This window comes from Notolabrus celidotus, chromosome 3, assembly GCF_009762535.1.
Source record: "Notolabrus celidotus isolate fNotCel1 chromosome 3, fNotCel1.pri, whole genome shotgun sequence".
NCBI classification, from domain to species: Eukaryota; Metazoa; Chordata; class Actinopteri; order Labriformes; family Labridae; genus Notolabrus; species Notolabrus celidotus.
Genome location: NC_048274.1, coordinates 38213448 through 38446180, shown reverse-complemented (window position 1 = coordinate 38446180; position 232733 = coordinate 38213448). Strand labels below are relative to the sequence as shown.

At 40.2% G+C, this 232733-nt stretch overlaps 7 protein-coding genes and 2 long non-coding RNA genes across 11 annotated transcripts in view; 4 read left to right on the top strand and 5 right to left on the bottom strand.

The window, feature by feature from the left end:
• The window catches only part of ano1a (anoctamin 1, calcium activated chloride channel a), an 87501-nt gene extending 55231 nt beyond the window's left edge, over nt 1-32270 (bottom strand). The window contains exons 1-5 of one of the 2 annotated variants that reach the window (XM_034681038.1): nt 31827-32270; nt 24169-24323; nt 11275-11613; nt 3198-3296; nt 2636-2787 (exon numbers count right to left, since the gene is read on the bottom strand). In XM_034681038.1, the coding sequence (XP_034536929.1) occupies nt 2636-2787; nt 3198-3296; nt 11275-11613; nt 24169-24323; nt 31827-31896 (815 nt within the window). In that variant the 5' untranslated portion in view covers nt 31897-32270. The remainder of the gene's footprint in view (nt 1-2635; nt 2788-3197; nt 3297-11274; nt 11614-24168; nt 24324-31826) is intronic. The other variant, XM_034681037.1, reaches the window with a different exon arrangement.
• A 27523-nt stretch (nt 32271-59793) lies between these two features.
• Nucleotides 59794-65871, top strand: LOC117810611 (protein C19orf12 homolog). Its single transcript, XM_034680525.1, has 3 exons — nt 59794-59928; nt 63728-63889; nt 65250-65871. The coding sequence occupies exons 2-3, from the start codon at nt 63730-63732 to the stop codon at nt 65513-65515; spliced, it is 426 nt and encodes a 141-aa protein (XP_034536416.1). The 5' UTR covers nt 59794-59928; nt 63728-63729; the 3' UTR covers nt 65516-65871.
• Nucleotides 65872-68096: 2225 nt separating this feature from the next.
• LOC117810612 lies at nt 68097-69830 on the bottom strand. Its single transcript, XR_004630810.1, has 2 exons — nt 68878-69830; nt 68097-68845 (listed from the first exon to the last, which is right to left on the bottom strand). It is a non-coding gene; the product is annotated as an uncharacterized LOC117810612 (long non-coding RNA).
• Nucleotides 69831-70522: 692 nt separating this feature from the next.
• Nucleotides 70523-107702, bottom strand: LOC117810926 (AP-2 complex subunit alpha-2-like). Its single transcript, XM_034680930.1, has 22 exons — nt 107451-107702; nt 103457-103525; nt 102541-102683; nt 102256-102449; nt 100331-100460; nt 99952-100053; nt 99742-99850; nt 96264-96414; nt 91920-92088; nt 91540-91677; nt 91273-91455; nt 90792-90889; nt 90091-90322; nt 83587-83754; nt 82491-82624; nt 82241-82323; nt 82021-82110; nt 75960-76083; nt 75728-75844; nt 71562-71631; nt 71095-71229; nt 70523-70975 (listed from the first exon to the last, which is right to left on the bottom strand). The coding sequence occupies exons 1-22, from the start codon at nt 107515-107517 to the stop codon at nt 70898-70900; spliced, it is 2784 nt and encodes a 927-aa protein (XP_034536821.1). The 5' UTR covers nt 107518-107702; the 3' UTR covers nt 70523-70897.
• Nucleotides 107703-117573: 9871 nt separating this feature from the next.
• Nucleotides 117574-140735, bottom strand: zgc:153993 (uncharacterized protein LOC767645 homolog). Its single transcript, XM_034680430.1, has 6 exons — nt 140477-140735; nt 131616-131664; nt 129561-129722; nt 125657-125789; nt 124747-124851; nt 117574-120830 (listed from the first exon to the last, which is right to left on the bottom strand). The coding sequence occupies exons 1-6, from the start codon at nt 140544-140546 to the stop codon at nt 120732-120734; spliced, it is 618 nt and encodes a 205-aa protein (XP_034536321.1). The 5' UTR covers nt 140547-140735; the 3' UTR covers nt 117574-120731.
• Nucleotides 140736-156689: 15954 nt separating this feature from the next.
• On the top strand, nt 156690-164183 carry si:ch211-260e23.9 (tumor protein p53-inducible nuclear protein 2). Its single transcript, XM_034680181.1, has 4 exons — nt 156690-156835; nt 158915-159056; nt 159173-159320; nt 163125-164183. The coding sequence occupies exons 1-4, from the start codon at nt 156698-156700 to the stop codon at nt 163351-163353; spliced, it is 657 nt and encodes a 218-aa protein (XP_034536072.1). The 5' UTR covers nt 156690-156697; the 3' UTR covers nt 163354-164183.
• Nucleotides 164184-166720: 2537 nt separating this feature from the next.
• zgc:162297 (uncharacterized protein LOC555865 homolog) lies at nt 166721-182179 on the bottom strand. Of its 2 annotated transcripts, XM_034680402.1 has the most exons (7): nt 182065-182179; nt 175408-175571; nt 174900-174982; nt 174631-174811; nt 172087-172237; nt 169901-170028; nt 166721-167296 (listed from the first exon to the last, which is right to left on the bottom strand). In XM_034680402.1, exons 2-7 carry the CDS (start codon nt 175487-175489, stop codon nt 167106-167108), a joined length of 816 nt encoding a protein of 271 aa, XP_034536293.1. In that variant the 5' UTR covers nt 175490-175571; nt 182065-182179; the 3' UTR covers nt 166721-167105. The 2 variants fall into 2 exon arrangements, with proteins under 2 accessions (XP_034536293.1, XP_034536294.1); XM_034680403.1 differs by lacking the exons at nt 175408-175571; nt 182065-182179 and adding an exon at nt 175066-175117.
• On the top strand, nt 181043-197302 carry ccne1 (cyclin E1). Its single transcript, XM_034680401.1, has 12 exons — nt 181043-181340; nt 181846-181895; nt 182123-182210; nt 186932-186994; nt 187454-187620; nt 190528-190663; nt 190876-191022; nt 191136-191231; nt 194669-194803; nt 195654-195765; nt 195878-196035; nt 196240-197302. Exons 2-12 carry the CDS (start codon nt 181879-181881, stop codon nt 196423-196425), a joined length of 1305 nt encoding a protein of 434 aa, XP_034536292.1. The 5' UTR covers nt 181043-181340; nt 181846-181878; the 3' UTR covers nt 196426-197302.
• A 3637-nt stretch (nt 197303-200939) lies between these two features.
• Nucleotides 200940-202268, top strand: LOC117810834. The gene is made up of 3 exons (XR_004630859.1): nt 200940-201567; nt 201933-201969; nt 202190-202268. It is a non-coding gene; the product is annotated as an uncharacterized LOC117810834 (long non-coding RNA).
• The last annotated feature ends 30465 nt before the right edge of the window (nt 202269-232733 follow it).

Sequence of the window (232733 nt, the reverse complement as noted above, 5' to 3'; positions counted from 1 at the left end):
ACGTAAGAATGTAAGAATGTAATACGATAAGTACGTACGTATGTATGTAAGTAAGTAAGTAAGTAAGTAATAAGTAATATGTAAGTAAGTAAGTAGGCAAGTATGTAAGTAAGTAAGTAAGAATGTAAGTAAGTAAGTAAGTATGTAAGTAAGTAAGTTAAGAATTAAGTAAGTAAGTAAGTAAGTAAGTAAGTAAGTAAGTAAGTATGTAAGTAAGTAAGTATGTAAGTAAGTAAGTAAGTAAGTATATAAGTAAGTAAGTATGTAAGTAAGTAAGTAAGAAGGTAAGTAAGTAAGTAAGTAAGTAAGTAAGTATGTAAGTATGTAAGTAAGTAAGTAAGTAAGTAAGTGAACTTTATTTATATAGCACTTTTTAACAGACAAAAGTCACAAAGCGCAAAGTAAAAGTTCTGCAAAAATCACCTGAAAGCCTTCCTGAATAAGTGTTTTTTAATAAAGACTTAAAGACATCAGCAGATTCTGCAAAGCATAGGGCTACAGCCTGGAGAGCTCTGTCACCGCGAGTGCTGAGGTGTGTTCGTGGAACAGATAGAAGGTGTCACATGTTGGACCTGAGTGGGCGAGGTGGCCGGTAGGGGTGAATGAGTTCTGACTGATATTCTGGAGTCTGACCGTGTAGGGATCTGTAAGTAAGTGTGAGAACTTTGAACTGGATTCTATAGGTGACAGGGAGCCAGTGCAGGGATTTAAGTACCGGGGTGATGTGAGACCATTTGTTTGACCGTGTTAGAACTCTGGCTGCTGCGTTCTGTACTGACTGTAGGCGACTGAGAGCAACATGCTGTAAACCTGTAGAGATGTTAACAGAGGGTCACATTTGACAAGAATTTATTTCTGTATAGCACTAAAAATAAGATGTCATTTGATATGATATTATAACTTCTGAAGGAGAACTACTGGAAGTGCTCTTGACAGCTTTTCTGATAGGGATTATGTTCTCTATGTCGAACGTTGAATATTAGGTTTGTAATGGACGGGACAAGCTCTTCCAGGTAAGTGCATGACTCCACCTGTGTGTGGACCACAGACCTGCTATCGATACAGCATAGGGTAAGCTTTCGCAGGCTTACCATCAGCACAAGATCCCTCCACAGCTCCATCTTCTCTCTTTAACTTTCTCTGTGCCCTACTTTACTTTCAGCCATCAGTCCTTCAAGCTCCTGAGGTTTGCTGATGACCCCATCCTCACTGGACACTTCAGCCTACTTGTCTGAGATGAATCAGTGTTTGTGTTGTGGTGCATTCAGAATGAATCAGAGCTCAAAGGTCTGGGGAAATGGAGAGGGTGATAGATTTCTGACCAAACTCAGTCCCATCCTCGCTGTGACTCCTGAACGGACACTTCCTCAGCAAAATCATGACTCAGGACCCCAAATAAGAGCTGAACATCACATGCCTCTCTATAATACAGGTGTACTTCCTGCAGAAGTTCAGCGGGCCAAAGACAATGAGACTTCTGCACCGCTGTCATTAAAACCATCCTGCTTTAACAAAACTGTGACTGTTTCATTATAAGCATAAAGACATCACTACCCAAAAAAGTTTGTGACCAACCTCCGATCACAAACTTTTTTGTGACATTGATTCTGATGATTTGTGGTCTGATTAGATAACCATAGCATCAACATTAACAATAAAATATAGAATAGAATTTAAAATCCTTCTTTTAACCTACAAAGCTCTTAAAAATCAGGCACCCTCATATCTTAAAGAGCTCATAGTGCCCTATTACCCCTCTAGAACTCTACGCTCCCAACATGCAGGCTTGCTGGTCGTACCTAAAATCTCTAAAAGTAGTATGGGAGGTAGAACCTTCAGTTATCAGGCCCCTCTCCTTTGGAATCATCTACCAGTCAAGGTCCGGGAGGCAGACACCCTCTCTACTTTTAAGAGTAGGCTTCAAACTTTCCTTTTTGATAAAGCTTATAGTTAGAGCTGGATCAGGCTTGGGCCAGCTTTTGTTATGCTGCTATAGGCCTAGACTACCGGGGGAACTGGCGCACTAACACACTGGGATCCTTGCTCACCCCCTTCCCCCCCAACTCCTTCATCACTTACTTTAACTCTGCCTGTCCCATTAAAGTTACTAACCATAGACCTTTCTGGAGTCCCTGAGCTCCATTGTCTCGTAGATTCCTCTGAGCTGCCGTAGACGTCCTCCTGCTGCAAACGTTCTGGACTCCAGCTGATACGGACTTACTGGACTTCAGCGGCAACAGCTTCTACGACTCGTCTCATCACTATCACCTCTCTCTCTTACTCCCCTCTATCCCTCTTTCCAGACCCAACTCAGTCGAGGCAGATGTGTGTCTAACATGAGTCTGGTTCTGCTCGAGGTTTCTGCCTGTTAAAAGGAAGTTTTTCCTCTCCACTGTAACTAGCTAAATACTGTGAGGTGCAATGCTCATGGTGGATTAAGGTGGGGTCAGACTGAGTCTTACCCTGTCTTGGTGTTGGGTCTCTGTTCATCATTTGACATAGAGTGGTCTAGACCTGCTCTGTTTGTAAAAGCGTCTTGAGATAACGTTTGTTGTGATTTGGCGCTATACAAATAAAGATTGATTGATTGATTGATTGACATTATCAAGTGTACACCAGAAGAGACTTCACTTACAGATGCTGCTTCTCTCTGGAGAAAGGGTGAGAGAGGGATTTGACACTTTGAGGTCTGTTGGCATCGACTTTCGGGTGGAGAGGAGCCGTGACTTTATGAATGAACAGCCGAATCTTCTCCACCACGTTACTGCCTTGCTTCACTTCGTAAACCTGTAGAGATGTAAACAGAGGGTCACATTTGAAAATATTTTCTTTCTCTATAGCACTAAAAATAAGATGTCATGTGATATGACATCATAACTTCTAAAGGAGAACTACTGGCAGTGCTCTTGACAGCTTTTCTGATAGGGATTATGTTCTCTTTGTCGAACATTGAATATTAGGTTTGTAATGGCCAGGTTCAATGATCTAAGAGCTGTCATCACAAAATGGTGTTGGGGAGCGACTTGAATGCTAGGTAAGGCTAAAGGATCAGGATATACCAAACTTCCTTTTTTTCACTTCTCTACGCCTACACACACTTCAATTCCTCTATAGCCAGCTCAGTCCTTCTCTGTGCAAAGAAAGGGTAGAGTAAATATGCATTGACAAAAAGGACAGTTTGCTTAAGGGTGGAGTACCTTCTTTGTTGGCATCTTGAGCTTCATGAACTCAGCCTCCCGACACAAAACGTTCCAAGGAGCGTGGACCTTTAAGAAGCCGATTCCAGGGATCTTACTCTGAAACACAAACATTGTTAGATATTAGATGATATTCTCTCGAAACCCTCTGCAGAAAAACAAGAAATTACAAAATATATGATCAAATGTGACAAACACTACATGTTTCGTAGATACATGGGAACAAGAATTAAAGTTAGCAGAGCCACGTGTGGGTTTAATGCTAAGTTTTAAAGCTCCACTGTTGAGTCCTAGGAAAATCCTCTGCATACACTACAGCACAAACTTGCATCTTTATTGCTGCATTAAATTGCTTCTGCAGCCTCTGCTGTTATGTAAACCACTCCAACAATGCCAGACTCACTTCACACCCTTCAGCTCATCACACTGACCCGTCTGGATACAAAAATACATAACAACCAACTCACACAGGCTGACTTACTGAGTGTCAAACAACATCAAGTGTTCTAATGGTTTGTTCTGTCCTTTGATAATAATCCAACAGATGATAGATTGAAACTGTTGTGAAATAAGGTTGCTGCAACAGGAACATGCAAAAAAAAAAACAGATGCACAAAAATAGTGACTTTGCTGTTTAAGGCAAAGTGAATTTTCAAAAAGCAAGAACATGGGAGTAGAACACTCAAGAGGCCTTCAATAACGGGAATAAAGCTTTGTTTTGAAACTGAATAAGAAGTAATGGAGTCTACAGCAGAGTATGATTTAGGGATTTTTAGAGGTCAATTATTTTGACATAATTGAAACAATTAGAAAAATAATCATAAACAGGGTTTTCAACTGTATTACATTAAAAGAGTAAATACATTCAACACATTCATTCATTAACCATTAACCCTCCTGTTACCCTCAAATTTACTAACCTCTTTTATCCTTGGGGTCAATTTGACCCCAGCAATTTAAACCTCCAGAAACTGATTGTTACCCAGGTTTATGTGTCAGATACTTTATGTTTCTTTGTTGACTACCTAAAGAGCCTTTAAATCAAATATATTTCAACCATAAACACAATTTAAACATTTAGAAGGACTTTATTTGTAAAACAGAACATCAAACTGCTGTGAGTTTGTCATGCTCTCGTCGGCCCTGCCTTGTTTCTATGTTATCAGAACGTATGACACAGGACTCATCATTGAATGTCTTTAGAGACATGGTGGCTGGAAATATTATATCTCAATCTAAAGGTTGGCGGTTCGATCCCAGCTCCTGCAGTCACATGAGGAAGTGTCCTTGGTTATAGTGACCTCAATATCATCCAAAACAACCAAAACAAATGTGTGTAAAATGTTGATATGTCTTATGTTATATACAGCTAAAACAGCCTGGGGTCAAATTGACCCCTGGGAACATCGATGCGTAATTTTTTTACAGGAAATTAGAACATATCAACATTTTAATTTTACTTTTTCCCAGTTGTCCCCAATAAATGAGGGAAAGTCATGAAATATGAAGCCCAAAAAATGATGTTAGTCATTAATTTAGAGACGTTAAACATTGAATGGGGTCCAATTGACCCCAAGGATAATAGGAGGGACGTAATTTTGTGGTTAATAATAGTTTGTGTTTCTCATTTGCCCTGCTCTTGCTGTGTGCTTATATTTGAGATTTACTCCATGATTGTTTTAGTGGTTATTAAAAAGAAATCAGAATTAACTTACGCTTGTGTCTTAGAAATGTATGTATTTCAGTAGACGGAAGACATGGAAGAGACCAAGCTGAACACTTTGCCTCATGTGTCAATCTTAGATGTTACCTGATGTTTAAACTTCTGATAAAAACTTTCTTATGCGTATAAGTATGCAGTTTATAATTACTGGAAAGTTATCACTGCAAGATTCATTAAAACTCCTTAACAGCAGTGATTAATTCTAAGGAAGAAACTTTAAATACAGCCTAATCACACACATAGAAAATCACTCCACAGAAAGGAGTCCGTCACATTCCCCCTCTGCCTGTTGACACTGTGGAAAAAATGTTATTACACGTCTCAGGCTGGTCTTGAGAGTGGGGAAATAATGACAGTTAGTGGTGTGACGATCCCTACTTGCTTGCTTTAATCCTGCTACCTCACTCGCTCTCACTCTTCCCATACCAGACCAACTTGCTTCAGTTAGACTTTAGTGTTAGTGCACTAGTCAACGCCTCTCATTACACCACATTCACACACCCACATGCACACTACTAATGTTACAGGCTCTACATACCCCATAATCATTGTTATCATATGTTATCTCATTTACTTTTAGAATAAATAACTTAGTTTATTTTATTCATTTGTTGTCCTCTTATCTTTTTGTCATGGCTCACGAGACGGGCACAGATGTAGGAGTAGCCTGAGGAGCTACTGGACCCCAACCAGGTCTGATAAGGAAAAGTGGAGCAACATCCTTTCCTGCAATCCAGAGCTGGTGAGAGCATCTCTAAGCTACTGATCTCTACAAAGTCACTTAAACCAAAAGAGGTAGTGATAATAGCAACAATGTTCAAAGTTGTGACACGTGCCTCTATTTTATATATATTTATGTATAAAGGTGGGCTGTGCAGTGTTGACAGTTTGTCCTGCCACTGTTTCTTGCTGCTTGATGCAAAGTGTTCTGCTCACAGAGGATAGTTGTTGGGTCTCTGTAAATGATATAACAGAGTCCAGTCTAGCTCTGCTCTTTCTGTAGATTGTAAAGGGGCACTTAAGCTTCCATAAATGGGAGAATACCGTGCAAAAAAGTTTTACATAGCTGCACTTCAGGCTCTGTAGACTCTGTCTTGAAAGTTTGCCCCCACACTCCAAGTCCTCCAGACTGACATGTAATGACAAGCTGAGATTTCGATGTGAGTTAGTGATTTGTTAAAAGCCCTTTTCAGAAAATATTAAGACTCCAGCTGTGTTATGTCAAAGGTTTGCTCATGTAACTTTTAATGGATGATTCACTGGGTGAAGAGTTAATTCATCTCCATTTGCCATTTCTAAGAACAGTGACTAAGAGATGACACGACACTCTGCTCCTACTTTAAAGAAACAAATGTTGTCTTTATGGATTTACTCACATAGCAAATACACAAAAGTGACACAAGAGCTATGTTTAGATGACTAAAGATAAGAACAAATAAACACATGTCTATCAAAGTGATTCTCTTGAGTCAGTTCAAACATCTGGATTAACTAGCAAAAACAATCAGCTGACTATCACAACATGACTGCTTCATGTTTTTCTTTTTCTTACAGTTAATTAACTTTGAGCTGAACGAGCCCACTGAAACCTTCAGAGGAAGTTAGCAACACTCAAAGCTCCACATGGAGAAACTGTGAGGCTTTAAGTGTTGGTGTTCTTTTTAAATAGATAGATAGATAGATAGATAGATGGATGGATGGATGGATGGATGGATGGATGGATGGATGGATGGATGGATGGATGGATGGATGGATGGATGGATGGATGGATGGATGGATGGATGGATGGATGGATAGATAGATAGATAGATAGATAGATAGATAGATAGATAGATAGATAGATAGATAGATAGATAGATAGATAGATAGATAGATAGATAGATAGATAGATAGATAGATAGATAGATAGATAGATGGACGGACGGACGGGCGGACTGATGGAACGATAAACAGATGGATGGAAGCATGGATGGATAAAGATGGATTTAAGATTGATGGATGGATGGATGGATGGATGGATGGATGGATGGATGGATGGATGGATGGATGGATGCATGGATGCATGGTTGGATGGAAATGTAACTGTACTTCAGAAGCATAAGTTAAATGCTTTGTTAATTCGATAATCTGAGAACATTTCAGTTTCCATTTTCTCATACTCAATCCAAAATTATAATTATTCCCCATCATCGAACAGAAGCCAGTTGTAGAAAGACCCAGATTAAACATAAGAAGCCTCCCCAGGGAAAAAAGGCTCTCTAATACATGGTCAGTAGATAAAGCCTGTGTCAGACTTTGTGCCCCTGAAGCATGAGGTCATGAATAAAAGATTACAATCTCTGTTCTGTAACAAGAAGCTCTTCCAGACAATCAGGAGAACTCATTACACTGACAGTATCAGGGTTGATATATTGATGTTTTTTAACAGTTGAATTTCAGAGGTAATAGAATTTAATTCTGGTTGTGAGAAAGAGAGGAAGCACTAATAGAAATGGAATTCAAAACTTTTTCTCACGCCTTTAAATTACCAGCAGATCTGGTCCTGTCACTTCCCACCTCTGTATCAGAAACGTGACCTGAATCAACCTCTGGACCTGCTGCATGCTAGCTCGCTGTCTCTTGCCCTTTCTCTATCTATTACTGAGTCAATTCATTCAAAACATCTGCAAAATCTAGATTGGACAGTTTACAAAATCCATTCATTTCTTTACTTCACTTTGTCTTATAAAAATCAGTTGAATAAAAATGGAAAGGACACCATTTCACCTCTGGGGTATGGTTGGATTCACAGCAGACAAAGATATGCCTTCTAGCAGTTGGACATGCCTCCAAAAGAAGACCTCCAAAAGATGAAACAACCTGAATTCAAATGTGACCTCCACATGTCTGCTGTTGCTGCACTAATCCACCTATCGAACAACTATTGACAACCACAATGCATGTATTCTTATAAACAACTATCCCTGCCAACACTCTCTTTTCCTAATCAGAACCGTTGACCGAGTCTTGATAGTAAAGATTGTCATTTGCACTTCTCAACACTCACCTCCAAAGTGGGCTCTGGCTCAGATTCTGAAAAGGGCGAACAGAACCACATCATCTGCAAAAAAAGCAGTACGGCAGTCCAGAGGTCCCCATACAGGACACTCTCAGCTGCTCTCTAAGATTTTTTCATTGACATATGTGAACAAACTTATTAACAAGAGATCACCCTGGCAAAGTCCAAAACTACAGATCCAACTCTGAAACCACATATATGAAGAATGAATGACTGAACTGGAGGCAAGGACCCTGATGCCTCTGACTCCCTTGTCACACCCAAATGTTGTAGGCCTTTCCTGAGTTTTCCAAATTTCCTTTCCATGGTTCTGTAACCCCAAAACAACCCTGTGAGGATAAAAAGCATGTCCTTTTTTTAACAACTCGGACTGAATCCACATGTTTCTTATCCAGGGAGTCTGAGCAGTGTGAAACCCAAAAGACTGCAGCATCCAAGCAATCCAGAGAAGTCAGACAGGGATATGGGTGAGGCCTCCTCTGAGTCTTTAACTCTATCAGAGGACACGTTTGGCTGAAAGTGTTCAACCACTAAGTCAACCAAGTACACAAAAATAACCTCTTGATGCTTGTTGTGCAATCATAACTTAACAAGATGTGGATTTCATCACATCCCAAAGTGTTGCACATGGGGCTGTGTTGTGACTGATTCCTGGCATTTAGAGAATATTGAGGGCTGTGCCTTTTTCTTACACACAGTTTTGCTCAAACCACAAATATGCACATGGTAGAATTACTTCAGCTGCCATGTCTTGTTTTTGATTGGAAATAGGACAGTTAACACTCCAGCATACGTTAGCTTAGGTAGCTTAACATCTGGCAGACACATAGGTTATTCCTTATCCCAAGGCATCTTTCCTAAACCTTACCACCCACTGTCGCAGACAAGTACTATGCAAGCTTAGACAGGATTATGCAAGACAGAAATAATCTGATCTTTTTTCTAGAAGAACAAGTGCAGTGTATTCAACGTTTATATCTGGGACAAGGGCATGTTTACCGTTGTGTTGATCACCTCTCCTTTTAACAACAGTCTGTAAACATTTGTGAACACAGGGGTTTTAAAGTGAAATGTTGTCCAGTTGTAGCCTGTATAGGATTTTGCTTGCTCAAGAATTCGGGGTCTCCTTTGTGGTATATTTTGTTTCATGGTACATCAAATGTTTTCAATAGGTGTCAAATTGGGACTGCAGGCAGACCAGTTTAGCACCTGGACTCTTCTTTGTTATTGTCTTGCTGAAATATATAAGCTCTTCCCTGACAAAGGCATTGTCTGGATTAGGGATGTACATTTTAAGTATTTTCCCCGATCGATTTTTGGAAATGTTAACGATCAATTATCCATTAATTGATTAAAAAAAAACATTATTATTCTTACGTCAAAAACAATGCCAAATAGGTTGTTTTCCCCCTAAATTTTATTTTCTACAGCAACAAAATGCATATCACTGACGGGATTGAATACGGGCACACGTTTGACACGCAGAATATCAACGATCAGGCTCATTCAAATATTCTCTGCGGACATAATCTTATAAAGTGAAGGCTCATAATACTAACAGAAAAGTACTTCAGACTCACAGTGTCCAGTTTTCTGTCTACTCGTTCTTATTGAGAAAATAAACATGTGTGTCTGATCAGGTGTCAGCCAGGAGCGCAACCGGGTCATAATCAGTCCCGCTGGAGAAAAGCCCAGACGGCTCTGATGTTGCTGGTCTGTAAACGTAGCGTACCTGAATTTCCCACCTGTCTGTTGCCTTTGTATCCAAAGGTGGAAATATCCTGTTTAAAGCTGTAAATCTTTGTGTCCGTGTTGTTGTTGGCAGCAGTTTTGTATTGATCCTCTTTTAAAAAGCGCACGTGGAGACCTGACGCACAGCCGCAGCCGCCAACTGAGCGTCTCCGCTGTGCGCAACACCTTTAACAGCTGATTCACATCTAAACATGCTTTAAACTTAAAACACCTCCCTGATAGCTGAGTGTAATATGAGACCACATGATGTTTGTTCCACGTGACGGAAAATTGATAACAAAAATTTGTGTTTCGAGTAATTTCTTAACAATCAATTAATCGATAATCGATTAATTGTAGTCATCCCTAGTCTGGATGGCAGCATAAGTTGCTCCAAAACGTGTTTATATTGATTAGCATTAATGGATCCTTCACAGATGTGTAAGCTACTCATGCCATTAGCACCTATGCATCCCCATACCCTGAAGGACCAACTCGCTTTGAACTAATAACAAGCCAGGTAGTCCCTCTCCTCCAAAAAGAATGTCAAGTTTTGATTCGTCAGACCACAGGACAGTTTTCCACTTCCCCTCGATCCATCTTAAGGCTGATTTATACTTCTGCGTCGCCCCTATGCAGCAGGGGCTGATGCGGACATGAACACCACATACTTGTGCGTCGATGTGTTTGTGTCGCGCAGCAATTCTCCTCCGAAACGCTTGAGGGCAGTGTGGTCTCTCTGATACCCGGTCGCCTGCTTCCGGTCCTGCTACGATCTCTGTTTACTTTTCCACAGAGATTCAGAGCGTGTTTTGTTAATCTACAGCTGATACATGTTGCTGTTTATCATACAGACATGATTACATGAAGAATAGAGAGGAGGAGATCAAATACACGGCCGATGTGTGGCCGATGTCCGGGATCCCGGAAGTGCTGTGAATGCGGGAAAGACAAAGCCGTCGAGCGGACCAATCACAGAGCTTGCAGTCCACGTCGGCTCTACGCGTAGTTCCATTTTGGAGGAGGTGCACGTCAGCTACGTGCGTAGGCCTCTGCGTAGGTACGGGAGCTACGCGGACCCCCGGCGTAGGGTACGCCGTCGATTCAACGCAGAAGTATAAATCAGCCTTAACATGGGCTCAGAGAAGTCTCTGTTGTTTCTGGATCATATGCAAATATGTTTGTACAGTTTTAACCTGCATTTGTGGATTAAGTGGTTTTGGGAAGTGATTTTGAGCCCATGCAGTGATTTGTTTTCAAGGCAGTGCTGCCTGAGGGTCCAAAGATTACAGCCACCTAGTACTAGTTTTCAGCCTTGTCTCTTTTGTTGAATCTGTGCACTATTTACAATTAAATGTGAGCTTTAAATGACTTGTAAACCATCAAAGTCTGATTAATAAACATTTTACTCAGGGTCCCAGTTTTCTGGAATTGGGGTTGTTTAAATGGCAGTGTTAGAATGGAAAGCTTGACAGGCAAAGAAACAGAAAATATTGCAGTTGTCAAAATATTGCATCATATTCACTTCACAGTTTTCCACCTGTAAACCCTGCCCCCCTTCTTACCCCTTCATCCTTTTCCACCTCAAGCCCAGTCTCCAGGAGGTTTTCCTCAAACTCCTCCCTCCTGAAGCGCTTGTCGTCCTCGTGATAATCAGTCCGATGTTCCTGGGCAGCGATCTCTGGGTCTTCCTTAGGCTGCAGCGGCGCTCTGCTACTTCTGATGCTCAGGCTGCGTCGAAGCTGTCTGACGAAGTTGTTGCCGGTTGACTGTCGCCGGATGCTGCTCGGCTTCTGGATTTGATATGCCAGCACGTAATCCACCCGCCGCCGGCCATCAGAGAAGTATGGGCCAAGCCGGGGAGGCAGAGGTGAGCCATCATCTGCGTAAAGATTTTTCAGTGGCTGAAAAAAACACAGAAGGAGATAAAATGTATTAGAGCTAGTTCACTGTTGACTTTTTGAACCAACTCTCCAGAATCGTTATGGTAAGTGGTGCTATGAGTCAGTTCAAACACGTTTAAGCATTTCTTTAACATGCAATCACTTTTTCCAGTCATTATGCCAGCAGTCATTTTCAAATGAATTTAGTCTGAAAGCAGTACAAGGAAGCATAACTTCCTTGTACTGTAGAACAAACAGGAAACACAATTCTCTCTACAATACTCCTTTGTCATTCAACATATTTTCCAAACTTACAAAAGTAAATGTTGCAGTTGTAAGGGGCAAGTTTATCACCACATATTTCAGGAATTACTTTGTTTGGAAAACTGTTGTTGAGATATATTCAGTCATGGACGGACCATTCATTCCTACAATAAATGTCCAAAAACATTCAATTTCAAACCATGTATAAGGCTTTTGTACTGATCTTGACATGTATCTGTAGCTATACATACTGACACATACTGCACATACTGGAACAGACAAACCCTTTCATTAACTGCAGGAAACAAAGTTGTGTTCAGGAGAAATTCACTGACATAAGCTGTGCTCCAATTAACTGATCAAAACATTCCTGCTCTTTCCTTTGCCAGAAAAGCATTCCGATTGCATCACATCCTAGCTTTCAAAAACTGTTTTTATTGCTGTCATTACTTTTCTTTATTTATTCTATATACTACCATTCATATGCCAAAGCCATATGAACGTAAATTAAACTTTGTGTTGACTGTTTTCTTCATTGACATGATAATGAAGGTTTTTTTTGTATGAGTTTAGTTTGTCATTGTCAAGAGAAGATGAGAAACACCTTTCACAATGGACGAGCTGAAGGCTGCTATCAAAGAACCGGGGCTTCAATAACACCTCAGCAGGGTAACAGGCTGATCGCCTCCATGCCACATCAATGGAGTCATTTGTGGTGTAGGAGCCCCAATAAAATATAAAGTGTATAAATGAACATACTTTTCAGAAGTTGGACATTTCTGAATTTAAATCCTTATTCTTTTAGTCATCGTAGAAAATATTCTAATAATTTGAGATCCTGGATTTCTGATTTTCATAAGGTATGTGCCAAAATAATTCAAATTCAAACCAAAAAAAGGCTTTAAATATTTCACATAACATGTTATGAATATAAGCATGTATGACAGTTTATGTTTTTGGATTAAATTACAAAATAAATAACTTTTTTATGATATTCTAATTTATTGAGATGCACCTGTAGTGTTAGGAACGACGATAGTCCCAAAATCTAACAAGCCTGTCACCATGCAGAGGAGGAGACAACATTTGTTTCCTTAAAATGTTCAAAGTGATGCACAGTGTTTATCCAAATGGTTTTCATACGTGATATATAGCTGTTCCAAGAATAAGGGTGTTTAATAGGAGTTTGAGCTCTGGCTGCCAGGGAGCTGTTTGTAACAGTCATATTGTTTTATTAACCAGAGAACCAATACATTTCTCACCCAATGTCAGGAAAACTCTGGAGGGAGACTAAAAGGCAGAGTCAGAGCACCATAACATTGTTGGTGTTTTTTACAGAGTTCATGCTGTACAGTACATGTGCCTGTCAGTTCAGTGGACTAATGCACTCCTGGGCACCATCCACTTTAACACTTTCTATGTTACAACATTTGAAGACCCCTGAGACGTTGTGCAAAGGCCAGTGGAGACAACATATTGCCTATGTACACAATCTTGTCCAACAGGGAGCAACATGCAACAAACATGTGCCTGTACAGCTGAACCATGTTGTTTTCTGTATCATGAAATATTTAATTCACATAGCAAGAAATGTCTCCAGAGTGATATGCATCCTACACCGTCTATTTATGTGTTGCAATTCCCCATCCCAATTCCCAATTGCATTACATGAACAGCCATGATGTCCTCATACCAATATGGATGGAAAAACCTACAGTGTATTGATGCAGTATGCAGGATGCCTGCACTATAGTGTCACCATGTTCTGGTTGCACAAAGATGGAGAGGAGGCAGCGTGCCATGTTTTTCAAGATTTACTTTTCAGTGCCATCAATACCCTTTGGCCTTCAGGCCAGCTTAAAGGAAGTATCTGATGATAGTCTGTATTTTTCTTGAAACTCTAGTAATGGTGTAAAGGAAAGTGAACTCTGCAGCTCATCATTAAAAGAGTCTAGTTGGCACTCGTTTAGTTTCAGATTCTGGAAGTGACATTTCTGGCCCTCGTTCATTATTTTCATCCATCAGTGCTCGGTTCATTTTCTGATGTCAGTGCTTTTCTGAACACAGGGTGAGAGGTGTTTTGTGAAGAATAGGTTCAAAATCATATTGTTCTCTTACACCATAACACTGAAGACAGCCATGTGGCTTAGACACTTGATGAAATGTATTATGATCATTTCTGTTAGACACATCAAAGATGATTTTCATTTCACAGGTTTATTGTCTGATGTGATTTGGCGTTGTCCTGAAATGTAAATCCTGCTGTCTGACCTTGTTTGATCTTATTCTTATGATTACAGCTGAGTGTTTTGTTCTGTCATATTTATAGGCTGGCTAACCCCTGAGTGTGTGTTTGAGAGTCTGTGTGTGCGTGTGTGTGTGTGTGTGTGTGTGTGTGTGTGTGTGTGTGTGTGTGTGTGTGTGCGTGTGTGTGTGTGTGTGTGTGTGTGAGTGTGTGTGTGTGTGTGTGTGTGTGTGTGTGTGTGTGTGTGTGAGAGAGTGCACGTGTGTGTGTGTGAGAGTGCGCGTCTGTGTGTGTCTGTGTGTGTCAGTGTGTGCTGGCTGAGGTTAAAGTTGCACACTTCTTCAGGCCATCTGAGCAAACCATGACACACACACAGGTCAAACACACACAGATCTCTAGTTGACCCTGGCTGGCTGTTTATTTCAGAGTACGGACTCGAGCAGATAACTCTTTGCTTTGATTACATTCTGCGACAATTTATGAAGCTTCTGGGAATTATTGTAATTGTTGCAAAGGAAAGCAGGAAAAAGGAAAAACAGAGTACTAACAAATTTAGGTTTTTAAAAACACATGCATCTAAAAATGTAACTTGTTGTCTACAGTTGAAACTTGAAGGACAAAAGCCAAACAAAACTAAAGTAAAACAATAAAACGATGCATCAGAGCCCTGTCCTTCAGAAGGCTGCTCTTGCTGGAGTGCGTGGGTTACTTATCTCGTCCAAGCTTTTAGCATGAAAAAATAATAACAATAAAAGGCTTTTATTATTTTTCTACCAAAGTGCATTTTTTTTCCCCCCTCCGTAAATTAATGTGTTCCACAGAGAGCATCTCTGTCACGTCTTGTTTGGACTCCCACACACTCCTGACTCTTTTCTCCTTGTAATAAGCTCCTGAACACAACAGGCTCTTTAAACATGAGAGCATGCACAATTAACAGAATTCATTTCTGCTGCCCGCTGGTAAACTGTTAAAAACATTAAACTTTCCAATTCACTAGTAAACTATTCAAATGATGATGATTACTCTGTTGTGAGTTGATGTTTAGTTTTTGTTATTTCCTTGATTCTTGCAATGGTTTCTCCCTGTGTGTAAGTCATCCATGTCTCTTGTTGTATTTTCCTGTTTTTCTTTGGCTGTTTTTGAAACCGCCTACTAGACTAGCAGTACGTACTGATTTGGCCAAAATTTAGTATGTAGTATGTGAAAAAGAAGAAAATCTGCAGTATGCCAAAACTCCCCGGATGTCTACTGATTCAGGAACATTTCACAGTATGCATCGGACCAGTCTGCCTCGCCTACTGTTTCCCACAATGCAAAGCGCTCGATCCGTTTTTTCTTTTTTCTTCTTTTTTTGACGGAGGGAATTCCATTTTTATGTGCTGTGAAAATTATTAAATTCCATATAAATCACTTCTTTAACTTTTTAAATTCTAAGTGATGCTAAAGAAGCAGTTTCTCTATTAGCTTGGGCGTTGTTTACTTCCACTTCCCAAAACATGGAAATCCAGTGACGCCTGGCTCAGCATACTACAGAACACATCCAAAAGAACAGTCAGACATCAGACTAAATTCAAACTAAGTATGTAGCAGGCCGTTTCAAAAAAGCAGCCAAAGTCTTTGGCTGTTTCCGAAATCGCCTACTATACTAGCGGTACGTAGTGATATGTCCAAAATTCAGTATGTAGTAAGTAGTATGTGAACAAGAGCAAAATCTGCAGTATGCCAAAACTCCCCGGATGTCTACTGATACGGGAAAATGTCTCAGTATGCATCGGACCAGTCTGCCTCGCGTACTGTTTCCCATAATGCACAGCGCTCGTTCTGCTTTTTCTTTTTCCTCATTTTTTGACGGGAGGAAATCCGTTTTTGGGTGCTGTGAAAGTTATCAAATTACATAGAAACCACTTCCTAACTTTTTAAATCAGAAATGGATGCTAAATAAGCATTTTATTTATCGGCTTCGCCGTTGTTTACTTCCGCTTTCCGAAACCAGAAATCCAGCGAAGTCTGGCTCAGCATGCTGCATGACAGATCGAACAGAACAGTCATACTACAGACTAAATTCAAACGCAGTATGTAGTAGGCAATACCTACTGCCTACTACATAAGTAAGTAGTATGTAGCAGGCCGTTTCGAAAACAGCCTCTGTGTTTCCCTTTTGATTACCCTCATTAGTTTCACCTTTTAAATGTTCCTCGTGTGTCTCACACAGGTACCGGCCAGAGGGCTTTCTGTTTTTATGCCCCTAGGCTGTGGAACTCTTTGCCTCTGGACATGAGAACGGCGAGCTCTCTGGGTGTTTTTAAAAGTAAACTTAAGACTTACCTTTTTAATCTAGCTTTTAATGTGAAGTAATTTATTTTAGCCCTGGACTGCATTATCAGTATCATTATTATTATTATTATTATTTTATTATTTTATTATCATTTTTATTATTTTTATCATTATTATCTAAACCATTGTTTAAACATGTATTTATTTATCTTATTTATTTATTGTGTTCACCTGATCTCGTTAACTCTACCTTATTTTTAACTTTTATTTCCACTCTTACTTATTTTATTAATTTTACTGTGTTGATTTTCTTTTCTTTTTTAAGTATTTCTTCTTTTTTCATGCCTTCTATAATTTTACCATTGCTGTTGTTTTCTCACTGTCTGTTACTCTGTGAAGCACTTTGGGCTACATGTTTCTATGTATGAAAGGTGCTATATAAATAAAGTTGAGTTGAGTTGAGTTCACCTGTGTCCTGTGTTCCTCACCTGTGTCATTTACTGTGTATCTAGTTCCTCTGTCTCCCCTGTCCTGTGTGGGATCATTGTACGTCTTTCTTGTGTTTACTATGTAAGTCTTATTACAATCAGAAACTATTTTAATCAACATTATATACGTCGTCTCAACTTTTTTAAATTTGGGGTTGTACTTTTAATACTTTTTGTTGTTCCATTTGTGATTATACTTAATTCAACTGACATGATTCGGTGCTAACGGCAGGATTACCACACCTGTTAGGCTGTTTAAAGGATGGCGGACATCGTGCTTATGCATTACCATTTAAGACGAAATATGCAAAGACATAATTTTACTTTGTAGGTCTTCTACTGAGCGCTCAGAAACACCACACGCATTTACCCGGTTCAAGATCTGAAGCCAAACCTTCCCTTTCTCCTTGTTTGTTATCTTTGAGGATTGACTTGCTGATAACAGCTGTTTGTTCATTCTATATTCTTCTAATCAAATGTCCATTTCTTCTTGATCTCCTCTCAGTCACATCGGTACCGCTCACCATGTTTATAATTGTTGTTTATTCGTAGTAGGCATGTATAATTTGAATTTGTTGGATCAGGATTTTCCAGGAGGTTCCCTGGATATTTGTCGTTTTGCACCAGCCTCACTTTCATGGCACAATTAGTTAATATGGCCAATTATTTGCAGTCGTGCATGCGGCTAACGCTACAGCCAAATGGGCCATTCCATAACAGTACATTAAGACTAATGGTCCCATTTGTGTAATACCTGGATGTGCATACGGGCCCAGGCTTCTAATGGAGTTGATTGACACCTGTTTGTCCCATCTATCAGAGGAACTAACTTCACAGTGGAGGATACACATCGCAGAAGCAAGATGGTGGTATTGAAACCTGGCCCCTTATTAATGTTTTCACAGTGACTGTGGTGTGCTGTAGCCATATATATGAGATACAACCTGAAAATCACTGTTGATGTGTGTGAATGTGTGATTTCCTGCTAAGGTTTGGTGTAAACATACACTTTTAATAAACATCTACAAAGGGAGGCTAGAAAAACGTTGACTTCTGAACCGGTTTGTGACTTCTTTCAACAATGCTTACAACAGGTCTGATTTTTTGGCTGTCCACCTTATCTGTGATCTATAAACAGAGTTTAATCAATCAAACATGCTACAGTGGTAAAATATTTCATGATTGGTTCGGCCTCGGTGCTTCTCAGACGCACCTGATAAAGTGACCACTGAGAGTTTCTGCAGAGTTTCACGAGAGTAATAAGGGAGCTGAAGACAGAGCAGCCCATGTGTGGGAATTTGACAGCATTGACAGCAGCTGATAACAAGCAGTGATGTTTACACAGTGATAGAGAGGCAATTACACAACAATACTGTGCATGTTCACTCAGACCGCCATCCATAAAAGACTCATAAACTCAGGCTGAACGCACTTCAATTACCTTCATGGCCGCAGATCAACACTGAATCACAAAGCTAATATTGACACAGTGCTGCACTGAAAAAGCTTTCTCCTTGTTACAGCCACCAACCCGGTGTGTGTGTGTGCGCGCGTGTGTGTGTGCGCGCGCATGTGTGTGTGTGTGTGTGTCTGTGTGTGTGTGTGTGTGTGCGTGTGTGTGTGTGTCTGTGTGTGTGAGGACATATCACAATGGGCTGCCGTATGTGTATCTCTGCCTCTGTGCTGTACACAGCCCCCAGCCTCATCCCCACTGTACACACACACACACACACACACACAATCATCATCTTCAGCCCTCTCTGAACAGGAAGTAGTCATAGCCGCAGAGGTCAGGGGTTGTTTCTCAGAGGGTGCATGAGGATGTGGTGCTGTGTGCATCATTCACCAATAGGAACTCTTTTCTCACCGAGCCACCGGGAAATGAGGTTCTCCTCTCCTCTGGGCTTCCACATGCACACAGCCACCCACACACACACACACACACACACACACACACACACACACACACACACACACACACACACACACACACACAAACATGCACGCACACACACACACATACATGCATATGATCACACAAACACACACAGGCACACACACACTGACACACATGTTTTGAGCCATAATAAGCTCAGTGCTGAGACAATCCAGCAGATTTGAAGTCAATAATGTTGTTCTGAGCAGCAGTGGGCTGCTGCAGCTGGAACACTCGGTCTTTGTATGCTGGTGCTTCAATTCACAGACAATTAATGCTTACTGTGGGATTTCAGTGACATGTTGGGACAAATGACACACTCTTTCTCCCAGGCTTAATCTTTCATCCTGCATTGTTGTGGCTGTGAGAATATGTAGTTACATAAAAGGATTAATCTTATTCATTTGCTTTGAAATTGGCCATGATTGCTTCAGGGCCTGCAGAGGTGTGTTACTGTAACCGCAGTCAGCCCGGAGACAGTCAGAATACAGGTTTCCTGTAATTAAAGCAAAGCATAGATTTTCTTATTCTTTTTAATCCCTGCAAATTAATGTTTTTTCTGTATGTTTATAAAATAAAATTCAAACAAATGAATACCTCTTAATCATTTAATAGTCTTGAAAAATATAGCTTTTTTTTTTTTTCAAAAACAAATAATTATGGTCACATGGTCCAGATATAGAAAAATATATTTGTTGTGTTTAAGAAAACTGATTATTTTTAATCTATATATTTCAGGGGAGCACAACAAGCTGTAAACAAAGGTGGCCGTGAAGTGTTCTCGGTCAAGGCAGATGGCTGTCTAACATGAGTCTGGTTCTGCTGGAGGTTTCTGCCTGTTAAAGGAAGTTTGTCCTCGCTGCTGTAACTAGCTAAATACTGTGAGGTGCAATGCTCATGGTGGATTAAGGTGGGGTCAGACTGAGTCTTATCCTGTCTTGGTGTTGGGTATCTGTTCATAATTTGACATAGAGTGGTCTAGGTCTGCTCTGTTTGTAAAAGAGTCTTGAGATAATGTTTTTGTGATTTGGCGCTATACAAATAAAGATTGATTGATTGATTGATTGATTGATTGATTGATTGATTGATTGATTGATTGATTGATTGATTGATGAAAACACGATGATATTAACTTCTAAAAGATAGGAATCTGCTGAGGCAGCTCCAGCAGATGTAGCATAACTAGAAGCAGATTTACATTAAATCAGTGTTTTTTCAGAGAGAACATTCAGAGTAGGAGTAAACATGTTTAGTCTACTGAACAACAGGTGTCACCCTTGCTAGTCAGCACCAGAATGACTAGTTAGTTAAACATGTTGTTAATATTAATATAATTATAGGCCTGAAATGCTGGTGATATATTTGTGTAGTGGCTGTAGCGTAGCCACCCGCCCTAGCTGAGGCTGTAGCTCTGATTAATGGCTGCTAACCTAATGCTGTAATGCTCTACTGACCGAATGTAAACAAGCACACATGACTGTTGACTTCTGCAGTTCAGTGCAGTGAGGTATGGCAGCATTTGGATCTAAAAAAATAGATGAAGTTGTATGTGGACTGCGTCTGGTTGGACATCAACCTGCAAGAAGAACCGCAGGCTTATGGTGCTAACTCTGCTAATGGTAGCCAGACTTGGCAAAACCAATTTGATGTTGTTCACCTGTGACCCTGTGTTTAATTGTGTTTAATAAATCACGCTCAGTTTGGACTGTTTGCTGATTGTTTTCTCCCTTTGGACTTGTCAACTTGATCAGCTTTATCATCTTATCAGCCTAAGGCAACATCATCAGCTGTCTCTCCATCAGCCCCCGTCTTCACACTTTGATCAGCTTAATCATTTCATCAGCTTTAGATGACATCACCAACACCTCCACCACCACCACCACCAGAATCTGAACTCCACAGGGGGGTAGACTTTGCTGCAGACATCCAGTGATCACCCTTTCTCCCAGTAGAGTTTGAGTGCCAAATACTCTCTGACGGTGATTAAGACCACATCACCTATTTAATATAAACATTCATCTTATCTCAGTCACTTATTCCTGCAGATTGAAGAGAAAATGGTGAACCGGCGACAGACATTCTGATCTTAGATGTGTAATAGTCCACCACTGTCAACTCTGTTTGAAACTCACATCAGTGAAATTTGACTGCTGCTGCTGTACAGAGCAGACATTGTAAGTGTAATCTATCAATGCCTGATATCTTATAACCTGTAACACCAGCCACTGTGGCAGGCCTGATTGGAAAAGCAAAGAAAAAGTGTCCTCAGGCCTGGATACAGCTGGAGACGAGTGAGAAGCTGTCACTTTGAAATATTCACTTTATGATGCCGGAGGACGAGATGAAGCGATGTTCACTGTGCCGAAGCAGAAGAACATTTGGGAACTGATATGTTCTATGAGCTGAACTCCAGCAGGATAATTGGCGCCTCACAGCAGTATAAAAAAAAGAAAAACAATTATGCAAATGAGCTGGTAAAGCATATTTCATAGGCACAGAAACTGGCCCGAGCTTTTCTGTGAGGTCTGACTCAGATCTCAAAAACTATTTAGTCCTAATTATAAGATATTCTCTCAGCATGTCATCCCATTATCACAGTTATCTGTTAAATTAAAAGAGATAATTCACATGATGACAGCGAGATATTCTTAATAATCTCAAAAGAGAGTAATCCCGTTTTTGTTCCGTTCTTTTGCAGCTTTCTTTTGTGTTTGTAGAGCTGACATTACTATTTAAATGGACCATAAAGGTAATACATATTGTATCCTGATGGAAACACAGTTGAATATTCATCACTGTTGTTTGCTTTATTCTGTGTTGATCATTGCAGAAACCAACAGTGAGGTTCTAAACTGTTACTCTGCTTTTATTTAGATGATACATTTAGACTACTCTCCTGTACAATTTATAGTTATTGAGTTGTTGTCATAATAAAAACCCTTCCTTTTAAATATAGTCGCTGAGCTTGAAACATAATATCCTTCAGCTCAGGTGGTACTTAAAGTGTTGCTCTCTTCTCAGTCTATTCACTGCTGCTGGAGCTCACTATTCAAGAGCTGCGCTGTGTTTTAGCCGTTCAAGGACGTTCCTTATTCCTCTGACTGTAATGACATGTATAAGTGCAGTAGTGTATAAACTTAGAGAGGTATAAGACTAAATACACTTAGACATATGATTATTAGTTATTTGTGCTCTAGATTTCTTTAGATAGTTTAAATAGCTCAATCTGTGTATGAGCAATAATCCCATAAAACAGCCATCTAAAGGATTTAGCCTGTACCTTATTGTTTTTCTGACTTTGCATCACTTTTTAAAACACAATAATGCTCCTCTTAACGGTAAACAATGTGGATTCAAATATACAAATACTGTAGATGAAGTCATTTGTTTTTTATTGTTGCCATATTGCTGTGTCAGCAGGTAAACAGATTGTGCATAAATGCTCTATCAGCACTACTGACCGTGTATACAAGATTTTAATAAAGGCATTTCCCTCAAAGACTCATAATGTTCATTAAAAATCCTCTTGGCCATCTCCTTGGATACTGCTGATAAAAAAAGGTAAATGGTCCAAAAACTGCAGATGATGTTTTATGTAAAACATTAACCGACAAATTAGATATAAGAGTTAAACTCTTACAGAGGGAACTTCAGCTATGGGACCTAGACTGTATGATACATGGATGTTCTCTGTAACATCACCTGCTGGTTTCTTCTCCATCAACCAATATTGAAAAAACTAACAATCAAACAAATCCCCCTCTCACAGTTGTTATCAGTACAGAAATGAGCTACTGAGATTAAAATTGTCTTACAGTACCAGGCTGTAAACATGTTTCATTCTGCTGTAAAAATGGTGTTTCCTTGGCTTTTGGAGTCAGCCTCAATTAGACGGTTAAGGATCTACAGTTTTGAACACTTCAGCTTCATTTTTCAACACCAGTTTGCCACTTGATCTAGATCAACCTTTGGGGACCCATGGATCAAAGCTAGCACCTGTTTGCCTTTTTGCATTTACTTAGAAAACCTGGCTGAACGTGCTTCTCAACCAGAAGTTCCAGGAAATGTGAGTTCCAGGAACTACTCTTCAAGGAACAAAAGGGTTCCTGTAGCCCAGGTCCCCAGGTTTCCAGGTCCCCAAGTCCCGTGACAATTAAGCAAATCAAGCCAGTGACGTATGGAGAAGCAACAAAAGTTGTGGCACTACGGCACCAGACCGGTGAGAAAGAGACTAAGGCCATACGAACAACCAACACGTTCAGCTTAAGGTCACCAGTTAACAGGGTCACTCTTAATACTGTAACACCGGGAGCTAACAGAGATGCATTCCCACTATCAGGCTTAGAGAACACAAAGTTAAGTAGTCATTAAATCAAGTGTGTTTAATGTAATGGTGGACGGCGGGTAAGACAAAAACACTATGGCTACTCTTCCAATCAGAAACATTCAGCATTGCAGGTCCTGCCCCCCAACGTTCCTGGTCCTTTGGAAAGTCCTACCCCACAAATAGGGGCTTTTCAGGTGGAGATTAAAGCTGCTGTTGGTAGGAATGGTGTAAAAAAAAAGTACTTTTTTCTGCTGGGTTTGGAGCAAAGTCATAATACCCATCGGTACTCATCGGTAAAGGAAGTAATTTGAGACTATTGCAAAATCTCTGTGTTTTCCAATTCCTTTGTATCAAGCAATGTTATTATTTCCCTCATTCCCGTTATGACGGACCAATCACAGCTAATCTCCAATCCTCTGTCCTACGTCCTCAGATTGGTTCTGAGTCTGGCACGATCGTGACTGCACACACCGATCTGTGTTGGGGGGCTAAGAGGAAATCTGGTTGGGAGGGATAGTGTTGACTTTCGAAGTTCCTCTCTCTGAACAGATGTTTACTCTGTGACTACCAACAGCAGCTTTAACGACCCAATAACTACATTTAGACTCTGGGTTCTTCAAAAGGTCCCTGGTTCTTGGATAAAGTTCTAACAGTTGAAAAGCACCTTTAGTTGTGCAGTTTATGTTTACAAAATATGTTTTATCTTGGCAGCAAACACTAGTGTGTAACAGTCTGAGCATCACCACATACTCAGAGCCTGGGAAAAGCTACCTTAAATCAACCTCCACAAACAGCAGATGCTTGCACAGCTTCTCTCTCAAAGGGGCATAAATGTGCTTGTAGTGACTGTCAAAGCAACTGACACTGGGCATCTATCCAGGACTACACTGAGCACTAACAATCTGTTTTTATCCCTATGTCACACAACAACTCCACACATCCAGCCCTGACTGCTCCCCCTGTTAATTAGTCATTTCACTGATCAGTGGTTCCTTCTTGAGACAAACATGTATGAAATGATAACATGGATGTTTGGTCTTACTATGGACACACTGCTCCCATCCTTTGTGTTGGCAAAGTCTCCATCCAGGTTCTTCTCCTCTCCAGGGACAGGCAGGTAGTGGTCATTTCTCCTCATTATGCTGGGCTCCTCCTGCTGCGGGCTGCCCGAGTGCTCACAAGCCAGGGGAGGAGAACCTGAGAGAGGAGCAGACGTGAATCAGACATCATGTGTGTTAAAACAGCATGTTTAGGAATGTTTCATACAATTCCTGTTTCTACATGACTCTTTTTAAATGGAAGTATTACAGCTGTTAAGTGAGGAGGATTCCTGTGAGATACGAAACAAGATACAAACAAGTTTTCTTTCAGTCATGTGCAGAGGAAGTTGAATTCCACAGAAGATCCACACTGATGTTCCTCTTACAGATATTTTTCTAAATAAAACAGCAAATTTCTTGAAAAGAGAAGAAAAAATATGATTATAAGTTCATATTCTCCTGCAGGAGACATTTCAACCAGATTGCCTTCATCTGAATTTGAAAAGAAAACCAGCAGTCATTAGCTGATAATGATCTGAATCCAACAAATAAACACCTGTTTAAGAATAAAGGTTCAGCAGCATCATCAGTGAGTGTGCAGTTTAATGTGTCTCACCTGGTTGGCTACACAGTTTTGTCTTAGAACCATAAAAAAACAGCCTCTCTGTCCAAAGAGAAAAACATTGAAGTATATATTAACTTATATCTATGAATCTGTTATGTACACACAAGTTTTCCAACTCACTGTATGTGAAAAACTGCATCACAGAGAGTGCCAAACAATCACACCACAGACACACCTCATTGGCACCAAATCCACTCTATCCAAATCCAATAGTTTCTCACTCACCATTGATAACTCCTCCGTCTCACCCTCCCCCCAGGTTAAGAGTCTGGGTGTCATCCTTGACAGCACATTATCCTTTCAATCACACATCAATAACATCACCCGGACTGCCTACTTCCATCTTCGTAACATCAATCGTCTCCGCCCCTCCCTCACCCCCCACACTGCCGCCATCCTTGTCCACAGCCTTGTCACTTCCCGTCTGGACTACTGCAACTCTCTCCTCTTCGGCCTCCCTCACAAATCCCTCCATAAACTCCAACTGGTCCAGAATTCAGCTGCCCGTATCATTGCCCGAACCCCCTCCATCCACCACATCACTCCTGTCCTCCAACAGCTCCACTGGCTCCCTGTTCAGTTCAGTATTCAGTTCAAAGTCCTTCTGTTGACATTCAAGACCATCCGCAACCTCGCCCCCCCATATCTGTCCGACCTCCTCCATGTTCCCACTCCCTCCCGCTCCCTCAGATCCTCTTCCTCCATACACCTGTCTGTCCCCTCCGCCCGTCTCACCACTATGGGGAGCCGAGCATTCAGCCGCTCTGCTCCCCGTCTCTGGAACTCATTGCCACCTCAACTCAGAAACACAGATTCTTTCCCCCCATTTCAAATCACAACTCAAAACACATCTGTTCAAAACCGCTTACTCCGTCTGACTCCAATTGCTCTGTCATTTTGTTATTGTTTCTATTTTTTTCTTACCCCTTGTTAGTTTATATTGTTTTCATTTCTGACTCTGATTTTGTTTCCTTTAATGTGAATTCGTGTATGTACATATTTCTATCTGTGCTGTGTCCTTGAGTGCCGAGAAAGGCGCCTTTAAATAAAATGTATTATTATTATTATTAGATGAAATAAAGCCACACTTAATGTGGCTCCAAACACAAAATGACTTTGCTTCTGCTTTCTGGACAACAACCTTTCGTAACGCCGCAAATTTCAAGTGAAAGTAATGTGATATTTAGAGATGCACCAACATATTAGCTGTAGAGTGTTGGTGTTGGCTGACATCGGCCCTTTTTGACAGCTATCAGTCTACGTGCATTTATTTTGTCAAACTTTTTTAAATCATAAAAGTTTTCCCCATTTACAAGAAGGTGGAGATACAATAAAACCAAACCCACGATAACCAAAGTGCTCAGTGAAAACCACCACACATTGAGATTAGGGTTGCACACCCTCTGCGACCCAAGCTTCAGTAATGATTGTGGACACTAAGGGTTGCTTAATCATTAATATCACCCCACGGATTTTCTTTTTGGCATCATGGTGAGATGGTCCCTCTCCATCTAAGTGTTTTAGGTCTCTCTCTCCTTCTCTCTCCCTGTCCCTTTGTATATCCTTATGTAATCTTTCTTTCACTTTCTCTTATTTTTTATTTTTTTTTTTTGTCCCACCTAGGTGTGCACGCCCTCTTTTACAGAACATGATATTAGCTGCCAATAAAAGATAGGCCAGAGTTCTAAGAGGGATGGTGATGGTTGCATGCACACAGTCACAAGCACAGAAGAAAAAGGTTTTCTTTCTTTTCTTTTGCTGCAAGAATAAATTGCATGAATATTTGACAGTTTGTGACAAACATGACACAAACCAGAGATATATATGCAGACAAGAGGAGAGAGGAAAGAAAAAGAAATAGAAAGAAGAAAAGAAAAAGAAAAGAGAGAAAAAATAAAAGAAAGAAAAAAAGAACAAAAAAAAAAAAAAAAAAAAAAAAAAAAAGAGATTAGGGTTGCACCGAAAATTGGCCCAAAAGTGCATTTTATGGCCGAAAGATTTTTATCACCGAAACAACACGGCCAAAACAGAATGTTGTGATGACGCAAACAAAAACCGAGGCCAGTACACGCATGTCTAGATAAGGGCCAACATGTGATACATGAATATCAACATGTGGAGCAGGCTCATGATCTCCGCGGACATACAGTCATAAAAGTGAAGGCTCAGACTTCAACAAGGGAACTGAACAGAAACATATTTCAGACTCAGTGTCCAGTTTTCTGTCTACTCGTTCTTATTGAGGAAAATAAGCATGTGAACGTGGTCAGGTGTCAGTCGGGAGCACAACCGGTTCATTATCAGTCTGGCGGCAGGAAAAAAAAAGCGCTCATGGAGACCTGTCACTCAGCCGCAGCCATCAGCTAAGCGTCTCTGCTGTGAGCAACACCTTCAGTCAGCTGATTCACATGAAACATGCTTTAAACTTCAAACACCTCCCTGATAGCTGAACCAAATATGAGACCACATGATGTTTGTTCCACGTGGGAGAAAATCCAAACATAAAAATTTGTTCTAGTAAGTTCTCAAAACTCAATTAATTGATAGTTGATTAATTGTTGACATCCCTAGTACACAGTCATAGCCATAAATGCAATGATACTAGTTATTGGTATAATCATTTCTTTTGGTTTTTGGTTTTTGGTTTTTGGTTTTTGGTTTTCAGCCTTGGTTTCGGCAAAGAATTTTCATTTCTGTGCATCCCTAATTGAGATGAAGTGATCAGAGAAAATCAACTAGAATTGTCCAGGAGTTAAAGAGTGTCCATCTTCAGAGTCTGCTGTAAATAATGCCACATGTTCGGAGCACAAAAACGAGAGGCTGATTTTTCAAGAGTGAACCTGTGGTGCTTGAAGCATTAGACGGTTGGAAGAAGGAGTTTGACAGAGTCCAGCAATCCAGCTCAGCATAGAGAGGGCTGAACTCCCATTAAGTGATTTATAGATAAAAAGATACAATTCAACTGTAACATAACCGTATAATCATTTCTAAAAACAAGGTTTGTTCGGCTGTGTAAGTGCTCAAATCGACTTCCTACTGAGTGTGTGCTTATAGAGAGACTTTTGAAGCTCTGAATTTTCAAAAAGGAGTTGTTCTGTGTGAAGGATGGCTGATTTAAAGGTTGTCTTGTATATTTGTTCTCACTTAAAGATAGTGTAATGAATGCCCGACTGACTACTACAGTGTTTCACTAATGTGTTTATAATGAAGATTATTACTATCCGTGCAGCCCTAGTGATGTTGTGCTGCCGCAGTATTAAAAAGAAGGTTGTGTTTGATAGCTCTGTAATCTTTTTCTCATCTTAAACAAAGTCCGATGTGAAGACATCAAGTCGTTTCTTCAACCATTGTGTTAATTCTTTGGAAAGCCAATTCAAGGGAAGTGCAAACAACATCCTCTCAAGTACTCATGGGAAATGTAGCCTTCTTTTTCACCTCATTCCAGGGAATTTGACACTGAATCACTGGAGTCAATATCAACCCCTTACATCCTGGTTAGACGACCAACGCCGTGCTCAGACAGGCCAGGGTTGAGATGAAGCATGAAGGGACAGAACAGACTTGTTCAATGTTTGCCTGCTGAAATACCTAAAGTTAACTTAAAGGAACTTGCCTGGTGTGGCAGGTTTGTGTTTGTACGACGTATCAGCGTCCTTGCCCTGCATAACTCATCCAAACCAGGATTCACCTTAATGAGTGTTGTGTTTCTATTTGTACATCGTTCGTACATTAATAAAACCCGCTGGGCGGCAGGTTTACGACTCCCTCAGAAAGCTTCTTGATACACCCACATAAGTCCTCCACTGTTTCACTAAATCTCTATTTAGAATGCATATGTTTTAAGAACGGTACAATTATATAATCCAGATATATTTGGTGCTTTATTATGTGTAGTCACAGGTATTTGAAGGCAACACAACTCTGCCCAGGGCTTGAGATCTGCCAAACATTCTGGCAGCGAGCCTAGACAGGCGGCACCCAGCATGGGACTTGGATTTACTTTCACAATATGAGATGTTTTCACTGTAAATCAACATTTATCACCAGCAGTGGTCCATCTGTCTGATATTTAGTTATGTGTACAAAATGCTGTCATTCCATTATCTACATCCTCCTCAATTTGCAAAGCAAGTTTGTTTGCATGGTTAAGAACAGGAGAAGATGTGTCTTATATCATGCATTGATCAGCATCTCTGATCTTCCAGCAGAAAACAGACACATTCATTGAGGACATCTTATCTCTATGCAAAGACTGGAGCACTCATTTGCTTGTTGCTTTGAATGTTTGGGAATACTGTTTGACGAGCAGAGATCTCAACACCTCCTCAAACCTTTAAATGAGCATGGTGTCTCTGAATGTTTAACCTCAGGACACCCATCCAATTGAGTTCGCCCTGAAGTTTCATAAAGGGAAAAGGATTCAACAGGATGTTCTAGCTTCCACTGGCGGTGATGAAAACAGTGTGCGCACACAGCTTGTATGGCCAGACTGAACATATTAAACACACATATGCAACAATAAATGGGGTTCCCTTGTGCCACAGCAGAGAGGAGAGTACAGTGTTTCAGCCTTCTGTAGGAGGACGGCCACAAATCATCTGAGTGACATTTGTAGAGTTCACAGCGGGTGAATTAGACTGACGAGGTCACAGGAAAGTCCGGGGTTAGACATGTTTACTTATTTTTTTTCTGTAATGTGATCATACCGAAGCATTCAAACGTTATCACTCAACTATCAGTGAAACCTCTTTGTGGATGAGTTAACACATGTATGATAAAGCCTCAGGCCTCATGGTTGAAGCTCTTGTTCTTGCAGATGGTTAGTGTTACAAACTAGGTGTCAGGTTGACAACCCCTTAAGTAAAACAAAAAATAAAAGTGTCCATCACCCAGCAATGATTGGTTCTCTGGAAACGGTAAGTGGAAGAGGTTTACTGCTGTCATTGTGAGTAAAAAGTTAGAATAGCCCAACATACAGGAAAAAAGATGGCTAAAGGCAACCACTGTTTACACAAGTGTAAATCAAAGAAAAGAAAGAAACCTGTCAAATAGCTCATCCACAGTAACTGCCAGAGCCACTGGCAGTGGAAAGAAGATGACTCTATTCTATTATTTTCATTTCAGGTACGCCGTTAAATTTAAGGAAATTCAAATAGACGACAACTGCAGGAGATTAATCATCTGACTTTTAGGTGAGGTTACGCCTTCATCAGCACAGTAGAACCCTGGGAGGAGGAATATCATGCCTCGTAAACACACAGAATGACTGATGAACATTTAAGGTGTGAGCTTTCTGTCTTGGAAAATCCCAGCTTTGTTTTTTCCTCATCAAGGTAAAGGGCGAGCCAATAATAGTGAGTTGTAGTCTATGTGCAGGAGGGAAAACTTTGTCCACCGCCAAGACGAGTGTTTCTAATCTCACGAAGCACCAAACCAAACGACACGCTGCTAGTGGGCTAGCTGTCAGAGGCCAGCTCTGCAAACACTGTTGAAGCTGGTGCAGCTGATTGTAAATCCATGCAAGCTCCACAATCTGTAAATTAGGAAGGACTAAGCTGACTGTAAGGTAAAGCATAAATGGTTACACACATCTGAGGTGAAATACCGTTGAGATGAGAGGCAGGGTGCATCAATAAGAGGACTGAAGCAAAAAGAATTAACGCTATAGTTATGTTGCAGTAACTGAGGGAGTCGTTCAGTGACTTTCTTACAGTAAATGTGACTGTGGAAGATCACAGATATGGACCAAAGTTGCAGAACCACCACCACCTCAAGCAGGCAGCGTAACCAACAGCTCAAGATGGATCAGCAAAACACAACAAAGAGGAATCCTTTGGAAAACGGCAGAACATTTTGAGGACAGATTGTGTGATTTGGTGAAAAACTCTAAACATATGAAGCCGTCTTGCCCGGGCACAGGATTAGACAACTACAAGAAAACAGATGGGAGGAGATGGACAGCAGCTGAATGTCAGTTTGATGGAAGTGGAGGAGGAGTTGAGGTCTGGAGTGAATAAGGTAGCTCATGGGTGGTGATGGCTTTATCGTTTAAAATGTGCGATGTGCCTTAAGTTGTGCTGTTCTCTCACTGTTGATGTTTTGCACCTGCCACTGGAGGCTAGTGTTTCAGAGCCCAATGAAGGACTGATAGGAGATCAATTATCATGTAAAGACACTTTTAAAGCTGCCAAAATACAAATTTTTATTTGTCTTATTTTACTTCTGACTGACAGGAAAGCTTGACAATTAAAGAAAGTTCATTAGTCACCTGAAGGTTGTCTTGCATATCCTTCAAAAAATTTACAGCTCCATACAATACTCTCCACAAGATTCTTTCATAGTTTGATGAATTCATTAATTAACTTGATTAATTCCAGTTTCTTCGCAGGGGACATATGACAGTTAACTTTTTCTCGATTTCTTATTCTCTTCATGTTCTGCTGCACCCTAGATTGGCTGATTATTTTTTTTGCTTGACATCATACATGTCAAACTGTAATCCACCTGCTCCTCTCACATATCAGTCACAGCTGAAACTTTGCATCTCCCAACAACTCATACTGAACCATGTGACTATCATATGAACTCGCACTTCATGGTAATGCATAAACTGTTTCCAGTAAGTATTGGGAGGACAGCAGAACTGAGTCTGAACGCAGCAAATGAAATGACTTAATGTACAAAATGCCCACGAGGCCACGTTGAACCCAGCACAGTAAAAGTGAAGCAGCTATTGGTTATTAGAGCTTCCTTTGGATCTCTTCAACTATGATGTTGGGATGTGTTACAATAATACAAGAAAAGACCAACATTTGTCACCTGTCGGAATCTATATTACACTTCACACACCTGGTGCTGCAACAGTTCGCACATGTGCGTTAAATCCAATCCACCTTACACAACCAGGGGATGTTAAATAAATTAATCTGAGCATCAGTCTACGTCCAAGTGAGCACGAACAAACCATCATCACCACCACCATCACATTCCTGTGGTTCCTCCAACATTCTAAAGGCAGGGATAAAGGGCTCTTACCGGGCTTCTCCGCGCTATCGTGCTGCGTTAAGCTCCGGACCGGCTCCTCTCCATCAACTTGAAGCTCCATTAGGTTTAAAAGGGCGCACGGGGTTCCTCCACAGACACCTAACAGATCTACAGTGCAGGCGCTCTCTGCAACAGCATCTATCCCTCCGCGTGCTCAGTGGCTTCACAGCCGCCTGCGCTGTTGCATGGAAACGCTGGATGAAGAGCTACCACTTATTCATTCCTCAGAGAGCTGAAAATTCCGGATTTATCCAAAGAATGTTTGTCCAACTGAAGCTACTGAGAATATTTCTCTCGGGTTATCATATAAAATATGTCAGCTCTGAATAAATGCTACCAACGAGACATTATCTGTCAGAATGAGAATATTCTGTGCTAAACGCGTCTCCTCCGTGTGTGAGGACGCTCTCTGTCCAAACGAGATTACCCACTCACACACAGCAGAGTGATAACGCGCAGGGAAGCTCAGTGAAAATCGTGCCAAAACGGTCTAGAAATATGCTGCATTCAATTCCAGGAGGAAAGCACATAATTGTGGATTCTTCGCCTCACAACAGGTTTCTGGTGATAAATAAAAAGCAAACAATGTGTTTTTCAACACTGTTACACACCTGTAACACTCCAAAGCAATAATGTCGGCATGTGACTTACTTAGTACTTTTACTGGCATCACAGATGTTTAGCCTGATGCTCGTATTATGGCATAGACATATTACATCTGCAAAAACGGACCGTCATAAAGCATTTCTGACATCCAAACCATTGCAATGATACATGACTGCTATCTGTATCATAGAAAATAGATTTAACCCTGGAGGCAAAAGCATCTGATCTGAACAAAGATGAAACAGCCACAAGTTCAATGTTTCCAGAGTCCTGCAGTATACACCGTTTTTTTGTTTGTTTGTTTGTTTGTTTGTTTGTTTTCTTTAAACACCACGTCCTTATTTTGCTATATTCTAAGAAAGGCAGAACAATTGTGTCAGTTCTGGCTTTTCTCTTTAAACATGTTTTGTTATGCAGACTTCTTCCCTCCAGATGGTTTAGAGATCTAAAATTGTTCTTTAAAGTGGGATATCTACCTGTGTTTGATGATTTTGATGATTTCAAAAGAAGAGTGTTTAAATGCGGAGTGCTTTTTCTCTAACAATAAACAACTGGCCTTGCAATACCCAGATCATCACACCGACATAATGCTATGAAATGACGCTGATGAGAGGGGGCATTAGGGGGACATAGTTTCCAGTAGCTTTAATTAACTTGTAGGCTTTGTTATTTCCTATGGGACTTGAATGCAGCACTGTTCTCCAGCTCGAGCATCACTGCGCCAGCTGGTGCCGCCCACTCGCACTGGGGTCTTCCAGTAGGCGCGAGGTGATCAGAGCGCACGAGCGAATGTTGTAGTGGTCTCGCGTAAAGACGGACAGTATCACAGAAACCAACACAGGGGGGGACCAGCAGGGACACCCACCGAAACAACATTTGTTCGACATTACACAAAACAAGCAACAAAAAAATCACAACTACGAAGCTCTGTTTTCAGGTTTAGTGTCTTTGGTTCACAGATGTCATGGACTAAACAGCAACAATGTCCTCTATATCTCCAGTAACGTTTGAGAACACGGATAAAGGGAAATGTCTCCTCAGTAATCGGTGCTCTATTCCCCTTTTCCTCCTCAGCTATCTGATACACCGCCTGCACGCTGTCAGCTTGGACGCGCTCTGTGCACAGAGAGTCCCGGAGCTCACAGGGAAACACATTTGGAGCACTAACCAGCTTTCCTTTTGGACAACGGAGGTTGCAGGTGCCACACAACACAAGAGAAGTATCAGTTACAATGATTCTCAGACATGATTCACAGGTTATTAAATGAGCAGTCATCACTAGACAAAACCAACAGTCGGGGAAGCCTCCTCGTTCAAAAATGCGCCTCAGGACACGCGTCAGTCAGGATTACGCGAGTGTGTAGAGGGAATCACAAATGTTTGACTTTGCCAAAAACGCCGGTCAATTAACTAAGCGCTATTATTCAAATAATAAAAAGTAATGAAACCCGAGACATCAAATGAAGCTCAAGAGATGAGAAAACGTACCCAGCTCAATTTACGCGCAGAGCAATAAATGAGATATCAGTAAACACAGGCAGGGTTCAGATTCATTTAAAGGAGAACAATGTGTAGAATATGAAATCAATATTTACCTTTTCTCCAATTTAAAAACAGGCAAAGAGAGTCCGTTTGCGCAGACGGAAAGAAGAAATAAGTGCAGGTATTGGACAGGTAACACTTCCCACTCACCTGTGTGCAGACAGGGCGGAGGAGGAAGTGCTTCTGGCCTCCTCAGGTAAAGTCTCTCCTCCCACACAGCAGCTCAGGGAGAACATGAAGTCATTGGTGGGTTATGCAACGTGACAACTGAAGGCATGGGACTGCTGATAGGCTAGGAGCTGAAAGGGAACATGTTCTCAAATAAACCTACATATCCCGTAAGATGCTCGCCTTTCTTTTGGTGGGGGATCTGATATCTGCAGATTTTTAGCAGCAGAAGTGGCAGCATGATTTCAGCCAGGCTCTCTGAGAGTCTGCAGGTGAGGCAGACATTCCCAAGCAGGCGTGTGTGGACTTGCAGTGAACAGCCTGGGTGTTTTGCAGTTCCCAAACACGCCCCCACATCTGAACTCAGGGAAAAACAGCCACCTAAAGTGACACAGAAAACTAAGCTCATTGTAACACATGAGAACAGAACATACCCAAGCAGACGGCTCAAACAACAGGAAGACTTGCTCTGAGCATGTTTTCTTAACAAATGTGTCAGCAGCTTTTGTATTTACATATTCAAAGTGAGGCTGCTCCTCTGTGCTGTCATCTTAGGATAAAATGGGACATCTTTCTGTGTCCTCATTCAGTTTGAAAACACAAGTGAGGTGATTCTTATTGACAGGACAGACTAGGGTGATTGATCACAGCTAGTGTATTTTCTTTCTTCCGCGCCACAGGGGGAAAATCAACTCCTCATTTGACCTCTGAGCCATTTTGGTCTGGAGGGAGTTGTCTGGATCCCTCAGGTGACAATTTCAGAGGAATAACTACACAGGAACAGCATTCTTATTGGAGTATTTGTTTGGAGTATGATTATTATGACTTGGTAGAAGCAGTAGTTTGGAGTAGTGTCTGTTGCAGTTGTGGTGAGTTATTTTCAGAGTGAAAAAAAGGTAAATAGTAAAAAACAGTAAATCAATGAAACAACTACTTTTATACCCAGAGTAACGTTGACTTTTTGGGCAGTTTTTGCTCTAATATTTTAAATGTTGTCTAAAAAAAAACATCCAGTAAAGATCAAAGTTGTCAATGCAACAGAGGTGAAAGCTAAAAAGCAGGATGGCAAAATGCTAACAAACTCAGCGTTGATTCTGATATCTGTAAAGACAGACTTTGCATACATAACTTTGAAATAAGATAGGCCTTGTTCTCTGTGATTATTCATAGAAATGACAACATTGCACAGACCTGGAGTGACAAACCACTCATCAGCAGCTCCTCCTGGTCTGCTTTCACATGCATGAAATGGAGAGAAGACAGTCTGCAATTCATCTTGACAAAATGTTTATGTGGCACCTGTGCCTCCGCAGAAGCTAACTGGAGATAATTTGACACATTTTCACCCCCCACATTATGCAACCTTGGCAAAAACTGTCTGAAGCCTTGAGCCTACTACCTGCTGCCTACAAGCTTTTTAAAGATGTTTTGAACTGCATACATCAGATGTACTACAGATAGTCAACAGCTCTGTGGAGTCAGGCCATTTTACAAAGTTACTTAACCTCTTTCTGTTTTTAAAGAAATGTTATTATATATATAAATAACTCCAGGCTAAAATAAAACCTGCCCTTTTTAGAACAGAACATGTAAAAAGTTGTTTCACAGACTTGATGTTTTTATTCCTAAAGGAATATTTGCTGGTAGAAAGTCTGTGACTACACCTGTTTAAGTTGTTAAACATGAGTGTGTGGGCTGCTCTGACACCGTTGACTGTAATGTATTGCTCAGCTGTAAAGAAACTCTGATGAAGTGGTTCATTTATATTAAAATATAGGGACTACTTTGTGTCAGTTGTAAATCATTAATCTGAATGAACAGTCATCAGACTTTGAGCTTCTTTTAGTCTACATGCTCTTGCCTGCTCAGTTGATGGATTTCATAATATCTGCCATATTTAAGCAAATTCAAAACAGCGTGTCACCGCTGCAGTCCTTCACATGTGCTTGTTGTGGAAGGCCACTCAGTAGAGTTACTATCTGCTTATAATTGATCACGTGTCACACCCTAACATGCTTCTGAAAACATACCACACCTTCTTTTGTGTTCATACATTACACTCATTCATGTTACTCTCACTTGGCACACAAAATGAAGCTAGCACAGAGTTGCACCTTTTTTTTTAATGAGCACATTAAAAGTACTTTTTTCCTGCCGCTCTGGCAAAAGGCCCAACGAGTGGGAAAGGTGGCCTCCTGAGCGCAGCCCACTAAGTGGAGGAAGCCAGCAGAGAGATGGAAGACGTGATGAAGGACGTGTGTGGGGTCTCTGTTACTTCTGTCTTCAGTGGGCTTGATCTAAAAAATGATAACATCTTTTCAGATGTTGAGAGTGTGTGGATATTCCTATGCTTGTAAGATGTTCGTTGTGGCAGTTTGTCCAGTTAAGGTCAGTCAACAGCAGGTTTGTTAGTTCATGTGTCTATAAAACCACCTTCTGTAAAGACAGGATCTTTTTATCAACGTTTGAAACTTGAGTTTCTTCATGTCTTAGTTAACCATCTATGAGCTGATATTTTTGTAGATTTATTTAGAGTTTCTTATTTATCAATAGCTTAGAATTAAGTAGAGAATTTTTTTTTACAAAACAAATATATCAAGATGTGTTGTATATCACCATTCAGCCAGATATGATTTGAGGTCCATGTCATCTAGCCATGTGTGTTCAAAGGAGGAGAAGTCAGACATTTTTCAAATGATTCTTGAAGAAATGAAGTTTGGATGGATCCTTCTATGTATACCTGAAAATGATGGAAACCTTTACCCTGTATTTTTGCCGATTTGTCACATGATTAAAAGTCAACACATTTATAGAAATACACAAATATCCCATGTTTGTGTTGCAATCCTCATCTCCCTCTGCTAATTCACATCTCATATGTGATGTTTTGTGTTTTGGATCAAAACACACCTTTGCAGTGAAGTTGTTGTAGCATTAGTAGCCAAACTTGTGACTCTGGTTGTTGTAATGTCTGTTTTAAAAGGTCATGTGGGTGAGAATAACCGGGAAGTGTAAAAAGTAGTTGTATGTTATTATAATATCAAAACAGATACACAGAAGTTCAAAACAAAAAGAACATCTGATCAATAGACTTTCTGCTTCTTGAGCACTCAGAGCTCCACACTTCCTCCTCAGGTGAGTACAGCTCTGTAGTAATGGGCTCACATGCTGGTATGTTGAAGTGCAGCTGCTCTGATGCTGTAAACAGGAAAAATACGTGTCTCCCGTGTCTGTCGGGTACAAATGGAGCTGCACTTGTAAGACACACAAAGTGTGTACTTGGTCAATCCATAATTCATCAGAGTGCTTTTCAGAAAGTAACCAAACCTGACCGACACTATCAGTGCTGCTTCAGTCAACCATGAAAGTTCTGCTGTTGGGCCACAGTTCATGTATGTTTTGTAACCTGTTTGCTCTGCTGACTTCTTCACTCACAGCAGCAAATCAAAACCAGGGAGTGCTGTTTGCTAAATACTTCCCAAATAGGTGTCAGTGTGTGTGGACGCGGGTGGGAGTCTGAAATTCAAGCCTTCCCTGTGCTGCAGGTGAGAGCCTGAGCAGGGCACGGTCTGAGGGAAGGGAATCACTTGCATCAGCTTAGTTCACCCATTGTGATTGAAACTAGACTTTCATAGCCCTGGGTGTTGTTTTACATGCCACACCCAAACCTAGCAGAGGGTGTGCAGAGCAGAAGATGTGGCTGCCATCACTGAAACACGAGACAGTGTTTTGGCAAAATGGCTGCAGCTTGATTCTTTTTTTTCTGCATACAACATGTTTTAAATTAAATTAGTGTAATGCTGTTTGTTGAGTTTATGAGTGAATCCAAACTTCATCGTCAGCATAGAAACAAGACACAAGACAAGCTGAAGGAAACTCTGAAAAGATCATATCAGTATCTACTTGTGTGTGTGTGTGTGTGTGTGTGTGTGTGTGTGTGTGTGTGTGTGTGTGTGTGTGTGTGTGTGTGTGTGTGTGTGTGTGTGTGTGTGTGTGTGTGTGCGCGTGTGTGTTTGTGAGGATGTTCCTGGACCAGCCAACAGCACACTTTAATAAGGTCACATCTCTTTACCACTCTTCACCCACACAAGGACACTCAGGCTTACCTGTGAGTGTATACATCATCCCACACATGCATTTTCCTCTTGTCACTACAGGTATGTAAAGTAAATCCCACCCTGTGAGTCAGAGCTCTTCACATGTGAACTAATGCTGATACATCTGAGAGTCACTGCTCCAACTTTGACAAGAGTTGTCGGATTCAAAGCACTTCTGGGGGAAGAAAGAGAGGGAACTGTTGTGAGGTAGAGCAGTTTCCACAGAAATGACAGAAATGAAGTGTTGGTGGAAACAAAGGTTCATGGAAAATATCTGAAATAAGAAATAAGATGCACGTCGGTTAATTTGTAATGTGGCCTATGGTTATGTTTCACATGCTGAAACAGGATCAATACGCACATTCAACTTAATTCCTTTGTCTTCTCTCTGGTCTTGGAAAAAACAACAACTCATGAAGCATTTTTTGAGACACATTTCCAAACTTATGATGCGCCCTGTACCATGTGCCCCTTATGCATCTTTAACTCCAGACTCCAAAGCACTCTCTGCTGGAGACATATTTGTCATTTACCCCTGTTACTGCTGTCTGCAAAAGGTCATCTCAGGTTTACAGGCTTTGCCCTGCAGCTCCAGAGTGTCAGTCGGTGGCTGCTCCTCTCAGATCAGATCTGAAACCTTTCTCTTTCCATCTCAAGAAACATCTGAGAGTCGCCTTTTAAAGAGTAGACTGATGAGTGAGGCCAACAGGTTGGATGTGTTAGTTACTGCTTTAAGCTTTCTTCATGAGTTTCACACAGTTATGTATAAAGCGGAGGTCAAAGATGCGTTTGTGATACTGTGAATGATATCAGGTTACTTTTTTTTGTTATGTTTTGGGTCTTTTTTTGCCCTTATTGGATAGGACATAGGACTTATATCCCACATTTTTGTTCTTCCATCAAAACATATTTCATATATGTATTAGTTGTAAAAGTATTAGGCTTCATCCAAAATGTCACAGTGCAATATTCAGCCTGCATATCTTTCCTTTGTCTCTAAGAAACAGTAAACAAAGTAAATAATGAGTATGAATGTTTTCATTCAGGGGGATTTTCCACCTGGCTCACCTGTTACCTGCTCTGAGGGAAAAAAAACTACAGCTCTGAAAACTTAGAAACACACATATAACTATTATCTATGAGCTGAACATTTGACCACAGGCTCCAACACGCAAACACAACAGGACAACCTGCTTTGTCAAATATGATGTGGGGAGGATCGTGTTAGCTTCCCCTAAAATTAAGCACTAAGAGTAAATGAAAGTCTAAACACAGAGACACAAAAGGAATTCTTTGTTCTCATAAATCTACGCCTTTCTAAATCCATTTATGTCCAGTGTGTGTAAATGTGAGATTGTTCCTGTTAGAAGGTGTACATATTTGTTGAAAAACTTCTTCAGATGTTCACAGGAGCTGGTTTCAGCTGCATCACTATTACTACAACTTCATTATCTGAATAGAAGCATTAGCCATGCTGCAAAACCCAATGCTCAGCAACTCTGGGTATCTCTCTGGGTATCTCTCTGGGTATCTCTCTGGGTATCTCTCTGGGTATCTCTCTGGGTATCTCTCTGGGTATCTCTCTGGGTATCTCTCTGGGTATCTCTCTATGTATCTCTCTGGGTATCTCTCTGGGTATCTCTCTGGATATCTCTCTAGGTATCTCTCTGGGTATCTCTCTGGGTATCTCTCTGGGTATCTCTCTGGGTATCTCTCTGGTTATCTCTCTGGGTATCTCTCTGGGTATCTCTCTGGTTATCTCTCTGGGTATCTCTCTGGGTATCTCTCTGGTTATCTCTCTAGGTATCTCTCTGGGTATCTCTCTGGGTATCTCTCTGGGTATCTCTCTGGTTATCTCTCTGGGTATCTCTCTGGGTATCTCTCTGGGTATCTCTCTGGGTATCTCTCTCTGTATCTCTCTGGGTATCTCTCTGGTTATCTCTCTGGGTATCTCTCTGGGTATCTCTCTGGGTATCTCTCTCTGTATCTCTCTGGGTATCTCTCTGGGTATCTCTCTGGTTATCTCTCTGGTTATCTCTCTGGGTATCTCTCTGGGTATCTCTCTGGTTATCTCTCTATGTATCTCTCTGGGTATCTCTCTGGTTATCTCTCTGGTATCTCTCTGGGTATCTCTCTGGGTATCTCTCTGGGTATCTCTCTGTATCTCTCTGGGTATCTCTCTGGGTATCTCTCTGGGTATCTCTCTGGGTATCTCTCTGGGTATCTCTCTGGGTGTCTCTCTAGGTATCTCTCTTGGTATCTCTCTGGTTATCTCTCTGGGTGTCTCTCTGGGTATCTCTCTGGGTGTCTCTCTGGGTATCTCACTGGGTATCTCTCTGGGTATCTCTCTAGGTATCTCTCTGGGTATCTCTCTAGGTATCTCTCTGGGTATCTCTCTGGGTATCTCTCTGGGTATCTCTCTAGGTATCTCTCTGGGTATCTCTCTAGGTATCTCTCTGGGTATCTCTCTGGGTATCTCTCTGGGTATCTCTCTAGGTATCTCTCTGGGTATCTCTCTAGGTATCTCTCTGGGTATCTCTCTAGGTATCTCTCTGGGTATCTCTCTGGGTATCTCTCTGGGTATCTCTCTGGGTATCTCTCTGGGTATCTCTCTGGGTGTCTCTCTGGGTATATCTCTGGGTATCTCTCTGGATATCTCTCTGGGTATCTCTCTGGGTATCTCTCTGGTTATCTCTCTGGGTATCTCTCTGGGTGTCTCTCTGGATATCTCTCTGGGTATCTCTCTGGTTATCTCTCTGGGTATCTCTCTGGGTGTCTCTCTGGGTATCTCTCTGGGTGTCTCTCTGGGTATCTCTCTGGTTATCTCTCTGTATCTCTCTGGGTATCTCTCTGGGTATCTCTCTGGGTGTCTCTCTGGGGGGTATCTCCTAGTGTGAGTTGACGTTGGCTGTCTGCAGAGTGAACTACGCTCTCGTTCTCTCTCATGATTTGAAAATTAAGCCGTTAAGTTCACTGATCACAGAATAAGAGTGGATTTGATTAACCATGTATCACGTTCACGCACAACACTGATCAATGCATGGGAACAAAACATCCCATAATCCCTCTTCACTTAACAGACTTTTACATAAAAAATGAAGAGTGACAGAGAGGGACAGAGAGAGAGAGAGAGAGAGAGAGAGAGAGAGAGAGAGAGAGAGAGAGAGAGAGAGAGAGAGAGAGAGATCAAATATCACCTGTAACCTGATACTATTTCATTTTAAACAAAGATAACCAACTGCCTGTGTGATTTGGGATGAATGAAGGTAGTCTACAAACGAAGCTGTCCTGCAGCCAGCTGGGCAGGCCACCGGTGTGAAACCAGGATCAGGTTAACACCTCTCTATCCTTATCCTGAGCACGTTTAAAAAGGAGTATTTCATATTTCATATAAAGAGATATATTGATTACATTTTGGTTGTTGTTATTTTTCCCTCCCCAGGATAAATCAAGTGTTTCTGATTCTGATTCTGATTCTGATTTATTGTCATTTTTTTTTTGTTTATTTCTCTCAGGAATCACAGTTTCTTCTCCGTCTGGGTGAAACACTCTGGAGTGCAGCAGCACTTTCACATTAAACCATCCTTCTTCATTGTCAGACTGTCCTCAGAAACAAAACAAATTGCTTTGTCTGTTCGTTAAATTGATATGCTTTGGGCTTTCCTGACAGATTACATCTTGTGGTTGTGTGGGTAATGATTGTTGTCTCTAAGAGGGTAAATTATTTGACCTGCCAGAAACCTCTCAGGGCTGAGTTTAGGTCGGGTGGATGGGAGGAGTCTGGAGACTGCCGTTTATTTCCTGTTTCATCTCACCATGCCACATTAGTGCTTTTTAAATATGACTGCAGTAGTGTTGTGTTTAAGAAGCATGTCATGAAATCACAAGTTTCATATTTTAGTTCTCAACAGAAAATGTACCTGTTCTCCGTCCTCTTTTCAAACAGTCAACAGGTGGTTTCTTTTAAATGTGACTGTTCCCTCACCAAGTATGTTTGTCTGAGACAATGACACAACATTCTTTGTTGATTGACGGCTTTTGTTTGTTAATGAGGACTTCAGAAATGTTCATACTTGAACTCTTTTTAGTCGTGTGAGAAATTTGTGTTGAGAAGCCACACATGAGCTCGAGACATTGTCCTGATTTGAGGGGCTAAGTGCACCAACTCGTGAAGCCTTGTGTCTGACTTGGACCCAGTCAGACAGGAGTTAAAGTAATGCTCTGTTTTCCAGTTAGACCTAGTTCCTGTTTGTGTCACACCTGAGTGTAACTTTTACGCCAAGGAAAAATATACAAAGGGGGTGAGGCGTGTTTGCAGGACGATAAAAAAACGGGCATCAGAGTTATCCTTGAGCGGACACTTCTCTGCAGCGAGCTGATGTTAAGGTTCTGTTTTAATAAGAAAGCTCTGTTTGAGTTCATCAAAGAGCTCTCCCCTCTACAGCAGTGTGTCAGACAGAAATGCAGCTCTGTCCCCACCCTTCAGGTGCAGATAGCTCTCAGGTTTTATTTAAACAAGGCTCTCAGCTGAGCTGTCAGTGCTGTCCAATCCCGTGAGAGAGAGAGAATCCTCTCCAAACATGTCTCTGACTGCTGCTTCATGCTGAAGGCTTTGGTTATGGTTGGTTACTAAGTTTCTATCTCAATGGCTTTTGTTTGTTTTTGTTAGTGTTCTTAAGTTTTGCAGTTGGAACAGTTCTGCATACAACTTTATGACAATCTATATCCATATTTTTTCTTCTGCAGATATTTTGATTGGACATGAGACAACTTGATATGCTCTAAAGGAAGGGCAGCCTGGCATGCAGGAGGATTAAGAGACAAATGTTACAGTGCCAATTTTTGGTTAACATCATGACCACAAGTTTAAGGACTTCAACAAATCAAACACAACAGTGCAGAAAGAGATAAACAGGTAACTGAGGCGAGCAATGAAAGGCCTTTTTCTTTGCTTTTACCTGCCGTCTTCACACAGTGGCTCACCACAACCTATCAAAGATTTTTATTTGGGGGCTGGCAGGAAAAGGTGTAGATAAAGGGTGGGTGAGACATTTGGCTGTTTTGTGTTCAACATGCAGCCAGCTTAGGTAGTGTCTGTGTATTTTCAAGAATGCAGTGCATGTGTAAAAGGGGCTCATGTTGAGATTTTCTGGTCCTGAAGTTGAAGTAAAAACTGTTATTGCAAGAAAAATAGCTCAGACTTCATATTTTGGGTTCATACTGTTGTCAGATTTTAGCCTGATGTGATTCTATATAGCAAAGTTTCAGGATTACAAACATACCTCAACCATATGGGGCGCTGTTTGTAAAGTTGTGCACACTGAAAGTAACAGCAACAATTCTCCACATCTAGCTCCAAAACATCCTAAAAACACAGAGTGAATTTTCACCTTTTTTTTTTAATCACATTTAGAGCAAAAATTGTGATCTTCTTCACATTTAATTTTATTGTGAAAAATCTATATTTAAGTAACAATCACTGTTAAATCCAACATTTGCATTTGACAATTATCTTTAGATTTGACATTTAGATTTAACATTTAAGATTTAGATTTATGATTAACAATTAGATTTAACATTTACAATTTAGATTTAATATTTAGATTTAACATTTAAGATTTAGATTTATGATTAACAATTCGATTTAACATTTACCATTTAGATTTAATATTTATTATTAACATTTAATATTCAGATTTATGATTAACAATTAGATTTAACATTTATCATTCAGATTTAGATTTAATATTTAGATTTAACATTTAACATTTAGATTTATGATTAACAATTAGATTTAACATTTACCATTTAGATTTAATATTTATATTTAACATTTAATATTCAGATTTATGATTAACAATTAGATTTAACATTTATCATTCAGATTTAGATTTAATATTTAGATTTAACATTTAAGATTTAGATTTATGATTAACAATTAGATTTAACATTTACCATTTAGATTTAGATTTAATATTTTTATTTAACATTTAAGATTTAGATTTAATATTTAGATTTAACATTTAAGATATAGATTTAAGTTTTAAGATTTATATTTATATTTAAGACTTATATTTATATTTAAGATTTAAATTTAACATTTAAGATGTAGATTCATAATTACATTTAGACTCAACATTTACCATTTAGATGTGTTTTAACATTTATATTTAACATTTAAGATTTAGATTTAAGTTTAAGATTTATATTTATATTTAAGACTTATATTTATATTTAAATTAACATTTAACATTTAAGATGTAGATCATAATTAATATTTTATTAACATTTAAGATTTAGATTTAATATTTAGATTTAACATTTAAGATATAGATTTAAGTTTTAAGATTTATATTTATATTTAAGACTTATATTTATATTTAAGATTTAAATTTAACATTTAAGATGTAGATTCATAATTAACATTTAGACTCAACATTTACCATTTAGATGTGTTTTTAACATTTAGATTTAACATTTAAGATTTAAATTTAAGTTTTAAGATTTATATTTATATTTAAGACTTATATTTATATTTAAGATTTAAATTTAACATTTAAGATGTAGATTCATAATTAACATTTAGACTCAACATTTACCATTTAGATGTGTTTTCAACATTTAGATTTAACATTTAAGATTTAGATTTAAGTTTTAAGATTTATATTTATATTTAAGACTTATATTTATATTTAAGATTTAAATTTAACATTTAAGATGTAGATTCATAATTAACATTTAGACTCAACATTTACAATTTAGATGTGTTTTTAACATTTATATTTAACATTTAAGATTTAGATTTAAGTTTTAAGATGTATATTTATATTTAAGACTTATATTTATATTTAAGATTTAAATTTAACATTTAAGATGTAGATTCATAATTTACATTTAGACTCAACATTTACCATTTAGATGTGATTTTAACATTTAGATTTAACATTTAAGATTTAGATTTATATTCAAAATTTTGATTTACATTTAAAATTTTGATTTAACATTAAGGTTTAACATTTACCATTTAGATTTAGATTTAACATTTAACATTTAGAATTTAGATTTATAGTTAACATTTAGATTTATAGTTAACATTTAGATTTATTTTTAACATTTAGATTTAACATTTAGATTTCTTATTAGCATTTGGATTTAACAGTGCAACCACGTTTAACATACAACCACGTTTCTCCTGGCACTCTTATAAGTTCAAACCTATCCTTCTCCTCCTCTTTCATTCTCAGATTCCACACCCCGCCCTCCCACGCCTTTATTCCTATTCCTTTCTTTCTATTATACATAAGGTTTGTCGTGCCCGGGAGCTACAGCAGATCCCCTAATAAGCTTCCCCAAACCAGTAACAGCAAGAAGTTCAATATCAAATGCAGAATCACTATTCCAATTGCAAATAAATCATTGTCAAATTACACCCTGTTGATGGTGAGGTTCTTGTTAGTGAAAAAAAACAGTCAGCCAATATACCGTCTCCAGAGATGGACCGGCACTCAGCAGCTGAAACAGAACCACATTGTTGGTATTGCTTCAGAAACCCTGCCACAGAGCCGAGCTGATTGGTGGTGTTTATTTGACTTATTATATTTTTTAATATTCTGTGTGCTCTTGTGTATTTTAAGTAACCATGTCAGAAAGGTGCATTTTGTGTGACATCTGTTTTATGGATTGCAGACTACACTTGACTGACCACCCACCTCAAGTTTATGCTGTGTGCACTGCTTCTAAGTTTATGACCTGGCTGTAGGAAACCTTAAAATAATTCCCAGTCGTTCTACTGATACCTTGATTGATCATTATTAAAGACATCTCCTACCAACACTGATCTATCATTGTTCCTTCCACAAAAGGGACAGGATCAGGATGGAGCTAAAAACCCTCATTAATTTACCTGGGACTCTTTTCATTGCAATTATCTGTTGATAAAGAGTTTCTACAGATTACTATCTCCCAAGTCTTTATTTTAACACCTCTTATTTACCACCATTGATTAGCAGTCACACTTTAACCTCTTAGTTCCCTGTTGTTTCAGATCCTAACTGAGACACCAAAACTGCTCAGGAATCACAGCACTTTATAAATGTGTCCATTAAATCTGCACTGTATCCAAAGGCCAAGTTAACCTTGCTGCAGAAGTTCAGCAGCATGTTGCAGAGCTCTGATCAACCATGGCGTGGACATTTCTCTGTACTTGTGAGGGACTTAATGGGAGAATGTACTACACACACATGCACTCACGTAGAGCTGTGTGTCTTTCAGGCCAACAGTGTGAGTTTCAGCATGTCTCTGCCTCACTCACCTCTTCTCACCACAGAGGAGACCGGGGTCTGGACCTTTGGTGGAAGTGTGAAGAGGATTTTTTGGACAGGTAACACAGCAGCATTGTGCTTTTGATGTGTGCTGTGATGCTGCAAGCAACCTCTCAGTCCCAAATGTACCGTTTCTTCTTCTGTGCCTTTGAGTGGAAATTCCTTTTTTACTATCAACGACCTCCATGCTTACAGATCCCAAACACTTTAACAGAGAGTCATTGTCTGTGCTGGTTCTTAAAGCAGTGAGAAGAAACCTGGACACTAATGGTGCCAGGTTTTTTAAAGTATTTTGGGGTGTTGGTGTGTGTGCGGTATGAAACCAAAACTGCTTTACCTTCTGCATAACAAATAAGTCTGAATGTAGTTTGTCCTGCACTCTGGAAACAAGTTTGGCTTTGGAATTCATTGCTCATCATTGTATTTGTCAGCAAGAAGAGCCTGGCATGTACCTGAGGATGGATGAACAAGTGAATAGAGATCATTTTAAGAGACCGCTAACTGATAGAAGCATTATTTATATGCAAAATATGAAAAACACATGGGAGTTAATAGGCTTTGTTTGCTTAAAAATGATTGCTTTCTCGTGCGTCAGTTTGGCCCAGTGGTTAAAGTTGCATGCCCCATGTACAGAAGTTGTCATCCTCGAAATGGGCAGCCTGGTTTGCGGTCCAACCTGTCTCACTTTGCTACATGACATTCCCCACTCTCTCTCTCTCCCAATTTCCTTCTGTATCGTGTGCCCTATCCTCTCTTAATATCAATCAATCAATCAATCAATCAATCAATCAATCAATCAATCAATCAATCAATCAATCAATCAATCAATCAATCAATCAATCCATAAATCTATCAATCAATCAATCAATCAATCAATCAATCAATCTTTATTTGTATAGCGCCAAATCACAACAAAAGTTATCTCAAGACGCTTTAACAAACAGAGCAGGTCTAGACCACTCTATGTCATATTATGAACAGAGACCCAACACCAAGACAGGATATGATCCAGTCCCCTCTTACTGACAGGACTTGACCTTATCTCATCTTAATCCACCATGAGCAGAGCACCTTGCAGTATTTAGCCAGTTAGAGTGGCAAGGACAAACTTCCTTTAACAGGCAGAAACCTCCAGCAGAACCAGACTCATGTTAGACATACATCTGCTGAGACCAAGTTGGGATTGGAAAGAGGGATAGAGGAGAAAAAGAGAGAGAGAGATGATAGTGATGAGAGGTATAGTAGTAGTAGAAGAAGCTGTTGGAGTCCAGCACGTCCGTATCAGCTGGAGTCTGGAACTTCCACAGCAGCAGGACGGCTACGGCAGCTCAGAGGAATCTACGAGACAAGGGAGCTCAGGGACTCCAGAAAGGAGTTTTTGCAGGTTAGTAACTTTAATGGGACAGGGAGAGTTAAAGTAGGTGATGGGGGGGTGAGATAGGATCCCAGTATGTCAGTGTGCCAGTTCCCCTGGCAGTCTATGCCTATGGCAGCATAACTAAGAGCTGGCCGATGCCTGAGCCAGCTCTAACTATAAGCTAATAAAGGGTTAAAAGCCTTACCCAAACCTGAAAAAAAATGTTAGAATGACTAAGTGGTGTGATTGAGGTCAGGGAAGGATAGTGGTTATGACAAATAAAGCTAATGAAATTTTTGGGGTTGGGCAACTTACGTGCAAAATAAAGGTCAGGCAAATAGTGTGGTTTATTTAATAAGAAGTGGCTCATGAACTGTTCTGGCAGGTAGGTGTGATGTGACAGACAAAATCCTGGATGAGAAGACTCAGGGTTCCAGTGTAACAGAATATCAGTCTTCCTCTTGACTCGGGGCACAGTGTTTACATCCGCCGCCATGTTTGTGAGATGTCAAAGTATGAAATCTTAGGTTGGTGATGTTTTACAGTCAGCTCCTCTCATTATTTATTACAGAGGCAGTCCATTCAGAATTGGAATGGTAAATCTAAAACATGGGCTTCAAGTCAGGGAGGCTCCGACTCAGTGTGAAGCAGTGAAATAGTCGTATTGATACCACACACGTGAAGATTATTCGGACAAATAATAATAATCGGTTTCGACAAGCCGTGAATCAGATACTGCGGGTGGAGTTGAAGACTTACCCTTGCTGCTGGCAAAGAAGCTACAACATGCCCGCCTGTCAGTCAAACCATTCTCATGCTCTTCTGCCTCATAATACATAACTCTTAACCTCAGTAAAACCACTAAAACTGTTTGGTAACACTTTACAATAAGGGTCCCTTAATTAGCATTAGTTAATGCATTATTAAGCATGAATTAACAGTTTAATAATAGTTTAATAATCGTTATAATGTATTACCTAACATTAACTAACACATTAGTTAGTGCATTAATAAGCAGTTCATTAATGTCTACTGCTCAGAGTTAATTAATACATTATTAAGCATTAATAAAAGTTACAAAACTTAATTAGTTAACCATTAGTGAATGCTTTCTGGACCCTTATTGTAAAGTGTAACACATGCATCACTTAAGTAACACATTATAAATGCTAAACTGCCTCATAAGCATCAGCATAAGCATAAGCGTGTGCATCACTTTTAAGTGTCCTCTGGAAACACTTGTGTTGTGTTGCTGTCTATTTGCAGCGCGTTTTTCTAATGTATTGTGTTGTGGTCTTTGCATCACGTTTTCTAAATGCTGCGCATGTGTTGTCAAATTGATGAAGATGTTTTCTTAATTTTCTTGTGTTTTGTCTTTTTGCATGTGTTTCTTAAGTTGCAGTGCTGTGAGCTCTCAGGGCCACCGTACTTCTCTGTGCCAGTTGAGATGTTATCTGTGATTATCTGTTTTATTCTAAATAAAATGTGTTGAATTCTTTATATGTGTTGCTTCAACTACATTTCAACTCATTTTGCTTCAGTGTATGTGTTACCTAAGGGATACATGTGTTACACTTTACAATAAGGGTCCAAAAAGCATTCACTAATGCTTAATTATGGTTAAGTAATGCTTATGAGGCAGTTTAGCATTTATAATGTGTTACCTAAGTGATGCATGTGTTACACTTTACAATAAGGGTCCAGAAAGCATTCACTAATGGTTAACTAATTAAGTTTTGTAACTTTTATTAATGCTTAATAATGTATTAATTAACTCTGAGCAGTGGACATTAATTAACTGCTTATTAATGCATTAACTAATGTGTTAGTTAATGTCAGGTAATACATTATAACGATTATTAAACTATTATTAAACTGTTACTTAATGCTTAATAATGCATTAACTAACGCTAATTAAGGGACCCTTATTGTAAAGTGTTACCAACTGTTTTTGTACCGGGTTTTGGTTTAGTTTGCCTCTTTGTTTAAGGTAGGGTTAGAGGCGGGACATCAGATCTCTGGTGTGCAGACTCCAGCTTCAAGAAGACAGACTGTGTTTCCACAAGAACAGGATTTGGAGACAAGTCAGAGACCTGTGACCTGAAAGGAAGAAACTGCCTTCTTCCTCCTTGTAAGGTTACATTCTGCATCCGTGTGTGGTGCTGAGGAGCAACGACAAGTATCAGTATTAAACCTGAGATGAGACAGAGTTGAACTACACTTTGAGATCTTTACCAATACTTTGTTAGTTCAGTGTAACAAGCTTTGATACATTACTCTGGGTTTCACATAAATGCTCTCTGGGAATGACATTCAGACTCCTACGTGGTTGCACATATAATATTTGCTTTGGGCTTGTCTAGGTAAAGAAGAGCTTATTTGTCTAGCCTTATTAAAGAAGACTTCGACATGCTCCACGTCGTAATCTTCCTGGAGTTTATGGACCTGTCAGATGTAGATAAAGGGAAGGATGTCTCCTGTTCACACCCAAACCTACACCGCAAACCAAACTAATTTATCACTTCTTACTTGTAGTTTAATCATTAAATAAATGATGCTCTTGCATAAGATCAGTCAAGAAGACGATACTGTGCATGCTATTTTGTGCTCATCGTACTCACTCCTCCATGCATGCTTATTCCTATTTCCTGTGGTTATCACCTGTTCTCATCACCTGATGACATCTGTCTATAGCACTGCAACAAACCTTCATAGTTAGCCTATCATTGTGCTGCTATCTATTTAAAATATGCTTCTCTCTTCCTTCAGTTCATTCATTCATTCTATGCGTGCGACCCTCCACCTCCCCAATACCATCCAGATTTTGGTGCTTCATCAGCCATAGACGACATCTTTAGCAATCTTGCCATCACCTGTCTTTGCAGTTTTTATCATCTTCTTCATGTCATCAATCTCAGACATCTTCATCAACAACACCCCCACTAATGTTTGGACTCCATACCTCCATAAGCATAGCTGAGGATAGACTCTCTTCGATCACCCTGTCTCCATGTAGGTCAAGTGTCAAAGAGACCCTATCTTTGTAAAAAAAAAAAATATTATCTTTACTTCATTAACTTGTTTGTCCTGATTGAAATACAAATGAGAATTCAATTGAGACGATATATTGTTCACCAGATGATGAATTGACCACACTCCTGGTTCAAGAAAACCAAAATGATACAAAGGTTTGGTGTCCTCTATCAGTTTCAAAACCAACAGTGGCTATCTCCATCATTTCTTATGTCTGTGAGGGATCTCAGACAGCTGTGTCCATGAAGAAACACATATTTATGAATGTAAAACCATGCGTTACAACACAGAAACTTTAAATGAAGCTGTAAATGACTAAACTGAACATCAATGAGCATTTAAAGTGGTGACTAAAGTGCAGGTCTTGAAAGTCTGTGCTCATATCCCCAGTACATAACATTTCCAGTAATGTAGCACAGGTAAGTAGTGTTAAAGCTGACATTTCTAACAGGTGTTCTGTAAGGTTTAGGTCATGTGAGGTAAAGAGAGCACAGGGTTTACTCTCAGTGTTTACGTCTCCTCACACACAGAGTGAACTCATGAAGGTGCCTCTGTCTGCCTCAGGCTGGGCGTCACCTGAGGATCAGAGGCTCACTGATGAACAACTTCAAACTCAGACTGAAGAGCAGGATGTTTCCTGTTTCACCTCTGTCACTTTGTTAGCTAAAATCCTCAAAAATCATTCACAGGTTTTGGATCTACATTTAAGATATGTGTTCACAAAGGTGATACTTCAAGTGAGGCCAACCTTGTGTCATAGAAACACATGTATGACCACAACCTTTGTTTGCTTCTTTAGATTCATTTACAATTCAAACTTGGTCAGTTTTGAAGTACAGATCCTGGTTTTGTTTAAAAACAAGGCCTTCTGTCTGACTGCATGACAGTCATATAAATCTGACCTCCTAATCATCGTCCTCAAATCCCTCACCACAACCACCAACAACTTCAACCTCTCCATCGACAATGCTTCCCTAACTCCGTCCTCACATGTTCACAGCCTCGGTATCATTATGGACTCCCATCTCACTCTGGAACAGCACATCAATCACATCACCAAAACCGCCTTCTTCCACCAATATCGCCCGTCTCCATCCATCTCTCTCCTTTTCCACTGCTGAAACCCTGATCCACTCCTTTATCACTTCCAGACTCGACTACTGTAACAGCATCTTCTATGGCCTCCCTTCAAAACAACTCAACAAACTACAATATATCCGGAACCATATCCCCCCTGTCCTCCAAAACCTCCACTGGCTCCCTATCAAGTAACGCATACATTTTAAAATCCTCCTCCTCACCCACAAAGCCCTCCATAACCAGGCCCCCTCCTACCTCACCGACGTGCTTCACCACCACACCCCATCCAGTAACCTCCGATCCTCCAACGCCCACCTCCTCTCCCTACCACCTGACACCAAGCACCAAACCTGGGGGGACAGAGCCTTCTCTGAAGCCGCCCCAACCCTCTGGAACGCCTCACCACTTAACAATAGAACCTGCCCCAACCTGTCCACCTTCAAAACACTCACCAAAATCCTCCTATTTAGAACTGCTTTCAACGTATGATTGCTTTTAATAATAATAATAATAATATTAAGTTTTATTTAAAGGCACCTTTCTCGGCACTCAAGGATACCCAACAGATATATATATATACATATATGAACAATACAATACATAAATGTATTTTATTCATGTCTTTATTATTCTGTTGTTTTATATGATGTTTGATCCTTTGTGCAGCGTCTTTGAGTTTTTAGAAAAGCACTATTATTCTTATTCTTCTTATTCTTCTTCTTCTTCTTCTTCTTATTATTATTCTTATTCTTCTTATTATTCTTATTCTTCTTCTTATTCTAATTCTTATTATTCTTCTTCTTCTTATTATATACATTTAGAAAGTGACAACGTAAATACATCAACATTGACCTTTAGTCTCACAGGAACCTGTTTTTGTTTGACCCATCCATCTTCTCAAAAGTCTTGAGATCATGTAAAGTGAGCAGGTTATCTTAGCCGAGCTGTACCAACCTACTCACCTTACATTATTCTGCTTATTACATGGTGTTTTACTACTCTATGACCCATCTTAAATTTCATAGCTTTCTCTTCCTTCGCCTACAGTAAACCTCTCTTGTATTTTCTCCACTGTTTTTCATCTCTAATCATGGTTCTCCCTCCATCAACAACAAACCAACCTCACATTAACTTCTTTCTACCAGTGATATGATTACATTTCCTTTATTTCCTTAACCACCAAATGCAAACCTAAGTTTTCCAAATATTTCTTTTTGACTGCTAGGACAAACTTTTCATCTTCAAGATATGAATCACTAGCCTGGACCCGTGCTTACATTTAGTTAAGTTAATTTGATTTGTTTCCAAAGTGGCACATAACACGACTGAAGCCTTTGCTCAAGGATGGGTGGAGGTAAATCTGAAAGGACATGTGCAGTTATGTCTGCTTCGACAATGAACTCACCCCATAACTTGCTTCAAATGCAGCCTCAGCATTGTTCTGGTAAAGACTGTACAGCTGTGTGGCCCGCTGCTTCCTTTCGTCTCCCTGATATTTTATCAAACTGTTCTCCATGTTCAGTCCAGTGATGAAACTTGAGATTATACTCCTCTGAAACAGCTTTCTTTTCCTTGATTATCAGGTATGTGGCATTTCCACGAAACTCAATAAAAAACAATATCTGTCTTCCTTAAAACTGTGTTCTCCATCCACCTTCCTTTTTGGATTGGAAAGAGACATCTGAGCATTAAAATCAAACAACAACAAAGTCCCACAACCTGCTCTCAAACACGTTCCAAACCCCTGAGTTAGAGTTACATTAGCCTCTACATTTATGATAGTATTATTACATTACAATGTGAATGGTGTTGCTTTAAGTCTTACTGTGACATTTGTGCGAGAAGTGGCAGACATTTATTAATGAGATGAATAATGACACACTGAAGTGAATAGACTGCTTTGCTTAATAAGCTAGCTATTCTTCAGCCAGAGTGTGCGTTACCTCAGTGTTGCTGTTGTTTACCTTTTCAAACCAAAGTCAATTTTTAAATTCAGCAAAACTGCCTGAGACTACTTGAAGTCTTATGCCTGGCAACATTCCTGTTTGAAGAGTGGACTTGGCACGAGTTTGCACGCACGGATTATTGATATTTCTGCCATATCGCCCACAGCTAAGAGGAGGGTGAGGTTTCTGGCCTCCTCACTCTTCAAACACAATATTAAAAGTATTAAAATGGTCTTATTTAAATGACATAAAGGCTAAAAAAGTCCACACTGATGCTCATAAACAAGAAGAGGAGGGAGAGCTTGTTCAACTCCTGTGCTGAACTTCTGCTCCGGCCATGCAAAACACATGAACAGAGCTGCACTCTTCCTTGTTTCTGACACTGATAGGAGATTACAATGACTCTGCAGAAAATGTCACAAACGTGACGTTATCATTTGAACGGAAGAGTTTCCTCTATGGCTTGTCATGCAATATGAAGCGAAAACACTGAAAGAGGAAAGACTCTTGCACTTGGAATAGTTCCTTTGTGTTATTCTAATGGATCCCAGTTCCTGTTGTAAGCTTGTGATGTGTGTCACATCTTTAGAAAAACTCAAAATGCTGGAATCATTTCTCACTTTCGTTTCTTCTTCTGCCTCTATCTTACTTTATTATTAGTTTCCTGCTGCAGCTGAAGAGTGGCCGCTCAGTGACAGATGACTGCTAACACTAATATTAGTCTTTGTTTCCATATTTAGCATCAGTGTGAACAGGACCGAGGTCAAGCAGCCCTCCTCACACCAACATCCCCAGCAAAAATAACTCCAATAACAGTTTCCCATGCACCATCCTCTCCGCTTCCTGTTGTCCCCCCACTCCTCCAAACACACACTCTATCTCTCTGTCCCTCACACACACACAAACACACACACACGCACGCACGCACACTTCCTGTCATGACAAGGCTGAAATTAAAACAGGCTGTTAGTTTGGACCCCTCTGCAGCCGGCAGAGATTAGGGGCACTTTCTCACAGTCTTATGAAGATATAAGAGCAGAGTGATGGGATGCAAGTCTGTGTGTGTGTGTGTGTGTGTGTGTGTGTGTGTGTGTGTGTGTGTGTGTGCGTGTGTGTGCGTGTGTGTGTGTGTGTGTGTGTGTGTGTGTGTATGTGTGTGTTTTCACCTACATCGATGAACATTATAAAGGAATCATGACCCTATAGTCACCCCTTGTAGCAGCTTGTGTTTCCCTAAATGTGAAACCAATGGAAATAAATCCCACCATCTCATGATGACTGGATTGTTTTAATTTGTTTTCCTACGTTAAGCAGCTAAGTAACTAACGCCCCGAAGGTAAAGTTACTGTAGAAAACAAAGACTTATTTAATCCTGTGTGTGTGGGTGTGTGTGTGTGTGTGTTTGTCTGTGAAAGCATGCCAGGACCTGACAGTGTTGCAATCTTGGGCACAATTGTGTGTCTTAACCTGTCTTACATTTTACCATTAACTCTAAACTTCTTCTTCACAACAACTTCTATGACACACTTTTAGCTCTGTTGCATTGCTGTAAAAGGCTCTGCAGATTCTTGGCACTAAATAAAAACAAACACTTACATTTTCAAGTGTCGTCATCACAGTATTTCCACAGGCAACCCACCCATAATTGATTAATTCAATTAATCGCCCAGCTGAGTAAAATACTGTATTCTGATTGGTCAAAAACCCACAGCAGCTTTTTTTCACTCTGAATAGCAAGAACATTTCCAGGGACGACCAGACTACACACCACATATCAAATCAACTCATAGAAAGAAGTCTGGCACATTTATAAAGTTAGGATTTCACTCCTACATGTTGACAATATGGCAAAAAATGTGATCATCCAACACTTAATTCTCTGTTTTTTTCACAAGGTCATTTTTCAACTGAGTCGTTCAATAAAAATCAAAAAGGAAAATGAACAGATGAAACACTTGTTGAAAATAGACTTTCTGGGATGTTGAACTTTACTCACAAACCCTGCATGACATCTAAACATGTAAAAGAAAGTTAAGCTACGATAGGGCACTTTGTCACATTGTATTATGCAAATAGCTTTGAGAATTAAAAAAATAAATAAAATAAATTTTATTGTATATCCGACTTAAAGAGACTCTGATGGGATAACCTCTGCCTAAAAAATTACAAGCTGCATAAATAAATCATCTTTAAATCAATACTTGGAGTCAACTTGTTCATGTCTTCAGTGGGTAGCTGGGTAATAAGTCGCCACCTGCTCATTGTACATGACAATAATGTAAGAACTGAACAGTATAATATAGTCCAATATCCAAAAATGGACTGTAATGTATGATGAGTACTTATTTCTGTTATGATGAAGTCATTTCTTTTCTGAAAGTTAGGAGTTTCATAAAAAACTTAAGATAGCCAGTGAGCTGTTCAAAGAATGCTTAGCGTCAAAGTGAATGATCAATTTATGACTACAAAAGATCAAGAACTCTAATATGAGGATGCTGAAACCTTTGAAACTGTGACATAGGAGCACTTATGTTCTACACAAACCTGTGTAGAGATTGTTTTAGGTAGCCATTAATAGAAGAACACAAGCACTGTTATAAAGGGGGATGAAATAGAGGCTCTTTTCACACATGCACGGCTCTCCTGAAAGTGTCCTTTCTCAGGTGGGGTGGCATGTGTGAATGCAGAACGCTGAATATTTCACCTCGACTTCACATGCACTCTTTGAAACAAGCGCCTTGTAAAATTACTGCTGCCCTGAAGCTAGTGTATGTTTTTTTTATATATGAATATATCACTGCTGTTGCGTTCCTCTTGCTGAAATCCCTCCATACATGTAGTTGCTGTGTGGCGAACGAGTTAACAGCCCACCCATGAAATATCAGAGCCTTAAATAAATGTGGCAAATGTTAGAAGTTTATGTGTGAAAGGGGCTACAGACAGAAAACAGGATTTTCAGCTGTACTTACTGTCTTTACTATGGCTCAACATCTTGCCTCACAGTCAAATTTCCAGGGCTTTAAGTCATAGAGTTTGTTGGTTCCTAAGTTTTGTTCTTCTCTCTTTATCAGTGTCTGAAGTAGAAAGGTTTACCTGTTGATTTTCTTTTGATTTCACTGCACTGTGAATGACAGTCCGGCACATGATCACAAAGAACAGGAATACTGAAGGCAGACAAAGGAAACAGGGAGTTGTTTGAAGGCACAAAACACTGTGCAAAAACAAACACCACGGTGTTGTCAGGGGCATCTGATTGTAAAAAACAAGACACAGTGGTGTAGTGTGAATGTGAAGTGAAAGACATGAGCAGAAGTGTAGTAAAGAGATTGATCCTGTGTCAGAGTGCATGTGGAAAAGTACCAGCGAGTCAAGACCACACGCTTCTTTATTCAATCCATTCACAGGGAGGAGGCTGAGCTCAAACCAGACTGGCCGGTTTGAGATGTGTGGTGTAGGTGGTGGTGTTTTAGTGGGCGTGGAGAGGGTCATCAAGACACCACAAAACTCTGTCTGCTCCACCTATTTCTCACCCACCTACTATTCACTGAAACAAAACAACCTGCAGTCTGCAGAGAGGTAACCATGGAGAGTCACATTCATGGTTCATCGTCGCCATCGTGTGGTTGTGTCTGGAACAGCTGTTTATTTATATTGTACAGCAGCTTTGAAACCCTGTGAGGAGTTTTTATGATGAACTGAATTTGTAAAAAATAAAAATACTTTTCCACTTTTTCCACAGCAGATATACAATGTGAGTGTTTATATGACTTTTTAAAGATGGCATTGGGGTTTTTCAAAAAAGCTGTTTTGGCCTGAATGCCAATTTTCTCTATCAGCACACACTGTAGGGGGGAATGTTTTATAACTCATTAGTTTTGAAGATTTTAAAAAGATGAGTAACAGGGGGGCACACCCTAACTGTTAGTGAGGAGGCTTAAAGCCCACCTCAAATCCACCTCTTTGCCTCATGTTAGGTTGACCACAAGTTAGGTTGAGTCAACATTTCCATATGGCGACTGCGGACATATAGGCTTCTAATTTGGCTTAAAAAACCAAGGGGTTATGTCATGGAGACTACGTCCATGTATTATACAGTGTGTACTTGAGCGTAAAAGGCAATTGAACTTGGTAGAATTTCTTGAAGGCGTTTCATCTCTCCTTAGAAGTCCTCTTCTGTTCTGAAGTCTGTGGCCAAGGTCCTGGAAGTCAGGTGGGATATTCATGGGTTGGTCAGGGGGAGACAGTCTTCTTCTTCTTCTTCTTCTTCTTTTCAACCTCTCCCCACCTCATTAGCACCGACAGTTGATAACTCAAATAGAAAAACATGACATTAAAAACTACAGGGTGATTCCAATTGTCATGAATTTCTTTAAGTCACATCTTTCTGGGGAAAAAAAAGAAAAAAAAACATCCTTCCATTCAACAAAATATAATATAATATAATATAATATAATATAATATAATATAATATAATATAATATAATATAATATAATATAATGTAATATAATACAATATAATATAATAATAATATGATATAATGTTATATAAAATGATGTAACATAACATAACAGAATATAATATAATATAATATAAAATGATATAATACAATATAATATGATATAATATAATATAATAGGATATAAAATGATATAATACAATATAATATGATATAATATGATATAATATAATATGATATAATATAATATAATATAAAATGATATAATAAAATATAATATAATATAATATAAAATGATATAATATAATATAATATAAAATAATATAAAATGATAAAATAAAGTATAGTATAATATAATATAAAATGATATAATATAATATAATGTAACATAATATAATATAATATGATATAAAATGATATAATATAACATAATATAATATAATATAATATAATATAATATAATATAATATAATATAATATAACAATATATAATATAACATGATATAAAATGATATAATATAATATAACATAATATAATATAACATAATATAATATGACATGATATAAAATGATATAATATAATATAACATAATATAATATAATATAGTATAATATAATATAATATAATATAACATAATATAATATAATATAATATAATATAAAATGATATAATATAATGTAATATAATACAAAATGATATAATATAATATAATATAAAATGATATAATGTAATATAGTATAATATGATATAGTATAATATAATATAATATAATATAAAATGATATAATATAATATAATACAACATAACATGATATAATATAAAATGATATAATATAACATGATATAAAATGATATAATATAATATAACATAATATAATATAATATAATATGATATAATATAATATAATATAATATGATATAATATAATATAATATAATATAATATAATATAATATAATATAATATATTATAATATAACATAATATAATGTTATATAAATGTGCTGTAAATGGGATAATTCAACTGTGTATACTGCTAATGAACTTGAAACCTCTGACACCTGCTGCCATGCTTCTCTTCTTTTTCTTCTTCTATCAAGATAGTTCCCCTACCGCACACACCGGGCTGCTTCGGACCGAGAGCGCAGAAAGTGATTTATTTAGCAGCACTCAGTTGTGATAAATGTAATCTAACTACATATTTGGCACAGCTTTGATATTTCGTATTGCTATTTTTAGACATTTAACAATATAACTAAACTAAAACTCATCAATAAGTAGCTCAGCAGAGGAATGAAAGCTGTTATTTTGTTACCGGAATCATCTTGTCCCGGTTTGCCTGCGAAAATCTCTTTGTCTGGTGACGTCACTGTTGCGACCCGGAAGAAGCGCGACCGACAATTAGCAGATGTAAACCGAATCCGACCACAGACAGTATATGGTGACGACCAAGAAGTTTATCTGCACGAGTACTGGAGTAGATTAAAGGTAAGACTGAAGGCAGCTGTACTCAAATGGACAGATTATGAAAATATTACTTTTCCAGTTTAAACACAGCTGTTAAGTTTACTACGTGCTTCACCTTAGTTTTTATTTCACCCTATCATTCTGAAATGAAACTGAAACAAGACTGGAATTAAGTTGTTGTTTTTTTAAAGTCAAACCATTTTTGTATAAACCATCTTTGTATTTATAAACCTTAGTCTTAAATAACCCTCAGAGATCCCTGAGGAGATATTAATGACTGCTTATGTAAAGCAACACAAACACACGGTCAATACTGATCCTCAAACACAACAAGTCTCAGTGTTTGTTCTCATGTCTTGTTTTTGCTGATTCAGATACATTTCTGCTGTTAATGTTGACGATATGTGCAGGATCATCTAAAGGGAATGTTTTACAGGTGCTGGGTCAGAAATCCCAATCTGAAGGCAGGAATTAAAAAGTGATTACTGTACAAAAAGCTCCCAGAAACTTTAATTATAAAAACAACATTCACAATCCCTGCAGGTGATCCATGAGCTCGAAACGTGTCTGTTAATATTAAACATCATGGTGAAAGTGAAACTTAGAATATTCATTTTTGTTCACGTTTCCTCAAACTAACCTCAGGCTCACAGTGCTGTAGAACAAACTCTTATCAACATTCACTTTGAGCTAATCAATATATCAACTTTATCAATCTGGTGTAGAAACCAGTGCAGATTGTGGTGCAGAATCCAGTATCCTAAGCTGCAGACTATCTAACCTACCAATTGTTTTTCATTAACTCTGAATGTGGTCATTTTGTCACATGTAGCCTTGCCAAGAAGTGTATCGCTTGTTCACAATGACGCACAAGTCAAACCAGAGTGTTACATGGATTTAACCTTTTTACACACGAGTCATATAGATACAGTATATGTGTGAATGTGACATACTGTTATGATGTTTTGTATTGTTTTTAGTTGTTTGAATATTTTTTCTTTTAGATTGTGTGTTCTTAGATCTTCTTGCCCAGGGACCACAGATGTAAATCAATCAATCATTCATGCAATCATGCAATCATGCAATCAATCAGACTTTACTTATAAAGCGCTTTTCATACTATGACATTGTAACACAAAGTGCTGTACAGAAAAACAACTTCAAATAGAATAAATTAAGAAAATGATCCCACCACTAGCCCTGACTCCAAACCCATCCCACAATCCTGAGGTTAAGAACACAATATATGCAACGATAGTAATAAAAACAATACAAGGCAAGGCAAGGCAAGGCAAGGCAGCTTTATTTGTATAGTGCATTTCATACACTAGGGCAACTCAATGTGCTTTACATTAAAACATTAAAAGCATTGGAGACATTCAGACAGGCATAAAAGAACATAATTAAAATGACAAATATGATAAAACAGAAAAGAAAAGGAAAATTAGAAATATATTAAAAATTACCTTAAAACTTTAATTTAAAGTGTGTTAAAATAATCTAAGATAGGAAGGCAGTGGCAAATAAAAAAGTCTTAGTCTTTGATTTAAAAGAGGTGAGAGTTGGAGCAGACCTACAGCTTTCAGGGAGTGTGTTCCAGATATGTGGTGCATAATGACTAAACGCTGCTTCACCATGTTTCGTTCTGACTCTTGGGACTGAAAGCAGACCAGTACCTGATGACCTCAGAGGTCGAGGTGGTTCATAAAGTAGCAGCAGATCAGCAATGTATTTTGGGCCTAAACCATTCAGTGCTTTATAAACCATCAGCAGGATTTTAAAGTCTATTCTCTGACAGACAGGAAGCCAGTGTAGAGATCTAAGAACTGGAGTAATGTGGTCTAATTTTTTGGTCCTTGTTAGGACTCGAGCAGCAGCATTCTGTATGAGCTGCAGTCGTCTGATGGACTTTTTAGGGAGTCCTGTAAAGACCCTGTTACAGTAGTCTAGTCTGCTAAAGATAGATGCATGGAGGAGTTTTTCTGCATCCTGCTGAGACATGAGTCCTTTAATCCTTGATATATTCTTAAGGTGATAATAGGCTGACTTTGTAATGGTCTTAATGTGGCTGCTGAAATTAAGGTCTGAGTCTATGATTACACCAAGGTTTCTGGCTTGGTTTGAACATTTCATCATTGCAGATTGGAGCTGAGCAGTAACCTTTAACCTTTCTTCCTTGGCTCCAAAAACAATCATTTCAGTGTTTTCTTTGTTTAACTGAAGAAAATTCTGGCTCGTCCAGTCTTACAAATAAGATAAATATATAAAATAAAAAAGAAGTTGCTGAATGAACTGAGGAAACGCTCTCATGATATCTTAATGAGGAAACACTGGAGGAAACATAAGATGTTAAAACTCAACACAGGGCATTAAACTCACCAAAATAAAATACATTTCTAAGATAATAAAACACTAAAATATTAAACCATTCAAGAAAATAAGATGCTATACTTACAAAATAAAATAAATAAGTACATAAATAAATAAAATAGAGCAAAAGTAACTAAAATCTGAACTAGATAATAAATAAATGAATACATATAATAAAACTGTTATACGAATGGAACTCAGTTAAAAGTGAGACTAAAAAGATCGGTCTTGTGTTTGCTCTTAGAAATGTTGATGCTCTGTGCAGCCCTCAGATCTTCAGGTAGGGTGTTCCAAAGGTGTGGGTCATGATAGGCTGCCTCACCGTGGGTCTTGAATTCACTCCTTTAGCTAACCCTGGCTCAGCTGTTGTGTTGTGCATGGTCCCTTTCAAATAAACTAATAAACTAAAAGCAATGTATTTCACAGGGATGGCTTGAGAGTAAAATTAAAAATAAATTTTAGGTGACATATCTAATCTAACCAAGTATTCATCCATGAACCTCTGTCTGTCGATCTGCACTGATATGATCTAATTCTCCTCTGCACTCAAACTGACATGAAAACTTGTGAACACGAACTGAGACCTGAGAACTGAGATCCCACTGAGCGTGGGGATTGAGTTCACCCAGTTTTCAGTCATACACACTTTAGATGAGTTTTTAATCATCATGAACAAACTTTAATTTGTTTACCACGGTGGCCCTGAAGTGTAAAACATGACAACATGAACTCCTAACTGTAAAAAGGATCGTTAATGATTGGACGAACGCTCTGTCCAGAAACTACTGCTGTTGTGTTTTCTGATTTCCATTTTTGTCGTTGCTTTTCTTTTTCTGTGATGTGTTTTGCATTTCAGGGCCTCCTTACTATAAGGCCAAAGAATAAAGTTCTAGATCTAGATCTCTTAGACCCAAGATCTATCCTCCATGAGCGAAACGACTCAATGGTTTAGACAGAGATGTGGAGGATTTTTTCCTAAGCCCAAATGAAAAAGAAGGAAATATTATAAATGTAAACAATGTCAAATAATGGTATTATTAAGGTAATTCATAACTTGGGTTCAAACTTACCTCTCGAATGCATCCACTTTGGTCATTTTCTCTCAAACCACAAGGCATAAACAAAGGAATCACACAGACACATGTCAGGTTTGGAGGGAAAGGAAGAAAAAAGGCCCGAGTGCAGGCTTTTATAACATTAGGGGACTGACGATGATATATGATGCCTTTAATATCATGCATCTCTTTCCATGATGGCAGTTGCAGCTACAGTTTGGCTATAACAATCATCACATGAGGCGGGCTGGTGATAGTTATAGCAGGTGGAGCTGCAGCTGTGAGATTAACATCAACATGAGATAATGACAGTCAAAGTTTGACCGGTCTTCATTGTGTCTCACACCACAGCAGAGTCGTCTGTCCTGACTTATCATGTCGTTGTCTTTGTGCAGGAATGGCTCCTCGAATGGACGATGTCATGCGTCTGTGCTGTGAACTTTCAGCTCACGATCAGATCAAAGTGGCGGTGAAAAACTCCACTAAAGGCGCCATGGTAGCAGGAGGAGTTGCTTTTGTAGGCGGGATGCTCGGTGGACCACCAGGGATCGCTGTCGGTGAGAACAAATCCTTTAAAGCTGCTGACTGTTAGATCTGTGTTCATGAAGTTAACATCACAGCTGACTGATGAAACCTCTGACTAGGGTTGCAAAGGGGGGGGGGGACGTTTCTGGTAAATATCCATGGGAAGTTAAGCTGGGGAATTAGGGAAATATTCCAAATTGGAAACTTTCAATGGGAGTTATGTGAATTTATGTGAATTAATGGGAATGAACTGTGAATTGAGGGTAATTTAATGGAAAGGTATCATATCCAAACATAAATATTTGTTTTGTTATAAGCAGACATCCATCCAAAATAATACAATTAAAACAGATTGATTTGTCAGTAGAACTTTATCAAGTGTTAAATATTTTATTGAACAATCAATTCTTTCATTGAAGAACAAAAACATGAATGTTGATTTAAATATTACTCATCCCCCGACCCAACCCATTCAAAAATGAACAACAATGCAATCCCAACAAAGTCCCATTCAAAATGTTAAATTAAAGGCACTATGAGGAGTTTTTAACTGGCTGAGAAACAGACTGAAATTGATACTGATGCCTCTTTATGACCCACAAAAGCAAACAAGACCATCTCCAACAACACTGATACCTTCTCTGTTGTCATTTCTAATGTCTAAAACCGCTCTGAGGGGGTAGGTGTCAGAACAGTTGATTGACATCTCACTTTAGAAACACCCTTTTTTGGCTGTTTTCATTGCAAATAATCACATGGTAAGGTAAGTCTAAATGTTAAAAGACAAAAGGATGAGGTAATTGTCTGAAGACAAGTATTTTGCATGTACAGGACAAGAGATAAGAGGTATCACTTTGTCCACAAGGGGGCGCCAGAATCGATACAAGCTAAAAGTTCCTCACAGCAGCTTTAAAGAGTCGCTCTCCCTCCAACAAAGTCCCATTCAACATGCAAATCAAAAAGCATCTTCCCTCAAGCTTCTCAAGCCTAGCCTCTGCAGGATTCTAGAAATCATGTGTGCTTCATGTGATGGAGGAATGCACAGTGCATGTAGGGGGCGTGGTCTCAATAGTCCTGCTGTAAGCAGTGTGCTATATGCATGTGATTGAGGAATAGCATAGATATTCAACTATACTTGATGAAATGTGGTTGTTTTAGTCAGGATTATGCTCAAATATATTTTCCCCAACTATATTTAAATTCCCTTTTAAGAGCCAACCTTCAATTTAGTCAATTCCTGTTTTATTCCTGTTTATTCCCATAAATTCACGTTAATTCATGGAAAGTTTCCAACTTGCAACCCTACCTCTGACTCTGAGAGTAGTGTGCAGTACTTAAAAGTTGAGTTGAGTTATACTGAACCTGTCACTGACCCTCTGTGGATCCTCTCAGGTGGAGCAATGGGCGGTCTGTTAGGCAGCTGGCTCACCAGCGGGCAGTTCAGGCCTCTCCCTCAGATCCTGATGGAGCTGCCTCCTCAGCAGCAGCAGAAGCTCTACAACGACGTCTTGGCTGTTTTAGGGAACCTGGACTGGACGGACGCGGCTCAGCTCGTCGCTCTGGTGATGGGCAACGCAACGCTGCAGCAGCAGGTCACCGCTGCATTACTCAGCTACGTCACAAAGGAGCTCAGAGCAGAGGTGCGCTATCAGGACTGAGTCAGCGATGCACATGAACTTTTTAGCAGAACACTCTGCAGCACATTTTTTATTTCAAATGTGAATCATGTAGGATCAACTCTAAGGACTGTGCCAAGCTGCCAGAGTGTCTGCTGTAAGAAGAAGGGAATCTGTGCACACTCAACACTTATTTGGATAAAAATGGGACATTAGCACCAATAATGTTTGTAGTATTTTCCTTACTGCTTTTCAAACTCAGTCAAATAATGTGCCTTCTGAATTTTTTATTTTGAATCAGGATACAATCTTCTTATTCCCACTCTAAATGAGTGTTTAATGTACCTCAGTTATACCTTTAAGACTACATACAATTAAACGCTGGAGATATTTGGCTTCTGAGAAACTTTCTTTGACTTCTTAACATTGAAAATACACACAGATTCAAAAGCACGATTTGTTGCTTCAAACATTAAGAGCTCACACAGGTTGGCTTTAAACAATCCAGATTCGAAAGAGCACAAACGTTTTGGAGCTTTTAAAGCTGTCAAAAAAAAACTTGCAGCCAAATTTTTCATATCGGTCATGAACCTGCAGAGTTTCATATGTTTGAACATTCATTCAGCCTTCTTTGTGAAGATGACATGCGGGTTTGTTGTTTTATCAGATCTTGTGCAGCTCGTCAGTCTCTCAGCGCTAATGCATGAAGACAGACAACCAGTCATGCACACGCTCACACCAATGTACAATCCAGAGTCACCAGTTAACCTCTCGGCTGTGTGCCATGCATGGGGAGAACATGCAAACTCTAATCTCCAACCTAGGTGCCTTCTTGTTGTACGGCAGTGGTGCGAAACATTCCACCACAGTGCAGCCCTGAGGCTAACCCAGTGAAACAGAAGCATTAGAGTACAATCTAGTGTGTAGCTGCCACACCACTCAGCCAGCTCATATGTATCTGCAATCAATCTGCATGTATTGATTGATTGACATGCTTTGATTGCTGCTGTTTGAGCTGTTTTTGTTTTATTTCTAAGGTTGAAGTTGAAATGTCTGCTTACACAAAGAACTCCTTGTTTTATTCATGGCCCTCTATGAACACATTTTGGCACATTCACATTCAAAGTGTTTGCAGTTTTCTCCTTTTTTCAAATACCTGCCTTCATTTTATTCCCTAATCCTTATTCTCATGGATTATTTATAAGTCACCTCAGTATGAGGGCGGCCGTGCCAAAGTATTTTAAAGTTGGCATCTTCAGTTCTGATGCATCATTTCAGTCTTCTAGTATTTCTTTTTTATTTATCTGACCCTCTCCCTGCTGACCCAGACAAACCCTCCTTTGACCACATTGGGCACCGCAGTGCCCATGTTAGTGAAAGTAGAAACAGCATACAACAGGTTTGTTTTGAATGTCCCACTAAAAGAAATGTCAAAAACTTTTGAACCTGGGAAGAGACAAATCAGCTGTCTGCTGAAATAACATTCATTTAGGGAATCAAACGAGGTGATGGAGGGTAAAATGAGGTGCTGTTTAGATTCTATTATCATGTCCAAGGTTTTGATTCAGCTATGCATCTTGACACCTGGAAGTGTTGAAATAACTTTCCGTTTCAGTTTGAGTACGCACTAACTTAAATAAATAAGCTTTCTCATTTTCGTTTGAGAACTCGTTTCAACTGGTTATGGAACAAACCGGTTCAGATTCCTCTGTGTGACCTTCAAAAACAAACAAGATCACAGAGGAGAAGATCTTTTTTCCTGATCTGTTAAAACACTTCTGGTTGTGATGGTGAATTGTCATGACATCTTTAAAAGGTACAGTGTGTCGCATTTAGCCGCAATTAGGCTTAGACTGCAGGGGGAACTGGTACACTGACACACTGGGATCCTATCTGTCTCCCACCCCCCCCATCACTTACTCTTTAACTGAGTCGCTGAGTTGCTGCCAGAGACGTCCTGCTGCTGTGGACTTTCCAGACTCCAGCTGCAACAGCTACTACTACTACTACTATCCATCTCATCACTCTCTCTCTTATTCTCCTCTATCCCCCTTTCCAACCCTGACTCGTCGAGGCAGATGTCTGTCTAACATGAGTCTGGTCCTGCTCGAGGTTTCTGCCTGCTAAAGGAAGTTTGTCCTTGCCACTGTAACTAGCTAAATACTGCAATGTGCAATGCTCATGGTGGATTAAGGTGGGGTCAGACTGAGTCTTATCCTGTCTTGGTGTTGGGTCTCTGTTCATAATTTGACATAGAGTTGTCTAGACCTGCTCTGTTTGTAAAGCGTCTTGAGATAAAGTTGTGATTTGGTGCTATACACATAAAGACTGATTGATTGAACAGTAGTCCTAGTCATAATCGGGTACAGATTAAGGTAACCAAATTTTTTTTCAAACACTTTTTATTAAATTATTCTTACCTATACTAATCATTATTAAAAAGCTATTTAAATTATTTATTTTATTGCTGTTAGACAAGAGGATCCATATAACTCATACCTCACCCCACTGAGTGTGAAGCTACAGCGAGATAACAGGTGACTTAGACAAGCATCAAAGACACCTCTATCGCAGGTCAGTGGTAAACAAAGGTCAGGCTTCAAGGAAAACACTGAATACACCATCAGGGATTATCACAAAGTATATTTTATAAAACAGTAAATACATTTGTTATAGAAACATACACAGTTTGGCAGTGCTGTGAGTAAAAGCATTCCAGTGAGGGTAGTGTGAGAGTGTGGCAGTGCTTTAGACTTAGAGGTTATCACTCCTGTCTATGTGGAGGCCCTTTGATAAAATGTCACAGGCACGATTGTGTTCGCTAATTACATGAAAAAATGCAGAAAAGTCCATTTATGACATCATGTGCAAAAGTTTAGTAGAAGAAAGCTGTCAAATGTAAGAGCAGTATAAAAGAAGTGGATGAACCAGAGGTGGACAAGAGTCACTTTCTGCAAGTCCAAGTCAAGGCTCAAGTCTTTGAGAGCAGGGTCAGCTCATCATGATATTTGGTTAGTTGTAGTGCTTTGTTCTATTATCCACACACACACACCTGCAAGAGGAACTGGACTCTTATGAACAAGGTGGTCAAACTCAGACTGACCTTTGCAGCAGTGGCATGAAGTATTCACACACACAAATGCACAGCATGCAATCATCCTCTATCTCTACCATTCAGTTTGATTTCAACTAGTGATATTTAAGTTTCATCCAGAGTGGCAACATTTAAACCTTCTTAGCTTATCTTTAATGACTCAAGAAGATGTTTGTCCAAAGTCACATTGAAATGCAAAGAAAGCTACTCAGTCTGTTGAATCACAGCCAGCAAGGCCAACCCCCACCTCCCCCTGAATCAGCTCATGATCCCTACACCTCTCCTCTTTCTCTACACAATACAGAAACACCTGTTTGTCTGTGCCTGATCTAGACGACACCTATCATCAGTGTATTATATAAAGACACTCAAATAACAAAACCTGCATCTGAAATGTTTCACTTCATGTTCTGTTATAACAGGCGGTCTGCATGTGGCTCGTTAGTGGCGATCCACAACTAGAAGTGCAGAATAACAACTGCTGCTGAATGAGAGGGCTTAAATATGACATGAGACGCTGACCTCAATCATTGCATGAACAGCAGAGATGTCGTGATAGCCACAGCAATCTTAAAAAGGTTTAAACGGTCTGTGTACATACTCAGGCACCCGTATGGAGATGTCTGAGGAACACTGTAGCAGCTGCAGCCGATGTCATTGTGTCATGTGTGGTGGGCGGCCGCTTGCGCAGGTTATGCATGATAGGAAGTGAGTGACATTCAGCAAATGTTGATGCAACAAAAATACAAAATAAAGATTGTGCACAAGTCTGAGTCAAGTCTCGAGTCACATTGGTGTACAACTTAAGTCCAAGTCTCAAACGCTCCATCTCTGGGCCAGACCGGACTCAAGTTTTGGCATTGCCGTCTTGGTTTATGTGCACTACTGTTTGTTTAAATCTAAACGGGAGTGTAATTTATTAAACTAAGATCATGCTGGATTGCAGAAGACTAAAGACCAGAGATTGAGACCACAGACTTATAAATACTGAGGCAATAAATCAGCTGAAAAACTGAGACCTGTTGTCATGTGTCTGAACAAAAGGACTCTAGTGTGCAGCCGTTGGAGTTGTCCCCTGCACGCCACTTGTCTGCAGTTTAAAACAGTGAGGCATTTGCAACACTTTTGAAAACTGAGGGTTCACCCACTTCTTACATACAGTCTTTGGCTGTTTTCAAAACCGCCTACTATACTAGCAGTACGTACTGATTTGGTCTAAATTCAGTATGTAGTATGTGAACAAGAGCAAAATCTGCAGTATGCCAAAACTCCCCGGATGTCTAATGATGGGGAAATTCCACAGTATGCATCAGACCAGTCTGCCTCGCGTACTGTTTCCCATAATGCACAGCGCTCGTTACACTTCTTTTTTGACGGGGGGGAACTCCGTTTGTGTGTGCTGTGAAAATTATTAAATGCCATACAAACCACTTCCTAACTTTTTAAATTAGAAGTGATGTTAAAGAAACAGTTTCTCTATCAGCTTGGCCGTTGTTTACTTCCGCTTTCCGAAACCAGAAATCCAGTGACGCCTGGCTCACCATACGGCATAACAGATCCACAGAACAGTCATACTACATACTAAATTCAAACACAGTGTGTAGTAGGCAGTACCTACTGCCTGCTACATTAGTAGGTAGTATGTAGCAGGCCGTTTCAAAAACAGCCTTTGTCTCAAATTCACCCGACACAAGCAAACCTGCAGAATTCACAATCTAATGTTTTGCTAAAAATACCACAGTACAAAGCTCTGCTTTCCTCCTGAGATGACAGAAGTCAAAAATTGTTGAATGAATTCAAAAATACTTAGTTGAAAATCTTTTTTTTTCTAAATCTAAGTGATCTACTTTAGTGGTGACATCTATTACCTAAAGTGCAAAATGAACGAAGCGTTCAGGAAAGCCTCTCAGGTATGTGCAACCTCTGTTTGAAACACTGCAAGAAGAAATGTTTCATAAAGAGCAATCAGAACATCTTTATCACCGGTAGAGATCATTGGGAAGATTCGATCTTATAAGATTTTCAACAAACTTAATCTCATTAATGCCTCAGGAACAGCTCTTCAAGAGGTTTGCATAGGAAAGGCAGTAAAAACGAAACACCTCAACCTGTCAGAGCAGGAGCGTTCAGAGCCTCCCGTACCGTCTGCTGATAACACGCAGATTTAAAGCAGTAACATACCAGTAAAGCTATGTGCGAAGGATACATGTCGCTTCTTTTACATGAAGAGTAAAACAAATAAAAAACAATTTACACTGTACAAATCATTTCAATCTACAGTGAGGCTAGGAGAGTCACGGTGTATAAAACGCTGGTGCTGAGTGTTGAGTCTAGAACTGTTCAGAGAGGAGATCACACAGTCTCTGAGACACGGACTCCCTGCTGGTCCGGAGGGTCAGACGGTACATCTGAAGGAAAACACACACAGTTACACAGACTGGATCAGAATGGTTCAATACAGGTACAGGTGTGTGTGTGTGCGTGCGTGCGTGCGTGTGTGCATGTGTATGTGTGTGTGTGTCTTTACCTGTGCCTGTATGTTGGGCTCCAGTCTGAGCAGACAGCCCACCTGAGTGCTCTTAGTGTGAATGACTCCAGCTCCAACAAAGTTTTCAGGGTTGGGATCGACACCGTCCAGCAGAGCGACACCGAAACCTATGATCTACAGAAGCACACCCAGAGGAGAGTTTAAAACGCTTGTTACTGTGCTGTTTTGTTTGTTAATGCAAATGTGCTGCACATTTTGTACATACACTCCTGCATCTTTCTTAATGTGCAGTGATGTTCTCCTTAAACAAACCCTGTATTTGACAGAAGAAACACTTCAATGTTGTCTCTTTAATAAATCTAAAAGTCAAGATCATCATGTTGTTGGTTTGGTCTTTATTACACCTTTAGTAACTATGGGCTGTGTCCTGTAATGTTTATGAAGTGATGTTTTATATTCAGACCTGAGTTGTACCTGCACACACAGCTAGTCCAGATTATTATTACCTTGGCTTTGGCGACTTCTGTGTCCATCGTATGTTTGGCTTTAAAGATTGTCTGAACCTCCTGCTGAGGACTGAGGAGAAAAGGAAAACATGTCACCATGAAGAATATTAAACTCACAGACAGTCTTTGAAACCTGAAGAAGATCTGTTATCTGGCACTGAAAGAGAACTTACGTCTTCAAGGTAAAACACAATAACAAGGAGTTTAAAGAAGCAGTTTAGAAAAAGGCCACAGATCGGCCGACCTGATGTCGTGGGGGAGACTGTTTCAGAGTTTAGGGGCTGCTACTGCAAAGGTTCAATCACCTTTAGATATAAAATGTACATGAGGCACAGATAAAGGCTCTGATCAGAGGACCTGAGGGGAAGGATTGAGTATAGAGTATGTAAACAGGGACAAGGCCATGCATAGCTGTGCAGGTGATGAATTCGATTTTAAAACTGATCCAATGGGGGTAGATGCAGTGAACGCGATCAGATCAATGATTACCGTAGAGCTTGATTTTAACTTCAGTGTTATATACTTGGGAAATGTACCAACTGGGCTAAAAGGGGAAGATAGTTATTACAAATACTATTTGTAGAGGCAGGGAAAGGTTTCCCACTTTTCACTTGGAGTGTGGGTGTGTCTGTGTGGGTGGGTGTGTCTGTGTGGGTCTGTGTGAGTGTGTGTGTGTGTCACTGATTGCCTAATGAATAGCACCTGCACTGCCTGTGAATCTGTTTCTTGCCTGGTGCAGGGAGAGAGGAGGCAGGGTGCTGCTATTTCTGTTGACCGCTTAAACTTATTACCACCACATAGTCGAATTCTGCAAGCCTACTTTCATGAAATATATGTTTGAATTTATGTTTATCGAGTAGGTCAAATAAAACACTCAAATTGCAGTAATGGCTTCATGTTTCCTCCCTTTGGAGTCAGCGCGTCAACAAGATCCCTGTATTCCCCTCTGTGACTAATCTAGTTTTTTGATAGTCATGCAACACTATTAGCTGGTAGTAAAAAAGCCACAACCAGGAAGTGACTGAGTAACGAATCCCCAACAATCACTTGAAAGAAATTAGCCAAGAAATGTATTGTATGGACTTTCTCTCTAAGACTTGCAACGAAAAAAGGTGAAAAATATTGGAAGAACTTGTAAACTTATATGAACGTTTAATCATATCTATACTTTCATATGTTCTGCTGTGGAAAGGCCTTCTTTTGCCTCCTGTGGAGAATCTTCAACTAACAGGACCTTCAGGATTTTAAAGAAACTCTTGGACACTTTGTTGAATAACACAACTCACCACCCCACTGTTTGTTTGTTTGCTCTCCTTGTCCCTTATTATGGTATATCATGTCAAACATTATACAGTCATGGCCAAAAGTTTTGAGAATGACACAACTATTAATTTTCACAAAGTCTGCTGTTTCAGTTTTTATAATGGCAATTTGCATATACTCCAGAATGTTATGAGGAGTGATCAGCTCAACTGCAAATAATTGCAAAGTCCCTCTTTGCCTTGAAAATTAACTTTATCACCAAAAACACATTTCCACTGCATTTCAGCCCTGCCACAAAAGGACCAGCTAACATCATTTCAATGACACACAGGTGTCACACACATTAACACAGCTGTGGGTGTTGATGAGGACAAGGCTGGCGATCAATCTGTCATGATTGAGTGACTGGACACTTTAAAATGAAGATGGTGCATGACACCATTGTTCCTCATCTGTTAGCCATGGTTACCTGCAAGGAAACACGTGCAGCCATCATTGCATTGCACAAAAAGGGCCTAACAGGGAAGTTTATAGCAGCGAGTAAGATTGCACCTCAGTCAACCGTCTATTGAATTATCAAGAACTTCAAGGAGAGAGGTTCAATTGTTGCCAAACAGGCTCCAGGGCGCCCAAGAAAGTCCAGCAAGCGCCAGGACCGTCTCCTGAAGGTGTTACAGCTGCGGGATCGGGCCACCACCAGTGCAGAGCTTGCTCAGGAATGGCAGCAGGCAGGTGTGAGTGCATCTGCACGCACAGTGAGGCGAAGACTTTTGGAGGAAGGCCTGGTGTCAAGGAGGGCAGCAAAGAAGCCACTTCTCTCCAGTAAAAACATCAGGGACAGACTGATATTCTGCAGAAGGTACAGGGACTGGACTGCTGAGGACTGGGGTGAAGTCATTTTCCCATTGTTTGGGGCATCTGGAGGAAGGCTTGTTCGAAGAAGACGAGGTGAGCGCTACCATCAGTCCTGTCTCTTGCCAACAGTGAAGCATCCTGAGACCATTCATGTGTGGGGTTGCTTTTCGGTCAAGGGAGTGGGCTCTCTCACAATCTTGCCTAAAAACACAGCCATGAATAAAGAATGGTACCAGAACGTCCTCCGAGAGCAACTTCTCCCAACCATCCAAGGGCAGTTTGGTGATGAAGAATGCCTTTTCCAGCATGATGGAGCATCTTGCCATAAAGCAAAAGTCATAACAAAATGGCTCGGGGAACAAGACATTAAGATTTTGGGCCCTTGGCCAGGAAGCTCCCCAGATCTTAATCCCATTGAGAACTTGTGGTCAATCCTCAAGAGGCGGGTGGACAATCAAAAACCCACAAATTCTGACAAACTCCAAGCATTGATTATGCAAGAATGGACTGCCATCAGTCAGGATTTGGTCCAGAAGTTGATTGACAGCATGCCAGGGAGAATTGCAGAGGTCTTGAAAAAGAAGGGTCAACACTGCAAATATTGACTTATTGCATGAATTCTGTTTAATTCTCAATAAAAGCTTTTGATACTTATGAAATGCTTCTAATTGTATTTCATTATACCATAGAAACATCTGACAAAAACACCTAAAAACCCTGAAGCAGCAGACTTTGTGAAAATGTAATATTTGTTTCATTCTCAAAACTTTTGGCCATGACTGTACAGCACTCATGATGACCCTGTCTGTCTTATGTTTTCAGTATTGTTTGTTATATATTTGGTACAAAACAACAAAAATTAACAAGTAAAAAAAAAAAAGAACTGTGAAGTGGGTCACAGGAAGCAAGTGAGGAGAAGTCAGAAATGGGGTGATCCTTGTTAAGAGCCTGCACACTGCAAAAACTCAAAACTAAGTATCTTATTTCTAGTATAAAGTATCTTTTTAGCTTCAATAAGCCACATTCTCCAAACAAGTCCAGAAAAATGTTTTATTTTAAGATACTAAAAGCCATAAATAAGACCTGAATTGCTTGAGCAAAAAAATCTGCCAATGGAATCAGAAAAATGTCCCATTAAAGTTTCTTGAAATAAGAATAATGTTTCAATTCAAGAAACTTCACAAGTACACTCGTCTTATTCCATTGGCAGAATTCTTTTTACCCATTAGATGAAATTCAGGCCTTAATTATGGTGTGTGTAATCTTTGATTAAGACATTTCTCTTGACTTCTCAGATGAATGTGGCTTATTTGAAGTCTAAGAAGATATTTTTCACCTGAAATGAGACAAAAACACTTGCTTAGTTTTGAGTTCTTGCAGTGCAGGGGCTGCATGTTGGACCAAATGAAGATGTGTTACTGAGGACTGAGAGAGGCCTGTGTAGAGGGAGTTACAATAATCCAGATGGGCAAAGATGAAGGTGTGGATTAGCATGAGTTTGATCTCTGCAATATTTCTTAACCGAAGGAGGAAGCAGTACTGAACGAGTTTAATTATGAGGTTTTAAATTCAAATGCTAGTCAAACAAAATACCAAGATTGTTCAGGGTGGTCCTGAGGTTGCTGTTGCAAAGTGCAGTACATACATAAAGGCTGAACTCTACACTGAATCAGTCTGGCTGATGACATGACCTCAGTTTTATCAGGATTTAGATGGAGGAAGTTCTAGGCTAGACAGTCAGGGTTGAGTCTCTTTTGATGTTGTGAAGTAATTGTTGTTGTTTAAGGATCTGACCAATTGGAGTCAAGTATTTCACACAGCTGGGTAATGACCCTGCTTCTATTAAGTGGTCGAATGTCTCAGCATGGTCAGTTAGCTGTGGACACAACAGTTTGAGACTCTGAAGCAGGTTTGGATGTCAGCATCAGTTACTGGGGTTATTTTGACTTGACCTTTTCCACAGTGGGAGTTTGGTTTTCCCTCTTCAGGGTGTGAAATAAACTCCTGAAAGAGGCTACGATGGAGTGATAATATGAAGAACAGCTTACGCTCCCAGCTGTTTCCAGCGTTGGAAGAAGTCCTGAGATGTCATCTCTGTGGGCTGAAAGAATTTGTTCAGCATCACGGGGAGTTTCACTCCGATGTTCTGAAGAGCTCCTCCGTATCTGTTCACACACACACACACACACAAACACACACACACACACACACAGTCAGACACTATAGGCACATATACAAAGCTTTATACTTTAAAAACTAGGTAAGCATTCAGACACTAACCTGAACTGGATGTTGAGCACAGGAGCGTCTGTGAAATCTGTCACACACTCAATATTAATGATCTGCTGGACCTGAGCCCCACCTTCTATCAAGGGGTCCACAGTCTTAGCGTGGACACTCAGCTGTGGAGACAGAGGTTAAGGATCCTGGAGGTGGTTAAATGTCACTAGCATAAATATCTGCACATTGTGAAGCAGGTGCTTCAGGGCTCACATTCAGTCAAAGCTGTGTTGAAGTGCACAAGACTCCTCCACAAAGAAGTGTTCATACCTGTTCAATTAGTTACATTTCCTCTGTGATAAGAGTGCTTCTTGAAAACTCACCCAAACAGCTGTGGTGTAGCAGGACACAGCTCATTGAAGTCTTATCTTTTTGAGTCCTTTATAAAACCAAACATTAACACAACAGTATATAATAATAAATAAATGTCAAGGGGCGTTTCTACATCAGGCACAACTGTTTTGTATCCCTCTGGTCTGCTTTCAAACCGTCCCCTGCCTGAGCACACTTTGTCATGTGCACAGTCTGATAAAGTAGGTGGCTGAGTGCACGTCATCAACTGAGTGACATTTGTTTATTCTTTCTGCAGCCATGTTAGAAACCAACAGAGTTGAATAATTATGATGTAATATGGTAAATGGTACTTTTCTAGTCTTTCTGACCACTACCCATTACATTCACCCATTCACATCAAATTCACACACTGGTATATGCATGCAGCCTGTTAGAGTCGCTCCTCTTCGTTCATTCTTCTTTCTGATTTTTCTCTGGCAGTTTGTTGAAGTTGTGACCTCTTTTGACCTTCAGTTGGTGAGAGTTGTGGACTGTTTTTCACGATGAAATCACCAACTTTAACTTTTACTAACATTACTGTTCCCCTGCAACCCAGCTTTGTTTTGTTGTTACTCATGCTCAGCTGGTTGAGCTGAAGCTGGCCAGCTTATCGGCCGAACAGTTTGATGTTCCTGCAGAGCTCTGGAGATTTAGGACACATGGAGGCAGAGGAGGCATAGAGCTACGAGGAGGAGAGGGTATAAGGAGACAGAGGTTTATGAAGAGGAGATAGAAGCTGTGTCTCTCCTCTCTCATCATGGGCAACGTGAGATCTCTGGATAATAAGATGGACGAGCTAACAGGACTAGCCAGGAGTCAGAGGGAGTTTCAGGAAAGTAGCATCGTGTGCTTGATGGGAACGTGGCTGCATCAGGATATTCCTGACCACAACGTCTCCATTGACGGCTTCCAGACTGACCGGGCAGACCGGGATAGCACTGAGAGCGCTGCTGGCCTCCAACCATATTATCTGCACAGGGAGATCTCACATGTCATACTGGTAGCTGTGTACATCCTCTCTGCCAACCCGGCTACAGCGTCCAACGCTCTCAACGCTGCCATAACCAGACTCCAGACAGACCACCAGAGTGCCCTCTTCCTGATCTCTAGACAGACCACCAGAGTGCCCTCTTACTGATCTCCAGACAGACCACCAGAGTGCCCTCTTCCTGATCTCCAGACAGACCACCAGAGTGCCCTCTTCCTGATCTCCAGACAGACCACCAGAGTGCCCTCTTCCTGATCTCCAGACAGACCACCAGAGTGCCCTCTTCCTGATCTCCAGACAGACCACCAGAGTGCCCTCTTCCTGATCTCTAGACAGATCACCAGAGTGCCATCTTCCTGATCTCCAGACAGACCACCACTGTGCCCTCTTCCTGATCTCCAGACAGACCACCAGAGTGCCCTCTTCCTGATCTCTAGACAGACCACCAGAGTGCCCTCTTCCTGATCTCTAGACAGATCACCAGAGTGCCCTCTTCCTGATCTCCAGACAGACCACCAGAGTGCCCTCTTCTTGATCTCCAGACAGACCACCAGAGTGCGCTCTTCCTGATCTCCAGACAGACCACCAGAGTGCCCTCTTCCTGATCTCCAGACGGACCACCAGAGTGCCCTCTTCCTGATCTCCAGACAGACCACCAGATCGCCCTCTTCCTGATCTCCAGACAGACCACCAGAGTGCCCTCTTCCTGATCTCCAGACAGACCACCAGAGTGCCCTCTTCTTGATCTCCAGACAGACCACCAGAGTGCCCTCTTCCTGATCTCCAGACAGACCACCACTGTGCCCTCTTCCTGGTCTCCAGACAGACCACCAGAGTGCCCTCTTCCTGATCTCCAGACAGACCACCAGAGTGCCCTCTTCCTGATCTCCAGACAGACCACCAGAGTGCCCTCTTCCTGATCTCCAGACAGACCACCAGAGTGCCCTCTTCCTGATCTCCAGACAGATCACCAGAGTGCCCTCTTCCTGATCTCCAGACAGATCACCAGAGTGCCCTTTTCCTGATCTCCAGACAGACCACCAGAGTGCCCTCTTCCTGATCTCCAGACAGATCACCAGAGTGCCCTTTTCCTGATCTCCAGACAGACCACCAGAGTGCCCTTTTCCTGATCTCCAGACAGACCACCAGAGTGCCCTCTTCCTGATCTCCAGACAGACCACCAGAGTGCCCTCTTCCTGATCTCCAGACAGACCACCAGAGTGCCCTCTTCCTGATCTCCAGACAGACCACCAGAGTGCCCTCTTCCTGATCTCCAGACAGACCACCAGAGTGCCTTCTTCCTGATCTCCAGACAGACCACCAGAGTGCCCTCTTCCTGATCTCCAGACAAACCACCAGAGTGCCCTCTTCCTGATCTCCAGACAGATCACCAGAGTGCCCTCTTCCTGATCTCTAGACAGAAAACCAGAGTGCCCTCTTCCTGATCTCCAGACAGACCACCAGAGTGCCCTCTTCCTGATCTCCAGACAGACCACCAGAGTGCTCTCTTCCTGATCTCCAGACAGACCACCAGAGTGCCCTCTTCCTGATCTCCAGACAGACCACCAGAGTGCCCTCTTCCTGATCTCCAGACAGACCACCAGAGTGCCCTCTTCCTGATCTCCAGACAGACCACCAGAGTGCCCTCTTCCTGATCTCCAGACAGACCACCTGAGTGCCCTTATCCTGATCTCCAGACAGACCACCAGAGTGCCCTTATCCTGATCTCCAGACAGACCACCAGAGTGCCCTCTTCCTGATCTCCAGACAGACCACCAGAGTGCCCTCTTCCTGATCTCCAGACAGACCACCAGAGTGCCCTCTTCCTGATCTCCAGACAGACCACCAGAGTGCCCTCTTCCTGATCTCCAGACAGACCACCAGAGTGCCCTCTTCCTGATCTCCAGACAGACCACCAGAGTGCCCTCTTCCTGATCTCCAGACAGACCACCAGAGTGCCTTCTTCCTGATCTCCAGACAGACCACCAGAGTGCCCTATTCCTGATCTCCAGACAAACCACCAGAGTGCCCTCTTCCTGATCTCCAGACAGATCACCAGAGTGCCCTCTTCCTGATCTCTAGACAGAAAACCAGAGTGCCCTCTTCCTGATCTCCAGACAGACCACCAGAGTGCCCTCTTCCTGATCTCCAGACAGACCACCAGAGTGCTCTCTTCCTGATCTCCAGACAGACCACCAGAGTGCCCTCTTCCTGATCTCCAGACAGACCACCAGAGTGCCCTCTTCCTGATCTCCAGACAGACCACCAGAGTGCCCTCTTCCTGATCTCCAGACAGACCACCAGAGTGCCCTCTTCCTGATCTCCAGACAGACCACCTGAGTGCCCTTATCCTGATCTCCAGACAGACCACCAGAGTGCCCTTATCCTGATCTCCAGACAGACCACCAGAGTGCCCTCTTCCTGATCTCCAGACAGACCACCAGAGTGCCCTCTTCCTGATCTCCAGACAATCCACCAGAGTGCCCTCTTCCTGATCTCCAGACAGACCACCAGAGTGCCCTTATCCTGATCTCCAGACAGACCACCAGAGTGCCCTTATCCTGATCTCCGGGGACTTCAACCATGTATTTATTTTCTACAGAGCTTATTTTGTCTTCTTTACATACTTTTATTATCATTATTTTCATTGTATTGTATTTATATCTTATTAATTACTTTCTTCTATTAATATTATTTATAATGATATTCTTACTTATTGTGTAAAGGAGCAACTGTAATGACTGAATTTACCACAGGGATAGATAAAGTGTTTCTGATTCTGATAGCAGAGACTGCTACAGTAAATGACGATCAGTGTCAGCTAATCTCATGCATACACATTCACACAGGAATCGAACCCTGACCTTCCTAATGAGGGACTAGCGACTCTCCCACTAAGCCACAGCTGCCCCTCATATAGCGGCCCACTTCCTTATTTGAGCATGGATGCGTTCACATCTCCCGCCGACCATGCTTGACAACACATGAATCATGCTCCAGATCAGGAGGATGAGTCTGGTTCGACTATGTTCATACCGGTCAAATGAATCAGACTTCAGGGCCAAGTGTACTCAGATCCAGGCCTGGCCTCTAAGATAGCAGTGTTAGCAGCCCAGTGGAGTCACTGACTAGCACATTGGTTTACAATCCTTTGTAATTTGTCACACATGGTGCTAATCAGCCAATCTTTACAGACATCAGCTCAGCAAAGGATGCAGAGATACACACTCCTCTTATCCCACAGGCAGTTCAAAACAGTATACCTCCTATGTTTTTTCATTGTGGTAAATATCAAATGCAGAAAAGTTGAGCGTCACTACGAGTCAAAGCACGAATCATCTGAGTAGGGGTGCAACCAGTGTTGCCACAGTTACCTTGAAAAAGTAACCTGATTACTGATTACTCCTTTAAAAAGTAACTCAGTTACTTTACTGACTACTGGATTTTAAAAGTAACTAAGTTAGATTACTAGTTACTTTATTAGTTACTTTTGGCAGCTGCCGAAAACGACCCCCGCCTCAACACAAAAATGAGAACCGGTTTTGCCAATACTCACCTGATTGGAAGTGCATTTTTAACATATCGATACGAAAAATAAAAAGTAAACAATGTATCTCCTGATATTTTAAGTTTAACTCAAAGGGATTTAATGTGGCTTCATTTAGCTGGTCTGCAGAAAATGACCCTACCTATATGAGCATGTGTCTGTGTTTCCTGTGCTGTTATGAATGAACCTACTGCTACTGATGCTTTTGATAATTAACTGTTCACTAACCCTAAACTTAGGAGTCATCTGGAGAAAAGAAAGGCAGAAAACTCATTACATTTACTATTTTCAAGGTTTTATTTCAAGTTTAGCTACTATTTGTGTCGATATTTTTCTACTATTATGGGTAAAATGTACTATTTTTAGATAACTTAAAAAAAAAATTTCTGGAAGAAACCTCACGACTCCCTATTTGTGTCTCACAACCCCCCAGGGGTCCCAACCCACACTTTGGGAATCCCTGCTCTACAACATACCGCCATACAACTTCTTGAACTCTCCCCCACTTACTGGTTTTGCACCGAAGTCCAGCTTTTGTTGTTTGGTGGGTGGGGGGCCTCCTGCAGAAGTCAAGGCCGTGGCTGTGCTCGCTGCTCTCTGCTAAGCATCACCTGGTGGGACTTGCTCTGTAAGCTTGACTGTGCTGTGCAGCGATTCCAAATGTTTCTTCAAATTAGACGTAGTGTTTTTGAAGCTAGATAGTCCTTTGTTACCAGCAGCACAGAGAATACAACAAACCTTAATATTGTCATCTTAAGCTGACATGAACTCAAAATAGTGACTATATTTCCAGCTAGTAAAGCGTGTATCTCTCTCCTCCCTCCATAGTTGTTTACGTTCAGGGAGCCGCGTATGGTGGTACACGTGAGTTCATTCTTGACCGGCCGGATGCTGAATACGTGACTAGTCGCATACACGATGTCACTCCCCTTCAGAATCGTGATACGAATTGAATCATTGTTAAAAGAATCGTTACACCCGTGCTTCTGAGCAATCATACCGACTCAAATCTGAACTGAGGGCACAGTTAATGACTGAAATAGAGCCTGATATAATCCATCCATCAGACTTCCGGTCCACAATCATTCATTGACCATCCAGATCAAACTCACCACACCGTGTGATGTGGGTACACTGTCTGTGATGCACCGTCTGTGGATGAAATAAAAGCCACACAGCAGTAGAAAGGATATGAGTCTGGAGCGAGTCCTGACTTGCGACTGATGAGGAGAAGCTGATGAACTGGGTGGATGTCTTGTTGCCGTAGAACACATAAATGCGACCTGTAAAACAACAGCAGGTAAACTATTTGATAAGTGGCCAATGACATTATAGCAAAAAAAAATCAATTTCACATTATTATTTTCATCACTGTCTATCACACCCTGCCTTAAAGTGTCCTAATATGCTCACCCAGGTTCTGCCGGTACTCAGACTTCAGTCCAATCTGCAGGAGCTGGTTCTCAAAGATGACACCGTTGTTCTTACAAACAAACCTGAAATGACAGAGTTCACACTGCTGTATTGAAGCTGTTTAGACCAGATCAGTGTGTAGCAGGACAGTCCCTTCATTTTTAACCAACTGCATATTAAGAAACCTGCAAAGGTATTCACAAATACTTCTCTGCTAATTCTATCACTCAAGCTGAAGGTGTGTTCTCACCTGGAGAAGTTTTCTTCACACACGTCTACCGAAGCAGGTGTGGAGATGTCGGAGAACACGTCGACGAGCAGACTGTTTGCTGCAGGAGGAGGGGAGTTTACATTCAGCAGGTCTGTGAAGGGATGAGCGGAGCCCTAGGAGAACAAAGACCAGCAAAAAAACCTTACAACATGCTGAATATTTACAAAAAGAAAATCAGAAATCAATCAAAGTGTGAAATCTATTTCTAACAACTGTCTTGTGTCATTTCTCATAGCCATCTATCTTCAATGGGACCAGCTGAGGAGACGGAAAATGACTACATTGTCAAAATTCAGAGCTAAAGGAAATCCAGAGACTACCTGTCCATAATATCCTTTTGTGTGTTTCCTTTATTGATTTGGACACAATCCATCAGGGTCCCAGTTCTTCTTTTGTAAACATAAAAGGTCACTTCTTATCCCTGACATCGTCTCTCTCTAAAATCTATCCTTCTGTAACAAAAGCAACAACTCTTCAGTGCCAGTTTATGCTAGTTGCAGTTATAAGAATATTGAAATGTTTATATCTTTGAATTAAATTATATAAAGAAAGAACTTTTCCACAATACTCTTATATTTTTAGTTGCACCTGTAAATAAACAGTAAAGAAGGAAAGAAAAGCTGTGACTCCAGTGGAGGAGAAAAGTTCAGATATTCCCTGTAAGGCGTTGTCTCTTTCTACTTAATACCATGGTCACAGCAGAGAGCATGATGGGACTAGAAGAGGCAGGGCGGGGTCTGTTGGTAGGGACAAGGTCTGCCATCAGTGAAGGAGAAGACTGATGGAGAGAAAGACAAGAGGACAGAAAGAGAGGGGAAGACAGGATGGGAGGAGATGAGAAAAGTGGAGATCAAGATGAGAAAATCTTTGAAAAAAAGGCAGAAAATTAACACCACGGGCAAACAGTCTGTCAGAACCTGTATGTTACTGTGAACTAAGAGATGCACAGTGAAGGGAAACGGGAAGAAAATTCATGAAAGAGCTGATTCATCCAAGAAACGTCACTTTGAGACTGGGAGATTTCACATGCTAGGTCATGTTACTAAAACAAAACAAACAGGGAGTCAGTATTTACTGTTTTTGGGGCTTCAGCGTTGGTTTCGTTGTGCTCAGTGCTGCCGTTGACATTCCTGCGGGTGTCATCGATGTCGGGATGGTGGCCGGGGCCCTTCTTCTTCTTCAGCTTGGCCAGGATTGAAGACTCTCTCTCTGGGAATGGAGGCATCTCTTCTAACACTGTGGCCTGTAGTGGGGAAAGAGGGTGAGAGAGTGGTGTCAGATAACAGACAGATAATGCCCCACTGTAACCGCTGAGTACTAATTAACAGAAAGAATACCACATGATATTGTTGGTATGACTGAAAAGAGTAAGAGTGACTTATTAGGATATGGTAAATATACACTAAGTTGCCAAAAGTATTGGTTCACCTGCCTTGACTGGCATATGAACTTAAGTGACCTCCCATTCTTAATCCATATGGTTTAATATGATGTTGGTCCACCCTTTGCAGCTATATCAGCTTCAACTCTTCTGGGAAGGCTTTCCACGAGGTTTAGGAGTGTGTTTATGGGAATTTTTGACCATTCTTCCAGAAGCGCATTTGTGAGGTCACACACTGATGTTGGAAGAGAAGGCCTGGCTCTCAGTCTCTGCTCTAATTCATCCCAAAGGTGTTCTATCAGGTTGAGGTCAGGACTCTGTGCAGGCCAGTCAAGTTCATCCACACCAAACTCTCATCCATGTCTTTATGGACCTTGCTGTGTGCACTGGTGCACAGTCATGTTGGAACAGGAAAGGGCCATCTCCAAACTGTTCCTACAAAGTTGGGAGCATGGAATTGTCCAAAATCACTTGGTATGCTGAAGCATTCAGAGTTCCTCTCACTGGAACTATGGGGCCAAGCCCAGCTCCTGAAGAAAACCCCACATCATAATCCCCCCTCCACCAAACTTTACACTTGGCACAATGCAGTCAGACAAGTACCGTTCTCCTGGCAACCGCCAAACCCTGCTCTAGGGTCCAGTGGCGGCGTGCTTTACACCACTGCATCCGACCCTCTGCATTGCACTTGCTGAAGTATGGCTTGGCTGCAGCAGCTCGGCCATGGAAACCCGTTCCATGAAGCTCTCTACGATCTGTTCTTGAGCTCATCTGAAGATCACACAAAGTTTGGAGGTCTGTAGGGACTGACTCAGCAGAAAGTTGGCGACCTCTGCGCACTATGCGCCTCAGCATCCACTGACCCCACTCCGTCATTTTACGTGGCCTAGCACTTCGTGGCTGAGTTGCTGTCGTTCCCAATCGCTTCCACTTTGTTATCGTACCACTGACAGTTGACTGTGGAATATTTAGGAGCGAGGAAAGTTCACGACTGGACTTGTTGCACAGGTGGCATCCTATCACAGTACCACACTGGAATTCACTGAGCTCCTGAGAGCGAGCTATTCTTTCACAGATGTTTGTAGAAACAGTCTGCATGCCTTGGTGCTTGATTTTACACACTTGTGGCCATGGAAGGGATTGGAACACCTGATTTCAATTATTTGGATTGGTGAGTGAATACCTCTGGAAATATAATGTATCTTGAATAACAATAAACTTCAATAACTTATGGGGATAAGAGCACATCAGTGGCTGATCCATCGATTTGCAGAGCAATGACCCAATCAAATGGATGGAAAGTCTAAAACTTGATCTATATCATCACCTTAAAGCTGGGGTTGGTAGTCTTGGAAAACTAGCATGAATTTGAGTGTAGCATTTCCTCAGGACACCATCTAACCCCTCCCCTCCTCCCTCGGAGCTCCTCCAAAACGACGCCCCCCCCCCGCTCACATGCACGAGCGCCGCTGACTTGCGACCATATGATGGTGACTGATTCAAAACCAGTCCTCACCAAAACATTCTCATAGTGAAAGTTAAAAACAAACAAACATGGCTGCTGTTAGCACTCACAACTATCATGCTAGCATTATCCAGTTGTACTGGTGACACGATATCAGGAGAAAAGTTATAACACATATATAATACTGTAACAGCTCTACTGTTTGTTAAACATGTTCAGTGTAGATGTTCTTAATTCCTACAGTGTTGACAGTCAGTGAAGGCATCAGGAGAGGTGTAGAGTGTGTGAGCTGGAGAGAGGAGAGACAAGAGGAGAAGTTCTTCATTCATTCAAACATTGATTGTTGTTTTGTTGGTTGTCGTGATCACGGCCGACAGTGACCGGTAAGTAAAGCTCAACGTGTTCACGAATCGGCTCGCCATCCCTACAGAGTCCGGACGGATGCTACAGTACATCTACATTTCTGTAGGACTTACTAAATGTCATTAGTTCTTCTGCTTGTCAGAGCCCCGTGGTGAGAGCTTTTTAGACTCTGATCCGGACTACAGTCCTGAGCAAAGCACCTCATCGGGTCAGAGGGGACAGGCCCGAGGTTGAGCGAGAGGGGCAGTCAGTAGAGTCAGGGGAAGCAAAGGCAGGAGACGGGGAGTGAACGCCGGGGAAATGTACGCGCAGGAGGCGGGCAGAACGGCAGAACGGCATTTGAATGGTTTAAAATTTTGGCACCCAAAAAACGGTGATTGGTTGGTGTTTTCCCAGGTTTACTCCGGCTGTAGATAGTGTCTTTTTTCACTCTTTTTTAAGAACACATTATGTATTGATTACCATCAGGACATAAAGATCATTTTAACCAGTATAACAAGAAGTGTATCTAAATCTGATTACCAACCCCAGATTTAAAGATACGCCTTTATTTTGTACTTCCTACTGCTCGCCTGTTTCACATTTACCACCCAAGTGCGCCTGCACGTCATCCTGAACCTCAACAATGCCAGCAGGGAGCAGATGATGATACAGAGGATGAAGAAGATACTTACTCCCCTCTCAGAAACAAATCAGCTGAGAGAGCTCAGAGAGAAGACCGGATAACAGACTAAACGTGATGTGCAGACAGTGATGTTCAGGAATCAAATATGCAGGAAACACAGCAAACATGGTGACCTGAAGCAGTGTCCAGTGTGGTGCTGCTAACCACCATGCTAACATTAACATTACAATAGAGGCTGCTGCTTCATCTCTTCATTGATGCAGGAAGATGTACTCTGTTTGCAGTGAACAACATAACTTGAGTATTGTCCGAGTTATTAAATATGAGCGGCTCTTATTGGAAAACTGTTTTTTGTTGATGTTTTGTTCTGCAGGATGTAAAACCTTCAGAGTGAAACATGTCTACACCACCGAGCACAGCACATATACACAAACTTGTTAACTCAAGGTAGCAAAACACATCTGTGCAGACGTATGTTCATACTTTAGAGTTCCATAAGGAGCCCCTTATTACCTCTACAGTGAAACACTGATCTTTTTTTTAATTAAATGTCAGAAACGAGTTATAAAACTGTGGAAAGTGCTTCGTTTTTTCTTCTTAGGTGAGGTGTTGTGTGAAATTGTGTTAAATGCGTACACACTATTGTCAGAAATCAATCATACCATGCAGACTTTGTGTTATCGGCTAATATTGTCTGAAGAATGGATACAAAATCATCCCGTAATGAGACAGGTGATTCACTCCTTTAATATTAATCAATCAATACTTTTCATCAGTTGAGTTGATTAAAAAATAAACAACCTGATTTTTGCCTGATGATCAATAACATTTCTGTATGACAGCATGAACAGTGACCTCATTAAATAATGTGTTTGGTGTGATGTAAGGCACTGTGGCACTCTGAAGGTTTCATTAAACAGTAATCTTATATTGTTCTGCCTCACTTAGAAATAACACACATACAGACTTTGACATACATTAAGTTTGCAGTGGTCTTGTTTAAGTGCAGGTCAGACACTCAAAAAGGCAGACTCAGTCATAACAACTGTATTGAGTTACATCACAATCCACCTCCATCTTTGTTTACTCTTGCAGAAGCATCATCTGTAAATTCAACTTTTTATATGATGCTAACATGTAAATGCCACTCATACTAAAATAATTTGGGATGTTTGCACAGAAATATTTGATTGTTTGTTTGATTAACATGCTTCATGACACGCGAGCCATGTGATGCTTATTTCCTGTATGGAGTGTTACAATGTCATTTAGCAGACGCTTTTATCCAAAGCGACGTACAAACGAGAACAAGAACAACACGAGCAAAGATCTAGACAAGAGGAAACAAGATCAGCAAGAGTAACAAAGTGCTTCAAGTCAATTTGAAGGTGCAGGTACTGCCAAGCAGTGTAAAGGTAATGCACTAAAGTAAATAAGGATTTTTTCTTTTTTTTTAAAAACAAAATAAGGAACATCTACAATGAAGCAACCAAACCATTTAAGAGCTTCCATTATCATCATCAACAATTAACATCACCACAATAATGACCAAAGTACCAAGTGCTGGGTCACTCCAGACCTGAACACAGATTCCCAGAGTAGAGCAGGACAGTGTGAGTCAACTGTAGCTGGAAGACATGATCTGCCACTGGGGACAACAGTGGAGAACAGTCTAGCTAAGTGCATAGTGCTTCCTAAAGAGCTGGGTCTTTAGCTGTCTTTTGAAAGTAGAGAGGGACTCTGCAGATCGAATGGAGTTGGCCAATTCATTCCACCATTTAGGGGCAACAGAAGAGAAGAGTCCAGCTAGTGATTTTGAGGCCTTGTGTGCTGGAAGCACTAGGCGCTTTTCAGAGGCTGAGCGTAGTGGGCGAGAAGGGCAGTAGACCTGGATGAGGGGTTCCAGGTAAACTGGAGCGGTTTTGGTGACTGCTTTGTAAGTCATGATTAGAGTTTTGTATCTGATGCGAGCTGCAACTGGTAGCCAGGGTAGTGAAATGAGCAGGGGAGTGACATGAGCTGTCTTAGGCTGGTTGAAGACCAGACGTGCTGCTGCTGCGTTCTGGATCATTTGCAGAGGTTTCACTGTGAATGCAGGGAGGCCTGCCAGTAGAGAGTTGCAGTAGTCAATGCGTGACATTACAAGAGCTTGAACCAGAATCTGTGTTGCGTGTTCTGTCAGGTAGGGTCTGATCCTCTTGATGTTATAGAGGGAGAAACGGCAGGACCGAGCAATCGAGGCAACATGAACCTTGAAGGTTAGCTGGTCATCGATCATGACACCCAGATTTCGGGCAGACTTAAGGCTGATTTATACTTCTGCGTCTCCCCTACGCAGCAGGGGCTGACGCGGACATGAGCCCCACATACTTGTGCGTCGATGTGTCTGTGTCGCGCAGCAATTCTCCGCCGAAACACTAGAGGGCAGTGCGGTCTCTCTGATAGCCGGTCGCCTGCTTCCTGCCCCGCTACGATCTCCGTTTACTTTTCCACAGAGATTCAGAGCGTGTTCTGTTAATCTACAGCTGATACATGTTGCTGTTTATCATACAGACATGATTACATGAAGAATAAAGAGGAGGAGATGAAATACACGGCCGATGTGCGGCCGATGTCCGGGATCCCGGAAGTGTTGTAAATGCGGGAAATACAAAGCCGCCGAGCGGACCAATCACAGGGCTTGAGGTCCGCGTCGGCTCTACGGGGAGTTACATTTTGGAGGAGGTGCACGTCAGCTACGTGCGTAGGCCTCGGCGTAGGTACGGGAGCTACGCGGACCCCCGGCGTAGGGTACGCCGTTGATTCAACGCAGAAGTATAAATCAGCCTTTAGTGGGCATGAGGTTTTGTGATCCAAACTGGATATTGATCTGTGAGTCCACAGTGGGACTGGCTGGAATGATAATTAGCTCAGTCTTGACAGGTTGAGCTGTAGGTGACGTTCCCTCATCCATTTAGAAATGTCAGCAAGGCAGGATGAGATCCGAGCTGAGACAGTTGTGTCGGATTGTGAGTGGGATTTGTTATGTTTTTGTGTATTTTTTTTACAGTTTAAAACACTTCACTGCATAGCTATATACACAAATGCATAGTGGGGAGAGAGGATTTTTACAGGTGTGAGCATGGGCTCCATCCAGGGTTCCCACTCTTTTCCAGAGATCATTTTCCAGGACATTTCCAGGACATTTTCAGCGATGATCAAGCTGGTATGACAGTCTAAAGTTAGTTCCTAAATAACCAAGTAACAATGATGGGCAATTATGGGCTTTTCTCAAAAAATATAAATTAGCTAAGCAAAAAACAAAAGCGCCAGCGAAGGAATCTGGAAGCTGCTTTAAGGAAATAAATAAATACTAATAATAATCAGAGGTTAAGTGCATAAACTGACCTAAATCGAACTGAATGACAAAAATGGCCACAAATGTTTCTCAACTCAACTCTAACTCAAAATGTACTTGCTTTATCATGATATTCAATGATTCATGATATTCCATCTGTAACAACCGGCTCTTCCTTGAACACTCTGATGTTTGAACACTTTTGTGTGTTGTCATGCTGTCCCTCATCAATGTGAGCTGATATCACCAGATACTCCAACCAGTTTTTATGCAAATGACTTCCTGTTTATTTCTGACGACAGATTGAATCTAATATGTGGTTACAGTTAAGGCCTGTGTGTGAGTGTATGTGTTCACATGTTGGGAGGCAAAAGACAGCAGAGTCCACTGTCTGTATCCCTCACTCACCAGTATGTCGGTGCTCGCGATGCAGCTGAGCCTCAGGTACTCCACAGCTCTCTGCTGGAGCTCGACATCAGCATTGCGGAGCTGACTGTCAGAGCGCAGGACGTCCTGGATCGTGGTCTTCACCTCTGGAAACAAGTTAATGAACTTGATGTAGGCGGACAGCAGCAGAGCCCGAGTTGGCACCGAGCACAGGTGAAACTTGGAATGAAGGAGGTTGAACTGGACCAGAGGGCTGAAGGAGAAGATGGGAGAACAGATGAATCTTAGATGACACAGGTAAGCTCCAGAGAGGAATACACTCAATACCTTGTTAATTAAGCAACAGTGGCTTTCAGCAGTGAGCTCAGGCTTGGGTTACCAAAATACCAACAACAATTAGAACCAAAAATCTGTCAAGCAGTCAGTTCATACATTTTCTGGCACTATTAGATTTCCCAACGACATCTGCTCAAAATCAACTGAAGTGCCTGGAAGCAACAGTTTTTCAGTGAGGTCTTGTCAGAAGTTGAACTGCACAGTGTTGTTGAATTTTTTTAAAGGTACAGTACATTTTTATGAGTGTCTGCATGACTGAAACCCCTTAAGGTAGTGAGATTATTTTCACAAACTGGGCTACCCTCAAAAAGACAGCCAGAAGACCCGAGCTGAAACATTTGCTCAGGAAAAAAAAGGGGAGTTTGTTAAAGGGATTCTTTTTGTACCTGGAGCGTGAATCCCCAGCGATGAGGTTTCCAAACTCTCCCAGGATGTATCCCCCCACCTTCACCAGGTTCTCATGGCAAGCAGGGGCCTGCAGTGCCTGTAGGGACAAAGCATGACAGCATGGGGACAGGGACAAAACACAGATAACCACACTGATATCATCTAAAAGACCTGAAACTGGAGAGGTGGTTACATCATTGATAGAGTCAAACCTCATATCCTTGAGGATTTATGGTGATTTTAGAGTAATAGGGCCAAAGGGTTTCTTCTGATTGGGCCTTATTTCTTAACTAATGATGCTGTATTTAGCTGAGAAGGGAAATAACAGGTGTAGGGCTACCTGCGTCACCTTTTTAACTCTCATCCCAATCTGATAAATATATCCGCCCACATACCTGGCATGTAGTGGGCAGACGATTTTGAATGATTTGAAGGTATAAAAAGTGAGTTTGTTGATATATCATTAATCTTCTTGCCCACCTCAAAGACGGTCTTGGCAGCGTAGCCTTGAACTTCATCCCGGTTTATGACAATCTGGATGACGCGATACCACACCTCCTCACTGACGTAGTCTCCAGCCATGCGGATGAGATTTAGGATGGTATCCACGTACCAGGTGTAGTCCACGGCATACTTCTCTGCCAGGATCGCCACTTTGAGCACCTGAGGAAGAGGGGACACTCGTTGAGAAGAAAGCAGCACACAGAACAGAACTAAATGGTGTGCAGGTCTGTTTTGGTGACGCACGATCTCCTCTCTGATGGAGTAGTCGGCGTTCTCCAGGTAGCTCAGCATCTCTGCCACTATCTGCTTGGCATTGCTGCGGTCACACATGGCGTAGAGCAGATCCACGGCCCGCTGGCGAACACTCACATCTCGCTCCGTCTGTACGGAGAAGGAACAGAAGGTTTATGAAATGAAAAATGATTCTGGCAAACTTTTTCAGCTGTTCAAGTCCTGCAGGGTTCTGGCAAAGGATTTTAACAAAACTTTAAAAAGAAAACTTGGATTTGGGTTAGAATAAAGTTAACATGGAGGAACCGGAAACTATCAAAGCTATAAAATCATCCTCAACTCCACCTTCAACAGCTCACCAAAGGCACAGAAGTGATGAAGGCAGGACTCACCTTTAGAGCGTTGATTACAGTGTCTATGTGTGTCTTTACAGCCTCGTGAGAAAACTCAGAGCTGGCCAGTGTGCACATGCTCTCCAGAGCCAGATAACGGAGGTTGGTTTCTCTGTGCTGGAGAAACTGGCCCAGCTGGTTGCAGGCCCGTACCAACAGGGTGGGCTCACTGACAGAAGAAAGGTGCAACAATTAGTTCTCTAGTTCGTTCTCACACGTTCTACACAACACTGTGAGGGGAACTTATTACTAGGGGTGATCCCGACTAAGGATTTGCTTAGTGGAATCTGATTCATCAGATTTTGCCCATAGTCGACGAATAGTCAAATGTTTGTTGTTTTTCCTTATTGACCCAAAGTCTGCATGATGGTGACCGCATGACAATATTACACATAACCCTTTACAATTAAGAGACTCATAGCTTAAAGTAGAAGGGACAACAGAATATTATAAGTATAATAAAACTTAGATTTTTTAAATCTATATTGTAAAAACAACGAGGTGATGAAGGAGAGAAAACTCAAATAAGACCACCATCCATTAAACATGGAACAACGCTCCACTATAGAGTAAGGAATCAGGAGATATTGAAACAGTGTTCACACAGAGGAGAGCAGCACTGCAGAGGGTAGTTTGTCCAACTTAAGACTAAACATTTGTATAATGTTCAAAATCAAACCTGAACCAGCTAAAGGGTTTTTAAATCTCTTAACAGAACCTTTTAAAACAGTCTTTCATCACGTCTTTGTCCGCTTGAGTCTTTTCAAATTGTACGTGAGGAAAACCATCGTGTGTACAGGCAGAAGTGCGCTCCTTGCTTTGTTGACTGTAAATCCTGTCTTTGAGAATATCCTCTCTGATGGTGTGGAGGTGGATGGGATGCTGTGGATTGTTTTTGAGGCTTCGGACAGTTTAATGTATTCCTGCTCGTTCTTTTGGCTCCGTACAGTTTTTGTGTGGTCCGGTAATCCTTGATCTCACAGCCCTCTTCATGAAGCTGCTCCTCATCTTCATCACTAGTTTTAGGATCAACTGAAGTTTTATTTCCTGACATTTTGAGCTACCATGAACGTAGAAAGATTTAAAGACCAGCTGAGGTACGTCTGCTCCACAGGTCCTGCTAAATGGGAGAGTCCACCTTTAATTACCAGGGGAGATTTAATTACCACTGTAAGGAGATTTAACACTTCAAGAGCTGTTCTCAGAATTACAGTAAATAAGTCTATATTTATATCAAAATAGGATAAATGAGACACTATTTTTACAGGAAACAGGAAAATAATGTAAAATTAGACATTGAGCACCCCCATGGTTTGAATGGAATGATCCACGTTTCATATGCAAATATTCCACTAAGAGATTGGCAGTCGACTAAGACTCATTAGAACGAATCATCCAATATTCGACTATTTGGGGTCACCCCTACTTATTACTACTGAGTAGGGATGCAACGATTTAAGATTTTGGTGGAACGATTATTGTGAGAAATAATCACGGTTTCACGATTATCCCGATTATTATGTGTTCAAATTACCGACAGGTTTGAGGGTCCTTCTTCAGAGCATTTAGAGTGACAAACATGTTATTTGTGTTCTGGAGTATTCTTATGTACCAGTTTGTCATGAAACTGTCTAAAGTGGGAATTATTACACTTAAAAAATGTATGTGTGCTACTTCCTGGATGAATGTCAAATTTCATATTCTAGAAGATTTAAAGTGTCATCATTCACATGTTAGTCTGATGCTCATAAAGACAAAGGGAAGTTTGAAGTTCAGCTAAACTCTCATTTTACAGAATCATGAATTATCAGATTTTAACATAATAGTCTATTCTAGTTGGAAAAATATTTCCTGATTTTATTCATTATAGACATTTGTCTCTTTCAATACCATTCACAAGTCTGAAACCGTTATTTATATGACAAGCTGTTTACATGACCTGACTGAAGCCTGTCAGGTTATGAGCTCTCACCTCTGAGTCTCTGCCTCTGTCAATATTTGGGTCATAACAAATTATTTTATTTTGATTCTTACATCATCAATATGTAATCCTCTACATTACTCGTGCATGTCGAAGCTTTTTGATAACATGCTGACGCAGTGTAACCACGTGTGTGTGCTAAATATTTATGAATGAGTGAATATGGATTGAAGACGTAAAATGAAAAGGAGACATTAGATCATGGAGTCTAGTGTTGCTCTGCATAATGTAGTCCTATAGTATAACTTTATACTGTGGGATCACATCAGTCCTGTCCTTGAGTCTTTGCACTGGTTGCCTGTTAACTTTAGGATCCAGTTCAAGGTTTCATTAATTGTTTTTAAGTGTTTAAATGGTCTGGCACCGTCTTATTTATTAGACCTTGTACAGCCTCACGGTACTTCCAGAGCACTTAAGTCGTCAAACCAGCTGATCCTGGCAGTACCTCGGTCCAGACTCTCTACTCGTGGGGACAGAGCCTTCTCAGTGGCAGCCCCAAAGCTGTGGAACAGCCTACCTTTCCAGGTTAGAGCTGCACAGTCTGTTGAGCACTTTAAAACACTCCTAAAAACCTATCTTTTCTCCTTGACGTTCAGTCCCACCTAAGCAAGAATCCTTGGCTTTTTACTTTTTTACTCTTTTATTTCCTAAATTGAGCTCTTACTGTTCTTTTATTGTTTTTATTTATTGTTATATTGTGTATGATTATATTGTATTTTAATATCTGTACAGCACTTTGGTCAACTGAGGTTGTTTTAAATGTGCTCTATAAATAAAGTTTGACTTGACTTGACTTCATAACTAACTGACAGAGTCTGAAGTCTCTGTCAGCAGACACAAACACAAACAGTGACAGCTGACTCGTATGATTGATCCCTCCACAGGTTGAATATGCACTCAGATCAGCGTGTTATGTTTTATTTTTTCAGACACAGGTGTTGTAGGGACGACCTCACCTGTAGAAAATAAAAGACGCACTCTGTGGAATGTTTATCTAATCCCTCTATCTTCTTGTGACGTTTTGGCAGCGCCTTTTCTGCTGCACAGGACTGATTTGAATTAAACGCCGCCAACACGTTGTTGTAATGTTGCAGTTAAAAATGAAAACAGTGTTCTTCATGAAAACACATCTGACTCTGACGGGATCTGGGGCGGAACGGAAATGGGCGGAGGACACTGCCTCACTCTTTTAAATGATGGAGAAACTCTGCACAGGTGTCACTCTGTTTTCATTCACAAGTTGTGCCGAACATCATGTACCGACCCCTTTTTGACAGAGACAATAGAAAAACTCAGTGTAGTGGAGCCTTCATGATTACATTAACCGTGACACTTTTAAAGGTGACATATCATGCAAAATCGACTTTTGAATGGTTCTCTACCTGAAATATGTTTCCCTGGCATGTCTACAAACCCCCCGAGAATGAAAAAAATCCATTCTGCCCCTGTTCTGATTTCTCCACCTTTCTGTAAATGTGTGCTGAAACCAGCCGTTTCAGTTTTCAGTGTTTTTGTTACATATATCCGCTCTGTAACTGAAGTCAGAGCTCGGAGCTTGTTCAGCCCATAGACTGTATAAAATACAACTCAACCCCTCCTCTGTTTTTCATTCCCTGCACACATGTGTGCTAACAAGGAGCTTAGGAGGGAGGCATGCTAGTTGTAGGCTGTCTTAATAAACACAAAGGTCGGTTTTACTCCCCACGTCTGCAGATTTGAAGATCTAGTGGATGATTTCTATTTGTCATGGAAAAGTGCTAGCGCTAGTTAGCATAGCCACATAGCTACATGTTCGTAGCTGTGTACCAAGACACACGTCTACATACTGATAAATAAAACAACAAGAAACACTAAATCTGTGACCAATCCTTCAGAAAGGTCCTGCTGCAGGCGCCTCTCCGTCAGGATCAGATTCTGGATCAGATTCAGAGGGTTGAAGTAACGCGGGTCTGTGAGCAGCCGTGTATATTCAGCCAACATGTAAACATTAGATCAACATGCTGGAGAGCCGAGGCCACATCCATTTCCTGACGGGGCGTGGTCAGAGAGCTCATTCTCATTTAAAGGCACAGACACAGAAAACAGCCTGTTCTGAGCAGGGCTGAAAAAGAGGGGTTTACAGGCAGACCAAAATCTGATTTCAAAGTGTTTTTTTGAGTAATTAACTTTAAAGACATGTTTTGGGGACCTCTTAGACCAATATATTTGGATGAAAAAGAGCATAATATGTCACCTTTAAGCACGGTTAATAGTGAAACCGGTTAATCCCAACATCCCTACTACTGAGTCCGCCTCATCTCCTTGATGTCTAGAAACAAAGCACAAGAGTCAGAGCTCTGTGTCCTATCATGAATCTGACCCACCTGTCGTGAAGAATGATGAGGGAGATGGCTTCAAACAGAATAGCGTTCTTTGCGTTGGAGTGTTGGACCTTCTTGCTCTTGGGTGGCTCCTGGGCTTTGTTGAGGATGGTCTCCAGGCACTCTGTGAGACGACTCCTCAGGGACGCATCCTCTGCAACAACAAACACTGTGTTCTGAACACCTCCTGGCCTTTAAGACACGTCAAGCTCATAATGAAATGTATTGAATAACAGTGTATGGACACATCACAAGGAGAGAAACTAAAGACTTCAATCAGAAGCCCAACATGATGGTAATCCACTAGATGTGGTAGGAAATAGAGCTTGTGTATCATATCTGGGTTTCCTTTTGAACGCTGGTACCATCTAGTGCCAAAATTCACTTCATTATCCATGAGACAAGGAAACAGTCTGTCTGTACTGTTTCTTACACCCTAACACTACAGACTGAAAGGAATCCAAGCTACATTTCTAACTGGAAAGTATAATCGACCCACCTGCTTTCTTTCTGGCTCCAATTTGCACAAATTTCATGTATTTTAAATGTTATTTATTTCCTTTTTGAATTTAAGCTAAGAAACACAAATATGTTCTCTATGTTAATAAAAGATATATATGAATTAAACATGACACTGTTCTGAGTGCTTCAAGAGTGCAACACTGGGCTAGAGCTGGAAACAGTCCTCTCATGATCAGTGACTCGTCCATATCTGTGAAACGTATGCCACATATGGTTTAATGAAACACAAGTCATTTACAGTTTGATATCACGCTGAAGTGCATTCTTTTTAAAGACACAAATTTAACAAATTGTTGGACATGATAAATTCCTGACTATGTTGTATGCAATATGACCCTCAACACTTTTACAGAAATCCTAACAGAAATTTGAAAATTCATTCAAATTCATGCTAGTTTTCCATGACTACCAACCCTAGCTTTAACATAAATACTGTGGTAAAGGTTTAGTTAGTGTGTTCTTAGAAAAGCTGCCTCTACATTGAGCCTGGGACACATTGAATCCCATTGGTGTCCCATTGTGTGAATCACTTTGCCTTACAGCACAAGAGGCATGGCATATCTGCTCTTTTATCAGCAAGTTAAAGTTTTTTTTTTTTGTTAGCATCGCAGCTGAGACATCAGTCCCAAGATGCTACCAGCCAGGTCGCTTCTGCGAATGCCTTTGTTGCTGAAGCGACACATCAGCGATTGTGGAAGCAACCTGTTATCTTCGATTTAAACACAGAAACACATTGTTGTCTTTATTGGAGGATGAGTAATCTGTGAAAGGAAGGCCTCCAAAGACATAAGCTACATGAGGGTGTGATGGGAACTGTAGACTTGAAGAGTCCTGCTGACAGACTAAATGGATGAACTTTTCAAATGGAAACTAAAGCATGAGACTATTGACTGCAAACAATGCTTGAAGCTATGCTAGAGGACGGGTAATGGGACTAACAGAGGTAAAGGTTGTATTCTGATGAAAATGCAGCCTTCAATTACCTTATGGAGAAAGCTGATAATTTGACCTGGCGATAGAAGAAAGAGTAATTACAGGAATTAAAATACTGAAATATGAATTCTAGGACCGACATTCTGGAGATGACACAGAGCCATACATTAATTTCATGTTTAATCTGGAGGGAAACTCAAGAAGTTTAGGCAAACCTTTTTTTTGTCTTTAAACTAAATGAACCCTGGACACATGCAGTATATGCTGATCAAAAATAGCACATGCATGGTTGTTACAATGTTTAGCAACGGATCAAAAAGCTGTAAAAAAGACAGACTTTAGATAATGGCAGAATGAGGTACAACGGAGAATCAAGCCATTGTAGAAAAACAAACTGGATCCGGAGGAGAAGAGTCATTTTTAGAGATTAAACTCACAAAGTGTAAGATCCAGGGTGTTCCAAAGAAAAGCAACAATTTCAGAGTTTGTTTCTCACAAATCTGTGACTAAAATCTAACTAATTTGCTACTTTTGTATTACATTTTTTTGACATTTTTCTCACAAAAGGCGTCAGATTTTAAATACAATCTCACAAATTTGTGACTTTGATGTCCGAATATTAGTCTTCTCCTACGTCTGTATTTTTATTTGTACAATAACTCCTAATATGCAGTTATATTATGGGCTGTGCAAAAACATCCTAGCAGTTTCTAAATTAAGATGCCAATCCTCCCAGCACTCTGAGTTGAGAAATGTTCAACTCTTTGAACACCAATGTGTTCGTTCATGTCACTTCTTGATAATTTACCAATCAGAATCAAGAAGGGGCGGGACTTCTGATATCAACTTTGTCAGCAACAGTAGTGGAGGTCTGTACGAATGAGGAACTAACAGTTTTGAGGTCTAGAGCAGCTGTTAATGTGATGACATCAGTACAATCAACTTTGTTTCTCTGTAAGATGTCATCAAATGAAAGAAAGTATGAAGCACTAGGGATGTAAGGATACACTTAACACATGATTCGATTTGAATCAGATTTTTGGTTCAGGATACGATTCACTCACGATTCTCTAACTATTTTCAAGAACACTGGATTGAACTCAAAATTTAAATAACTTATTTTATTTCAATTCTCAGATATGGACAGCTGGGATATATATTTGTTCTCTTATATTTCTTTGTAAACAAAGTCATCCTTTTTCATTTTGAAGGTGTGTTGTAACTCAAATAAAACCACTGCACACTTTTTTTCAGCACCTTGAAAAAAAACTAAAATCGCCGTACAAAAATACCTTGTTGGAAAATTTCAGAACAATTCTAGAGAAATGGAAAGTGAATGATTCCAAAATGAAAGTATTAAATTTTAAAACAAATAAGGTCAATCTCTTTAAATTAGGGATGTTAATTTCAAGTTTCAATTATAGTTTAATCATTTAAAAACAACAGAATGTTTTCCATGTCAGAAATAATGACATTCCCCATGTTCAAATGTTCCTTCCTGACACAGTGTATATTACTGACGGTATTAAACAGCTACGATTATATTGAGGTGTTCAAAATGTTAAACACTCTGAATATCAACGTGAGGAGCAGCTTATAAATAATCTCTGTGGACTCATGGTCATAGAGTGAAGACTCAGACTACAACATGTGGATTTACTGCAACAGGACAACTGAACAGGATCAGATTTCAGACTTAGTGTCCAGTTTTCTCCTTCTTATTGAGAAAAATAAGCATTTAAACGTGGTCAGGTGTCAGCCAGGAGCGCAACCGGGTCAGAATCAGTCCGGCGGTGGAGAAAAAAAGCTCTCATGGAGACCTGTCACTCAGCTGCAGCCCCCAGCTGAGTGTCTCCACTGTGAGCAACACCTTCAGTCAGCTGATTCTGAAACATGCTTTACACAGCAGCAATAAGCAGCAGTGAGAATCATCGGCACTGTCGCAAAGAGGATTAGTGGACACAGCCCTTTAACGTTTTCATCTTTAACCACCCCATCTTTCACACATGTCAGTGTTGTACATTACCAGGTGGAGGGTAGCACTGAAGGAGGCGCAGCAGTTTCACAGACAACCAGGGTGCAGCCACAAAGTAGTACGTGTAGTCCTGAAGGTCGATGGATGCAGAGGTCACGATCTGTGCAAAAAGACAGGAAAACATTTGAATGAAAAGATGAACGTTAATCTGTAAACTCAGTGTGATGAAGATATTGTGTTATGCTTCAGAGAGACACACACCCTGCTGAGCCTGGCCACAGACAGTGAGACAGCTGTTTTGAAGTCGTCAGGACTCTTCTGAGCCAGGTTGGTAATGAGGCTGGTGGCTGCTGTCACCACTCCCTTAAAAAACACACAAATACAGAGCATCTGAGGCATTGTATCATCATTCTGGTTCTGCTTCAAGATCCAACACGGCTAACAGTGAGGGGTCGAAAAAAAGAACTCTGCATCTCATCCATCCTACATACTAACAATAAACAGTATGCACTACATGGTAACCCTTATAGTTACTTGTGGGAAAGGTTATACCAGGTTTACTCTATCTAATTTGCATACACCCTCTGCTATTACAACACCAACAAGCTGGTACAGAAGCAGTGCACGTGTGTAGTCTTACCAGGTGCTGATCATTAAGCAGGTGGACCACTCGGGCTGTCCATTCACCCATGGGCACCAGGTCTGGGGACATCCTGTTGAGTCTCAGCAGACATAGAGCTGCACTCTGCTTCACACTGTCCATGGTGTCCCTAGCAGAGGCAGGCAGAGTACAACTTCATTCAAAGAGGGGGCCTTGTGCTCATTTTCAGTACACGAAACACAAGAGCCACTTCAGTCCAGGACTGTCTTTAACCCATGTAGTTCATCAGTTTCCATTAGGTCTACAGTCATGGCCAAAAGTTTTGAGAATGACACAAATATTACATTTTCACAAAGTCTGCTGCTTCAGGGTTTTTAGGTGTTTTTGTCAGATGTTTCTATGGTATAATGAAATACAATTAGAAGCATTTCATAAGTATCAAAAGCTTTTATTGAGAATTACACAGAATTCATGCAATAAGTCAATATTTGCAGTGTTGACCCTTCTTTTTCAAGACCTCTGCAATTCTCCCTGGCATGCTGTCAATCAACTTCTGGACCAAATCCTGACTGATGGCAGTCCATTCTTGCATAATCAATGCTTGGAGTTTGTCAGAATTTGTGGGTTTTTGATTGTCCACCCGCCTCTTGAGGATTGACCACAAGTTCTCAATGGGATTAAGATCTGGGGAGTTTCCTGGCCAAGGGCCCAAAATCTTAATGTTTTGTTCCCCGAGCCATTTTGTCTGACTTTTGCTTTATGGCAAGGTGCTCCATCATGCTGGAAAAGGCATTCTTCATCACCAAACTGCCCTTGGATGGTTGGGAGAAGTTGCTCTGGGAGGACGTTCTGGTACCATTCTTTATTCATGGCTGTGTTTTTAGGCAAGATTGTGAGAGAGCCCACTCCCTTGACCGAAAAGCAACCCCACACATGAATGGTCTCAGGATGCTTCACTGTTGGCAAGAGACAGGACTGACGGTAGCGCTCACCTCGTCTTCTCCGAACAAGCCTTCCTCCAGATGCCCCAAACAATCAGAAAGGGGATTCATCAGAGAAAATGACTTTACCCCAGTCCTCAGCAGTCCAGTCCCTGTACCTTCTGCAGGATATCAGTCTGCCCCTGATGTTTTTACTGGAGAGAAGTGGCTTCTTTGCTGCCCTCCTTGACACCAGGCCTTCCTCCAAAAGTCTTCGCCTCACTGTGCGTGCAGATGCACTCACACCTGCCTGCTGCCATTCCTGAGCAAGCTCTGCACTGGTGGTGGCCCGATCCCGCAGCTGTAACACCTTCAGGAGACGGTCCTGGCGCTCACTGGACTTTCTTGGGCGCCCTGGAGCCTGTTTGGCAACAATTGAACCTCTCTCCTTGAAGTTCTTGATAATTGGATAGACGGTTGACTGAGGTGCAATCTTACTCGCTGCTATAAACTTCCCTGTTAGGCCCTTTTTGTGCAATGCAATGATGGCTGCACGTGTTTCCTTGCAGGTAACCATGGCTAACAGATGAGGAACAATGGTGTCATGCACCATCTTCCTTTTAAAGTGTCCAGTCACTCAATCATGACAGATTGATCGCCAGCCTTGTCCTCATCAACACCCACACCTGTGTTAATGTGTGTGACACCTGTGTGTCATTGAAATGATGTTAGCTGGTCCTTTTGTGGCAGGGCTGAAATGCAGTGGAAATGTGTTTTTGGTGATAAAGTTCATTTTCAAGGCAAAGAGGGACTTTGCAATTAATTGCAGTTGAGCTGATCACTCCTCATAACATTCTGGAGTATATGCAAATTGCCATTATAAAAACTGAAACAGCAGACTTTGTGAAAATTAATAGTTGTGTCATTCTCAAAACTTTTGGCCATGACTGTAGGTTGAATTTGTGTCATGGACAGGAACAATTTAGCAAAGTGTTTGAGACATGTAGCCAGTTAAAGTCTCCATCAGTGAGACATAGTACATACCCTGCCACCAGGATGCTGGGAATCTGAGATGCAAAAGCCTCGGCCATTTCTCTGCTGCCCACGTTAGCAATACAGTGCAGGGCCAAGTTCATGAAGGTGGGGTTTCGACTGGCCAGGTCATTCTTGATGCCGTTGTTGATGAGACGGATCAGGTCACTGTTAGAGTTCACCAGCACTGAGATGAAGAGGTAGCCCTGACAGGAGATATAGGAAACATTGTCAAGTTGAAATCCCACCGTATAGGCACATCAAACGGCTCTCAGCTGAACAGAAACACACACTTACAATCTGTTTCTCCGTGTACTTGTTGGAGCTGAGCAGGTTGACAGCCTCCATGTGTCCAAAGTCGATGTCATGGCCCAGCAGGAAGATAAAGAGCAGCTTGCATACATACTTTTTCTTACTGTAGCCGTCAAGAGCCTTGTCTCCTGTTCACATGTGCAAAAACAAACAAACACACAAACAAACAAACACACACACACACACACAAACACAAAGACATATTTCAATGTCTATACACAGTTTTATTATCATTTAAACCATATGGTGGTAGGCTTTGACTGAAGGAGGTGCAAATGAAGACATTTGTTAAATGTAGAATCCAGTTTAAAGTCTTGTTGTTGTGTATAGAGCGCTCAATGTCAGGCTCCAGTCTACATTAGGGAGCTACTGAAGCCTAATAACTCCAGCAGGACTCTGAGGTCCTCTGATCAGGGTTTAGATTCAAGATTCAAATATTTTCATTGTCAAATTCACCATATAAACGAAGACATACAGAAAAATCCAGATCCCGTTTCTCTCTTCCAACTCTTAAATAGCAAAAATGTAAATATAAAATACAATACAATTACAATCAAATACAGTTAAAAACATAGGGAATACATAAGAATGACTATATGTCTGTGTGCTGTGTGGGCGACATGCTGAAGCAAACTAATAATAGTCAGAGAGGAACAGGTGGCTGGACAAACAAGTTCAACAGGAGATTGAGACCAACACTTTGACAGTGAGATGTCCATCAGTGCAGAAACAGAAAAGGACAGTGAAATCAGTGAAGAAAGCACAAAGCCAAGAAACAGCTGAGAGATGAGTTAGCAAAGCCAATTACCAGCAGCAGTTCAATCAACCAATCATAAAATACACCATGCAATGGATCAGTCTGAAGTTCAGCCCTCCATGTTTAGCCTTGGTTATCACCTACCTTTAAACTTGGAACGAATATTCGCCAGTTCTTTGTTTATCCTCTTGATCTCTGCCTCTTTACTTTTACCTGCAAACAGAGCAACACATAGACATTAAGTTCAACAACTCCTCATGCTTTAAGCTTTGCTGCACCGGTTTGAAACATTTAGGCTCCAGTCAGGGTCCACTACTTCCACTACGGAGGGGAAACAGTGGGGCAAAGTGGTTCTGCCTCTGATCACCCTTGAGATAGTAACAGAGGTGAAATGGGGTGAAGAAGATGGCGACGTGTAGTGTCAGAGCCAGCAGGGCTAACGTCATATATTGCAATGTGAGTGCAACGTGCATGGAATAATGAAGTAATGCATGACTTTGTTTTTTGGTTGTTTTTTTTACCCAACTATACCTTTTATTTTTTCAATTACAGATAGCTTGACAGAAATCCTGAAGTCCATTATGGTAATGTTTGACTGAGTCAAATACTTTTCTGTCTACATTTATTGAATACATGTTCATTCAAGTTTCTAGTTTGTTTATATTAAATTGTATTTTATCAACAATGTTATATTTTTATTATACATCAGCCATCGGTCGACCTGCTCTCTAATCATCAGCTGTTGAAAAGCTAACATCAATGCCAAAGTGTCCTCGGGCAAGCCATTGAACTCCAGTTGCCCCCGGTGGCTGTGCCAGCGGAGGGATTAGTTACTGATGGGGCTTTACATAGCAGCCATCAGTGTTGTCCAGGATCCTCTAATGGAGAGGTTTCAGAGTGAGGGGACAAGCGCATGGATGAGCGTCCTGAGCCACGTAGGGTCCAGTGCCTTGCCCAAGGGCACATCAGCAGTGCCCAGGAAGTGAACTGGTATCTCTCCAGCCCCCAGCCCAATGGAGGGGGGGAAACTGTACTACAACTAGGAGATCATTTCTGTGTGAAGTGATTCTTGTTCCCCTAAGCTAATGGCCTTAGTGAAACAACGTTGAGACCATAGACGTATTAAAGCTGCTGTGAGGAACTTTTAGATTGTATCGATTCTGGCGCCCCCTTGTGGACAAAGGGATACCTCTTATCTCTTGTCCTGTACATGCAAAATAATTGTCTTCAGACAATAACCTCATCCTGTTGTCTTTTAACATTTAGACTTATCTTACAATGTGATTATTTGCAATGAAAACAGCCAAAAAAGGGTGTTTCTAAAGCGAGTTGTCAATCATCTGTTCTGACACCTACCCCCTCAGAGCAGTTGTAGACATCAAAATGACAACAGAGAAGCTATCAGTGTTGTTGCTGATGGTCTTGTTTGCTTTTGAGGGTCATAATGATGCATCAGTATCAGTTTCAGTCTGTTTCTCAGCCAGTTAAAAACCCCTCATAGTGCCTTTAAGTCCAAGCGGCAACCTCCGGCCGCGAGAATTGAAGCCAATGAAAAAGTGTTAAAAACTGCAGTTCTTAGAGTGTCCGCTTGAGGCTGGTCACTGACGGCAGAGGCTGCTAGGCGCCCATCAGTAACTACTAACTGATCCCATTCACACTCTGCTGGCACAGTCAACAGGGGGCAAGACATAATGCCCACATAACATTGTTGTTGTTTATTTGCATTTAAGAAAAAAGAGCTATTTAATAACAATAACAACCATTACTCCATGTGCATTACAATTACAATGGATGTGATATGCTGTCATTTAGCATAAAAAAGACGTGCTCATTTAGGGGACGTTTACTCTGCTCCAGAGCAATGACAAGGCTGCCTGCAAACTCATAATCTTAATATCTTCAAAACTGCAGCATTATGGCAAAATTCACCCCCTGTACAGAGTGTGCCGATCAAGAAATGAGCTATCCAGACTACACCTGTTCTTTGAACCAGGCTGTAAACATGTTTATCTCTGCTGTAAAGATCGGCTTTATTGATTTAGTGTGTATGTGGTTTCCTGTACTTCCGGAGCCAGTCTCAAGCAGATCCTCGATGAACTGCAGTTTATAACACTTCCACATTGGCTTCAATTCTAGCGGCTGGAGGTTATTTGTTTGTTTGTTTTAATCGTCCCAGTGAGTAAAGGTATCAGCCGATGCATCAAACCTAAATTATTATTATCATTGATGTTTTAATTGTTAGTAGTAGAAAAAATAACTTAGGATCTCAACATTTTACAAATATAGCACTATAACAAAATGTTTGTGGAGATCATGAGATCTTTCCCACCTTTCCTGACATATTAAGCTTTGATATCTTGTGATTATGAAATAATTCACCTTTAGTCTATAAATAACTGATTTTGAATACACCCATTATCAAAGAAATCATGCTTTGTTATCCTAACACTACAATATATCCTGTGATGTCAGGGATAAGTGCATTAAAGACATGAGAAAAGATGACTGACTCCTAAGGAAGGCCTCTCAGATCCTCTGGCTCCTCTCTTTCAGCTGTTCCTCAGAGGAGAACAGAAACATTTGGTGACGCTGCTCTCAGACACCACGCTCCTAAACTATAGAACAGCCTGCTGGAGGATCTGAGAGGAGCTGATGGAGATATTCAGACTTTTAAACATAAACTAAAAACGGATTTATTCAGTCTGGCTTTTATGTAGGGTTTAACAATTTTATTACTTACTTTTTACTGTTGATTTAAATGTTGCTTTATTATTTTACTAATTTTAACTGTTTATCTTATTTGATTTGTATTTATTTATTCATTCATTTATTTATTTTAATTTATTATTATTATTTTGACATTTTTAGCCTTAATCTTATTTTCAACTCTTATCCTTACCCTTTTTAAATGTATTTATTTTAACTATTTATATTCTTAATATCAATTTGACGCTTTAACTTAAATAACACATATTTTATTGTTGTTGGTGTGCATTAGTCTCTATTTAAAATCCTTTAAAAAAAAAATTCTATATATATATATATATATATATGTGTGTCTTGCCATTTTTTTATTTTTGCTTCTTTCTTGTTTTCAAGAAATCACTTTGGGTTGCATTTGGGTTGAATAAAACTTGATTGATTGATTAATTGATTGATTGATTGATTGATTGATTGATTGATTGATTGATTGATTGATTGGTAGATTGATTCATTGATTGGTTGATTGGTTGATTTGGTTGGTTGGTTGGTTGATTGATTGATTGATTGATTGATTGATTGATAGATTGATAGATTGATTGGTTGATTGGTTGATTTGGTTGGTTGGTTGGTTGGTTGATTGATTGATTGATTGTTTGATTGATTGATTGATTGATTGATTGATTGATTGAGGAAGTCTTGCTCTATTGGTGAGTGACATTTGTCTGCGGATCATTTCCTGCTCAGATAAACTCTGTCCAGACTTCTATCAGTACAGTTCTTGTGAGCAGTTCTACAATAAGATTACAACCTTTATTAAGATCAAGTAATATCCTGATTGAATTTCGAAAAGTTTTACAGGACAATAAGGAAAGCAGGGAATGGAAATGTGAACCTGCTTATTTGGTGACAGCACTGTCTGTAGACAGAGATACTTTAATGCATGTATTCTGTTACTCTTTGTAAAGTGACAGACAGTTTTCCCACGGATGTTTAGTACAGGTCTTGAAACCATGGGGAATGATTGGACTCTAGTGTCTGAGTGAATAATCTCAGACTCCAGCTGGTCTTCATCTCAGCTGAGTGCGTCCTTTTGACGTGACAGCATGAGGCTGACTGTGTAAACTGTGCGTGTGAGCAGTCAGTGAAGACACGAGAGCTATGTGGAAATCAGACATTGCACAAACTTGAATCTCCTCGGACTCTCGACAGTTTGGTGGAATCAGCACTTAGCGGTCGACGCCCTTCGACGTTAGCACTGAAGCTACCAGCTAACCTTCATGGTCTGAGAGGTTTGAGGAGTTAAAGTCAACACATGTTTCAGGGAAAGGAGAAGGAAGGGGGACGCTTTTCGACTCCTTCCCTGTAGAGTCACAGCAGCTAGCTTGTTCCTGTCCTGGCCGTGATCTGAGGATGAGTGTGATAAAAACAAACTTACAGTTCCTGATGTCAGAGATGAACACCGCCAGGCCCCGCATCCCGTCTCCTTTAGACACCGCAGGCATGTTGAGCTCTCCCTGTCAATGCTCTCTGTGTTCTGTGTTAAACAGCCTGACTGTAGAGGAAAAGTTACTTTGAGAGTCTGCTCAGCAGCTAGCAGAGCTGTGTAGTACTACCACTACGAGCCCGGACCGGAGACAGGAACCAGACGGGCTGCGTTCGATACCCCTGCACACCTACTACCTCAAACAGGGCCGCGTCCCATTCCTGTTGAGACAACAACAAGACAAGACTGCTTCACTTTAAACACTGAGCAGGTTTAACACTTTGATACAGCTCAGCATTTTAAAGAGAGGTGAAATATATATACATATATATATACATTTTTAAAAGCAAACTCAAGACCTACCCTTTTAGTCTCACTTTTAACTGAGTTTTATTCTCATAACAGTTTATATTTATTTATTTATTTATTATCTAGTTCATATTTTAGTCACTTTTATTCTATTTTGTTTATTTGTGTCCTTTCTTTCTTTCTTTTTTTTAAGTATAGCATCTTGTTTTCTTTTAATGGTTTAATATTTTAGTGTTTTATTACCTTAGAAATGTATTTTATTGGTAGATATAACCGGACCTGGATGCCATTTATTGAATGTGTAGAGAAACTGTCATTCCCGGCAACTTAAAGCAACATAATGTCTGTGAGGCGTTTTTTTTTTCAGACCTGATCATGTGATAGAATGTAAATGTCCCTGTTTCCTAACTGACCTGTGTTTTCTTGACCTCCTTTAAATCTAATACGAAGTGAATTATGTACCCTGTTGTACCCTTACAGCTGAAGTGTCTTGTTTCAGTTTTTTATCTTGTTTGTTTGTTTTTGTGTTGTTGTTTTTTGTTTTGTTTTTCTCGTTAGTTTATTTGTATGAATATGTATATACACATCTATATATCTATACACAGTTAATCTATGTTTAATGCCAGGTGTTGGCAACACTACTTTTGTTATAGAAGAAAATGTGAAAAATAAAATGTTCAAAAAAAAAAGAAATGTATTTTATTTTGATGATTTTAATTTCCTGTGTTGAGTTTTAACCAAGCGGCAACCTCCGGCCCAAGCGGCAAACTCCGGTCTCAAACGATGAAGCCCATGTGGAAGTGATATAAACTGCAATACATCGAAAATCCGCTTGAGGCTGGCTGCAGAAACACCGGAAACCACATAGATATGAATGGGAAAAAGACGATCTTTGCAGCATTAATAAACATGTTTACAGCCTGGTTCAAAAAACGGCTTGGCCCTACAACGCTAATCTCTCTAATGGCACACACTGTACGGGGGGTGAATTTTTTTCTAACATGACGGTTAAGAAGATATTAAGATTATGAGTTTTGCCCAAATAAGGACATGACTGACGTGAATCTCGGTCGGGAACACACAGCCATTGGCTAAGAGACTCACACTACGTCACACTCTGCCTAGTTGAGTTCCGCATTACCAATATGGCTGCTGCCGTCGATTTGCTTCAAAACAGCTCTCAGGAACAGATGGGTGACGTCACGGATACTACGTCCATATTTTTTACAGTCTATGCTCTGGCCTCAAAATATGAAGCCCATGCAGAAGTGTTATAAACTGGAATTCATCGAGAATCCGCTAGAGGCTGACTGCAGAAACACAGGAAACCACATACACACCCATTCAAAGAAGACGATCCTTCCTGCAGAAATAAACCTGTTTACCGCCTGGTTCTATGTAGCTAATCTCTCTATCGGCACACACTGTACGGGGGGCGAATTTATTTCTAACACAGCGGTTAAGAAGATATTAAGATTACGGGTTTATGCCCAAATAAGGACATGCCTGGCTTGACTCCTGGTCGGGAACACATAGCTGTTGGCTAAGAGGCTCAAACCCTGCCTCTTTATGTCACACTATGCCTGGTTGACTACCGCATTACCAATATGGCTGACCCCCATAGACTGTATAAATAATGGACGTAGTATCCGTGACGTCACCCATCTGTTTCTGAAGAGCTGTTTTGAGGCCAATCGTCGGCAGCAGCCATATTGCTGCTGTCAGGCAATTGTGACGTAAAGAGGCGGAGTTTGAGCCTCCTCGCCAACAGCTACAGTGCTCCCACAGTCAGCTGTGCCTCTCATTGGAAGACTAGTAATCTCAATATCTTTGAAATTGCCACGTTAGAAAAAAATTCACCCCCCTCACAGTGAGAGCACATCAAGAAATGAGCTATCCAGACTACACTTGTCTTTTGTACCAGGCTGTAAACATGTTTATTTCTGCTGTAAAGATCAGCTTTTCCCCATTCATGTGTATGTGGTTTCCGGTACTTCAGGAGCCAGCCTCAAGCGGATCCTCAATGAACTGCAGCTTTTAACACTTCCGCATTGGACTCATATTTTTAGACCAGAGGTTGCTGCTTGCTGCCCCAGGATCTTTTTCTTAATTTATTCTATCATAAGTTGTTTTTATGTACAGCCCTTTGTGTTACAATGTCATTGTATGAAAAGCGCTTTATAAAGTCTGATTGATTGATTGATTGATTGATTGATTGATTGATTGGTTGATTGATTGATTAGATATTTGATTAGTTGATAATGATTATTGAAATTCATTAAAGTGGCAAAAGTGCATATTTTAAGACATATTTAAAAAAGATTGTAGCTGCAAGTGACACTTAGCAAGCCTTAACAGGGGTGTCAAACATACGGCCCGCGGGCCAAACCCGGCCCGCCAGAGGTTCCTATTAGGCCCGAGAGATGATTTTGGAAAGTGAAAAAATTACAAAGCAGACATTAAAGCTGCTGTTCGTAGTCATGGAGTAAACATCTTTTCAGAGAGAGGGACTTTGAATGTCAACACTATCCCTCCTAACCAGATTTCCTCTTAGTCCCCCAACACAGATCGGCATGTGCAGTCATGATCGTTCCGAACTTAGAACCAATCAGAGGACATAGTAGGGGCCCCTTAATCAACCAGAACGGAGGATTGGAGATTAGCTCTGATTGGTCCGTCATAACATGAACGAGGGGAATAATAACATTGCTTGATAAAAAGGCATTGGAAAAACCAGAGATTTCGCAATAGTCTCACATTACTTCACTTACTGATGAGTACTGATGTTTATTATGACTTTGCTCCAAACCCAGCAGAAAAAAGTAACGGTTTTTACACCATTCCTACCAACAGCAGCTTTAACTGCAATTTTTCGCTAAAAGTAACTGCTATTTCAAATTTGTCCTCTGGGGGTTGTATACAATCATAGTGCTGATGGAGCGCACCTGAACGATGCTCTGGGACTTTTTCATCAAAATGCAGAAAAAGAATATTTGCAGTTTGGATAATCTGGATGAAATTCATGAAGACTTTTTAGAGCACTTCATGATCCAATTAACTAAAGTTCCTGTATATGTAGGAGGGGTCGATCCAGATCTTTCAAAAGGAACCTCATATCCTGCGGGTGCTTACCGTACATTTGCGTGCCTAATAGGTGCGCTCTGTCACTACTAACACTAGCACTACACCCCTGCATACAACACTGTCCAGCAAGCAAACTGTTCAAGCTGGAGCTGAGGGGTCCAGAATAGTCAAATTTACCTTCTTCATTATTATCTATTTTGCTGTAGACATAACACTGTGTTTCAGGTGAGTGGGAAACCTGTAATTTGGTGTGTCGGCAGCAGGTTTCAGTGCCTAAAGAATATGATACCTTTCTGCACTATGAGACTCATGGTGAAAAAACAAATGCTGCTTTTGTCAAAAAAAAAAAAAATCATTAAATGTGAACATTTTCAGAATGTACTTATTTGCACTAAAACAAAGGGGAAAATGTGGTTGTCGTTATTCATATGTTGTAATGCTATAATTTTACTTGTTCGGCCCACTTGAGATCATCTTGGGCTGTACGTGGCCCCTGAACTGAAATAAGAGTTTTTTTGTTTTTAGGTGTTGCTTAACGATACAAGACGGGTGAGAGACATGACAATACCATACACAATTTACAAAGAGTGAAAGACAAGACAACAAGTGAACATTACAGGGAATAATGTGTGTGTGCGCATGTGTGTGTGTGTGTGTGTGTGTGTGTGTGTGTGTGTGTTTGTGTGAGTCTGTGTATGGGTGTGAGTGGGTTTGTGTGAGTGTGTGTATGTGCATGTATATACGTGTTGGTGTGTGGGCGTTTGTCTCTTTGTATGTATAAGTGTATCAAAATAGGACAGTAGTTTGAGATAAACTGGGTGGGAGAAGGTAGTGAAGGCGATTGGGGGTGGGGTAAATTATTAGAGATACCCAAAATTAAATAATTATAATAATAGATAAACACATTAAAAATAAATAAATAAACAAAATTAAATTAAAAAGGAGGGGGGTGAACTAGTTCAGTGGGCAAGTAAGAAATTGAGTTAATATAAATAAAGAGCTATAATACTACAACTACTACCACTAACAGTAATAATAATAATACAAATAATAATAATAGTATTATTAATAATAATAATAATAATAAGAAGAAGAAGAAGAAGAAGAAGAAGAAGAAGAAGAAGAAGAAGAAGAAGAAGAAGAAGAAGAAGAAGAAGAAGAAGAAGAAGAAGAAGAAGAAGAAGAAGAAGAATTAGTTAGATTTGATAAAAATTTAAAATAAATAAATAAACAAATAAATAAAAATATTATAACTAAATAGTAAATAATCATAGTCATGATAATACTAACGGTAATAATATCCATGGTAATAATCATAATTCTTAGTATCATTTACATATTAGCCTTAACCATCATCATCTCTGCCTCTTCCTTTCACCTGGAAGTCCCTCCACTTCCCCTAAGTAAAGGTCTGTTTGTTTGTTTTTTGTTTTTATATTCATTTATTTTATTTATTTTTTTTGGGGGGGGGGTTGTTTGTTTGTTTGTTTGTTGTTGTTGTTATTGTTTTTTGTTAAGTTTTTTGTTTCGAACTGAAATAAGTTCGACACCCTTGCCTTAAACCTTTGTGCATGTTGGGATGTGTCACAACCGTGAAGTGTGTTGAGGCTGCTGGTTGTGCAGCAGCTGTTACTGTGCACCTGTAGTGTTATCCCCAATTCACAACAAAAGGTATCTCATGACACTTAACAAAAAAAATAGCAGGTCCAAACTATACTCTTTGTCTATTCACAAAGACCCGACGTCAAGATAAGTTAAGATTAAATATTATTACATTCTAATCCACCATGAGTAGAGCACTTTGCACCATTAAACAAGTTACAGTGACAAGGACAAACTTCCTTTAACAGGCAGAAACCTCCAGCAGGACCAGACTCATGTTAGACACACATCTGCCTCGACCGTGTCGGGGTTAGGGAGAGAGATAGACGGACAACAATATAACAGCTCATGCAGACTAATGATTACAATAATAATAAAGTACTGTTTACAGGAACCGATATTAAAGGTGACATATCATGCGAAATTGACTTTTTAATGGTTCTTTACCTGAAATATGTGTCCCTGGCATGTCTACAAACCCCCCGAGAATGAAAAAAATCCATTCTGCCCCTGTTCTGATTTCTCCACCTTTCTGTAAATGTGTGTGAAACGAGCCGTTTCAGACTTCAGTGTTTTTGTTACGTAACAACAATATCCGGTCTGTCACGGAGTCAGAGCTCGGAGCTTGTTCAGCCCATAGACTGTATAAAATAATACTGAATCCCTCCTCTGTTTTTCATTACCTGCACACATGTGTGCTAACAAGGAGCTTAGGAGGGAGGCATGCTAGTTGTAGGCTGTCTTAATAAACACAAAGGTCGGTTTTACTCCCCACGTCTGCAGATTTGAAGATCTGGTGGATGATTTTTATTTATCATTGATAAGTGCTAGCGCTAGTTAGCATAGCTACATAGCTACATGTCGTAGCTGTAGCTGTGTACCAAGACACACGTCGACATACTGACAAATAAAACAACAAGAAACACAGAATCTGTGACCAATCCTTCAGAAAGGTCCCGCTGCCTTTCTGGTAGAGGTCGGTTTTACTCCCCACGTCTGCAGATTTGAAGATCTAGTGGATGATTTTTATTTGTCATGGATAAGTGCTAGCGCTAGTTAGCATAGCCACATAGCTACATGTTCGTAGCTGTGTACCAAGACACACGTCTACATACTGATAAATAAAACAACAAGAAACACTAAATCTATGACCAATCCTTCAGAAAGGTCCTGCTACAGGCGCCTCTCCGTCAGGATCAGATTCTGGATCAGATTCAGAGGGTTGAAGTAACGTGATCTCTGAGCAGCCGTGTATATTCAGCCAACATGTAAACATTAGATCAACGTGCTGCACAGCCGAGGCACATCCACTTCCCGAGGGGGCGTGGTCAGAGAGAAAACAGAGTGTTCTGAGGAGGACTGAAGAAGAGGACTTTTCAGGCACGCCAAAATCTGATTTCTAAGTGTTTTTTTGAGCATAAACTTTAAAGACATGTTTTGGGGACCTCTTAGACCAATATATATTGATGAAAAAAGCGTGATATGTCACCTTTAACAGGCAGAAACCTCCAGCAGGACCAGACTCATGTTAGACAGCCATCTGCCTCGACCGTGTTGGGGTTAGGGAGAGAGATAGATGGACAACAATATAACAGCTCATGCAGACTAATTATTACAATAATAATAGTAGAAGTGCTATTTACAGGCACTGCATACTAACAACTTATAAACTTGCATTTCCTTTACTTAAATATGTGGAAATGCTAAAAACAAAACCCTGCTGAAAAAGTATACATTTGAGAATTTTTTTTGAAGAAGCTGCAGTTATACAAATAATAGTTGTAGTATCAGAAGCAGTGTCAGAGGTAGCAGTGATAGTGTGATCAGCAGCAGTAGTAACGGTCTTAATAATAGTGTTATAAGTAGTGAAAAAGTAGTGTAAGTTGTATTAGAGGCAGTGTTTGTGTATGTGTGGGAGAGACAGAGAGAAAGACAGAGCAAGGAATAAAAAGGAAAAGACTGAAAAACAAATGGAATCATACAATCAAAGAAATAGAGAGAGAGAGAGATCAGTTTAAATAGGGGGAGCATGCTAACAAAGCTAAAGATGGAGGGTCTGAAACATTCTGTAAAGAAAAACATTGGTTGTATAATGGTTAATAAGTATAAGCTTAATCAGCATTAGCACTTCATAATAGACAGATTTTAATATTTATTTCAGTTAAAGTCAGGAGGTCTCATATTAGCATACAATAATGTTGATGAAGGAATGAAAAGTATCAATTACCAGTATAGAAGTTTGAGGCAAACTGTTCTAAAATTAAATTTAGCATTGAAACAGAAATGATAAAGGTGAGACTGTAGTTATAGTTTTAGCAGCCAGAGGCTGGCAAGTCCACAGCAAGAAGCCGTCTGCAGCAATGATCCAGAGGAACCTACGAGACAAGGGAGCTCAGACAATCTCAGACAGTACCTTTTAAAGAAGTAACTTTAATGGAACAGGAAAACTTTAAGTGACAGGCAGACAGAGGAGAGAAAGAGGGAAAGACAGGATCCCAGTGAGTCTGTGCCCCCAGTAGTCTAAGCTTATAGCAGCGTAACTAAAAGCTGGTCCAAACCTGAGCCAGCCATAACTATGAACTTTATCGAAAAAGAAAGTTTGTAGCCTACTCTTAAAAATAGAGAGGGTTATAAAGCATTGCAACATGAATCTGGGGATGACAACTTAGGGGTGAAAGAAAAATGGGAAATGGAAGCAAACATCATAATAACAGATGAAGACTGGATGGAAACATTTAGAGCAGGACACAGACTGACACACAGCCCGGCACGGAGGGAATTTGACTGGAAGGTCAAAATGCGGTATTTTAATACTCCTTCTATAACCTCCAAATACAGTAACACATCTGATTTGTGTTGGAGGGGCTGTGGGTTAATCGGGAATTTCACCCATATATTTTGTGATGACAGGATCTCAAGGCGCAGCCGGGGGGAGGAGGGTCTCCAGTTCGGGGAGCTTGGAATCTCATCTCTGCTTTTTGCAGACGATGTGGTTCTGTTGGCTTCCTTCAGCTGGGACCTCCAGCGGGCATTGGGGCGGTTTGCAGCTGAGTGCGAAGCGGCCGGGATGAGAGTTAGCACCTCCAAGTCTGAGGCCATGGTTCTCTGCCGGAAAACGGTGCATTGCTCTCTCTCGGTGGGGAGTGAGACTTTGCTCCAAGTGGGGGAGTTTAAGTATCTCGGGGTCTTGTTCGCGAGTGAGGGTAAAATGGAGCGTGAGATCCACAGGCGGATTGGTGCGGCGTCAGCAGTGATGCGGACGTTGTATCGGACCATTGTGGTGAAGAGGGAGCTGAGCCGGAAGGTAAAGCTTTCGATTTACCAGTCGGTCTACGTTCCAACCCTCACCTATGATCATGAGCTGTGGGTCATGACCGAAAGGATAAGATCGCTGATACAAATGGCTGAAATGAGTTTCCTGCGAAGGGTGTCTGGGCTCGGCCTTAGAGAGAGGGTCAGGAGCTCGGACATCCGGAGGGAGCTCGGAGTAGAGCCGCTGCTCCTCCGCGTCGAAAGGAGTCAGCTGAGGTGGTTCGGGCATCTGATAAGGATGCCTCCCGGACGCCTCCCTTTAGAGGTGTTCCGGGCACGTCCAACTGGGAGAAGGCCCCGGGGTAGACCCAGAACGCGGTGGAGGGATTATATCTCCCGCCTGGTCTGGGAACGCCTCGGGATTCCCCAGGAGGAGCTGGAAAGTGTCGCCGGGGAGAGGGATGTCTGGGTCAATTTGCTTGGACTGCTACCCCCGCGACCCGACCCCGGATAAGCGGAAGAAAATGGATGGATGGATGGATGGATGGATATTTTGGGAATGTCCAAAACTTAGTGATTTTTGGAAAAACATCCAAAAAGAACTCCAACAAATCTTTGGGATCACATTTTCTTTAAATCCTTCTCTCTTCATACTCGGCATAACCCCTGATAACATTAACGATGCAGACTTAATATCTTTACTAAGAATTTTGCTTTTAATAGCCAAAAAAACAATCACAACGTCCTGGTTGAATCCGCTTCCTCCCATCATTTCGCAATGGAGAGACAGAGTTAAAGCTGTCCTTATAATGGAAAAAATCACAGCAAGGTTACAGCTGAAGACAAACAAGTTTCTCAATACATGGGCAGCAGTGATACAGGCGATGCCTGAGCTCTACTCACCTCTTGTTTGATTTATTTATTTGATTTGATTTATTGATTTCAGTTCAGTTTTCCCCTAAATACACCTCTGGAAATGTAAACTAGAAGCAATGAATCTATACTGTGAATTAAGATAAGACTGTAGAGATGATGATTCTAGTTATAGGACATTTTCTCATTAATATGTAAAGATTAAGTGTAAGGGAATACATCTCCTGTATGTGTGCTTGTTGTGTGTCAATTGAACAAAGTATATAAATAAAATGTTAAAGAAAAAAAAAATAGAGAGGGTGTCTGATGATTCCAAAGGAGAGGTGCCTGTGAACTGAAGGCTCTACCTCCCATACCACTTTTAGAAACCTTAGGTACGACGGGCAGGCCTGAATCCTAGGAGCGTAGTGTTCTAGAGGGGTGATAGTGCTGGTAGCTGCAGCCACTCACTTTACACTTATTCTCCACCGCTCCACTGTCATACTGTCAGGTAGGAGGTTAATACAAGCTAACAGACTAGCATTTTATGCTTAATTAGTGATGTCTGAATAATTTTTAACACGGCGTTCAGAGGCTAGTAGCTCAGTCCATAGGGACTTGGCTTGGGAACCGTACCGTCGTCCCAGTATGGACGAAGTTTGGCAAGTGTAATGGTGGCTGGAGAGATGCTGGTTCACTTGCCTAGGTGCCCTCGAGCAAGGCACCGAACCCCCAACTGCTCTGGCTGCGCTGGTTGATGGCAGCATCCTCCCTTTGACATCTCTCCCTAAGTGCATGTCCACTGCATGTTTGTGCATAGAACTGTATGTATATATACCAAAACTGTGTGTGTAGCATGATCAAAATAAAAAAATTGAATTTCCCCCATGGGGATTAATAAAGTATGTTTCTTTCTTTCTATACTTGGTACCATATCTCATCATCAGATGAAGCAGATCATTGACAAAACAAGACATGTGGTATAACACATTTCAGATTTATTCACAGAACTTTTCTATCAGAGCTTTTTACCAACAATTAAATAAGCAGGTCAAAGTACAAAAAACAAGCACCTCAAATCTGCAGATAAATAGTACAGCTTCCCTTTTAACATTACACGATCATTTTAATAGTACAAATACTTGATAGAAGCGTATGTGGCACTAGATCATAGCACCTACAGTACATCAGCTAAAAACTACTGACTGCCCCCAAAGAAATCATTTAATAAATCAGAAGACCCCAGAAGAAAGCATAGGCATTTCATAGTTTGAAGTTTTCAAAGCCGTGTCTGTTTCCTCCTGTTTTAACTGTATAATATACTGTCAAATGAGCAAATTCAAAAAGAAGTAGATAGAAGAGTTTTCTTAAAAAAGTAGAAGAGGTTTAAAAAAAATCTAAACATCCATCTTTGTTAAAATCTGTGATGTGAGAAGTCTAAATACTGCACATAGAGACTGAACTGCATTGTTTTCAAATAACAAATAAGCTCCTGCCTATTGATATATCACCTTTGGTGTTGGTGTGTCATTAACCTGCTAACCACATTTTCTGCTGCTGCATGAGCATCCTCAATTAAACAAATATTACACTAACACAGGCGACGGACGACTTAACATCTGTGACATGTTTTGTGCAACCGGCTGTGTGTACCCACAACAGGAAGACTGCAGAGAGACAGATAACAGGACAACATTAACTGTGCAATCTGTGTCCTGTCCTCAAAGCACCAGTTTGTTCTTACTTTTGTTAGCAAAGCAGGTTACGTTAATGCTAAAATGAATGTATCTGTGAGATTCAGTCCAGTGTGCAAAGCAGGCGTGTTCACAGTCCAGAGTCAGGTCAGCTGACCACATTATATAGCTAACAGACTGACTTAATGCAGATTTAAGAAAAATCTAAACATTTCACCCCCTGAAAACCTTTCCCACAATGCCCTATTTTCACATTCACATTAGGTGAGACAGAGACACCAAGATTTTATAACCGGTGTCCGAGGTTTAAAGTATTTCAGCAGGTTAGTAAGATGCCGGCACATGTTGGGAATGTTTCAGGGCTGAAGGTTGTGTTCATGTCTGTCTAAGCGGTGATGAAAGATGCTTTTTGTTTGTCAACTGCATTAGCAGAGAAACACAGTGTGTAAGAAAAACCAGTCCAAACATCACACCTTTCATATCTTTAACCCTTGCTGTTGCTACTGAAAATGGCAGCAGACTTGAAAGCTAGTGCGGATGTAACATCGGTCATCTTCCTCAAAACATTGTTGGCAGCGTAATGTCAGAGTGACTGAATCTGTGGAGATGTGAGGTGGGGAGACTTTCCAGTGTCCAAGGTTTTCAAGATAAAGTCCTTTTTTTTTTTTGCATGAACAACTTTAGAAAAATCAACATACTGTATTATATTTAAATAAAAAGCAAAGGTTCTCCAAAGCAAGACTGGGTTTTAAAACCGAGTCAAAAAACCCTCCAAAAAGGCATTTAGTAGAAAACATCAAATAACTGAGTTTTAACTTTTTGGCAAATTTAAAAGAAAGTTTTTGGGAAATCTTTAATTGGGTCCCGTTTTGTTGTCTTGTAGAATTTTGGTCTTTTTGGATGAATTTGGTCACTGGTACTTTTATTTTGACGGTCAGGAGACATTTTGACTTATATTGAGGCTCGACTTTTGAATGTATTAAATCAGGGCTGTCAGTGTTAAAAAAAAATTCTGCTGACATTTCAAGGTCAGAAATGGGCATGATATTTCTTTCAGCACCTCCTAGTCTACTGTATTTATGTTCTAATTTTCCCCAGGAACAAAAAAAAAACATTCCTGCTATTTGATGAATTCTTCTGCATCGATTTTTGTCTTTTCTGGAACATTTTCTAATGATTAGTTACCTTTTTTAAAACAGCCATTTGTATCCTATTCTACAACTTTGAATCTTTAAATCAAACTATGTATATACCAGAAAAATGAAGAGCTAAAACAAGCCTCAGAAAGACAGAAACAGAGTAACCCACAATGACCAACCTGCATGCAAAGAAGGAGAGATATGCTCTGCTGCTGCCAACTGTGCAATCGCCTATCATCAAGTACATCAATAAATAATCCTATGATTATATGTCTATAAATCACTGTTTCAAATGAGGAATAACGCACAGTATGGACCTCAGCGACGTCATACCTGGCAACTGCCTTTGCAACTAAAATACGCTAAAAACACAGCGCCCATCAACATACCTGCCTCTTAAATCTTAAAAACTGCAGGTGGAGGTGAAACATCACAACAACTGGTTGTTAAATCCAGAATAATCAAATCTCTGATTGATGGATTCCACAGGGAATCTATATCACTGCAGTCGCTCAATTTAAAACAAGGCATTAGGGAGAACTCTTGAGATTGTTAATCTGGATTTAAAATCGGTTTGAAATGTTAATATTGTGATTTTAGACCTGAGGTCAAAAATGTAATTGCGATGAATCAAGATTGTTTTTAATAAATTAGTTGACTGTTCTAATTCAAATGTAAAAATGTACACAATATTCAGCATGAGGGTTTCAGGAAGTCATGCTGGTGCTTGTTGTGTTTTGACAAGTCAAGTTGTTTACTGTTACATTTTGTTTTTTGTTTTTCTTGTTTTGATAACTTGAAGAAAATACCACACTGGGCTCTGTGATTTGTTGAATCTTCATGTTCATACCTAGGATGCAGTAAATTTAGCTATAGTGTGACGTTTCTCTGACTTTTTTCTTGCTGTCTCACGTCCAATCCATACTGTAACGACCCACAACCAAGTAAAGATCAAAATAACCCTAAGACCTGGCTCAGGTTGGGTTAGGTCAAAAATCTACAGCTCGACACATGCTCATAAACACCATCATCTGCTACACGAAAGGGGAAACCTGCTGTTGGGGTTGCAGCTGAACATGTTCAATGAAATGAAGTGAAATGTTGCTGCTGGACAGCAGACTGTAAAGGCACTTTTCTGTTCTTGAAATCCTGAGAAGATGAGAGGTTTATCCCTTGAAGTTCGGTACTTGAGTCTTAGGAGTGGTTACCACTGTATTCCAAAAACTGTCTCTATTAGCCAGCTGCGTTTACCCAGGCAATAGTGCTGCAGCTGTGGCTGTGAGGTCCGAGGTCCGAGGCTCTCAGCGTGTCTTCCTGTAGTAAACTATAGCTGCCACCAATACTACAGATGCTAGTATGGTTACTGTCCTCCAACGAGAGAAGCCACGGATCACCCCCGCCTGAAAAGAGAAAGAAAGAGAGAGCAAGAGAGAGAGAGAGAAGGGTAAGAGAGGTTTCTAATAAACAGCAAACATGCAAATGTACCAAAGAGGACTCAGATGTCATACTTCTCTCAACTTCTCTCTTAACTTTGTGTTTATTAGGGTTCAGGTCAGCTGACATCCCATAGATTCTCTACAAAGAAACTATGGGATATTGACAAGAGGAAGATGAGAACCATCCAGCCCAATAATACAGGCAAGCTGAAGGTCACTTCATTAAGCCTCAGCAGTGCCACAGGCTGCCACGGCACGTTGATGCAGTCATTTGTGGTAAGGGAGCCCTGACCAAGTAATGAGTGCATAAATGAACACACTTTTTAGAAGTGGACATTTCTGTGTTTTAATCCTTTTTTTGATTGATCTATGGAGATACTCTAATAATCGGCCGGTCTCAGCAGATGTGTGTCTAACATGAGTCTGGTCCTGCTGGAGGTTTCTGCCTGTTAAAGGAAGTTTGTCCTTGCCACTGTAACTTGCTAAATGCTGCAAAGTGCTCTGCTCATGGTGGATTAAGATGAGATAATAATAATAATAATAATAATAATAATAATAATAATACATTTTATTTTGGGCGCCTTTCAGATCACCCAAGGTCACCTTACAGATCATAAAAGCATACATCATTAAAACATCATAAAAACAAACAAACAAGCAAACAAAAAGTAATAAATAAAAACTAAAAACTAGTGAGGTGCAGAGAGTCCAGTTAGAGGGAGTTTTGAGTTGGGATTTGAATGATGTTATGGAGTCCGACTGTGTTATGTGTGGGGGGAGGGAGTTCCAGAGTCTGGGTGCTGAGCAGCTGAAGGCTCGGGCACCCATGGTAATGAGGCGTGATGGTGGGATTGTTAATAGTCCAGCAGAAGTTGAGCGGAGGGAGCGGGAGGGAGTGTATTCATGAAGGAGGTCTTGGAGGTAAGTGGGGGCCAGGTTGTGGAGAGCTTTGTAGGTGAGGAGAAGGTTTTTGTAGTGGATGCGCTATGGGACAGGGAGCCAGTGAAGTTGGATGAGAACAGGAGTGATGTGGTCAGATGATTTGGTGCGGGTGATGATCCGGGCGGCCGAGTTCTGAATGAGTTGCAGTCTGTTGATGAGTTTGGTGGGGAGTCCGGTGAGGAGGGCGTTGCAGTAATCGATACGGGAAGTGACAAATGAATGAACCAGGATTTCGGTGCTGGATTGGGACAGTGAGGGGCGGAGTCTGGAGATGTTGTGGAGGTGGAAGAATGCAGTCCGGGTGATGTTTTGAATGTGAGGTACGAATGAGAGGGTGCTGTACAGAATGACGCCGAGGCTCTTCACTTGAGGGGAGAAGGGTACAGGGAATCCATCTGATGATGGGTGGGACTGGGGTGTGTTGAGATTTGGTGAGGGTGGAGGGTGGGGGGGATGAGACTGAGATGAGACTGAGTCCTGTCAGTAAGAGGGGACTGGATCGTATCCTGTCCTGATGTTGAGTCTTTGTTAATAACTTAATATAGAGTGGTCTTGACCAGAGGCTGACATTTTTTCGGGATTCCCACTGGTCACAGGATTCCCGCAGGATGGGAGTCAAATTTGCTATTAATCACGTGATTGGGATACAGGATAAAAAGTGAACCTCCGGTGCATTGAATCACCTTTTCCTCTGTAAACTCCCGTTCATGAAGGTGTCCACGTGTGTCCACAGTAAAGGGTATGACATCGGTGCAGTCAGAATCCCTCATTTTTTAGTTTAGTTGTATTTTTATGACTTTGAAGCTGCAGACCTGAACAGCTGATCAGTGCGCTGCAGGCGGAGGAGCACGTCTTTGTTGCGTCCACAAATAATGCAAAAGCAAACCGTCTCTCTGATGTGAAGTGAAAGTGATGTGCTGACAAAAATCACAAGTGGAGGGTACACCTAACCCGAGATGAGTGCTCAAGTCTTAGTTTTCTAAACTCAGGTACAGTATGTGAACAGTGAAGGTAATGCCTCTATGCACTTTTGTTTGTTGAGGTATGTATTACATAAAGACTGAAAGAAGAAAAGGGATGGGAGTGAGATGGGATTGGGAGTCATTTTACCGGGAGTGGGACGGGACGGGATTTTAGTCTAGACCTCCTATGTTTGTAAAAGTGTCTTGAGATAACGTTTGTTGTGATTTGGCGCTATACAAATAAAGATTGATTGATTGATAATCATCAAAATTAAACAAAAAGTTATTCAATAATTCACCTTTTTTGTAATAAATAAAAACAAAAAACGTTTTAACCTTTATCTACATTTTTGAGCAGTACCTGTATCAATGACGTGGGTCTGCAGTGTTATCTATTCCACCAACAGAGGGCGCTGTTAGCCAATATATTATTCTAGCTCAGGAGAAGCTGCTGTCCCTGCCTTTTAACTAGTGTTTGTTTATTACATTACAAATCAACAGAGGTAGGTAGAGTAAACCGAAACAGTACTCAAGTAAAAGTTCTTTTACTTTACAATGATGTGACTCAAGTAGAAGTAAGAGCACTCATAGAAATAAGTACTTGAGTAAGAGTAAATAAGTACCTAAAAAAAAACTACTCAAGTAGTGAGTAACTTGTGAGTAGTATCATATATAAAATTGGATTGTATTGGAAATGTAAATAGGAAAATGCCAAAATGAATGCTGTTAGGCATGGTTTACTTTCAAACATTAAAGAAAGAGGAGCTGCACTGTGCTCAAACTAATGTACCTGCTTTCATTCTTTAAAACAAGCTGAAACTTCAAACTGTGTCTGAGAGGTCATCAGAACTCCAGAACATCAATACTCCAACATTACAATTAAAAATATAAATATGCCTTCAAAACTTTCTTTTATAACCTTTAACTTATTTTCAGTACATCTTACTTCAAAACATAACTTGAAAGTGAGTTCATGGCCTTCCATGAACTCAGTCCTGAAGAATCTCTCTGAGGTGACTGTTTTTATCAGCATGCTACCTTACTGCTCTTATAAGTTACTTTAGATTACTTTACAACATTTCTAACATGCTTTTAAGATTTAATATTAAATAGAACTATCCTTAGCTTACCTAACTGATAACTCACCATGACATGTTTTTAAGATTTAATATTAACTAGTATGATCCTTAGCTTACCTAACTGATAACTCACCATGACATGTTTTTAAGATTTAATATTAACCAGTATGATCCTTAGCTTACCTAACTGATTACTCACCATGACATGTTTTTAAGATTTAATTGTTCTATGTTGAAGCTCAAGATTTCCACCGTATAGACAAAGTAAGCAGCTCATAATGTGACTGTTTCTCCTTCTTGTCATATAGAAGTTATGAGAGAGTCTGGATGTTGGGTACAGGGTAAACATGTTCCTCCAAAGGGGACGCAGGTATAATGCAGCCTCTCTCCCCAGCTGTAGGTGGAGGAGGGGGCGGAGCTACTTCTCTGTTCATTCAGTGTTGAAGCTATTTATAGCTCTGGATCAGAAGGCACTGCACGAGAGATGACTGAGTATAAAACATTTAAAATGAAGAAAAAAAGGAATGGTAAAAGTAGAGACTGGACAGCCCAATGTAATGAAGTAAAAGTACATCTTTTTTAACACTAATGTACTTGAGGAGGAGTAAAAGGTACTCTGCAAAACAAATACTCTCAGAAGTCTAATTTTTTTTAAAAAACTACTCAAGTACATGTAACGGAGTAAATGTAACTCGTTACTACCCACCTCTGCAAATCAATGAATTATTATTTGTGCTTCTTTTTAATCCTCTTTAAACTCTTAAAATGCCCCCCTCTGTATAATCACAAAGAGCTGCATACATCAGTTACCTACCAATCCCCCACCTGCAGTATGACACACAGTAGAAATGACTTCATCACATGACTGAAGGGTCTCTGTAAATACTCCTCACTCACCCAGCCGCCCTGCTGGACCAGCCAGGCGTAGAGCTGTTCTCTGATGACCTGGAGAACCCAGCTGATGATCATTCTGATGTTCTCTAGATGGTTAGTCGTCAGTGCCTTTAATACAAATAACACATTACAATGACAATCTTGCAGTAGTATACCTTGTTGCTCATTAAAGATTATATGACAGACTGTACAATACTGACAGTCGCTTAAGAACTGAAGAAGACTGTCAAATGAGAGGCAAGCGTCTTCAAGAACTTTTAACAAGTCCAGTTATCATTTGGCATAATCTCTGAACTTAACCATTCAAGTAAGTTGAAGCTGGCATCTATCAATATTTCCACTAAACAGCAGTAACCCTGTATACACTGTTGGTCTTCAACAGTGCTGTCAGTTCCATCATTTCTATCTGCATCACGGTAATCGGGGTCTGAAATTCACTTTTTTCACTGCCTGCCCCAGTGGCAGTGCTCAGGAACAGATGGGTGACGTCACGTCCATTATTTATACAGTCTGTGGTAAATCCCCACTCTGTTGTCTGTAACTCTCAAATGCTAACCTGCTATCCTGGGGCTAACTGCCGGAAGAAATAGAGAAACAGATCTTTAAGGACAAGTTCGGCTTTTAAGCCCTGTCCCTACTTACTGTCAATGTGTACTGAGTTTCCACCAGAGTATGTCACTAACACCACCCGCTAGCCCAGCCCACAGCTGATGAGCACATGTAGGATGTTGAGCCTAATGAAAATATGTTTCTGCACACATCCCACTGTCAATGCAATGGCCACTGTTCTTCTTAGTGTTCTTTAGATACTTCACTCATCATACTTCTTTGCAGAAATCTGGCCCTACCTTTTCCTTGAGGATTAACAGAGTTCTATCATATCTGTCTTTCGGTATCTGTGTCCATGTATTACCTTATAGATGAGTCTGTAGGCAAGATGGAATAGAGCCACAACTCGACCCCAGTTGATACCGTCGGCAAAGATGCTTCTGGCCACCGTCATGAAAATGTCTTGAGCACAGTTTCCCGGCACCTGGCTGATCAGTCTGTGGGAGAGAGACGACAGATTCAACTGTTACAAAGATGGATTTGATTCTCCTTAAAATATCTTCTGAAATTAGTTTTTAATGGGTCAGGCAAGACAATCTACAACATGCTGAAGGACAACTCTGTTTACCCTTTCAATAGGAAATACTTGAAATAATAACCATTATTAAAATCTAAATCTGTCCAGCTTCCAGTTTATATTAATACCATCCTGTTGAAATTATTAACAGACCATTGACTCCCTCTTCTGGTCTTTGAACATGAGTGGGTCAGTCAATATTTTTCTATTTAAAACAACAACAACTGCACTTCCACATAAATTCTCCTTACTCTGCAAAAACTCAAAATCTTACTTAATCTTAATCTTCAGTGAAATTGTCTCATTTTTAGTCAAAATGTCTTCCCCCACTTGATTTAAGATACATTTACTTAACAAGTAACATTTGAGCAAGATAGAGGGACTTGTTTTAAGACATCTTAAATATCTTGTTCAGTCAAACAATCTTGAAATGATCTTGTTTTGAGTTGTAATTTAGAAGAAACAAGGTTTATTTAACATTTCAGACATTTTTCAAGCTGAGATCTTATTTGTAGAAGACAATAATAATCTTGATTTAAGACAAACACTTTACTTGATTTAAGTAAATGCATTTTATTGGAGAGTCTATCAGAAAACAGCTCCATTGATGAAAGAAAGAAAGAAAGAAAGAAAGAAAGAAAGAAAGAAAGAAAGAAAGAAAGAAAGAAAGAAAGAAAGAAAGAAAGAAAGAAAGAAAGAAAGAAAGAAAGAAAGAAAGAAAGAAAAGTTGTTGTTTTTAAGGGTGGGTTACAGTTTTCAGACACTGTTTCTTCTAAATCAGATCAAAACATACATCCTCAAACTACATGCACACAATGAAACACCTCCTTTAGAGCATAGCTGGCTTATCCTAAAAAACAACATGACTGAATATTAGTATATCCAGCTCACTATGAGAAGACATTAGATCTCAAAATGAGACAATTAAACTTTGTCATCTTATTTCAAGTACAAGATGGTCTTAAACCTAGAGAAGTGCTGCTATAATACAACTCAAATGAAGGTGAATATATCTCAAATGAAGAAGTTGACATGAAATGTGTTAGTGCAGAAATCTTTTTTTGAGTGAAAAAATACTAATTGTTATCATTCCTGTCTTATTCTGAGACACTAAGCTTTAAAATACTGGTACAATATTCATTCAAATAAGTTTTTCCTGCTAATTTTAAGATCACAGTTTTCTTAATATTACATCTTATTTTAAGAAATCTTACAAGCACATTTTCACTTCTTCTATGGGCAGATTTTTTTCTTATTTCAAGGTAAAAGTACCTAGAAGTACGTTTTTTTTTCTTCTTGTTTTTGGGGGGGCATTTTTTCCAGTGTAGTTTCTACAGTACGGTGTACATATTAGGACATCCTCAGGTCTCAGAGTGAGGTGTCAGACCTCAGATGAAAAAGCATCATGACTCCGCTGTTTCATCTGAATTCTGACACATGATGAAGGTTTTCTGGAGATATGACAGAGTTTTTCCAGGGACATGATGCTTTTTCATCTGAAGTCTGGCACCTCACTCTGAGACCTGAGGATGTCCTTATATGTACACCGTATACCGGACATTTACTCCAACCACTGCAAGATGAAGGCATTGCACGTCTCACAGGGCTCCACCCACCTAGCACAGTCTGTTTTCTTTACCTTCCTTCAGGAAAACATTAAAGGTGACATAACACGCTTTTTTCATCAATATATATTGGTCTAAGAAGTCCCCAAAACATGTCTTTAAAGTTTATGCTCAAAAAAACACTTTGAAATCAGATTTTGGTCTGCCTGAAAACCCCTCTTCTTCAGTCCTCCTCAGAACACTCTGTTTTCTCTCTGACCACGCCCCCTCAGGAAGTGGATGTGCCCTCGGCTCTCCAGCACGTTGATCTAATGTTTACATGTTGGCTGAATATACACGGCTGCTCAGAGATCACATTACTTCATCTGATCCAGAATCTGATCCTGACAGAGAGGCGCCTGCAGCAGGACCTTCCTGAAGGATTGGTCATAGATTTAGTGTTTCTTGTTGTTTTATTTATCAGTATGTCGACGTGTGTCTTGGTACACAGCTATGAACATGTAGCTATGTGGCTATGCTAACCAGCGCTAGCACTTATCCATGATAAATAAAAATCATCCACTAGATCTTCAAATCTGCAGACATGGGGAGTAAAACCGACCTCTACCAGAAAGGCAGCAGGACCTTTCTGAAGGATTGGTCACAGATTTAGTGTTTCTTGTGTTTCTTGGTACACAGCTACAGCTATGAAGATGTAGCTATGTGGCTATGCTAATTAGCGCTAGCACTTATCCATGACAAATAAAAATCATCCACTAGATCTTCAAATCTGCAGACGTGGGGAGTAAAACCGACCTCTGCCAGAAAGGCAGCGGGACCTTTTATGAAGGATTGGTCATAGATTCTGTGTTTCTTGTTTTATTTGTCAGTATGTCTACGTGTGTCTTGGTACTCAGCTACAGCTACGACATGTAGCTATGCTAACTAGCGCTAGCACTTATCAATGATAAATACAAATCATCCACTAGATCTGCAGACGTGGGGAGTCAAACCGACCTTTGTGTTTATTAAGACAGCCTACGACAGCATGCCTCCCTCCTAATCTCCTTGTTAGCACACATTTGTGCAGGGAATGAAAAACAGAGGAGGGGTTGAGTTGTATTTTATACAGTCTATGGGCTGAACAAGCTCTGAGCTCTGACTCCGTGACAGACCGGATATTGTTGTTACGTAACAAAAACACTGAAGTCTGAAACGGCTCGTTTCACACACATTTACAGAAAGGTGGAGAAATCAGAACAGGGGCAGAATGGATTCTTTTCATTCTCGGGGGGTTTGTAGACATGCCAGGGACACATATTTCAGGTAGAGAACCATTAAAAAGTCCATTTTGCATGATATGTCACCTTTAACAAAGCACCAACACACGTACCAGCCTCCTCAAGGACGGTGTTTATCACCAAGCATTCAGATCACTGAATCTCTCTGTGTCTCTATCTTTTATTCTTATGCTGCCATTAATTTATGAATTTATCCAATACTGCTAGTCTTCAGGCAGTAAGGGGTGTCATGGTGACATGCACTTCAAAATCACAGAAAAAATGTCCTTAAGTCTTTGTCTTTTACAACAGCACTCTGACTGACTAACACACATCTTGTATAGTCTGTAGCAGTTGCAATGATTTTGTATAGACCTCTGTGAATGGCAGGTGCTAACGAGCAGGGCATGTCCAGACTATTTGACTGGGGTGCCCCAACATGGCACTGACTTATGCTGAAGTGGCATGGAGTATGTGAGCCTACACGCCTATGTTGTGATCATGTTGTAGCACCTTCCATTAAACTCATTTCAACATAACAAAATGAACCCTGTTTCTTTAGTGGATAGTGGCTGTGGTTTTTCTTTTGAACTTGAACACATTTTTTAAGATGGTATGATGTTTTGTCTTTTACTACACTATATCTTTTAAGGTCCTACTGGGACTTGTCTCAGACAAGTATCTCATATCACAAAAACACTGACACTAATAAAACTAAACTAAAAATAAGCCATTTCCAAAAAACAGCATTAGTATTTCAACTGAACTGAAATTAAAACCAAAAAGTCAAAATGAAATAAAAATAAAAAGTAATGAAAATGTATAAAATCCTTCTAAACAATATTTGAAATAACTTCAATCGCTTACTGTTGCAGCTCAGCGTTCCTGTTCAGCTCGTCAGCGATCTTCAGCAGCTGCTCCACCACTTCTTTGACTTGTGGATCCTGCTGCTCATTCGACCGTCCTCCCAGATCCTCAGAGGACACCTGTCGACCGGGCTCCTCAGTGTTAATGCGTTCAATCACATACCTAAGACATGCACACAGAATGAGGACCATGGACCGTCTCCTTCATCACTTATTGTTAAATCTCTTAAAGGCAGTTAATATGGAAGAGTAGGTAACATACACACAACATACAAAAGCCTTTCACAGACACAGAGACATGAACATTATCATTAACAGGGGGTTTTATCCATTACCCCTCTAGAACACTACGCTCCCAACCTGCAGGCCTGCTGGTCGTACCTCAAGTCTCTAAAAGTAATATGGGACGTAGAGCCTTCAGTTATCAGGCCCCTCTCCTTTGGAATCATCTACCAGTCAGGGTCTGGGAGGCAGACACCCTCTCTACTTTTAAGAGTAGGCTTCAAACTTTCCTTTTTGATAAAGCTTATAGTTAGAGCTGGATCAGGCTTGGACCAGCTCTTAGTTGTGCTGCCATAGACTTAGACTGCCGGGGGAACTGGAACACTGACACACTGGGATCCTATCTCATCCCCTTCCCCCCAACCCTTCCATAACTTACTTTAACTCTCCTTGTCCCATTAAAGTTACTAACCATAGACCTTTCTGGAGTCCCTGAGCTCCCTTGTCTCCTAGGTTTGCTGCCATAGACGTCCTGCTGTGGACGTTCAAGACTCCAGCTACCACAGATGTGCCGGACTCTAGCGGCAACAGCTACTAGTACTACTACTACTATCCATCTCGTCTAACATGAGTCTGGTTCTGCTGGAGGTTTCTGCCTGTTAAAAGAAGTTTGTCCTTGTCACTGTAAATAACTACTGCAGGGTGCAATGCTCATGGTGGATTAAGACGAGATGAGACTAAGTTATCTCATAACCTGGCGCCTATCTATGGCGCCATACAAATAAAGATTGATTGATTTTATGCCCCTCGGTCTTGCTGCACAGACAAATGAGCCGCCGGCTGCAGCTACTCCTCTGGTCTGCCAAGATGTCATTGAGAGGGTGAAGATAGTGAAGCGTGGTCTGCTCTTAAATTGGCACACCTCTCTTCACTTCAGTCCTAAATGAGTCCAAACTCCTGCCCAGTGCGAGCCAGCCTTTTTAATCAGCTCTTCCAGCCACCTGACGCTTCAGTCAGTCATGCGTTCAGTCAGAGCACACCATAAAACTATGACACTCCCCGTCATTGACTGATAGAGCATATTCAAGCTCCTGCTCCTTTCAGTGGTTGGCATCTGTGTTCACAGTCCAGTCTCAGCTGTGTATACCTGATTATAAATTTACATATATTACAACAGTCCATAACAACAGTCTGTTATTTCTTAAGAAAAGGTTGCTGCCATGAAGAGCAGGTGAGTAATAACAGCTATGTAAGTTAACAATGTTACCTTGTACACAGCTTAAATTATAAAGGCTGGTTTATACTTCTGCGTCACCCCTAAACTCCAGGGCAGGGCAGGGCAATACTCAGCCGAAACGCTTGAGGACAGTGTGGTCTCTCTCTGGCCCCCCTACGATCTCTGTTTCCTTTTCCACAGAGATTCAGAGCGTGTTCTGTTAATCTACAGCTGATACATGTTGCTGTTTATCATACAGACATGATTACATGAAGAATAGAGAGGAGGAGATGAAATACACGGCCGATGTGCGGCCTATGTATGGGATCCCGGAAGTGCTGTAAATGCAGGAAACTAATGCCGCCGAGCGGACCAATCACAGGGCTTGCGGTCCATGTCAATTCGACGCATAGTTACATTTTGGAGGAGGTGCACGTCAGCTACATGGGTAGGCCTCTGCATAGGTACGGGAGCTAAACGGACCTCCGGCGTAGGCTACGCCGTCCGCCTTCCGTGACACAGAATTATAAATCAGGCTTAAGTGTAACACACAGAAGAAGATCACTCGTTTTAAATAATTGTGTCAGTTATTTATGGCTGTGTAAAGAATAAACTTACCCTCTGAGGACTACTGCTCCCTGCTCCAGGATGGGATCATCGATGACGTCTAAAGCAACGAGAAGATTGAGAGTAACATGCTGTTATTTTCCCTGTTTCACAAACACAAAGTTTCTTGATTAAGACATGTTGAATTTGTTTGTTGACTTCATGATATAACACAGAAACCTGACATGATACGACAGTGAAAGTTAGTCATTTCAATCAAGTGATTTGATTTATAGTAAAACTATTGAAAAATAAAGAAATGTATTCGTATGAAGTCAAACTGTTGGACTGAGCGAGTTGTTTTGACTCATCGTTTCAGACCTTGCATGAAACAACATGACTTCATGACTTGTGTGATTCAGTTCTCAGAGGTTTGCAGCTCATAAGTTTGTTTGCACAGAGAAGAATAATGGAGCTGTGTGGCTAAAGCATCAGAGCATGATCACCTGACACTAATAATGAAAAAAAAATAACCTAAAGGTATGGTGAGTGAAATCATGTCATTTATGTAGTTTTGTCATGAATGGATTTTTTTCATTAAGCATCCATTGATCAGCTTGTGTCGTTTACTATCCCAAAGTACTTCAAAATAGGCGATCCCCAGACTGCAGGATGAAAAGTAACGCCTACAGCATCACTGTGTGTTGTGGAAGTGAACTGTTCACAACACTTTTTAATGTAGTTGAACTTTTGATCACAAATTTCTCACTACACAGCAGGATACTTATAAAATGTTTTACCAATCAGTATGTGAACTCTTGAGTTATGTCCAAAATCTTAAAAAGTACACACAGTTATATACAGGATTTATACAGCCACTGTCTGTTATGGCAGCAACCTCTGAGCTGTGGAGTGTGTGTGCCGGATCAGATCCGGTGCCCTGACAGATCAAAGACGGACCGGACACGGATCCAGTGGAATTTGGCTGTGAGCCTTCTTTGAGGTAAGGAGTGCTTTGTCCTTTTTTTGTGCAGCTCCCTCATGTTGCTCGACACGTCCAGTTTGTTGTCCAGCTGTACCCCTAAATATCTGCAGCTGGAGACCAGTTCCACCTATGTACCTTCTACAGTGACTGGTGCTGGGTTAGGCCTCCATTCCCTAAGCCTTTGGGATTTTTTCCCTGGAATGGTAAGGTAAGTTAAACAATGCCCGGGACACTGCAGCCGAAGACCTTTATTATTATTGTCCATTGTTTTCATGTTTCCTTTGCATTTGAATTCTTCAAAGAAAAGCAAATATTAGCATACAGAGACATTCAAAACAGTCTTAGCAGTCACTACTTATGAACGTGGAAAGTCTGTCAGATGACTTCTGTGACCTAGAAACTAGGAATGCAGTGATGCATCAGCCAATAGAGGCCCTGTACACTAGGGCTGAACGATATATCGTTATCGTGTCGTTATCGGGATATGAACATTCAAGATATTCATTTTGCAAAATCAACGATATCAACGAGATTGTCCCCGCTCGCCCTGCATGTATGCTTCCCCTAACATGTACAGCTGAGGCCAGCCAACCACAAACCTCATTTCATGCTTGCCGTTGATTGACAGCTGAGGCCAGCCAATGACAAACATCAGAGGGAGGGCGCGAGGGAGACCGAGACACACACTCACACATACGCTACACACAGCTGGGAAACAGAAAGAGAAACTTAAGAAACATTTTTCAGAAAATGGTTCAGACACTGGACGAAAGTTACAAAATACATTAACATATTTTAATCAAGTGGCCATTCCCAAACTCTACAACCAATGTAAAATGAAAGTTTAATCAGAGCTCCGTGAAATCCATCATTTTGCCACAACCACTGACCTGTGGTCGAGCCGGACGACTGAACCTTACATCAGTTTAACAGTTCATTTGTCTGCAGACGTCCTTCTTCCCTGGGGAGCATACTGGGATAATATAGCACATGAGATGAGAGGTGCATTAGCGGACTGGGATTTGAAGGAGGAGTAACAGGTTTGCGTGACCACCGATAACGCCTCCAACATGATGAAGGCTTTGGAGGTGAATGGCTGGACGCAGCTTCAGTGCTTTGGACACAGGCTGCATCTGGCGATAGGTACGCTTAACTATGTTTACTTTAATCACTTTGTTTAGAAGAGGGAGCGAGAGAGAGAGACAGGGTGTGTGTGTGTGTGTGTGTGTGTGTGTGTGTGTGTGTGTGTGTGTGTGTGTGAGAGAGAGAGAATTCTGAAAAATGCTTAGTTTTCACTGAACCCATAGTCATATCGTATCAATATCCAGATATCTGGCATGAATATGGAGATATGATTTTTTCTCCATATCGTTCAGCCCTACTGTTCACAAACATTGGCCATGAGCAAATGGTGTGCCAAGAACCGATGTCAGTTGCAGATCACAAAATACGCCATGAGTGGGCACAGGCCCTTACTGTATTAAACTGAAATGACAAAAACAGCATGTTTCAATGGAAGAAACTATAACACGCTTACAACTTTCATTATGAAACATATGCAGGAAGGTTTGGTGTTTTGGTGCACACTGCTCATGCGCCGCTCGAGTGGCTGCTTGTTGCAGCAGCTCTCTCTTCGTTGTTCTTTTTTCAACTTTTTTTTTCATATCTGTTTAGTTCTCTTTGTATTTGGAGCCTGTCATGTCTTTTAATGACTCATTTGTTGGCCATAGCCACCAAACTGGTTACATCTGCAGTGGTGTTTTTGCTATTTTTGTTCCTGTGTGTGTCCGGAGATCCTGCGTGTAACCATGGTAACATTGTTTACATACGAGATCAGCTGTTAGCAGCCCGTAGCATGTTGATGCTAAACGATACTAGGCCCGATGTTCCCTGCGAGCTGAGGAGAAGGAGGCAAGGACGACGTGCTGGCACTGAGGTGCAAGCTAAGAGGAGACGACATGGACCTGTCCTTCCACCCACCGTTATGGGGAATGTAAGATCTATCTACAATAAGGTGGACGAGCTAACCAAGCACCAGAGGGAATACTGGCAGAGTAGCATCATGCTAACAGAGCTAACACTGGACACGAACGCCACATTGGAAGGATTTCACCTGCTGTGGGCGGACAGGATACAGGAGAGCAAGACTGGACTAACTGGTGAAGAAGGCCAGCTCAGTCCTGGACCCTGTGGAGGTGGTGGCTGACAGGAGGATTATGGCCAAGCTGTCGTCTCTGATGAACATTTTTTTTTTTTGATATATATTCTGATAGATTAGATATAATTTGATATAGAGTTCTTGTGATTTGGCGCTATATAAATAAAGATAGATTGATTGATTGATTGATTGATTGATTGATTGATTGATTGATTGATTGATTGATTGATTGTAAAAAAAAGTCAGTTCCTTCATGGTAGTTTAAATATAAAGCTACTGCTATCTTGTGGCACCTGCAAATAATTACAGTGTGGCTGAGAAATGAACACAGATTTTAACACGTACTCCATCACTGACAGACAATCTTACAGTTGCACTTTTGATAAGAAATCCAGATCAAGAACGTTAAAAGAATACATGATTATTGACCCTGTTGCCAGGTATGACATTCTTTAAAAGCTCTGATTAGTTGATCCACAAAAAGACAAGTGTGGGATGTGCCCTTGCCCTGCACCCCTCTGGACATGAGAAGTCAGAGATGTCAGTTTTTCTATCTCTCATGAAGCCTGGCTTAAAATTCTACATTGACTCTACGTCAGAGAAGCCAGCTCTGTCGTGAGCGCTTCATACGAAACGCTTGAATGCAGTGTGATTTGAATGCTGGTCGGATCACTCGTTTCCGGTCAAGCAACGTCTACTGTAGCTTGTCCACAGTGAACTATGTCGACTCTGAGTGTACTATATCAACTTGGAGCTGATAAATGCTGCCATTGATCAGAAATCCTAAATAAGCGGTGACAGTTAACTGACATTGGTTTATTTCATATTAGCTTGTAGTTAGCAGGCTTTTAAATATGTTTGCTTTGTCACAAACAGCAGAATCCTCATGACCTAGTTGTAGGTATTTTTTTGCATATTAGCTCTTAGGTCTAAACAGATCTGTGTAAAAGGTTTGCTGCACATTAAAATAAACCCAAGTTACCCAAGCTGTAAATGACCTTAAAATCCAGATTTAATTACTACCAAATTCTCAGGCTTCCTGCATCAGAATGCATCCTTTTGAAATGTCATACCTTTCCAGATGTCATCTCCCCCTGACTTAACTCTGATACATGGATCCTCTGCCTACATCATTCTACAGTCCTCTTGGCTTTTATTCTCACATTTTGAACACATTACTTTCACTTGTCATCTGCCCACTCTTCTACTATCTGTCCTGAATGAAAAATGAATGAAAGGAAAGCACTTCAAAAACTAGAGCTTGGTTTTGTTAGGAAATAGAAAAACAAGAAACCTTTTGACTTCAGTTCACTCTTTCAATCAGATAAAAGTTGCTGAACTCATTGATATCTAGAAGTTGGGTTTAGTGAGCATTTTCAATATGTCCACCTTCAAAACAGCGCTTCATAAACCAAAGGGTGACGTCACTGAGACTATGTCCATGTATAACATTAAAACTGAATGCATCATCTTTGACAGGAGGTATGTTGTATCCAGCCCTCCCACGATCAGCTGTACAGATGGCTCCCCTGTGGAGTTTGTCAAATCCTATAAATATCTAGGCTTCTGACTGGATTCATCTCTGTCCTTCACCACACATTAACAACCTTCAGACCAAATTCAAACCCAGACTAGCTTTTCCACAACAAAGCCTCCTTCACTCATGCTGCCAAACACACCCTCATCATGATGACAATACTCCTGATTCTGGATTATGGTGACATCATTTACAAAATGACCTCAAGTACCACGCTCAAGAAACTGGACACTCTTTATCAGCTGTACGCTTTGCCATTAAAGGTGACATATCATGCAAAATTGACTTTTTAATGGTTCTTTACCTGAAATATGTTTCCCTGGCATGTCTACAAACCCCCCGAGAATGAAAAGAATCCATTCTGCCCCTGTTTTGATTTCTCCACCTTTCTCTAAATGTGTGTGAAACCAGCCGTTTCAGACTTCAGTGTTTTTGTTACGTAACAACAATATCCGGTCTGTCACGGAGTCAGAGCTCGGAGCTTGTTCAGCCCATAGACTGTATAAAATAATACTGAATCCCTCCTCCGTTTTTCATTACCTGCACAAATGTGTGCTAACAAGGAGCTTAGGAGGGAGGCATGCTAGTTGTAGGCTGTCTTAACAAACACAGAGGTCGGTTTTACTCCCCACGTCTGCAGATTTGAAGATCTAGTGGATGATTTTTATTTATCATGGATAAGTGCTAGCGCTAGTTAGCATAGCCACATAGCTACATGTTCGTAGCTGTGTATCAAGACACACGTCTACATACGGATAAATAAAACAACAAGAAACACTAAATCTATGACCAATCCTTCAGAAAGGTCCTGCTACAGGCGCCTCTCCGTCAGGATCAGATTCTGGATCAGATTCAGAGGGTTGAAGTAACGCGATCTCTGAGCAGTATATGTGTATATTCAGTCAACATGTAAACATTAGATCAATGTGCTGGAGAGCCGAGGCACATCCACTTCCTGAGGGGGCGTGGTCAGAGAGAAAACAGAGTGTTCTGAGGAGGAATGAAGAAAAGGACTTTTCAGGCAGACCAAAATCTGATTTCAAAGTGTTTTTTTGAGCATAAACTTTAAAGACATGTTTTGGGGACCTCTTAGACCAATATATGTTGATGAAAAAAGTGTGATATGTCCCCTTTAATACACCCTTCCACCCTCACCACTGCAATCTCTATAAACTGGTGAGGTGGCCCTCCCTTCATACCCGGCAGCTTCACCACTGGCTTAATTTCGTATGCAAATCAATCCTGGGCAAGACACCTCCCTACCTGTTCTCTCTTCTTCACGTCACCCATGATTCATATCGCACTAGGTCCAGTGAATTCATCAAGTTAATCATCCCCAGTACTTCTACTATAGTTCCTTTGGTTTTGCAGCAGCTAACGACTGGAACAACTTACAGAACACCCTCAAACTCTCAACTTTGACTCCACTCACAACCTTCAAGCTTAAACTTCAACAGACTGTAGTCGACTGTTGCTCCTGCTGATCACTTCGGACTATACTTACATTCATACTCACATAAACACACATACATTTTTACACCTCACGCACATTGCTTGTTACTTGTTCACTTGTGTTCTATTTTATGTTTATATGTCTATGTGTGACTGTAGTTTACATGTGTGTGTGTTCCTGTTGGCGCCTCTTGGCCAGGTCATGTTAGTAATTGAGAACTGGTTCTCAAACATTTTTTACCTGGTCAAATAAAGGTCAAATAAAATAAATAAAATTGTGTATTACTTACCCAACAATTGTGGTAGCCAACATTAGCATGCTTGGGCTAGTGCACTGTGTTGAAGTGACTGACAAGTTCAATCAACTTTCACAAGCTAAGTCACCAGTGAGTGCTAATGTTAGCTAAAATGAACTAAAGCCATGACTCCACTGTAACGAACGATGTGTGTGTTTGTCATGTGGTCCCTCCGGCAAGGTGTTAAGTTTAATTCAAACAACACAGACAGAGGCTGAAGAGGAAATGTGGCCTCGCTGCATGTTGTTGAACTAATCCTGTCAGAGCTATTAGCAGCTTCCTACACAGAATGATGGGAAGGGTGCATGTCCTCTATTGTTCATAGTGACTTATTTGTTTAAAGGCTATTTTCAATTTAGTTTGCTTCAGGGAGGGACTTCAATACCTAACATTATCATTGAAATACAACATAAAGCCTAATGCTACTCCTATTACTAATGATAATGAAAAGAACATTGGTCGGGTCAATCTAATAATAGACACGTTACTGAAGTCAAGCAGTAAAAAGACATCACACTGACTGGCTTAGAAGTGAAACTAACATTTTCACCTCACAAAATCAAAAGAAAATGTAGACCCAAAATGAAGGCTACTACATAAAATGTAAGTTTGTGTTGATATTTGAAGCCCCCAAAGTGTGGAGTCTTATTTATTTCCTGATGTAGTCTTGTAGGTCATATTTTGGCTAAGCGGTGTTCTCAAATGTTAAGAAGAACATCCTGCTCTACCATATCTCGTGAGAGAGAGATCCCATTTTTGCAAAGTAAGCAGTGAGGAAAACATTTTGAAAATGCCACTGACAAAAAAGTTTAAACATTGTTCACTTTGTTATACTCATCTCTCTTTTATTTGAGAAGTTATTTTGGTGCTATTAATCCTCCTACTAAACACTTCTTTGAATTGTATATGTCATATAATTCTGTGCTGGATAACTCTTTTAGATTTGGAGTTTTTTCTTTGAATTTTAGATACATTTTGACATAATGTGGTTATATACGTCAAGTATAACCATACTGCAGAATACCATAATCAAACAGGATTTTAACACAACAGTTTCTCAAGAAACAAGAATCGTAAAGGGGATCCATTCAGTTTCTGAAAGGGAACAACTAAAACCACCACCAAAGACTGTTAAACATAGACACAGTCTCAGTGATGTCACCTAATGGTTCCTGAAGCAGAGTTTGAAGTTAAAGTCACCATATTGGGAATGCTGCCTCAGCCTAACTTTGGAATATGTGTATTAGAATGTAATGTGCACAGAATAATGGAATTCTACATGACTGTGTTTTTTCTTTCTGTCTTTTTTAACTCTAATATTAAACAGTGTTCTGTTTTGTTACTACACATGGTTAAACAGTAATCCAGAATTATTTGTGTCAATATATTACTGAGCATAATATTTTCCTGTCTATTTATGTAATAAAATGTTCATTGAAGTTCAGCAATTCTGTTTTTCATTTAGTGTTATTCTTAAATAATTGTTTATTATCAAATGCAAAAAGACAAAACAACAACATGATAAAAGCATTATACATAAAGGCCATTGGTCTCTAATTAGCAGCATTAGTGGTCAACCACTATTCAAAACTAATTAATTATATTAAAAAAATATCCCCCCCTGTACAATGTGTACAGATAGAGAAATGAGCTGTTCAGATCCAAGTTGGTTTTAGAATGTGGTTGTACACATGTTTATTTCTATTGTTGATGGGCTTTATTGAATGGGTCTGTATGTAGATTTTGGTGCTTTCACAGCCAGCCTCAAGTGGACCCTCTAGGAACTTCAACTATTAGCACTTCCACATCTGCCTTATTTCTCAAAACCAGTGGTTGCCGTTTCATCCCCACCCATGGGTCCCAGGGGACTCACTACATTACAAAGCTAGGAACATGACTGCTCTAATATCAATTAAGATGAAATTTGCATTAACACTGGATATTCTACACTGCCTTTATTCATACTCATGTAAAACGCCTTAATAACACATAAACACTATCTATAAAACACATCTCTCCCTTTGTCTTTTTCCTTTTGTTTTAAGGTTGGCCTTATCTCTCCTTGAGGGGGGCAGTCCTCAGCCAAAGTGTGACTCACTGTGTCCTGACTCAGGCAGATATATGCTTCTTTATTACCTTGTTTGTCACCAAACGCATTAAATAACTGGGCTGAGCAGACATACGTGAGGCTTCGTCTGGTCTGTAAAATACTCATGTTAAACAACCACATATGCCAACACTGTTCCAGTGACCTTTAAGTGAAGCCTGCCCATTTCCCCAGCTGTGAGGGAAACACCGTCTTGGTTTCTGAGGTGAAGTCACTTTACACAGCTATGCTTTGCCGTGTAAGGCGCACAACAAATCAACAAATAAGTGTCTCCATCACTGATAGTTTAACCTAGAACCTTACACTTTACATTTCCACAGGCCTGAAACGTTCAAAGTTGTGTCTGCAGAGTGTATGGGCCGCACAGCTTGTACTAGAGCAGACATGGCTTCACATACCTTCCCCACCCACGGCGCCTTGAGGCTCCTGCTCCGCGTCTTTCTGCTCCTCTTCTCGGCGGTCGGCCATGGCTTCAAACTTCCTGTCAGCTCGGTTGGAGCGAGCTGGGGGTCGATTGATTGGAAATTATTTGATTAGTTAAAATTCGGAACGCTACATCAGTCGAATAAAGACACTGCCCCGGACGTGTCCAGGCCGTGAAAAGTTTTGCCTCCACAGAAGAACCAGGAAGAGACACGGAAACGCACACAGGCCACCGGCCGGCACGCCTCTTTTCAGACCAGCGGCAGCCTCCAGTGTTTAAAAGTGAAGCCAATACTGTGTGCAGGAACTTCATCCTGTGTCCAGGACATAATGGAAGCTGGGGGGCCCCGGCAAGAGCCCTGACTTATTTAGGGATTACATGAAGTGTGCGCGCTAATACAGGGGTTCTAATAATAATAATAATAATAATGCATTTTATTTATAGGCGCCTTTCTTGGCACTCAAGGTCACCTTACAACATTAAAAACAAACAGAGTTTAAATAGCAAACAGTTATAAAATACAATTTAAAAAGTTTTAAGTGAATGGACAGAGGAGTTGTGGTCAGATGGAGTAAGCCAGTTTAAACAGATGGGTTTTGAGTTTGGATTTAAAATGTGGGAGTGAGTCAGTATTGAGGAGGTCAGGTGGGAGAGAGTTCCAGAGCTGGGGAGCAGAGCGGCTGAAGGCTCTGCTCCCCATGGTAACAAGGCAAGCAGGGGGGACAGTGAGGTGGATGGAGGAGGAGGATCTGAGGGTGGGGACGGGTGTGGCAGTATGGAGGAGGTCAGAGAGATGTGGAGGGGCGAGGTTGTGTTTGGATTTGAAGGTGAGGAGAAGTATTTTGTTGTTGATCCGGTGTGTGATGGGGAGCCAGTGGAGCTGTTGCAGGGTGGGTGTGATGTGGTGGATGGAGGCGGTGCATGTGATGATACGGGCGGCTGAGTTTTGAACCAGTTGAAGTTTATGGAGGGTTTTGTGGGGGAGACCAAACAGAAGGGAGTTGCAATAGTCCAAACGGGAGGTGACGAGGCTGTGAACAAGAATGGCAGTGGAGTGGGGAGTGAGTGAAGGACGGAGACGGTTAATATTGCGGAGGTGAAAGTAGGCGGAGCGGGTGACGTGGTTGATATGGGAGGTGAAGGAGAGGGTGCTGTCGAGGATGACACCCAGGCTGTTTCCGAAATCACCTACTATACTAGCAGTACGTACTGATATGTCCAAAATTCAGTATGTAGTAAGTAGTATGTGAACAAGAGCAAAATCTGCAGTATGCCAAAACTCCCCTGATGTCTACTGATTCGGGAAAATATCTCAGTATGCATCGGACCAGTGTGCCTCTCGTACTGTTTCCCATAATGCACAGCGCTCGTTCTGCTTTTTCTTTTTCCTCATTTTTTGACGGGAGGAAATCCGTTTTTGGGTGCTGTGAAAGTTATCAAATTACATATAAACCACTTCCTAACTTTTTAAATCATAAATGGATGCTAAATAAGCATTTTATTTATCGGCTTCGCCGTTGTTTACTTCCGCTTTCCGAAACCGGAAATCCAGCGAAGTCTGGCTCAGCATGCTGCATGACAGATCGGACAGAACAGTCATACTACAGACTAAATTCAAATGCAGTATGTAGTAGGCAATACCTACTGCCTACTACATTAGTAAGTAGTATGTAGCAGGCCGTTTCGGAAACAGCCCCAGACTCTTAACCTGAGGGGAGGGGAAGAGGGGCGAGTTGTCGATGGGAATAGAGAAATTATGGAGTTTGTTTAATGTAGATTTCTCAAACTTATTAAGCTTGTGTACCCTTTTTCAAAAACAGTTTCAGCCAAGTACCCCCTTGTATGGCCGAGAAAAAGGTTCAGGATATGGGAAAGTAACATTAATAAATGTATGCATGTGGTTTTACAGTGTCATGATAACATTAAAATGAAAGATGACAAATTCTATACTTTTGAAGTGAATATTTTCAGAAATAATTAAGGATTGAGGCAGCTAGTACCTTTGATGGCCCAAGGAGCACACCGAGTTATTTCTGTCAAACAAGAATCAATTCAACCACCTGTCCATCGTTATCCTCCTGGCCGGGCTTTTATTAGCATGCAAATGATCGCTCTCTGAACAAATGACGTCAGGCCGTCTGGTCCAAGCGGTTTTGCAAATAATATATTTAATGAATGCATATGCTCAATTTGGAAATAGTGCCCTATTTGATGTTGCATTGAAATTAAAATGAAATGCTATTGATAAAGTTTTTAATCAGATTTATTTTAAATTTGTTATGATGCAACTTTTTATTTTAATGTTTTACATTTGTCACATACCCCTTGTAGTACTCCTACGTACCCCTAGGGATATCCCCATTTGAGAATCACTGCACTAATACACAAGTTAGATAAATGGTTAACCATTTATTTCCCAAATCATCACATCTATGACAAACATGAATGTATCATACATGTTATAGTCCTGACTATAATTATTCAACTTTAAAAGAATTACAACAGAATCTATAACAATTCTTAAGAATTAAAAAAAAAGATGCATCCGAATTCACAATTCAAAACAAATAGTCTACAAATGAGCAACATTGAAATGCAAAGTAAGCTTAAAGCTGTCCGTTGTAAAAGCCCAAAATGTTGATTACTACCCCAGTAAAGTTGAGACATTTAAAATGATCATCAAAACATAATTTGATGGTTTGCAAATTAACTTAACCCTAAAATAATTCAAAACAGTGGATAGACCACATATCAAATGTTGACACTGAAAAATGTTATTGTTTTATGAAAAATATCTGCTCATTTAAAATATTATGCCAGCAACGCACTAACCAGTTGGGACCAGGGTATGTCTACAAGTGGTGGACAAAGTACACAGCTTCATTACTTGTGAAGTGAAAGTTGCTCTGTCAGATTATTACTTGAGTTAAAGTACTGGAGTACTTGCTTTTAAAAATACTGAAGTATTCAAAGTACTTTTTAAAAAATCTCAAACGTTGTATTTTCACAAAACATGACGGCAGTCAAGAATACATAGGAGTACATTCTGTTACATTATGTTTATTTAGAAAACATTACTTGAAATCTCTAAAAACTATACCATGAAATAAAAACAGACACTAAGTTACTCCAAGCACAGACACCTTAGAACACCACAGAACATTTGAAATGTTCATCTAGAATGAAAAGAACGTTACGTAGCTCAACACGCTCTCTCAGGTTGGACAGTGAATGTTTGTATGTTTGGGCAGAGTGGGAAACAGGGAGAACATTTCAAACCATACGTATCATTCTTCATTTTAAAAACCTCTAACACGGGCTGAAGATATGACCATGGGTGCTCAGGTGGAGAATTATAGCCATCATCATTACCACCTCTACATGAACTGCCTGATCTGAGTGATGCTCTGTGTTTGCTCCACGTTCAACCATGGAGACTAAACCACTGAGACAAACAGAACTACACAAACACATTTTACTGTCTTAGGATCAGATTTCAGAAAGAGAAGGGAATTCATGAGCTGACTTCAAAGCTAAAGTAGTGAGTAACTAGAGCACTGATAGAAATGTAGTGGAGTCAAAAGTACAATAATTGTCTTCTGAATGTAGTGGAGTAAAAGTAATAAGTACCCCCAAAAAATAACACCCAAGTAAAGTACAGATACTCAAAAAATGTACTTAAGTACAGTACTCAAGTACATTTACTCTGTTACTGTCCACCACTGATGTTTACTACTGTTTTGCATCACTTCTTCTTTTAACAACACTCATTGTTAACTCGGTTGTGAACCTATAGGAGACCAGTTTCTGGTTTCTAAAGTGAAATGACTCATTCTTGCCTGGTTTAGGATTTCAGCTGCTCAATAGTTAGGGGTCTCCTTTTTTTTCATGATGCACCAAATGTTTTCAGTAGGTGACAAGTCAGGACTGCAGACAGGCCAGCTTAGCACTGAGAAAGGCATTGTCTGGATGGCAGCATGTTGTTCCAAACCTGTGTATATTGTTCAGCATTAATGGAGCCTTCACAGAAGTGTAAGCTACCCATGCCATGAGCACATATGCATCCCTATTGGATATTTTGGAATTAGGGTTGTAGTAAGAGTCCTGCCTGTGACCATGCAAATGTCCAGTCATAGTTTAGAACAGTAGTTCTCAAAGTGTGTGGTGTGGAGACATGAAGGCAGGGGAGGCTCAAGTGGCTGGAGGTACATGGAGTACAGAGGAATCTTTTTCACAGCGGAATGATAAACAAAGCAGACATGCATGCAAGCAAACACAGAACTGACAGAAGGTACAGATATCTGCCAGGTCCACAAGACAAACAGCTGAATCTCCCAAAACAAACAAGACAGGTGACAACGCTTATCTTACTCTTGGATTCACAGTACGGTGGGAGAGACCGGTGTTTTGGTTCTAAAAGCGACCCTGTTTACTCGCAACTTACTGAGTATTTGTGGTTTTCTCAGTTACAGCAGATGTTGAGTCCGGAGTAGTTTTCATCACACGTTTACAAAAATGAGACATCAAACATGTATTAAAGCATATTTCACATATGAATTAAAAAATGTAAAAGAGACATTCAGCCACAGATGCTGGGAGCCAAACCCAACAAGAAGTTCACTGTGTTGGGCGCAGACTTGGCCTAATGGTTCAGTTGCGCACCCATGGCCCAGGTTCAAATCCAGCCTGCGGCCTCCTTCCCACATGCAATTCCCCCCACCCTCCCACATCATCCACTGTCCTCTCCTCTATGAATAAAGGTGTAAAAGCCCAAAAAATACAACTAAAAATTGTTTTTTTAAAAGTTCCCTGTGCAGCCAGCAGTAAAATTAGTGCAGCTCGGTGGCAGGCACGGCGAACACAGGAAGGCTGGTAAAAAATCCATTAGCTTTGCAGCTAACATTGCACCAGGCATCTCAGAGCAGCCTCACAGAACTCCTGCTTAGGTCTCCTGAGGTAAGGAAAAATGTTGTCCAATATCCCACTGATGCCTCTCTCACTTCTTCACCACTACTAATGTAATGGAGTCCAGGTCAGACTCTCTTTCAGTCTCCTGACTACTGTAACGTTTACCTTACATACCCTGATCTCAAACCATGGCTGTTTGTTAGACCATCTTCATATCTAATCTCAGCCCCCCTGAAATGTTAATTATAACCTTAATTGTTATTAATCAAAATCATTTTTGTCCCCTTACATTAGATTGATAAATTAATTGGGAAGAGATTGTTGAAAAACCATAAATACATTTTTTTTTAAGGTTAAATTAACATTATTTCTGCAGGCATGATGGATGAATCCGTTGTACTCTCCAGTCCAGTCGGTGGGGGCATGATGTAGTGGACAGCATTGTTTGAGCATTTGTAGCACATTTCTCCTGATGAAGATTGTCACAGACTATCTGCCCTTGTTATCTGCCACTGTATTCAGACAGTTTTGGACGTTTTATCTGAGCTGTGGCCTGACTCACACTGACTGCTGGGAAAGGTTTGAGGGAAAGCATCTAATAATATATATTTTTGAAATAAACCCAGGATGTTTAGCCTGCCGACTTAAAATGCTAATAGATACATGTTTCTGCCACAGTGTCAACAGGCAAAGGTGAAATGTGTCATAATCATTTTCCTTGGACTGTGTGATCAAGTTGTTGCTGGTGTTGATTTTCATGTTGAGAATTACTGTCGTTATCTGCGAACCAAGCCAAAGATATCAGATGACACACAACAAAAGATGCAGCAGAGAGCCTAGCTCCGCTTCTATTACGGTCATTTCCTGTTGTGACTCCGAGGAGAAAATATTCTTGTAGCGACCAAACTGTTGCAAACATTCAAGATAGGAAACCTCTTGATGGTCCTGTATGTTTGTGCCTAAATCCCCTCTGTACATGGAGCTATAGCTTTAAGTCAAGGGATGTGTGGTGGATGATTTGGAGCTATGTGAGGAGAGCAAAGATGATTCTAGGGCAGACTTTCACTGTCAGTGTTTATTTGTTCTTGTAAACAGGCTGGACTTACTGTCTTCTTCAACCTTTGTTTACTCATGATGCCTCTATCAGCCTCAGGCTGGGTGTCACCTAAGGATAAGTGGCAGGTTCACTGATGGAAGAGTTACAGCCAGGAGGGAGCCAAGTGAACTTGAGGTGTTTGAAGTCCTTCATAGTCTGTGTAGCAAAGCCTGGCCTACACTGCATCACTCTGAACTCAGCTGATGAACAGTTCAGTTGAAATGGTTTATCCATTCTTAGATTTCACGTCTTGTAGACTTAAGTAAATCTTATTTGCTCCACTATTTTGGGCTGAATGTTTGGCTTGTGGACATTTATATTACTGATACTGATATTATGGATTACATTTTTAATACTTTAGACCTTTTTAAGGTGCAAGGGTTTATATTAAAAACATATTATCAGGGCACATTTTAATAAAAGATTGAAGATTAAAGGCAGAAGTTATGGTAGTAGTTATTGATTGGTAAGTTACCAAATTGACTGTTCAGAGAACAGTCACTAAATTAATTGATTAAACATGTTGGTGCGCTTAGCATAATCACAGACAGTCACTGTTCTCTCCCTCCCCACCCATCACATCACCTCTTTGCACGTCTGCCATCGGGGAGGAGGCTGCGGTGCAATAGGGCAACAACACAGACTATTGGCTGGTTTATACTTCTGTGTCGCCCCTACGCAGCAGTGGTCAACACAGACATGAGCACTACATACTTGTGCGTCAATGTGTCCGTGTCGCTCAGCAATACTCTCCTGAAACGCTTGAGAGCAGTGCGGTTTCTCTGATAGTCAGGTCACCTGTTTCCGGACTGTATTATGTTAATTTACAACTGATTCATGTTGCTGTTAGTCATACGGCATTGATTACAGGGAAGAATAGAGGGGAGGCGTCGGAGGAGATGAATTACATGGCCAATGTGCAGGGATCCTGGAAGTGCTGTAAATGTGGGAAATGAAATCTCACTGAGAGGACCAATCACAGGGCTTGCAGTCAGGTAGTTACGTTTTTGGATGAGGTGCGCATTAGCTACGCGTGTCAGCCTCTGCCTAGGTACGGGCGCTACGCAGACCTCAACGTAGGCTATGCCGTCGTTTCTACACATAATCATAAATTAGGCTTAAACAACAGTTTCCTCCCCCAAGCCATCAGAGCACTGAAACTCAGGGCACTGCCCTCGCCCTCCCCCTCATCATGTGAAATGATAAATGCTTTTCAAATGGCACCTTATTTTAATTGCACTCTTTTATATATTTACAGCACTGCATATTTGACCTCAACAACACATGTTTTTTTAACTCTAAGTTGCTGTTTATTGTATTGTCTTATTTGAGTTTCTTTTTAATCTATTATATTTTAAGTCTGATATGTGGGGCACAGTGTTTGGCCTACATGAATGCTAGGTGTTAACTTGGCAGTGACAATAAACTGATTCAGAGAATTCTGTGACACACTGTAAAATATTGTTGCACATTTACTTCTATGCAGCTCCGTGAATCCACTTTGTTGAGACTGTGAGTCATGCAAGTATTGTGATTTTTATGTAAGAGATTTTTGCAGCTGTTTATTTCCTCTCTATTTGTCCCTTTGTCTCTGTGCCCATGTGAATTCCCTAATTGTCAAACTGGAACACCTGCCTCTAGATGTGTAAAAGTCCAGTGCTTTTAAGCACAACAGGTGAGATTGAAGACTGCCACCCTGCTGCTTCTCACTCTGGGGATTCTTATGTTTTGGTTGTGTTGTTTTGTTTTTTTCATTATGTCTTGAGATGATTTGATTTAATGTTTTGGTTATGTGTTTGTCTTAATAAATTCCATGGTTTAGATTGTAAAAGGTGTTTTTATTTTTATTTGACTGGGTCATGTTGTGGATTGTTGTTAACCTAACAAGGCCACCTTAGGGTGGGGCTTAACAAATATAGGCTCTGCCAGGTTTGAACATCCCTGAGGCGTGGTAAATGTGTCATCCCATTTTGTAACATGTGGCCATTAGTTTGAGTTTGGTAGCCTTCTGTTTCTGATCAACAGACTTTCTTTGGCACCAGTTTAGTTTTGAGCAGTTAGTCACTGGGCAGGTCAGAGCTTTCCACTTTATTGTTTTGCCTTTCTTATTTTTTGTGGTCATCCTGAGGAGGGGGCACCCTTTGGAGTACAGCACACTCTGAGTTCAGTCATGCCTCACGCTCAGCAAGCCACTGTTCATACTGTTCCTTTTCATTCAAACAGCAAAGACTGAAGACACTGAGTTCAGTTCAGGTGTACTGCCATTTTCATGACTGCCCAGTGTCTGTTACTGCGACCTCGGAGAGTGCAATTCGTCTCCTGGCAAACGTGGTCAGAGTATCCACAATCGAACTGGGCTCCAGAGCCAGCCAGTGCAAGCAGACGAAAGGCCTAAACTGAGCAAAGATTTACGTCAGTTTCCTTTCTCTGTGTATCTAGAGAAGCTGACAACCTTGGATGAAGACATCATCAAATCTAGCTGCAGGGTTGAAGCTTAAACTCCCCTCAGAGCTCAAAAACACCTCCTGGGGGACCCGTCAGAAGAGCAGACAGCACAGGAATGAGATAGTCAGCTTGCAGATCAAGGGTCCAGAAGAGGTGCTTCAGAAGGTCCTACTACACCCTAAAGGTGTATAACTATGGTCCTTACGAAGCATTGAAATATACCAGAGCAACAGGAGGACATAGTGTACCTTGATGCAACCTGTAACACAATGAAAAAGGAGAAGGGCTGTACTCATTGTGTGTATGAGCTTGTGGTCAGAAATCCACAGGAAGGCTCATTACTGTTGCCAAACACCTGACGAGTGACCACAAAGCAGCGTCAGGAACTCCAGACAGATGAAGCCCGGTGCTACGGAAAGAAAGGCATGTGGCCACCATAGATGGAGATGTGTGATGGTTTAATGGTGATGATGCAGGCAATAAAATAAAATACTTCCATGAATCACTATTATAGCATTGTGAGTGGGAAAGCAAACAATGGAGATTTCAAGGTGCCTTAGTCACGTGATGAAGAATGAGAAGGATAGTGAGTAAACCCTCTGTTACTACAGCGTTTCTGCCTTCATTAAGTTACAGTGTGATGTGGATGAAATGACACACAGTAACTTTTTCCAAGGAAAAAAGCAGCTCAGGGCAGATGTAATGAATAGACTCAGGATCTATCTCTAACACTGTTACCCAATTCTGTTCAAGCTGAACATTACTGAAACATTTAACCTAACTTTTTGCACATGTAAAGTTAAATGTTTCAATGCTTGCTAATACTGATTTGGTTTATTTGAACTATTTTCTTTTGTTTCCTGTATGCTTGTATAACTATTTCTTCTTTTCAACGTGTATGCTTTTTTTTGTTATTTAACTTTTTTTACTTTTACATGTTCAAAATAACCGTAACACAAGGCGACACATCCTGGACCTGATGCTTTAGATTTATGGCACTAGGCATGCATCCGGCATTGCTAATCCTGCTGGCAACTCACAACAGAAAAGTTGGTGTTTGATTACGGCGTTATGCCATACGAGGAATAGTTTACACCTTGTGGGTCTGAAATGTAATGAGTATTTGGAAGAAGACAGAAAATGATTTCAGATCATATAAAACATAAGTAAGAGATCATGTATGGTTAGCAGGTATTTATGGGAAATAGAATTTTGACAGGGTGAGACAAAACCTGATGCATAACCACACCTGTATTGTCCACACCACTGAAAATAAACACGGAAAATGTCACAACTTTTAACGCTGCCGCTGTCATTACCACCACTCATGATTTAACTTAATTTGTAGCAACCTCTCTTAATGATCTTCTGATTGTGTAAGATGCTTGATTCTGATTGGTCCAAATCAATTGACAACCCCTTGATGACGGTTATTAACTCTCACTAACATGAGCAACACTAGAGACAAACTGATCACACGTCATGTCAAATCAATCCACGGAAAAGACACCATAGACCGTAAGGTGAGGCTAAACCGTTAGCTTCCGTTAGCATGCTAAATCAGCAGGCTACGGATGTTTTCATCTTGGATCCTGTCCATCAATATTAGCAACGGCAGCGGAGCAGGTGAGAGTTACTTTAAGTTAGTGATCTCTACAAAGAAAGTTAAACCATGAGCGGTGGTGATGATAGCAGCAGGGTTCAAAGATGTGACATTAGTTTCTTTTTAAAGGTGTGTGAACCACAGAGCTCAGAGAAGAAGGAGAGATGAATGAGGACAGTTTCATGTTCAATCCACCACAACAGGCAGAGAAGAATCTATCACCATGGAACGATCACTGACGAGGAATCACTGGGACTATTTTTAAAAACTGTAAACATGAATCATTTAAATCAATAAAATCATCTTTAATCAATGATTTTGACAACGTGTTTGTATTTTAAGTTGGTAGCCGGGAAAAAGAACCCCTTCTGTCAGGATTATTTTTCCCATATTAACCTGCTAACCATACATTATCCCATACCTAGCATTTTAGTCACATTGTTTTGATGCTACACTGCAAAAAAGAACTTCCTCAGACCATGTGTACGCACAAATGATGACGACCAATTTTCTCAGAAAATGTAAACACATACTCTTTTAAAGGTGACATATCATGCAACATCGACTTTATAATGGTTCTCTACCTGAAATATGTTTCCCTGGCATGTCTACAAACCCCCTGAAAATGAAAAGAATCCATTCTGCCCCTGTTCTGATTTCTCCACCTTTCTGTAAATGTGTGTGAAACCAGCCGTTTCAGACTTCAGTGTTTTTCATACGTCACAACGACATCCAGTCTGTAACTGAGTCAGAGCTCGGAGCTTGTTCAGCCCATAGACTGTATAAAATACAACTCAACCCCTCCTCCATTTTTCATTCCCTGCACACGTGTGCTAACAAGGAGCTTAGGAGGGAGGCATGCTAGTTGTAGGCTGTCTTAATAAACACAAAGGTCGGTTTGACTCCCCACGTCTGCAGATTTGAAGATCTAGTGGATGATTTTTAGTTTTCATGGAAAAGTGCTAGTTAGCATAGCCACATAGCTACATGTTCGTAGCTGTGTACCAAGACACACGTCGACATACTGACAAATAAAACAACAAGAAACACTAAATCTGTGACCAATGGTTCAGAAAGGTCCTGCTACAGCCGCCTCTCTGTCAGGATCAGATTCTGGATCAGATTCAGAGGGTTGAAGTAACGCGGGTCTGTGAGCAGCCGTGTATATTCAGCCAACATGTAAACATTAGATCAACGTGCTGGACAGCCGAGGCCACATCCACTTCCTGAGGGGGCGTGGTGAGAGAGCTCATTCTCAATTAAAGGCACAGACACAGAAAACAGAGTGTTCTGAGCAGGGCTGAAAAAGAGGGGTTTACAGGCAGACCAAAATCTGATTTCAAAGTGTTTTTTTGAGCAATAAACTTTAAAGACATGTTTTGGGGACCTCTTAGACCAATATATTCTGATGAAAAAGAGCATAATATGTCACCTTTAACTAAATGCATGACATATTTAAACTACTTTCAGTAAAAGAAAAAAGGCATATGACTGTCATATAGCCATCTGGTAAAAAGAAAGGCAGAAAACTCGTCACATTTTCTATTTTCAAGATTTATTTCAAGGCTAGATACTATTTTTGTCAATATTTTTTTATTAGAATGGGTAAAATGTACTATTTTAGACAACTTAAAAGAACAAACATTCCGGAAGCAGTCCCTACTGTGAAGACTCTGGCTGCAGAAAATTTACAAGATGTCTGTGTTCTGGAACGGGATATTTTGGCTTCAAAACCATACAATGGGAAAAGGCTGAGCGACGCTGTCCATTTTATATACAGTCTATGGTCGCAATATAAACCAAAAAAAAAACCCATGAAGCTAACATTAGCTGACAATGTGGACCTTTTTAAAACAAAGAGAAAAATCATCAAAAAATGTCATTCTCATGTCCCAAAGAAAGTTATTGCATGTATTCGTGCGTACGAACTGTTAGTGAATGAGGCCCATTGTTCTTCATGCTTATTGTTTGTACACAGAGAGCAAAGTTTACTAGTGTCCTTGTATTCATATACTTGGCCAATGAAGCTGATTCTGATTCATACATCCCTTGAGAAATAACATGAAGCACTTCTATTGAGATGTTGCAAAGGTTTCCTTTAGGTGGCTTTGATGCAGGCTGAAGCAGTGGATGATGAACATGAGACGAAGGTACTGGAGACCTTTACCATCATCTCATCTTTGCAGTGCTTATTCAGACGAGCATGATTTTCCCACAGACTCAAAGGTCTCTCGGGTGTTATGGACAGTGATTTTTATTATCATTGTTGTCAGTTTATTATTATACAACTCTGTTTCCAGATCGTCGGGTGAGATCCTCTGACATTTGTAAAACGCAGGATTTTGAAGTAGTGACACGGAGTTAAGACAGCCATCTTTTTAGTCTAGCAAAGTTTCTAGAGACAATAATTCACTAGGGTTCAATGCCACCATGATTGTAATTGCTAATGAGTATATCCCACTGTCAGGTTGAAATAAACATCCACAAGATGACTGGATTTTCCGGGGATTTGTCCCATGTGTGTGTGGACAGGTGAAACAAACACCCTAGCCCTCCAGACCTTAATTTGTAGCTGAGAATGAGTCATGGAAAATTCTGATTGCATACTTTCTCATCGCAGGTATGGATGGATCGAAGAAGGCAGATGTTGTGGCGGAGAGCCAGTTGGAGAGGGAGTTTGTGTCTCACCAGTGAAGATTCTCTGTAGTGTCTGGCCTGAGTTCCAACAGTGTTCAGAAAATATCAAAAAGACAGCACATCTCAAAGTCCAAGCTAGACAGGTCAGGACACGGACATTTGAAGGGTTAATGTGGCTTACTTTTGAACTTGGAATTAGGTATAAATCACAGTGTCTGCTGCCATCTACTGACTATATACAGTTAGTGCCTCAAGCAGCTAGTCTGCAGTGACGCACAGACAGGAAGACAGGACTGGAGTCATGTTGCTGCAGAAATGTGGAGAGATATCATGTCAGAAATGTTCTGCTGTCTTGGTCAAACATGTGCCCTGTTAGATAATGGTAACAGCCAGTGGGGTACTCAGACTATTTAAGGATCAAGGTCCTCCCCCAGAACAGTTTGAGCATCTAACACTTCATTTCCTGCATCCTGGTGAAACTTTTTGGGACCAATTGTGGTGAAAATTGAAATATGAAAAAGAAAATAAAACTATTGATATACTTCTATACTATTGATTATATTGCACAATGATCATAACATCAAATAATTAACCACATGGGCATCCAAAGGACCCTTTTTTGGTGAAGGTTAATAAAAGGGCATCCAGGGGGCACTTTTTTATGTTTGTACTTTTGAGGGGCATTGAAAGGAACTAGAGAAGACAATTTGTAATGTTTTACTACAGCGCATCCAAGAGGGCACAGCTCGGTATCTTTTAGTCACCCTCGTTACTTATTCTTTCATTGCCGTTATGAGTTGTATCTATCGTGGTATTCAGCTGGGTTTTTAAAGCAGTACAGAGCAGTGCTTGCTTTAAGAAAAGATAATAATTGTTAGGTAATGTGATTTATTTTCATCTCAGGAAACTACTGGCTGTTCTACCTCTTGTTCTTCTGTGAGCTAGGAGCTGACATAGTTATATAAAGTTCCATTACAGCACTTGTTCTTTAAAAGTCTGTGTGGATTGATCCTGTCCAGTTTGACTTAGAAAAACTATGATAAAGGTAAACTGGATTACATAAACCTAGACACAAAAAAGAATTACAGAATCCAGACTATAATTTATAATCAACCTTTGCAGCAACTAGACACTGAAGTTTACTACTCAAGCACGTAGTTGAACTTAATTTATATAACACCTTTCATACATATAAACATGCAGCGCAAAGTGCTTCACATAATAACAGAGACAGAAAACAACAGTAATGGTAAAATTAAAAAAGGCATTATTATAAATAAAATACTTAAAATAAAATAAAATCAACACAGTACAATTAATAAAATGAGTAAGAGTGGAAATAAAAGGTAAAAATAAGGTACAGTTAAAAAGATTAGATGAATACAGGGAATAAAATAAAGAATAAATAATAAAATAAGATAAATAAATGTTAAAGCTATGATTAAAATAATAATAATGCTTAAAATAATAATAATAATGCAGTCCAGGGCTAAAAATAAGTTACTCCAAATGAAAAGCTAGATTAAAAAGGTAAGTCTTAAGTTTACTTTTAAAAACATTCAGAGAGCTCGCTGTTTTAATGTCCAGGGGTAAAGAGTTCTGTAGCTTAGGGGCATAAAAGCAGAAAGCTCTCTGGCCGGTATTTGTGTGAGACACACAAGGAACATATAAAAAGGAAGCATTCAAGGATCTCGGGCTGGAACTTGTGATGTGTCATGATCAAAAGCTGCGGCTCTGAGAGCCGATGCTTTATAGTGAATCAGAAGAGCCGGCTCTCTGAAAAGAGCTGAACTTCCCATCACTAGCTGGAACATAAAATGACAGGAGATCAGTGAAGTATGGAGGAGCAAGGCTGTTAAAAGCTTTAAAAACAAGTGTCTAGAACTATAATTTCTGAGCATGTGCATAACCCGAAGCGTACACTTGTGATAGGTGAATTATCTTGATTTTAGAGCTTTATTTTCTTCAGTACTATTTTCATAAAATTAAGAAATTATCAAAGTTAGATGGAAGAATTAGGTATTTCAATGCATTGTCTTGAATGCACTTATTCTGCCTGATAATATTAAATGGAGGTTTCAAAACTTACTAGAAAGTTTTATCTTTTATCTTCTTGGATACTGTTCGACTAAGTTTTTGTTAGAAAATGTGTTCACTATGACACTAAAGCGTATATAAATTAAACAACAGGTAATAATTTAGAAGGAAAGGGTTCTCTGTTTCACTGTGTCTGGGACTGTCCAAAACTACTGAATTACTGGAAGTCAGTCGTACAAACTTTATCTAAGATCGCTGGAGTGAGTGTGCCTTTTCAAGCACAGATGTGTGTGTTGGGTATACACCCAGAGAACTGTACTTTTACCTGGAATGAATTGTCCAACTCCATTCGATCTGCAGAGTCCCTCTCTACTTTCAAAAGACAGCTAAAGACCCAGCTCTTTAGGAAGCACTATGCACTTAGCTAGACTGTTCTCCACTGTTGTCCCCAGTGGCAGATCATGTCTTCCAGCTACAGTTGACTCACACTGTCCTGCTCTACTCTGGGACTCTGTGTTCAGGTCTGGAGTGACCCAGCACTTGGTACTTTGGTCATTATTGTGGTGATGTTAATTGTTGATGATGATAATGGAAGGTCTTAAATTGTTTGGTTGCTTCATTGTAGATGTTCCTTATTTTGAAAAAAAAAATAAAAAAATCCTTACTTACTTTTGTGCATTGCCTTTACACTGCTTGGCAGTACCAGCACCTTCAAATTGACTTGAAGCACTTTGTTACTCTTACTGATCTTGTTTCCTCTTGTCTAGATCTTTGCTTGTGTTGTTCTTGTTCTCATATGTACGTCGCTTTGGATAAAAGCGTCTGCTAAATAACATTGTAACATTGTAACATTGTAACCTCAAGACAACTAAAACTCATCGACTTTGGACTCCTGCAGGCCAGTAGGTTGATATCTTTATACTGGAGGAAAATGGACATGCTCTCAATGCATATGTGGGTGACGGAAATGGCATCATGCATTGTATTGGATCAACTCACTTATATTGTAGGGGAAAGGGGGCAGATTTTTGAGAAACATGGTCACCTTTAATAGAGTTTCTCAGATGTTACAAAGCCAATCAACTGATTAAGGGTGCTGAGTTGTGTGTTGTGTATTTACTTGTTTAATTTCATTACTATTATTATTATTTTTTACCTTTATTTTATTAGTCATGCATTATTCTATTATATTCTACTCTTTGTTTTCATTTATTTATTTGGAGGGATTATGTTGTTGGTTTAATGTATATTTTATGTACCATTATTATTTGTCTTGCCACATAAAACACAATAAATATATTGTTTAAATAAATAAATTAAAAAAACAGGTAATAATGTCATGCATCTGTACCTCTTTAGTCTTCCTGTGCCATGTTCAAAAAAAAAAAAAATGGGCGTGACGCTGGTTTGCTGACAAGGTGACGTCGGCTAAGACGCACGCAGACGCCGCCCACAGTGGGTGGGGTTTGATGACGTTTCAGGACACAGTCAGGGCTGAGAGAGATAAACAACTTGGCGATCAAAACAATCTCCGAAGAACGAGCAACAAAGCTGGAGCATTTCTGAATAACAGCCACACCAGAAGGAAGAAGATTTTATCCCCTCAGGTAAGAAATGTAATCTTTGCTCAACACTGAGAAACACTTACCTTTCTTCTACGAGCTTGGATTTCATTCTTCTTTTGTTCTCGTCCACAGTCTTCACCGCTCTGTTATCTGCAAACTCTTTCTGTTTGATTTCTGTAGCTGATTGTAATTCATGTCACAACTGATTTACATTCTCCAAGAATGAAACTAACATCTTAATATCTGAAGAGGAACGCATCGGATAGCAGCACATCTTCCACATGTTGTTCTCAGTGTGTGTGTTGAAATAGTCCTGCAGATGTTACCTCACAGACAGGCTGTGGTGCATGACTGGGAGAGTGGACAGTGTCCTGTCTGTTGTGCAGGGAAGGCTCTGGTTACATTAGATTACGGACACACACCAACAAGCAGGGACGGAGGCATTCAGACAGTCGGGGAAAACACGGATCTATTTATGTCTCTCTGTATACAACAGCAGTGGGACTAAATATACCTCAACGTGTAGTAACATAGATGTCAAGTCTTTCTGACGTTATATGATGTTTCATATTACAGTTTCATGTCATTTTGAGGCTTTAATGTATGAACACAACAAAGTGATCTGCATTCAGCTGGCAAAAGTATGGCTTACTATCTGCCCCTTCATTTAACCTTCACATGTTGTACTACAAAACTAGTATAAGGCTGTCCTGAAGGATGAAACATGTTTACAAAGTTGGAGACAAATTTACATTTTGGGAAACATTTAATATAAAACAAAATTACATTAACAAAACGTTTTTAACATTTAAAGGTGCTGTGAGGAACTTTTGTTTCGTATCGGTTCTGGCACCCCCCTTGTGGACAAAGTGATACCTCTTATCTCGTTCTAAACATGCAAAAGCAGTGTTTTCAACAAAAACCTCATCCTGTTGTGTTCAACAGTCAACTTTATCAGGCAATGTGATTATTTTCCATGAAAACTGAGAAATAAAGGCTGTTTCTGAAGCGAGATGTCCATCATCTGGTCTGACACCTACCCCCCCAGGGCGGTTTCAGGCATTAAAAATTACAACAGAGAAGGTGTCAGTGTTGCTGCTGATGGACTTGTTTGCCATTGAAGGTTATGAAGAGACATCAGTATCATTTTCAGTCTGTTTCTCAGCCAGTTCAAAACTCCTCACAGGGCCTTTAAGAAAACAAATTTACAAAATAAAATAAAAAACACATTTACAAGTGGTGAGACAATTTTACAAATGACACAATACTTTTACCATTTCTGAAACAAATTTACATTCATATTTAACAGGAAGGGAATGTACCAAATACTGGAAGTGATTTGGGAGTGATGGAGTGAGGGGTCATTTAGTTGGTTTGGATAGAGAGAAACCAAACGCAGCAACATTTGGTACTGGTACTCCGTTTGGTACCAGTACTCCATTTGCTATCGGATCACTTCTGGTGTTTGGTACATTCCCTTTCCATTAAAAAAAAATGTACATTTGTTTCAGGAATGGTAAAAATGATGTGTCGTTTGTAAAATTGTCTCACAGCTTGTAAAAGTGTTTTTTTTTTATTTTGTACATTTGTATTGTCCTTGGTAAAAGTGTGTTGTTAATGTAATTTTGTTTTAGAAAATGTAAAAATGTTTTAGCTCAGTAGTTTTTTCAGTTTTGTCCTTCAGGGCCACCGTAGGTTAATGATGGTTAAGGTCAGTCAGCTGCAAGCTTGACGTTACTTCCCTCCTTCGTGGAAGAAATGCAAACCAGTATCTTAGCTTATATAAGCTGGCTGAAATCAGTGTAATTCTACCCTCTCGTGAGTCACTGTCTGTCATTCATTTCACTCTAAATCGACCTCAGGACTCTCTGTCACAGAAGCGTTACAGCTTGGTCTGCTCAGGTTTCTGAGATGGGTACTGGAAGAAGTTGTTGATAAGATGCCACGGACATGACAGGTCCTGAGAGGGGTTTTTGGAACAACCACAAGAGGGAGCCATTGATACTAGTGATTCTTAATAGACACAAGCAGGAAGAAAGTTTAAGTGGATGAGTTTCTAGAAATATGGATTGACTTGATCATCATCAGCTTGAATCAAAATGTTTCTTTCATGCATTACAGACTGACACAGGCTTAAAGATGATTGGGAAGATTCTCTCTCACCTGCTTGGGAACTCAGGCGATGACTTTGAGGTTGATGACAACACCTTTAATGAACTAATGGAGTTTGAGGAGGGAGGATGGGTCATTGTTAACCTCCCAGGTAAGATTTAAACCCTGATAGAGGTTCATCAATATATCATTGATGTCAGTATCATTTAAAAGTTAATCGCTCTGTCAGGGAGTACTAAACTGAAATGTTGAATGTTCCTTTCTCAGAGACCAGCGCGCTCTCAGCCCCTGAGGCGGATCCTCTGGAGAACCTGCTGATTGAGCATCCCAGCATGTCTGTCTACCAGATGAGGAGCAGGATGAGTGGAGCAGAGGAGGAGGAAGGCTCTGATGGAGATGAAGAGGACAACTCCAGGTGACTTTCTCATGCACATTTGTCTTTGATCCTTAAAATAAAAGCTACAAAATGGTTCACAACACCTAAAAATAATGTATAATATGAAAAATGTATTGAAAGTTGGAATAGCAATAGCAATTTTATTTATAAAGCACATTTCATTACACGTAAGCTCAATGTGCTTTACATGTAGAATTAAAAACATAGAAACATTCTTCCACCTGCTGACCTAAGGATCTGGGTCAGGTTATACATGAAGCTTGTATTACTCCAGTAAACTGCAAGACTTCAGTGCAAAGTGAACTTGTATCAAAGGTGAAATGTCACATGAATGAGAGAGCAGATAACCACAAAATGAAGCGATTAACATTATGAAAATGTAAGTTCTTCATACTAATATTCTTAAAGTGTTTCACATAAACATCGCCACAATGAGCTATCATACAAACACCAATGACAACTCCCAGACCCAGTTATTGAGGATTTACAGAAAATACTAAACATCAGGACTTTGTGATGACACAAGGTTATCTATTTGCGACATACATGCACTAAATTAGGCATTAAATATATTTATTACATTATGTAACAGTGTTATCTCATAACCCACAGGCTTCTTGGACTTTCATTTCTCACAGATTAGACTAATTAGACTACACTAATATCACACAGTGTCATCTGCCCATCATTATGAAATACATGAATATATTTATGCTGGCATTCTCCAAAAATAGTGTGAATCCCAAAGCAGTTGCAGGAAAATTAAAATCAAAACACTGATGATACCAATATTTAGAGGCTGATTTTCCACCGTCTGGTTCAAAGGATCAGAAATCAAGGGCACGCACAGAAAAAGGTCACCCTGCTCTGGACCATATTCACACAGTAGCCGTTTGCCTCTGACATCACACTCATGGTGGGAAGCTCAAATGTTTGTTGTAATTTCCAGGCTCTAAGTCCCATATATTTTTATTTAGAGTACTGGACACATGTTGAAAAATCAAAGTCTTCTTGTTTGATCAGAAACTTGGAAGACAATAAACAGGAAAAAGCTGAAGGGACATCAGGCCATGGTTCAAGCTAAACAACACATTAATGAGCCATTAGCTGCCAACTATAAAACAGCAAATGATAGCTTTCAGCCACTTTTACAGATGCCAGGTAGTGTGACACTACAAAGCAGGGCTGGCATTAAGTCATCAGAAAATGTAGAATCTGTCCCTGGATGCATAGATTTCAGTATGGGAGCTGTTTTGGTTTTTGTTTTGTTTATGCTCATAGTCCAAGTATCATTGACCAATAAGGTATCAAACTGGCTGTAGTGTATTTGTGAAAAACAGACTGTGGAGAGCAAAAGCAAGCAGAACAGGATCCACTGTCATGTCGTCCCAGCTTTCATCTGTAGTAATCTTTGGAGGATTTATTTATTGATCTCTAAGATATTTGGATGTCAGATAAGCCAATGATCCTTTATTGATCTAAAATGTTTAACTTCGCAAATAATCCGTCAAATGTTGTGCAACAAAGTTTGACTTTTTACTTTTTGTGTATCTGCATCATGGTGTTATTTTAAGAAAATTAAGTAAGTCACAAAAACATTTCTCTACTGGGTCCATTATTCTGAAATAAGCTACAGGAAAGCTTTTTTAACTCACTAATTACAGTGAAACTGAGACTCAGCAGAAACCGCTGAACTGAGGCTTCTCTGAGGCTTCTCTGAGGCTTCTCTGAGGCTTCTCTGTGGAATGTAATGAACCAAAAAGTGATGGTGTTAGTTTTGCAGACATATTTGCAGAGCTGAACCCAGCTTTGCTTTTGCTCTAATCACACGGTCACTTTGGAAGAAGCACATAGAAAGTAGAGCATTGGTAGGCAGCCAATGACCGCTAACTGTTGGCTCATAGAGGGATACCCAAAGAGCCGGTCATTTTTCCCAGAGACAAGTAGCAAGTTTTGAAGTTAGGCTTTGGCTGACATGTTTAGGACCTAACAGTGCCCTGACAGTAGCTACAGTCATGGCAAAAAGTTTTGAGAATGACACAACTATTAATTTTCACAAAGTCTGCTGTTTCAGTTTTTATAATGGCAATTTGCATATACTCCAGAATGTTATGAGGAGTGATCAGCTCAACTGCAATTAATTGCAAAGTCCCTCTTTGCCTTGAAAATGAACTTTATCACCAAAAACACATTTCCACTGCATTTCAGCCCTGCCACAAAAGGACCAGCTAACATCATTTCAATGACACACAGGTGTCACACACATTAACACAGGTGTGGGTGTTGATGAGGACAAGGCTGGTGATCAATCTGTCATGATTGAGTGACTGGACACTTTAAAAGGAAGATGGTGCATGACACCATTGTTCCTCATCTGTTAGCCATGGTTACCTGCAAGGAAACACGTGCAGCCATCATTGCATTGCACAAAAAGGGCCTAACAGGGAAGTTTATAGCAGCGAGTAAGATTGCACCTCAGTCAACTGTCTATTGAATTATCAAGAACTTCAAGGAGAGAGGTTCAATTGTTGCCAAACAGGCTCCAGGGCGCCCAAGAAAGTCCAGCAAGCGCCAGGACCGTCTCCTGAAGGTGTTACAGCTGCGGGATCGGGCCACCACCAGTGCAGAGCTTGCTCAGGAATGGCAGCAGGCAGGTGTGAGTGCATCTGCACGCACAGTGAGGCGAAGACTTTTGGAGGAAGGCCTGGTGTCAAGGAGGGCAGCAAAGAAGCCACTTCTCTCCAGTAAAAACATCAGGGACAGACTGATATTCTGCAGAAGGTACAGGGACTGGACTGCTGAGGACTGGGGTAAAGTCATTTTCTCTGATGAATCCCCTTTCTGATTGTTTGGGGCATCTGGAGGAAGGCTTGTTCGGAGAAGACGAGGTGAGAGCTGTCTCTTGCCAACAGTGAAGCATCCTGAGACCATTCATGTGTGGGGTTGCTTTTCGGTCAAGGGAGTGGGCTCTCTCACAATCTTGCCTAAAAACACAGCCATGAATAAAGAATGGTACCAGAACATCCTCCGAGAGCAACTTCTCCCAACCATCCAAGGGCAGTTTGGTGATGAAGAATGCCTTTTCCAGCATGATGGAGCACCTTGCCATAAAGCAAAAGTCATAACAAAATGGCTCGGGGAAGAAAACATTAAGATTTTGGGCCCTTGGCCAGGAAACTCCCCAGATCTTAATCCCATTGAGAACTTGTGGTCAATCCTCAAGAGGCGGGTGGACAATCAAAAACCCACAAATTCTGACAAACTCCAAGCATTGATTATGCAAGAATGGACTGCCATCAGTCAGGATTTGGTCCAGAAGTTGATTGACAGCATGCCAGGGAGAATTGCAGAGGTCTTGAAAAAGAAGGGTCAACACTGCAAATATTGACTTATTGCATGAATTCTGTGTAATTCTCAATAAAAGCTTTTGATACTTATGAAATGCTTCTAATTGTATTTCATTATACCATAGAAACATCTGACAAAAACACCTAAAAACCCTGAAGAAGCAGACTTTGTGAAAATGTAATATTTGTGTCATTCTCAAAACTTTTGGCCATGACTGTACATAATTAATAGACAGAATAAAATGTTCTCATATAGTTCTGTGCAAAAGAAGAAAATCCCACCCCTTTGTTAGAATGTCTATGAAAGGATCAGTCCTGAAAAAGGGGCAGGGTTTACAAAAGACATGGATTTCCTGTCACAGTCTGCAAGCTTATACAAACTGGTCTCTGACCTCTTCAGTTGTTTTTCGGAGATGGCTGACGAGTGTGTGCCAATCATGACCCTTACTGTAACGTTTGCCCTGTGTCTATTTAGGCCTGTGGCGGTGAGGCGGCACATCTCCTGGTGTCTGGCTGCCTGGGGGGTTCCTCTGCCCTGCAACATCCAGCTGCTGGCCGTCCAGAGATCCAGGGCTCAGCACGAGCGCAGGAAGCTGAGCCGCAGCGCCCTCCACAGGCAGAACCTGGCTAAGACACGATTCTCTCCTTCAGAGAAACACTACGGCCACTTCAAACAGCCCTGCCAGCGCCTCTACAACTACTGAACAGATATGATGGATGTGCTTATGAGAGGGTGCTTCTCTCATCATAACTCAGTGTGCAGCACAGTGCCTTGACTCTCCGTCACTCAGGTTTCCACCACTGTTTCAAATATTTGTTAAATCTTAGTAAATCCATGCAGGTGCTCAAACATGTGCCAAATGAACCACAGCTATAGAGGCTTTTATTGTCCGCTCAATGGGCTGTTACTCTCATGATATGTTTGGTCCCATCAGTGGGGTGATATTAGTAACACACAGTTATGTTCATATAAACCATCATACCTTTATTAAACCAGAACAGTTGATTTGTTTGATTTCTTGAGTTGTTTTTAAAAGAGCTTTTAGGGAGTTGGAGTTGTGTAAAAAGTTATTGCGATGATGTTACTGTCACAGTGGGTCATCAATTTAATATAGAGTGTCATATTTTGGCACTTTGAGGGGTAATTTTTTTGATGTATTCAGAATGTATTTTATTGTGTTTGTGTGTGTGTGTTAGCTTTGGATGTTATTTCAAGAAGTGTATCCAGTGTTCATTTCATACCATGTTGTAATATTCATGATGGCGAGAACAAAATACTGAATGTGAATTTCCTCAGATTGTTTCTGTTATTGCTAAGTGACTCCAGAGGAACGATTACCAAACCACTGCTCATGTTTTTTTAAACTGAGGTTACCCTTTTGTACTTTTCAGCGGGTACTCATCATTTTCATGTCACACAGATTTTTCTTTGCAGACTCCTGAGTGTAAATAAGGTTGAGTGTAATGGTTTTCTATATGTGGGTATTTATAAAATGTAAAAAAAAAAAGTGCAAATAAATCTTGTTTTCTTAAACTTGTGCCTGCACATCTATTTTTTTCATGATTATTCATCGTGGCAGAAATTAATAACAAAATTAAACATATTCTGTATATCATCCAGGGATGTCAAATACTTCATTCTGATTGGTCAAAACCTAGCGACAACCTCCAGTCTCAAAATATGAAGCCAATGTGGAAGTGTTATAAACTGCAGTTCATCGAGAATCTGCTTGAGGCTGGCTGCAGAAACACTGGAAACCACATACACACCCATTCAAAGAAGACCATCTTTACAGCAGAAATAAACATGTTTACAGCCTGGTTCAAAAAACCCTTTAGGTCTGAGTAGTTCATTTCTCTATCAGCACACACTGTACTGGGGTGAATTTTTCTCTAACACGACAGTTCAGAAGATATTAAAGGGGACATATCACGCTTTTTTCATCAATATATATTGGTCTAAGAGGTCCCCAAAACATGTCTTTAAAGTTTATGCTCAAAAAAACACTTTGAAATCAGATTTTGGTCTGCCTGAAAAACCCTCTTCTTCAGCAGTCCTCAGAACACTCTGTTTTCCCTCTGACCACGCCCCCTCAGGAAGTGGATGTGGCCTTGGCTCTCCAGCACGTTGATCTAATGTTTACATGTTGGCTGAATATACACGGCTGCTCAGAGATCACGTTACTTCAACCCTCTGAATCTGATCCAGAATCTGATCCTGACGGAGAGGCGCCTGTAGCAGGACCTTTCTGAAGGATTGGTCACAGATTTAGTGTTTCTTGTTGTTTTATTTATCAGTATGTAGACGTGTGTCTTGGTACACAGCTACTAACATGTAGCTATGTGGCTATGCTAACTAGCGCTAGCACTTATCCATGACAAATAAAAATCATCCACTAGATCTTCAAATCTGCAGACGTGGGGAGTAAAACCGACCTCTACCAGAAAGGCAGCGGGACCTTTTCTGAAGGATTGGTCATAGATTTAGTGTTTCTTGTTGTTTTATTTGTAAGTATGTAGACGTGTGTCTTGCTACACAGCTACAGCTATGAACATGTAGCTATGTAGCTATGCTAACTAGCGCTAGCACTTATCCATGATAAATAAAAATCATCCACTAGATCTTCAAATCTGCAGACGTGGGGAGTAAAACCGACCTTTGTGTTTATTAAGACAGCCTACAACTAGCATGCCTCCCTCCTAAGCTCCTTGTTACCACACATTTGTGCAGGTAATGAAAAACAGAGGAGGGACTCAGTATTATTTTATACAGTCTATGGGCTGAACAAGCTCCGAGCTCTGACTCCGTGACAGACCGGATATTGTTGTTACGTAACAAAAACACTGAAGTCTGAAACGGCTCGTTTCACACACATTTACAGAAAGGTGGAGAAATCAAAACAGGGGCAGAATGGATTCTTTTCATTCTCGGGGGGTTTGTAGACATGCCAGGGACACATATTTCAGGTAAAGAACCATTAAAAAGTCCATTTTGCATGATATGTCACCTTTAAGATTATGAGTTTTGCCCATTTAAGGACATGACTGACTTGACTGACAGGCGGGAACACTGTCAAGTCAATTCAGCTTTATTTATAGAGCACATTAAAAACAACCAGTGTTGGCCAAAGTGCTTTACAAGGTAAAAAGTAAAAGTACATGAAGACAACAATGAACAACACAACATATCAGGATATTAATGTCCTCCTCACGAGGAGAAGGCCAAAGAGAAGAGATGGGTCTTTAACAAGGATTTCAAACATTCATCAGTGGGGGCCGATCGTAGAGCTTGGGGGGCCGCTGCTGCAAAGACTTGGTCGCCCTGTGTTGTAAGACGAGTTTTAGGCACATCCAGAAGCAGCTGGTTTGTTGACCTCAGTGCACGAGCTGGGTTGTGAACATAAAGGATGCTGGTATCAATCCATTTAGGGCCTTGTATGTTAAAAGTGCAATTTTAAATCAATCCTGTGACGGACTGGGAGCCAGTGGAGAGCACACAGCACAGGTGTGATGTGCTCCCTCTTTTTCCTGCCAGTCAGGAGGCGAGCAGCAGCGTTTACAGAGAGCTGCAGGCACTGAATAAGCGACACGTCTAAACCCACATACAAGGAATTACAATAATCAAGCCTAGAAGTAATAAAGGCATGTACAACTCTCTCTAAATCTTTGGGAGGGAGATAGGCTTTTACCTTAGCTATAAGTCTCAGCTGGAAGAAGCTGGACTTAACAACAGAAGAGATTTTTTTTTCAAATTTAAAGGCACTGTTGAAATAATCACCAAGGTTCTTTACAGAGGAGTGAATATTTATCTGAATATCTTAAGTCAAACAATCTTGAAATGATCTTGTTTTGAGTTGTAATTTAGAAGAAACAAGGTTTATTGTCCAGTTGTATTTCCCTCCACATTTGTGAACTCGTACACTTCCAATGGTATTCCCACGTTTGTCCATTCTTCCTCAGATATATTCATCCTTTCTTCCTTCCCCCATTTTCCTTTAATCTATGAGGTAGAGTGTGCTTTAAGACTTGACAAACCTCATATAAATATGAAATCATCTCAAACTTGATATCTGAATTTGACAAAGGTATCTAATTCTGAATAGCAAAATCAATGTGAGAGACAAAAAGATCACCCAGGTCGTATTTTTATTATTGCAAAGTATATATTCAGAGAGAAACTAACTTAACATTTGATGTTAGTGGCTGACCAGTCACCAGCAAGGAAACAAAGACGAGAGGAGAACTTGCCAAAACCAACTAAATGTGAAGTCTTGATGATAAATAAAATGGCCATGATTCTTGATAGCACTAACTATTTTTTTTAGCTTCATACATAAATCATCTTAAATCAAACACCTGTTCATATATTTAGTTACTATCAAGGTAATAAGTAGTATATTGTATAGAAACCACCAGCTCACTCTACATTATCCCTGAGGTCAGGTAACCTTTCCTCTCATTTCCGTATCTCACACATCTTTCTCATGAACCTCTCCACACTCTCTGGGTCGACTGCATTGGCCCAGTGGCCACCCTTCTTGAAATGAGAGCCAATGATCATCCCGTTTGCTTCGATGTACCGCTCAAGGTTGTCATAAGTCACACCAGAGCCTATAAGCACGGGCATTCTCACAGACTGGGAAACGCCTGCAAAAGAAAATTAACAGTAAATCAATAAAAAAGCACACGGGGGAATTTACAACTCTCTAATCTACTTTAACAAAAAACTCTCACACAGACTCTGCATCTGAAATCTAACCCCAGTACATAAATCTTCATAAGCTGGGTCAGATCATGGATGGTACTGTGAAGTAAGGCGAAAGGGAACAAAACAAAGAGAGGATACTTCAGTGAACTCTGGACTGAGTACTGGCTAACCTCTCACACTGGCATGTGAGCTTCAGTATCTTCTTGTCTGAGCCCTGCCTGCATGTTTGTGTCAGGGGTGCAAGCATCAGCAACAGAGCGTAGTGAGATGTGGTACAGCATGGGATGTTTTTGTGTGGGTTGTAGTTTATGAGAGTATACTGTGTATACTATTATGTGTGGTTGTACTGTATGGTCCAGATTTTAGAGTCACTGACCGTCGTGGATTCAAACCTGAAAGCCTCCTCAACAACAGATATAGCGTATAAGCAGCTAACATAACATACTGGAGACATGTGAATGTTGTTCAACTGGGGCAAAAACTATAGCTTCCTTTCAGACATGCTTCAAACTCCTGAAAGTTTCCTTACTTTATTTGGGTGAGCTGCATAGACCCGACTTTCTTACCCTGCCTTATTCAAGTTCTTAACCGACAGCCTTCTTGTAAAATGTTCTTAAGACATCAGGTTGTGCTGATGTAGGAAAGCAGCAGGTCAGTGTCAGGGGAATTCATCCTGAGTAAGCAGAGAGAAGTGTGGCTCATGTGAAGCAGAGTTTCTCTGCTTGCTTCACTTGTCTCTGCTGTATTTTCTACTGTCCTGTTATTGTCAACATCTTTATGCATGATGTAACTGTCATCATTATGGACAACTACCCAGATCCCCTCTCCAACCTTAAACCAAAAGGAGTACTTTAAGTTGTCCGACAGAGAAAATCATGCACATGAGGTGCATGTGTGAAAATATATACAGTATGCTTGTAGAGGTGGAGCTTGTTGTGATCCCCCGTTGTGGGGTGCATGTGTGAACGGTAAGTTCCTGAAAGCATCAAGGCCTGAGTTTCTTCAAATGACCTGCAAAATATCCGTTGTCCTGGAGTTCAAACCTACACTGCAAAAACTCCAAATCTTACCAAGTGAAATTGTCTCATTTTTAGTCAAACTGTCTTCTCCCACTTGATTTAAGATACATTTACTTAACAAGTAACATTTGAGCGAGATAGAGGGACTTGTTTAAAGACATCTTAAATATCTTGTTCAGTCAAACAATCTTGAAATGATCTTGTTTTGAGTTGTAATTTAGAAGAAACAAGGTTTATTTAACATTTCAGACATTTTTCAAGCTGAGATCTTATTTGTAGAAGACGGATAATCTTGATTTAAGACAAACACTTTACTTGATTTAAGTAAATGCATTTTATTGGAGAGTCTATCAGAAAACAGCTCCATTGATAAAAGAAAGAAAGAAAGAAAGAAAGAAAGAAAGAAAGAAAGAAAGAAAGAAAGAAAGAAAGAAAGAAAGAAAGAAAGAAAGAAAGAAAGAAAGAAAGAGAAGTTGTTGTTTTTAAGGGTGGGTTTCAGTTTTCAGACACTGTTTCTTCTAAATCAGATCAAAATATACATCCTCAAACTACATGCACACAATGAAACACCTCCTTTAGAGCATAGCTGGCTTATCCTAAAAAACAACATGACTGAATATTAGTATATCCAGCTCACTATGAGAAGACATTATATCTCAAAATGAGACAATTAAACTTTGTCATCTTATTTCAAGTACAAGATGTTCTTAAACCTAGAGAAGTGCTGCTACAATACAAATCAAATGAAGGTGAATATATCTCAAATGAAGAAGTTGACATGAAATGTATTAGTGCAGAAATCTTTTTTTGAGTGAAAAAAATACTAATTGTTATCATTCCTGTCTTATTCTGAGACACTAAGCTTTAAAATACTGGTACAATATTCATTCAAATAAGTTTTCCCTGCTAATTTTAAGATCACAGTTTTCTAAATATTACGTCTTATTTTAAGAAATCTTACCAAGCACATTTTCACTTGTTCTATTAGCAGATTTTTTTTGCTTATTTCAAGTTAAAAGTAAGTTTTTTTTCTTGTTTTTGACATTTTTTCCAGTGTAGCAAACTGAGTTCAGATATTGCATTAAATCATACCCATTAACACTTTAGCGTGTGTCTTAGAGAAAGCGAGACAAAGTGAGTGTGAGTATCCATCTGTCCTATCCCTATCAAGGTTTCAGAAGGGTGCCACCTTGGGTGAGTGTTGGTCTCTGGTTTGAATGTAAACTGTCCAACAGAGGACACTGAGCGCTATACCCAGGAGCTCTGACAGGCTTTAAGACAGGCGAGGGGGCTCTCTGCTGGACAGACAAGGGTATGGCATACAATATGTTACATCGAGTATGACTGTGGCACTTCCCAAATCAGAGCAGTAACTTCCTTTCTCTGTTTTATTTCATTGCAGATTTATCACTTTTAGAATCATTAAGCAAACTAAATTATTAAATAGAATGACTCATTTTAAATGCCAAGTGCCCGGGAGTGAAAGGTCGAAGTATGCAGAGTGCAGATTTTGTAGTGTTTTACCTCTGAGCTCCTGAGGGTCAGCCTGCACTCCTGTGGATGTTCCTGTTATGATGAGTCCGTCTGAGAGGAAGAACTCTGCAGCACGCGCCGTCTCCTCTATGCTCACATCTGATGTCAGGGCATGGGAGCTAAACACACACACACACACACACACACACACACACACACACACACACACACACACACACACACACACACACACACACACAGTAAAAACACTACATACTGAGTGTAAGAATAAAACAGAGACTTTGTCTGCACGTTTGGCTGAAACTAGGGTGAGATTAAAAACACATTGTAAAATCTCCTGTGAAACTGAGACTAAGAGTAGCAGAGTGTTAAGTCCTTAAACTTGTATCAACCACAGATTCCAATTTCACAAAGTCTTTTATACATGCAGGGTGTAAGCTCTTATCGAGCACACTGTTGTTGTTTTTGGACAAAAGCTTCAAACATTTTCAGCACTGACAGAAACCCGGTCCAGGTATTCAGCAAACATTAAAACAACATTTTCAGTATCTTAATATCCAGGATTTCTCTCTCACTTACAGCGAAATGTTGTCTGATCCTTCGTGTTCAATAAGAGAGAAATAACCAATCAGAGACAAGGATTTAACCTTCATCTTCTGCATTCCTCATCATTTCCAATAAATGTTTTCATTTGATTGAGCTCATATCACTTTTTATTGGAGTTCAGCCAAAGACTTTTTTGAAGTCTTCACAGTTTATAGTTATAGTACAGTTTATACAGTTTTTATAATTATTATAATTATTATTTGAATCATTATTATTTGAATCATTGCTTTAACATTTATTTATCTTATCTAATTATTTATTTATCTATTTATTTCTTGTATTCATCTGATCTTGTTAACACTATCTTATTTTTAACTTTTCTTTCCACTATTACTTATTTTATTATTTTACTGTATTGGTTTTATTTTATTTTATTTCTAAGTATTTTATTTATAATCATTCATTTTATAATTTTACCATTGCTGTTGTTTTCTGTCTCTGTGTTATTCTGTGAAGCACTTTGGGCTGCATGTTTGTATGTATGAAAGGTGCTATATAAATAAAGTTGAGTTGAGTTGAGTTGAAATACTATGAAAGTATAGAATTGGGAATAAGAAGCCACAACTGCCCAATCTCTTAACTGTTCTACACTTCAGATAGTGTTGGCTGTAATTATAGTGCAGTCATTTAGAAGCAGATCCATCTGTTTTATTAGATCATTAAAAGTGATCGAAATAAAAGAGGAACTTAGGTAAATGTATGTCAGAACCCTCACTGGAATCAAACTGGGGCTGGTGTGCACTTCAGAGAAGGGGCTGATGACGCTAAGGCCAAATCTCAATGTCCACACTCACTGACTTTGAGGCGCGTTCCCGCCAAATCCGTGAGGGCTTAGGGCTGTCCCACTGTCAAATCTTCAAGTGTGTGTGGGATCTTTCACAGACTTTTTGAGCCCAACGTGGGCATTTTTGCAGTTAGAGTAAGGAAATTACCCATAGTTCATAGCATTGTGACGTGAAACATGGGGTTCCTAGAGGAAGCCCTCAACATGGAAGGGTCAACGAACGCCGTAGCATGAAATTTTAAAAAGTGCAACGGTAAACAAGAGGCATGGAAGGTGCAACCAACTTTAGTGTTATAAAAAAGTTTGCCTGTAAGTATAATTGTAGAAAACAGCCTTTATCAGCCTATATCTAATTATCTTCACATATATGTGTGTATACAGAATCATCTATATATTTATAGCTATATATTTATATAGTTTAATTTTTGTGGTTAAGCCATCTGTACAGTAAGAGTCTAGATCACATGGCAGTCAGTCAGTCAGTCTGTCAGTCAGTCAGTCAGTCAGTCAGTCAGTCAGTCAGTCAGTCAGTCAGTCAGTCAGTCAGTCAGTCTGTCAGTCAGTCTGTCAGTCTGTCAGTCTGTCAGTCAGTCAGTCCCTCAAGAGCCTTGAATTTTAGGAAAGTAAAAATAATGCAATAAAAAATCCTAATGCTGTTATGCAGGTCTGAGCCCTTACAGCCTCATGCCCTCAATCACTTTCTGGGTCACGTCAATTAAGTCAAGAAGGGCTCAGGGCTTAGAGTTCAGGGAGGACATTGAGATTGGGCCTAAGTAGCAGCACTGGCTCATCTGCACTGGCTCATCTGCACAGCTGCTGATCTCACCTGTGCTTCTTTTTGATGTCAGTGAAGATCTGCACATGCTCAGCTCCGATCTGTTTGCGGTATCTCAGTAAGTCTCCAGCGCAGGCGTTCAGGAGGCCTTCATCTGCCACGTGAGAGAAGACGAAGCCCTCAGCCCTGATGAAATCCAGACCTGTGACCACACAGAGACATTATGACCTCAAATGCAAATGTACAGCTGACCTTTGCACAGAGATTAGTCACCTAACACACAGCAACTTGTTCCCTGATCAATACAGCCTGCATTACAGACGCTGACCAGCTGTGGTGGAGTCTGGTAGAGTGGACTGTTTGCATAATAATCAGTGGTGGACAGTAACAAAGCAAATATACTTGAATACTGTACTTAAGTACATTTTTGAGTATCTGTACTTTACTTGAGTATTCTTTTTGGGGAAACTTATTACTTTTACTACATTTAAAGACAAATATCATCCTTTTGACTCCTCTACATTTCTATCAGTGCTCTAGTTACTCACTACTTTATCTTTGAAGTCAGCTGATGTGTTTTATTTTCTGAAATCAGATCCCAAAGACCGTAAACTGTTGGTGTCCTTGTGTTTGGTTTGTCTCAGTGGTGTAGCCGTACCTGGGTTAAGCATAGCAAATGCAGTTCTTCAGATCAGTGCGTTCATTTAGTCGTGGTGATGATGGCTATGACTGAGAAGGATGGTGATTCTCTACCTGAGCACCACGGCCATATTTTAAACCCACGTTTAAATAAAGAATGATTGTTTGTATTGTTGTAAATCTCTGATCTGTTTACCACACAAACTTCATCACAGCCTCCAAAACATCAGCATCTAACCTGAGAAAGCATTTTGAGATATAGCTAACCACCTTGTTTTATTCTAGATGAACATTTGAAACTTGTCTGTGCTTGGAGTGCCGTCTATATTTCATTTTCGATCGGGAGCTTTCGTTTAAAACTCAAAAAGCCAGCCTGGTCTCCAAACTTAAGGTGAAACTGGGTTTCTTCTTCATGAATAAATCCTGTTTCTCCCTCAGAGCGAGGAAACCTTTAGTCTCTGCAACATTCCTGCCTCTTATAGGTTCTGGTGATGTGTTGTACTTGGGAGCCTCGGCTAAATGTTTGTTGTCTTTAAATAGTGTGTATCACTGTGCTCTGAGGTTTCTCACGGGTTGCACACGACTTACTCATCACTGTGAACTTTACGTCAAAGCTGGCTGGCCATCCCTGAGTGTGCGCAGGCAGACACATTGGCTACGTCTAATTTAGAAATGTCTTCTTGGCTTGGTCCCAATGTAACTATGTGTGTATCTAAAAATATCAAAAGCCACTATGCCTTGGCCCCTGCGACACTTTACAAATGTGTGTTCCCCGTGTTCGGACAGAGTTTGGTACATTTAGTTTTGCTGCTCCTACTGCTTGGAATAAACTCTAGAAGGACTTGAATCTGTCAGATCTTATCTCACTGGACGCCTTTAGGTCCATCTTAAATGAAAGAAAGACTCCAGAACAGTGCCTGTGTTTTTAAATGCTGTTTTGTGATCACAAATTGCACTTCATTTGAAAATAAGTTGCACTTTTAAATGATTGATTGTTTCTATATACTGTCTGTATATATGCTCCATGTTGTTGAGTTGTGCTATTTATTTTGACGTGTGCTGATGGCCTCTTGGCCAGGTCGCCCTTTAAATGAGGTCTTGATCTCAATGGGTCTCATCTGGTTAAATAAAGGTTAAATAAAACAAAAGGGGAAAAAATGGTAAACTTTTTACAGATTTGAAATATACTTTTCTAGATAAACAGAACGGATCAGAATGTACACCCATCCATTCTTGACTGCACTCATGCTTTGTGAAAATACATTTAGAGACATTTTACAAAGTATTTCATGCAAGCACAGTTAAATATCTATGCAGAGCCATCCTCAACAAGGCTGGACAGTGACACTGATGAGGAAGAGTCGGAGTTGGATGTTGAGGAAGTGGACATGGAGGATGTTGATGAGACCCAGGAGAAGCCCTGAAACCTGAAAAGGTTTAGCAAAAATGCAGAGGCTAGGCTTGAGAAGCTTGAGGGAAGATGCTTTTTTATTTGCATGTTGAATGGGACTTTGTTGGAGGGAGAGGGGCTCTTTTTTAATTTAACATTTTGAATGGGACTTTTTTGGGATTGCATTGTTGTTAATTTTTGAATGGGTTGGGTCGGGGGGATGAGTAATATTTAACTCAACATTAATGTAATAATAATAATAATAATAATAATAATAATAATAATAATAATTATTATTATTATTATTATTATTATTATTATTATTATTATTATTATAAATGAACTAGACATTTATAAATAACAATAAATAAACAAAATAAAATAAGTAAATAACAGGAGTGTAATTACATGGTGAGCATTATCCACAATAACAAGCAAGTCTGTATGGAGACCAAAGGATCAAGTGCATACATTTTATTTTATTTTTTACCCTTTTTAAGGTGCAGAGGATAATAGCCTCACTTACAGCTCAACAACATTTAAATGTGAGTTGAAGTGAAACCAACCTGAAGCCAGAGCGACAGCCAGGGCCTGCTGGTTTGCAGAGGACAGTATCTGCACTCCAAGCGGCATGGATGGACAGACGCTCTTCACAGCAGAGCACACTGCAGTCATACAGGCACACACCTCGGGGCCCACGGAGAAGGAGTACGGGATATCATGCATGTTCTCGATGATCAAACCATCCTGAAAAAGAAGGTTTGAAGCTGCGGTTACTGGTTTGTATGGTAAGGCCATCAAACATGTATGAGGTTTAACATGTTGCAAGGCTCACAATCCCTGCATTGCGGTAGATTTCTGCTTCCTTGCACGCCTCTTCAGTGATTTGGGACATTTTCAGACAACTCAGTGGTGTGCCTGAGAGAGACAAGAACATGTGTCACACACAAGAAGTATCATAATTACAGTTCCGACATTTTCAGAGGTGGAAGGAAGCTTACTCTGCAGGTTTTCATTATGAGACATATCTGCTGACTTCAGTAATAATGTGCATTCTTCTGCGTCGTCAATTTAGTCCTATTTTATTCCTCTTTTCACTTTCTTTCTCCAAAAATTAGATGTGCACTATTTAACCCAACGTTTATATTTCCCAGCCATACCTGACAGATTATGGTCTGACTCAACAAACACAGGATCAAAACAAAACAACCAAATATAACTCACATTAATGCAGCACATGTACAAGGATATAACTATGTGTGTAAAGAATCTGAATACTATTCCCATCACTATAAATTAGATATGAACATTTGAGTGTAAGGATCATTACAGTCTTAGTTTACCTGGTAAAGCTTTCACATGAATCATTCCAATAACCACAGATTTAAGGCGCCCAAAAAGGTCCAGAAACTTAGTGCTCTTCATTCTGTGGAGTGCAGAGACCAGGGAGCACAAAGAAAAGCTTTCCTCTCCAAGCTTGGGCGTCACGTGACGGGTCAAAGTTCAGCTGTGTTAAACAAACAAAAAGCACAAAACCCGCCACCAGAGTTCGTACAGAGCATGCAACAACTGTTCAGCATGAGTTACCCAAAAACTGGACCAGAATAAAGCACTCACAGTTTTTTCTTATCTGACCAAGAATGCATTCAAACAGCACAACACTGTCATCTGTACAATATAAAAAGGACAAGGGTGCATACAAGACCACAAGGAAAGAAGATAAGACAGACAATATAAATACTATTGATAATACATAAATAAATAACTAGGGTTTTTGTTTCAAAGCATATTCTCCTACAATACCAAGAAGTGTCTTTGCATTTCATTGAGTTTATGTCCGACATAAACTCATTAAAAAACATACAGCACTCTGGTTTCACTTTCATGTTCCTGCATTTGTGACCCGGAATATGTTGACCTGAGTTTGTAGTCACCATGTGCTGTTAATATGTGCTGCCGGCCCTTTGCCACAACATTCTGCTAAATACTTTTTATTTTTCTGAACCTTTTCCTGGTCAAATGAATTTTAAATGAAAATGAACATGACGTTTTCAAGACTGGTATTTTTCACCCAAGGAATCATTCTTTTTGTTGTTGATGAAATGTTCAAACCAAGCCAGAAACCTTGGTGTAATCATAGACTCAGACCTTAATTTCAGCAGCCACATTAAGACAATTACAAAGTCTGCCTACTATCACCTTAAGAATATATCAAGGATTAAAGGACTTATGTCTCAGCAGGATGCAGAAAAACTCCTCCATGCATTTATCTTTAGCAGACTAGACTACTGTAACGGGGTCTTTACAGGACTCCCTAAAAAGTCCATCAGACGGCTGCAGCTCATACAGAATGCTGCTGCTCGAGTCCTGACAAGGACCAACAAAGTAGACCACATTACTCCAGTTCTTAGATCCCTACACTGGCTTCCTGTCTGTCAGAGAATAGACTTTAAAATCCTGCTGATGGTTTATAAAGACCTGAATGGTTTAGGCCCAAAATACATTGCTGATCTGCTACTACTATATGAACCACCTCGACCTCTGAGGTCATCAGGTACTGGTCTGCTTTCAGTTCCTAGAGTCAGAACGAAACATGGTGAAGCAGCGTTTAGTCATTATGCACCACATATCTGGAACACACTCCCTGAAAGCTGCAGGTCTGCTCCAACTCTCACCTCTTTTAAATCAAAGACTAAGACTTTTTTATTTACCACTGCCTTCCTATCTTAGATTATTTTAACTCACTTTAAATTACAATTTTAATGTAATTTTTAATATATTTCTAATTCTCCTTTTCTTTTCTGTTTAATTATATTTGTCATTTTAATTATGTTATTTTATGCCTGTCTAAATGTTTCCAATGCTTTTAATGTTTTAATGTAAAGCACATTGAGTTGCCCTTGTGTATGAAATGCACTATACAAATAAAGTTGCCTTGCCTTGCCTTGCCTTGTCCATGAGGTTATGTATCCCCAGAAACAAAACCTGAGGAGAGGGGTCTCAGTTTGGGGAGCTAACAAGGGTCAAAGCAAAGGTGGGTCCTTTGGGTTTCTCCACTCTGACAGCCACTGAGTCTATCAACATGATAGAGGAATGAAAGTACTGGACCACAAACAAAGGAGATGTTAGAGTCACTGAACAGATGGGAAACAAAATGAATGAGCATAAAAGAAACAAACTCAAGTCCATTTTTACTTGAACAACGACACAGATATCCAAATGATGGTGTTGACTCGTAGTGAGGGAAATGTTGGACTGACTACCCTGGGCCCTGGTAGAGGAAAGGACCCTTGATGAGCCTGATTTGAATTTTTTTGTTTGCGTTTTTTCCTCAAAGTGAAAATAATTAAATAAGTAAACATGACTCTTATTCTGGAAGAAATGTAGTCTTTTTCTGTGGCCTCTCTCCTTCACTTAATGTACATGTTGCATGTAAACTGTGCTTATGTCACAAAGTTGAATCATTTATTTCAGTTGAATTTAAACTGTAGTAGTTTTCTTTTTTTCCACCATATTGATAAATTATTTTGACAATATCAGACAGAGTCACTCACCTCTAATAAGTTGCTTACATGACAAGAGTGACAAGAGATAGGGACAAGTTTAGCAAAGAATGATGACAGTCTGTTTGTTTTATTGACAGTGAAACAGAGCGTACTTCACCATACCTTCTTGAACATACAGTGTATTGATAAATCTGCATGTTTTTGAAAATAAGTATGACTGCAGAAGTTTCTATGGAAATAATATATAAAGAGTGCAACACAGAATATAGTGAACAAAAGCTCATCTTGGGTCATTTGTGCGATGGAGGTGTGGTTGTGCAGGGTTGGCTTGGGCTGTGTTGGGAGCCAGCGTGATACCTCTTCATGGAGCCCAGGATTCAGACCAGCAGCCCTGCTCCCAGTTTTTCAAAAACTTCAATCTGGATAAAAGTGATCCAGTTTTTGTAGTCCCTTTTTTGCTATCCCAGATAAAAGTGATCTTGTAGATTTTGTCCTGTTTTTTTTTTTTTAAGGCTTTTCAGATAGGATCATACTGATTCAGATACCACAAGATCAGGATTACGGAATCTAGATTTACAGTCTTTGAATAGGCCAGCATCTGTTGGTCAGAGCAATACATTTCATTAACATGGTATGTATATTAAATGTCTCATTGGGATAAAAAAATAAAGTCAAACAAAATACTTTTTTTCAGCATACTAATGCTATTAATGCCCCGGTCACTGACAAACAACAGCAAGAGGTGACGTCTGGTAAAAGACCCCAAGAGTGAAGATGGCTATCAGGATCTGGTGAGGAAAGAAACTGAGAGGGCAGAGAAACAGATCCCTGTAGCTGAGGAGCAGATGAAACTGACTTTGCTTCAACAGAGGGAAACAAAGCTTCGTATTCGCCTCTTTGAAGAGAGACTGAAAGATGCTGGCGTTACAGTTTCTGAGGAAGAAATGTCAAATTATTGTTTTTGCATCTAGTTTTTCAAATTCTAGTTGAAAATATTTCCTGTTTGATTGTTTAATTTAGAATGGATATTTTTTTGGTATGGTCTGTGTTGCTTTACTGTGCAAGCATTGAATAAAAGAATGTGTCATTTGTCCTACATGTCTCTTCATCCACCTTGAATCCACCCTGAATCCACCTGTCCAGTGGGATCAGGATAATCCTGATGTTTAGCATCAAACCTATCCTAATCTCCACCTTAGAGTTTTGAAATACCCAGAATCAACAATTGATCTGGATTCTGGGAAGGTCCGGATTACCAAATCCTGATCCCACTTTTGTAGGATCAGGATCCCATCTCTGCTTTTGAAATACCCAATTTAGAGATTTAATCCTGTCCAGATCCTTCTGATCCAGATTCAAGTTTTTGAAAAACTGGGCCCTGGTCATTGGTTTCAAATCAAAATCTTTGTTTTAACATGTGACACACACTGTAAAATCCTGGAATGAATGAGCTATGGGAAATTCTATACATTCATTACTGAATGAGAAGTACTTCTTGAGTAAATTTGTGAAAGAGTTCCTGTTAAAGATAAAGAGTATGCGATGTTATTTAACAAATTTGTATTTGAAATTTCCCTAAAATCACAGCCTACAACCAGGAGTAGGTGCTTACAGTTTCCCTTTGGTAGTGGTGGACAGTAACAGAGTAAATGTACTTGAGTACTGTACTTAAATACATTTTTTGAGTATCTGTACTTTACTTGAGTATTATTTTTTTGTGAAACTTATTACTTTAACTCCACTACATTCAGAAGACAATTATTGCACTTTTTACTCCTCTACATTTCTATCAGTGCTCCAGTTACTCAATATATATATTTTTTTAAATCAGCTCATGAATGTTCTTCTCTTTTCTGAAATCTGATTCTCAGACAGTAAACTGTGTTTGTGTAGTTCTGTTTTTCTCAGTGGTTTAGTCGTACCTGTATATCGTGCGTCTCCACGGTTGAAAGTGGATCAAACACAGAGCGTCACTCAGATCAGGCAGTTCATGTAGAGGTGGTAATGATGGCTATAATTCTCCACCTGAGCACCCATGGTCATATCTTCAGCCCATGTTAGAGGTTTTTAAAATGAAGAATGATACATATGGTTTGAAATGTTCTCCCTGTTTCCCACTCTGTCCAAACAAACAAACATTCACTGTCCAACCTGAGAGAGCGTGTTGAGCTACGTAACGTTTGTTTCATTCCAGATGAACTTTTCAAACTAAGGTGTCTGTGCTTGGAGTAACTTAGTGTCTGTTTTTATTCCATGGTATAGTTTTTAGAGATTTCAAGTAATGGTTTCTACATAAACAGAATGTAACAGAATGTACTCCTATGGATTCTTGACTGCACTCGTGCTTTGTGAAAATACAATGTTTTGAGATTTTTTATAAAAAGTACTTTAAATACTTCAGTATTTTTAAAAGCAAGTACTACAGTACTGTAACTCAAGTAATAATCTGACAGAGCAACTTTCACTTCACATGTAATGAAGCTGTGTACTTTGTCCACCACTGGAAAAAAACATGCCCTGGTCCAAACTGGTTACTGCGTTGCTGGCATAACATTTTAAATGAGCAGATATTTCTCATAAAACAATAACATTTTTCAGTGTCAACATTTGATATGTTGTCTATCCACTGTTTTGAATTATTTTAGGGTTAAGTTAATTTGCAAACCATCAAATTATGTTTTGATGATCATTTTAAATGTCTCAACTCTACTGGGGTAGTAATCAACTTTTCGGGCTGTTACAACAGACAGCTTTAAGCTTACTTTGCATTTCAGTGTTGCTCATTTGTAGACTATTTGTCTTGAGATTTCAAGTAATGTTTTCTACATAAACAGAATGTAACACTATGTACTCCTATGTATTCTTGACTGCACTCATGTTTTGTGAAAATACAATGTTTTGAGATATTTTAAAAAGTACTTTGGATTCTTAAGTATTTTTAAAAGCAAATACTCCAGTACTTTAACTCAAGTAATAATTAGACAGAGCAACTTTCACTTGTATTGGAGTAATATTTGACCAGGAGGATCTATACTTTGACTTAAGTAATGAAGCTGTGTACTTTGTCCACCACTGCCCTTTGGTGGTTGCAATAGAGGGATAACGTCGGATATGGCAACCCGTGGTGGAGGTGGGCGCCCGGCAGAAGCATCGTAGGCTAACATTTATTATTATTTATTGCTAAACAATGATGCGCCCAGGGTGACACTGTGCCACAGCTTACTGTGTAGTCAGTAGAACGGGTTGGCTCACATTTGGAGCTGTGTTATGGTCGTGTTAAGTGTCATTTTAGCTTCTTTTTAAAGCACTTCTGCTTTGTTTACATCTGACAGACTAGCCACGCGGTGCCGGTGCACTTCCTCTTGAAGCTCCGCCCCCTCAGCTGTCACCGCGCGCAACCACGCCTCCCGTTTATAAAGTCATTTTATCCTTTTATTCTGCACTAAATACAGCGATTTTATCACATATACGTGATCCACACACGCTTCAGATTTAGATCTGTGGAGGATGGGGTTGAACTCGTACTGTAAAGATGTGTTGAAGCTGGAGGTTTAGCGCCAAATTAAAGGTACTCCTCCCTGACGTTGAAGCCTGGAGTCATCTGGTGCTCTACAAGGCGCCAGCTCAGAGGAACTCACCAGCCCGGCCTGCAAACACAGACACACACAGAGAAGCTACAGGTCGGACCAACAGGCGGAGAACTCACAGAATATCCTTATATTTATTACTTTAAGGCGGATGATAGGGAACTCTAAGCGCAGACTCTTGGGGTGAGTGAATGAAACCAAACTTTATATCACTTTAAACTCATCCAGTCGACAACTTGTGTTACAAACTTTAACAGAATCGATTTAATGCGTGTTTGGAAGGTTATGATTGAATAGTGCATGTGTTAGCAGGGCGTTTGAAGTGATTATTTCAGTGTTAAATGATGAATTGAGTAAATAGGCGTCCTAGCTTTGCCTGTTGTTCGGCCATTATGTAGCAAGCCAGCTGTCCAGTGTTTGGAGGGAAAAATAACCATCATACTCCTAAAAATACGCCAAGTAACAACGAGTGCTGCACAATATAGCATCATATGTGTGCCATCGTTGAGTTTGGTGTATGTATGTGCATTGTGTAGTCATTATTGGGGATCTATAACATCACGTACCGCTTGCATTTCCCCGCGCCAGGCTGAGCTGGCTTTGTCAGGAGGAGGGAGCTCAGAGTGGGGGTTGGGAGTGTGTGAATGTGCTTTCTTTCACACTAAAATAAAAGGATTTTCATTCACAGGTTTACTCTGAAACAGATTCCTACCCCCTGTGTATGATGCCAGGAAAAAGGTGAGTTGATTCAAGCTTTAAATCAAGGTTTATTGCGGGTCTTTTGAGCGCGTCATTCAAAGTGTGTGACGACAGAGGAAAGTTGATGCTTTAGCCAAAGACTCGTTAGCTTGTTGCTACAGGACTTTACTTTGTAATCATGTTAACTCATCTTCTTCCAGTTTGTTACCTTGTTTCATGATGACTGTGGAGGCTCAAAGATGTGATCTGTGTCTGTGTCCTTGCAGGGAAGAAACAGAACCAAAGTCTGCAGCTCCCGAGGCGCATAAAGAAAGTACAGTACGATCGAGGAAGAGGAAGGCAGATGTTGCCATTGTAAGTAGTCTGAAAGGCTCACAGACAAGCCTAAAGCCTAAAGCCTGTGTTTAGGTGTTAGTGGCACACTTAGGCCTAGTTGAAGGACTAAATTATTAGAGGTATTGCCCCCAAAGACCAGCAGTGTTGGCATGAATGGATCAGCCTGTGATTGGTGCTGCTGGCTCTCATTTGCTGACATGTTTTGAGTTTTTTTATTTGATTTGATGTCTTTATTTTGATCATGTAAAATAGAAATAGAAATAGAAAAATAAACATACAGGTAAGAAGAAATAGTTCAACAAACATACAAGTAAAAAAAAGGATAGTACGAAAAAACCCAAATCAATCAGCTCAATTAGCAAGCTCTGAAACATTTGACTTTACATGTGGGAAAAGGAGGAAGAAGTTAAAACTGATCTAATCCTTTTATTCACTATTATCTGGCATTATATGAGAGCATTCCCACCAAACACATCATAACCTATCTTCATACTTACACCTACAATCAAAAGCAAACCCCTCATGATTCTCAACACTTGTCTTCCTCTTTGTACCTCATGAAAGTTACTTCTTTATACCTCTTCTTGAACTGGATTATGTTCAGACATTGCTGTAGCTCCATATTGAGTCTGTTCCACAGTTTTACTCCACAGATTGAAATACAAAAACTTCTCCTTGTGGTCCGAACACTCACCATCTTTAATCTTAACTTCCCTCTTAAGTTATAACCCCCCCTCTCTTTCAAAGAACAATCTTTGAATATTTCCTAGAAGGAGATTCTTCCTTGCCTTATACAGAATTTGTGCAGTTTTAAAATCCACAAGGTCAAATAAGTTTAATAGTCGTAGTGATTTGAGGAACAGTGAATTTGTGTGTTCACGTAAATCAACATTGTGAACTCTTCTGACGGCTCTTTTATAAGTGTTTCCCAAAACCTCAGAACATTAACTGAGATATGGTGAAATAAGTGAACAGTAGAGAACAAGTAGTGATTTATGATCCAGAATGTTCTTGGCTTTGGCGAGAACTGACATGCTTCGAGACAGCTTGGATTGGATTGGATGAGCTTGGAGTTCACCTATTAGAGGGAAGGTTTGTGGTAAATCAATAAGACGTTTTTTAATTCTCAACGAAACATCCTAATTATTTACTCTACAGGATAACAAGCGGGTCAGTTTGATGTGTCTAAATGGCCCTTTGAAGCCCTAAGTGGACATTCATTCCTATATTGTATTTAAGTTGTTTTCTGGAGATCTCAACTTAACACCAAATGATGATTACTCACAACCTCAGAGTTGCAAAAGCACAAAACAAACATAGAAATAGGCTTAACTTTCCTCCTTTTAAAGTAAGCTTGGGTTTTGGCAGCATGACATGTCTCTATCATCTTGTTTACTGGATTGTAGAAACTTAGACCATTATCATGAGACGACAAGCTTTGCTAACTCCAGATCACTTGACTAAGCTCAGCAGTGAGACCCGGGTCTTTCAGCTCCCCAGCAGCTCTTCAAAAGCACCATCTTGGCTTTTATTAAATTAGCCGTAGCAATGTTATCACCAGTGATTGATATGTGTGCATGTGTTTTACTTGAATTCTAATTATAATAAACAGTAGAATTCCTAGAGAATAACACTATTTGACATGATGTTTGGTATAAAATAATCCATATTATACCATCCCTCTCCAGTCCTCTCAGCACTGTCATCCCCTGAGTCTGATTTGTCACACAGTTCACACTTTGACACAGCATTCAGTAAGGGGCTGTCCCATTTCCGCGCAACTGATCACACTTACACGCTTGGTGTGTGCGTTCATGTGCTTGGTGTCACTGCGCAAGTGTGTGCCATTTCTCCAACAATCACAAGTGCAGCGCGCTTGATTTGCACTTTATCTGCACTTTTGGTAAGACGTTTGAAGTATGCATCTTGTTGGTGAAGTGTATTCCACTGATGCCACTGAATACATTTCAAAGTAAGAAAGATGTTTCAGGGATCACATTACGGTTACATTATATTTATATCATAACAGTTCATATAGCCACACGTTTGCTGTGAGCAGGCCCACGACAAATCAAGTTGAGATTAAAGAATGATTGCCTTTTTACCGGTGTACTTAGTAGTTTTATCTTTTGTCATTTATTAATTTATTCATGAATCAGATTGTGGCTTCGTCTGTATCACTATTTGTATCTTGGCATGCAAAGATGTTGTTATTAATAATCATTAGAGTGCTTTATGACAGTCACAGATTACAGTTGATGTGTTAACAGTAAAACATCCCAGTGATCAAAGTACAATTTTTTCTCTCTATGCCTACATCTGAACATTAATCTCTGGTGTCTCCGCTGAAGATATGACCCAAGCAGAGCGCCAACTAACACCAGCACAATCGGTTTCAGTTTCTGACTTACAGAACGTTATCCTTTCAATCTACTGCGTGATGAAAAAGGGGGTGGGCTAGTGTGTTCCAATTGCCTTTTAAAAATCCCTGAACACTTGACCACTTAATAAGTGCTTAAACACTAAATGTAAATGTTCCTTTTACGTGGCAAAACGTCACCAAAGTGTGAGCGTATACAAGCACACTCAGTTAAGTGTGGAGAAATGGAACAGGGCCTCAGTGCGTGGTTCCTGTGGCTGAGTGGTGTGGAGACAAATCCATCCCCTTATTCTGTTGTGTATTAAATAACAACAAAGATACTCCCATGAGCACTAATATCACAGAAATCCGAGACAGTATGTGATGAAGTCAAGGAAACAAAATGAAACGTGACGTGCAGGATCGATGTCACGAGTGGTACTGCTAAGAGTCGTGGCGTGGAGGCACAGTGGGTCAAGTTGGGAGTGAAATCTGTGAAACTTCAATCAATCAATCAATCAATCAAGCTTTATTTATATAGCACCTTTCATACAAATAAAATGCAACCCAAAGTGCTTTACAGTGATTGAAAACAAGAAAGAAGCAGAAATGAAACAATGCTAAGACATTTTAGTGGAAGATAAGAATAATGATAATAATAAAACTAATAAAAATACAAATTAAAAATAAGAACAACATAAAAATAAAATAAAATAGAGACCAATGCACACCAAAATAAAATATGTGTAATTAAAATAAGTTAAAGCATCAAAATTAAGAAATAAAAATAGTTAAGATAAATAGATTTAAAAGGTAAGGATAAGAGTTGAAAAATAAAACTAAGGCTGAAAAATATCAATAAAACTGAGTAGATAAATAAAATTAAATAAATGAATGAAGAAATACATACAAATAGAATAAGATAACAGTTAAAATTACTAAAATAATAAAGCAACATTTAAATCAATATTATAGTAAAAGGTAGGTAATAAAATTGTTAAACCCTACATAAAAGCCAGACTGAATAAATAAGTTTTTAGTTTACGTTTAAAAGTAACTTAAAGAAACTTATGCATTATTCTGAAATTAAATACAGACATTTAGTGCCAGTGCTACTATTAATGTATCTCATGAGTTAGGACCAGAGACTGTATAAAATATTCAAGGATTCAAGGTTTTTAATTGTCATACCAATACAAGCTGTCGCATGATATGGAACGCAATTCCGTTTCTCAGGTCCTGCATTAAGCCAAAAAAAGAGCATACAATTAAGGGAAGACATAGTAATAAATGTAAAAATATAAATACAAATATAAATATAAAAATATTGTGCATAGTGCAATTGAATGTGCAAATGTACAGTGTACAAGTATGGACGTAGTATCCGTGACGTCACCCATCTGTTTCTGAAGAGCTGTTTTGAGGCCGATCGTCGGTGGCAGCCATATTGCTGCTGTCGAGTGATTGTGATGTAAAGAGGTGGGCTTTGAGCCTCCTAGCCAACAGCTACAGTGTTCCCGCCTGTCAATCAAGTCAGCTGTGCCTCTCATTGGAAGACTTGTAATCTCAATATCTTTGAAAATTACTGCGTTCGAAAAAAATTCACCCCCGTACAGTGTGTGCTGATCAAGAAATTAGCTATCCAGACTACACTCATCTTTTGAACCAGGCTGTACACATGTTTATTTCTGCTGTAAAGATCGTCTTCTTTGAATTAGTGTGTATGTGGTTTCTGGTACTTCCAGAGCCAGCCTCAAGCGGATCCTTGATTAACTGCAGTTTTTAGCACTTCTGCATTGGACTCATATTTTTAGACCGCATGTGGCTGCTTGGTTAGGATGACATTATAGCACTGTATTGAAACATTGTCCCACCAATCACAGACAATGATGATTATATGATTTATAAATCTCTTCTTGGCTTGGTCCCAACTTATTTGTGTGTGTATCTACAAAGATCTAAAAGCCACTATGCCTTGTGCTCCTCTGACATCTTACGAATGTGTGTTCCCTGTGTTCGGACAGAGTCCAGTAATAGAGCAATTAGTTTTGCTGCTCCTACTGCTTGGAATAAACTCCAGAAGGACTTGAAATTGTCTGATTTTATTTCACTTGAAGCCTTTGGCTCCATCTGAAAAGAAAGACAGACCACAGAACAGTTTGCACTTTATTTGCAAAATAGTTGCATTTAAATGATTGATTGTTTCTACACACTGTCTTTATTTATGCTCCATTCTATTGAACTGTACTTTTTATTTTGACGTGTGCTGCTGACCTCATGGCCAGGTCGCCCATGTAAAAGAGGTCTTCATCTCAATGGGTTCTCATTTGGTTAAAGAGAGGTTAAATAAATTAACAAAAATATGCCTTCTTTATTTCAGTATTTACAAGATGTGGATGAAGAGGTAGCAGAGATGACTAAGAAGAAGCAGCGCGACTGTGAGGTATGTTCAGCTCCCTTCACTCATGAACTCCAGATCATTTCGGACACTAGCACTCTGATATGTTCAGCCTTTCACGCCTGCATCTCAAAGCCTGAGAGGACCTGAAATACTACATTTGGTTGGGGGGAGCAGTGTAGACTGGTCTTCTATGCTTTAGCAAACTTGAAAGCGTTTACTGCTTCAAATCAAGATCTGGAGTTCCAGACTTGGAGACGTGTTCCTGTGGAGTGTGAGCTCAGACTATAAGGGTTCTGATGTGAACTTCACAGTGCCTGATTGAACTCTTTCAATGAGACTACATTCATGCAGACTTTCCTGTGAGACTGTCAGAATGTATCGCAAACTTAACAGTCAAGTTAGAATAAAAAAGTAAGATGCATGAGTACATCACGGGGTTTAGCCCTTTGTGTTTCTTTGCCATGAACTTACTCTGACGTGTTCTTCCTCTGTCCCGTGAAGGTGAGCTGGAGTCCTGAAGCTGGTCACACGAGTCCACAAAGGTGGATCCCCACGCCTGATCAAGAAGAGGACCAACCAGTCTCTCTGATCAACGCCGGCTTCCCTCATTACAACTTTAACAACATATTTGCAACCCCTGTGCACTGTGCCCCTCTTCCTGCGCTGTGGTGAGTACTGCTGTGGTGTTGTGTCTGATCAGGTCTGACTCCTTGTTTCCCCTGCACATACTGAAAACACCCACATCCTCACAGTTCATTTCAAAAGCCTCAGCATTTTGAATATATTCGAGGTATTATCATTACATGTTAGGGCATAGTTTGGAGTGAAAAACAAAAAGACTGGATTAACTTAATTCAGTTAAATCTACAACAGCATCAAATATCTTGGGCTCTCCTTTTAACTCTGAGGAATAATTGACGTCTATTGATTATGTTAGCCGACAGCTGTGCTTTAATTGGTGTCAGATGTGTTTTTAATCTTATGATCACACACGTAGACTCTTAAATGACTCTTCAGTTTGTGCTGCTGTGTGCAACGGAGGAAGAGCAGAGAGTTGACCAAGACTAGAAAGAAAGCAGGCTTGGGCAGCATTAAGGTGACTTCATTGTTACAGACTGCCCTGAGTAGAGGTATGAATAAAAATCATATACAGCCCGAACGTGAACAGTGAAACATAATACAAGAGTTAAAACAAGGGGCTGGTTCTCATCCAAGGGAGTAGGCTGGGTCAGCTCACCTGCACGCCGGTCTGCTGGAGCACACTGGACGGCGTGGCGGTGAGTGAAAGCCCAAGCTTCTTCAGTGCAGGGTTCCCACGTGTCCTGGAATACCTGGAAAACCTGGAAAACAGTTGACCAGTTTACCAGTACTGGAAAACACCTGGAAAATGGGAGAAAAAGCAAAATGTCCTGGAAAATCACAGATTGTCCTGGAAAATTATTCCAACATGACTGTGTGTGACCTGACAAGGATAAAAAAAAAACACATCCCCATTCAACATTTGTGGCCATTTTTGTCCTTCAGTTCTATTTAGGTCAACTTATGCACTGATCCTCTGATTATTATTAATATTTATTTATTTCAGTAAGGCAGCTTCCAGAGTCCTTTGATGGTTCTTTTGTTTTTTTCTCAGCTAATTATTTATTGTTTGAGAAATAGAAAGTTGAGATGAGAGTTGGCCATCATTGTCACTTTTTTTTATTTATTTTTTTTATTAAAGTGATGCTTAACGATACAAGACAGGTGAGAGACATGACAATACCATACACAATATACAAAAAGTGAAAGACAAGACAACAAGTGAACATTACATCCCAAACCAAATCATTAGAATAATAGATAAACACAATCAAAATCAAAATAAATAAATAAAATAAAATAAAATAAAATAAAGGGGGGGTGAACTAGTTCAGTGGGCAAGCAAGAAGCCCGGTCAACCATAACAAAGGGCTACAATTCCACAACTAATACCAACAATAATAATAATAGTAATAATAATAATAATAATAATAATAATAATAATAATAATAGTATTTATAGTAATTGTATTAATAATAGTATTATTAATAGTAATAATAATAACAAAAAATGAGAATAATAATAATAATAACAATAAAAGTAATTAGTTTGATTTGATACAAATTAAGAATAAATAAATAAACCAATAAGAAAAGAAAAAAAAAAAAAAAAAGATCTTATAACTAAATAGTAAATATGCATAGCCATGATAATACTAAAGGTAATAATATCTGGGCCACTGACTGGGCCACCGACTGGGCCACCTCCCGACAGACTCCCGGGCCTCCCGGACAGCCCCCAGACCCAATGGGAGGGAGCCTGCCCAAGTGGGCCAGGACCTAATCTGTCCATAATCCACACCGTCGACAATGATTTATTTATAAATTTATTTTTTAAAGTTTTTCTCCTTTTTTTAATTTAAAAAAAAAAAAAAAATCTTTCTCTTTTCTTCTTTTAATTGATTATTTATTTATTTTATTTTTTTAAGTTTGCCATCTTGTCGACCCCCTCTCCTTCCATTTTTAATTCAAGGGTGAACAGAGTGTGGAGGGAATCTGGAGGGAACAGATTGTTACTTGGTTGCACTAATAAGGTGCTGTACATCTGTGGTTGCATTATTCTATAATTAATTTGCCATACTTTATAAGCATGTAAGAGATGATTTCATGGATAGCCATAGACTGCACGTCTTTTAATGTAGACTTCCACTGAGACGAACATATAAGACTATTTAGGAACTAAATTTAGACTGTCATACCAGCTTGATCATCACTGAAAATGTCCTTGAAATGTCCTGGAAAATGATCTCTGGAAAAGAGTGGGAACCCTGTCAGTGACTTCAAGTTTTCTTTTTGTTTGGTTGGGTTAAGTTTAGAAAGCTGTACTGCTTCTCCAAAGTCTGTGGGTCTCTCTGTGGTGGGAGTCTTTCGTGGTTATACTGGTCGGCGTCCTCACCACATCTCAGCTGTGGCTCATGTGACGTCATTTAAACCTCTTTGGGGAGCACCTCAGGAAAAGGGTGCGTTTTAAAGCATCGGACAAACCAGTGACACGACTGAACCCAATCCCCATTTCCCACATGAGAACCAGTCAAAGTAAACAATAGAGAAGAAAGGGAAAGAAGAGGAAGCTTAAGGTACCCATTCATCCTAACAACATTTGTGTGTCAAACTGAAATCTGAAGACAATCAGGTCAGTTCAGAGCCAAGCATACGGCTCATTTTCACAGCGTGTTGCAGTTTTTCAGATTGCTTGCCTTCAACTTCACATTGAAAGGACAAACGAAAAGAGAGCCTCAAATAACAAAAGGTTTCAGTTGAAGCTGATGTTAAATTGTGACATACTTGTGTCCTCTTAAAATAATTCCCAGTTTTGATTATTTCTGTTTGGTTGTGGCAGATGTTCTGTATTTTCTTCAGTGGCCACATCTCACTACCTCACCTCTTTCTTAAACTTCTCAGTATTTTATCTTGTGGCCAATCTACCTGTCCATGAAAAGTCATCCAGAATCTGTCTTTTCCAGACTTTAATTGCTTGATTTGTGTTTCTTTTCCCAGCTGGGCCAGTAAGGATGTGGTTTGGAGCAACATGTTGGAGAAGGATAAAACTTACACCAGAGACGTCCACATGATGGACAAACATCCTCACCTGCAGCCCAAGATGAGGGCAATCCTTCTGGACTGGCTCATGGAGGTCAGTAGCTGAGTTAGCTTCTTCACTCTCCTACTTCTGTTTGGAAGGCGGCAGGATGAGAAGTCCTCTGTAATGGATCTGTTCTTCATGTCTTTTCATCTTGTATAAAGACGTCTCTGATAAGAAACAAAGCTGTCTAACAAACGGGAGGATATCCAAATAGTTTCAGGTCGCACTGGTTAAACGACGTTCTGCTGCTGTGTGTTCTTCAGGTGAGTGAGGTGTACAAACTGCACAGAGAGACGTATCACCTCGCTCAGGATTACTTCGATCGCTTCATGGCCACACAGAGAAACGTCTTCAAGTCCACGCTGCAGCTCATCGGCATCGCCTGTCTCTTCATCGCCGCTAAAGTAGAGGTGAGCGTGCAGGACTGTGAAGAACACTACTGCCCTTTAACTTCTGCAACATGTTACAATAATCCCATGGTCCGATGTTTAAAACACTTGTACGGTGTGTTTGCTTCTCCCAGGAGATGTATCCTCCTAAGATCTACCAGTTTGCCTACGTCACAGATGAGGCCTGCACTGAAGATGAGATCCTTAGTATGGAAGTCATTATTATGAAGGTGAGGAACAAAAACAAATGATCTGCTCCACCAGGTTTCACACGCTCAGTTTATGATGGCGTTGAAGCGGAGCTCATTAGGAGGTTGTGTGTATCATGTGATTACAGCCTTCAGATACACAGATCTCTAATTATTGTGAGCATGTCCTCTCTTCTTTGAAATGCCAAGATGAAGCGATTTCATAGAAGTGAAACTGGAAGTTGTTGAATTGAACTGGATCAAAACAGTCAACAGTGTTCACAAAATGCTGATGGGGGGGGGGTTGCTCATGTTGTGTTACCGGTTGCCACATGACCTCTGAGGTGACTGAGTCAGATAAACGACATTACAGCGGCACAGGAAACAGCAACACGTGCAAATAGGACGTCTAATTTTCCAGAATCAGAATCAGAATCAGAATCAGAATCAGCTTTATTCGCCAAGTATGCTTGAACACACAAGGAATTTGACTTCAGTGAACTGTGCTCTCTTTGTACAAGGCAGAATAGGAATAAGAATAAGAACTACAATAAAAAATAAAATAATATAATAACAATAACCTTAGCTATAAATACAAAGAAACAACAAATAGGCATGACTAATATGTACAGGCTAAAATAATATGATAAAGTGCAGTGGTGAGTTGCAGAGGTAGTTTTACATTATAAAATAGTAGTTAAATAGTACAAAAAATTGAAATATGGAATTCTGCTTTGAGAATTGTTGCATTGTGTATCTACATGTATGTTTACAGAGAGTATTTATCCAACAGGTCTGACACTGTTATGGTTTAGTGTTCATCAGAGTGACAGCCTGGGGGAAGAAAATGTTCTTATGGTGGGTTGTTTTGGCGCACAGTGATCTGTAGCGCCTGCCGGAGGGGAGGAGTTTAAAGAATTTGTGTCCAGGGTGTGAGGGGTCAGCGGTGATTTTACCTGCCCGTTTCCTGGCCCGGGACCGGTACAAGTCCTGGATGGGGGGCAGGTCGACACCGATGATTTTTTCTGCAGTCCTTATAGTCCGCTGCAGTCTGTGTTTGTCTAGTTTGGTTGCAGAGCCAAACCAGACAGTAATGGAGGTACACAGAACAACCACTGACCACCTAAATGAAATATCGTAGTCCTTTGCTTTGTTTGATCTGGCAGGGAGGAACATTTGCTACCTCGAGGGACAGTGGAGGTTGCAGAGAAACTGTCAGTCTTGTCAGTAATAGATAAAGCAGAAGAAGACATGTCTTGTCCTGTCTGTGTTTGACCTTAAGTAGCCCTGCTGCACTACTTACATATACAGGGCCTGATGAAATCCGTTTTATTTTTCTCCAAATTCTGTTTTTTACCCTTTACACTTATTTTACCACCATGTAGTGTGTTCTTTTTGTGTCAAATCCTTACATTTATTGATGCAACACCAATGTACCAACACATGCTATAAGTACAAAGTGCTTATAATTTTACCTGGTTTCAAGTAAAAGAGATAACTGAATGTAAACACAGTGTTCAATAAGCTTTTTGCTTCTGTAAACACAGACTGTGAACACAACACTTCATTTCAGTCTTTGTCACACAGGTGCTTCTTAAAACAACCTGGCATGTCACCTGACACACAGAGGTCATTTGGGAACTGTTCAGTTCTGTGTTTTAGAGTAAGAGATGAGTTTCTTGTTGCTGGTGGATGCTTCGACATGTTGTTTATTTGGGGAGGGGGGCGGGTGAGTGTTTGTGAGGAGATGCACGGGTGGTGCCACGAATGAGCGGTCCCCGGAAACATTTCCCCAAACAAACGTTCCCTCTCCTCATGATGACAGCACTTCAGTCACATTATGTCAATTTCTGTGATATTTAGAGTTTAACAGTAGATTCAGTTTTTATTGGCCAATTCTGCAATTAGGGAATTGGGCCCTACATATGAGATAAAATCACACCCTGCAGTCTTTGGGGAATGTAGTTCCTCACTCACTTTGAGTTTGTGCTGTGGGACTTGTAGTTGTAGTATTGTAAATGTATTTGGAGTAGGAATGCAAACAATTATCAATTAATTGATTAAGAAATTCCTCGAAACACACATTTTTGTTTTCAATTTTCTATCACGTGGAACAAACATCATGTGGTCTCATATTACACTCAGCTATCAGGGAGGTGTTTTAACTTTAAAGCATGTTTCAAAGTGAATCAGTTAAATGTGTTGCACACTGCAGAGACGCTCAGCTGGCGGCTGCGACTGAGTGACAGGTCTCCACGTGTGGAGACAGGTAACAAGACATTTCCCTACCTTTTAGATACAAAGCCAACAGACTGGTGGGAACTGCTAGTACGTTATGTTTGCAGAGCAGCAACATCAGAGCCGTCTGAGCTTTTCTGCAGCTGGACTGATTATGACCCGGTTGCGCTCCCAGCTGACACCTGACCCCATACATATCTTTATTTTTCTCAATAAGAACAAGTAGACAGAAAACTGGACTCTGTGAGTCTGAAGTACTTTTCTGTTAGTATTATGAGCCTTCACTTTATAAGACTGTCTGCAGAGAATATTTTTATGAGTCTGATCGTTGATAATCACTGTTAAACATGTTGTACCCGTATTCAATCCCGTCAGTTCTATGCATTTTGTTGCTGTAGAAAATATAATTTAGTGGGGGGAAACGTATTTGTCACTGTTTTTGACATAAGAATAACAATGTTTTTGGGGCGCTGGTGGCCTAGTGGTCTAAGCGCCCCACATACAGAGGCTGCAGTCCTCGTCGCAGAGGTCGCTGGTTCGATAACCGGCTGGCCGACCATCTCCTGCATGTCTTCCCCCGCTCTCTACTCCCCACATGTCCTGTCTCTCTTCAGCTGTCCTTTAAAATAAAGGCAAAAAGATCAAAAATATAATTTTTTGCTAATTCCAATGTTTTATTTATTGATTAATTGATAATTGATCATTAACATTTCCAAAAATCGATGACAGAAAATACTTCAACTTTAGATCCCTAGTTTAGAGCCTAAACTGTTTGGCTCTGCGGATAAAATCAAATGTCCTGAGGTGTCTGGGTGATTTGTCGTGAATCAGAAGATCTCAGATGTTTGTGTCTCTACACCATGTCAGGTGAAGGACTGTTCTTGGTCTTGGTGAGGACTCTGGCCATAGCGCTCTGAACAAGCTGCTGGTTGGTTAGGAACACCTTGTTAAAGACTTAATTAGAGTATTAAAGTCGGCTGAAGAAATATGTAAGACCAGTTTTTCAGGTCCTGCTGTGACACGCGTCCTTTAATCCTACAGAAATCCTTCAGGTGGTTGTAGCTCTTCTTTGTGATTGTCATCACGTGTCTTTGAAACTTCAGGTCTCGGGTGACTTCAGCTGCATGCTCACTTTGAATGGCTCCTCCTTGACTCCAGGAACGACCGCCTCAGTCGCTTTTGTCTTTGTGTGACAGATCAACATCAACATTACCAATCTGTTGTTTCTCTTCCTGCCATAGGAGCTGAAGTGGAGCCTCAGCCCACAGACCCCCATCTCCTGGCTCAATGTTTACATGCAGGTAGCATACCTGAAGGAAACCGACGAGCTGCTCATCCCCAAGTACCCGCAGGCCACCTTCGTACAGATCTCAGGGGTAGGTCACCTGTGGAGTTTTTAAATCCAACAGTTAGTATTAATAAAGACAGATGAATGTAGACAGTGATGTTTACTGTGGCTAACATGAGCCCAAAGAATCAGCTGAGCAGCCCAGTTAGTGTTTAAGGTAATGAAGGTGGAGAACAACACAGGGTCATGTTTTTTTGAGGTGTTACTGCTCCTTTTAAAAAGGTGGAACTATGACAGCAGCCAAATATCAAATATGAATGATGCTGCAAAAAAGCTACAGATTTTATTACAATGATGCTTCAAACATTTTTAAACCAGGCACAGAGGATCCATAGATCCAGCACAGTTTTAAGAGCAGTGTGTCATGATTCTTGTCTGATGCTGTGAAGCCTGTTTATGAGTTTACAGTAATCTTAATCCACCATAATCTATCCAGTTCATCCTTTAATTTAAGCAGAAGTTTGGTGCTGAATTTAAAGAAGTTCCCTCAAGTTGATCTTTAGGTATTGAGAGCAAGAGCAGAGGACAGATGGATGCATGGAAACAAAAGAAGGCCCATTTTCATACTAAAGTTCCATTAACTACAAAACAAAGTTAGTGAGAGTAGTTTTTATCTGGTAACATCCAGTGAGCTCTGAGACATTGCATCTCCACAAATACACTGTTGATCTGAGTGTTGATTCACTAGAGAGGCATCAGTGTCATCAGTCCATCATAAGTGAGAGGAAGATAGAAGTGTTAACATGAAGGCTACACAGGATTTTCTTTTATACTCAAATCATGCTTTGTATCGTTTCAGTGAGAGCCTGCTCTGCACTTTTTCACGTTCAATAATTAATTTCCTCTTTTTGTTTGTTTGTTTATTCTTTTCTTTGTAGTTGTTGGACCTGTGCATGCTTGACATGCGTTGCCTTGAATTCTCCAACGGCATCCTGGCTGCTTCAGCTCTGTTTCACTTCTCCTCTCTGGAGCTGGTGGAAAACGTCTCAGGTAAACTTTGAAGCGAACGCACCGCAAGAAATATCATTTCATTCCATCATTCAATCTTTATTTCTGTATTATTGCTGTGACGCTGATTTTATTCAACCCTCTGTCCGTGCAGCTCTGAAGAGGGTGGAGCTAGAGGAGTGTGTGAGGTGGATGGTGCCGTTTGCCAAAGCTCTGCAGGAGTTTGGTGGGTCGACGATGAAAACATTCCCGGGAATCACTGCAGATAACACGCACAACATCCAGATACACACCTCCTACCTGACATGGCTGGTAAGTGTTGTTTTTTAAGAAGAAGACTAAATCATAGTTTGACAAAATGTTATCTCCTCACATGACATTTGAAGATTTCTACCTGGAACACTGGACATATCCAAGTTCATAAAACTGCTCTGTGAATGTCAGAAACTTGTGACACGTGTCTCTACCCTGGAGATTTCAAGCTTCTTATCGGCCTCCCCTCTTTGCTGTTCACAGGAAAAGGCCTACTCGTACCAGGATGAGGAGCTGGAGCGTCACAGCGGCTGTCCGGTCCCATCAGGAGTCCTGACTCCGCCCCTGAGCATTGAGAAAACAGAGGAATCAGTCAGAGTGGAAGCTGTGGCGCCGAAAATCAAGCCCAGGATGCGTACGCCATCCCCTCAACATTTCCTGCCACAGTAGAGACGCAAACTCACTGCGACGAACAAGAGGACGACGAATCCTCACGAAACCTCTACGGCACCAGTTCACACCTGGTCAATGGGAATAGTGTTTCCTCCTTCCAAAGTTGGTCCAGGTGCTTTTAAACGACACTGCTGTCGGGGACGAACACCAGGCGCCGCCGTACAGTGAGGAAACATCCCCACAGGAAGCTCACCTATTTAACCCTTCGAATCCTGGATCAGACACACAGCAGAGACTGGCTCTGGATCAGACGGCTCAACATGAGATTTTTATTTTTTTTATTTTTGAGGAGCATCGCAGTTCCACATGCATGCATTAAATACCGACCACACCTTCATTTAGTGGTCTCCTCTTTTTTATTTTCTATGCAGAGGCCAAAATGTTTGAACATTAATCGAGTCTCTTCTTGATTTAATTTTTTTCTCTGTGTGTGTGTGCTTGTGTGTGCATGTGTGTGTGTGACAGGGGATATTCTGTTTTATCTTTTAGTGGCTTCATTTGCCCAAAAACTATCCATGGGGTCAAACCTGACTCTGTGTGCTGCTATAAAGTGGGCTTTGTATTATGGAAGGGGGGAGTGCGTGTACGTGCGTGTACGTGTGTGTGCGTGTGTGTGCTGTTGCTGGTTCTACACTGCCATTATGTTGGAGAAAGCATACCTTTGTTTTGCTTAGGGACCAGTAGCTTGGCTACCTTAATGGACAGGTGACTCAGCCGGGCTTCTGAAGCTCAAACATTGATTGTATTTAAATTTTTATCCCAACTGGTTTTGTTTTCCCGTCGCCACAATGTAAGATTTCTATTGACTTTTAAAATAAAATGCTGCTACATATTTTCAATTAAAGACGCTTTCTGAGGACTTTTCTCAACATCACACTCTTGTTTGATGTGTTTGCTTTGCAGAGTTGACCCTCATTAAACTCTATTTTATTTGTAATGTGGGCATTTTCGCCTTTATCGGATTGGAAAGCTGAAGAGAGACCGGAAATTAGGGAGTAGAGAGCGGGGGAGGACATGCAGTCAATGGTCAAGGCTGGAATCGAACCTGTGGCCTCTGCAACGAGGGCTGTAGCCTCTGTGCATGGGGCACACTTAGATGGCTAGGCCACCAGCGCGCTGCAGCTGGTTATACTTACTCCTCAGAAAAAGTCTGGAAATGTTATTTTTTAAATTCCATTTAATATAACAATTGGTATTGTATTGTATACTATTGAAAAGGCTGATTAGTCACCTTTTGTAACAAGGTATTTTTATTTACAGTCTATGGGTATAACTTGTAAGGATTGCGTATTTGTGGAATGACCAACACGGTTAATGTGAGGGTAGCGCCCCCAAATAATGTGCCAAAATCCCCAACAATAGTCTCCTGTTGGTATTCACTCTTGTTTTGAGTTGCTATGGATTAAATAATTATACAGTAATAAGAAAAGAAAAGAAAAAAAAAACACCTATTGGTCATTTTTACACTTCATTCATTTTACACTGTCAGGGACCTCAGCAGCATGTGAAAGATCCCACTGAAGGAGTCACAGATTGCACTCTGGCTTTCCTCCACTAGATGTCAGTGTGGTGCTGTTTGTATGAATCTGCTGTAGAGGACAGGACAGTGGAGGGAGAAGGAAACTGGGAGAGAGAGCATGGGGAAGCAGGATGGTATAGAACCTGGCCTTTGTACAGGGGGTGCAAACTTTAACCACTGAGCCACTTGGTCACCCAGCTGAATGTTTTTAAGCAGTCGCCCTTACAGCTGCCAAACCTTACTAAGACTTCAGAAGGAAAAAGAAATGCACAAGAAACATACTCAAATATTTATTTTGACAATAAGGAAACACTTTTTTGCCTGATTTAAGTAATTTGTTCACCCTTTGTGACAGGTCAGAGTAGGAGGACTGTTTTGGGGGTTTTCACTTCTTTTTGCTGCGTTATTTGTACAGGAGTGTTGTCCTTAGATCGATGAAACATCTGAAGAGTGGTACAACGTGAGGAGTCGAGGGTGGAGGAAGACATGCAGGAAAGGGTTGTTACTGGGAGCTGAATCAGTTACCTCTGTTGGTGTGGCACAAGCTTTAACAGTTCAGTCAAACCAGCGCCCTTGTGTTTTACCTCCTATAGAACGTAAATAACAACAAACAAGTTGCTGTTAGTGTGCTGAAACTACTCGATCTCTTTATCCAGTGAAGTTTAAGACCAGCTGCATCCTTCCTGGTTAATTACTCACGTGATTCAAATCTGGATGTTTAGCTCTAACTGCGTGTGGAGCTGAAAAAAGAGTGTCACCTACATTTAAAGACTGGTGTCCACAGAGCAGCTTTTAGAGACCACAGGAACATCAACACTAAGTTCTTATTCTAGCACGTGTGTTTTAATAACAGACGAATCACGTTCCAAGTTATTCTAAAGGAGCCCGATGCAAGTCTCTGGATTTATGTGACTGGAAACAAAACTTGACAATGCTCCTCTTCTTACAGATGGAAACAAGCGCTGTATGCTGGGGTAAATCAAATAACATGACTGTATTTCAACATGTAGAAGAAGAAGAGAGATGTTTCAAAGAGTAAAAAAAAAATCCACTCAATTCAAGTTTGATTGTTCAAAAGTTTGATCTGTGTGACAAGTCACACTTCATCAGGCAACATATGATCAAAGAAAAGGTTTCTATGAAGGAGGACTAGGGCCTCTGAACACATTTTTTAAAGTTGGGTTAATATAAATATATAAAACAAATTCTGACTACTTTTACTTTAATTCAGACTTTCATTTCAGAATTTTGCTTTTATAGAGTTCTGAGATTAAATCAGATTTCTGATTTTATTTCCAGAATAACTATAAAAATCATATTTTTATTTTTTTACTGGCCTAACCGTATCCCTAGAACGTGTCCCTAATCCTGTTCTATAGGTTTCTTATGTGAGAGAGCTTCATACAGATTTCTGTTATTATCAAATCAGTGACTGCAACACTATTTCACAGTTCCTTTCCAGTGATACTGGTTAGTAAAAGTGGTATTTTTCTGACATTTTCAATCTTCAAACAACACTTTATACAAAAATGATGCATCATGATGTCACTACAGACTGTATGAAACATGGACATATTCTCAGCATCACTCTTAGCCTTCATAGGATCAGAATGTAAGAGTTATAGGAGTCAGTTGTTTTGGATAAAAAAAAATGAAATCTAGAGGCTAAAACATTTTTTGTATCAGACTGTTAACATTTGGTAAAACATCTAGGTCTCTTATCTTCTGCTGTAAAGCCTGCCCTGCAAAATCTTTGGGTCCAAATGGGCCAGGCTTTGAGTTTGGACCAGCATGTAAATGGTCTAGTTCGATCCTCATTTCACCTTTTAAGAAATGTTGCAAAACTAAGGCCCATTGTGTCCAAAGTTGAGCTTGGGATGATTGTTCATGCTTTTGTTTCATCTCCTTCAGACTTCTGTAATTCTCTGTTCAATTGTCTCAGCAGCACGTTTTTGAAACGTCTACAAGTGGTCCAAAACCCTGCAGCTACGCTCTTCACAAAACCATCCAGAACAGTCTAGAACAGGGGTGTCCAAAGTACGGCCCGGGGGCCAATTGCGGCCCAAGGTCCATTTATTGATGGCCCCAAGCTTCCATCTTAAAACGTGTTATTTATAGCACAGATATTAATCACATTCTGAATCATCTGTACATTTGCAGTTTCTTTCAAGCGCACAAACAAAACCAAAGTCAATCCAGAAACGTCTCAAAAAGCTTCATATGGACTACTTGTATAAAGCCAATGCACTCGGAACTCTGCAAGACGGCAATAAAGAAGAAACACAAGACCTCTTAAAGTTGCCAGGTTTTCAAATTAATGTTTTTATCATGATGTGAAAATGTTCTTGACACAAAAGAGGACACAAGACAAGATCAAAATTATGAAATTGTGCAGAAAAGGCAAAATTTGGTGAATAAAAGTAGTTTAGCACTCAGGAAAATAATTATTTAGTTCTTAAATTGTTGTCTGCTTGTCAGAAAAGTCTTAAAAACAACATGAAAAAGAAGTGTGGTGAAATCCAGATCATGATCCTTCCATAGGAAAATAATGATACAATATTTTTCCCACATTGCCCGACCATTTTCCTCCAGAAGAAGATAATGTTTGCTAATGTTTACGTGGCTTATGGAGAACTGAGGACTTCCTAGATACTGTTTTATTGAGAACATTTTTAAAATAATTGTTATTAAATAGAGATTTGATAGAAAACTTATGATTCCAAAGTTTCAGTAGGAGCCACTGGCCCTGAGTTATTCTGACAACATCATATGTGGCCCTCTTTGAAAAAAGTTTGGACACCACTGGTCTAGAAGGTCCCATGTCACACCCATACTTAAGTCCAGGCATGGACAGGCTATCTGGCGTACCGGGCAATGCCCGGTGGGCCGACGCACATCTTTGGGCCGGCCCTGGGCTGTCGTAATTTAACCCCAAAAGTATACTGTAACAGCTACTGTTTGTTAAATGTGTTCAGTGCAGATGTTCCTAATTCCTACAGTGTTGACAGTTAGTGAACGCATCAGTGAGAGGCACACAGTGCAGCAGGATGGAGGGGCTGAGATGTGTGAGTGAGAGTGTGTGAGCTTGAAGGACGAGAGACAGCACAGGAGAAGTTGTTAGTTCTTTCATTTAATCATTTTGGTTTTGTTAGTGGGCGTGGTCACGGCCGACAGTGACCAGTTCATAAAGCTCTTGTGTTCACTAATCGGCTCGTCATCATTGCAGAGTCCGGACGGACGTTACAATATTATAAATCATTTTATCGACCGCGATGATCCATTTGTTGATTTATGAAAAAACAATGACATCTCTCAGACTTCCTCAGCCCACCCCTCCCCTCCTGTTTGACCAAGGTTATCAAATGTTGCCATTAGAGCTGACAGGAGTTGGAGAGAAGTGAGTGGAAATGGATAAACAACAAAAGCGCAAGGGGGGTGCAGAAAAGCTGCGAGATAAAAAGCTAAAAACAAGTGGACAGCAAAATGTCCCAAACTTACTGCCGTGTTTGCCATCACCACCTCAAGTTAGACTGCGGCAGCAGGTGCGGCCCCTGTCCTCCAGGGGTGCTCCAGGGATGTGCCTTTCATCGGTGTGGACTTCACAGGCATGCTTCACATTTGTAAGTTTACTATACTGTATACTGTTGTTATGTGTTCTTACTGACATCCACCTGGATGGTCCTAAAGCCTACTACTTTTACAGAGTGACTGTAATGAATGCAACCATCTATTATTGCATTATTTTAAAGACACCAATACTGTCAATGTACATGTTTTGAAATAGTCTCATCCTCACTCTTGACCCACTTGTCCTCTCTTTCTCTCCCTTTGGAATGAAGGTTTGCCTTTACCTGATGTGGAGTTTACATGTGTTCTTTTTCTTTCATTGTGAGTTTATTAAATAGTTCTTATTTTCATTACAGAAGAGACAGTATCAGATGAATCTAGCATATCTGACCTGACCTCTGCTTTCTGTCTCCCTCAGAGCACCAAGGTCCATGCAGCCTTCTGTCTCAGCATATGTAAGTACAAAATAAGCTGTTATCTCTCTGTTCACCTAAACATTATTTAAACTATACCTTCACTGATCCCTGCTCTCTTTCTTTCCTTTGTCTGCCTGTCTCTGCATCTCTCTCTCTCTCTCTCTCTCTCTCTCTCTCTCTCTCTCTCTCTCTCGCTCTCTCTCTCTCTCTCTCTCTCTCTCTCTCTTTCTCTCATTCTCTCTGTTTTTCATACTGTAAGGTGCCACTTTGATGAGGAGCTCTTTATTTTACAGGGATATATGGTCTTACTGTGGTCTTAATTGTGTATTTGTATGAACAGTATATTTCATTAAACATTGAAAAGACATCACTAGCAGTGTTTCTTTGACATCCACTTTCACTTCAAGATGGAAATGATGACACTGTGTCCATCTCTCCCAAGATGAAAGTCTCTGTGAGTAGTGAAAGAGCGTATCCATTTTTTAACATGGTTACTCTCTTCCATGTAGGCTGCTGCGCTTTATTTTAATTTTTGAAACAACACAATGTGTACATATATCCTCTGGTATGTCATGTGCTTTCGCATATCGTATAAATAATCATGGTGGGCCGCCATGGCCAAAAATGCCAGGGTCATTTTTTGGTCCCAGTCCAGCCCTGCTTAAGTCTTTGCATTGACTCCCCATTGAGTTACGAATCCAGTTTAAAACTCTTGTGACTGGGTATGAAGCAACACATGGTCAGGCTCCAGCGTATATTGGAGAACTTGCTGAAGCCGTATAACTCCAGCAAGACTCTAAGGGTCCTCTAATCAGGGTCTGCTGGCTGTCCCTCGCACCATATTAAAACCTAAGGGTGACTGTGCTTTTGAGGTTGTTGCTCCACAACTTTGGAACAGTCTTCCTCCAGAACTGAGAGCTGTGGACACAGGTCATTTTTAAAAAGCAGTTGAAAACCTATTTGTTATTTATTTTTATGTCTGTTGTGTTTATGTATTTTGTCTACTTCGATGTAATTCTTGCTCTGTCTTCCTTGTTGCTTTCTATTCTGTTATTGTGAAGGACTTTGTGACGCCTGTTCTAGAAAGGAGTTATATAAATATTATTATTATTATCATTTCTTTCTGACACTCACAGAGACAGTCTGACTGCTGTGTTTTACTCCCCATCCCAAAAAATCTCCAAGATGTTTGTAGATAAATGATCAATAATGAAGCGCTAACTATAGCAATGAGCTATTTCAAGCTAAGTTTTTTCAATTTAGTCCAGTAACAAGATATGACAAAGAAGGCACAGTTATTGTCAAACAGTGGGGCACAGGTAAATGCTAACCTTATCTGTTGTCTAAAAGAGGCTAACTAGTTTTCAAAGATGTTCTGACCTAACGTCACTTTGGAGTTCCACCTTTCATCGTACGTATTGTCGCTTCTAAATGTTGAAGCTTTGAAATAACTCGATCAACTTGTAACACAGCAGTTTGACATTAGGACAGCAGCTTAGCTGAGCGGGAGGTCAGAGGAAAGTGACCGCCATATAGATATGGTCTGTGGTTATGTACTTGCTGCAAACACAGATTGACAATATATCAGTGGAGTTTAAACCTCAGCCAGGTGAAAGGTTAGAAGACAGCACTGGAAAAAATGCCCCAACAAAAACAAGAATAAAAAAGTGTTCTGCCCATAGAAGAAGTGAAAATGTGCTTGGTAAGATTTCTTAAAATAAGACATAATATTTAGAAAACTGTGATCTTAAAATTAGCAGGGAAAACTTATTTGAATCAATATTGTACCAGTATTTTAAAGCTTAGTGTCTCAGAATAAGACAGGAATGATAACAATTAGTATCTTTTCACTCAAAAAAAGATTTCTGCACTAATACATTTCATGTCAACTTCTTCATTTGAGATGTATTCACCTTCATTTGAGTTGTATTATAGCAGCACTTCTCTAGGTTTAAGACCATCTTGTACTTGAAATAAGATGACAAAGTTTAATTTGAGCATTTTGAGATATAATGTCTTCTCATAGTGAGCTGGATATGCTAATATTCAGTCATGTTGTTTTTTAGGATAAGCCAGCCATGCTCTACAGTAGGTGTTTCATTGTGTGCATGTAGTTTGAGGATGAATATTTTGATCTGATTTAGAAGAAACAGTGTCTGAAAACTGTAACCCATCTTTAAATACAACAACTTTTCTTTCTTTCTTTCTTTCTTTCTTTCTTTCTTTCTTTCTTTCTTTCTTTCTTTCTTTCTTTCTTTTATCAATGGAGCTGTTTTCTGATAGATTCTCCAATAAAATGCATTTACTTAAATCAAGTAAAGTGTTTGTCTTAAATCAAGATTATCCGTCTTCTACAAATAAGATCTCAGCTTGAAAAATTTCTGAAATGTAAAATAAACCTTGTTTCTTCTAAATTACAACTCAAAACAAGATCATTTCAAGATTGTTTGACTGAACAAGATATTTAAGATGTCTTAAAACAAGTCCCTCTATCTTGCTCAAATGTTACTTGTTAAGTAAATGTATCTTAAATCAAGTGGGAGAAGACATTTTGACTAAAAATGAGACACATTCACTTGGTAAGATTTGGAGTTTTTGCAGTGCAGTTCAGCCATCAGTCGTTGCCCTATAGGTGGTTAGTTAGTTACAATTATCCATTATGATTCGCACCTTGTGATTTCATATGTAAGGAGAGCTGAGCGGGCTAGATCAAGAGATGAGAGCCGTATACTTTGTTTAAAAGCGACACACTACAGTGTTCCTCTTTGCCCTGTTGAGTGAGCTCCTCTGAGCTGCTTCAGAAACGGTTTTCATGCCTAAGGACTGTTTCTTGGTTAGTACCTCCATGGGAGACTGCTTGGGGATACCAGGTGCTGGAAGCTTGGGTTGGTTGTTGCTCAGAGTCAGTCGTCTCTCAATCGTCCCAATTAGAGGTTAGAGGTTTGATTGAGTGTGGGCAAGACACTTAATCTCATAATAGCTGTCAGCTTTGGGCGGTCAGAAAACAAGAGAAAGTGCCTTATAAACAGAGAGGGGAGACATTAACGCTTCATTCTGGACAACTCCAGATAGCTGATGCTGTGAAACATACATAAGCAAGCACAAACATAGCAGAGAAACTTTGCTTATAGTGGTTAACAATGCCTGAAGAGCTGGTGTCAGAGGAGACAAGTAAGGGCAGATTATTTAAACATGTGAGTGATACACTTGACTGTTTCAAGAAAGCACTGTGAGACATTACTATTATGAATATATGTATTCTCTGCCATTAATTGAACGCCTCAGCCTGCGTTCAATGGATTAAACTGATCCAATTAAAAAAGGAAGACGGCATAGGACCAGAGAAGTTCTGTTCTTCATCCTTTGCCCATTTCAAACTGAACTTTTCTTATTTAAGTGTTTACAGTGAGTATTTTGAGATAGTTCATCGCTCTGCTTGCCTTTATGTTTTATCTTTATTTTTTAAGTTTGTTTTTCAAGATTTTCTAAGGTAATTAAATAAAATTAAATAAAAAGGACAAGATCAGTGAAAAGAGAGAAGACAATCTGTTTCCTCCACAGAGGGGACCAAGATTGACCCAAAATTGAAGTTCATTACTTGAGCTCTGTAGGGACAAGCTTTTCACTTTCTGACAAATAACCCAGAAGTATTACAGATAGGCCCTAACATTCAAAAAGAAAGAGGGGAAACAAACAGTGGAAGCATCTCTTGCATGTTTTACATTAAAGCTCTAACTCAATCTGGGTGCAGTAGACGTGTGTTCACAGTTCATTCTGGTTCTGCTCAAGGTTCCTGTGTTATTAAGAAAGTTTGTCCTTGCCTCTGTTTCCATGTGCTTGCCCACAGTGCTTTGATGCAGGCTGTATGTAATCACAAGAGTACTGTCTCGTCCGGCTGTTTTAAAGTGTCCTGAGATGACTTGAGTTATGGGGCTGTATATATAAATAATTGATTGATTGATTGATATGCTTCAAAATGTGAACCAAACCAGACTTGACTTTGTCTGCTTGCATCAGCTCATTAGCGTCTGCTTCATTAAACAGATCAATCATGGTTGGGATTATTCCCCTGACTTAAGAGAAGCTTTTCATATAATCTTTGCATTTTGAGCCACCTTCTTGTTCTCCGTCAGCTAATTGACGATGAGGACCAGCTCTGTGATCTAGATCTGGACTTGTTTGTCCCTGGAGGTTATTTCTTGTGTGTGTGTTGATGTTGCCAGTGGTGTTGTTTGCTCAGTCAGAACCAGGCCAGACCTCCCTCTGGGCCGTGCCACCACCACATGTAAACAAGCTGCTCCAGTGTCTATCAGCAGACACTCTGATGTCACCAGCTGACTTAGTTTCTCTTCTCTTATTCATTAATATTTTATTGACTAGTTTACATCAGTGAAGTGAAACACTGACTGCAACAAGGGCAGTGTTTTTCAGGATGTATATGTCTGTCGTGTGGTGTGTGGTAATCAGCTGCTCAGATAATTAATAAAAATCCACAATCATTTCCAGTTGATCAATTGTGTGTCTGAAGGTGTGGTGATTGTTTTGGGGCCACAGTGAACCCTAAAGTGCCCTTAAACTGAGAGTTAAACACGTGAGTGTTAAAGTAAAATGCTCAGGGACTCTTGATGTACACTGCTGCTGTGTTTAATGTCTGTCTGCCTCCCTCTTGTGGCTACTTTAATTAAAAGCAGCACCGCCTGCTGAACCACAGATTCACTCACAGGAACCTAATGATCCCCGCTCTGAGGAGGCACGAGGAGGGACGATGAACAGCAATTTAATAAGATGTACTTTTTGTTATATTAGTTAATATTCTTTTTAGATTGCAACAGCAAACAATAAATGAAATCACCTTGAAAAAAACACAAATCTGTTCTTGTAGATTGTCAGTTAAAAAATGAATGGTGAGCAGCTGATTCAGAGAGGGACTAAACCAAATGATTCCACCTCCTAAAGTGTTTCCTTTCACAGATTTAAACCTCTCTGAATCTTAACATACATATGGGATGTTTGTATTTGTGTTTAAATGTTGGTTTCTGGGAAAATGAATGTGTATGGATGCACAGTTTGTATCACTGCATGATAGACGGATGGTTCTGAAAGTGAGTAGGGGAGACCGGTTATGGTTGTAACATAGGGAGAGATGTAACACCACTATTTAAACATCCAGGGGTAACATGAGGTCACATGATCATGTCAGTGTGTCAGTTCATGGTGGTTTCCATGCAGTAAATCTTCTCTCTAAAGAGATAATGGTGATATAGAGGTAATGAAGTACATTTTATGAGAGTACAATTTGTTTTGTATTACTGCAGATAAAGTGACATTACTAACCCGGGACTTACACCAGATATGTAGGTGTCTGGTCCATCTCCAATCGGCTGCGGTCCAGCTCCATGCTCTCTCATCTGTCAACACCCACTGGTTGTGTTTTCAGAACGCAGCACAGAGCAGGACCCCAGGACAGCTGGAGTCAGGAGACCAAGGTTTTTCATGCGGTACTGAATCAAGGATTCTCCTCCTCCTCCTCTCCTCATCCATGTTGTCTTTCTGGTCCTCTGAAAACCTCTGACCTGTTGACTCCAGGCCTGGCTCCGCTCATCATGACTTTGGTTTGTTGTTGTAGTGAAGTGAAATACGATCTGGTGATAACACAGAGTGTTTTATTCTGAAAATTAACCGGATGTTTTCATTTTGTTTTGGTGAAACCTGACTTCCTGTCCCGCTCCATCTGCTCTGTTGAGATTGATGCGTCGTGCTCCGGCATCCGGCCAAAATAGAAGTCTTGCGTATCTGATCCGGAGGACTCCGACCTGCCGGATCAGAGACACAGCCGGAACACAACGGAGCGGATCCAGTGGAAGTTAACACATTGACTAGAATAGAAACCTATCAGATCCAGTGCTGTGAGAGATCGAGACGGGCTCCGGTGGAATTTGGCCGTATATTGGATTGAACTGTAGTTTCTCCAGCAAAATGTGAGGCCTTCTCACTTCCTCATTTCAAACCACTATGCAAATACAGCTAAACAGTGGCTGATAGAGGTGGGGTGGGCTGTAACACAGAAAGTGTTATAACCATCCTCTTACATATCACAAATTACATTTTATTATTTTAATAATGAAATGGAGAAGAAACACACAAAAGGAGCGCCTGACAGTGTCTTCAAAAAGCATCTGATAAGGTCTCAAAGAAAGGCGATAAATATATAACAACAAAAACAACGTATTTCATGTGCATTATGACGTCATAGTTTGTCCCATCTGATGATGAGCTTCATGACTTCAAGACTGCGACAAACCTGGTCGCAGTCTGAGATCCTCTGGCAGTGCTCTGTTAGCTGTTCCAAGGGCCCGACTGAAAACCAAAGGGGACAGGTCTTTTTCAGTCAGGGCTCCTTCACTCTGGAACAGCCTGCCAGAGGAGATCAGACCTGCAGTCAGTCCCATGTTTTATGTAGGAAAGCTTTTATTGTGTGATTTTATTTCATTTTAGCTCTGATTTTAAGGGTCTGTTTTATAAGTTTGTATGTTTTTAAGTTTTTATTTCATTCTATTTTTACCACTTAATTTTGCTTTGCACTTCTTTTTGTTTTTATTGCCCACTGTGAAGCACTTTGTTACCTGTATTGAAAAGTGCTATATAAATAAAGTATTATTATTATTATTATTATTATTATTATTATTATTATTATTATTATTATTATTATTATTATTATGACTTTTACTGTAACCAGCTAGCAAAAGGAGCTCCAAACATTTTTGGCTTCACTTTTTAAGAACTGTCATTTCATCCATCTGTGTTACAGCCAGTGGATGTGTTCAAAACCAAATGCTAACGTACTAACTACTACAACCATGTTTTGCCATGGTTGTACATACTCAAACAGTGTGTTCTGCTTACTGCCTAGTTAATGTGCTGTTAACAACATAATAATGTGTGTCTTCTCTGGGTCACATGACTTCATTTGAGCTATGACAACTGAGCGAGCACGCCTGTTCGGCCGTGCAATGAGTTCAACAGCAACATACAAACATTTGGTACATAAACAGCTTCATAGTGATTTGAATATATGTATATATCATCCACCATGCACACACACACACACACACACACTCTTGAGTCAGAGAGAAAGTGAATTTGAGTTATGTTCACTCACAGAGAGATAAACATTGTTGTGGATTGTTCTTTTATTTCATGAAACCTCTTTTTGAAGCATATAACACAGAGCTGTCTCTGTTTCTACTTCTCATGTTTAATCGTCTCTACTTACCCTGCATGTGTTACAACCCACCATGTATTTGACACCAACTCACGAGGTCCACACAGGTTTGAACTGGGTCCATTTGTAGTAAACAAATGTTGTATAAAGATTAAAAAAAACTCTAGCTCAAAAATACAGTGATTTACAAGTGCTGAAGCAAAAAGTGTCACGTGTCTTTTAAACCGGATGCCAATTCTGTTCTTTTGCCAAGTTCATGGAGTTTTTCTTTCCTATTTTCCTCCATATATTTTGGGGTATTTTTGTCTTACCTACCTGAGAGTGAAAACTTCATATCAAGCTGGGAATTTGGTAACAAAAGAAATAGCGTTTGTGGCCATCAGAGGACTCTTGTAAGTTCTTCCAACCATTAGGACGTCTTACTTGTCTGTCTACCCACTGACCTTTGCACCTGTGTTCACACTGCACATGCACTTACTCCACATGAGCATGAGCCAAAGTTAAGGAACTAGCAGCACAAAGATGCCAGGAAAAGGTCGGACAAGATGAGGGATTACAACAACGCAGCTCTTTGTTGACTGTAACTGAGGCAGTGATGGTTCATGTGTTTGAGGGTGAATTTTCTACAGCCGGATACTTTGATGTCAAACTAAGTGGTGCTGATATATCTCTACTCACTGCAGCTTCAACAAAGAAAAGCCTCTCTGACAAAGTTAACACAAATGGAGTTTAGTGCAACAAAGACAATTATTTGCAGAAGTCATTCATTCAGGTAATGTCTGAGGCGATTAGTGCACAAAATGAGTCACTTTGAAAACGCATTGATTTTATGACAACTGTTGTTGTTTGTGACACTCATCACTGAGTTCTTCCAACAAAAATGACTATTGTTGTGAAGCTATATTTTACCTCTTGCATCAGATATGTTTGAGAGCACAAAATCTGAAACCAAAAATAGATATCGAGTGAGTAATGGGAGCATGCTCCCCTTTCTTAAACAGTTTTCATACATGTTAAACAGTTGAAGCATAGAGTTCAAGAAAGAGTGTCAGGTGGTGCTTTACATGCCACCACTCCTGAGTTGTTAACTTGAACAAAAAGGTAGAGAACATGTAAAAAACACTGAGCTCTGATTGACGTGTCTATGCACTGCAAAAACTCAAAATCTTACCAAGTGAAATCGTCTCATTTTTAGTCAAAATGTCTTCTCCCACTTGATTTAAGATACATTTATTTAACAAGTAACATTTGAACAAGATAGAGGGACTTGTTTTAAGACATCTTAAATATCTTGTTCAGTCAAACAATCTTGAAATGATCTTGTTTTGAGTTGTCATTTAGAAGAAACAAGGTTTATTTAACATTTCAGACATTTTTCAAGCTGAGATCTTATTTGTAGAAGACGGATAATCTTGATTTAAGACAAACACTTTACTTGATTTAAGTAAATGCATTTTATTGGAGAGTCTATCAGAAAACAGCTCCATTGATAAAAAGAAAGAAAGAAAGAAAGAAAGAAAGAAAGAAAGAAAGAAAGAAAGAAAGAAAGAAAGAGAAGTTGTTGTTTTTAAGGGTGGGTTTCAGTTTTCAGACACTGTTTCTTCTAAATCAGATCAAAATATTCATCCTCAAACTACATGCACACAATGAAACACCTACTTTAGAGCATAGCTGGCTTATCCTAAAAAACAACATGACTGAATATTAGTATATCCAGCTCACTATGAGAAGACATTAGATCTCAAAATGAGACAATTAAACTTTGTCATCTTATTTCAAGTACAAGATGGTCTTAAACCTAGAGAAGCGCCGCTATAATACAACTCAAATGAAGGTGAATATATCTCAAATGAAGAAGTTGACATGAAATGTATTAGTGCAGAAATCTTTTTTTGAGTGAAAAAATACTAATTGTTATTATTCCTGTCTTATTCTGAGACACTAAGCTTTAAAATACTGGTACAATATTCATTCAAATAAGTTTTCCCTGCTAATTTTAAGATCACAGTTTTCTAAATATTACGTCTTATTTTAAGAAATCTTACCAAGCACATTTTCACTTGTTGTATTGGCAGATTTCTTTGCTTATTTAAAATAAAAGTACATTCAAATAAGTTTGTTTTTTCTTGATTTTGGAGGGGCTTTTTTTCCCAGTGTGGTTGGTAATGATTTGTAGCCTTTTTTTTCCAGTGGTGTTTTATTTTAAAGAACACATATTTGAAGGTTTGACCATAGTCTGTATAAATAATGGATGTAGTATCCGTGACGTCACTCATCTGTTCCTGAGCGCTGTTTTGAAGCCAATCGTCGGTGGGTGCCATATTGGAATTGCTGAACAAAACCGAACTTTGTCCGAACTAGTGTGAGGTAAAGAGGCTTTAGCCTCTTCGCTAACAGCAACAGGTTGCCCACCTGTCAATCAAATCAGACCTGTCCTTGTTTAGGCAAAACTTGTAAGTTTAATATCTTAAAAAATTATATTATAAAAACATTCATCCCCCGTACAGTGTGTGCTGATACAGAAAACAGCTACTGTAAACATGTTTACATTTCATGTTGGTTTCTAGTGTTTCTGCAGCCAGCCTCTAGTGGACGCTCGATGAACTGCAGTTTATAACACTTCCGCATGGAAATCATATTTTAGGACCAGAGGTTGCCTCTTGGGTTTGACCCATGAATTTAAAGGCATTTTAATTTGTCATAGCAGGAGAAGCAGGTGTGAAGCTAATACAATTATCTATGGTTCTGTTTTACTGTCACAGTGAGCAGCACCACTCACCAATGTCCTTTACTGAACTGAAATGGATTACAGTCACAACACCTGAGCCAGTTTGAATGTAGATGTCCTGATTTTTTTTCTCCTTAGAAAATAAAATACTTTAAGAAACATATCAAATAAGTATAAGCTAAAGATTCAAGGGGCAGATTTATAAGAGCCTTAAATGGAACAGATGATCGAGCTTTAATGTTTTCTCCCCCTGTTGCCTCAGCTCAACTTTAAATCTTTAAAACACACATTTTAAATCCATACATTTTGCACCTTGTTAAGTTTATTATTAATATACTCAGTCTGTCATCCTCAATACATTTTTTATCTTCTAAATTTAAATGTTGTCGATGCCAATTCTGGACTGGATCTCACAGGATTACCACCACACATCTCTGCTAACTAACCTAGTAGTATTATATGTGTATGCGTATGTATGTAAGATGAGTTTTCAGCAATGACTGTGATACCCTGCTCACCTTCACAGTTACTTAAACTGCTATTTTTATGACATACAGCTTGCAAATCACTGTTAATAATTGTGGGAATGTGTGATGAATCTTGTGACAGAAGCTGATATCTCAGTGGAATAGGGTCTAAACATAGATGTTGATTCAACGTCTGCAAATAGACGCTGAAAAACTTTCACTGGAGGACCATTTTGAATGTGTAGACCAAGGATTTCAGCAGCTAATGGTGTATTTGGAACAGCATCACAAGTCACTGTTACTTTGCAGATGTATCCCTACCCGCCCTGTATGATGTGATCTCTACACATACTCACAGTCTGGCCAACAACACTGTCAGGTACAGAAGTCTGACCACAGACATATGAACTTCTGACGTTAGTCCAATGCAGAGGTTAATCATCAGAGCTCTTGGGACAGCCTACATATTTTAATAAATTATAATGAAAAGATCATTTTGTATTATTAACTCGCAATATGACAACATTTCTGGAATGTTTCTGAGAAGATAAACTCGTGAAGTCCTTTAACAGTAGTTTAGTGAGAGAACGATTTCAAATGAGAGTTGAATTGACCAATCACACTGAAAAAAAAAAGCCCCTCCAAAAACAAACAAACAAAAAACTTATTTCAAGGTACTTTTACTTTGAAATAAGCAAAAAAATCTGCCAATACAACAAGTGAAAACTTGCTTGGTAAAATTTCTTAAAATGAGACGTAATATTTAGAAAACTGTGATATTAAAATTATTTAATCAATATTGTCCCAGTATTTTAAAGCTTAGTGTCTCAGAATAAGACAGGAATGATAAAGATTAGTATTTTTTCACTCAAAAAAAGATTTCTGCACTAATACATTTCATATCAACTTCTTCATTTGAGATATATTCACCTTCATTTGAGTTGTATTATAGTGGCACTTCTCTAGGTTTAAGACCATCTTGTACTTGAAATAAGATGACAAAGTTTAATTGTCTCATTTTGAGATATAATGTCTTCTCATAGTGAGCTGGATATACTAATATTCAGTCATGTTGTTTTTTAGGATAAGCCAGCTATGCTCTAAAGTAGGTGTTTCATTGTGTGCATGTAGTTTGAGGATGTATATTTTGATCTGATTTAGAAGAAACAGTGTCTGAAAACTGAAACCCACCCTTAAAAACAACAACTTCTCTTTCTTTCTGTCTTTCTCTCTTTCTTTCTTTCTTTCTTTCTTTCTTTCTTTTCTTTCTTTTCTTTCTTTCTTTCTTTCTTTCTTTCTTTCTTTCTTTCTTTCTTTTCTTTCTTTTCTTTCTTTCTTTCTATTCTTCTCTCTTTCTGTCTTCTTCTCTTTTCTTTCTGTTATTTCTTTCTTTCTTCTTCTTTCTGTCTCTTTGTTCTCTTTCTGTTTTTTTCTTTCTTTTTTCTTTCTGTTCTTTCTTTCTTTCTGTCTTTCTTCTCTCTTTCTGTCTTTCTGTCTGTCTTTCTTCTTTCTTTATTTCTTTCTTTTTTCTTTCTTTCTTCTTTTTCTTTCTTCTTTTTTCTTTCTTTTCTTCTTTCTCTTTTGTCTTTCTTTCTTTCTCTTTACTTTTCTTTTCTCTTTCTGTCTTCTTTTTCTTTCTTTCTTTCTTTCTTTCTTTCTTTCTCTCTTTCTTTCTTCTTTCTTTTCTTCTTTCTTTCTTTCTTCTTCTTTTTCTTTCTCTCTTTCTTCTTTCTTCTTTCTTCTTCTGTCTTTCTTTCTTCTCTTTCTTTTCTTTCTTCTTTCTTTTTTCTTTCTTTCTTTCTTCTTTCTTCTTTCTTCTTTATCAATGGAGCTGTTTTCTGATAGATTCTCCAATAAGATGCATTTACTTAAATCAAGTAAAGTGTTTGTCTTAAATCAAGATTATCCGTCTTCTACAAATAAGATCTCAGCTTGAAAAATGTCTGAAATGTTAAATAAACCTTGTTTCTTCTAAATGACAACTCAAAACAAGATCATTTCAAGATTGTTTGACTTAACAAGATATTTAAGATATCTTAAAACAAGTCCCTCTATCTTTCTCAAATGTTACTTGTTAAGTTAATTTATTTTAAATCAAGTGGGAGAAGATATTTTGACTAAAAATGAGACAATTTCACTTGGTAAGATTTGGAGTTTTTGCAGTCAGAGAGACCACACTGCCCTCAAGCGGTGCGGCGGAGTATTGCTGCGCAACACCAACACATCGTTGCACAAGTATGTAGTGCTCCTGTCGGCGTTGGCCACTGATGCGTAGGCTCAACTCAGAAGTATAAACCAGGCTTAGTGGAAACATTTCATGAAGGGCTGAAAAACTTCATGTCCTTAAGGTCACTATGACAAAAGTTTAAATGATACGAAACATGCTGAATGATCCTGAAAAGGCCTAAGGATAAAGGAATTTATGAATTTTGAATGTTGTTTCTATGTGAATGTATGAATGAGTTATGAAGGCCTGAATTATGTTGAAAAAGTCAAAAATCTTGAAGTTCTGGATATTTTTCCATTCATTCCAATGTGCTGAAAATAGTAACAATGTTGAATATCTAAAATAATATGATGAATATCAGCAAAAAGAATCAAAGCAATAATGTCTTTACTAGGTTGAAGGTCAAACTGAAAGTTGAAGGATCTCGGTTGTGAAGCAAGTTACGTAAAAATAATAAATGAATGATATAATAAAGATTTTTGGTGTAGAAGAACATCACATTAACAGCAATTACAACATGCACTGTAGTTCTGCATAATAGCCACTTCTACAATGAAACCACAACACACATCAACAGGTTGATATACCAATCTAATCATGTTATTTATGAACACCAGGCGTGTTGCTTGTTTGTGGAGGTGGGCTTCAAAAGGCCATGATCATGTTCACTGTTGGATGTCCTAGAGTGTGTGTCACTTTCTCAGCTGTGTGTACGCTGTGTGTTGGCTATGAAGTTGTGCTGGTCTCTTGTGGTTGGAAAGGAGGATGTTGTCATGGGTTTTTGTCTCCCAGTCGATTATCTGCATATCCTGATGAAATGCACTTGTACTCTGTGTGATGATGTGACTATTTGTATGGAGGATTTGCAGTTTGAGGCTGATGCAGAGAATATTCATTTTTGTTCCTAATTCTAAGCTTTCCTTAACCTCAGGTGAAAGGGGGGATCGACAATCTCACCAGTATGGCAGGAGCAGGTTATCATTGGTTATTGATATCGATTATCCAGCAAACCAAATGATCATATCAACCCTCAAAGTTCTGCATTTAACCGAGAGAGGGTAGATTCCAAAAACAAGTGCTGTTCTGCTTCAATAAACATTTGAAACAATACAAAACAGGAGTTGTCTAAGAAATATAAATGTGTGACAGCAATTAAACAATTGGCCAAACCATCACTAACCACTCCGATGATAATCTCAAACTGGATGCAGCCCTTGTTGTTTCAGGTGTGCCAATTACACCAAACGCTTATCGATTCCATTACTGTTCACCTCAAACCCCTTCATGACTTTCTTCTCCACCTGTGAGTGGATCCAGAAGTTGTGTCACGCCTGATTAGATGAGTATCAGTATCTTCCTTCATAACTCAGACTGAGAGGGACATATTTGGAGGAGATCTTAGAGCTGTTTGGTACAATGGAGCATGTGTGGATTAGGCCTATTTAATAATGCCAGCACAAAGGCATTCTGTTCTTTTAAGTCTTTATGGGATTTCATAAAGTGTGTTTGTGCGCGTGCATGAGTGTGTGTGTGTGTGTGTGTGTGATACATGAGAGGCCGTTTCCTGTCGATACTACTCCACACATCCCCGGTTCCTTTCCATTGTAATTCCTTTAATTAAAGTGATTTTATTCACAGGCACACAGCTGGCACCGGCTACTTTCCATTAGCCATCTGAGTGGACGCCTCGTTCAGTGGGAGGACCCGCACTGGGGCTGCTTCCTATGGAGCACACAATACTATTTTCATCTCCCAGCTGAGTTTGTTGTGTGTTTTGAATTTATTAATCATTGATTTTAATGTGCTGCCTCTTGACAGTGGCAGCTACCCACGCATTAATTAATTCCTGCTTCCCAGCCCTACAAAATGGCATTTAAAAACAATGACAGGTCGGCTGGTGTTTCCTCTGACCTATAAATGGAAGGCGTCAAAAAGCAAAATGTCAAAATTTGCTTTTATTTGTTCTTCTCTTTGCAGATTTTATTGCCTCCTTTTATTTGATAGAGCAAGATAGAAATGAGGTTATTTTAGGTCTATTGAAATGATGTGTAAATACAGTTGTGTCACCTTTAATATTCCGCTCGTCTTTTTGGGAGGTTGTGAAATGCAATAATGTCTCTTTTGTCGGGCATGTTTCCCTCAGTGCACCTGCTTTGCATACGGCATCTGCCAGGAGCACTCTCAAAGGAACTGTGGGTCTTAAGTTGAGGATAAAGGTGCATTGCCGTCAACAATAGGTAGTCTGTGTTTATCCTTTGAGGTCTTAAACAACTATGTGTACAAAGATTTGCCTTCCGTGAATTGGTGGAAATAGAAAAATGGAGATTAGATCTTAAATTAAGCATATGGTGCAGGAATTTGAATGGTGTTGGGATTTGAATGTATTTATGGAAGTATATTCTTTTTTTATTTATTGAGCAGACCTGAATTGTTCATCCATTTAAATGAGTGACTGGTCTGTGTGTTTGAAGAGATAAAAGCTCGCTCTCATAATCCTTATTGACACTCTGGGATGCGTAAAGACAGCTATTGCTAAGTCCCTGCAGTGCCCTGCCCCATGGAAAGGCCTCATCCCTATTCACAGTGGGTTGTTTAAAGCTAAAGATTTCCTGACAGATTGCTCTCAACAGATTGATTAGCACATGTTGTGAGACAGACAACTACCCAAACTGGGTTTGTGTACGGTCTGCATGTGTGTTTGCGGGTGCACGCCGGTGCTGCTGTGGGTGCACGCAGCCACAGAGTGAGGGTGGGACGTGGAGTGCTTATCGCATGCTTCAAAAAGCATTCCTGCCATAATTAAAAAAAGCAAACATCCACAGTCGTAACCTGATGGCATTTAGTGGAAGCCCCGCGGAGCTTTGGCACAAAACAGCGAACAGTGCTGACAGCTGCAAAAGATAATACACTCGCTCCTCTCAGCTCACCTCTATCACACTCCAAACGGCTGTTATGTAGGAAGAGAAGCGGTAAATAGATACTGTGTTCATACACTCGCTCAGAAAAAACTGTGCTCTTGCCTCACAAACGTAAAGAACAGTGTGCCTGATCTGTGTGGATTGTACAACAAAGCCCATCTGATACACTCAGATTCATGAGGTCATGCACCGTTTTTAGAAACAGCTGTAAAATAATCAGCCAAATTGGTTTGATACGGAGTCTGTGACTTCATCGAGGAGCGTTCCCACAGCCGCACGGCTGCTCTGTGGTACAGACGGGAGGCCTCTGGCTCAGCCTGGCTACAAAGTAAAAAATAATCATTTCCATGCAAATGCACTGTTTGACACGTTCAATTAGACCCTTGTGAAGAAAACGATCGGCACTTTGAAGAGAGACAGTTCCCATTGTTAGTGTACCTATGAAGCCCTAAAGCTGCTTGGCCTTTCTCCCCCCTCCTCTCCCTCTCTGCCCTCCCCTAACCAGCCTCCCCTTCCTGTGCTCGGCCTCTAAAGGGGGAGAGAGAGATCCATCGATCAGTGGCGATCGTTGAGCGCCCGCCCCGCCTCCTGCCTCCTGCATCGCATTGTTTTTATCTCATCTCTCAACCCTGTTGCCATGGCACTGAAGATGGCACTTCAACCCTTGTGCTTAATGATCTCTTGGATGATAGCCTACTTGTCAGGCATTCATGCCCCGTTCTGTTGAAATGCAAGACAGAGAGAAATGAGCTGCTGCTGCTCATGAAGGGGAGAGGGGGTTATTAGAACATTTTATTCTGAGCTTAACTGGTAGTGAATGTGGCATTATGGCTTATTTACTAAATCAGCCTTCTTAAACAGCTGCTTGCCTCCTCTTCCTGGGCAGCTGAACCATGTTCTCTGAGACGGACATACAGGAAGACAGAGAAGCCAATTTGCATTCATTTAGTGATTCCTTTTGTTTAACAGCATTACTTTAAAAGCCATCCCTCTTTTCTGGCAGTTCAGTGCTTGGTGAGGGATTATAGCTCATATAAATAGCTGCCATTGATTTGACTAAGAGAATGCTTTGTGTCATTATGAAGGCAGAAAATCCTAATTTGGAAATTGGAACACAAAAAAAGAAGCTGAGCGTTCAATTCATATCCATAATCCACCACATTGCATGAAATCAGGGGTGTAGCGTTACAATGCTTGATTTTAGTCATCGCTGTGATGGAGACAAAGGTGGCGCCTGGAGCCATCATGGCGGTGTTACTGAGTAAGGGGATGTGTCATTTTATTATGTTTTATCTGGCAGTCTCCCTGTGAGCTCGGCTGTGTTTAAGGCCCGTGCAGGGAGCGAACAGGGGCTGGAAAACTGTGTTTAAAGGTGGCTGCCATGTCGGAGGAAAAAGAGAATAATTAACAGCAAACATGTTCAAATGTGAACGTAATCAAATGTAACTTGAGGGAGATGATGTGTGCAACAATGCCTCCCCCCCTCTTGTGTTATTTAAATAGGGATTCAGGCGTCTCACTCTGTCAAACACATTAGTGACTGCTTATTGATCCAGATTCCAGGAAAAGAAGAGATATGCCGGCTCGCCATCGCTGGAGATGGAGCTGTTCGATCACATCTGACCTATTATTCATGTGTGGAGAGCTGGAGTTGTTGTTATTGTCTTGGCTTGATTTATCTCTATATTTTTAGGGATTCACTCTCATTAGAGCACCGACATGATTAAGAAGAAATTACACTCTCTCATATCAGGGAATAAGGGGGAAGGCATTTTCCTGATATCCTCAGCTAAAAGGTTAAGACTCTTTGATTTCCTGATAAGAGAGCTTTGTAACTTCTGGCTAAGAGAAGTCAAATATAGCTCAGGCCTGACTTTAGTTAAACGTGTTAGCTCATGTTTTGTCTCCTGAGCGCAGACAGGCAGCATTATAAAGAGACTTAATCCTCTCTTTTCTTACAGAACAGAACACAGTGAAAAAACACACTCCTCGTTTTATCTGCTTACATCTCCCTTTGTGCAGAAGAGCTTTAAAGAATCAGCGTCTTTATCTCTCCCCCACTCCCCATAATGCAATAGGGTGAATGCTTCCTGTGTGTCATAAGTAAGGTATTGAAAGGTCCAATTGAATTAAACTAAAAGATCTGGGAAGAAAATGGGAAGTACTCTCACTTTTTCCCTCTCGTTTTTGACGGAGGGAATTGCTGTAAATTGACACTGAAATGGTCCGTCTTGCCTCAGCCGCCCTGCCTCTCATCCCCACACCCCCCTCGCCGGCTCCTTACGCCCCCTCAGAGCAGTCGGATAACGTGCATATTAACAGGCTCTGGACAAAGTGTGTTGAAATGGGACAGAAATGCAGTAAATGAGATATCCATTGTCTGGCAGATAGCATTTCCCCTCATCAGAGCGACTTGCTTGATTTCCTCCCCTACTGACGCCTGATGGGTTTATGACGTAGCCTCTCCAAATTAACTGACCTTGGCCTTTCCGTCCACACACACACACACACACACACACACGCATTATCATAAAAATATCTTTACTCTGTAAAATCTGCCTTTTTGTTTCATTGTATATTCTTAGGAGAGAAAACAGAAAGATGTTGGTTCATTTTTTTGCCCACCACACAGTTAAGAGGTCAGCTTCTGTACACAGAGTTTGTGGTGGAGCTCAGTGATGATATCTTATATTCTGCAAAGCCCAGTGTTGTGTCACGATGTCAGTCTTGTCATCTCATCCCCTTTTTTTTTTAAAGTTAGGCCTTATACCTCAATTAAACCTACAAGAGATCATACGCCTGATAGCTACTTTAAACAGAGACAATGTTGATACACTTCATTTTGAGCTCTACAGTTAGAGCTAAGCTTAGATGTAGTCTGTTCTCTGGGTACTCCGGCTTCCTCTCACAGTCCAAAAACATGCTTACCAGGTTAATTGGTCACTCTAAATTGCCCGAAGGTGTGCATTAATGGTTGTCTGTCTCCCCATATTTGCCCTGTGATAGGTTGGTGACCTGTCTAGGGTGCACCCTGCCTTCTGCCAGATGTCAGCTGGGATAGGCTCCGGCCCCCACATCCCCAAACGGGATAAGTGGTCAAGATAATGGATGGATGGACTGCCACAATGTGATATCAGCTGACAGTGGTAGTCGGTGTATTACTCTCTTGGATTGACTTTAACAGAATCAATTATACAAATTACAAATATATACACTGGAACAAATGCCCCTCTAAAAACAAGAAACATTCTTATTTGAATGAATATTGTACCAGTATTTTAAAGCTTAGTGTCTCAGAATAAGACAGGAATGAGAACAATTAGTATTTTTTCACTCAAAAAAAGATTTCTAATACATTTCATGTCAACTTCTTCATTTGAGATATATTCACCTTCATTTGAGTTGTATTATAGCAGCACTTCTCTAGGTTTAAGACCATCTTGTACTTGAAATAAGATGACAAAGTTTAATTGTCTCATTTTGAGATATAATGTCTTCTCATAGTGAGCTGGATATACTAATATTCAGTCAGGTTGTTCTTTAGGACAAGCCAGCTATGCTCTAAAGTAGGTGTTTCATTGTGTGCATGTAGTTTGAGGATGTATATTTTGATCTGATTTAGAAGAAACAGTGTCTGAAACTGTAACCCACCCTTAAAAACAACAACTTTTCTTTCTTTCTTTCTGTTTTCTGATAGACTCTCCAATAAAATACATTTAAATCAGGTAAAGGGTTTGTCTTAAATCAAGATTATCTGTCTTCTACAAATAAGATCTCAGCTTGAAAAATGTCTGAAATGTTAAATAAACCTTGTTTCTTCTAAATTACAACTCAAAACAAGATCATTTCAAGATTGTTTGACTGAACAAGATATTTAAGATGTCTTAAAACAAGTCCCTCTATCTTGCTCAAATGTTACTTGTTAAGTAAATGTATCTTAAATCAAGTGGGAGAAGACATTTTGACTAAAAATGAGACAATTTCACTTGGTAAGATTTTGAGTTTTTGTAGTACAAGGCTAGAGTGTTTCTTCACTTATGAAGATCAAATGTTGTTCTGACTGAATCTTACTCAGTGTGGACTTCTATCTGGTGCATGTGTCTCAGATTAGAGGCCGTTGTCCATTCTCTACTTCTGCTAAATTTGCTGGACTACATTGGAAATGTCCAACCAGTTTGCAGTATTTGTCAACACACTCTCAAAACCACCGTCACAGACTAATGTAGCAATTCTTAGACCTCTGTTAATTGTGCACAATGCAGAGCATGTGTTCATATGGCAGGAGTTTTTCTGCTGCTGTCATTAGCTGTGCATGGTCTTTGCTTGCTCAACTTCAAAGAAGTGCTGGGCCCATGTCTCTGCATAGTGTTATTCTTCTGTATATCAAACCATTTATGAAAAGGAGTGCAACATCCAATCACTGTCAATACAAACTCACAGAATGCTACACCTTATAAAACAGCTGAGTGTTTTGGGGTCCAAGAGAGAGGAACATGATCATTGTATATGGATGTTGTTGAATAGCCCTTGGGAATCTTTACAGCTTTAAAGAAAAGAAGATATAACGTGAGTTACTTCCCACCTTCACCCTGACCCGCTCTAAAGCAGCCGTCTATGAGCTTTAACAGCAGGCTAAAGACTTTGACTCCTTCGCTTAGAGAAGGCAGATGCAGAGCGCTGATGAATTTCTCCCAATGATACCTGTGAAATGTAGGTTAGATGTTTCGTGGAACTTGCGTCAGTGTTTAGCAGTCGTCATTTCTGCTTTAGCGCGGCATTGTGGGGATTCTCTTCCTTGGAGTGGCAACTGTCAGGGAATATTTTGGTGTGTGTGAAAAAAGAGAGATGCCTTGAATACACATGCTATTAATAATTAAGCATGTGCTTTATTCCCCTTTGAAAGTTATTATGCAAAATTAATATTTCATATGGGTACAGGCTGTACATGACAACTGTGCTAAGACAAAGGATAGTAATGGCACAAAGTTTGACAAGTCTGTCTGGGCTTGCTCTAAAATCATTGGCCTTCATCTTATATTTAGTATTCAAGAGACGCCATGAGATGAATCTCTATTTTTGTTCACTTTCCTATTCATGAATTCTTCTTTCCCACCCTAAGTGTGAAGTATAAAAAGTGCTCTATTTTGAATGCACACTGGTGTGTTTTCCCTTTGGAGATGGGAGCTGTCATTAGCCCATCAGGATCAGGAAGCTGCTCTTGTGATCCACATCAGTCTTGAACACTTAGACCCTGCAGAGATTTGGAGATCTTTGGAGACAAGACACATAAGGTTGACGACAAGCATGGCACCCTTTTCTCTGTGGCACTTTGCCAGCCCATCATTTCCTGAGCCTTAAGTGTCTGTTGTGATTAGCAATGAACATAAAAGACTACTATCAGGTTAACTTGTTGAAGAACTGGTGCCCTTCTCTCGAGTTTCAGTTGTTTGCATCCTTTACTGGTCTTTGTATTTGAGCACAAGGTGACACAGAAAGAACTCAATAAAACAAAACAAGGCCTAACTAACACTTATCTCTGTTAAGAGAATAAATACCAACCATAAGCCTTATTTAGCTTCTCTAAAGAATAGGGGTGTCAGAACTTACATGAGTGGCACAAACCAGTTACCTCATGTCTCTAACAAAGGTTCCCTTCGTGGATGCAAAAAATTACCTCGCTCTAAACTTCTCACCACAAACCTTAACATATGCAGCATGTGTGGACTTTGCAGGAGCAAGACATGGCCCATCCAGTGCCATTAGTACTTTAAGCCATTCTGAAGAGTGATCAATGACACCAGTGGAGATTAGCTTAACAGGTGGCAACCAATCAGTCATCAACACCTTCAGGGAAGCAGGGATGACCTCTGGCCTTTTGCCTGCATGTAACACACATACAGGGTTTTCATTTATTTTGAAATCTGTGTATCAACAATAACCGCAACTTGACAAGATATTCCATGCTCAGTACACAAATAGACATCACATAAATACAGATATACAATATACAACAGCACACTAAAAAGAGAGGGGGGGGGGCAAAGTTCCTGGGAACCCAGATCTAATGCTCAATGTTTGGAAGCAAAGTTTTGTTCAAAGTAAGAGCGGAAGGGTTTCCAGACTTTCAAAATACTTGTACTGAGCCCCTAGTGGAGTATCTGAGTTTTTCAAACTACAGCTGGACCATCAGACCTGCTGCCCATTTACTGTGCGATGGTGGTTTGATGGATCTCCAGTTAATCAAGAGTAAACGTTGTGCTAATAATGACATAAAGACTAAGGGATCACACTGTACATCTTTTAGTGCTATATAGTGTTCAAGTCTGGGTTGAGTCTGGAGTCCCCAGTCTTAAAGTCCAAGTCGAGGAGTACGAGTAAGAGTAGGAGAGGAAGGAGAACTGCTGTTTCAAAGTATAACAGAGTACGTCTTGACCTGCTCTTTAGTAAAGTGTGATGAGATAACATTTGTCATGAATTGGGGCTAAATATATACAGATTAAATGATTGATTTTCTCCTAACTCCTCCCTGTATGAAGCTGAACCGACCGTGTTGGACTTTTTGGATGAGTATAGTCAACACATTTCATTTATTAATGTTACATTTTGACTGATCCTGTCAGTTACAGCGCTGGGTTGTGTGTAAATACACTCTAATGAAAAACAAAAGCAGCATCTGTATAAGGTCCCCTTAGCCATACTTTTTCTATCAGCATTTTACTCTCACTCAGTCCTGTAGCTTTGCAAAAGCCTATACTGTGTTGTGGTTTGTGTCTGCTTCATATCTGTTTCCTTCTCTTTCCCTCAGCTCCTTCTTTTGTAACATCCCTTGCTAGTTTCTGCATGTTTAACATCCTCTTGTTGTCTATTCTCTGCCGGTGAGTGGTCAGCCATTAACTGCCAATCATGTTTTTTGTGCTCTCTAAATAAATTGAGGGTAACAATATAAAATATTCTCTATTTCTTTTACTTGCATTTTTGCAACATTGGGCAGAGATGTAATGTGCTAAACTCACTTCAGCACTTTGGACAGCAGGAGCTGGGATTAAACCCAGATTAGAAAAAAACTTAAATTTTAAGATTGAGGGATGACTGACACAGTAACTCCAACATTAGCCCACACAACACTGACTGATACAGACTGAGCAGAACTTGAAAGTCAAAACCATAAGACTTCTGATAAATCCCCAAAATCTGTCTCTCAATTTGAGATTATAATAGACATCTGTGTAATGAGATGTGGTGCTGTATTATCTTTACCCTTCATGGGTCACTTTCAGGTTACACACACCTGTAATCTCATTGTCTTCTCTGAAAGTTCTCAGATTAACAAGGTGAGCAGACCGACAATCATAAGGGTCAAGACCTGAAGAGTCAGAAGTAGTATCATATGAATCACTGCGTCCTCTCTCAGCAGGAATGAAAAGTATCTTAAAGGTGACATATCACACTTTTTTCATCAATATATATTGGTCTAAGAGGTCCCCAAAACATGTCTTTAAAGTTTATGCTCAAAAAAACACTTTGAAATCAGATTTTGGTCTGCCTGAAAATCCCTCTTCTTCAGCCCTCCTCAGAACAGTCTGTTATCCCTCTGACCACGCCCCCTCAGGAAGTGGATGTGCCTCGGCTGTCCAGCACGTTGATGTAATGTTTACATGTTGGCTGAATATACACGGCTGCTCAGAGATCACGTTACTTCAACCCTCTGAATCTGATCCAGAATCTGATCCTGATGGAGAGGCGCCTGCAGCAGGACCTTTCTGAACCATTGGTCACAGATTTAGTGTTTCTTGTTGTTTTATTTATCAGTATGTCGACGTGTGTCTTGGTACACAGCAACAAACATGTAGCTATGTGGCTATGCTAACTAACGCTAGCACTTATCCATGATAAATAAAAATCATCCACTAGATCTTCAAATCTGCAGACGTGGGGAGTAAAACCGACCTCTGCCAGAAAGGCAGCAGGACCTTTCTGAAGGATTGGTCACAGATTCTGTGTTTCTTGTTGTTGTATTTGTCAGTATGTAGACGTGTGTCTTGGTACACAGCTACAGCTACAAACATTTAGCTATGTAGCTATGCTAATTAGCGCTAGCACTTATCCATGATAAATAAAAATCATCCACTATATCTTCAAATCTGCAGACGTGGGGAGTAAAACCGACCTTTGTGTTTATTAAGACAGCCTACAACTAGCATGCCTCCCTCCTAAGCTCCTTGTTAGCACACATGTGTGCAGGTAATGAAAAACGGGGGAGGGATTCAGTATTATTTTATACAGTCTATGGGCTGAACAAGCTCCGAGCTCTGACTCCGTGACAGACCGGATATTGTTGTTACGTAACAAAAACACTGAAGTCTGAAACGGCTGGTTTCACACACATTTACAGAAAGGTGGAGAAATCAGAACAGGGGCAGAATGGATTTTTTTCATTCTCGGGGGGTTTGTAGACATGCCAGGGACACATATTTCAGGTAGAGAACCATTAAAAATTCCATTTTGCATGATATGTCACCTTTAAAAGTTCTCGATGTACACTGAAGGAAATGTGTTTTTTAGAGATTGTTTGTGAAAGACAAGTTTTATTTGTAACTCCCTTGGCATCTCTGCAGTGACTCAGGACAGTATGACCTCCTGCACCAGCATGAAGTGCATAAATTACAGCATTGTAAAAAAGTATCGTCTGTAAACATCTGATGAGATTACAACACATTTCCATTTTACATTTCATACATCTCTGTCTCAGTATTTCTTCCTCTCTCTCCCCAATTGGCTCCCCTCTCTCTCTCTCTGCTCTTCCTCTCTCGCCTGACTCTCTTGTCTCATGATATGCCACAGAGAGACACAATTATCCACTTCATTTGAGTCATGGTGCTAATGGTTGAGACTGGCCTCTTGGGGTGTTTGGAGGTGGGTGCGGGGGGGTTGATAGGTAGCAGTAATTGTAAATGGTGTAATGAGTGTGAAATGGCCACAATGTAGCTCTCCGCCATTACAGGTGACCCACTGCTGCCCCTCTCCACCCCCCAGCATCACACCAACAACAAGTGAGCCCCCCCTCTCCTCCTTCAGGGTTCACCAGAGACAGAGGAAATATTAGCCTCACAGACCATTACTCCCAAGTGGTTTGGCTATTACTCCTTCCTGCCTCGTTCTGCAGGTGGCCCTCTCATCTCCTGTTTCACTTCTTGCCTAATCTGACATTTGTTGTTTTTTCCCCTAACTTTTATCTTTTCTCTGACAGATCAAAATTACCCTTCAGCTCCAGACAAGAAGTAAAAATGTCTTATCAAGCCATGGCCTTGCATGCACTGTCATGTTTAAAGGAATAAAAATCTTTCCTTTTTTATTCTAGTGAGCTTTATTTCATGAAGGCATGAATATAGTCCATCCTTTTAATAACTTGTAAGATTGGTCTGCTGACTGTCAGGTCTATGCCAAAATTGCAGGTTGAGAGAACACAGATTACTATGCAATGAATGCCTAATGTTGTGTTCACACCAAACGTGAATAAAATAATTAACTTGCTCCGTTCACTTGTATTTGAACGCCAGAATGTTCTTAATTCATGAGAATGACAGGCTCCGTTCACTGGAATCAAATGACAGACAAAAGGTTTTCACAACTTACCAGATCATTTGACCTCCTCACTCACATTCCTCCAAGCGTCCCCAGTTTTAATCTTGATTGGATTAAAAAACAGGTTGTGTTGTACAGTTGGAGGTAGCCGCACACACACACTACTTTTTCCTCCATTTCCAGACGAATGAACCTCCGCCGACCTGTTCTTCATATCATACGACACCGGAGGATCTCCATGCTGATAGGCCGGGGTGAATGATTAACCAACAGGTTGGATGAACTGAAGATCAGATTTTTCAACTCTTGTGAATAAGCCAATGTAACTCGTAGAAGCGCATTGGGAATTTTCGCCATTCGCAAGTCACATCAGCCGACAAGAACTTTATCTTTAACTTTAATTGTTTCACTCACACAAATGATTTTATTCTTGTTTGGTGTGAACCATAGACTGTATAAATAATGCACGCAGTAGCCGTGATGTCACCCATCTGTTCCTGAGCGCTGTTTTGAAGCCAATCAACGGCAGCCATATTGGAAATACTCAACCTAACTGCTGGTGAGCTAGTGTGAGGTAAAGAGGCGGGCTTTGAGCCTCCTCGCCAACAGCTACAGTGTTCCCACCTGTCAGTCAAGACCGTAGACTGTAAATAAAAATGGACAGCGTTGCTCTGCCTCTTCCCCTTGTATGGTTCTGAAGCCAAAAAACCCCGCTCCAGGGCGCAGCCATTGTGCAGCAAGAGTCTGCAAAGCCACAGAATTTATGTGGTTGCCACGGTAATTTCTGTGTCGGCACAGTAACGAGCTCCGCCCTACAGCGTAGCGTCACGATCCTACGGAGTTACTCTCTACGGCAGCTGTCAATCAAAGCAAACCAGGAAGTAAACCCCGTTTTTTAACCTCTAATAACTAACGAAAAAGAAACTTTCAGAAAGAAGAGGCCTTGAACACAAAACAGTCAAATACTAACTACATATCACCACAGCATATGGATGTGAGCAACATTCGTACCACGTGTATTTATTTTTTAAAGTGTGACTGCAGCCCCATTCAAATGAATGGGGGAGACAGAGTTTTTGACCTGTACTGCAGCCAGCCACCAGGGGGCAGAAGCTTTGCTGGAAGCTTCACTTCCAGCCGAATGAGATGCACCCCTGGTCAAGACAGTCATGTCCTTAAATGGGAAAAACTCGTAATCTTAATATCTTCTGAACCGTTGCATTAGAAAAAAAATTCACCCCCTGTACAGTGTGTGCCGATAGGGAAAATAGCTCTTCAGACCGAAGCCATTTTTTGAACCAGACTGTAAACATGTTTATTTCTGCTGCAAAGATCGTCTCTTTTGAATTGGTGTGTATGTGCTTTCCGGTGTTTCTGCAGCCAGCCTGTAGTGGACACTTGATGAATTGCAGTTTATAACACTTCTGCATGGGCTTCATATTTTGAGACCGGATGTTGCCTCTTGGTGTTAACACAACACAAGAGGGATGCTGAAATTACTTGTGAGAACTTTAGTGCAATTTATTTATATAGTCAATACAATAAATACATGTAAGAAATTGCTCATTTCACTCAACAAAAAAAAAATAATAATTTGCACGTGGTCCTCCTGGTTAACATCACTGACTGTGCAAAACATAGACATAGTCTCAGTGATGTCAACCATTGGGTTCTGATGAGGTGTTATGGAGCTCAGAAATGGGGGTTGCCATGTTTGAAACATGTTGTAGAGTTTGATAAAAGAGAAAACCAAAGTTAGATGAATGCCAATCCTATGCCAATAACTGTGTACTAGGATGGATGGATGAGTTTTATCAACAAGTTACCTGAATCTACAGATTTCTCTGTCAGTTTGGATATGTTAGATCTCAATTCTGTGGTTAAATTGATACTTCCTGTATAATTGGTCACTGTGCCACAGTAATGAGTGAAAACAGTTGCATGCTGGTGCTGAAAAAAAAGCTGCTGGTGCACAAGAGTTTGTCAGTTTGTGTGCTGCTATTGTGATTCCTGTACTTGCACTGAAAAAGATCTGACCTGATACAGAGTGTGAGCTTTTTGGAGCATTAAGTTTACTGTGTCAGTGTTCAAAATAAGAGGGGTAACACTATAGGTGCTTTTCAACCGGAAGTACACGGAGCTTTTATCTCCTGGGACTACTCTTCAAGGAACTAAATGGTTCCTGTGGCCCATTGTTGTCATTTCCAACGAGGCCTAAAGATTAAACAAATTAGGCCAGTAGATAAACTACCCAAAACTAAATGTAGACCCTGGTTCCTGCTGTCGAAATGCGAACAGTTCCTCAAGAGGTCCCTAGTTCCTGGGGACAGTTGCTGTGGTCGAAAAGCACCTTGTATTTGTTTGAATGTGGCTCTCTAGATTTCAAAACCCAATGCCTTCTCTGCTTCAGGCATTACGTCACATGTCTGGTCTTTCTTACACCCAGAACACACTCTAAGAAGTAAGATTAATCCAATATACAACACAAATCTGTAAAACTGCAACAGCTTAAGGTGATAATGATCTTTAGTACACAGATATAAGAATACAGAGTAGGTTTTTGCCTTTGGAAAAACTTGATAAAAATGAAGTAGTTCACAAAACTTAGGTGGACTTATTTTCTTGGCATTGTCTGGATCCAAGTAGACTATTCAAGAATTTATCAACAGTTCTGTAAAAGGCAATACACCTGTGGGAAAGTGCAGTTGTGGTTGCAGAAGTGCAAACTTCAAAGTTACAAAGAGCAAAAGCTCTCCTTTGGAGAAAGCTCAGATCATCCAAATCACAGCCCATCGAAGTATCACTCGTTGCCCTGATAGTAGGTCAATCCCCCTTTACTAGCTTACAGAGCAAGTTGATGAAAGTGTACATCAGGCACAGGGCATTGGTATATGTGAAGTCACTTATTTTAGAGAGTAGGAAGAGTCAAAGCTCATGTAGTCTCTGGTCGACGTAGCCTTAGCTTGTAGCTGCATATTTAAAGAGGTGCATAAAGCGATCCTAAAGCTACCCCTATGTGCTGTAGGATCTGTCACCTGTAACCCTGTAGCAGACATCTATAAATCAACCTTAAATCTAGTTGCATTTCCCTCTGCAGTAACAGTCAGAGGATGCTACAAGTAATAAATGATTTAACACAGCTTTAAATGAGCTTTTCTCCACCACGCTCCTCTCAATCACACAAACAGCAGCTGTTTGGTGAGAGGTAAAAGAGGTAGAGGAGGAGGAAGACGAGGGAGAGGGGCTGCTCCTCTCCAGTGGGCGATGACATCCCGGCACGTGCGCACAAACAGGTGAGCGAGCGCTCTGACGTTCCCCAATTATCACAAGTGACACAGTGTCAGCGAATTACCTCCCCGCTCACCGACGCCTGGAGTGCCGGGGAGCAGCGGGAGGCCCGGCAAACCTCAGGCAACATTCATCGAAGAGAGCTGCCGGCTGCCTGCGAAGGAGCAACACACACTACACACACACTTTACACACACACACACACACGCATTGCCGCAAATGTTATGCTCTGTCTCGTACTCTCACATGATCCTGCTCTCCGCTTTTCCTTTTCCTTAACAGTCATAAACACAAAGTTGTAGACAATTTCAGTCTTTTTGCCTCTTGCGTGCACACACTCACACACACACACACACACACACACACACACACACACACACACACACACACACACACACACACACACACACACACACACAGGAACACACACACACACACACGTTCCTCTTCTGGTGAAGAGTGGATTCCTGCTGTTTTAGAGTACATGGAGGTGATATCAAGTCCTTTTGAATTCCTCTATTAATTAACTGACCCCCACCCTCCCCACCTCCTCATCCATCATCCCCTTGTGTCAAATCTTTTTGTCTTAAATTTTGTCCAACAAGCCAGGAGATTCAATAATCCAGAGGTAGGAGCATCAGCTGAAGTTTCTACCTCCTCAGTCAGGTTTGGTCTCTTGTGGTGTGCAAGGCGTATGACTGCCCATTTTAGTTGAATTGTTTGTCTGACAAATAAAATAACTCATGCTCAAGAACCATATACAGTTCTTTAACATTCTCTGGGAGGATCTGTACTTTACTCAAGCTTTTATTTGTTAAGTTATAATTTTACTCCACTCCAATCCCCCAAAAGATACATTTTGTAGTCAAATGATGTGGGATTTTTTGTGGTGCTAGTTGGCCTAGTGGTATAAACGCCTCACATACAGAATCTATAGTTCTCAATGAATGGAAACTGAGAGGTAAAAAAAATGGCCACAAACAGAAACTTCCACACAGGAGCTCTTAGACAAGTCCAGGAGTCCAGGCATATCATGAATACCACCCAACCTGTAACACATCTAAAACATCAAATGGACATTGTATAATCAGATGATTATAGCACACCCTAAAAAAAAAACACCTTTCAGTCAAGGTACGAGGCTGTTCCGTGTTTATTTGCATCAAGTATATTGCAAATGAAAGATTGCAGGGATCTGTGAAGCTGCAGACAAACAAACTGCATGTATCCTGTGTTAATCATCTGTGTCTTGTGAGTCTCAGTTTCACTGTAATGTGTTAAACAGAGGCTTCCCTCGCGCAAATTTAAGTGTTATGATCCAGAAAAAAAGGAACTAAAAAGTATCTTATGATTTATTTGCTTTAACAAAGTTTGTCAGAATAACAACATCATTGATAAAGCTTATAGTTAAGCTGGATCAGGCTTGGACCAGCTTTTGTCATGCTGCTATAGGCCTAGACTGCCGGGGGAACTGGCACACTGGGATCCTAGCTCACCCTCTTCCCCCCAACCCCTTCATCACTTACTTTAACTCTGCCTGTCCCATTAAAGTTACTAACCATAGACCTTTCTGGAGTCCCTGAGCTCCATTGTCTCGTAGATTCCTCTGAGCTGCCGTAGACGTCCTCCTGCTGTGGACGATCTGGACTCCAGCTGATACGGACGTGCTGGACTCCAGCGGCAACAGCTTCTACGACTCGTCTCATCAATATCACCTCTCTCTCTCTTACTCCCCTCTATCTGTCTTTCCAGACCCAACTCAGTCGAGGCAGATGGCTGTCTAACATGAGTCTGGTTCTGCTCGAGGTTTCTGCCTGTTAAAAGGAAGTTTTTCCTCACCACTGTAACTAGCTAAATACTGTGATGTGCAATGCTCATGGTGGATCAAGGTGGGGTCAGACTGAGTCTTACCGTGTCTTGGTGTTGGGTCTCTGTTCATAATTTGACATAGAGTGGTCTAGACCTGCTCTGTTTGTAAAAGCGTCTTGAGATAATGTTTGTCGTGATTTGGCGCTATACAAATAAAGATTGATTGATTGATTGAAGATGCAGATTTGTAAAAATGTATGTTTTGTCAGATTACTCTTCAAGAAGAGGACAACACTTGTGACATTATCAAACAGAGTATTTCCTCAAGCTTGTCTCTTTTTGTAACCTAAGTCAGACTCTTACTTTCACTTGCATGAAAACATCTGCTAATAGAGATAAATAAACTGTAGCCAGATTAATGGGCTGGGATGTCTTTATGGCTGATTGGCTCTCCACAAGGACTGTTTTTCCTGCAAACAGGAGGCCTGCAAACATGTGATTGGTCAATACTACTTGGGGTATAATCAATCGCTCAGGTCTTGATTCACTAAAGGACTGTGCA

What these genes read in the sequence shown, in the direction of transcription:
- LOC117810611 (XM_034680525.1), top strand. Translation starts at nt 63,730, where the DNA reads ATGGCTCCTCGAATGGACGATGTCATGCGTCTGTGCTGTGAACTTTCA. An exon ending in ACCACCAGGGATCGCTGTCG is followed by an intron (nt 63,890 to 65,249) that starts GTGAGAACAAAT and finishes GGATCCTCTCAG; the next exon opens with GTGGAGCAATGGGCGGTCTG.
- ccne1 (XM_034680401.1), top strand. An exon ending in AGAAGCAGCGCGACTGTGAG is followed by an intron (nt 186,995 to 187,453) that starts GTATGTTCAGCT and finishes TGTCCCGTGAAG; the next exon opens with GTGAGCTGGAGTCCTGAAGC. An exon ending in GCTGGTGGAAAACGTCTCAG is followed by an intron (nt 195,766 to 195,877) that starts GTAAACTTTGAA and finishes CTGTCCGTGCAG; the next exon opens with CTCTGAAGAGGGTGGAGCTA.
- LOC117810926 (XM_034680930.1), bottom strand. Translation starts at nt 107,517, where the DNA reads ATGCCTGCGGTGTCTAAAGGAGACGGGATGCGGGGCCTGGCGGTGTTC. An exon ending in CATCTCTGACATCAGGAACT is followed by an intron (nt 103,526 to 107,450) that starts GTAAGTTTGTTT and finishes CTCTGTTTGCAG; the next exon opens with GTAAAAGTAAAGAGGCAGAG. An exon ending in TCAGTGCTACCCTCCACCTG is followed by an intron (nt 96,415 to 99,741) that starts GTAATGTACAAC and finishes TTGTTGTTGCAG; the next exon opens with AGGATGCGTCCCTGAGGAGT.
- zgc:153993 (XM_034680430.1), bottom strand. Translation starts at nt 140,546, where the DNA reads ATGGCCGACCGCCGAGAAGAGGAGCAGAAAGACGCGGAGCAGGAGCCT. An exon ending in GGAGCAGTAGTCCTCAGAGG is followed by an intron (nt 129,723 to 131,615) that starts GTAAGTTTATTC and finishes TGCATGTCTTAG; the next exon opens with GTATGTGATTGAACGCATTA. An exon ending in AGGAACGCTGAGCTGCAACA is followed by an intron (nt 125,790 to 129,560) that starts GTAAGCGATTGA and finishes TCTCTCCCACAG; the next exon opens with ACTGATCAGCCAGGTGCCGG.
- zgc:162297 (XM_034680402.1), bottom strand. Translation starts at nt 175,489, where the DNA reads ATGAAGAGCACTAAGTTTCTGGACCTTTTTGGGCGCCTTAAATCTGTG. An exon ending in TCTACCGCAATGCAGGGATT is followed by an intron (nt 174,812 to 174,899) that starts GTGAGCCTTGCA and finishes CTTCTTTTTCAG; the next exon opens with GATGGTTTGATCATCGAGAA. An exon ending in TGACCCTCAGGAGCTCAGAG is followed by an intron (nt 167,297 to 169,900) that starts GTAAAACACTAC and finishes TTTCTTTTGCAG; the next exon opens with GCGTTTCCCAGTCTGTGAGA.
- si:ch211-260e23.9 (XM_034680181.1), top strand. Translation starts at nt 156,698, where the DNA reads ATGACGTTTCAGGACACAGTCAGGGCTGAGAGAGATAAACAACTTGGC. An exon ending in GGTCATTGTTAACCTCCCAG is followed by an intron (nt 159,057 to 159,172) that starts GTAAGATTTAAA and finishes TTCCTTTCTCAG; the next exon opens with AGACCAGCGCGCTCTCAGCC. An exon ending in GATGAAGAGGACAACTCCAG is followed by an intron (nt 159,321 to 163,124) that starts GTGACTTTCTCA and finishes GTGTCTATTTAG; the next exon opens with GCCTGTGGCGGTGAGGCGGC.